At 35.5% G+C, this 288358-nt stretch overlaps 30 protein-coding genes and 5 long non-coding RNA genes across 41 annotated transcripts; 24 read left to right on the forward strand and 11 right to left on the reverse strand.

Annotated features, from left to right (window-relative positions):
• Window positions 1–8822: 8822 nt before the first annotated feature.
• LOC120336213 (uncharacterized) lies at window positions 8823–11811 on the forward strand. The gene is made up of 7 exons (XM_039403836.2): window positions 8823–9439; window positions 9514–9621; window positions 9950–10006; window positions 10433–10555; window positions 10794–10913; window positions 11039–11087; window positions 11363–11811. The coding sequence occupies exons 1-7, from the start codon at window positions 9371–9373 to the stop codon at window positions 11392–11394; spliced, it is 558 nt and encodes a 185-aa protein (XP_039259770.2). The 5' UTR covers window positions 8823–9370; the 3' UTR covers window positions 11395–11811.
• Window positions 11812–13934: 2123 nt separating this feature from the next.
• Window positions 13935–17990, forward strand: LOC120336907 (uncharacterized). The gene is made up of 6 exons (XM_039404689.2): window positions 13935–14140; window positions 14208–14324; window positions 14629–14685; window positions 15211–15318; window positions 15555–15677; window positions 15930–17990. Exons 1-6 carry the CDS (start codon window positions 14069–14071, stop codon window positions 16038–16040), a joined length of 588 nt encoding a protein of 195 aa, XP_039260623.2. The 5' UTR covers window positions 13935–14068; the 3' UTR covers window positions 16041–17990.
• A 124-nt stretch (window positions 17991–18114) lies between these two features.
• LOC120336906 (uncharacterized) lies at window positions 18115–21757 on the forward strand. Its single transcript, XM_039404688.2, has 8 exons — window positions 18115–18324; window positions 18548–18655; window positions 18866–18922; window positions 19662–19772; window positions 20086–20202; window positions 20437–20503; window positions 21146–21207; window positions 21541–21757. The coding sequence occupies exons 1-7, from the start codon at window positions 18235–18237 to the stop codon at window positions 21193–21195; spliced, it is 600 nt and encodes a 199-aa protein (XP_039260622.2). The 5' UTR covers window positions 18115–18234; the 3' UTR covers window positions 21196–21207; window positions 21541–21757.
• Window positions 21758–26565: 4808 nt separating this feature from the next.
• LOC120336271 (uncharacterized) lies at window positions 26566–31619 on the forward strand. The gene is made up of 9 exons (XM_039403917.2): window positions 26566–26694; window positions 28674–28861; window positions 29101–29208; window positions 29579–29635; window positions 30057–30173; window positions 30592–30711; window positions 30933–30984; window positions 31172–31225; window positions 31399–31619. The coding sequence occupies exons 2-8, from the start codon at window positions 28742–28744 to the stop codon at window positions 31219–31221; spliced, it is 624 nt and encodes a 207-aa protein (XP_039259851.2). The 5' UTR covers window positions 26566–26694; window positions 28674–28741; the 3' UTR covers window positions 31222–31225; window positions 31399–31619.
• A 4841-nt stretch (window positions 31620–36460) lies between these two features.
• LOC120336498 (uncharacterized) lies at window positions 36461–38784 on the forward strand. Its single transcript, XM_039404190.2, has 6 exons — window positions 36461–36561; window positions 36701–36805; window positions 37178–37234; window positions 37662–37769; window positions 38049–38171; window positions 38520–38784. The coding sequence occupies exons 1-6, from the start codon at window positions 36505–36507 to the stop codon at window positions 38625–38627; spliced, it is 558 nt and encodes a 185-aa protein (XP_039260124.2). The 5' UTR covers window positions 36461–36504; the 3' UTR covers window positions 38628–38784.
• A 4323-nt stretch (window positions 38785–43107) lies between these two features.
• LOC120336363 (uncharacterized) lies at window positions 43108–48634 on the forward strand. The gene is made up of 7 exons (XM_039404035.2): window positions 43108–43900; window positions 44229–44411; window positions 45393–45584; window positions 45764–45797; window positions 45889–45962; window positions 47059–47168; window positions 47340–48634. Exons 1-7 carry the CDS (start codon window positions 43544–43546, stop codon window positions 47644–47646), a joined length of 1257 nt encoding a protein of 418 aa, XP_039259969.2. The 5' UTR covers window positions 43108–43543; the 3' UTR covers window positions 47647–48634.
• A 200-nt stretch (window positions 48635–48834) lies between these two features.
• Window positions 48835–54343, reverse strand: LOC120336364 (uncharacterized). 2 transcript variants are annotated; one of them, XM_039404036.2, is made up of 10 exons: window positions 54161–54342; window positions 53848–53952; window positions 52457–52513; window positions 51808–51909; window positions 51187–51303; window positions 50451–50520; window positions 50285–50376; window positions 49946–49984; window positions 49219–49263; window positions 48845–49114 (listed from the first exon to the last, which is right to left on the reverse strand). In XM_039404036.2, the coding sequence occupies exons 1-10, from the start codon at window positions 54284–54286 to the stop codon at window positions 49100–49102; spliced, it is 768 nt and encodes a 255-aa protein (XP_039259970.2). In that variant the 5' UTR covers window positions 54287–54342; the 3' UTR covers window positions 48845–49099. The 2 variants fall into 2 exon arrangements, with proteins under 2 accessions (XP_039259971.2, XP_039259970.2); XM_039404037.2 differs by lacking the exon at window positions 49946–49984 and having other exon boundaries at window positions 48835–49114; window positions 54161–54343.
• Window positions 54344–58107: 3764 nt separating this feature from the next.
• LOC120336327 (uncharacterized) lies at window positions 58108–71604 on the forward strand. Of its 2 annotated transcripts, XM_039403989.2 has the most exons (6): window positions 58108–58290; window positions 66382–66495; window positions 66559–66615; window positions 66793–66918; window positions 70274–70363; window positions 70536–71604. In XM_039403989.2, the coding sequence occupies exons 1-6, from the start codon at window positions 58162–58164 to the stop codon at window positions 70638–70640; spliced, it is 621 nt and encodes a 206-aa protein (XP_039259923.1). In that variant the 5' UTR covers window positions 58108–58161; the 3' UTR covers window positions 70641–71604. The 2 variants fall into 2 exon arrangements, with proteins under 2 accessions (XP_039259923.1, XP_039259924.1); XM_039403990.2 differs by lacking the exon at window positions 66559–66615.
• LOC144419852 (uncharacterized) lies at window positions 58959–61298 on the forward strand. The gene is made up of 3 exons (XR_013474317.1): window positions 58959–59076; window positions 59256–59381; window positions 60604–61298. It is a non-coding gene; the product is annotated as an uncharacterized LOC144419852 (long non-coding RNA).
• Window positions 61085–62112, forward strand: LOC144419851 (uncharacterized). The gene is made up of 3 exons (XR_013474316.1): window positions 61085–61129; window positions 61441–61543; window positions 61961–62112. It is a non-coding gene; the product is annotated as an uncharacterized LOC144419851 (long non-coding RNA).
• A 1843-nt stretch (window positions 71605–73447) lies between the features above and the next one.
• LOC120336488 (uncharacterized) lies at window positions 73448–77653 on the forward strand. The gene is made up of 9 exons (XM_039404178.2): window positions 73448–74067; window positions 74531–74641; window positions 74913–74969; window positions 75174–75278; window positions 75368–75487; window positions 76505–76556; window positions 76650–76708; window positions 77302–77337; window positions 77437–77653. Exons 1-9 carry the CDS (start codon window positions 73846–73848, stop codon window positions 77452–77454), a joined length of 780 nt encoding a protein of 259 aa, XP_039260112.2. The 5' UTR covers window positions 73448–73845; the 3' UTR covers window positions 77455–77653.
• Window positions 77654–78111: 458 nt separating this feature from the next.
• LOC120336487 (uncharacterized) lies at window positions 78112–83384 on the reverse strand. The gene is made up of 9 exons (XM_078109939.1): window positions 83209–83384; window positions 82723–82808; window positions 82462–82533; window positions 82023–82233; window positions 81761–81908; window positions 81192–81618; window positions 80698–80849; window positions 80070–80198; window positions 78112–78720 (listed from the first exon to the last, which is right to left on the reverse strand). The coding sequence occupies exons 1-9, from the start codon at window positions 83319–83321 to the stop codon at window positions 78577–78579; spliced, it is 1482 nt and encodes a 493-aa protein (XP_077966065.1). The 5' UTR covers window positions 83322–83384; the 3' UTR covers window positions 78112–78576.
• A 15895-nt stretch (window positions 83385–99279) lies between these two features.
• LOC120335365 (G-patch domain and KOW motifs-containing protein-like) lies at window positions 99280–101864 on the forward strand. Its single transcript, XM_078120360.1, has one exon. It carries the CDS (start codon window positions 99825–99827, stop codon window positions 101313–101315), a length of 1491 nt encoding a protein of 496 aa, XP_077976486.1. The 5' UTR covers window positions 99280–99824; the 3' UTR covers window positions 101316–101864.
• Window positions 101865–101879: 15 nt separating this feature from the next.
• On the forward strand, window positions 101880–106422 carry LOC120335364 (uncharacterized). 2 transcript variants are annotated; one of them, XM_078120370.1, is made up of 5 exons: window positions 101880–102122; window positions 102196–102314; window positions 104185–104379; window positions 105341–105430; window positions 105569–106422. In XM_078120370.1, the coding sequence occupies exons 1-5, from the start codon at window positions 102047–102049 to the stop codon at window positions 105998–106000; spliced, it is 912 nt and encodes a 303-aa protein (XP_077976496.1). In that variant the 5' UTR covers window positions 101880–102046; the 3' UTR covers window positions 106001–106422. The 2 variants fall into 2 exon arrangements, with proteins under 2 accessions (XP_077976496.1, XP_077976499.1); XM_078120373.1 differs by lacking the exons at window positions 101880–102122; window positions 102196–102314 and adding an exon at window positions 103330–104025.
• A 406-nt stretch (window positions 106423–106828) lies between these two features.
• On the reverse strand, window positions 106829–224902 carry LOC120335366 (uncharacterized). The gene is made up of 5 exons (XM_039402862.2): window positions 224893–224902; window positions 110118–110276; window positions 109445–109720; window positions 108492–108677; window positions 106829–107065 (listed from the first exon to the last, which is right to left on the reverse strand). The coding sequence occupies exons 2-5, from the start codon at window positions 110185–110187 to the stop codon at window positions 106863–106865; spliced, it is 735 nt and encodes a 244-aa protein (XP_039258796.2). The 5' UTR covers window positions 110188–110276; window positions 224893–224902; the 3' UTR covers window positions 106829–106862.
• On the forward strand, window positions 111002–120804 carry LOC120336518 (phospholipase A-2-activating protein-like). The gene is made up of 14 exons (XM_039404210.2): window positions 111002–111459; window positions 111877–112070; window positions 112706–112807; window positions 113137–113280; window positions 113707–113874; window positions 114250–114365; window positions 114621–114813; window positions 115216–115350; window positions 117054–117290; window positions 117869–117934; window positions 118373–118532; window positions 118962–119104; window positions 119267–119407; window positions 119637–120804. Exons 1-14 carry the CDS (start codon window positions 111320–111322, stop codon window positions 120320–120322), a joined length of 2625 nt encoding a protein of 874 aa, XP_039260144.2. The 5' UTR covers window positions 111002–111319; the 3' UTR covers window positions 120323–120804.
• LOC120336517 (splicing factor 3B subunit 1-like) lies at window positions 121688–127062 on the reverse strand. Its single transcript, XM_039404209.2, has one exon. It carries the CDS (start codon window positions 126959–126961, stop codon window positions 122921–122923), a length of 4041 nt encoding a protein of 1346 aa, XP_039260143.2. The 5' UTR covers window positions 126962–127062; the 3' UTR covers window positions 121688–122920.
• Window positions 127076–129411, reverse strand: LOC120336519 (ERI1 exoribonuclease 3-like). The gene has a single exon (XM_039404211.2). It carries the CDS (start codon window positions 128404–128406, stop codon window positions 127669–127671), a length of 738 nt encoding a protein of 245 aa, XP_039260145.1. The 5' UTR covers window positions 128407–129411; the 3' UTR covers window positions 127076–127668.
• On the forward strand, window positions 135877–138137 carry LOC120336886 (beta-catenin-like protein 1). The gene has a single exon (XM_039404658.2). The coding sequence runs from the start codon at window positions 135946–135948 to the stop codon at window positions 137671–137673; it is 1728 nt and encodes a 575-aa protein (XP_039260592.2). The 5' UTR covers window positions 135877–135945; the 3' UTR covers window positions 137674–138137.
• LOC120336887 (protein virilizer homolog) lies at window positions 138641–144847 on the reverse strand. Its single transcript, XM_039404659.2, has one exon. It carries the CDS (start codon window positions 144790–144792, stop codon window positions 138817–138819), a length of 5976 nt encoding a protein of 1991 aa, XP_039260593.2. The 5' UTR covers window positions 144793–144847; the 3' UTR covers window positions 138641–138816.
• LOC120336125 (carbohydrate sulfotransferase 1-like) lies at window positions 149839–158401 on the forward strand. The gene is made up of 5 exons (XM_039403726.2): window positions 149839–150752; window positions 150991–151136; window positions 154075–154174; window positions 154453–154570; window positions 156075–158401. The coding sequence occupies exons 1-5, from the start codon at window positions 150028–150030 to the stop codon at window positions 156279–156281; spliced, it is 1296 nt and encodes a 431-aa protein (XP_039259660.2). The 5' UTR covers window positions 149839–150027; the 3' UTR covers window positions 156282–158401.
• On the reverse strand, window positions 159007–162920 carry LOC120336635 (cilia- and flagella-associated protein 251-like). The gene has a single exon (XM_039404354.2). It carries the CDS (start codon window positions 162825–162827, stop codon window positions 159339–159341), a length of 3489 nt encoding a protein of 1162 aa, XP_039260288.2. The 5' UTR covers window positions 162828–162920; the 3' UTR covers window positions 159007–159338.
• On the forward strand, window positions 168914–170114 carry LOC144419990 (uncharacterized). The gene is made up of 2 exons (XR_013474421.1): window positions 168914–169166; window positions 169885–170114. It is a non-coding gene; the product is annotated as an uncharacterized LOC144419990 (long non-coding RNA).
• LOC120336968 (uncharacterized) lies at window positions 182122–208259 on the forward strand. Of its 2 annotated transcripts, XM_039404782.2 has the most exons (12): window positions 182122–182344; window positions 183934–184014; window positions 184252–184404; window positions 190532–190623; window positions 192029–192063; window positions 193003–193068; window positions 198050–198181; window positions 199292–199408; window positions 202498–202615; window positions 203196–203440; window positions 203939–204144; window positions 204913–208259. In XM_039404782.2, the coding sequence occupies exons 1-12, from the start codon at window positions 182261–182263 to the stop codon at window positions 206854–206856; spliced, it is 3273 nt and encodes a 1090-aa protein (XP_039260716.2). In that variant the 5' UTR covers window positions 182122–182260; the 3' UTR covers window positions 206857–208259. The 2 variants fall into 2 exon arrangements, with proteins under 2 accessions (XP_039260716.2, XP_039260717.2); XM_039404783.2 differs by lacking the exon at window positions 193003–193068.
• LOC120336354 (uncharacterized) lies at window positions 210206–213773 on the forward strand. Its single transcript, XM_039404024.2, has one exon. It carries the CDS (start codon window positions 210870–210872, stop codon window positions 211983–211985), a length of 1116 nt encoding a protein of 371 aa, XP_039259958.2. The 5' UTR covers window positions 210206–210869; the 3' UTR covers window positions 211986–213773.
• LOC120336355 (profilin-4-like) lies at window positions 213777–217609 on the forward strand. The gene is made up of 4 exons (XM_039404025.2): window positions 213777–213918; window positions 215944–216072; window positions 216494–216628; window positions 217306–217609. The coding sequence occupies exons 1-4, from the start codon at window positions 213868–213870 to the stop codon at window positions 217438–217440; spliced, it is 450 nt and encodes a 149-aa protein (XP_039259959.2). The 5' UTR covers window positions 213777–213867; the 3' UTR covers window positions 217441–217609.
• LOC120336431 (small ribosomal subunit protein uS9m-like) lies at window positions 219143–231600 on the reverse strand. Its single transcript, XM_039404111.2, has 14 exons — window positions 231309–231600; window positions 230238–230356; window positions 229284–229374; window positions 228023–228082; window positions 226890–226920; window positions 224233–224315; window positions 223148–223197; window positions 222688–222730; window positions 222238–222281; window positions 221634–221715; window positions 221030–221155; window positions 219901–220052; window positions 219564–219787; window positions 219143–219374 (listed from the first exon to the last, which is right to left on the reverse strand). Exons 1-14 carry the CDS (start codon window positions 231366–231368, stop codon window positions 219283–219285), a joined length of 1257 nt encoding a protein of 418 aa, XP_039260045.2. The 5' UTR covers window positions 231369–231600; the 3' UTR covers window positions 219143–219282.
• A 3746-nt stretch (window positions 231601–235346) lies between these two features.
• LOC144431978 (uncharacterized) lies at window positions 235347–235673 on the forward strand. Its single transcript, XR_013480334.1, has 2 exons — window positions 235347–235443; window positions 235527–235673. It is a non-coding gene; the product is annotated as an uncharacterized LOC144431978 (long non-coding RNA).
• A 71-nt stretch (window positions 235674–235744) lies between these two features.
• LOC120342933 (uncharacterized) lies at window positions 235745–237459 on the forward strand. Its single transcript, XM_078119927.1, has 5 exons — window positions 235745–235935; window positions 236009–236256; window positions 236342–236889; window positions 236967–237146; window positions 237243–237459. The coding sequence occupies exons 2-5, from the start codon at window positions 236224–236226 to the stop codon at window positions 237457–237459; spliced, it is 978 nt and encodes a 325-aa protein (XP_077976053.1). The 5' UTR covers window positions 235745–235935; window positions 236009–236223.
• Window positions 237460–238544: 1085 nt separating this feature from the next.
• Window positions 238545–239744, forward strand: LOC144432379 (uncharacterized). Its single transcript, XR_013480566.1, has 2 exons — window positions 238545–239038; window positions 239324–239744. It is a non-coding gene; the product is annotated as an uncharacterized LOC144432379 (long non-coding RNA).
• A 3256-nt stretch (window positions 239745–243000) lies between these two features.
• On the forward strand, window positions 243001–251301 carry LOC120336889 (serine--tRNA ligase, cytoplasmic-like). Its single transcript, XM_039404662.2, has 10 exons — window positions 243001–243247; window positions 243540–243691; window positions 243976–244134; window positions 244293–244437; window positions 245889–246043; window positions 246602–246823; window positions 248278–248361; window positions 248434–248631; window positions 249046–249175; window positions 250599–251301. The coding sequence occupies exons 1-10, from the start codon at window positions 243112–243114 to the stop codon at window positions 250736–250738; spliced, it is 1521 nt and encodes a 506-aa protein (XP_039260596.1). The 5' UTR covers window positions 243001–243111; the 3' UTR covers window positions 250739–251301.
• A 1348-nt stretch (window positions 251302–252649) lies between these two features.
• On the forward strand, window positions 252650–262200 carry LOC120336888 (5-aminolevulinate synthase, non-specific, mitochondrial-like). 2 transcript variants are annotated; one of them, XM_039404660.2, is made up of 13 exons: window positions 252650–252807; window positions 253134–253319; window positions 253416–253474; window positions 253838–253929; window positions 254141–254240; window positions 254538–254740; window positions 254856–255022; window positions 256366–256550; window positions 260179–260358; window positions 260474–260638; window positions 261072–261340; window positions 261440–261591; window positions 261670–262200. In XM_039404660.2, the coding sequence occupies exons 2-13, from the start codon at window positions 253174–253176 to the stop codon at window positions 261884–261886; spliced, it is 1935 nt and encodes a 644-aa protein (XP_039260594.2). In that variant the 5' UTR covers window positions 252650–252807; window positions 253134–253173; the 3' UTR covers window positions 261887–262200. The 2 variants fall into 2 exon arrangements, with proteins under 2 accessions (XP_039260594.2, XP_039260595.2); XM_039404661.2 differs by having other exon boundaries at window positions 252672–252807; window positions 253127–253319.
• Window positions 262201–262335: 135 nt separating this feature from the next.
• LOC144411642 (bis(5'-adenosyl)-triphosphatase enpp4-like) lies at window positions 262336–266324 on the reverse strand. The gene is made up of 6 exons (XM_078120391.1): window positions 265671–266324; window positions 265404–265592; window positions 264465–264656; window positions 263776–263915; window positions 263107–263230; window positions 262336–262752 (listed from the first exon to the last, which is right to left on the reverse strand). Exons 1-6 carry the CDS (start codon window positions 266305–266307, stop codon window positions 262595–262597), a joined length of 1440 nt encoding a protein of 479 aa, XP_077976517.1. The 5' UTR covers window positions 266308–266324; the 3' UTR covers window positions 262336–262594.
• Window positions 266325–267402: 1078 nt separating this feature from the next.
• LOC120336890 (bis(5'-adenosyl)-triphosphatase enpp4-like) lies at window positions 267403–275198 on the reverse strand. 2 transcript variants are annotated; one of them, XM_039404663.2, is made up of 6 exons: window positions 274397–275198; window positions 274132–274320; window positions 270303–270485; window positions 269872–270011; window positions 269494–269617; window positions 267408–268763 (listed from the first exon to the last, which is right to left on the reverse strand). In XM_039404663.2, the coding sequence occupies exons 1-6, from the start codon at window positions 275067–275069 to the stop codon at window positions 268606–268608; spliced, it is 1467 nt and encodes a 488-aa protein (XP_039260597.2). In that variant the 5' UTR covers window positions 275070–275198; the 3' UTR covers window positions 267408–268605. The 2 variants fall into 2 exon arrangements, with proteins under 2 accessions (XP_039260600.2, XP_039260597.2); XM_039404666.2 differs by lacking the exon at window positions 274132–274320 and having other exon boundaries at window positions 267403–268763.
• A 5752-nt stretch (window positions 275199–280950) lies between these two features.
• LOC120336216 (ectonucleotide pyrophosphatase/phosphodiesterase family member 5-like) lies at window positions 280951–286611 on the reverse strand. The gene is made up of 6 exons (XM_078109737.1): window positions 285911–286611; window positions 285336–285527; window positions 284686–284868; window positions 284368–284507; window positions 283614–283734; window positions 280951–282991 (listed from the first exon to the last, which is right to left on the reverse strand). The coding sequence occupies exons 1-6, from the start codon at window positions 286572–286574 to the stop codon at window positions 282822–282824; spliced, it is 1470 nt and encodes a 489-aa protein (XP_077965863.1). The 5' UTR covers window positions 286575–286611; the 3' UTR covers window positions 280951–282821.
• Window positions 286612–288358: the final 1747 nt, after the last annotated feature.

Here is a 288358-nt window from a genome sequence, read left to right on the forward strand (position 1 = left end):
TTTTCGACTATGAAAACACAAAGTTCAGATAGTGTGGAATTAAAGAAAATCATCATGCATGAACCTAAAACATAGTTTTTTAGAGGGCCTTGAAATCCCAAAAACGTATAAATAAATCATAGGCAGCTGGTTAATCCAAGAAACCAGGCGATATTTCATAGGTTGGTCTTAAAAAAGCTGAAAATCACCTCCAAAATACACTGACTTTACTTATTCATAACCTACTTGTAGAGCGCGATAACGCGCAAAACGAGAACAGTCTTTGTGTGACGTAATATTTATCGTACAGAAGCCAGACACGTGACCAAACAGCTGTTCAGCCACATCCGTATGGTGCCAAGGGTAGAATACTATATCTTGGCCGCATTTGGGTAGGAAAGATAGGGTAGAGCAGTGGTTCCCAACCGCCGATCCGCGAAAAAAATTTCGTTATTTTGTTGTTTTTATGCCTTTGGTTTATTACGCAATTTCTCTTCCGCCGTCATATTGCGACGTCTCCCGCGACATCTTGGCGACGTCTTTCGCGACATCCTGACGCCGGGTAATCACACTTTTCGCTTTTTCGGCTCCGATTCATCGCGACTGCGCTCCATCAAATCTCGCAAGATTCTGAAACCTTAAAATCAGCACACGTGCTTGGTTCTGCGTGCTTTTCCTGATTAATATGACCATCAATATGAAACGTTATGCATATTTCTTTGTTTAAACCAGAAAACAGTCAAGAACAGTATAATTTTCCAGCAATATATGAACTTGTTGCGACCCTGCAGGTGGTCACGAGACGCGCAAAAATCCATGGGATGCAGAGATCTTTTCCAGTATTTTGAGCGGGCACAGTAGGATTTTGAGCATAGTGCCAAGTTACCGACGACTTTGTCCTTGTAATGTAAATTTATTTCGTTTGAGGTGTCGATCAACTGCAGAAGGATTAATATGATAAACCCGACGAAAAAGGAAAAGCTTAATTAAAATTGAGATTCTACTTTACAGTCCAGATTTAAAAAAGAATCACTGTCACAATTTTGTATATCTCTTGATAACGAATACCCATCGCTACGTAATCGAGCAATCAAACTGTTGTCCGTATTTTCAACCAGTACTCATGCGTTCTGCGAAAAAAAACATCCTCATCACTAGTTTAATTAAAACGATGCATTTCATTACGCAAATATATGGTATTATTTTATGTTTCACCCATTTCAATTTTTGGCAGGCACATTATTTGGTAGTTTTTCTTCGTGTGAAATGTTTTTAATAAGTGTGCCCTTTTTGTCTAGAAGCATATTGAGTGCCCAACATTGCATTATATAACGCAATTATATATTATTATCCGAGATATGATAAACGGACATGCAAAATCTGGAGCAGATTCAATCTCGTTTTCGTGAGATATCGCGTGCATCTAACAGACAGACAGACATACAGACAGACAGACAAATACCTATCAACCTACTTACCGATTAAAATCGATAAGTAATTATATCATACATATATTTTAAGTACTGACGGAACAGATTAACTTCTAATTTGATTTTGACGTGCAAAAACCACGTTTTCCAGAATCTGAAAATTGCACCTGTACTACACTAGCTTTATTTTTGTAATTTTCGTTCTACAGTCGCCATGAAACGTAATGCCAAAAATGATTTATATGCCACGCGTGTGGTAAAAATAGACTTATTCTCCATTTATGAATGGTATTGCAAATTGTATTTAAATCCGAAATTACTATCAAAAAATCCTTGAAGTTGACATGAACGAATGAATTATTTAATGCACAGCAACGTTCAGTCACGTTTACATATATTATAAAGTTTTCCATTTTTGATCACGTTCTTTTATTTTTCATTAACTTCGGACTGATATGTGGTAAAAACATTGAACTGAGGTTTATTTTTTCGTACCTTAGAACGATTTAGGCAAAACCGCCGGCCAGCACGAACAACTATGCAATCATAGAAAAGGTGGCAAGCATCTTCGGCATTAGATTTACAGAAATTACGTAACTTAGATAAAGCAAGTCTGTAGAAAAACAGTCTAATTTATTTTTAAAATCTAATTTAATAACATTTGCATTTCAGTTTTGCATATATATAACTGATTACATCGCGATAGCTGGTCGAACAGAGGATATTATAGCTTCAGAGCAACATTTAGAAACGAATAAGGTTACGCAATATTCTTCACTTGCAACTTATAAAAATTAAATGTCGCAAGCGGATGTGCTGTTAATTTTTTGCCTTTTAGAGAAACCACCCATTGTGAGAAACTATTTTCAATTGGCAACTTCATTTGCCTAGGGCAAAAATACTGATTTTGTCGTGCTTCTGCTGAAATATGCGGCGTTGCTTAACTCTTGTATTATTCGAATTTTGATAAGAAGTGTTTTTAATTGGGAACTACGTCGTGAGTTTTAGTTTGGCAAATTAGCAATATATATGTATTTTAGACTATGAATTACAGCATTCTCCCTAGCAAGGAAACAGTGCATTTAATACGATAATTGCAAATTGTATCACGTGTTTTCAATATGCAATTGAAAATCTATTTCGTTAATTTTAGAGATAAAATATCTTACATGGACTGAGAAACAAGAATACAGAGTTACCCTGGAAACGTAGGTAAATATAGATCCACATTGTTTCTAGTAGTCTAATCAATGCGTTGGTTGGTCTGATCTGTAGTCCGATGCAAACAAATATGTTATATATATATATACACACGAAATGTGTACGATAAATTCAATCATAATTTGTGTTCATTGAGTTACGTTTTATAGTTAAGTTACATGCTCATGTTTCGTCTCCATATAGATACGAAATCACCCTACTATCATTTTAATATATATCATATATATAGAATGTTTCTATTAGCCTTTAGGGATAAATTCCTTATTTCAGGTAAAATTTATAAAAAGACTAAAAATTGCTTATTTCGGGGTCACCAATTAATTTAGGATAAGTGTCCTAAATATAACTTGAGTCGGCGTACGAGATCTTCGGTATCTCTTTAGTCGGAGCATGGGCTCTTGTCTTCTAGACTTGTTCAAATTATTCTTCATCTCGTTGTTCGGTTATGTATGCGCTCGCCCCCAGCAGACAATAGATGATAGCAGACAAACGACAATTGCGACAATTCTTCTTCACTTTATTGTACAGTAAACACAACATCAAGGTTGTGCTACAAGACTGGTTACTACAAGACTACATCTTTCAAGACTGGATATTACTACAGCGATAGCGACCCTTATATACAGAAAACCAACAATAATCATGTCTCTCCCAGGATTTCAACCTAATCAGAATTGTAAAGAATAGTATAAGGATTTGATCTATAAATCTATATTCCGAGGATTAAAATGGTGCTATCGATCTCATTAGCCTTATTGATCGAAGTTTTGAATACTAATTACCAACTGGACGTTATTGATCCAGTTATTTTTCGTTGCCATATGTTGCCTAATTTAAAATGGGTTTTTTATCGATCTAATTTACGAATTCGGAGAATTTCGTCAATACTAATAATTAGCCTTTTTCTATGTATTTAAAAATGTTTGTCCAAATTACTAATCTTTCCCTATAAAATACTCCCTTCTTTGGGAATGGAATTCCGGGTTTTGAGACATGATTATGGTGCCTATACGTTCTAAGAAATTCACTATAAAACATTGAAAAAACGAAAAAAAAAACCAATTGAAAATATACACACTGAAATTCAAAAATATGGGACAAGAGGATTTAAGAATGAGAGGGAAGTATAGGATGAGAGTAAGAGTTAGAGATTAAAAAGAAAAGACGATTTATTGTTTTTTAAATTTGATTTCGACAGATAAAACTGGTCTTTCAATCCAATATACTTCGTCACACTGAATTACTGATAGCTCATGTTTTTGAAAAAATAGCGCTTTGTAAGTTAGCTTGTTGCGATTTGTTGATAATGCCAGCTTCGGGCTTTGAAAAAAAAAAATAAAAATAGCGCTTTTTTTGTTAAATTGTCATATACCTGAGCTCATTTATGCACCGTTCTTGTGAGGATGTTATAAACGCTTAAAAGAGTGAATCATCTTTTTTCAAAATAGTTCAGTGTTGATGAAATCTATCTAATCGAAATAGTTTGCATCCGTCAATGTTTAATTATTATAAATCGCAAGAATTCAACTCTGAATATTCACCTCTATTGCATAATCAATTGGCCATAAGATTAGTTGCAATTTGAGTAAACACCCAAAGTCTGTTTTCAAGCAATTCATAGAAATTGAGATACCTAAACAATATCGCCAAAGAAGTTAAAAAAGGACTATACATTGAGAAAGGAAGTAGTACGATAAATGTCCCAGTAAGAAAAAAATTGTATGTATATATAAGAAAGTAAAACAAATTGTTGAATAATATTTTCATTCTACTGTCTTGCTCGATCATTTTTGCTGTGATCTTTATGAATATATAAAAGCGTGCGCTTCTTTCGTACTTTTTTAAAAGTTATCGTTCGTTGTATTATACCATCAGTTTAATTTTGCCTGATACAATTTTTCACCTTGTATTTTTGAATTTCATTATGTATATTTTTCGATTGTGTTTTTTTGTCATTTTCAATGTGTTTTTGAAATTTAAGTATGTTAGGTGACAAATATGTCCAAAACCCCGATCTCCGATCTAAAGGGCGTAGATATATTTAGGGATAAATTCCTTATTTCAGGTAAAATTTATAAAAAGACTAAAAATTGCTTATTTCGAAATTCTCCAAATTCATGAATTGGATCGATATAGTTCCCGTTGAAATTAGACAAACAGATGACAACCAAAAATATAATTGGATCGATGAAATATGGTAATAAGTATTCCAAACCCGAATCGATAATCCTAATGGAATCGATATCACCATACGCACATACGTATATAAGGTTTCAATTGGATATTTGGAGAAAGGGGGGTATTGAAGAAGTGAGGTATTGAAGAAGTCATGTATTGAGAGGTCTTGTATTAGGAGTCGAATCGTCTTGATAAGTGTCGTCTCGTTTCTCGATGTCGTCATGTCTTAACAATCTTCTGTATTCTGTGTCTACAACATTAAACTACATCAACAACATGTTCCTATATGCTACATGTTCTTACTTGGCTAAAAGCCTACCCATAAATGACATAACATATTTAGGGGGCGTTTCCTGTGTCATTCAATAATGTATGTCACTCATCTGCCCTATAATACTGGTTATATAATATTTTCTTATCTTCAAGAAATGCTTTTCGTTTTTGCTCAATATTATTACGTAACGTACGTCCTAATAAAAGTAATCAACATTTGAATTTTACAAAAAAGCATACTTCTTTATTTCAGAAATCATATAAGCCATGGCCGACAACAGGAATTGGAGATACTTAATGACAAAAACAGGAGTCTACAAATTTGTTCAACTGATTATTTCCGCCGGTGCAATGATCATGACTTTCATAATGATGATAAAAATCCGAATCATTCTCAATAACAGTCCGGAATTTAAAGGAAAGACAATTAATTGGAAATCCATTGGTTTTATTATATTTGACGCTGTACTTTCAACCGGTACTTTAATTGCACATTTGGTATGCAACATGTGCCAGTGTTGTAGTTCGGAGTGCCCTGGCGATTTTTTAGACATTGTATATTTTATATTTTATGCCCTGCTTTACATCGCCTCAATGGGAATTTCGGCTTGGTTGGCAAATTTGTTTAAACCGGCTTGCTTTGTTTACAAGGAATGTGTGATATATTACATGGCCCTTGGCATAGTTGTAGCGAGTGGTGCCACTGCTTTATTTGCTATCATTTATTGTGTAGTTGTGTTTTGTAAAACAAAACGTCGAAGGTCACAAAATTCGGGTCTGGTTTCCAATGAACAGTTACCAGACGGTGCAAATGCCTAATAAATAAATTTTGTGAATACTTGCTTCCAAAAAGTAAGAATCACTATAGAATTGGGATAATTTGGTGCATACTATTCTGTGGTGGATACGAGATAATGTTTTGTTTCTACGTTTTTGAAATACATTATGACATCAGGCGATTGACTTAACTGCGTTGACTCTGTAGGTTCAAAAAAACCTTGCTCAATCTCCATGCATACCATCACCTAGACCAAGGGGCAAGGACCAGGGGCCAAAAATCTTGACCATTCAGACTGGAGGGTGACGTAAAAGGTTGCATTTTATAAAAAGGGTTACAAACGCGAAAGTGGAAACAATAGGCCTTGTGCCAAAATTAAATGTAATCGCAACAAATTCCTTGAGCTATTTATTATAGCTACAAAATCAAAATTTGGTTTTAGTTTGGTTGTGGCAATTGTCAAAACAGATTTGGGATTTCAATAACAAATACTATGTAGTACATGCAAAATTGGTTAAAGCATAAATTTATGACAGGATCCGGCGGGTCAGGTCACCCAACAGGCCAGATTGGTCCGCGGGCCGCCGTAGCTTGCCCATGTCAGACCTAGACCTAGGGCGTGTATAATTGACTAGGGAATGCGGAACCGGAAACAATAAATAGTAGTTCCTGTTATATTATATTAGTGACTGCTTTTATATAGCCTTGTTTGAATTGTGAAACGTCAAATAACGAAGGTTAATATGATACTTGAGGACAAAAAATAAACGGACATTTTGAAGTTTGAGTCGTCTGGTGAACTCGTAATTTAATAAACACCGATGAACTATATAAAATTCTGCTCTAAAATTTCTGTGGTGCCCCTCTTTGCTTGGTGCCCTAAGCACGTGCTTATATTGTTTAATGGCTAATCCGGCGCTGGTCCCATGTGACCATATTTAAAAGAACTATTCCTAATTAACCGCTAATTTGCACCTACTTTCTATAAAACTAAGGATATACATGGAAAAATTGGACCTCCTGAAGTATGCACACCAAGATGGCGCGCAACCTGAACTCTGGTTGTGTACCAGTCTAGGGTTCAGGTTGTGCGACATCTTGGCGCGCATGCTTCAGGAGTACCGAAAAATTATTAAAATTCACAATCGTGATCACTTCAGCATGAAAAAATAAATTGATATGTTTGACGTAATTTGATATTTGAAGGTATTTTATGGTAATCATAGCTGTTGACGTCCAGTTCGGGGTAAATGATGCAAATTTGTAATTCAATGCTATTTACTTTTCGAACTTGAAGCATTGTTCCTTTTCATTTTGTTACTAAACAGGAATCGCCTAAAGGAGTAGGCTACCATAGATTTTCTTAATGTGATTTAAGTTGCAATTCTCGAGTGAAGCCACTCGTGGAAGACAACTTTCTAAATTATGTGGTCTTCATCCAATCCAAACTAACACATTTTCCAAACAAACTTTATTGTTGTTTAATTTCTTAATTCTGAAATATGGTTGATGAATATCCCCAACGCATATCACATGAAATATTTAATTATCAACATCAGGGCATACATTTACACAGTTTCGTCTTCTGACCTAATTTTAGATGAGCGCATTATCTGATGCACAGCAACGTTTAGTCACGTGTACTTTTTAAAATAGTTATGCATTATCTCGTATAATAACCAATCACATTTCAAAAACTTTTTTATACTGCCGTTACATATTATTGCGTTTAGAACAAAATATATAGAATTTTTATAATGTTGAAATTAGTCTCAAACTCAATTATATAACATGAACATGATTCACAAATTTCTGTATGCCTTCAATATTAATAAATCATTAATCTTCTAGTTTTTCGTTTTACCTCCCTTTTTTGCTCATTTGCTTGAGTTCTTCCGGTTTTTCTGAATAGATAATGTCTATGCTTGATTTTCGTTTTCCAGTGACTTATATCATTTTTAATGAATGGAGTATCTATTTATTGATTGAAAGCCGAAAACCATGTTTCTCAATGTAATCATTTGTTCACGAATCAGGGGAAACACCTATGGCGAGAAATCGTTTTCGACAGCAACTGTGAAAACAAATAGCAATAAATCGTGCGTCGTTCTGTACACGTCTTCTGACAAACTACGTTGCTTTCTTTAATAAGTGTACATAGGCAAGTTGACCCTATGATAAAGCCATTTGAAAAACAGTAAATTTTCAATAAATGAAAATGTAAAACGTTATGGAATATAATCAGTACGTTTACTACGTTTATTTTCAAATACCTAATTACGTTTTTGCATCCAAGATAGTATCATCATCGTATTCTAAAAATTTCAAAATTTTATGGAAAGTTCCATAAGAAAACGTATAGATTTTGTAGCAATTTAAACAGGCGAAATATGAATCACCATGGCGTACATACTTGCTTACGGGCATTCAAAAAAAAAAACTAAAACCATACAAATGACAAATAAAATATACAAGGTTCTCAATTTAAATTTCTCTCGCCTTAAGGGTTTTGAGTAGAGTGTGCCATCTATAGATCTGTAATTAAAGATATCACGAGTTGCATTCATAAAATACATAGTTCAAGATATATTTACGAAATGTTTTGAAAGCAGAAAGAAATTTTTTATTATACAAAAATCTCAGCATGGACATAATTGTATTGTTCGATATTCTGTAATAAAAACAAAATAGCCGAATAAAGTCGAACGTTGTATAATTCAATTTATGAGCCCTTTCATTTGCACGGATGTACATGATAGAATTCCCCTTGTCTGAAAGTGTATCAATAAAATTTCGAAATTACTTAGGTCACGTGTAACGCTAATGCTTCATATTTCGGGTACAGGACGTCTGACGTCATCGATTCATTTAAAAATGTATATATAAAGGGCGTAAAGATTCGTTCATGAACATATTCCGTCAAGACAAAGAGCATGAAGGAATATACTACAATATTCTGTACTCTATTACGATATTTGAAAAAGATTGCTGCTTAAATTTGCAATAAATAGTGCGTAATAAGTACTAAATCATCTACTAGAAAAAAAGTTGGAAGTAGGTTTTTCGCCTTATAAAATTTTTAATGAGATAGTTGCTTTTTCGAAGTAAGTTAATAAGGGGATGGTTCTATTAAGCCACGAATACTCAATACAAATACTTACACCTTTTGTATTGTATTTACAACCCAGTATTCAATATTCGCTCAATCAATTTAGTCAATAAACAAGTGTGAATTTTACAAAACAAGTTGTGAGTAGTAACAGGCTAAGTACAACATATATCTAGAAAATTGACGAAATACTGGTTGACAGCGAGAACCAGCCCTGTGGTTGAATTCTTGTCGTATGTGTGTTACAAATAACATTCCTAACTTTTAATATTCAATATTCACTCTTATTAATAATGATTTTATCTTTTTTTTTACTTTACTCAGCCTTGAGCTTCTAATCCATAACTAGAATTAAAAATAAATATTCTACTCTGTAATCAATTAAACTTTAAATTCAAAAGAATGCCTACTGTTGTTGTGCATCCGCGTCACCCAGCTTCTAGATATAGATGCAGTTTCACGGTTGTAGGGGTAAGTGATGTGAATTCTGTTTCATAATGATGAGTTGAATATATAAACTTTCTCAACACGGATCTTTTTTACAGACTTTCCAAGTCCTCATAGGTTTGATTTGTGCAATTCTTGGAGTTGTTCTGATTATTCAATTTGGTACATCGCAAAATTCCAGCTCTGGTATTGGAACTGGTATTTTGGTAAGATAAATTTATTTATTCTAATAAATTAAACTGTACTACATAAAAAAACAATCACAACACAATATCAACTCGTCATAGTGAGAGGTTATAAATTGAACTGGTGTTTATTTTTCCAAATTGCTCCAATGTTTTCAAATATAATTCGGACGAATAATAATAATCGGTTTCAAGTTTATATAGCAGAAAGTGACATTGAAATCTATCTAATTAAACAAATAAAAGTTACTTGAAATGCAAATAACAATTGCTCAATTTTATTTAAACCAGTTTGCAGCCGATTTTCAAATCAAACAACTAGTTATAAATAAATTGTATTCACTTACAGTACACAATCACTGGAATACTGGCTCTATCTGCTGGGAATTCGCCTTCACAGTGTAATGTAAGTATAATAGGAATACATGATATTACACCATTCTAAACCTTGTGTTTTCTGACGATACTTGCCACAAAATATGACTCCCAGCATCAAATATTTTTTCGATATATAACTGCATATTAAAGAAAAATCTCCGTTAAAGATTAACTACATTTAACATTACTTCACACCAGTCAGTCATGAGACAATTAATGAGTTGACCCTGTACAGTAAAACAATTTTGGTTATCAAACTGAATACAATGGAACATTATATATATATATAGTCTGCTAAAAATTTTACACCCTGGTGTAGGTTTTGGGCAGGGGGTTGATCCTAAAATTGTTGGGTTTATTTAAAAAAAAAGGAAGTGGTTTGATTATTTTTGCCTCGAATGATTTTTAGATTTATGTTCATTCATTTGTCAAATAAAACTTAATTTGATTACAGGTAATCGCTGGAATGGTATTTGCAATTCTCTCCGCCATTTCAGCAGCAGCAAATATTGCGCTCGGAATTATGGCTTTAGAACTACTGGCGCATTACTCGCGTCAAAGCTCTCGATATCGAGTTGTGAGTATATATATATATATGAAATACAATTTTTGCTATACCTTTGACTCACAGTGAAATTTCAACTATCATAATAACGTGGAAAACTTTGAGATACAAAGAAGAATAGATAAATATTTATAAATTGGAAGTGATTAATTGGGAAAATTTATTTCATCTCATTTGCTTATCAAGTTTATCATATATGTCATTTCGTCTCATTGTGATAAGAAAAATATTTTTTTTTTATATAATTCAGAACGAGAGCGCGTACGCGATTATCATCACTGTGATCGTTGTATGCGTTTTTGAATTTATATTTTCAATCGCACACACAATTATAAGTTGCTGCGGAAGTTGCTGTGCGTCTGACCCTCAGGTATGTCTGTGTATCGATAGATTTGTATTTTTTATTTTTCAATGAATTTTAAATATCATATATCAATTATCATATTTGCATTTAGTATAAATTACACCATCTACAAATGCTTACCTGTATTTCAGACCACCCCGTCTACACACCCAGGCATGGTATCTGCTCCACCTGCTTATGGTTAGTATAATATGTTTGTAGTATATTAGGCTTTATCATTCAACTAAATACAGTATTTTTTATTTTGATATTCTAAATAATAATCTGTATTTGTATCAGTAGAGAATTAATGTATTCAAAAATATTGAATAATTTTATTCGATAAATCATAGGTAATTTCATGAGTTTATTATTAATTAAATGTTTGTTACTTATCCTAAATTTATGACGTATTTAAGGTTTCGCATTTGTTAAGCAATTGTGTTCCGTTTTTGAGAAGTATGTTTTAATTTCAGGCCAAACAAATATTTCAGAAGTACGAAAATGATAAGTTGCCAGAACGTGACATCAAAGGTCAAGGCGCTGGCAAAGTGTTACTTACAAAGACACAGGAAGTTGATCGAACTATCACATCTTTCAGAAAATATTCATCATTTGCCATTTGTTAATTTTTCATGTTGCATCAATGGAGACATTAGCTTTCCCTCTCTTTTTTGATTTCATAATTTAAATCCCCGAGTTTTAGAGAATGATGTCGATTTCTTTTAATGTCATTCCGAGTAAAAGCTTCAGGTTACGACCAAAGGTGGAATCCAATAAAGTAGTCATGTTTTAGACAATACATTTCGAATGTCGTAAAATGCTTTTTTTTTTCAGTTGTATCTTGTTTTATTGTTACGTAATTTCTCAAAATGTTTTTGTGTTGATATGTTTATATATGAAAATAAACAGTATATACCTTGAATTACTAATGTATTCACGACTATGCCCTTACTTTGGAACAACATCAAATCAGAGTTCCATACGTGTGATATATTTGGGAACGCAAGTCTTACGGCGAACCACATATAAATATAGAATCCGGTAGCAAAACCTTGGCTTTCGACTCTGTTTGGCCTTCTGGCCGGCCACAAGCGGAAATCCGGACGTTTGAACACTGAACAGTATTTGATATCGTTAAAATAAAAAAGCCCGATTTAGTGTTCACAATATTTTTAGTTTAGTTTCTGCAACGGGAAGGACTAGCCAATTGGACACGCAGAGATAATATACAGACATTACCGCAATGACTGCGGAAATAGTTTATTGCGAATTTCAGTTTTAAATACTGTATTTTGAAAAAATGAAAAATTAAAACGCCGTTATCGTCATCTATGAAGTTACGAAAACAGTTGGTTTTGAGCCCCCCAAGTTCAAAAATTTTCCGCCATTTCTGGCAAAGAAGGTTTTGCGTTTTCACATGTCTGTACGTTTGGCTAGCGTTTGAAGCTGAATCTGTTTTGTATAATTCATTGAACAGCAAAGATTTAATTGAACGTAATGTTCAATTTAGCTAGGACGCTTTCGATCACCGAATATCACGAGGTCGTGAATAAGGGCAATGAGGATAGAAAATGTTAACCACATTTATTGAACTAATTGATTTAAAGCTAAACAATGGTAACACAAAAAATTACGGCGCTCCCGTAGTATGTGAACCAAGATGGTGGACACCGGAAAATAATATATATGTGTACCAGGTTAGGGTTAGGCCATAAATTTTGTCCAATTTTCCTTATTTTAGTTCTATTACAAGTTCGGGAACTAGCCAAGTGTCTTCCGTAGTATTTGTATCTGTAATTATGGCCTAACCGTAACCTGGTACACATACTACGTTCCAATGTACTGCGGGAGTACCAACATGACTATGTTACGTGTATATTAAATTATTGACTTCTCCGCCTCAAAAAGCGAAAAAGAATTGTTTTATTATATTGAATTATTAATTTTCTTAAGTCACTGCATAATTAATTTGACGAAATCCACAAAAAGAATCACAAAGTTCAAAATGGCACGAATGAAGGGGGAGGGGGGGGGGGGGTTAAAAAGGGAACCCCGAACTTACAGACCTATATTGAGAAATATTTCAAAAAAATTCCCACTTACATAAAATACTATGTAAACGGGGGTTTCCTTCGCATCATCAGTATCAAAAACAACATCTTTAAAGTGTACGAATAAATATTAAAAATAAATAAAAATAAATATAATAACTTCCATCGCAAAGTATTTTGCAATAATGTCTTGAACTGGCGAAATAAAGGAGAAGTTGACAATATCTTGATGTCATACTAAAAACATGTAAAATGTATTTTCACGTGCCTAGGGCGTTTACGCAATACGTCTTACTGTATTATTGTACTGAAATGAATTAAAACGTGGAAATAACCGAAATATGTAATTGAATAGGTATTTCAGACATTTTCGAAGACGCAAAGAAATAATTTGTTTCAACAAATTATTTGTAACTTTCAACGCCTTCTCATGTTTCGGAAATTGGAAATCTCACATGAAAACAAAACAGTTCAAAAATGTTATTCGCTTCATTTGATATTTTTTAGATTTTCTTACTTGTAAATAATATAAAAGTTCAATATTTTAAAAATTTTGAACATTAGCAACTAGTCACGCTGGAGATGACGCAACTTTTCTTCGAGGAAGGAAACTGATTTAAAAGAATATCACGAACTAATAAATATTACTCATAAATTTATGTCAAGAATAAGAAAACATCTACTAAGTTTTATTAGTTAGAACGCCATGGTACTGCTAGCAAGAATAGCATCGTCAATTGGAGCGAAAATATTGTATAGCAACTTCCAGTTCTACTGATTAATAAGCAATTCATCAAAATTGCATGTTATATATCAGATATAATGAATTGTGGCCTAAATTAACGCAGTTTCATAGGGAATTATTTTGCTTCATCTATAGATATCACAGTGAGAGCTGAACATACTTCTTTTAAAAAATCTTGAAATAATATTTCACTTTATATTGTAATTTGGAGGAAACCCGAATTATCTTATATGGCTGCGATCTTAAGAAAGCAGGAATCATTTTTAAATGAATTCTATATCGTGATAAATTTACAACGTTTATTTAAAATTGAGATACAACATTTCAGAATAAACTATTTTTTTTGGCAATTATTGTGTGTCATTCATTCGGATTCACAAAAGATGTCTTTTGTTGCAACAAAGATTCCAAAGCATCCAGCTACTAATCACAAATGCAGCTTTATAATTATCGGGGTAAGTAAAATGCTGGGTATTTTTTTCTAAAGGTAAAATAATGAAAGATTAAAATTTTTTTTTACAGATTTTTGAAGTTTTGGCGGGTCTGATTTGTTCTATTGTCGGAATTTTATTAGTTGCTCAAATCGGTTCAAGCGGGACATCAACCAACGCCAAATCCGGGATAGGCACTGGTGTGCTGGTGAGATATACTGATGATGATTTGGGTTACATAAGGTCTTATGGAAAATTCAAACATTTTGTTTTTGACTTCAAAATAGTGTGAAAGTGTATATGTGTTGATTTCCTTGGCGATAGGTCAATATGGATTAGGTAGGCTACTAGAAACTATAAAAGATCAATACTTTTAGTATGTGTGTACCGGTTAGGATTCAGGTTGTACGACATTTTGGTGCGCATACTTCTGGAGCACCCATATTCTTTTACTCAAGCCATTCGTAATTTCGTAAACGAATTCAATTCTTGTAAAAATCCTTTTTTTACAGTACGTCATCTCTGGAATATTAGCTCTATCCGCTGGTCAGTCACCTACACAATGTAATGTAAGTAGAATATCAATGTTTTTGTAAGGTTGAAGGTCAGTTGCCCCAAGATATTTTATTAATACCGATGTAAACTAGTTCAGAAGATATATGTATATCATTGTTTTTCTTCAAGTCAACATACAAAACAATGTTTCACAAAAACCGTTTGTAAAAGATGCAACGCAATGCCATTTTTTTACAAAAACGTGTTATTCTATGTTTTCCTGGCCGTTTTTTTAAAGACATGTGATATAAAAAAAATATTAGTAAAATTCAAACAAATACACCAGTCAGCCACACCTATACACAAAAAAACATGCATCATCATTTCCTATATACAACCTATGCATTTATACTAATATCTAGAAATATTTTTCACGTTGGCTAATTGCTACACCACATCGCATTTTGCTTGCAATTATAATTGGTAATCTTTGGGTGTTGAAGTTTACGGGAGCGAAAAGAACTTTTGCTTATTGAAATATACAGAAACACACTTGTAGACTTTGCAAAGTGAAATCATAATAATTACTTTGTTTATAGATAATCGGAGGAATGATACTGGCATCTATATCTGCTTTCATATCGTCTGCAATAGTGGTTCTAGGAATATGGATTTTGCAAATATGGGGAACATACGAAAACCGTTTGGTAGGCATTAATATAACGTAGTTGGAAATCAACATATGCATCTTTTACCATAGATTTTTTTTTCTATTTTGCACGCACGAATGGGCTTGTAATAAGCTACATAGGCTTCTTTAGGCATCAATGTTTGGCCAAAATATCAGGGTAATGTAAATATAAAAACAGCAATTTAAGTTGTCCTTGAGAGTCTCTATAAGTTGTTCATAACCTCACTTAACAAATATATTTTTCTGCTGCAGGGAAGTCGGATACATGGAATTATGGCCACCATAATTGTTGCTTGTGCAATCGAGTTCGTGTTTGCTTTGGCACATTTAGTCTACTGCTGCCGCGCAAGATGCTGTACAAGATCAAGCAGTCAGGTATTTGTACTTTATAGTGATTTAGTTTTCTTCTTACAAATTTTGGTCTTTAAGATACGATGAACAAGTTGAAGCGTTTAGAATCAAACCTTCGACTGAGTTACAAAAGTTAATATTCTGAATGAGGTTTTTAATATTGGTTGGGAAATTTCCCGAAAAAGCATGATGACACATACCTTAAAAATGCCACACCGCCATAACTAATATTTACGAGGACGATTATGCAATAATATGATTCTCTACACATTAAAGGTCAGGCAAATATCACAGAAGAGATGCCATAGTCCTATATACGACGATCATTTGGACTGCAAGGTTCTATCTGAAAATTTAATGCAAGAAGCGCAGCTGAATTATAAATAATGCAGTCAGTGTTACCATATACAACTTTAACACAAAAGATCGAAGTATAATTGCGGACAAATGATTGTTTTTAGATTTTAGTTGTTGATTTCACGTATTTTTCAATTTTACATTTTTTTCCCCTAGATACCTTTGTCGATTTGCTCCATATTTTACACTTTTCTCATTATAATTTGTGATAAAATTTTGCATCCATGATCTGTATAAATTTAGTTAATAGTTAATAGTATACTAAAAATAAAGTTTTTCTCTTTAAAATATTTAAGGTAGGTCAATCAATGGGTCGTGTTTGACGGTCCCTATTGAATCGTTTTGTTGTTTTTATTGTTGGGGTATCAAAAAAGTTCTTAAAATAATGAGCCAAGTAATTTCCAGAAGCACATGCACAATTCTGGTAGAAATCTTAAACTAATCAATCGCAAGTCTCTATAAATTGGAAAACGAATTCGTTGTGATTTTTTGAATTTTAAAAAAGTAATATAACTGACATTTTTATTTAAAATCTGTCCCTCCAAGCCAAACTGGTGAGAATGTCTCATCCGGCCCTACGTAATTCACTCTAAAATATGAAAATGGAATTGGAGAAATCTGCTTATGTAATTGATTTATTTGTCTACAATGATTTTATCGGGCAAGCATTTTTTCGTGATATATGACACAGTAAACTGTTACGCCTTTGTTTCTCTATTCCCACTCACTGTCAGAAATTCCCTTATCGAAAGGGATGAATTTTTCAGCTGTTCCTTGCGGAAAATATACAATCTACGGCGGGGATTCAACCTCGAAAATGTTACAACAATTGCGTTCAACGTAAGCGCCTCACTATGTTTACTAATAACGCTATTATCCCGAAAAATACAATTTATTTAATGAGAATAGAAAATTGATTGAACACACATTATGTTTTATTTCATTACAATCAAAAATTAATTTGTGATAGTAATTTAAATGTGACTCATTGGAAACAAAACATCAAAAATAAAATGAGCATTCTTCTGAGGATACATTGGGAACAAATTCTCAAATTTCGGGAAAATTGATAAATATTTAGATAAGATATACAAAAACAAAGATGACAAGACCATAAATTATAACGCCCGGGGCGCTAGCAGATATCGCGAATTCTCTTTTTATTTTTCGTCATTTATTGACAACATCAGCTGACAATTGAGACAAGTCGTGATAGTCAGTTCTAATCAAATGTGCGATGACAATGAAGGTGTTTTGCTTTACTTAGTTTCTACTTCTACCTGTTTTGCTGGGACTCGGAGCTTTTAGCTTCAATTTTCTGAACAGATGAAAAGTTTCACTGAAATCAGAAATTAGTTTTCGGAATAACTTGACGGTTTTTTATATCCAGTCTACGTTTTAGCGTCTTTTTATAGTAAGATCTGTGCAGAGCAATTATGAAAATATATCGTTCATATATGTTCATATTATAATGCTGATATTATTATAATTCATATTAGGAGCCGTGATTTTTGAACGCAGTAATTGGATGCTATCGACGTAACTGATATAGGCCTATAGTCTATATCAGGGGTGTGCAACCTTTTATGCAGGCGGGCCAAACATTGATAACTGGGTATTTACAGGCACAAAATAGTGTCTTTTTGTTATTGACCTCATGGCATTATTGGGAGTCCTTGCATAAATGCTGAAATAAAACGCATAAATTTCTGAAAACTGGCATTCTAATTTATTTTCACACCGAATTTGAACGAATTCAGTGAGAAATTTGCTGCTGGATGTTTTTCCCGGCTACTTTCATTCAAATTTGCTTCAATGGAAGTGCTAACAATTCGATATCCATTTTCAAGTTCTTCGTCTTCCAGGCGGTTTTATGGCGCCCATTTTAGAAAAAAATATGTTGAGCCGAAAAGTGCCATATTCGAAGCCATGACTTTTTTCAAGTGTATAAATTATCTTGGTTGAGATGTTTTAACACTTCTCCGCGGGCCACACAATTCTCTCTTGCGGTCCGCATTTTGCCCGCGAGACGCACTTTGCACACCCCTGGTCCATATAATCGTTGAATTAGAAATATGTTTCAAGAACACATTTATTAAAACGATATTTTATGCCAATCTTTCATAGGTTTTTTTAAATACCATACAGTACACTATAACCATTTCTTAACTGTGACGAACGAACCCCTCTTTTTCTTACTTATAAACTCTCTTACATCGAAACCATGACAACTGAATTGCCAAATGCTTTGTTTCCTTCAACGTCTGATTATGCACAGAGAAAAAAAATTAATCGACAGTTTGTGACAGTCGGGGTAAGTGTTCTTATCAGTTTGTTTCAATGTTCAAATTTTTAATTTAAAAATCAACATTAATCCGTAGAGCTTTGTACTTAAGACTAACAAATGACAAACAAATGTTAATCAAACGTTTCGTGAGATTCCATGCTTTATTAAGTCGACAGTTAACAGTGGTGAATGCCCATCTATTATTTTAATGAAGTAGTAATCATAATTAGTTATTTTTTCCCTTCATTAGATGATGCAGTTCATCATAGGAATCGGATGTGTTGTGATTGGAGGAATCTTGACTGCTATCAGTTCAGCCTATCTCGTAACCTGTACCACAGTTGCCGGAGGACTAATTGTGAGATTTTTCTACTCGTCAAAAATTTGTATATAATTTTATTTTTATTAATACAATTCATAATAAAAAAACAAAAAAAAAACTTGCCTTTGATAATGTTTAATGTAGTCCTTGCTCGCTCAACATCACATACTGAACGATAGTGTTGTGTTATGTAGGCATTTGACATTTTCAGTCTTGTAACAATTTCTGACTCGTTTTTCATTTCAGTTCATCGTTGCTGGGTGTTTAGCATTTGCAACTGGATATCCGTTCAATAATGTCATAGTAAGTTTTTAACATTTATAGCCAGCTATATAAATCAAATTTATGACATATTAAATACTCAAAGTAGAATCTAGTATATGTGCATTTAGTACTTTGGGTTTTTGACATCTTTATGTCAATGTAGCTGAGTAATACGAGTACCATAATTTACGGACCATGATGCGCACTTTAAATCCTTTTTTCTCAGAAACATCGATCGTGCGGCTTATAAGCCAAATGAATGGATGTTTTACAAACAAACCGCATTCTCACGCAATAAATAATGTAAAAACAATTGTAATTGTAATAAGCATTGTAATAGCAACTACGACCAGGTGCACATCCAGAATTGAATTAACGGAGGAGGAGGCTTACTCTGGAATTTGTACTGTAAACCGATACTTCTTAAAAACCATTTCGTCTCATAGCCCGATGTGCCTTTTGTATGAAAAAAACAGCAATCTGAGCAATTTATTGACAGTGCGCCCTATGGTTCGTAAAATACGGTAATAGCATGTTTTGCACAAAAGCCGAAAAATGTACGGTTGGATATGTTTAAAATACCTTCTCAAAGTTTTGATACATACCGTTTATTGCGCAAGCCGAATACTTTTCAACCTTTAAATTTATGCCATTCAATGATATTTAACTTGATTGTTAAACTTTATATTATATATATGAATATGTTAATAAGAACCATAAACTCATAATCATAAAATATTTACCAATTTCACAAAGAAATTAATTCCTTGTTTTACAGATGATTTTTAGCATTGTGGTGACGTCTCTATCAGCAACGTTCTCAGCAATCTTAACAATTCTAGGAGGTTTGCGGTTGGCAAATACAATTGATTATGGATATTATGACCAGGTTTCTCTTTTTATATTACTGAAGGACACGACTATCAGAAAATATGGAGAATTCAAACCAAATATAGATTGATTTTGATTTAAGGCATCGTGTTTTAGCAGGAAAAAATTAACAGATCAAAGGTTTGGACATCCACTCGACAACTCTACTTCATCTACTCTCTCTTAACATTTGCCCAAAGTTTGATATCCATCTTAGCCAAAAACACACCAATGAATCATTTGTACATACGTACTGTACTTTTAATTTGGTATTTTATTTAATTACAACGCAAGATGGGTATTATGAATTGAATTTACTGATTTTTATTCAGGATGACTTCAACGTTTGGGCGTCGAGAATATTATGTGGGGTGAGCGGTATAGAGTTTATTACGTCGTTGGTTCATTTGGTTTTATGCTCTCAAGAGTTATGCTGTTCAACAAATCAGGTTTGTTTACAATGGCATATTTTTTTCAAATATATCATGTAACGTATATTTGGAAGTTTCGGAGGAAATTTACTGAATATATTGGGTATCTGTGACCCACATTCATTCTACTATGACAAGATAAAGTTTCCATTTATTAAAAAGGAAAAAATAGATCCATGTATATAAAAATAGACAATATAAAATATAATTAACTAACTGCCTGCTCAAGTATTTATATATTTTTACATATAGATTCCTCCTTCGGGACCAACGTTGATGGCATTACATGCGCCCATGGTTGCTGCACCACCTCCATACGGTAGGTATTGTGTTTATTGGTTATTCAAGATACACAATCTGGATTGCTATTTTTTCGTCAACTTTTCATCTTCATCTGAGTATATTTCTAAATGGTAATTCAGTTCATAAATTAGTTCAAGTTATAAAAGATGGGTACTTATTTGCATGTCCTACTCCAGTACTATTAGAACGTAATTAAGCGGAGCAAACTTCAACCGGACTACCTCAGAGCTCTAATAAAAATATAACAATTATGTTGCCAAATTCTCATATTTTGTAAAGATCTTAATAGAAGATAATGACACACACTTAAAACCTTAGAATAATTCTAAACCAAATTACGAACCACCAACAAAAAACAAAAAAAATCTCATTTTGTGAACACCGGAAAGACGTCACCAATCTTCTCTACACATTTCCTTGCATTCAAACATACCAATAACACAAAAGGGTTAAATATCATTAAAATCCATAGGAACCATTCTATATACTAGCAACACAATTTTCAAGAATTTGACTAGAGTTAAAATTGTTATTCAATAATTAATCACAAAAACCTTTACTTCACAATATCGAGGAATTGCCAAATTTCATACCTTACTATCATACAATTCTTATTCTAATTTTATTTTAATTTTTGATATTCAACTCATTTTTTCAGAACAATCATCGGTTCCATATAAACAGTTTACTGATGATCCTGTTGAGTAGAATAAAATCCAGGTAATACTTGGGTATTGATAAAAATCGCTATTATTACACTCTGAGTATATTTTCGAAACGAGTTTAAAGCACCCCTCCGTGACTTACTACATCATGCTTATATAAAGTAAAATTACTATATGAACGTTGTTTACCTTCATTTCACTTGATATTCGCAATTTTTAAAGCACTCACAATTATGATGATATGCTAATTTCACTAAAAGATAATATAATCGACAATAGAGTTTTATAAAATGGAATATATATATTTGCGATTAAATATTTGAATGACAGATATGCATGCCCGACTGTCGGTTACAATAGCTAATTCGCTTATGCTCTTTTTATTTAGATAACAAGATCATCAAGAAATTCGCAATTATACAAATATAGTCAAATATCAATAACTTCGTGAATTGAACATCAACGACGAATAAATGACTAAAAGGCCCTGATTGTTTTTCCACATTGTTTATGCATATATCATTTTTTTTATTGTTATGATACCTTTGTTTCGTATTGTGCTACTATTTCAAATTTATTGCTGAAATAAATCAAAACCAATTGTTGATGGGTTTATGTGTGAGTTATTTGGGGATAAATAAGATTGTCTACCAGGAGGTATATTGTGAGTCCATATCTCGTTTTCGTCTAATTCAACCATAGTTAGCGGCTAATCTTGACCATATGAGGATTTTCTGAAAAAATTTTAGGTTTTCCTGGATAATTCAAATTCCCAAATATTGACGCTTGATCACAACAGATTCACATGGATCTAGAAATCAAATAAACATCCACGAACGCTACCTCATGTCATATAGCCCATATAGTCAAAGCCACCATTCAATGACACTTGAACCTTTTTTTGTACAGGTGTAGAAATAATCACATATCTAAGACGCTGTTGTGTGATCTGTTTTAGATATATATTTATGTAACAATGACATGTTCAAAACGCTACCCATATCTGTGACATTGCCGGAAGAAAAATCTCATATCTGTGACATTGCCGGCCTAAAAACCACAAATCCATGAACCCTTCTATTTCTATAATAAATCATATACTCAGAAACAAAGCCACATTTGACATGTAAACCACTTTCATGTGTGACGTTATATATTGAACAACATGTAAAACATATTTTAATATTTTTCACCCAACATAATTGTGATTTTCAAACTGATTACGTTTCTTTCTGGGGACAATTTTCCCAATTTAAAAAATAAAACTCCGTCGAATGTTGGCATTTAATATTAAATGATCAACAACTTTAGAATGATGTTAAAAATGAGTATCTAATCAGTTATTGAGTGATAATGAATAAATATTTATATGATTGAAATTGGGGAAAACATTTTCCAGAACATGTCTATATTCTTTGAATTATTTAGATGAGTTTTGTGTCATATTTATAGTGTTAGTTGCAAAATAATAGTTCTTCTTCAATAACAATGATTTCTCGTCTATGGGGCTTTAAAATGAATCACCGAATACCAAAAGTGAATATACCAAAACCTAATTTTTACGCGAACCTGCCTGAAACAAAGCACTAACCGATTCAAGCAGAAAAGTCCGAAAAATTAATATTATTCGTGTATATACATATTTGGAATACTTTGTATATAAAACTCAACAAGTTAGCTAAAGCAAATTATTTTTGTTTATCATTGTAGGGTGTGGCGCTATTGCTTACTTCACATCTGCAGATGAAGTAGGTGTAAATTAAATTTCAAGAAATTTTGAAATTTCAGAACATATTCGATTGAATGTCGATACTAAAATCTCGCCCAACATGAGAAATGACTTTTTTCTATGATACAATTGTTTCACTTTGCTAATTCGCAATGTCAAATTAAATCGTTAGCCTCAGGATACATGACTACAAAAATATTCTATGTTTAAAAACATGCTGTCATTTATAATGTATGAGATAAATCTTGCGATTTTGGGACTTCTCATGCTTAATTGATCGTAAATGCTAATATTTTAGTTTCATTTTATAATACTCGTCAGATACCTAATGAAATACGTGTATTTTTCCACTTTACTTTATTTTTTTCATTGATGTAATACAGGTAAAAATTCCGTGAAAATATTATCATCCACTTTAGAATTACAATTACCAAAAATACTTATTTCTGTTATCCTGAAAAAAATAATTAGAACAATGTTCTAACATTTTTTTATATATGATATTCTTCTATTAACATTTTTAAAACAAAAGTCGTGAAGCGTTGGTTGGACTATAGATTTATTCTTTGAGCTAGCATCGGATTTACGAAAACATGGTTCGTGAAAATACAATATATCCAGATAAAAATGCCAGGAAAATGATGATAATCTAGTGATTTTTAAATATTCAACTATATATTGCAGTGCATTTTGCAAAAATCTGTTTAAAGGATATCAGAGTGTTGCTCGAATTTAATCCAACTGCGTTCGAGCAGTCTTTTTAAAGGCGCAAAGGTAATAAGTTTGTTAAGTTAATAATCATCTCGGCAATACTTTGTTCCTAGCTTATTGATTAATGTTTCCGATTCAGGGAATATTTTAAAATCTAATGTCATGCACTCCAGACTACTCGTCTGTCAAGTACATACGTGATATTATAGTTTCCGTTACGCGACTGGTAATGATGTTAAAGAATTATAGATAGATCCAATGACGTGAAAAATTTAAAAACGATATTATTCTCCATGTATCTTTAAAGTTAATTAAGCATGGATGAGCGGAAAATGACTCGAGTAAAAATGGTGCAGTGATTTCATTTGGATATTTAGGGGATCGATTTTGAAGAACGATATAAATTTTAATATAAAAATATTATGCTTTCGACGTTGTTACGCAATAGATTTCGCAAACTATTAGATTGAATGTAAATAAAATTATAATGTCAGTTTACACATCTATGGGTGGAAATTTGACATAGAATAAATAAGTTTATACGGCAATATTGAAGTAAAAATGCTTTAATATTTTAGTAAAAAGACAATTTTCACATGCAAAAAACTTCAATCACCGTAGAAAACTGATTGTATGTCAACATTACTTCATTTAATAAACCTATCAGTGCGAGCGCTTGGAGTCAATATTTCTAGTCAATAAACCAGTCAAACTAAGTAGAATACAAAATGGCGAATCCTGCATAATTCGGAACTGAACTGACCGTTAGTATCACAAAATGAAAGCTCACATATCACGCCTCGGGCTAATGAAAGACATGGAATCCCCCAAGTTTGAGAAAGTTTTCCGCGCTCGATTATGTCACCACGTCACGAAATCGTGATAAACTAATTTAAGAATAAATTTTGAGCTATTTTCCTATCAATTCTCCATCGACGTGAAGGCCATGTCTGACCAAGCTAGATCGTCGCAACCATCATGTACGAAAAAACGTGCTCCAAGTTTTAATCTAAATTCGGAGACCTTGAAAACGCAAAAAATAAGATATGACAACGGAAGTACTAGTTTCACTAGATGAAGTCATTTGAATGAATCAAAATATGTTCTAGAAAAAGGATATAATAGATTTATAAATTAGTAAGTTGCGTAAGTTGTGACAAGGCTAAATATAAGGTAGCAAACTACAATCTTAAAATACAAGCTTGACTTCGAATTTATTCAAACTGAAATTATGAAGTAGCTCCAGAAGTTTAAAAAAACAGTAAGTAGCGTTAGGTAGTTCTACGGAGCCTAATCCAAACTCCTCTCGGAAGGATCGGTAACCTCCAACATGTGTAGGAATAGTATCATTTTGATATTTTGAAGAAATGTTTATTGCATTGTAAAATTGCATGTAGGTAATATATTGTATGTGAAATTGTTCCGTATGTACTGAAGACAGGGAATCTTTCGACGTTGCGGTCTCGACGGTGTTCATTTCGGTTATATAAATTTTGAACAATCCCTTTGCCCTGGGAAAAATGGGTAAAGGTGTTGCCTGTCCAGTTTTGAATATTGCCATCAGTTTTACTATTATTTTATTTATTTATTTCCAAGTATATATTTCATATGATATGAGTTTTATTAGAATTTATAGTAAAAACCTATGAAAAATACAAAAGTTTCGATTTGTATAAATCTTTCGTGAATGAATCTTAAATAAAATCAAAGAGTGTAAAATCTGATCCATTTCCGAACCAAGAACCTCTTACAATTTCGGTGGCAATATTTGGGACAATTCATTGGAGTGGAAGGTATTTTATGTACGTAGACTACTAGTCGCATAATAAATAATAGTAATTCAAATCAGCCAAGGCATGACTAACCAGAGCAATCCTGTTTCTAAATAATCTCATCGTTTTAGAGCCAAATTTTTTTGAACATCAGTTTTACAGATGGTAGCCTCGAGGCGCCAATGAACATGAATATCATTAACAGAAATCTAAAAAGCCAATGTTTATCGAAAAATTAGACTAACGGGTAAAAACAGAAAAAATTGACAAATGGTGGGGGCTGGCGAAAGGGGCAGCGATTATAACAACATTAATAATATTTTTCTATAAATATAAATATATTTAATATATATAAATATATCTATTTTTATTTAGTGAAAATTCCTATTTTGTGAATGAAGCTGTCATGCCAAAAACATGTATATATTGAAAATGTGGAAATTCATTTTGGTGATTACAGGGCGGCTAAACAATTGGCAAAACTTAACCGAACTTGTTTTTGATTTCCCCAATAGTTACGTTTGAAATAGAAAACTAAATGTATGGAATCTGTTTTCAGACAAAGAAAGTATTCACGTTTAAAATAGGAATCTAAATTCTTGGAATCTGTCATCAACCAAAGAAAGAACATCTCTGTATTAAACAAAAAGATTTTTTCACCTCAGGCGTTCATATTTCAAAGACTGCAAAAACAAATATGTATTAGCTGTGCGTTGGCCACAAAATCGTCTTTAGAATTTAGTATATATCGTGACTTATTTCCAGCTTCAGGGCAAATGACGCTAAACATCACATATTTGATCAATAAATCGCGCATTTGAAGAAATTTATTATTGAAAAAAAAAACAGCGTATATTAGCAGTGGCAACATGCACATGTTATGGAATAATATTTAGTGCGTGTTTTAATAAATGTATCCAGATTAATTGAGGTTGCAATATGTTGAAAAAAGGATGGTTCAAAGGCCTATTAGTCTGTTTGTAGTATAGTAGATTACTTTTCGTTAGTTGACGCTATTGTTCAGTTCATCGAATGCTTACTATCGCGCCACAATCACCCTGTGGAATTGACGTCAATAGACCGCATGCTGAGAGGTTCTAGCTGGATGCTTCTGATCGATGGGCTGGTTTAGCATTTGACTGAGAATGTTATTCTTGATTTTATGGCTACTGTACTTATGTTGAACACTGTGTTATACCCAGCCTGTTTCCCAACATGACCAATGTAATATTTCTAGATACTGAAATAGTTTGGTAGTCAAGTTACGATAATCATCAGGATATTTGAAGTTCAAGTTACTGCTTGACGGCCCTCGAGGACACAACGTCAAGTAAGTATCATCTACAATTTCTTAATTATGCATCAGTCTGTATTTGTTTTCCTGTCAGGTGTTGGATTACTTGCACTGGTGATTCCTGTAGTTATTACTCATCGATCTTAAGATCGGTAAGTATATTGATAGGTATTTATCTGTATGTATGTGTGTATGTCTGTCTGTCTGTTAGATGCACGCGATATCTCACGAAGGCGTGGTTGAATCTGCTCCAAATTTTGCATGTGCATTCATCATATCTCGGACCAGAAGCCTATTGATTTTGGATGAATTATGTCGTATAATTAGCGAGTTATTAATTAATTAGTGATGAAGAGATCTGGATTTTCACAAATCGAGAGATTTACGAGACGCGCTGAATGTGTGTGTGCGTATCAGATGCGCAAGTTTTCACGCTAGTGAGTCAGAGCGAAGGATACACACCGCTAGATCGTATCTCGTGATTAATCTTTGAGCCTTGTCCATATCTCTTTTGTAACTTTGACGTCGTCGCGATGCGCAAGTTTCCTTCGAGAAATTTTCCACACTATTGAGTCAGAGCGAAGGATACACGCCGCGAGATCGTATCTCGTTACTTATAATTACTCCTTAAAGTTTAAGCAATGTCCATATCCCTAAATCAGGTTCGGGGTTGCAGAATTCCTCACCAAAATATCGCTAGGCTGTGTTTGAATAGCCGTCGCAACCTGGGTTAGCGCCGTTGTATTTAACACAAACTATAGGATTGGTAAATACAGAAATAGGCTATTGGCTGGAAACTAATCGAAACAATCCAGTTCGGATTTGCAGAATTCTTCATAAAAGTATTTCCTCGAGTAGTATTTCGACGACACTGGGAGTTGGCTATTGTTTCCTACATTTCTGATATTGGCTGAAAACTAATCAAAACAATCCAGTTCGGGTTTGCAGAATTTTTCGAATCGAAACCACAGTTTCTGTTTTGGGGGATCCCCTAACTTTCGATCGATAAGTCTTCGGTCTCTGACCGATATTCTCGTTTATTAGTTTTGTATGACGTAATAATGATATTGCTCCGAAATTGTTATATTTTGCGTATACTGTATATTTGCATTTACTTCTTTTTATGACAATTTCATAAAACTGCAATATCCCACGCACTGTACACAAATATTTCCACAACAAAATACTTCATTCGACAAAGAAATAAACATCTTGTGCGGGTAGTGCACGTCTTTTTAAGAGTACAAACTTGGTCGTCGGAAGAATCTGGTATTGACCTACCTGTATACCCTATGTGGGCAGAGTCGGCGCTCCACAATAAAATTTTATAAAGGCTCTACGCCTACAAGGCCAATTTCTAGTATTCCAGATTTAGGCCTATCATTTATTGTAATAACCATACTGTTTATTATGAGGAACTAAAAAAGGATAACATTTTTGAAAAAACCGTTTGATTTAAACTTGATTCCTTACCGTTTTTAACGTCATTTCCGGCACAAAAGTATTGTATATCAGTTAGGAACGTATTATTATCCAATTTCCTGGTACAACCGAGACTCACGCTTGACACATATTATGGTCTGTGAGCGCCCAGACCTATTGATCAGCCAAGAGCTTGTCGTCATTATTACACGAAAACGTCAGTCTCGTCTGCATACAAGGCTGTACTACATTTGTCAAGAAGAGGCCTCAATCTACTAGTTGAATTTGAAGTTGTTTTCAACCATCCAGTTTGACTTATCATGCAAGTTACTTTCTCTCATGGTCAGTGCTTAATTAGCAATTTATCTACGAGCAGTAGTAGCTTAAACATTTTTATACTAAGAAAGTTAGAATCACGCGGGTTGAATTCAACCGTAAATTTGAGCTATATCATATTTATTTAATTATATACAATTTAACGCAGATGTGCATTCATAACACATCAATGTTTCAGGACTCGAATATTAGAACTTTAGGACTAGAATTAGCGATGTGGGTGTCTTTGTTTATTCAACAATGAATTTTTTTTACAGGGAAATTATTAAATAATCTATAATTTTATTCTATTGGTCAAGTACTTTTTAATTATCTGAAGATAATAATGGCGTATTACCCAACATCACAAAATCTGGCAATCGTTCCCGAACCAGCTCAACATGTTGTGGTCGCATCACCTGTTCATCCGGCCGAAAAGAACAAGAATGCTTTCACCATTATTGGGGTATGTTGGTAAAGACCTTTAAGTAATTAAACTTCAAACTTGAAGTGATTTTTAGATAATAATTAATTACAGATATCTACCAAAATAATTTTATAATGAGATTAATGATTAAAGTCTATAACTATTCATTACGGGATTGGAAGAATATGATTCAAACAACCAAGCATGTTTTAATTTAAGTTTTATTTTTATTTATATCAAATGCATTTCAATGTCTAATTATATATATTAACTTTTAGATATGTCAATTGTTAATCGGTATCATCTGTGCGATCATTGGAGGTGTGTTGGCCTCACATACATCTCCTACTTCCACTTCCAATACTGGAATCGGAGCTGGAGTATTGGTGAGACCGTTATTTAATTTGCATTTCACTTTGATTTTAAGGCGAATTCGTGACCGAACTCGTATTGTTTCGTTGCTTCAAAACAAACGAGGACGACTTAACATCCAATAAAACACAAATTTCAAACCCACTTGCTCCTGAATCGCACATGCACTCTATGTTTTATAAACAGGTTTTAATGTAAGTGACCCGTTGTAAATCATTGTTTATAAAGATAACAAATAAACCATCTTTAGCAAAATTATAAATATAATCACTGAAATATTATTTAGTCTTTGATATAAATTTGGCAACATTTGTCGTGCAAAAAGTATGTCACCTCTCTTTATCTGTAACTCCCATATTCATATATCCTAATTTTGCATTTCAGTACGCCATTACAGGGGGGTTGGCTTTGGCAACTGGAGCTGGTCCCACAAGTTGTAACGTAAGTGTTCATTAGACTACTTTTCTAATATAACCTATATAGTTCCAGGTTGAAGCATAATTAAACTGATTGGAATTTTATTCAATTGAGGGTTTTACCTATTTATTTAATTGAATTGCATCTCATAACTTGTATAATAATAGCGTATCAAAGTTAACCAGCTATATCTAAAAATATAAATGTAATGCCGAATAGTATGAACTTGCAGATTCACCATACGACAATATAGCATTCAGAGTATAACCTCACCTTGAACAGTATTTTACGTTGATAAAACACTTTTTCCTGTTTAAGATTTGGAATTATCGGATATACATTTTGGCCAGTCTCTTATACAAGCTTAATCCGTCATTGTATTCGGCACCTTACTTCTATTTAACGATATACCAAATATATTCAATCTATTTTTTTTTGGTAATAGGTTGTTGGAGGAATGGTCATGGCTATTCTTTCGTCTCTTTCGGCAGGAATTACTGCAGCCTTCGCAGCATTTGCCTTAGCTGAACTGGACAGCTTAGAATATTCCTACTACACGGAAGTAAGATTAAAACAAATTATACTGTAATTGTTATTTTAAGAAACTTTTTGCATATTCTTAGTTTAGATCAAATGGGCCGTGGGTCATGTTTATACATTCCACATTTTAATGCATGTCACTTCAAAGTGATCTTTTTCTGCTTATGTGGATATTCAGATTGTTGTTGTTGTTACATTATAATGTTTGAGTTTGTTCAAAGAGAAGCTTCGTAACAATTATAGTGAATTTAATTCTTCAATTTAATGAAAATTCATTTTTGTTCGTACAATTATTAGAATATCTTCAAAACACTTTAATTAGAATTGAGAACATGCGCTAACGCTATTTAGCCTTTTATAAGTTGTAATTGGCAGAATAATTACATGATATTTCATTTGTAAAATAGTAGTTGTCAGACAAACCCGTTTGTATATTTTAGCCGAGCAGTGTCATTGCGATCATTGGAACAATATGCGGATTGTGTTTCCTCGAATTCTTCCTTGCAATTGTACATTCTGCGTACTGCTGTAGTGGAAGTTGCTGTGCCAGAACCAACCAAGTAAATATAAATATTCAGACATTTGAGAAAGATCTTTCATAGATCAAATTGATAGCCAATTAAAATTTAATTTATTATACACCGACTATTAAACTTTGGGAATCGTATCTTGCAAGCTACGCTTCTTTTACCAAAATGTATTATTTTTGTTATTATATTTTATTATTTTAACAAAACTATTTTAAATTTAAATATATTCATTATTGTGTTCTATCTTTCAGCCTGGAATGGTATTGCAAATACCACAACCTCATGCTGCACCTCCTGCGTATGGTAAGTCTACAGTCATTACTATTGATCATTCGAGTTTACAATGAATTAGGGCATCCTAGCATCATGAATATATATGAACATGTGCAACAGATAATTTTGTTAATTATTCAAAAAACATGAATTCAAATATACGTTAACAACACTAGATTGTGATTAATATATAACAAAATTGTTTTTGACTTAACAGGCCAAACAAAGAACCCCTACAAGCCTTTCACAAACGAACCAGAAGCATAAAATGGTAAGATCATGAATGTACATATTATACTTTTTTTTTCTAACTTCACCATTGTCTTCAAGACCTATCCCCTTCTAGTCATTTACGTGTCATCCTCGCATTTTTCATCCTATCATATTGTTTAAATTACGTGTTACTTATACATTGATGCTCACATATTTTTTTCAAATTTTCAGGTTATACCATCATAAGAGCGAGGTGAAGAAAAGCTGATTATTTTCCATGTACAATACGCTCGTAAATTAACAGCGGTGTAATTGTAAATTTGTGTATCTGCTGTAAAAAGTCTGCAAGTTGAAACAAATCACGAATATACTTTTACAGTTTAAAATAAAATTTCCATATTTTCATTTCGAAGATAAAATAGAATTCGTCAAATAAAGCAAATATGATTGCATTGCGCCTTTGTATCTTCTAAAGATCTCGAAAGTGGGTTACTGGGCGGACCATGTTCTATATTTGAAAAGCAAAACACCAACCATGATGCTGTGAGGTATAAATTTGTCGAAGAGATGTATATATTTGTCAAGTTTTCTGCAGAGCACATGAGTAAAATCTGGGAATTTTGCTTTTTTGAGTTTATTACAGACCCACAGTTGTCCATCCATGCTTGATTCTAGTCAAGCTATATGAGGTATTTACAATAAACATAGATTTCGCTGATGAACGTAACATCGAAGACTGCATCTTGACGATGAGAAACTTATCCCGGTCCCGAAGAAAAGTGAAATTGAAAAAATAAGTTCACCCGTATCATTATGAACACCTTATATCAGATAAAAAGACGGTTTATTTTGACAAAAAATCGTATTACATTAGGTATAGAGGATACCATTAACCACGGCCAGAGGATAACGTCCGAATGTAAATTGTAAACTAAAAAGCTCATGTCAAAATATGTAATATTCAAACTATTGGAACAAACTCAAATTATCTTTGCCTCAAAATATTTAATTTGTTTTATGAAACTAAAAATCAGTATCTAGGATAATAGGTATTTAATGGCGGCACAGTGACAATCGAAGTCATCGTTACACTGAAAGACTAACAAAGTATGTAAGATTCGCTCTTTTTGAAAGCAGCATAGGAACCACATCAATGTGGTATACTTGTTCAGTATAATCGGTGATACATAAATTTTCACCTCTTTGATGTCAATTCTAAATAAAATATTAAATAACATATACAGTATTAGCATATTTTTACTTTAGTTGGATATAATGTCAGTTTTGATGCAAATAATGTAGTTTTTATGGACGAACAACAAGCAGATTCTATATGTGCGGTGTATGTAGAATGATAAAACTGATTTGTAAAACTATTTCATATTTTGGATACGCTATGGATGTCCCCCGAGCATTGACTTGCTTGCGATCTCACGGTAACAATGACTAATTCGTAAGAATTAAATATTGATATAATAATGAGTAAAATTAGCAGCGCTCTGATATGTTTACATATGTTAACTCCTTTGGTTTGGTAGTTTTGAAGGTATTTGTTCATTTTTGGTTATGTTTCCAAACAATTAGTATCTACGAAATGATTCAGTCGTCATTTTGTTTTCGGAAATGTTCAAGTTTATTGGCATTGATGTAAAACTGCCAAAAGGGGCTATATAGGCTACCTGTCTGTAGTTTTTAATTGCTGCTTGAACATTTTTAAACAAAATGGCGATTTTAATGATAAAACAAGTTTGCACGGGTCAACTCGCGAAAATACTCTCAAAATAAATATATATCAAAAATCAAAAGTATAAAAAAAAATTTTTGAGGCCACGGCTCGATGAAACATTCATTGCCAATCCCTTATACATACGACAGAAAAGTTGAACAGTTCCTCTCCTAACTTACAAACAGTTAAATTCAATTACACTGAACCTTTATACTTTATTAAAATGTTGCATCGAATTGAAATCTAATGACAAATTTATTATCAAAAATAAACTATGATACGAAATGACTTTGATAAAATAACACACGTCGTTATGCACGGATGTCTGAAATAAACTCGACTATGCCTGTGGCAACCAATTAGCGGGAATTTCCCCTCTATGAGAAAGAATTCTTATACACGTGGCGTAAACATGTTCTTCTTTAAATGTGTCCGACGTGAATTCATTGATTTTATTGTAATTTTCAAACCAGTCTGAAATGGATGGCATTTCTTGTCATTTTAATTGAGTCACTACTCATCCATCTTGTCAAACCGTAGTAGTATATATTTACGGTCAAACGAATGAAAATTTTGATTCACAGCAATCGGTGATCAACCTAATGAGTAGTAACCTTTAAAGAAAAAGAAAATTTGCCCATTCAAGTTAATCAGATGCTTTTAAATTTTTCACAGAGATTTATTCACAACCTAGCAATACTATCACATGATAGCTTGTTTGTTACTGGATGAACACACAATATACGTCCTATTCTATTTGATATGTTATTAATAAAGGGAGCCCGAGGCAAAATGAAAAATAAAAAAAGAGATTTTCATCTCGAAAACGCCTTACGCAAAGCTTAGACTTGCAATGCTTGGAGGCGAGGCAGTAAACAAATGTTGGGAATATGCAAAGAGTTATGAAGAATATGTGTTTTTTTATTGGGAATGGATTTGTGAAGTTTGAAATACTTGTTTTGTTAATATTCAGTTCTCAGATTTGGTTTGATATATATTTTTTTTTGTATTAAGACAAGAACGAGAATGTTCAATATCGCGCTTCGGTGCCGGTATGACGAGGCTTCAGTCGTATAGCTGAGCGCCGACTTTGCTGGAAACATATGAAATATACGTTCCCATCGTACCCGTAAAAATGTATGTATTTAAAAGTCTTCTTGCGACTTGAATTATCTTTCATACTGAAAATTTGGAATATATTAGTTGCGGAGAAGAACGTTTTTTTCCAGGCAAGATTTAAAAAAACCACAACAACCACAAGGTTTCTAGCAAAACGATTCATTAGTCGACTCCGTGTCCAATAGTAGTGTTAATTTGAATCGTGAGTCTGAGAAATTAATTACATTTCTTCGTTTCTGCCAATTATTTCTATCTTGTTTCTAGAAATTGAGAGAGTATACTATTTTGCAAAATTGGGTTATTGATCTATTTGCAAATTTCGAAAATACAACTAAAGACTGACAAAAAGAAGCTAATGTTTACCACCATGTCTAAAAACCTGTAAAAAAAAAAATTATACCTCAATGGTTTAGCGAAAAAAGCATTACGATTATGAAATAAAAAAAGAACGATGCATTCGAAATCAAGAAGCAGCTGCAGTCCAAATTTAATACTCGAAAGGTCCGGTTTCGGACCGCGGTCCGCCAGTTTAGCCTTGCTCTATAGCAGTGATTTTCAACCTTTTTTGTACCGCGGAACACTTTTTATAGTCTAAAATTATGGCGGAACACCAAATGAGATTTTTGGTATTAAACTATATTATGCAATTAACTGACATCGATCATTTCGACATAAAAATAAAATAACGGAATTGATAATATAACTTGTCCTCATTTAGCTGGAAAAGACGTGACACGTTCCGATTCAGAGCTAAAGTATGGTACACATAAATGTTTTTGAGAGTTTGCTTATGCATACTATAATAAGCTAGAAACAGGAATGGTATTTTAAGTGATATTTGGGGCTGTTACGATGAGTTTCAAATATTTGATTCTGACTGGAATTGAAGTGACACAAACACGCAGCTTTTTTCAAACGTCTCTTTATTTCCCACGTTTTTCATCTTTCATAGTGGCCAATAGAGTGTTGGGTCCAATAACAATATTTTTACACACGACATGATTCCAGAACGTCGGAGGTCGGTTTGGAAATCAATAGAAAAATTGAAAATCGGCAACAAAGCGATTTTTACTGGTTAATTTTGTCATAATCGATCATTTCTTGTCCCCTGTACGTTCTTATATTTCCGCTTTTTGTTCCTGTGCGCAATTATTAATTCTTGTGGGTCGGCGGAGATCAAAGTTTCATATTATTGGTATAACTATGCTATCACATCGGCGACAGATGTTAATGAAATTAAGGAATGATTTCAAAGCCCAAATTAATTTTATTCAGATTTTTATCATTTGCATCGGCTTTAATCTAACTTATCGTCGTTTGCAAATTGAACGTCCCAGCAAATTAAACGTCCCAGACCCACAGTACAAAGCTGTGATTGCGTGAATCTTAAATGGTTATTTAAAATTTGGAATAAGGGCATTTCTAAGTGACCGTTAGGCAAGTTGACGATAAAGAGCACGCCTTGCAGGAAAACGTATTGAAAACGTCTTCGTAACTCTTAATTTCCGATAATGCTTTTTATATTCCGGTCATGCGTGGAATGATTAATAACACCTTAATTCTAAATATCTTTTTGAATTGACGTTTCTTCTACATTAACGAAATAAATCCAAGCGATTGCTTTACCGGCGCGCGAGTTTCGTGACAAGCAGAGCGGTACAGGTCGCGTGGTATCGGATATACGAATAGTTTCCATTCGCTATTCGAATATTGTGTCCAGCCCTAGGTCGATCATGTTCAAAAATCTCGTTTAGCAAGGATAGGTAGTGAAAAATAGAAGCAAGATTGAAAGCGCTTTCTAGCAAAAATTGGAAATTTCTTGGAGGCCCCAATCCAGAAAGTTTTTAGAAGTACATCAACCCGCAGCCTAGTGTAATTTGTATAAGTTCATCGGCTGGTTGAATTTCAGTTATGACGTAATATTCTTTCAAAAAAGCAATTTTTCGCGGAACACCTGAAGCTCTTTCGCGGAACACCGGTTGAAAATCACTGCTCTATAGTATACGCTATGACTATTATGTAATACGTTCCTTGTCTGCACGTCTGAAAAGCGAATGGACAGAACAATCTCATACCAACCAAATTCGTGTGATTCTGCTAGTTTAATTGTATTAATACTAAATACACTACTAGTTCAACTTCATATGTTGAAAGTTATTAGGAACACAATATCATAAAATATGAATAAAATTTTGTCCAAGTTCGATACTTTTCGCTGGATAAAGAATATCAATAAATCTACAATACTATGGATAATCCACTACTAACGTTGCGAGTTGTCGGGAGAAAAATTTCAAATTCTAGTTATCGCAATTGTTTTCATGCAGGTTTGCATTGCTACTGGAGGTATTTCAATATCAAAATATAGTTTGAAAACACTTTAATCAATAGCAATGTGTGTGAAGCTTCTAATAACTGTAAATTCAGTATTTTGCGATTGTTTTCAGTTTATTCTAACTTGTAACTGTAGCACATGCTGTAAATTGTCGAATATGGTCCGTCCACGTCATCCGGCCATAAAGTACAAGCCTGTCTTCCAGAAACTGGGGGTAAAAAAAATTTCATGTTAATACTTATAAAATATAAAAAGAAAATATTTGATATATATTCTTTTAGAATATGTAGTAAATGGAAAAAACAGCTTTTCCTTGCATGCGAAATAATTAAGAATTATACTCTCTGTTTCAGACTAGTCAGACGATTATTGGACTTATTCATATGATTTTGGCAGTTATCTCAACAATATTATCACCATCATTATCATCATATTGTGCAATAGCGATTGGAGTGCTGGTTCGTATTGCGGGACATTCACTTACTATATTGAACCTTTTTTAATATTAGCACAAACTAGCGTACACTCATGCTAAATATTTTTATTTTTCACGTTCTCGCTCGGAACATGACAATACTTCGACACAAATTTACATCAAATGATTCGAATTGGCATATCTACGATTTGTTCATCGTAAATAGGACTTACGTAAACTACTAACCATTAAACTTGGGTGCTGGCTCAGGATCAATGCTCTACTATAAGGCAATAGTCACACATACGTACTGTCTATCATGCCATTTCGCCTACAATTATACCCGATTGTTCTTTATTACGAAATATTCAATTCATCCTTTGCTTTTATCACATTTTCTTCATTCTTGTTCTAGTACCTAAGCACCGGACTTGTGGCTTCCTCGACTTCTAGAAGTCCCACCAACTGCAATGTAAGTTTCATTGTAGCAAAAATTTTCATATTTATATATAGCTTTCACTTACTTACCTAGATTAAAATAATATGCTATGCCGTTATTTGGCAAACTCAGTTCATTACTCGAATCGACCCAAACTAAAATTCGACTTTAGTTGAATATTATCTGGCGACTTGACCATGTGATTGAATGAAATTATTGCAGTTTACCCATCGGTCTTTTTTTTTTATCCCATTTTGATTTCCGTAACATTGCGTGGGGGTTATTTTTCAGCTGTATTAAGAAGATGTACTTTTTGTTCTGTAGATAAATTTATATATTTTTCTTATCACTTTCATTTTTTGAAAGCTACTTTACATTAGTGACTTTTCTGTCATCAATTCGTTGCTGTGGTGTAGATTGTCCCTATAAGTTATCCCAAACGCTGGTATTTGCATTTCAGGTGACTGGAGGAATGATCTTGGCTATTCTTTCTATTTTGGCATCAGGAGGAACAACGGCGCTTTACATTTGTATATTCATATTAATGGGAGAATCTCCGCGTGTTGCGGTAAGATGAATATGCATAACAACAGTCTAAGTTAATAAGATAAAGGTAGCACTTGAACTGTTCAAATATTTCTCCTTACGTAACCCTTTTTTAGATATAATCGTTGTTCCACGTCCTGACAAAGTAAAAAACGTTGATGAATGTTGTAACTAGGAAACCTATTTTGTAACGCCAGATAAGTGATATGGCTAGATTTGGTCCACCCTTTCCTCTCAAGTTCATTACATTGAAGAAACTCGTGATTTTTTGGCATTTTAAATTTAAAAATATTTTTACCAGAGCGCAACTGAGATTGGACTTCTTATCGGTGGATTTACCTTAAATGCTATTGAGCTTTTACTTGCTATCGTGCACTCAGTATATTGCTGTAAAGGTGGTTGCATCTGCTGCAGAAAACAACAGGTACGTCCGATTAGAATTGTAAATGGATTTTAGTGTTTATACGTTATGGGAACGTTGTTTCCAAGCCACAAATAGTATGCTGGTTGTTTCAAGTTATTTGGGTGTGGGTTTCCTCAATTTGCCCAAGTATATATTACTTCCTTAAAAACGATTAGAACCCACTAGCAGAGTTAGCGCCAGATGAAGCAAAACGGGTAGGGAAAATATCTAAACATTTTTTCTTCAAAATTGTTCTAAATTGCAATTAAGATTTTTCCGAATCCAATCAGAAGTTAATAGGGAATAGTCAAGAAATTTTTCTTCTACTCCGCAAAGAATGGGTTGTATTAATGCTAGATCCAATTTCAGCATTACAGGCCACAACCGACTACAAATGTTGCAGTGATAATCATACAACAATCAAGTGCGGAACTACACAAGATTGACAAGACGATGTTGTGGCATTGTCAACTATAAGAAATCATTAGCTTGCTACTAATTAAAAAATAATCAGTGTCAGCCTTTTTTTCTGTTTTCCACAGCTTGCATTTAATATGCATGGCGTTATTGATTGAAAATTTTACTGGATATGCCAAATGCTTCATTGAAATAAACATATGTATCAAATATGTCTACATAATCATCAGTCTCTATTTCTTGGACTATTTTATGGCAAGAATAAACGTATATACATATCCCGAGAGATTGAACTTGTGCAAATAAACATATCAATTAAATTCTAAAGTCGCTGTCAGAGGGAAAAGCTTCGAAGTATTTATTCATCATGTAAGATCCAAATAAAACCGACGAGAAATATATTTGTGAAACATTGAGAATATATTGAATTCACATTTTTTATTAAAAAAATTCTGTCCAACTGGTTTGATTTCGGGACTGGGAATCAATATTGAATAATTGAATTATATATGTTTTTTTCTATGATTTTATAAGTGACGATCCAACGAGAGATTACACGCTCCCACTGAGAGGTAAAAAAGACTGATGTTCAGCCCAGCGGTTTCCAAACTTTTTGTTCGTGCGGCGCCAAATAATCAGATAAAAAAACGCGGTGCACGTACACGAAAAAAATGCTGCTTTCAAATGGAACTCAAGTTTGTGATCGGTAATGTGTACTTCATGGCTTTTGGAGTTTGTAAACATGTAGGCCTAAAGAATAAAGGCAAAAGGTCAACTCCGCTTCCTCATCTGTGCCTGATTTACTTTGGAATGCTAGAATTATCACGCATGTTCGCTAAACTCGATTCAGCAGCTCAGCTCAGCAGCCGCAGCTCGCAAAATTGCAGCAGCAAGTAGTGTGTGTTTATCTCTATCGTTACGTAACAAGTAAGTAACAGAAAATAAACGACATAGAAAGATAAAACGAATATATTGCTTCATATACACATCTTTAAAACAAGAAACGATAATACATTTATAATAAATGCAATACGTGAAATATTCAATCATATTTTAGTTATGTAACACAATCCTGTTAATATTTGCGGCGCACTTAGCAACTCGCCGGGAACCGCTGCTCTAGACCAGTGGTTCCCAACCTTTCTACCCTGACGGACCGGTAAAATCAAATTAAATGTAACCGCGGACCGGCAAAAATTGAAATGACCGGAAAAAAAAAGAATAACATATATTTGCGTAATATAATGCAATGTCGGGCACTCAATATGCTTCTGAAAAAAGGCACACTTACAAACATTTCACATTGCGAAAAACTATCAAATAATGTGCCGGCCAAAAATTGGAATGGGCGAAACATAAAATAATACCATATATTTGCGTAATGAAATGCAGTGCTGGGCACCCATTATTCGTAAGAAAGGCATATAGAAAACATCTCACAAAAAAACATGTATAATACATGCCAAAACATGTACAGACACAATTAACTCTAGTGGGAATTTTGCTCCTGTTTCGTTTCCAATATAGGATTGCAAACGAGGCCTCAAAGGAGTTTCTGTAACACGTAGCTCTGCAGTGGCGCGCAGCCGATTCCTTTCTTTCGTTTTAATTGAATCTAGTGACGAAAATTTTATGAGTAACTGGTTAAAATACGCACAACAGTTTGATTGCTCGATTACTTAGCGATGGGTATTCTTATGAGAGATTTCCAAAATTGTGTTAGGTGATTCTTTTTTAAATCTGGACTGTAAAATCACAATTTTAATCAAGCTTTTTTTTTCATCGGGTCCATCATATTAATCCCTCTGCAGTTGATCGACGCCTCAAACGAAATGAATTTACGTTACAATGACAACGCCGTCGATAACTTGGCACCAGGCTCAAAATCCTAATGTGTCTGTTCAAAGTACTGGAAAACGTCTCTGCCGCCCATGCTTTTTTGCGCGTCTCGTGACCACCTGCAAGGTCGCAACAAGTTCATATCTTACTGGAATATTATACTGTTCTTGACTGTTTTCTGGTTTACAAAGAAATATGCTTAACGTTATATATGGATGATCATATTAATCAGGAAAAGCACGCAGAACAGAAAAAGACACGTGCCGATTTTTAGGATTCCAAATCTTTCGAGATTTCATGGAGCGCATTCGCGATGAATCGGAGCCGAAAAGCGTGATTGCTTGGCGCCAAGATGTCGCGAAAGACGACGCCAAAATGTCGCGAAATACGGCGCAATATGACGGCGGAAGAAAAATTGCGTAATAAACCAACGCAACTTCGTCTTCGGAAAAGCGATTGAGACAGCATCAAAATAAGGAAACTTTTCGCGGACCGGCATAAAAGCTTCGCGGACCGGCGGTTGGGAACCACTGCTCTAGACGATTGATCTACAGAAACCACTGCAGTGCCAATCTTAACTATATTTATCTGTGATATATATATTCGCCAGTAATTTGGTCTGCTGGTAAATCTGTATTTTCATTGTATTAAAAAGCTGAATAGAAAGATAAATAATGGATGTGAGGATTATCTAATAGATGTTTGTTGGACAAAAATCCAAAAATATCAGTCTATCCAATACTGAATCCGTAACCGATAAGATTAAACTTAAACCACTTTAAAAACCACTTGAAATGCTCCCAACAAATATATCGGAAAAGGGGAAATCAGCGTCATCTACTTAATTAAAAGTAAGGATACGACATGTACCACACGCATTTAGAAAGGAGGCAAAATGTCTCTGACCTCGAAAAAATTTACCATATTCATGGAATGACGTACTCAGCATCTCAAATTGTGTTGAGAGATTATTTAAAAGTAGGTAACAAATGGCAACCTCATAATTGAGTTTTAAAAATAGTAGGGAAAGCATGGTCAATTGAAGATATATATGGCCAACGCTATTCAACAAACAGAAAAACATGGCATGCCGTAAATACTGAAAGAAATTTTGGTCGCGTGAAATTGTCGCCTTGAGCACTCGCATAAGTCATGTTTTATTTAAGTTATTCCATTAATAATTAAGCTATAACATTTTACTTCCACGTAGTGTAATTTTTCCTTAATGCCCACAGATGTACAATAAGGAAAAAGAATAACGTCGTGTAAAACATGTTGTAGTATTAGGCCCTACTTGAGAATTCAAGATTCACAGGCTGGAATGCAGATGACTCGCGTTATTGAGTGATTTTAAATAACCAAAAACGATTAGTAATCAAGGGGCGCGATAGATCACATTTATACTCAGTTCTTAAAGTGAGATGTATGAACTACAAAATAAGGCCATAGGCCAAAAGGCCTCGCGTTTTTTGACCGCTAGTGCAATTTTAATATAAAAGTAAGCGCGAAAGCATTAGTTTGGGCTCAACAAGCATTTCATTAAATGCACGCATGTTTTCTTATTATAAAAAGGAAGTACAAAATCAAATTCAAGAACAGTCCCAACAAATTCACGTATACCGTTTATCTAGAAGTTCTCCTGGCAGTCATGCGTTCTATTCTTAGCATTCAAGGCTGAATATTGGTAAATTTGCTGTTCTCGCACGTTAGGCTTTAATTACTTCCTTTTTCATTGTCGATTCATTTATTTAATTTTATCGTGGTCGGTGTATTTCGTACATTCATTTTAGGATGAAGAACTTTCTTACTTGGCCAAGAATTGATCGATTGAATAGGAATCTTAGAGATTGTTATTATGGGTGGAATCGATTTTATCAAATTAGAATTGATGCCTTGCATGTAAACAGGTACTCAATAATCTTTGTAACGTCTAAAATGGTGTGGGATCACTTTCGGATAAAAGCTACCTAGCAATTTTACCGAATTCTAAATATTTATTCAATTTAGTCGCCAGCGTTCAGTATCTATCCCAACTTGGAATGGGGTCGCCTATTAAGATCCAGCATCTGTTTGACTAATGAAAAGCAAATACACCGTTTAGCCTCATATTATGCTTCAAATTGCGTAATAAATGTACTTTCTACGTCAGAATCATAATAGTTAGCATGTAAAATACCGATATGCCAAATGTGAGGAACAAAGTTTAACCGAAAATGCATTTAAGATGATTATTAGGCAAATTTTAAAGTTAAATCGATTAAACCACTCATTCATCAGTATTTTCGGGATGGTAATATAAAGCAATAATTTTTTGATGAAAAATATAATTTTGTCATCAGATTGTGTGAATAAATTCGGAAGGACATTCGTGCGGTGCATTTTAATTGTATAGTTTTTAAGCCTTTTTTAATCCAACTTGTAGCACAGATCAGTAACAACGAGTGTTAACATTTCGGATTAATCCCTTTGTAAATTATCAGTGATCACCCCTCGATATTGACGAAACGCTCTGGTCGAATTAGTTAACAGCAACGTCAATAAATCTATATATTTTTATTACTGGTGCGTGTAATTGGCAAACGAAACAGGCCGTGACTTTTGTCAGTGAGATAAAGAGACAACAGATTATTTTGCAAGCATTTGTAATCTTTTATCTGAACGTGAACAAAAGTTTTTATGTTCATATATTTTTTATTCCGTTATTTTAGGTTAATAGCTGAAGGCCTTGGGCGCAGAACCAGTGATTGGGGGAGGAGTATACTGCAATATGGGATAACAATGAAGAAATTTGTATTCATATCGTACCAGGTATCGAGCTGGCAAAAAGGCTGAAGGTTATAAAAATTTAGTACTGTAATAATGGTTTTAGGTTGGGAAACTGATCGGACGACTGAATTATATGAGAAACTGCGATCACTGGATCACCAGGTCGAGGAGAGACTTAAAACTGTTCAAAAAATAAAGTCGAGAAACGTAAAACACGTCGCCGCAGCGAGAAGCCCATCAATCTTGCTACAGATTATTATCCAAAAGTCACTAACAATTCGAATAACATTATGTGCGAAATAAACCTACACAATATCTAAATTGGAATATTAATTTTTAATTTTTGTATTGCAGAAATATATACAGTAATAATGTATCAAATGCGGCATTTTGGTAGATTTTCAGTAATTTTGATTATTTTTAATTTTACTCGAAATGTGTCATCAATTGCGACAAGACGACCCCAGAAAATGAATTGCCCCGTTGAATGCTTTTGTGGAGAAGCAGTTCAACTTCTTCGTCCCCCAAAATCTTTGAACACGACGGCAGAAAAAGGTAGATTTATTCAAGAAAATACGAACGAAGAAGAAAATATAAGCAGCATGATATTAGTTAATATTCTTCAAAGTATTGCTAATAAATATTACGTTTACTCGTCGGAATACGCGGTCATCTGTTTTGGACATAACGTTACTTCAATTCCACAAAGTGCGGGGAAACCAATTAAGGTGAGTTTGAAAAATTGTTCAGGATTTTCCGAACCACAAGGGCGACTTCTTCGGGCGTAGGTGTGAAAAATCTATTTTATTGATTATAAGGTTAGAATATATAGCATGTTAGAACTCTAAAGTTGATTCGTATCATACTTAATAATTTCTACTGTATTGCTTAAATAGTGAACCGGAGAAAACAGAATCTCGACTCATACTCTGACTTCCGACTCTAGGAAGTTTAATTACGACCGAGGCACTAAACTCCGACTCCACAGCTAATATAACAATAATACTAAATTGCGACACAAAGGTTTTAAAGTTAATGATTGCCTTTTTTGTTTAGGGTGTTTCAAATGATGGCAATTTTGTCATCCCAGCGCAATCGTCTATTCTTGTGTTACGGCACGGATCCATTTCAGCTATAAAATCCATTCAACTACAAAAATTTCTCCGTGTTCTGGATTTATCTTATAATCAAATACGATTCATTGCAAGTGACGCGATGCAAGGACTCAGACGATTGCAGGTATAACATATTATGCTGTTATATACATAATATTATACAAACTTCAATCATCAAACTATCATAAATACAATGGTGACAAAGAAACTTACTGAGTATAATGTGTAAATATGCCACATTCAAAACAGGCTTAGTTCTCCCCAAAATCAGTTCAATTAAGATATTCCTTCCACATATTTTGTCGGTGCCGTTTGCATTACCCAGTACCCAGCAAGTACCCAGAGAAAAGGTTTGTATTAAATAATGCACATTTTGTACTGTACCTTTGGAGTTATGCAAACGCAACAGCCTTTCATATGCAACAATCGGAATAAATATCAAAATAAGGTGAAATATTGTCGGTAAAATATAAAAAGTCAATTCATATCGTCACCAAACTGTTTTGTTGGGACGATTAAGTACAATCTATATTCTATACAATACAATATTGATCAGAGTAAAATGGATAAAATGTATTGACATTGAAAGTTTTCGGTTTTGTAAATTGAAAAATTATATCGAATTAAGTCGTAGTTTATATTGTTGGCATGATTCAAAACGGATGGTGGATACGGGAAATTCTTTCTACTTCTTTTCCGAAGAAATTCTGCTAAAAATTTGTATACAATATATAGGCTACAGGGAGGGTTCTCGCGCAAAAAAGGGCATAAATTAGAGTGAATCGTTACTAATGGGAAGGGAAACGCTGCAATAAACTTTAAATTTAACATAACCGAGCAGATATATTCAGCTTACAAATTTGATAGACGATATTACCGGTTTAACATTGAACTGTTGATGCAAAACAATCCCAGAACTCAAGATCAAATAACAAGCGCACAGACAGGCGAAAGCAAGGAAAAATTTAGATTAGTTTTAAAAAAATTATGACATCATAATTATAAATTCCGTCACTAAAAATTACCATCTATGGCGTAAATATACAGTACACAAATTTTTAGCTTTAGGTGGTAATACTTCAATCAAATATTCCCTCATTATCAGGTATTGAATCTCCAGCACAACCTTCTAACACAAGTTGAATTCCTCAACGAAATATTTCTTCACCCTATTGATGCTGTCAGACTGTCAACGATATTACTGGAAGGAAATCCAATTATATGTTCTTGTGATTTGGTTCGCATTGTATCTTGTACAGTACGCAGAGATGATGCTTCTTGTTTGCTCATGATTGAGGTAATTTAAAAACTATGAAATTTGTTTTATTAGATAACCTATATATAGGTTCGTCAATGAACTAAAAATATTAGTATTTGCTCAATTCCAAAACGCATACAATCTATGGGAAGTTTTGTTTTATATTTGCTAGTCTACTTGATTTTTATACGTTATTATAGTTATTATACATGTTACAGGAAGATACAAAGAATTCTGTTGACAATAGGAAAAGTGAGTACTCTATGTTTAAAATAACACGATCGAAATTTGGTATTTTTCAATGATTTTACTTTACTAATTTCTCAATTTTATCTAAATTCAGGTCAAACACTGATTCCATTGTCTTATCTCAGTTACATATCCGAAGAAATGATGGCTTATTGCGTAAATCCTCGGGTAAGTAATTTTTCCCGGTGTTTGTTTCCTGGTATTCACAACACCATGTATAATTAATGTTGGTGGCGACTCTTTAAAAAATTGTTTTCATTTTTCAAATATAAATACGATAAATAGTACTTCACTATTCCCTTGTAGACCACCGAAACCAGACATTTAAAAACACCAACTCTGGGTTTACCTTAAAACCCGAAGACTTTTTTTTATGTAAAGTCATCTATAAGTACATCTGTTCAATTCTTGAAATGACCTCAGCGTATACGTACAATTTTGGGTAGGGTACTCATGTAGTATGTGAACCAAGATGGCGTACACCGGAACATGTATGTGTACCAGATTAGAGTTGGGCCAAAATTCCAGATATAAATACTACGGGAGTCACTTGGCTAGTCCCCGAACTCGTAAGAAAACTAAAATAAGGAAAATTAGAATAAAATTATGTCCTAATCCTAACATGGATACACATACCACGTTCCGATGTCCGCCATCGTGGTGCACATACTACGGGAGCGCCCAATTTTGTCCTTGCGAATAAAAATAAATGCTATGTAACATAACGATATTTAAAACCAGAACCAGTTCTGCATCGGAGTGATGTAGTTCATTCCACTGTTTAAATTTACTTATCCTTCATTGTATATCGTTTGCAATGTAGCCCACGTACAAAAGCAACGTACTGCACTATCGAACGAATTTTACTGCATAAATGTTTTTATTAACATTAATACTTATTTTCATATTTAAGTAATATGATGCAAGGTATTTTTATGAAATTGTAACACGCTTTTTGTTGAATTGTATAACTTCGATTAATTTAATTACGTTGCTTTAACAACTATGCTCCAAATTTCGCTATTGTACTTAGGGTTTGGTACTCCAAATATATATAGTTGGCCCATGTACAGTTCGGCTTTCTAGATTACCGCATCCTAAATTTTCAATTTAAACAATATTCCTTCTCTCAATTTTGTACAGCAATCAGACGGTTGTTGCGAATTTATGGTTTTGCATTAAAACTGGTTATTTGGATTTCCTGACTTACCTAATGAGTAAATTTTACTCTTACTTTTTAAACACATTTTATTTATTTTTCCAGTACCCATTTTCTGAGTTTGTAAAAATTCAAGAAAATAATTTTAACAATCTGTTGTTGGATTATTCTGACTATGAAGAAAGATTATATCGACCACGTGACATAGGGAACAGGTTAGTTAGATGCAGGATAGGGCCTAAATATTTGCTCCAATGAAATATGAATGAATGTAACTAATCCTCTTTGTTTGCAGTATCACACATTTTATAATTTATTTGTTATGCAACCGTCATAAGTAACATGACAAAAATAAACGAAACATGTAACTAATGTTTTATTTTCAGCCAAACAAGAATAAAAAAGATTGATTTCCCTTTGCTTTTGACCATGCTGGGATGGTTCCTTATGGTCGTCATTGGATTATGTCGCTTTATCAAAAGTAATACGTACGAGTATGAAATGCACAAAGACTACCTCATGAAATTGGATGAACAACAAAATTCAGAATTACAGAACGTCACAAATGTTGAAGTTCAAAACAGAGCGAGTGTTCCTGTTTCTGTAATTCGGTGTCCTATAATTACAGTTGAAGATGATGATGAAATAACGAAAGCAGATTTCAACGACGGGAAAAATGAACGGGCGAAATGAACAACAAAGGAAATTACTACAGAAGTTTACTCAGTAATACAGGAAAATGGTGTAGCTGTGCCAATTGATGCGAACAAGGACGCCCTGGAAATGTACCTTTTACGTAAAAAGCAATCCCTGTCGGGCAAAAAATTAGTTCTGTAACATTTCAAATCACTATTTGCCTGAGTTCTTGTGATACTTTCAACATGCGGCATTCGTAACTTCAAGATTTAGTCACCACATACTTCTTCGCAAAATACAGGACGGTATAGGCAAACGCCTTCGAAATTTGATGAAATAATAAAGATCAAAACGAAATAGCATCAAATCTTTTACAGCAACGGTAGTCTGACCACCAAATCACTAAGATGCAATCACGGAACCACGGGTAGGTGCGCAATTTCTTTGATGACGTCTTCACATAAAATTTCAAGTGAAAAGCGAATCCCATAAAGCCCACAGAAATTGAAATAAATAAAAGTAAAAGCATTCTAGCAACAACAACAATATTTAACTGCTAAAATAAAAAAGCGATTTTTTTCTAAAAACTAACTAACTATTCTAACGACATAATAACAAAACGATCCATGGGGCTAAAAAAGAAAGTGATCGTTTTTCCAATAGTCATATAGATGAGGAAATCACTGGATGGTTGAGCTCTCTGTGTTTGATCAGATTTACCGTATACGAGTGTAATTCGATTTACGAAATCCGCTTCCAAGGTTTGCTTGTTTAACTAGTGTATAGGAATGTATAAGAAAACTTTCTAAGTTTTCATTTCCAACTTCATAATATGTATTTATTTTTTGACTATTATTTTGCTTGTTTCGAAATATCATTTTAGTAGGCATCACATTTCTGCGATACCGCGGTGAGAAATTCCTGCAGTATACGATGATAAAGCGAAAACGATTTTAATCAGGATAGCTTGAATGCCGTTAAAAGACTAAATGCAATCGATAGCACGTAATGAAATGAGCATAAAGAAAGAATAATATTATGAACACGGAAGTTATACGTAGGTCTTTGTAATTTTCCTAGTTCTCTTCAATCAGTTTTTACACTATGCCACGGAAGGTTTGTATCCGAGATTTTTAACCTGTGGCGTCATCACGGTTAGACACAGAGTTCTAATCACTGATTTGCAACACAAAAACTGTACTTGTATGCTTAATGTTTTTATTTTTAAAATGCAGCTCAAGCATATAGGAAACAAAATATATGGTATATTCCATAAAATATATATCGCGATAAAATACTGTAGCGGGTTGTCTAATTGCTTATTTACTACGATGCTCAAACTGGCAGTGTATTTCAAGTTTCAAAAATATCCTTAACATCTGCATGGGTCTGCTGAATTTCAATTTTATAACAAATTATATATTACAATTACATTGTATAGCAGAGCTATAATTGCTTTGCAGTTGTTAATGGTATTGGTAAATCTTCCCGATTAAAGACACCAGTATGTTCACAAAGGTTGTTTCTGAAACAAAACGTACAGAGAAACAATATGAGTGACTATATATCGTAGTATTATAACATTCAGTATTACACATTCACATGTATATTTAGCTATGAATAAATTACCTGATTTGGACTTCCTTGTGTATACGGCGGAGGAGCATATGACGACTGTAAAATAACAACATTAAAGATATTAATGATATCTAATGAAACATAGTAGTGAGGCGTCACACGCCATAAGATTCAGGCATTACCACCTAATAGAATCATAACATTCCAAGCAAAGTAAAATTAATTAACGTGAAAACGAGCAAGTAATTTACGCATGGGTAAATAATATAAATACTGACTGCACTGTTACGTCAGTAACGTGGAATTGAATGATTGTGATGTATGGAACTTAGTAAACGCTGTCAGATGATATCACTGTGTATACATAATAATTCTCGTAATACTATGTACGTGTATTGCACAATAATAGCAAAACCATTCAACCAGTTTTGATATTGTTTTATTCACACGGTCGTATATTTTTTAAACATCATCCTACTCGTCGCAATATTGGAAAAGTCTAACATAAAATCATAGAAGGCTTACGTATACACAATAGTGATTATTTTGCTATATATTCATGGAATATATCCCGTTATAGCCAGCCCAACAATTTATGATTAATAAAAAAACTGCAATACATTCTTCAACTATCAAACGTCTATCGTTAAGTGCTCGTTGAATCAATATTTTGCCCTTTCTTCCGGTCTTTTGCCAAACAGAGCAATTAAATTTATTTTTGGTTTATAAATGGGCCATATTATATGTCTCGATGTTATAATGAATATTATAATTTAACCTGAGCTTGTTGCTGCTGGCCTTGTTGGTATCCTGGAGACTGGATTATATATGAAAGAAAACAAAAAATTGAAACACCGCAGCGTAGCAGACGTTTTAACACAATAGAAACACGGGTAATATATTAGCTTTGTGTCATTGAGTAAATTCACCCTTCGCTGGATAGGAATTTGACAACGAATGAACGCTTTGTTATGATATTTCTACAAATAAAGAGACACGTCGACTGTAATGATTTGACACAAGCTTATATCCAAAAGTTAGAATGACTAAAACAACATTATTCATTTCAATATCGACAACATTATCTGAAGTCGATTGAAATAATTGTTCAACATACTTGTACTTGCGGGTAGTTTTGGGCTGCCTGAGATTGCACCATAGGTTGTTGCATCTGTGGATAATACTGCTGAGAGACTACAGTTGGTTGGCCTGAAATCAAGAATAAACATAGAAAAACCGGTTGACTCATTGGTTATTCGACCTATGATCATGTATATGCATACCGTAAGGTTGTGCCATGGGAACTTGAACGGTGGGTATGGTCATCACTGTAGTAGTTGCCATAACTCTTCCCTGTCAAACAAACGTTAACAAAGATACGTTATGTTGATAGAAATGCTGGATTACGTTCCGTTTTTGTTTTTCTGTTATGGCCATATTACAAAATGCTCTGCAATTTTTACACGAACGAGGGTCCAAAGCTAAACCATTTTACACGCATCGTATTCGAACTAAATTTTGTAGACTAGATAAAAATGCCATTTTTACTCTATCTTTTTTTTAAACAGGGTGTATATGGCAGTTGAATAGGATTTTGAAACGAAAACACTCGACTAAAACTCGGACTCGGATAACCGCTAATGAGTTTTGAGTTGGGACTCGAAGATAATTTTGAGCAATTCGTGGAAATAGAAAAAAAATGAAGAAAGTTAAAGATTTAACACGTAGATTAATGCTGTAATAAAAAAAGTCGACAAGTTAAGAATAGGAAATATATAGTTCGTATTGATGCCGATGTCCATGTTAGCAATACAAGTTTAATTATAAGTATTAACTATTCAAAGTTTGACTTTAAAACTTTACAATAAAGTTGGTTTACCGCAAAATTAAATCGAGGTGGCAATATGACTTACATGTCCCAACTATATAATGACCCTGGCTCGAATCGACTTGGGAAACATTAAAATTTGCTGAGACTTGACCGAAGAAATAAAAGTTACTTGCTTTCATACAACATACCTGGTAATTATTCTGCCCGCATGATCCGCAACAACAGAAGGAGGAATGAATAATAGCTAATATGCAGGCGATGAATGCTAGAGCTGCAATTGTAGCGTGGATTCCTTGAGAAGAGCTCTTAATAAAAAGAAAAGATAAAACATGTGTATAAGATTTCTATGAGAGGTTGATCCTAATATTTAAATGTGACGTAATATTACCAAACTAGAGATTTATATAAATTGTATAAGGTTCATGAGAGAAGAGATATGACGCGGTTATACCTTCTCTTTAAACGGGCTAAGGTTTCAAAAATAAAAATTCTTTTCTGGGTATCGGTCTTCAAATTTCACGCAAGACGGTATAGCTGCATGCTTTGCTATTTACGCCTAGCAATGTTGGATTCTATATTAGTCAAGTCAGGCTTTAAACTGTGTTCGAACTTTAAGTGTTAAGTAGCTCACAAAGATCGGGTATTACCCCTTATTGTGATGAAGACGGAGGACGCAGCCTTTGCTGCATTTTTATCAAAATTTGGGCTCAGCGTTATTGCTATCGCAATGGAAGACAATGTTGATATTGACGTAACACAGTATACGAACAATATATATATAATATATATATAAGAAACAAGCAGTATACCAAACACCCCCAACCGCAATATCCTGCCAACGCAGCTTCCGAAATTCCTACGCAGAACGACACGATTGCAGTTAATATTGAAACAACCATTCCAGCAATTACCTATAGAAATACAACAATAATAATAAAGGGCATACTGCTTCGCCGAACATCGAAATCTAACAAGACAGTCCTTACAAACAGAAAACAGTTAAAGACCGTTTCTACATTTGCGACGGTATGGGATGGGGTTACCATTGGAAAAAAAATTGGTTAACTCTATAGTAAGGATAATAGATAAAATAAAACAAGAGAGCAATGCTCAAATATACGGACAAAAACGACAAAACATAGTTGTATCAACAGTTTTACAGTCTTACGGACAGCAATTTAACAACAAGAAGAATAAATATACGAACAACAATTTAACAAAACGATCCGTAGGTCCACTCCTATAAACGAATTTCCGATAAATTGGATAAAGGGAATTCTCGCATATGAAAATACTCGTCGATCTTCTGATATTGTTCATGGAATTGAAAAGGGAATTCAGAAAGCAACCCGCAAATTGAGACCGATCGTCGTCGTAATGAGACAGCAATTTCTGTATGAGCCAGCGTTGATTGAGAATGAGCCAAAATTTATTTAGAATGAAAGAATAAATACTTACGTTGCAAGAGTGTGCTCCATAACCTGTGGATATTGCCAATGCTCCCGAAGCCACATACTGAGTAAAATTATACACAAGTTAAAGACACTGAATGATGGTAAAATATCACAGTCAAATCCTAAAACCACAACTGAGCTTTTGATTCGTTTTCTTGGATTTTATTTATCTTAGTTTAGGTCAAAACATGGGGCTATAACCCAACCTATACGTTAATCTATGTTGAAATAAATCAAACAAAACAGATCAAAAATTTGTAGTGAAGTAATAAAAAAATGGCTGTCACGCAATAGCATAATATTACCAGATTAAGCTTTCAACTGGTAATTGGATGAATTAAACGTGGATAAATTATGACAAAACAAGAGGAAATTATGAGTCAGTATCAGCCGTCACAACTCACAAGCGCTTCGAGGAAATGAATTAAAACAAAATAGCTGTCTATGGGACTATATTTTCCATTCTAATTTAGTGAAATCTCTGTATACCAAGTGCGTCAACATAGAATAAATGTACGGCAGTTTGTTGAAACATATTTCATAAATCATTTTAATTACTTCTCATTATCATATAGATCAGAGGTGGCCAACTTGCTCTCGACCGCGATCGCCTAAAATCTTTAAAATAGCTCACGATCGACTGATCGGTAATAAGGTCCTACACAAAAACGAATGTAGAATATGTAGATAACTGCACACACGCATATATATAAAAAAATTCAACCGCTGCCAATAAGAAGCCGTTGTGGGCGCATTCTTAATAAAATCGACATAAAATTTGTACTTTTCATGTTTCAATTAAGTTGTTGATATGGTTATTCAATTGAAACCGAAGAAAATGTTCCATCATTTATTTAAGATTTTTTTTCAAATTATACAATTCAGATATAAGGCGTGCCTAATTTTTAGTCGCAAGAGTTGAAAATTCTTCAAGAAACCTTACCAAGTATTCATGTATTATCTAAACAGCAAAAATAAATATTCTCAAATTATGAATGTTACATGACTGCTCAAACTTCAGTATCTAATTTACAATTTCCTCCAATTTCGATTCTTCGATCGCTTGGAAACAGAAAACATTGCGCATTTTGATGACACTGCTGCCCTAGCGACTAAAAATTGTCACACTACTTTTTAGACAATACCCTTCGCATACTGTGAAGTTGTTGTAGGATCGTTTGTCAGTCAAGACACGCGATATTCGGCCCTTCATTTTTAAACCTTGGTAGCGGCAAAACTTGCACTTTCCGGTCGATCACAATTGACGTCTTGGCCATACCCAGGATATAGATAACTACGGACGTGTTTGACTTGCGGGAACACACACTTATTTTACACTACTAAAAACTTCTAAATCGCTACATGGTAATCGCTACATTTCACAAAACATCTTACCCATCCTCCACACCAAATTCCGGATCCAACGTATCCATAGTATTGTGGACTCAGCGCAACACCTCCTAAAATTATACTCAATACCCCAACAGATAACAGTGCAATCTGGAATTAAATTTTACAACTAATCGAACGTTGACACTGCTATAGTTGAAGATTATAGAGTCGACATATGGATAATATACATACATACGCAGCAGGCCATTTGAATTGCGATGTGAGTCGGTAAGTTGATTCATGCGTTTGATTTCAAACCAACTATTTTTCAAATCTGAAATTGAATATAATTCTGTTGAACGACTACACAACTTACCCCGAGTCCAGTAAAAACTTTCGCGAATTTTTTAGCAGGGTGGTCGACTGGAGGAGGCACAACCGCTGGTACCTGAATCACTTGAGTGTTTGGTATTGCCTGAGTTGTTGTGATAGTTGTTGCCATTTTCCTCGTGCTATTGCTCTAGTCATTTAACTGTATCTTATAAAATAGTTTATATTTATATCGTAAAAAATGAGAAAATATTGATAACATCAGAAAATGATATATATGTATATATATACATAAGTCCACCAATTCAGTCGAGTAAATCATCATCGTTGTTCAAGAAGTTTATATGTAGCCTGATTAACTTTAGAATCACCATGATATAAATTAAAAGCTAAAGAGAAGCTAATCATTCAGCGTTCAATTGATCGTAAACCGAACTATTTTTTTTAGAAAAAGTAGAGGCAACGTAACCAACACTTTATTGTTAGGGATTTCATGTTATTGTCTCTTCCATGGATAGAAACCTTATTTTTAACATTATTGAAAGTAAAAATATAGCTCTCAGATGCATCTGTCGAAATAATAAATATGCCCGGGAATAAACTCCCTCTCCGACACTTCTATAATGATGTGACATCCGGCATTAACAAGAGCGAATGTTAACAATAAGTAAATCCAGCAATTCCTCAATTTACTATGATCGCTTACAGCCTTAAACCCATACTCGAAGTAGTCTTCACAAAAGGTTACAAAAACACAATGTGTATGAGGTAGGTTTATAAAGCTATTGAATACTTCGGCCCACTTTACTGTCAACATATGTACAATTTCATCACTTGCTCAAATAATTGAATCATCGATTTTATATCATGTACATCAATGTGGATTTTGATTTAATATATTCAGCATGATTGATAGTTCATAAGCAAAAATCAACATATCATTTTCGAAATTTTCAATCTTTTTTATTACCCTGCAAAAATATGGTTTCGGATAATCATTCTGCATATCTTCAAGGCGTCAAAATACATAATAATTTTCAGCCACTCCCTATCACCAGAGCTTACATACAATATATATTGTTACATTACATATGATTTTGTGCAGGCCCATACGAATCGCAACGTTTACCAACACAACTCTTTCAATACTTGCAGTGATATATGAAATCGACGAAGAAACGAAACTTGTTGAAATGAAAGTGGTTCCATATTTATAATTCCGACTAATTTAACAGGTATTTGCAAGTTAGTGAAAATTTCATCCCTAGCAGGCGGATGAAACAAATTTTACCAAGTAAATACCGACTGAGCTGATTACTCGACTGTTTATATTCGATTACTACATAAATACGTTTTACTATAATATTACTGATTGTGCCTACTTTTTTACCTACTAGCTTACTTTCAAATATCGTCCTGTGTATCCTACCTATCCTTCCCAATGAAACATAGTACAACAAGTCTGAAGTCATTAAAATCACAATGAGGTTTGCGCACACATTCATGCAAATCGCCAGACAAAGAGAGGTACGTCGCGGCACATACATCTGTGACATTTCCTTCAGGCTGTGCGTGAATTTAGCCCTGTTTTGCACCGGCCCCAATTTACAATCAGGAATACAATAAAATGTGTCTCGGTGAAAGCAAACAGCTGCGATGTTTTTTTCGGTGCCTAAAATCCCGATATATCCTCTGTTCAGAAAATAAGATATAAAAACTATGCGGATATAAAAACTATGATCATAAACCACCAATGCATTCAACGTTGTTTTTTTCAGCATATAACTTCTAAAGCACTACACTGTGTTGAACTGTTGAAAAAAAAATTTTCGTCTACTAAAATAATAGTCATCCATTCACCTTATCGGCGGACATTGTCGGATGACACAATTGTAGATTTTGTCGCCTTTCTCGACGTATCAATTGAATAGACCTCTGGTGAACGCGGGATACTGGTACTTGACAATAGAACGTCAATACGACGCTAATTGCGTTTATTACACACACATAACCTCGTGTGCGTTTTGTTGAATAATATTGAAAATCGCCCGATTTAAAAGTTAGAAAAGAGTATGTTTTTCCCATGCTTAAATGTCAGAAGAATAATAGGCACACAAAGTGCAAAGATTGGTGACCAAAAATGACCTAAAAAAACTAAATATCTCATTCAATCTCAAGGATTAAAAACGTCAGTAAAATTAATACACACAGGAACTAGTTGCATAACGAAGTCGACTGTGGCAATCTCCAAAAGCATTAATACTGTGCAAATAAACAAATATCATTATGTGGGCGATAGTTTAAAATGACACTTCCGAGTTTAATGAGCTTAGCCGTACTGCAGTTGAATTATTTTATTAAAGTTTTGAAATCAAACCAATGTTTGCCCAATTTGTATTGTCCCATTTTTTTGTTTCACATATATATAGTAAACATTCAGTTTAACGCAGACACCCCGCCCGGGAACCCGTTGCTATTCCTCTATTTCAGGGATTCTCGAACAGGCAGTCTATCTGTGGTCGGAGCATAGTAGTACATAATTGCGCAACAGAAGACGTTGCAATCACAACAACATTGTAATCTATTACGCGGTCAACAGCCACATTTTACCATTTGCTTAATTGAAACAAGTAGCTTATTTACTTGAGAACCACGAAGTAATAGCGCTATAGTCAAACGTTTGAATTTCTAGTATGAAATCTTAACTCTGGGGTGCTCTATTCAGTCTATTGTATCGCAGCTATGTCACACAAAAACAGTCACACAGATATTTTTTACGCATTGTACATATACACCAGTGAGTTAAAATAGAGAAACTTGACAACAAAAAATAAAAACGCCGGAAACAAAAGTCAAATGCAAAAAATGTTGTAGCAAATCATAACAGGAAAACGGAATAGTAACTTCTTAAAATGTCAAAGGTTTTCATGAAAACAAGAGAGCAATGATCAAATATATGGACACGAAAGCCCAAAAAAAAAAATTTCACTAACAATTCCCGAATGAAATACCAAATGATTCGGGTCACAACTATATTAGCAAATATCTTTCATTACCGATACCATAGTCTACCGTGCCCCAAAAAACCTCCGACTTCCGCTAAGCACGAGATCCGCTGACGTACGATTGCGAAACGGGCAAACGGCTATAATTATTTTTTATTACTTATCGATCTCAATCGGTAAGTATATTGATAAGTATTTTTCTGTCTGTTTGTCTGTTAGACACTCGCGATATCTCACGAAAGCGAGAGGTTGAATCTGCTTCAAGTTTTGCATGTGCATTTATCATATCTTAGAACAGAAGACTATTGATTTTGGATAAATTATGTCGTAGCATTAGCGAGTTATTAATTAATTAGTGATGGAGCACGCGGTGTCGCTATTGAGTCAGAGCGAAGGATACACGCCGCTAGATAGATAAGTCGGCGGCCTCCTACCGCTATTTCGGATTCAACTTTGTAAAAAAATGACAATACGATTCATAGCTCCCTTCCGTGTCCAAAAATAACGCTTCTACATAAGTCATTTTGAAAATTAACTACCGGACTAATTGCCAGTGGTTGACGATTGTATTATTCGATTGTTATTATTCGATTGTAAGATACGTATTCCGAATCTCGATTTTCGTTAAATATTCAGGTTACTTAATATTGCTGATACCAGCACGTTTCGCGACATTTCTGTGGTATATGTTTGATATTTCCTCTTATAAATATTCATGCTAAGCTAAGTGCAGTCCGATTTTCGTTGCCAGACGCTTGCATCGAATTGAATACCCAATACACTGCGATTGCAAGTTTCAGTACAAGAAACGACTACGCTACTTTAAGTGGAATATATATATGTTACATTTAGCACCTGTAGTTTTGTAATTGCACCGATACACATGACTATGTAGAAACAGGTACCTGTATAAATATGCTATTTGAAAAAAAAGAAATTACATTACTGACAGTATGCTATTTATCAACATTATAATTTTTAAAATCTAATAAATCAGTTGAGAACATTTGGAACGCAAAATATTTCGAATTCTGAAATTAAGATGAATTACATGGCTAGTACATTAGTAAACGTTGTGTCAACAGTCAACACGAGTACGTCAACAAGACGAAAGGAACTATCGATAATCCATCTTTCACAAAATTACCAAAAGTTATTCATTGGAGTAGGGGTGAGTACTTGTTAACAAAGCTAACAAATACAATCATTAAAGCTGCTTCATATTATTTCATCATCTCTAGCAATAATAGTAATCTCAATATCGACCAGTATATATATATGTATAAATTTGATACCTGACCTGGCAATAAATAAAATCACTGAGAACATGAAGTCATGAACATGTGTAAATAAAAATGTTACTTGTCTTGAGCCCAAATTGATGACCACTTGGTTTGGACTTCTCGCCGCCCTTCGTTCATGTAACCGCCGGTTGGTTAAATCCTCCACCATCAAGTGCATGTATCTGAAAACAAAATACCTGGCCGAGTAACCCCAAACCCGGGCGAGAGGCCGTGGTTCGCCATGTAAGGCGTCTTTTCGGCTTTCGTCTTCCCCTGAATAAATATTTAAATCATACCCATTTACATGCTATTGGAATACCATGGTTAAAAGTTATCATATTACTATGTATAAGCCATTTTCAAGCAAAGGTCTACGCCGTCTAATGAAGCTGAACAATTGCATGAGTGAAGCAGTAACGATCTGTATTTTATTACTAGTCTATCCAAATTGCTATCGGTGTTGCAACTACAATTTTCGAGGGAATAGATGAATCTAGATATATTAATGAAATCTACCCCTACTATCGTTCTGTCATATGGAGTGGAGGTTTGGTGAGTTACAATAAGATTCCAAACAGGCTCATTTGTGTTCCTAATATCTGTCGTGTTTTGTTCAGTACATCATCTCTGATATTCTCGGGATCGTTATTGCAATGAAACCTACAAAGCGAAAAGTGAGTATATCAATGTTTTCTGTCGCGGTTTAGGTACTCCGCTCATTGTCACGTTTTTACTCTTATCTCCCTCTCTCTCGCTATATCAATCTCCCTATCTTCCCTCGTTGTTCCTCTCTTACCTCGTTGTACATTCACTGGCTGGACTATGTTGATAATATCCCTTATCGTTTTTTCAGCTGAATACCGCTGTAGTGGTGTCATGTTTTACTTGTATTGGGTCGATTGCTGCTTTCGGAGTATCTGTGGGAAATCTCAAATGGTTTTCATGGGTCTGCCATCAACCAGTTCAACGATACTGTGTGGTAGTATTAATTATTTCATTGTAAAACAGTAGCCAATAATTCAGTGTTTACATGATTTTTAAATCTTATTCAAATATTTGATATCATATGAAATTAAGATATTTCTGGTGGTCGAGGTCGCCTTGTCAGGACGATGAAATTCATCTAAAAAGTCCCAAAGCTTAGTATCAGTTTTGTTCGTCCATTGCCCTAAAGTTCGAAGTTTAATCATACCTATATAAACATAAAGATATCAAGGTAAAGTTCAACATGCATTCAGGAACAAAATTGTAAACATATAGTTTTCAACAGCAGTTCTCAACCTTTTATGGCTCGTGCTTGGCCCATTTCCGGTGGCTTTTCGCACTCGTGGCCCCCCTGTTCATCATTTTAAAAAAACTAGACGCGTTGGATCGTATTATGTAGTTACGACCTTTTATGGAATGCAAAAGCAAACCACAGTCATGAAAGTCAAAGCTTTTTAGTAAACAATCAATGGGAATCTTGTGCTTGGGACTGTCTGACTAGGTTCCTTGTATTAGGCACCGTCTGTGATATAGCCAGACGAAAGTCACTGTCAACATCAAGACGGTTTCTAGATTTTCTTTTGATGGTAGCAAGATCAGTGCAAATAGGTAGTTTTTACATGCAATAGGGGTGCTTGGCATAGTCAATGTTGCTTCCTTGTCGAATCTAATTCACTTGGCAGCCAAGGCACCGATATCATTTTTATCAACGGCTTTTACCTTGGGATAATTTATGTCACGGTGGTTTTGGAGTTTAGATGGATGTAATGATTCATTGCTCATTACATACGAGAAATGCAGGCATTGCGCACATTCTCTGTCATTTACTTTGGTAAAGCCAAAGCCAACGTAACTGTCGTTCCATTTTCGTATTTTAAGCATTAGAAATATAGGATTCTGAGTCTATGAAAACCACTGGTTTATAACTTCTTAACTAATTTTGCAGATATTCGGAATATACTATGCTTAGCTCTGGCTTTCTTGTAGGGAATGTGCTCGGTTTGACACTCATACAATGCTGCGTCTACTACTCTGTGTTGGTTTTAATTCAATATTTTCGATTACTTTGACAATTTATATTTGTTATCGTTGTGAGGTCTAAGTATTTTCATACTCAAGTCCATAACGTTTTGCATCTCGTTGGCCCAAAATTGTTTAAATTACCTATCTTATTTATATGTAATGCATCACTAATTTTTATTTTTTTTTATTTTTAGCAGAATAAAAAACGGAACAGTACCAGCGGAACCGTTTCCTCTGCAATGACCTATGTAAATCAAAACACGATAATACCGCAACAGCCATCTGATAACTCCTATTTGTAATAATTATGGCTGGAAATTTCAGGGAAAACACTTTAACCGTTAACTGGATAAAATTGACCGGTTAACCGCAACGTGACGTTTGACGTAATAAGTTATGGTTCAATTAAGCAAGTTTGGTCCCATATCATTTATGTGACAGAACATTCAGTCTTTGATGTGCAACTTCTACTTTAAAGAAAAGAAAACAGTATCACCTCCGGTCAGGAGATACCAGCTCTCCGTGTTACGAGCTACTGAGACTACAAAGACTTATAGGGAAGAATTGCGCGTTTGTAATTGCCAATTTACGCGTCACTTTTAAAGCAGTTCTTGTCAAATACGACTAGAAAAAAATCTTCGAGATAGTGAATTCTATATAACTGAAGATGTTGGGAAACTTTGGACATAAAGTTTGTTTTGTATGGCTAATACATTGACGGTAAATAGAAACATTCAAACTTTCCACCATGTTTTTTTCAAAATGTTCTGATTTAATTTTATCGATATGCATCATGAAACACTGCTTTTGAAACTTCAAATTTGTAATGAAATTTTACTGTTACGAAATTCTTATTTTTTTTCTTATAAGAGTTATAATCATTATGCACATGGTACGTTTTCCTCCCAGATTCGATGTTATAATGCTCAAATGATGCTTATACCGAAACTCTTTCTCAACTTAGCTGACGTGAGTAAATTGCTGGAACAGCTATCTACTCCATCCCCTACCTTTTTCTTCCAACTTTTCAGATCGCTGAAGTAGCCATCGGAGCTCTGTGTGTGTGTCTTGGAATAGCAGTTTACATTGTCATACCTTTGCCGTTCAGCTACATTGGAGCAGGATTATGGGGAGGTATTCACAGCTCGATTTTCCTATGTTTGTATTTTAAAATAACTTTTTGCATAGTCATGGCCACGGGACAGCATTTTTGTAATAAATATTATACAATCGTATGATAATGAATTTTGTTAAACGTTAATATTTTTATTTTCAATACATTATATCGGACAGTCTTGGAATAGCTTCGGGTGTGAACCCAAACGATTGTAATGTATAAGTTAACTATAATATCTAATGCACGTTTACAATACACATTATAGTTGTAGTATCATCATTATCATTAAAAGTTTAAAGGACTTGATGCTCTTTACGAGTATTCACATATCGTTGATGTGGGTTATCTGCATTGTTTTTGTTTATCATGTTTCAATATTCATCATTTTACATATGGGTTGTAATAAATCAAGTGCTACATGTATTTTCTTACAGGTTGTGGCCGGGCTTGTTATTTCCATACTTGCTATAGCCTAGCGGCTTTCGGCGCAGCGATCGTGGATGCTTTGGCTGCGACATTCTGGGCAGCTCTTACAAATGGGGTGAGTAGCCGATATTTAACCTCCTTCTTCAACTATTTCTTTTGACGTTTACCTATCAAAGAATTGATATGTATGCTTTTTCTAGACTATAGTACATTGGTTGGAATCCACGGAGCTTTAGCATTTCTATCATTTGTCGAATTCATATTGGCTATTGTTCATTCCGTATATTGCTGCTCAGTTGGCTGTGGAAATCGTACACATCAGGTGAAATTATAACACTGGCAACAAATATCTCTATCTATTGGGGTTTTAATCGATATATGAATCTACAAGAAGAGGGACAAGAAAAGATAGAGTGTTAAAAGCAGTGGCGGGATTCAAAATTTTGAGAATGAGTTCTTTTTCATGTCGAACTCACTAACAACAGGTTGAAAAGTAGAATATTTACGCTATTGCTAATGGATGTAAATTATAACATTACCCCTTTTTCATGGAGTGCCAGACAAATATGTCACAGCCTATAGATGAAGTTTATTTTCCCTGTTATAGGTATACGGTGCATTTATGAAATACCTATCTGTCGATTTTAATATATATATAATGTTTCTATGACGCACCTTGCGCTTTCATTTCTGCAAACATAGTTTTAAATATTTTTTTTTTAATTTTTCAGGGCCACGTGGTAGCCTCAACTACAGTGATGACCGTTTCGGTGGGAAATCAAGGTAATACATTTTTCATCATCAAAAGCGCGTCGCACTTCCATTCTTTTCTTTTCAACAAATCCCACGTACTTCATTTCAATAAACCTAGGCTATCAATCTTACGCCAATTGGAATGCACAGTCTCAACAGGTAAAATATTGTTAGTTTGATGTATTTCCATTCTTATTCGAGACTCTATGCCTCATCAGGTCAAGTCTATTTTCAATAAATTCTGTGTATTGTTATTCCAATAATAAAACAGCTACTACGACTCGTTCTAATAATACTTCATTAGACCTCGAATATATTTTGTATATTTTCAATCAAAGATTGTTCACCACCATGCGCGCGACAAAATATAAATTTTTTTTGATATATACCAGAAAATGGGATGGCCCAAAATCTGAAACCGAGATCTGTGGTGAAACATACGCGGTTGCCAATTCGGACATTCGAGCGATATTTCGTATCTTGCACTCGTAGATTCAGCTGCTACACCCGAAATCACATCACTAAACACCATGTCCATACGGAATATCACATACGTGAAAATCCTTTCTCAGAAACGATAAAATTTCTTTGCAACACTGTCTATCGTACACTTGATGATATCAATAAACTTTGTTTCAGATGCAGCAGGCAGCTCCGGTTTATACACAACCTGATGTAAGAAACTTAAATAGAGCGGTTTAAATTATTAAATCTTTGTTCGTTTTAACTGCCGATGAATTTATAACCATCAAATCGTTTCTATTTCAGAAAATTGCAAACGCGTAACATGGTGTTACTCTGTGGTATACTCTACCGTCCAAGTCATACGTGAAGCGTCAATAACATATTTGGATGACAAAAATATATATCAAAGAAATGACATGATATTTGACAAGCTAGTAGTAGATGGTCTTGAGCTTGCTTATGTATACATTGGTTGCTGTTGCTTTACTTGATATATAAACGTAAAACACTGGATATCAAATAGACTCTCTCTCCCTATATATATATATATATATATATGTTGTTACGGTATTTCAACGAAATGTCAGTTGCTATCGATTCTTCTTTTACTGCTAGCTGACCACTGATGGACGATAGAAAGTTAGAATACGACAGGAGGGGGTAAAAACAGTCGAGGAAAGTCTTGAAATAGACTTTCGATATCAGTGATTCAATCCGTTATAAACGACCCTAATTAAATAAACCGCCATCCCGCACCATTGATTAGCGCTATCCCCGCAAAATGAGTCCGTTCAAATTCGCGCTTAACATTTGAACTTCTACAACCTGGAAACCGGGATCCCCCCACACACACATACAGTACTGGAATAGCATATGCAATTTGGAAATATTGAACCAAGCTAAAATAGTATTTTGAAAAAAATATACAGCTATCTGACAGTAGGGTTACTTTCCTCTGAGGTGAGTTTTCTTCGCTTCTGACTGAAAACATGTAACCTTGTTGAAATTTCAAAATAAAGAATAAATATAAATAACAGAATACAATTAATATGTATGATTGCCAAATTAGATTATATAGTATTTCTATAACTATTTGTTTTTATTAGGAACGATTTAGGGATAATTAATTTTTTATCTATTTTAATGGGGATAAAATAACATTGAGTAGAGAAATCCGTCTTCAATTCTATAACTGTTATATATATCGAAGCTTCGCGATTATTCCATACAATCGTCAGTGTCAGCTGCTGTAAGTTTAAAAACTAGATTATTCTCACAAATAAGCATTTCACTTATCTGATTATGTCAATAAAATAGTTTTGCATCACGTCGAGATATCAATTTTGGTAAAGGGGAATATCCATGTTTGAAAATGTCAAACTTTGATCATTGATCCTACTGACCTGAGAGATCAATAATTCATTTAAAAAGAACGTGCCTGCGGCTGTTATAGTATACGTGAGAAAATGCATATCTAGTTTGAAGTGTAAAAAACTAACAATTTATTGTACTGTACAAGTATATTTCTGCCATTACAGAAGCAAGCCACTATTCTGGAAATGTTACAGAATGTGTAGGTAATGATATGGTAAATTTAATCGTTATAGGAAAACTAAAATTATAACATAGCTGAACTTCAATTTAACCGAAGAATGAAGGGAAAGTGAGAGGATAACAATCCTAATTTAATTTCGTCGGACAGGTCGTAGCGACGAGCAATTTTCCTCAGATTTGTCGTCCAAGTTAAAAAGCATTTTGCAATTGTAAGATACGTATTCCGAATCTCGATTTCGTTACATATTCAGGTTACTTAATTTTTCATTGCTGATACCTGCAAGTTTTGTAATATTCCTGTGGTATACGTTTGATATTTCATCTTATAAATATTTATGCCAAGTGCAGTCCGATTTTCGTTGCTAGACGCTTGCATTGAATAGTTAATACACCAAGAAGGCGCACAACCTGAAACCCTAATCTGGTACACATATTGTGTTGTACGCCATCTTGGTGCACATACTTCGGGAGCACCGAAAAAGATACTTATAGGATGAGCAATTTGAAAAAATGCTTTACTGACAGTAATGCCTTTCATTAACATTATAATTACATGGCTAGTACATCACTAAACGTAGTGTCAACAGCCAACACGAGTACGTCAACAAGACGAAAGGAACTATCGATAATCCATCTTTCACAAAAATACCAAAAGTTATTCATTGGAGTAGGGGTGAGTACTTGTTAACAAATACAATCATTAAAGCTGCTTCGTATTATTTCATCATCTCTAGCAATATTTGTAATCTCAATATCGACCAGTATATATGTAAAAATTTGATACCTGATCGGGTAAGAAATAAAAACAACCGTTATTCAAATGCGAATTAACCGGTAGCCTATTTTTTCAAAACTCATCTAAAATTCCTGATGTTACCGATGGTGAAGCTTTATTTATGCATAAATGTTTTGCTAAATGATAATCACTGGTCAAATCTACAAATGTGTGGGGTCGTTAAAAATGAGAAATGTCTGCGGAAACAATATCGTAAAAATTTCGAATGCTATTGTTTGTTATCATTTTTTACTTGGTACACTTTGGACTCAAAATAGAAAGGAATGATCAAAGGGCAACCCTTTTTAGCTACAGGTACATTTTACGAAACGTGACACCTTATAAATAATTGAAATGGTGTAAACCAATGTAATACTTTTTCTAGGTTATTGTTCATATGAATTGTTACAAATAATATATCCAATTTGATTATTTAAATAGTGACCTTAATACTTGCATTCAAAATATTAACTAGAATTAAATGAGAATTATTATGGCGCATTGTTCACAAGTATTCACTTGACTTAGAAATCACGTGATGAATCTCTCGACGGAGAATTGACGCTCAGAACATGAAGTCATGAACATGTGCAATTCCGTCAATTCTGTGCATATGAAAACAAAATACCTGTCTAACTAATCCCATACCCGACATGGACCGGGCAAGAGGCCGTAGTTCGCCATTTGATTAAGCCGTCTTATCGGCTTTCGTCTACCTCTGAATAAATATTGAAATCCTATTCTATTTACATGCTATTGGAATGCAATGGTTAAAAGTTATTATAATACTCTGTATAAGCCATCTTCGAGCTAAGGTTGACGTCGTCTATATGGAGCTGAACAATTGAATGAGTGAAATAACGATTTGTATTTTATTAATAGTCCATCCAAATTGTTATCGGTGTTGCAACCACAATTCTTGGGGGAATAGATGAACTCAGATATATTAATGGAATCTATCCCTACTATCGTCCTGCCATATGGAGTGGAGGTTTGGTAAGTTACAATACGAATTCAAACATGGTCAAATGTTCCTAATATCTGTCGTGTTTTGTTCAGTACATCATCTCTGGTATTCTCGGGATTGTTATTACAATGAAACCTACAAGGCGAAAAGTGAGTATATCGATCTTTTTTGTCGCGGTTAAGGTCTTCTGCTCACTCTCCCGTTCTTACTCTTATCTATTTCTCTCTCTCGCTACCTATCTCTATCTTCTCTCCTGCCTTTGTTGATGCCTCGTTGTACATTCACTGGCTCGACTATGTTGATAATATCCCTTATTGTTTTTACAGCTGAATACCGCTGTTGTGGTGTCATGTTTTACTTGTATTGGGTCGATTGCTGCTTTCGGAGTATCTGTGGGACATCTCAAATGGTTTTTATGGGTCTGTCTTCAACCAGTTCAACGATACTGTGTGGTAATATTATTTATGTCATTGTAAAACAGTAGCCAATAATTCAATGTGTACATGATTTTTAAATCTTATTTAAATATTTCATATCCTATCAAGTTAAAGTATTTCTGGTGGTCGAGGTCGTCTTGTCAGGACGATGAAATTCATCTAAAAAGTCCCAAAGCTTAGTATCAGTTTTGTTCGTCCATTGCCCTAAAGTTCGAAGTTTAATCATACCTATACAGTGGCGGCGCGTCGATAGGGCCAACCGGGGCAATGCCCCGGTTGTTTTTTCGGTATAATAAAAAATATTCGAAAAATACCTCAATATCGGTTGCACAGAATGTCTACACTAGCCATATTCTCCCGACATGGTTCATTTTTCGCTCGCAGAGCCTTCGCCGAACGTCGACGGGGCGACGCCGATTTTGCCCCGGTTGCTCATTGTATATCGTATTCTCTCTTTTATCTTCCACTCGCCGCGTTTGTCTCGTTTGTTTTCTGTTTCTTTTACTAAATCATCGGGGCCGATCGGGGCTAGCCCCGAAATTATGACGACACAATGCCGACGTTTCTTACAACAACGTGTTGACAATGACATATCCTGCATTCCTTCTCGTTCGTTGGTTGCTTGAAGAGTTGATAGTTTCCTCGCCTTCGTTTTTGTCGCTTGTTTCGCTATTTGAATCAGTTAGAGACCTTTAGTCCATTTGCTTTCGATTTTCCACATTCCTTTTGAGCTCCTCACTTCTTTCCGGCTTCGCATTTCTTAGCCTTAGACCTCATAATGAATAAGGTTGATGCACTACTTCGCACTCAAGTTTTCGCAGCTGCCGCTGGAACAAAAATTAGAGGTACAACGTCTTGGGCCTTATCAACCAAAAATTGTTCACTGGAACAATCCCATGAAGGAGGAAAGCGTCGGCGTACATTCTGCGCAGAAACTTGGTATAAAAAACACGAATGGTTGTGTTACAGCGAGGACAAAAATGCACTTTTTTGTTTTTATTGCCTACTTTTTGCTACTGCCCGTGACTCACGTTGGTGTAAATTTGGGTTTAGAGATCTTAAACATCTTTCCGAGCGTGCTAGGGATCATCAATCTTCTATGGAGCATCTGGACAATGCAGTAAAATACCGAACATTCGGAAATGTTAATATTGCAGCACAGTTGGATGAAGGACGCGCGGTTTCTATTCGTCGGCACAACCAAAACGTCGAGAAAAACCGCCATGTTCTCGGTCGATTGATAGATGTTTTGAAGTTCATTGGTTGTCACGAGCTGTCCCTCCGTGGGCACGATGAACGGGCTGGCTCTTCTAATAGAGGGGTATTTTTGGATATGGTGGAATACACCGCATCCCTAGATACAGTATTGAGAGATCATCTTGATGCCGCAACTGTTTCGAAAGGGACATCTAAGGATATCCAAAATGATTTGCTCGACTCAATGTATAAAATTTATTTACAACATTTGGCTCTGGAAATTGAGAATTGCCAGTTCCTTTCGATTCAGTCTGACGAGACAACTGACATCACGTGCGTTTCCCAACTGGCTGTGATTTTTCGGTTTGTGAAAGATGGTAAACCTACCGAGAGATTTCACAGCTTTGTACCAATCATTGATCGCACGGCTTGCGGGATATCGGCTGTACTGAAAGAAGTGTTACAGCCTTACAACGCGAAGTCAAAATTGATAGCTCAAACTTATGACGGCGCGGCAGTCATGAGTGGGTCGAAACATGGTGTTCAAGTTTATATAAAAGAAGATTTTCCTCATGCGCATTTTTTACATTGTTATGCACACCAATTTAACCTCGTTATTAAAAATATGTGTCTTGATACCCCTCTCGTCCGTATTTTTTTGCAAATGTTTCGGGGTTTTCTTCATTTTTTTCCGTTTCGCCGAAGCGCTCTGACCTCCTTCGCCAGATATGTAGCCACCGTCTCCCAGCTTGTGCACCAACACGTTGGAACTTCCAATCACGCGTGGTGCAGGGCGTGTCCGAAATTAGGTCTGAGCTCATTGAGTGTTTCAATGGCATTCAGAGCTCTCCGGTTTGGGACGAACGCTCTGTGAGGGAGGCGGCAGGTCTAAAGCGTTTGCTAGAAGATGGTGAGTTTTCATTTTTTCTCCACAATATTCTATCACGTGGATGTATTATACGGCGCATTGCAGTCAAGGCTAATGGATGGAGCGTCTGTGCAGTCGTGTATTTCAGACTTCTGCGATGCTGTATCTCGTATCCGGGAAACAATAAAATACGACGACACATGGAGTGCTTCTTTACGCCGCGGGCAAACAACGCAGCGTTTGATTTTGTCTGCAAAGGAATGCTGTGACATTCTGGTGAATCAAATAGGCGATCGTCTGCGCACTGAACACCTTGCGGCGTTCTCTTTGATGAACCCCAAAAATTTTTCAAAATTTGCACGTCAATTTCCCATCCATTTGTTGGCTACTGTCTCCACATTTTACCCCATGATAAACGTGGGTAAATTGGAAAATGAATTGCGATGCATATACACCAATCAAACTTTTTTGAACATCACATCAACTTGCGCGCTCTATGGGTTCCTTATAGATAACACTCTAGTAACTACCTTTGCAGCGTCTGCAAAATTTCTGGACATCATTTTGACGACGCCTATTTCTTCCGCCGACGCAGAGCGAACATTCAGCACGCTGAAGCGTATTAAAACGTATCTCAGAAACACAATGAAGCAAGATAGATTAAATTTCTTGGCTGTTTCATCCATTCACAGAGACGTTATTTCTGGGATGCATGACTTTAATCAGCGCGTTATTGAGCATTTTGCTTCCAAGAAACCGCGGCGTGTTGCATATATGTTCAAGCAGTAGAAGTCTAGCAGCATATATATCTATGAGTGAGCGACGCATGTCCTTATCTTTGCATTACTTTCCTTTCTTCATAGTAACGTTTAAACCTTATTTTAGGTTTTGTCTGCTTTTCCGAAGTTTCTGTTAATATGTCATTGTATTTATCTGGGTAAATATTGCCTTTCCTTTTGAAAGAGGTTTCAAAATAAACTATGTCTATATTTATTAATCCCTTGACTTGGACCGGTTTTAAAGACACTTTCTTATCGTTAAAAATTGTCGCTTTTGCCGATTGGTTGTTACCGATGGAATGGTTTTTATACTCATAAAATGATGGGAGAACTTACAGCGCTCATCCTGTCCCCGTAGATGGGGGTGACTTGGTCCCGCAGTAGCTTGCCCCGGTTGTCAAAATGACCACGCGCCGCCACTGCCTATATATATAAACATAAAGATATAAAGGTAAAGTTCATGTATTTGGGAACACAATTGTAAACATAAAGTTTACATTTACAACTTCTCAAATAATTTTTGCAGATATTCGGAATATACTTAGCTCTGGCTTTCTTATCGGGGAATGTGCTCGGTTTGACACTGATACAATGCTGCGTCTACTACTCTGTGTTGGTAATAATTTAATATTTTCTATTACTTTGACAATTCATATTTGTTATCGGTGTGAGGTCTAAGTATTTTCCTACTCAACGTTTTGCATCTCGTTTGGCCCAAAATTGTTTAAATTACCTATCTTATTTATATGTAATGCATCACTAATTTTAATTTTTTTTATTTTTGGCAGAATAAAAAACGGAACAGTACCAGCGGAACCGTTTCCTCTGCAATGACCTATGTAAATCAAAACACGATAACACCGCAACAGCCATCTGATAACTCTTATTTGTAATAATTATGGCTGGAAATTTCAGGGAAAACACTTTAACCGTTAACCAGGTAAAATTGACCGGTTAACCGCAACGTAACGTTTGACGTAATAAGTTATGGTTTAAGCAAGTTTGGTCCCATATCATTTATGTGACAGAACATTCAGTGTTTGATGTGCAACTTCTACTTTGAAGAAAAAAAAACAGTATCACCTCCGGTCAGGAGATACCAGCTCTCCGTGTTACGAGCTACCGAGACTACAAAGACTTATAGGGAAGAATTCGACTTATAGGGAAGAAGTTTGTAAATGCCAAGTTACGCGTCACTTTTAAAGCAGTTCTTGTCAAATACGGCTAGAAAAAAATCTTCGAGATAGTGAATTCTATATAACTGAAGATGTTAGGAAACTTTGGACATAAAGTTAGTTTTGTATGGCTAATACATTGACGGTAAATAGAAACATTCAAACTTTCCACAATGTTTCAAAATGTTCCGATTTAATTTTATCGACATGCATCATGAAACACTGCTTTTGAAATTTTAAATTTGTAATGAAATTTTACTTTTACAAGAATTTTATTTCACAAAACATGAAACTATTCAACTAACTATCAATACAATTTTTCTTAACACCAGCAACGGGGCCCATACACAAAAATATGAAAAAATCGACCGTATTAACCTCCTAAGAAGGATCCGCCATCATTTTCGATGTATATTTAAAAGGGTTGGTTCAGTAGTTACAATGATATTTTTGTCCCAACAACAAGTCGTCAGGCTAATAATTGAATTGCGTAAGTCATTTTTGGCGGTTTTGAGTTTTATAAAATAGGTATTTATGTAATGCTGCGCACCTGTCTGTTAACTCAGATTTTGTTTTAGGAATTCCGAAACCCTTAAAAATTGAAATTTTGTATGACATGCACATTTGTGCAATTGTTTCGTCATAAAGAATTTTCGGTGTTACCGTAGGACTATTGTGACGTCACAAATTTGAATTTATACTACAGTATAGGAAGGCGTGCACTTGTGATATTTACTGTCTGAATTCAATTCACCTTGATTGGCTTTTATATAAGGGTACATTGCTGTTTTATTCTTTATATTTAATTTTAGTCTTATTTCGGTGGGTGTGCAGAGCGTGTTATATTGATGAAATACATATTTTTAAACATAAACAATAATGTAATTGAAACAGATTAGCTATTTTGGGGATTAGACATCGTAGATACTGAGAATAACATTCGTTATTGAATTGTTTGGTTTTCAGGACTGTTTGGTTTTCCCCAAGTCATAGACACAATTCTGCGTAAGTCGCAGTGCGCCATTATGACGACACATAACTGCGTCATACAAATTAACTTAAATCCGGCTACGATCTAAAAATTGAACCTTGGCAAAATATCGACTCTCAATGGCATAACAATATCATTAGGAAGTTTTTTACGTTTTTCTCAAAACTGCTAAAAATCACTTACGCAATTCGGTTATTAGTGTGACGAAGTACACCAACCGTAACGATTCAGCAAACCAATCCATCGTTTTACTTTGTATCCGACAATAGATACAGAATTTTAGACTTGGTGTTAATCGAAGCAGTTTTTGTGTTTTACCAGACCTGTTAATCGCACAAATCAAAGATTGTATGAATAATAGAGGAAATCATTTGCTACTGGTTACACGGTTTTTTTGTATGTTAGCTTGTCAATGAATCAATTTCAGAAGCTGACTGCCAGTTAGGTTATGGCAACAGATAGATGGGGTATTTCTGAGTCGAGATCGGTCGAAAATTCTTATACGCAGCCGTTTCTGTAGAAAGCGTATCTGATACTTTAATTTTATTTAAAAACCAAACTATTTCTGAAAAAACTTTTCCTCGAAATTATTTGCTATTATCGTCAAAAACGATTTCATTCAAAATAGTAGATTAGGTTGTGGTCTTTTTTTATTGCTGTCATTATTACAAAAAAAACATATTTAGATCACCAGAATCTTGGAACAGACGTGAAAATCTTGCCGCAGTCACCATATCACCTTCTAGAAATGAAACAACGCAACAAACGAGAATATCGGTCGGAGACCGAAGACTTATCGATTGAAAGTTAGGGGATCCCCAAAACAGAAACTGCGGTTTCGATTCATCCGCTCTTACTCCATAGTGACACCGTGTGTCCGATCACTAATTAATTAATAACTCGTTAATTATACGACATAATTCATCTCAAATCGATAAACTTCTGATCCGAGATATGATGAATGCACATGCAAAATTTGAAGCAGATTCAACCTCGCCTTCGTGAGATATCACGTGTATCTAACAGACAGACAAACAAACAAGCAAACAGACAAATACCTATCAACATACTTACCGATCTTAAGATCGATAAGTAATAAGATCGATAAGTAACGATCTTAAGATCGATAGGTAACAACACTAAAGATTTTTTACGTTGGGTATTTTTCGCTGATTTTGCTATTCAAGTTGAATAAATATACCGTTTATTTAATCGGACAAATTCTTTAGGAATTGTTGAGGAACAAACATATTATATTGTTCGTTGGCATCCTTTACAAAGTACAGACAATGGCGAATTCAACGTTTTTTGTGTTAAATAATCGCGGTAAATCAGCTTTGTTTGATCGGGCCCTCCAAGTGTTGTGTTTTTCTCGGAGTTTCCCTCTTTATACGGGGTAGTAGTTGTTATAACTACAAAGTACATTCGAATTAGCTTGGCGTATTAGAGAGTCTATTATGACTAAATTGCCATGGAAATGCCAACAATAATCCAGGCACGAGTGAGTTAATAAATTTTTTGCCAAATACTTTGGCGCCATTGAACTCAAAATTTCGCATAAAAGCTCACGTTGGATTTGTAGAAAAATCCGCTTGTATGTGTTACAGATAAATTAGCAGTAGCGGATTTGCTGAGTAAATGTGTTGTAATAGATAGCGTTGCCGATTAAAAATCGCCATAAAAAAAGGTGAGTTGAGTTAAGGAGAATTCTAGACTCTATGATAGACCAACCGTAGAGCAGCTCATTTTATATAAATGCTATCAGGTATTCCATTAGGGTGCAATGTCGAGTTTGGGCCGGGCTTGTGTTTTTGTTTGAAACATATCAACCATTTAAGACTTGATTTTGATGTTTTTGACCCTGGGCAATTCAACAACAAGCCTCTTGTTAGTTAACCGAAAAGAAATAGCGTAGAAGAAATATCAACTTTCATGATTGTAAATATTACCTACTGTCACGCGCCAGATTATTTTAGGAACTTGAGTTTTGTAGTTATATCCTATTGGACAAATTCAAAGCAGGAGGCAATGACAACCTACGCTACCACTCAACCGCTTCCAGCATCATACATAGTTCAGTCACCTGGTATTGTTACTGCAAATGAAGAGCCACATCGCGCAACAAAAAATAAAAGCACTTTTCTTGGAATTGGGGTTTGTTCTTATGCCATCAATAAATAATAGGTTCAAACTAGATTGATGTCACATTGGTCGTGGTATTAATACTTCTCATTGCCGTTTTGATAAAATTCACATCTAAATCATTTTTATTTCGCGGCATAATAACTCAATAATGTGAGCAAATTCATGGATTGCTTTATCAAAAACTACGAATGCTTTTGTGAGATTGTAATTTGTATTTCAACGTTAATTATGAAAACCTATGAAACGAGTATATAGGAGTTATAATAAACATGCATGAATAGGTTTTCCTCCCAAATTCGATGTTATAATGCCCAAATAATGCTTACATCTGACCTCTTTCTCACATTCTTGCACAAATACAGAACTTAACCAGCAATTCGAGTTTTTGCTGATGTCTTCACTTTCAATTTCTGAGTGATTTGCTAGAATAGCTATTTCCTCAACCTTCTACCTTTTTTTCCCAACTTTTCAGATCGCTGAAGTATCCATCGGAGCTCTGTGTGTGTGTCTTGGAATAGCAGTTTACATTGTCATACCTTTTCCGTTCAGCTATGTTGGAGCAGGATTATGGGGAGGTATCTGGGTAGGTATTCACCACTCGATTTTCTTAATTTTGTTTTTTAAAATAATTCTTGCATAATCATGGCCATGGGATATCCAGCACCGTTTTATAAAATGAGAGATCCTGTTGTTATCTTATTTAAGCCAATTTTTTATGGTCTCAAAAGTAAATTCGTTTTATTTTTGCTGGAGGGTAACCGCCTGCATGCTTTTTACAGTTTTTTTGCAATAAATATTATTCACTCGTATGATAATGAATTTTGTTTAATATTGATAAAATATTTCTGTTTCAGTACATTATATCGGGCAGCCTTGGAATAGCTTCGGGTGTGAACCCAAACGATTGTAACGTAAGTTAACTACAATAGCTAATGCACGTTCACAATACACATTATGATAGTATCATTATAAGTCTAAAGGACTTGATGCTTTTCACAGGTATTCACATACCGTTGCTGTGGTCTATCTGCATTGTTTTTGTTTATAATGTTTCAATATTCGTCATTTTACATATGGATTGTAATAAATCAAATGCTACATGTATTTTCTAACAGGTTGTGGCCGGGCTTGTAATTTCTATACTTGCTAGCCTAGCGGCTTTCGGCGCAGCGATCGCGGATGCTTTGGCTGCGACATTCTGGGCAGCTCTTACAAATGGGGTGAGTAGCCGATATTTAACCTCCCTCCTCTACTCTTTCCTTTGACGTTTGCCTATTAAAGAATTGATATGTATGTATGCTTTTTCTAGACTAGCACATTGGTTGGAATCCACGGAGCTTTGGCATTTCTATCATTTGTCGAATTCATATTGGCTATTGTTCATTCGGCATATTGCTGCTCAGCAGGCTGCGGAAACCGTACACACCAGGTTAGATTGTAGCACTGGTAACAAATATTTCTATTTATTGGGCTTTTAGTATATATATATATATATGTATATAACAAAAACGAAGTGCACGCACAACCATGGTGTAAAATTTTAGGAACGGGTTCTCATTGTTGTCGTCGAATTCCCTAACAACGGGTTTTCTCAATTCAGACGACCATGCTGAACTGAACCCCAGCTATTCCCATGGTTTCAAGCCAGCCAATCAAAACATTGAAAAGTAGAATACTCACGCTATAGCTAATGAATGTAAAAAAGGGTTTTTATATTACCCTTTTTCATGAAGTGGTTTGAACTTTTGTGCATAACGAGCTGTCACTGGTCAAGAAGTCAGTCATACGTAATGAGAATAATCTTTGCTACTTGTCATCCTAGAGCTGACATGGGCAAACTATGGCCCGCGGGCAAAATCTGGCCTATTTGGTGATTCAATCTGACCCGCCTGATGCTGCTATAAATTTACGCTTTTAATCAATTCGGCATGCACTACATAGTTGTTGTTATTGAAATCTGTATGGTGCAATAGGCTTGTGGATTATGATCGTAGTTTGTGTAAGTTATATTTTAGGTTGGCAATTTCCACAACCAAACTAAAACTAAATTTTGATGTTTTAGCTAATAAATAGCTCAAGGAATTTGTTGAGTTTGTGATTAAATTCAGTTTTGTTACGAGGCTTATTATTTTGCTCATGAAACACTGTAAATAAAATTCTGTTTATAAAATGTAACTTTTTACGTCACACTTACATCACCCGCCAGTCAAGATTTTTGCCCCTGGTCCAGAAACCTTGCCCACCCCTGTCCTGGAGTCTAGATCTAATCAAATACGTCACAACCTATGTGAAGTTTATTTTTACTGATATATATATAAATATAAGTACACGGTGCATTTATGAAATACCTATCTTTCAATTTAAATATAAATATATATGTTTCTATGACGCACCTTGTGCTCTCAATCCGGAAAATATAATTTTAAATAAATTTTCAAATGTTCAGGGTCGCGTGATAGCCTCAACTACAGTGATGACCGTTCCGGTAGGAAATGCAGGTAATGTATTTTGCATCATTGAGAGCGTTTCGCACTTTCCAACAAGACCCATGTACTTCATTTCAATTAATCTCGATACTTACATTTTAATAGGCTATCAACCTCAGCCACAAGTTCAAACTTACGCCAATTGGAATGCACAGCCTCAACAGGTGATATATATATATAATGTTTGTTTGATATGTATTTACGTTCTCATTCGAGACTGTATGCCTCATATTTCACTGTGTATTTTTATTCTAATAATTTAGGGGGGGGGGGGGGGGGGGCAGTTACTACAACAACTCGTTCCAATAATTCTTTACTAGACTCCGAATTATATTTTGTATATTTTCAATCAAAGATTGTTTACTACCAGACATGTGACAAAATATAAATTCTTTGATACGGTCACGTGAAAAAAACAGTTAAGTCACGTGAAAAAAACAGTTATATACTGCAACTCGTTCTAATAAGTTATACTTTACAAGACTCCGAATATATTTTGTATATTTTCAATCAAAGATTGTTTACTGCCAAGCATGCGACAAAATATGAATTCTTTATGATACGACCACTTGAAAATAGGATTTCCCAAAAACCCCTAACAGATTTGGACTTTCAAGTGATATATATTACCTTGCAAAGGTGAATTCAGCTTTTACAACCTAAATCATCTTGCTAATCACCATGTCCACATGGAAAAATACATGCCAATACAACGTGAAAAACCTTTCTCAGAAACGATAAAATTTCTTCGTTTCAGATGCAGCAGCCAGCTCCGGTTTATACACAACCTGATGTAAGAAACTTAAAACTTAAATATAGCGGTTTAAATTTTCAAATCTTTGTTCGTTTTTACGGTGACTCATTTATAACCACCAAATCGTTTCTATTTCAGAAATTTGCAAACGCGTAACAAGGTGTTGCTCCGTGTTATACTCTACCTTCCAAGCCATGTGAGAAACGATAACAACATATTTGGATGATAAAAATATATATCAAAGAAAAGACATGATAGTAGTAGTAGATCGCTTTGTGCCTATATATGTATATATTGGTTGCTGTTGTTTTGATATATAAGCTTAAAACACTGAACATAGAATAAACTTGATATATATGCTGTTACGTAATTTCAACGTAAGATGTCAGTTGCAACAGATTATAGTTTTTACTACTAGCTTACCACTGATGGGCGATAGAAAGTTGGAAAAGGAGCCACAGAAGATACAACGGGAGGGGGCAAAAACAGTCGGGGGGAACGACTGCCGATATCAGTAATTCAAGCTGTTATGAACGAGCCCAGATAAATAAACCGCTTCCCTACACTATTGATCAGTGTCATTCCCGCGAAACGAGTCCGCTTAAATTCGCGCTGAATATTTGGACTTACTTCAGCTTGAAATTCGGGATCTGACCCCCGATGACCTCAGCTCTTAGATACCTAGAAACGCCTTAAATCTCGTGATAAACACTGCAACCCAGGAACAATTTTCTTTCGAATCAGTAATTGCTGTCAACCAATATATTGCATCACTCCACATAAAAACGTAAGACTCGCGTCGAATGTAATAACTTTTACAAGAGAAAAAACGTTTTATTTACTTTAACTGGATTTAACATTCAACTATTTTTTTTAATGTGCAATAACATTTTTGCAATAATAACAGCCATACAACATAATGTACCAAAATGGCGAATATAAGTTAAAGATCCCGATAACATTGATAAACACTTTGTCAAGTATGAGTAACCTATAAATTCAGGCAAAATCTGATCTAATTAAGAGTAAGCCAATATGTACTAAATTGTATTGTGGGAATCAACAAGAGGTGGAAACGATTTCAAGAAAATGTTGCGTTCTGACATTGAAGCAAATAGTATATTTATACGAAGCATCGTTCAAAAATTAATGTACAACTGACAACATTATGCTGAGTAACAGCAACATCATCATAAATTGTCATGTGGTCGGTTGTACGTTCATATCACAAAAAGGGGCAATGAAAAATATGTATTCCAGTGAAAAGCATCAAATGTTTTAACGACATGCACACGAGTTTGCTTTGAGGTTTTTGAGAATCTTCTGGAAGAAATATTCTTCATCTGAATATCCGGTATAATATACATTTTTATACGTATGAGGAACGCAGCATACGGTCAAATCCGGATTAGTGCCTAAACTCTGCCAGAACAAAAATTTTATTATTTTTATTTCATTTATTAGTACTTCTCACCAGTGTTCCCTCTAGGAAAATGTTACACTGACCAAATGTTTGTTTATGTTTGTTTTAACGTGCATTAAGGCTGAGCAGAAACCTAAATGGTCCACAAATTATGTGAAATATTACAGTAATATGATATATTATAAAAATGCGCCAGACTTTGTGGGCTCGGCTAAAACTAGCCCGTTCCAAATGATTTCAGAGAATTCGAGGTACTTGGAGGTAACAGGCACGTATGTGACATCACAATGAACAGTGGCAAGCAAACTACATATCGTCACGCTAATAGCCGGATTGAGTAAGTCATATTTACCAGTTTTGAGAAAAACGTAAAAAACTTTTGAATGATATTGTTATGTCATTGAGAGTCGATCAATAATTTGCCATGGTTCAATTTTTTGATCGTAGCAGGATTTAAATTAATTTGTATGACGCAGTTAAGTGACGTTATAATGGCGCACTGTGACTTAGGCAGAAATGTGTCTATGACTTGGGGACATACGCAATTTTGCAACTTCACTATATGCGCCAGTCCTGAAAACTAAACATTCCAAAAACGAATGTAATTCTCAGTATCTACACAATGTCTAATCCCAGAATAACAGTTTCAATTACATTATTTTTTATGTTTAAAAATATATATTTTATCAATATAACACGTTCTGCACACCCACCGAAATAAGACCAAGATTAAATATAAAGAATAAAACAGCAATGCACCCAATATAAAAGCCAACCAAGGTGAATTGGACTCGGACAGTGAATATCACAAGTGCACGTCTTCTATACTGTAGTATAAATTCAAATTAATACGCGCTAAGCTAGAATCCGAGATGCAAAAACTCGAAAGTACTTCGCCGAGGTTATTTTGCCTTTGTGACGTCACAATAGTCCTGAGGTAACAATGATAATTCATTATGACGAAACAATTGCACAAATGTGCATTTCATACTAAATCTCTATTTTTATGGGTTTCGGAATTCTTAAAATAAAATCCGAGTTAACAGACAGGTGCGCAGCATTACATATAAATACTTATTTTATAAAAAACTCAAAATCGCCAAAAATGACAAAGCAATTCGGTTCTTAGCGTGACGATATGGAACGTAGAAGGGGCTTTCTAGCTAGGCGCTAGAAAATATGAGTAGGAGCCACGATTTGGAAGCGTAATGTTGCAAGTGCGCGAGAATGTAAATTTAACAAAGCAAATAGTCTGGTGGTACTGCGCATTGCGCAGTTGCGCACCTTAGAGGGAACCTTGCTACTCACCCGAGAACTGCAAAATCATTGAAGTGAAAGTTATACTTACCTCTGAAATAGCGACAGTATGATAAGTTACATTTAAATTTGCTGAAGCTAATGAGCGCGGACAATCTCCCATACATTCTCCGATATCAAACATTTCATCTTCGTACTCTGGATGACGAATTCTCAGTCTCTGTTCAAAACAAGTTCGACGTAGTTAAAACTACAAACAGATGCAGTAATTGCATTCCATTGAATTTAGGTTTAACCAAACCAAATTTTAATCATTAACGTTTTTAATTTAATTTGCTCCACTCCACATCCTATTTCAAATGAATCATCAATAAGAATTATTGGATTTGGATTGGCATTTAGAATTTGTATTGGTCACAAATGGTCGGGGTCACATGCAAAAAGGAGCAATGAAATGAGCGGCGATAATGAACATTGAAAGTGTTATTGATCTACCGTGAAAAAGATATATTTTGTCAAAATCCGAGTGATTTAAATGCATTTAAATCGCCACATTGAGTTTTCAATACGTAACACTAACAAATACCTATAAAATGAAATATTCGTAATGGATAGTTTATCAAAATATACGGCCAGTTATGACTCAATAAAGCATTACAATGTATTATGTGCTGCTTTAGAGTTTAGAGCACGTAGCGCAAAGTCACGTGATTACAAACCCTGTATGCGTTTGGGCTTAGTCGATGAGACATTCTTCTACATTTTCGTGGCGTTCTCGTTGCAGCTGTTGGTGGAGGTCTTGTGTTTGCCGGCACACGTCGTTGGCGACTGCGGTTGGACTTTTCGACGCTTCTTTTTGCTCTCGCCGAGACTGTATACAAACGTAATTAGGCTGTATGGGTAAACTCAATAGTATAACTGGCGCTTTAAAGCAAGCAAGAGTCGTCATAAAGCATCCAAATTTGAAAACACAGACAGTTAACGCATGACGCTGATTATTTGTCTACGATTTAATAATTGCGCAACGTTTTAGGAGCAAGATGGCATTTATGAAACGAGGTGTGTTTTTATCTTTGGAATATCCTTTGTCTGACTTGATGACGGTTGCTCATGGCAACAAAACGCCCCGCCATATTTCATTTTTCAATGTGTATGACGTCGCTTTGGGGAAACGACTGCTCTAGACGCATATGAAAATCTGAATTTAAATTACCTCGATTTACTGTACTCTTTTCATTCGATGACGTTCCAGTTCCTAGTAAAATCTTCATGATATCATCATTTCCGTCTTGCTTGATAGCATCTGCTTGCGCTTCATTATTCTCTATCGGAACAAGTTTAGGCAAGTCATTCTCTGACATTCCATCTGATCTGACCGAAGGTTTCACAAAAGCACGAGCCAAATGTGGCGAAATGTCTTCTTTTGGTTGAGTGAAGTGCAAAACAAGACCCACAACTTGTTCCACAACCGATATTCTGGTCTTAGTTGCTGTGTGCATACCGCCAGCAATATATTGCCGACGAGGCAGGACACGAATGTGAAGTTTCAACAATTGATCACCGGCGATTCTCCATTCCACCAAGTTTTGAAGGTCAAGGTCTAGCATCATTATATTTCCCTTAGTAGATGGACAGGCTGACTGAAAATGTGAAACATTTTAAAATATCATGATGTCATAGGATTGCCACCTCATAGGACGTCTATACTCTATATGACTTTAAAAAACGCGAAGATAGGCCTACTTCACAAGTAAAAAATTGTCAAGTTGATCACATTCGTACCTGAAAGTCGGCATGAATCCTAGATTTACTAACATTTCTCCAAGTAGAATAAACCGCAGTGCGATATCTTCCGAAGTTTTCTCCGATTTTGGAAGGGCTAACACGATGCAATATCAATTCTCCGGCTGTCAAATCCTGCATGTGCAACCTATGAACGCAAAAAAAACAATTTGAGTAATTGTTCACGTTACACATCACGCGTCTATCAAAGCTAAAAGTGAGGGTTATGAAAGACAAGAACTAAATTAAAACAGTTGCATACTTTTTTGAAATTGGAGCAAATGAAGCAATTCCTTCTTCTCCTGTCCATCTCTGATTCACGACTTTCAACATGGCAACTTCGTTGTCTTTTCTTTTTTCGAATAGCGACGTCCATTTTTCTTTAACAGATTCCGATCGCCTCCAACACGAACAAATCTCGTCCAATAATCCAGTTCCCAATTCCGTCAGACCATTCTTCCACATTCCAAGATCTAAAAATAATCACATTGTTATATCGCATATTCGTTAAATTCCTGGTGAAGGGGAGATTATGACATGATCATAGGATTGGGATCACAAACGGAGCACCGAGATGACGTGTTTGTTGATTAGGAAGGGCTTTGTTTGTGCGATTGAATTCCTAAAATATGTAAAGCTCGATCGAGAGACGAAAACATTTGATCTATAAGTTTAACCTCATATATAATCTATAAACTTACTCTTAAAATACTTGAATGCCATTTCTTCAGATGATTTTGTAGTGATGTGTTGATGTACATCTCGACCCGCATCTGTAAAAACAAAGCAACGTTAAGTCACAACAGCGTCATTTACAAGTTCGCGAAAAGCTAGATTAACATTTTAAACGTGAAAACATGAATACAAAATTCAAGGTGTACCATTCACTATGCACTGTCGTTAGGTGGTAACTTTGAAAATCCATGATTCAATCATGTGATCTTACTAACGTAGATACTCACCGTTTTCTTGAATTGTGTTTGGCGGTTGATTCTGTCGCGCTAATTTTCTACAGTGTGCAATTGCATCTTCAGACAATTGGCCGATTCTAAAAAAAGGCCAACAATTTGTTTTGAGCTTAAACGACAAACGCTGGACACAACTTTTCTGAATCTTTTTAGAAAATTAATAATAAAAAATACATTAACTTTTTAGTCGTAAAGATGGAAATGTTTTCTGGAAAAAATTATTTTATTTTCTCGTCAATTTATGCCATTAGTGCATACTATTATTCGTATTAATATCCAAACGTGTTTCACCTTTGTTTCGAACAGGTTTAAGATTCTACAACCATGTCAACCAATCAATTATTATTAGACCATTTTTCCCACGGAACCTAATCAGTTCAGCATGGCACTAACGATAACTACCAAACGTTTCCTTAATTATAGAAAAGTAAAAATTAGACTCCTATTTCAATCAGTAAATTAGGGAGAAATAAATAATACCTTTGCTTGCCTTTCATACAAGTTTTAAACGCTTGTCGCTGTTGAACTGTTGAAGTTGCTACACAAAAAGAAAACAATGACACAAATATAATGAAAGTTGAAAGAGTTGCCATTTTCACAATTAACAAGATGAGTTTGGGTTGAACTAAAATATATCTGAATATATGAACGTCAGTTAATGCAGTTGAAAAGATGTGCGTAAAAAAATCATGCAGCAACATTTTTCTGGGACAAGACACTTTTCAAATTACCGATGTTAATTAAATTACCGCACTTGTTATCTGTGTCGAATGAAGGCACATGGCCCTACTTCTAATAATACGCTAATTTCCTTCTAAAATGAGTTATACTTGGCTGACAACGGTCTAGGTTGGAATTGGCTTTCGATCAGCCATTTTGACATTCCATTCGCAGAATTAGGCTTTTTCCGATTGTCAGAACGGTAAAACCGTCTGCGGTACAGTAGTTTTCTTGTCATTTCTCTATAATCTTTTAGCCAGTTTCAAGCTGCGCTGTAAACTTGAAGTTCCAAGAAACGAAGAAGACGGCTTTTGTCACCATGACTATGAACTAAGAAATATCACAGCCTCATGATCTTGCATAACATCACACTTTTTTAATACTAAACTAGCATCGACTAAGAAAAACCACATCTTAGGGTTTCGGCAATAAGCTACAGACTGGCGCCATGTGAAGTTGGCCAACGCGACAACAAATTATCAGATCACCCTATTGCTCTACAATGAACCCAGAACTTACGATTGGCTCATGTCAATTATTCGTCGACTCAGAAATACGTTTCGTTTGTTTATAAACAAACAATTCAATCTGAAACAAAGAGTTCGGTAACACTGATATCTGCAATTTTATTAATTATCGCAAGGTGCTCAGAATGTATAGCCTATTCTACCGTCTAAAACAAACCTTATCATGAACCAATTTTCTGATGAAGAGGTTTAAAATTCTAAAAATGTAAATACAATATGTGTGTTTTCAAAAGGGAGTAGATAAACTATATGTAACAAGATTGCAGTGTAATTGCACAAATACTGACGAAAATTTCATTAAAGAGCGTGAATTTTTTGTAGTCACTGCACTACGATTGTTGCATCAGCTTCGATTACCCACAACCTGAGAAATGATATATACTCGTATATATATATATAAACTAACCCTGCTGTAACACTAAGGTTCTGTACAGCTGGGAGCCATTCGGATGAACTACAATCGTTTCGTAATCATATGCAGAGTTTGTACATTCAGAAGCCAAGAGCGAGTTTGTTTTTTTTATCAGTGGTCAACATAACTAGACGATGTATGTGTATGCATACTTTCTTTGTGTTAAGCTAATATTTGCAACGCCGCCTATCAACGGTATGAAGTTCAATGGGACTGTGCGGTGACCGTACATTTGAATCCACGTACATTCTGAACCCATGTGTATATCCGCAGGTTCAATCTATATGCGGGTGCCAAAACCCATGGGTTAGGGTTAGTATAGGTTCAAATATCCGTGAAACAAAAAAAATTTCCATAGGTGCAATAGCATGCAGGTGCAATTGTCATGGGTTCAAATGTACGTGGGTTCAAATGTAATAGAACCGGACTGTGCATATAATGAAATAAATAAAGAATTCTTTGAAGTTGACCTAGGAACTTTCGGTTACCTTTCATTCAGCTTTTAAGAAAAATTTGTTTTTTTGTTTGTTTTAAATAAAACAGACTTTTCATTATGTTTTTTATGTTATGATTGTAAAATTTACTTATTTGTAAAACACGTCTCAGTACTGTACCCCTTGAAAATAAAATGTCTCCCAAAACCATCCACGTTGTGTTATAGGATGATATGCCCTTTGAATCAACTAACTTTTGTTTGTGTGTCATCAATTCTGCCACCCTCCCAAATCTATAGAATGTCACTAAAATGCAGTTGAATCGTGAAAGAGAGCAAATTGTTGAGCAACTTTTTGATTGTAATTTTGATCTGTACTGTATTTTGTATTAGATATATTTTCTCTCTTGTTTTTTATTTCTCTCTCGATGATACCCGCAAGATGGAACAACTATGAATCTTCGTAAAATATATATACTTTAGCCGTATTTTTTTGAGTGAAAAAGTTTTTAATCGAGGCATTTTGGTAGTGGAATCTTGTTTGTTGAAATCTAAAAGTAATGCTTAAATACATATTCACTACAACAACAACAATAATTCAGCCAGACCAGTGATTCCCAAAGTGGGCGATATCGCCCCCCAGTGGGCGAAAACGATACAGAGGGGGGCGAAAAAGTCTAAGGGGGCGATAGGGGGGCGATTTCGCAAAACCTGTTTTATGTTCGGCGCACTTAATTCTGTACTCTGTGTGCATTGGCAGGCTTGAATCATGTGGGCGATATTCACACGCGAAAGAATTTCTGGTCTCGTCTTCGCAGTAAGGTGAGGTAGTTATCCCAGTGCGTATCCCAGTGGTCGGCAAAATACGGCCGGAGTAAAATAATCTGGCCCGGGACGATTCACTGAATGGACCTTTCCCCGACTTTTGACTGCGGTAAATTTTTCACCATTTTAAAATTTTCGGTGCTTATTTTAAGAGTGGTTTCGCGAGTTGTTGCCTGTAAAATGGGGTATTTGTTTCAAACTATCATTCTAATACACACCATTTAACAATCTGTTTTATTAAAAGTACCGATAAAGAGTTTTAGCCTAGTCTATCACAGCTATTTCTACACTCATTTTTGATTGCTGTATTTAAACTGAAACTCATAGAAAGACAAAGTAATCATTGACTTATTTGATTTATATTTGAATTTCCGAAAAACAACTGAAAACTAACGAATATAATTCAAAAACGCGAAAATGAGGTAGTGTTTACGACCACGCCTGAAAATCTGTCTGAGTGAGAGTGTCTGAGCGCCTGAGCGGATGCGAAAGGGGGCATTGTTACGTTTTTTGCATCTTGCTGATTGGCCAATGTCACGAAGTAAACAAGGAAGTCTATGCCCGGGGAAATATCCAAACGGCGGTTTTGACGGTGAATTTTTTTTATTTATAATCTACGCTCGAGGAGTATATTACATTTTTCTAAGTAACAGAATTTATCGTGAGACACGTTTAGACTAAATTATACTATATCCTAACAATTTAGTGAACAGCCACTCGTTTAACGAGCCTACAATTTAATTATAATTAAACAAATGAAAACACGCAGCAAAGTTGATGCTGAGTGCAGGGGTTCAATAGCGCAGTAAATATTCCAATATATTGCAAAGCAATAAGGAAATAAAATTCATAATCTATTCGAGAGATTCATCACTGCTTAATTTTTGTAAGAATGTATCTTCTTAGAAAGAAAATATTTATCAAAGTTTCACAAATCATGCAAAAATATTCACTTCGATGTTTGGAAGTACATATTTGTGCAAACCATTATTTTCGAAGATGAACATTACAAAGAACAAGCAAAGAAGTGGGTTTGGTGATGCCCATTTAGAATCTGTTTCAATCTTGGCATCGTAAAGCTATCCAGCGTGATGCAGCAACGTGACAGTGTCACATTAAATATCATTGTAATATATTTTTAATAAGACAAAGAACAAGCAAAGAAGTGGGTTTGGTGATGCCCATTTAGAAAATGTTTCAATCTTGGCGTCGTAAAGCTATCCAGCGTGATGCAGCAACGAGACAGTGTCACATTTAATATCATTGTAATATTTTTTTAATAAGATGACTGAGTTGAGTTCACGTATTGTCGCAGTTTTTGCGCGCTATTCCGTTTTCAACTTTCAAAAAATATATGCGACCCGCAAAAGACTAGCAACTCTGAATTTTGTCTTGCAAGCGACATAAAATTTGCCGACCCCTGGGCCGTAGCCGATAATCAGTCACGGCTTCTTCCACATCCGAGTCAATGAATCCAAAAACAAATGGCTGGTTAATTATGGACTGGTGATCGGACTGGAGGCCGTGATAGGATGAGGAATCGGGGATGAATTTTTCCGAAATATTTTGGTGCAGGTCATCAGGCTGTACGAATGAATGAGATCATTATTATAAGTTTGGGAAAATTGACTTTGTTTTTTTTATTTTAATGTGAAATGGGGTGAATTTAGGAAGTGAAATGCTATGAGGCAAGAGTACACGCCAGTTTTTGAGGAGGTAGAACCCTGGATTCTTTCCTTTCCGACCTATTATATGGTGAAAAAGGGGTTTTCAGCCGTGCTACTATTGCTATTAAAACAACGAAATCACCTTTTCATCAGTAAACGGGGTAATTTTAGATATAATAAAAAACTCGCTGAAGAACACCAAGCTCATCTATCTCATTAAAAAACACTATAAACTATGATTTGTCTTCTTATTTGGTCTGTACTATATTCGTTTCAGACTTTATATTTTTTGTAGTGCAGGGGGGCGATGAAATTGCATAAACTACTTTAGGGGGGCGATGGTCAAAAAAGTTTGGGAACCACTGAGCCAGACGATCAATATCTACGCTACCGTAGATCACACCATATGGGTAAAGCTGTAATCGTTGGTGTACAGTGTTCCCTCTAAGGTGTGCGCGCGCACACAGCTTTCAGAGGCTGCGCACACGCATAGATTTACTGCGCACAGACGTATTTCGATGTAATGTAACAATGTGCTCGGTTGGCAGGTTGAGAAAGTTTGTTGTTGGCCCACCCATTACCCGGTTAGAACGCCAAAATTTCTTCATTAGTTTTTGCACAAATATTAGTCATTTCCAAAAAAGTGCGCACACATACTACAAAAAATTAGAGGGAACATTGTAATGGTGTAGCGTATCGTTTATACAAAAATGATTTTTCTAAGTCCAAAATATCTTCTAATTATATAATCTGATGTCAATATTCCCTTCAATTCATGCTATTTTAATCTATTTATGAATTATCAGTCTTAATACAACCAAATAGAACAGAAAGGGTACAATGAATATAACAGTCATCACAATATAAGAAAACAATACATACAATTGAAACTGAAGACACACCCTGAAATCAAGAAAAACCCTAAAATCCGGTACACAACTGGTCATTTGCATGATACAGGCATTTTAAAAAACCATACACGATTATTTAGATTCTAGATTCTAGAATTAGATACAACGCAATCAAGGTTCCCTCTAAGCTGCGCAACCGCGCAATACCACCAGAACATTTGCGCAGTAAAATCTCATGCTCGCGCAGCAACATTTCGTTTTTAAATCGTGGCTCATATTTCATATGTCATTTATATTAACGCTCAACTAGAATGCTCGTTTTATGTTTCACGCGTATTCTGGTTAACACTAGTCATGGTGATGTCACACACGTGTCTGTCACGAATACCTTGATTTCTGTATGCCAGCGTGGGTCGGTTTTTAAAATTTTCATCGGCGCTCTGAACTTCGTGTTGTCGACCCGGCAAAATCTTGTTATTGTCCGTAGTGTAATCGAAGAGATGAAGATATGGGATGGTTTAGAATTTGAATAGGTATCAAATGTTGCAAAGCTGGAATTTGAAGAAGAGCTGAGTTTAAGCGAGTGCTAGCACTGTCGGCTCTTAAATCTCTAGATTGGTACACACGTGGCCATGAGCTTAAACTGAATGATACCCATGTTATATAGCAGGGATGGCGAACCACTGACCCGCGGGTCACAAAGTGACCCACCGCGTTTTATCCGTGACCCGCCAAGGCACGAATAAAATTTAAAAAATGCTAACATATCAGTGATAAAAATTTATAAAACCGGCCTTGAATTAATTTAACAATTAAAAACTATTATAATGTACCGTCAGTTGGGCAGTAGGGCTGCGATCGCTCATATTCAAATGTGGATTCAAATGGACGCATGTTTCAATGTCTGCACCGCTGTGTACCGTTATTCATTTATTGGCTCTGACATCGTTTATAAAATAACAATGCAATTAATCTGTTCATTTCTCGCAACGTCTTGTTTTTTTCGGAAGTGCATCTGTATACTGTTTTAGGGGTTATACGAGAACTAGATGCTACTTTGCATTTTATTAGTTTCTCGCCTACAATGCCATTGAGAAAACAAAATATTTCAAACTTGAAATAAAAACCTAGGAATCTGAAATAACAATTGGGCAGTGTAAAAGTGTCTTAATGTGGCTGAAAGCTGATCAAAAAATATAACACTATCAGAGTGGAATTCTCTCCAACTCTTTGAAATATTTTGCCACATAATCATAAACGTTTTTGGTAATTCATATGCGTTATTTCGTACTCCAATTTCATAAAATCGAGTGCCATATAAAGTCCCTGATAGAAGCGTTGCATAAGTAAAGCCCAAAACTACACCAACACCAACAGAAGCTTATAAGATTTGTTCCAGAAGTTTCATAATTATAGATACAAACATTGATTAAGTAACTGTGACCCACTCACTTCTGTTACGCGATAAAAACATAATTTTTGACCCATTCATTGCCATTCGCCATCCCTGTTATATAGCATTGTTGTAAGCATGTTTCACCAGAAATTACTAAAAAAAAAGTTTTAAGCGTTTTCATATTCAGCATATTAACCAAAACCAATAATATACTAGTTTTCTTTATCTGACGTGTAAGTGAAATGTCAATTCAAGGAAGTAAAGCTAAAAATAAAAAAATTAATTTTAAAGTGGAATGGCTAAATACAACAGTGAAGTGTTCGACACTAATTTGCAATCTTGATACCGGTATGCATAAGCTAAAACAACTGCTAAACTTTGCAAAATTTATTGCTTGTCAACGTACACTAAATTGCCACATTTATGGTGAAGCAAAAATTACGGCTTCGAATTTTTGATAAGCATAGACTTCGTCGCCAGGGAAGAAATCATGCGGAGCATAAGACAAGCAAAATTCATACTATGATTTTGATGAAAGCAATGATGTTTCAACAACAAAAATGTGGAGATTGTACATCAAGTATTGTACTTTGGATGATTGTCGATTGATTCAGCAATAAACACAACAAACATGGACAAAATGTATAAACCTTGGAGAGGCACGAAACCAAAGAGAAGCTATTCGAGTTAAACGTGTGCTTTGTTCGCATTCCGACAATACATAATAAGCTACTATTACTACATTTCACAAAGTTTGCAAATAATTTAGGATTCTGCTCAGCCTTAAAATATTCTTGCTCAGTAAAAACAATATTTGCGCAGTGTGAAATTTTCTTAGAGGGAACACTGACCGCAATTGAAAACCACTGTCAATTCTTGGTACGTGGTAGTGGTCTCAAGAAATCCATAGCGACCCGTTCCATAGGAGAGCCGCTCAGTAGTTGTCGTAGATCACATTGTTTACGGCCATGTGTCATCTTAGCCGCAGCACATGGTTTGCAAAATCGAATGAACATTCTTCTGAAAAATTAATTTTCCGCAGAATTTACTCAGATAACTAGGCTCGGCGGTATGGTCAGCATATTAAACAAAGAGATACACATTTTATTATGAAAGTTCTTGATGCAAGTATTGCTAATTGCACAGAACTTATTTTAACAAACTGACAGAACTACAATACAAATTACACTACAGAAACTTGCAACTATTTGTACATGATAAAATTTACAACACGGTGTACATCGCCAAAATATATTAGAAAAATATACTACATGCATGGAACGGAGGATAACGATATATATCAAGGTTACAACAAGAACATCTAATATTCTGGAGTGTATGAAATAATATATATTATATATCTATGTGACTTGAGCTCCTGCTGCAGTTTTATTAGCATACTGTTTTTCAATAATTTTATTTGCCACCTCTTTTGCGTGGATATTTAACCTTATATTAACAAAACGTTTCAAAATTTTAAAAGCGACATTGTGGCAAGATGGAAAATTATATTTCAAGCAGTCAACTTTAACTGTCACAAAAGTAACTTGGCAAACATATATTATGAAAGGCATTAATATTGGCGCTAAATATAGTTTCTACGTCGCCCAAAAATACGATTGCGTTTTTGGATGGGTGGCATAAATATTGGGTAAAACTATCAATTTTTATCATGCGTGTAAGACCGAAAATGAGTTAAGTAACGATTGATTAAACATGGATAATAATTCCTAAAAAATGCCAATATAAATACGTTTGGTATCTGATTATGGGACGTAAGTAAATGTCAAAACCAAAAAAATTGGAAGACCGCGTTTATAGGGTTCTGCCGGAAACATGAAGGCAAATTTTTCACTGTTGGATATCATTAAAATTACAATTAAGTTTTATCAACGGAAAGGTGGAAGACATGATGGCGTCGCTAGATCACCTAGTAAATATTTTACATTTTCCGACGCGAAAGGATCGTAATATCCTGACAATATGTTTATTGAATGCTGTAACACCAGTCGCGGCGACTGGTCTTCAAATTTTGTACGTTATAATGCGCAACTCGTACGCTTCAATGAAATTCATTATGCCGCGCAATGGGCTAGCCATGAGACCGTTTATATTCTATGAGTTTTGCAGCAACTGTTGCAACAGCTCGTTAAATCACGAAAAATTGTCCCGAGAAAATTTGGACATTTCATCAGCTTCTCGAATGATTAATGCAAAACGCAGGCTTTGTGTGAACAGGTATCACACTACCAGTTCAAATAATATCTGCTTTAAACGTATGTTTTGGATCAGGGGTCTCCAAGTCAAAATACGTCACGGGCCACTTTTTGATAATTTATCGATGACGCGGGCCACAAACCAACAAATTTGGTACAAAAATGATACACAAAAAAAAAAAATCTGAATATATTTGTTGAAATTATACTTGAATCTTACACAAAACGGGACATGAAACATATTCATTTACTTGTGCTGGATATTTGGCACCGTTTTGTAGCGATGAGAGACTCGATGTTTGGCCTTGTTTTGCGTTGGTTTGCTAGTCTTAAGACAGCATGCAAACGCTCGTCTGTTAGTCGTGAGCGAAAGGCTGATTTGTTAACTTTAATTGTTGAATCAAAAATAATGCTGCTATTACTTCACAGGCTTTCCTTCAGCGAAAAAACGCGACTATTTCGCAATCATCTCACTTATGGAAAAGCTTGCTTCCACTGAAGCTTCACAAGTTTTGTTTATGCCTGAAAAAAAAATTCCCTGTTCCATCAGTGAAAATTTTAATTGCGATGGCTTTTCGTGACGAATTGTTTCAGTATAGAGATGTTGTTTTCCCCCTATGTAATGAGCCGTAATGTCATCGAATGTTGTATTCCTTTCGAAAAGCAATAATTGCACAACATATGATCCACTGAACCTTGTTATTATGATTTAATACAAAAAACAGATCTGTGTTGTGCTGTGCTGTGTTGGAGATCCCTACTTTAGGTTAATGACGTTTCACGCTTGCGAGGGAAAGCGATATGTGTTTTTCATAAGGAAAGCAGAACTGTTACGTTGCAACGTAATTGCGAAACGTCGCTGCGTAACGAAGTGGTTAGGTTGTTTAACTCAAGTTCGCGCAGCGGACATGTGAAGAATTAGAGAACATTGAATAAAATAGCTTATACAATTTTACAAATAGGTTTTTCAAAAAAATTTTACGCTTTTCAATTTTGCCGATGTTTGTACGATAATCGCGACATTTTATCTCTATCTCATAATTAGTCTTCTAGATCATAGGTTCTCAAAGTGCTCCGTACGGAGCCCCAGGGCTCCGCGAGAGAAACCCAGGGGCTCCGCGAGCTATTCGATTACTCTTCGAAATACTGACTCAAAATTTTGTAACTGTTGAAAGAAGCAATAACAGCGTTGATAAAATCTGACAACAATACAGCCTCGAAATATGGTAAAGAGGCTGAATTAAAAATGACATTATTTATAAGCAGGAGCGCAGCCAGGATTCTTAAGAGGGAGGTGGTTCAAAATTGGAATCGGAAATTTCCGCGCAACATTCTTCGCCATTAAAAAAACGGATAACGAGATTTCTGTTGCGTAAAATATTCAATCCATGACCGATGCGAGCATTCAACGTGTCTCTTCGTTATAATGTAATTGTGATCATCGTTACTCAAGTTTGATTCGAGATTAGTATTAGTATTACTTAAATGAAAGAATACTATTCTAAAATAACATAAAATATGTAATAAACTGCCAACAATAAATAAAGTGGAGTCGTATTTTCGCGATCTTGGGATTCGTCAAACTTGATTTGTTCTTTCGCACCTGAGATTATTTTTAAGCAGGATATCGCCGTTTAAAAAATCACAATGTCTGGGCAAAATACGAACAATTAGAATTTATTTTATTGCATTCGGCTCCGTCGGTAGTTTCAGATTGAAAAAAGGTACATCGTGGATCGCGTGCACAATTGATTGCGTGCGGCTTCGTCGGTAGTTTCAGAATGGGAAAAAAAGGTACATCGCGCGCACAATTGACTGTGTTTCGATTTCGCAGTTACTACGACGAAAACCTAACATAACACCAAATTTTGTGATTTACAATGTCTATAAAAGCGTTTTCAATCTGAGGTGAGTCTGCTGAAGCCAAACGTGTGATCTTCCATTTTAAGTTTCAGTTTTAATATTTTAGAATGCCGTTTTTCAATCAAGAAATTTGAGTTGCGGATTTATCTCTTTATTAATTATAATTTTTAACATTTCGTCGCAGATGACTATTATATGGTAACATGTTTTTCACATTGAACTCATAATTTCCCACGAGAACAAAAAAGGAATTAACGTCGTCATTGTGTAACAATACATGTATATGCCGAGGGAAATTTTTGATTTAAGGAGAATAAACACCGGCGTAAAGATGTTCAAAACACGCCATGCTGACGAAAAAAATCGGCGATTGTAACAAAATAAAATCGCGCACGTTATTAGCGGCCTGTTAAGTCTTCCAAAAATGTCAAAAGAGAAAAGATTCGACCCCTAATTTATTAATATGTTCGTCAAGTGTCAAATTTACAGCTTTAGTATGAAATTCAGATTCATTTATGGCTTGTGTTAATCCTATTAAAAAAGGTTCAGCATTTTAAATAAGTAAAGTACTTTTAACTTGCCCAGGAATATTAATCTGAAAGTAACAATTTTAACATTTATTTTGGGGCTCCGCGAATAATATTCAACTTTTCAAGGGCTCCGCAACACCAAAAGTTTGAGAACCCCTGTTCTAGATTGTCTCTCAAACAATATAAAACTTGTCTAAATATAATATAAGGTTAGTGAGATATGAGGTTTCAAAGTTGCATAACTCACACGGGATAATAAGATAGAAAACTATCGCAACTTTCACGATACGCCGCGTTCCCGGACACATAATGGCGTCCGATTTGCATCATGGCACTCGGTGTCTCCACTTGGTTTATAGTCACTCTGGATAACGCTTAGTCTCTAGAAGTCTAGACTGCAGGGTGGTCCAAGGTTGTCGGCTTCGCGGCCCACACTAATATTTTATTTTTGTATTGTTCGCGGGCCGCAATAGTGCACAATAGGTAAACAGTGCAATACAAAACAACCACTCTAGAGTCCAACTCTAGATCTTCATGTATATAGTCCTGTGGCTGCGGTTTATGATCCGAACGGCGCTTCAGGCGACAACTGCAGATAGATGAGGGTTCTCTGCTTGGCAAGTTCTAATCATTTCCTCCGTGTATGTGTCCATCCAGTTACAGCCTTTTGTATCTCGGGAAAGTCAGAGTTGAAAAGAGGTGCTATTAGCAGACGACAACTGCAGATAGATGAGGGTTCTCTGCTTGGCAAGTTCTAATCATTTCCTCCGTGTATGTGTCCATCCAGTTACAGCCTTTTGTATTTCGGGAAAGTCAGAGTTGAAAAGAGGTGCTATTAGCCGGATATTGATAACAGGGTACAGTAAAGTAGACACACAGTCCGGGCGCTTACAGCGTTTGGTTTGACGAGGCAGTCCATCTGCATTACCATGTTTAGTCCCTGCTCGATGTTCAAACCTGAAGTTGTGTGAACAGTGTAGAAATCCAGCGAACCACCTTCCCTTCTGGTTCTCGGAAATTTAAAATCCACTTCAAGCCACAATGATCAGAGCGAATCAAAAAGTGTCTGCCCCACAGATAATGGCGAAAATGACGTACTGATTTAACCATCGCCAACAGCTCCCTCTCTGTTGTACAATACCGACGTTCCGTCTTAGATAGAGTCCTACTGAAATAAGCATGTCCCCCCCCCCTTGCAGTTGTGATAAAACAGCACCAGTAATACTCGCGTCGGTGTCCAAAATAAACTCCCCTTGAACCAAACGAAAAGCCAGAATATGAGCTGACACTCATAATTCACGTTTTTTTAATCCAACGAACCAGAGGAGATGCTAGGGTGGCATAACCAGATACAAAACGCCTATAATAGTCGGCAGTTTCCAAGAAACTTCTAAGATCTGATATTACTCGAGGCGTTTCCCATTCGACTATTGTTGCTACATTGGGAAGATCACAGCAAACTCCTTCGGAAGAAATTTTGTATCCAAGGTAGGTAACTGATTGCCAACACAACTGGCGTTTAGTCGGCTTATGTTTCAAACCAGCACCTCGAATGAAAATCTCCCTCAAACTGCTCAATGAGGCGTCAAAATCCCATTCGTGGGCTAAAACATCATCCAAATAATTTGAACAACATTTCCCGACTGAAAACGGTTTTCTTTTTGCCAGGCAGATCAACTTCTACCTGGCAGTATCCACTAGCTAAGTCAAGTGTTGAGAACCAGCTTGATCCGCTAAATGACCCCACGATGTCATCTATTCGAGTTAAAGGGGAACCATCTATGTAGGACCTGTAGGTAATTGAATTAGGTGCCTAAAATCAATACAAAAACGCGTACTACCATCTTTCTTAGGTATCAGAACAATTGGTAACGAGTGCGGGCTATCACTCAGCTCAATCACTTCTTGTTCAAGCATCTTGTCAACAGTGTCCTCCGCTATTTGTCTCCTTGCCCAGCCAAGACGCCGGGCAGAGGCGTAGCCAGAATATTTTGCTCCCGGGGCAAACTATAAAATTGGCGCTCCGACCTCCACGTTCAATCATATTTTCTATTACATTTAATTGTATATGAAAAAACAATTCAAATTTTAATGGAATATTTCATTTAAAGAAGAGGTAAAGCTGTACAAAATATAGCACATGTCTATTATGTCCCACTCAGTTACTGTCAAAGTTGATTTACATAGTCTACAATAAATTTATTTTTCTTGATTTCACTGTCGCAAACTGGTTAATCACGTCATCAAAATCTGTTTTTTCCAATGTTTCTTTCTCAACACTTAGAAGTGTTAGATCACTGAGACGATCATGTCCCATTGATGCACGCCAATACGACAAAATAAGTTTCAATTTGCTGAAAGACCGTTCACAGCATGCAATTGAAACTGGTATTGTTAACAAAATCTGTGGAGAAAATCGCAGATTCGGGAAAACGTCGTCACCAAAAGACACAATAAAGCCAAGAAAAGCCAAAGGAGTTTCTGGTTGACCTTCAGTTACTGAGCAGCATTCTGCAATCTCCAATTTCGGTGAAATTTTGGCGCTCCTGTACCTTGGCGCCAGGGGGCATATGTGTCCCTGTTGTCCACACCGAAAACTGGATTTGGAAAATCTCGTGCCCAATGACCCGTTTGCTTATAGTAGGGACATGGCCTAGAGCCGTAGACGGTGGTGTAAGAGTTGGTGGTCTGCGACAATCACTGATTCTATGTTCCACTTGACCGCATCTGAAACAAGGGATAATGGAACTTGGGGATACACGGGATCTCGTTGGTAATATCAGCCCCAAATATCTCATCGTTAGAAATTGCTACGGTTGCTACGGTAGCTTAAATTTGGTTCCCTCTTTTGTGGCTTGCCATGGCCTTTCATAACTTTAATATCTGGTAGCCAACGACATTACATCTTTCAACATGGCGGATTGCAAAGGCCAATGTGGAAATGAAACTTGTATAACCTTCACAAAAATTGCGATTTGGCCAAGTCATTCTTAATCCTTATCCTAAGGCTTCAATTATGGATAAGCTCGACTAGCTAGCTGTTTCAATGCACCGCCAAATTCATTATTGGTTTCTCTTGCCAGCTTCGCGGACTGACCGAAAACGGCTCGAAGCATTTCAATACCCCCTTCACTTCGAAATACTTTTTAAAATGGCGTACGATAGCCTCAAAGCATTCACGTTCGTTCACAATCAATTCAATGACTCAGAGCATTGCCTACCATGCAAATGCCTAATTCACTCCCCCATCGTGTCCACATATATCCCAACCATTAGACTCGGCTATAGCCTTAAAATGGTACAAAAATGAGCCCAAATGTTTCGATCAATCAAATTTATCCGGTTGTCGTTCCGGCCTGAACATAACCCCTCATCACATGTTCCAGTGGAACCCTTTGCTATACCGGTATCATCCTATTGACTAACATAACAATATCTAAGCCTATCCAGATTTAAACACATTAGGTCACCTATTTAAGAACTAGGGACAATTTTACAGACTTAAAAAGACCCAAGAACACTAAAAATCTAACTGAAACAACCGCAGCTACATTACTGCAATCCACAGCCTTCTCTAACAGGATAACAAAAGAAAGAGTGACAGTGCCGTAGCGTCTCGGTGTCTCCAAAGTTAAAACACAAAATATAGCAGTAATATCAAATAACAGCATTCAAAAGACAAAAAAAAGCATGTCACGCTTTAATCAACCAATGAGCATATATGCTCATTGATTCAACGAAATCGAGTAGGTTTATTTCATTTTTTGTCTAAATAAGCCAGGCTGATCGGCGCGGCCGATGGCGCATCGCATTCACTTGTCATAGTGTCACGGTAAAAAAAATGTTGCTTCTGTGGTTGTAGAATGTAGATGAATCAGAAGACTCAAGAATTCAGGATTGGTTGTTTATTGCACGGCAACTCCAATATCAAACTTAAAACAGCATAACAGATTACATCACTAAAGAACTAAAAAACACGACCGCCCGCCAGCGCAGCAGCCGCAGAAAAAAGGGGAAAAGACATAGGTAGTTTTTTTCTTACGTGTCAGTGGTCGGAGTCCAGATCCGACAAAACAGCATTAAACAAGGGTAAACATACTAGTCTATAAACATAAAAAAAATATATACACACAATGGACCTTTCCCCGAGCATCGACTTCCGTGTTTACTTCGTGACATTGGCCAATCAGCAAGATGCAAAAAGTGACGTAACAATGCCCCCTTTTCCCATCCGCTCAGACACTTTTCTCACTCAGACAGATTTTCAAGCGTGGTTGTAAACCTCGTTTTTGAACCCTATTCGTTTGTTTTCAGTTGTGTTTCGGAAACTTAAATAAAAATCAGATAATTCAATGACCACTCTGTCTTCCTAGAAGTTTTAATTTAATTGCAGTAATAAAAATTAGTGTAGAAATAGCTGTGATAGACTAGCCTGAAATTTTTTACCGGTACTTTTAAAAAACAGATTGTTGTGTGCGATGAAGCATAATGATGGTTTGAAACACATACCCCATTTTACAGGCGCTAACTCGCAAAAGCACTCCGAAAATAGCACTGAAAATTTTGCAATGGTAAAGTATAGGAAGAATTTTACGGGGGTCAAAGGGCGGGGAAAGGTCCATATAAACACGGACACTTTAGTGTTTAGTCCGTGACAATAGCACCTTTTGGGTAAGCGAACACGCACTACTTCTTGTATCAATACCTTCCCACCTAAAATCTGTACGCTTCAAACCTTACTTGAGGTTTGGTTTACTTTTCCAATTCTATAATCAGTTTTAATTATTTTGTTTTTATCAATTTTTTTATCGTCTGTTGCTGATTATGGAGTCGAAATAAACTTATCGTTATACCTCCGATTACCCTATGTGGGTTCGTAGAGGCTGCTTCATCACCCGTCGAGTCCATGCATCTGAAACAAATAACTGACTATCTAACCCCACACCCGACAAGAACTAGTGATCGGACGAGACGCTGTGGTACGCGATATTGTTAATCCGTCTCATCACTTGCACTAAATTGTTCTTTTCCGTTCTTACTCCTCAGTATCCTGTCACAACTGCTTTATTCTGTCGCGTGATGGCGCTATGGATCGAATTCATATTTAACATTATGTGTTAGTGAAGTCGACCGATGGAAGTTCTCAGAATATTCTAAGCCGATCTTTGAGCTTTCAGACCAAGCTCAAATCACGAGCAAATTACTGAACTACCGGTACCGTATCAGGTTGAGATAAAAATAGCTTTCATTGAATATGATGATTTTTAAAGGATAATGAAAGCCGCAGCGGGACAGCAGGAAGAGTATTTGAGAGCCGCATGCGGGGTTGCACATCACAGATCGAGATAGCCTAATCTATTTTGAACTCGTCGTACAAGTTATTGTCATTTTACACTCAGACATCTGAACATTACCTTGAAAAGCTATGGCTGTATGGTAACACATTTTGATATGTCAAAATCTACAGATCTAAGGAAATGACAGTTGAAGTTGAGACAATTGAAGTATAAATTGATTTTTGATTGCTTATTATTTCTTTAATCTGTTAATCAGTAAACTTTAAAATGAATGAAGTGAATACCAAACAGCAAAATTGAATTTTATATTTTCTTAGAAAATTAACCATTCTTATTGCTATATTTTAGAGTTTGTCATAATGTCAGTTTCCTTTGGATTCAAGAAGAAAATAGAATCCAAGGTTGTGAATGTTGAAAAGCCTAAAAATGAAGAGCCGGATTATCTTGAAACCGTAGAAGGAAAAGTAATAAAATCAACTAAACTTCAGAAAGAACCACCAAGGGATTTGGTTATACCCCTAATTAAACAAAATGTTTATAAAATACCAACATCTGTGAATAAACAAAAGACATCAGCAGAAAATGTTATCAGTAGTATTGATGCGGAAGCAGCTAAAGAAATTCTTGCAGAATCTAAAACATTTTTAGAAGATACTGATCAAAACGGAGAAGATTTTGAAAATCTTGCAGTGCCACTTCTTATGAAAAATAAGGTGCCCGAGGGATATGAAACTGATAATAAACTAGATGTATCATTGCGACCTGATGAAGCATCAGAGGCCCAATATGATCAAATCCCTGTGGCTGCATTTGGCATGGCAGTACTGCGTGGGATGGGTTGGAAACCTGAAGTGGGAATTGGCCGAACTTTCAAACAAAACACAGAAATGTTGCACCAGCAAGTTAGGCCTAAAGGTTTAGGTCTTGGTGCTGATGTGGCTACCCCAATAAAAGCTGATACAACTAAGACTACAAATCGAGATGAAACTCATATAGAGGAAAATCAATTAGCACTTGAAAAAGGTGCTAACGTATTCATTCACAGGGGCGCATTGAGAAACAAATATGGTGTCATTTTGGGCCTAGACATTGAGACTGCAAGATGTATTGTCAAAATGGCAATAGGGGGTAAATCTGAACAAATTGGACAACACTGTCTTAGAGTTGTTACAAAAAAGGAATATGATAAAAATGCGAAGGATTTAAGTAGACTTAGCAAAGCATATACTGGGGATAACATGCTTATAATAGGTAATGGAAAAAATACAGAGGAAAATGATAAAAGACGAGAATCACCAGGTTCTGACAGAGCTATGTCACACCAAAAAGATACAGATATGAAGCATAAAGAAAAAAGGAAAAGAAGACACAAAGAATATTCACCACCAAAACATAAAAAATCAAAGAAACATAAGTCAAATAGAGAGATTTCTCCAAAACAAGACTCAAATTCTACTCTCTCGCATTGGGTACAACCTCAAATGAGAGTCAGAATTGTTGATAAATCGTACAAAAAAGGCAGATACTATCTTGAAAAAGTAATTATTGAAGATGTTTTAGGTGGTGGACTTTGTTGCTGCAAAACGACAGATGGTAGATTGTTGGATGATATTGAAGAATCAATGTTAGAAACAGTTATTCCAAAATCAGCTTCCGATTCTTATATAATTATAGTGAAATCAAAATTCAAATCGAAACATTCAGGGAAACTTGCTAAAATTCTAGAAAAAGATAAAGCAAATTGTGAAGCTCTGGTTCAGTTAATTGAAGATAGAGATGTTGTGGTTCGGGTTGCTTTTGAAGAAATGTGCGAGTATACTGGCGATGTTGAAGCCAGTATGATGTTTTAATTTTGCCCAAAATAAAAAGCATTAATTATATTTTGCCGTTAGGTTGATGGTAAGATGTTACAGCGTTTTCAATATATTTTGGATGCCTTTATTGGAATTCGAAAACCTTATCATTTAGATATGTGTTTTATAAATTTAGATACGATTTGTAATTTTGTTCATTTTCTATAACCTGATGCCTTTGGATAAAAAACAATCTTATATCAACAAGTTTATCATAATATGATTTTGATATAAACTACTACTCTGCTAACTGATTTGATTTCTAAATTTATGCTTCGATAATTATCAATTAATCTCCTAAAACATGGTAAAATAAATTGACTAAATACTGTTCACACACAGAAATTTTATATCAGTCATCCAAGTATTGCCAATGTTGAACGAACGGTTTTCGATTCCTAATTTGACAAAAAATAGACAATACGAGTATTCTGCAAGTGATAATATCTCTTTATTGTTGCTTCTAACAATTGCAGATGATGAATTGTATTAAAATGGAATTTCTATCGCACTTTTATATTTATGTTTTGTAATGATGTCTTTTCAGTAATAGGGTAGTAATAATTTTTAGCTTTTATAAGCATTCCATCATTAAATTGATTGGATATACCTTCATCAATAACACAAATGATAGTGAAGTACTAACCAACCCTGCACTGCAGTGACTCAATATTTGCCTGAACCACACTGTGAATAGCTCAATATCTAGGTACAAACAGACGAAAAAAATGTCGTATCCACATCCGACTAATAATTACTACCCCCCTCCACCTCCAAACATATCAATGGATCCACTTCCTCCAGGTATGTCCTTAATTTTCTATTAATGTTGACCATAAATTTCCTGGTCCTGAGCTTTGATAATGTTTTGAATCAGGATGGGAAATGAGGATTGACGAGGCAACAGGATGGCCCTTTTTCATTGATCATAGAAACCAAACAACTACATGGCAGGATCCAAGGCCTCCAAAACACCAAAGCTCTTATCCGCATCAGGTGGGTATTTCATGTAATTAGATTGATCATAAAATTTTTCTTGATACTCAGTCTCAGTTTTGTTAAAATTAGAAAATTCAATGCTTTGATAAACATTCATTTTTTTAGAAATTGATATAGTTTATGTAAACTTTTTCACTTCCAGACTGGAAATTATTACTTGTGTCTTCCTTTATTAAATAAATTTTGGCTTCAGGGTTTCATTCTATGTCATATGCATACATTCAGTAATGATGTTTATTGAAAATAATTGCATGGCTGAATCTTGAAACCAAGTAGATATGAATAACACAATTAACAGAGCACTTTGAGCGAATGACCAGTTAATTTGGAGTCAATGTTAGTGTGGAATTGGAACATGACATATTCATACTCATTTTCAACTTGCATTCTCATTCTCTGTGTCAGAGTAAACCCTAGAGCCAGAAAATTAGATTGTAAATTTTCTCCGAGCTCGGCGGTGTGGCGCATCGAACTAAGCATTGGAAATACGCTCGTCACCGCATCTCTGATTATCCTGCACTCGTTTGAATTCGATGAGACACAATTATAAGCGAGAGACTCCTCGGTGCCATAGAATGGTTCACATAAGCGCTGGTCGGTAACGGCTTCCTCTACCATCAAGCCTTGCATCTGAAACAAATAACTGTCTAACTGATGCCATACGAAACATGGACTTGTAATTGACGGTTGGCCGTGGTTTTTTATATGATTAAATCGTCTTTTATTAAAGATTTTTTCCTCCCCAGGATAAATATGTAAGTCCTAACATAATAATCATAGTACTTTTATTAGAGTAGTTGATGGCAACTGATGTAAAATGTAACATAAGATTGTGAGGATAAAATTTCAGAGATGCATAATCTTTACAATCTAATCTTATTTCAATGACTAAGTCAATTAACACTATGATTTTTTACTATTGATATGTGTTAGTGTTATCTAAGCTTATAGTAATTGGCGTTATTGTTAGGGAGGAAAGAAACTTTTTCATTCAATAAACATATGAATATCTAATTCTATTTTCACTGATGTATAATATTAAGATAATTTGTATATTGGGAGCTTGCAAAAAATTCTTGCGTTGCGAGTGTGGTTACTGCAGCTGTCGCTTTACCTTCTAGAATAAGAGACGATGATAAGAATAAGCTCGAGTAATGAATTCCGATATTCCGCCGCACGGTATTTAATAGGTATGCATTTTATCATTCATTTTCTCGCTTAGTAACGGAGCTCCGTTTCTCTGGAAGGTACATCATTAAAAACAGTTGGCATGTGCGACTTCGTCACGCAATGATATCGTATTCCGAGTGAAAATAACGCTTGCGTTATAGTTTTGTTATTAACGTGTGAGCTCGATTAGTCCATGACTATATCCATCGTTGTCTCGTGTCGCGTTGCTTTCTAGAATTCTCTCGATTTATTTTCTCTCGTCTGATTTGCGAAACCTCTAGTACTGTCTCGAATTGACAGCGTCATAGACTCGATTGTTTGCGCGAAATTACAGGAGATTTCTGGAATAGCCCAAGCCTGGTTTATATCTCGTGGGAGATGACTGCCGACTATTTTATTATTTGAATCCTTCGCTAGCGTAGTTTAAATTTATTCGAGACAGATGCTCGCCTTTCCCAGATACTTTGACATGTTTGAAATGAAACGGCCTCAATTTATTAATCGCTATTTTGAAGACGAGGACGAAAGCCCTTTTACGGTAAATATACCTATTTATGTATATGAGTTTTTATTAACCTATTTCGTCTTTATCGGTATCGGCGAGGGTTAAAACAGTAGGTTCCATTTTCTAAGAATTTTTATTAAATTCCTTCTTAAGTGCAGTATTACAATTTAGAATTAATTTTATCGTTATCAGAACAATCAACTGCCTCAACAAAATAAGCAACCCAAACGCATACAAGTACCTGTTCAACATGAGCCAACTGCACAGCAATATCAGCGTCAGTTTCAGCAGATGCCTATACCACAACCGAGTGGTGTTTCTCATAGTCAACAACACAGAGATACAACAGCGCCTGTGAACAACGAAATGCACCGGTCTGCTGAAATGGTAAGAAATCTTACTGAAATTCCAGTTCGACATGTCCCTTTAAAGGAACACGGTGAATATGTTTCGCCACCTAGTTATTTGCAAAGTAATGTGGATATTGAGAAAATGCCAAAAGAAATGGCAGTATTAGATACTCCAATCGAAAATAAAGTGGCTGATGAGTGCAACTCAAAAACGGATGTCTTGGAATCACCACAGGAAACTGAATCACAGAATTTGGCAGAAACATCAAAGCGCCCAGTGGTTCGGAAACAAACATCTTTAATTGTGTCTGACGATCACACCACCCCAATACCGATGCCATATGATTCTCTTGATGACAGTATACCTGAGGAGATAGAAGATGCTAAGGATAAAAGTCCTCAACCTAAAATGAAGACCCCCACCATTCGAAAACAAACATCTCTCAGAGTATCGGATGATCACACAACACCAATCCCAATGTCGTATGTGCAACCATCATGCTTGGAATCACAGATTGAGGAGGAGCAGAATGAATGCGAAGGAAATCAAAAATTGGAAATGAAACAAGATTCGCCTTTGATTGATAAGTCTTCAAATTTGATGGAAGACACAGACCCGAATACATGTGAAAAGTCTGAGAAGGTTGTTATTAGCCGTTCAATGTCACATGATGAGGAAATGGCAAAGCACAAGGAAAGAGTTGCACCCGCACCACGAAGAGTAATACCAATAAAAGTTGCTAACACATCAACAGCTCAAGCGAGTAAAGTCCCCTTGTCATCAAATCAGGTACTGGAGGAGAGTGTGATGCATCTTGGTTTGAGCAAGCTGGCCAATCATCATTCTTCAGAGCAAGCTGGCAATCACGGCGCATTTTCATCACATGCAAATTTCATTAAATATCAAACAAATCCATTTGCCTTATACTGCTTTGATGTAGCTTCCATGCATGCAGAGTGCTTTTACTAAATATTAATCATCTCTATTTTTGTTTCAGGCAAGAGAAGTGCCTATAAATGTGCAACAGGGTACAGCCAGGCCAGTTCAGAGGCAACCAAGAATGCAAAATCATGTAACTCAACCACAGGTGAGTAATAATTTTAAAATTATTTACAATATTATTTTTGTATAGTTATCTAAAAAGTAAATATCTTTTGCTAAATTTGAATGCTCATGTAATCGAAAATAATTTATTTATAAAACAGCAATATATTTTTAATTTCAGCATCCCAGCCCAGAACCAACCATGTCGACTCCTGTTCAAGCTGGAATGCCAATGCCCCAACCACAACCTACAGCTCAAGCAGCACAGCCGAGCACTTCTTATACTGAGCAGGGTGACACATACACTCAACCTAAGCCACCTGCGCCAAAACCCAAAGAACAGTGGGTTGATCCGAGAATTACTGCTGCTCTGGAATCTATACAAAAAATAGCTGATGAAGCAAGGACTGTTGGTACACAAGTCGACGTAATTGAAGTGACATCGAAGGATAAGAAATATCTAACTTTAGAAGAGCAATTGACAAAACTTTTATTGAAGTTGGACTGTATTGAATCTTTTGGAGATGAAAATGTGCGGTCAAAGCGAAAAGCATGTATAAAACAAGTTCAACAAACGCTTGATGCTCTTGAACTTAAGTTAATTGCTAGCTGAAATTGATAGTACTTTATTGTGTCATATTTAAATTTGCATGTTCAGTAGCCTTCATGTGATCTCTGTTTTTCACATAGTTCATAATATTGAATGGGAAGGGTTAACCTAGTTTCAGGACTCTGACCTGAGGTACTATGTTACCAACCTTCTGTATCCGTCATACATCTTGCTCTGTCTGGGATCTAACTTCTTGATCTATTGTGTAACAGAACACCTTGAACTAGTGCTGGATTTCATGAATTTTTTCAGTTTCTTTATATATCTTATCTCGCTATCTGTATTTTCGCAATATTTTCACGAAGAACTTTCTCATACACCAAGAATAATAAATTTCATCATTCAAATTCATGCTTTTTGTTGCACTTTTTATGAAATTTTTCGTGTTATATTTGCTTGTTATAATAAACAAACACGTTTCAAGTGATCTCCATTTTGTCTTTATTGACATCTGAAAAGACTTGCGAGAACCATAATATGGCAGGGCTGCGCGTATTTTTCAGTTATAATAAATAAATAGGAATGAATCTACTATTTCGAATGGATTGTAAGCTGAAATAATTTATCATATTTACGGGTAGCTGAAATTTCAGGTTACACGGCACACACTGAGCGTGCGTGTTTCGGCTTTGTGGTGAACTGTTTCGCCTTATGACGATTTGCACTATTAAGTTTTTTCACCTTTTTTCAGAATTGAACTGGTCTTTCTATTAATAGTCTTTTATTTAAATGCAGAATTAAATGAAAATGATGAACAACATATCTATATTTTACATTTTAACATACTGACGACCGCGCGCCTGTACGCCAGCCGCGTACGTCCGCAAATCGGATGGATAAGTCGTTGTATTAAGTATATAAATATTTATTTTTCGAATAATCCCATCCGTGCGTTAAAGCTTGGTACTGATATTGGGGTTACCAAGTTCTGGTCATCTGCATCGTTCTTTAGCTTCCAAGCCTTTGATCGGAGTTTATTTCGAGATTTCTTCGATTTCGTGTCACATTTATCAGCGTCACTGTTTTCAGTTTTCGAATATTTGATTGCAATATCCAATTCCATCCGCGCTGGAAGTATGGATGTGACATTAATTTCATAACATACCGTTTTCACTGGCAGGCGCCAAGCGACTTTGTCGGATCACTACTAGTTTAAAAACATAGCATATAGATACTTTTCATTAAACCGTTTTGGTAGTTAGTCGAATTTCAGTTTTGTCTTGTTTCTTTTAGCAATATGAAAATAGGAACAGCTTTAATATATAAGTCTGTTAACTAGAGCCATGACGAGAAAAACTTCCACCAACCCGTATTATAACAGGTTACCATGCAAAGAAGGTTGCGCGTTTAAAAATTTATCGTCCGCCTTCCAGTGTAAGAAATTTAGGCTACGTTCCTGCTCTAGTAGGGCAAAGGCAACATATGGCGGGTGTGTGGGGAGTAGGAATTGTTGATACCATATATCAGGGGTGGCCAACCTGCCTTCGACCGCGATCGACTAAAATCTTTAAAATAGCTCGCGATCGACTGATCGGTAATAGGGTCCTGCACAAAGACGAATGGGTAATGAATACACAGATAACTGCACACAAGCATAAAAAATTCCACCACTGCCAATAAACAGGCTTTTTGGGCGGATTCTTGATAAAATCGACACAAATTTTTTATTTTTTTGTTCCATTTAAGTTGTTGATTTGATTATTTAATTGAACCCGGAGTAAATGTTTCATCATTTATTTAAGATTTTTTTAAATCATACAATTCAGATTTTTAGCCGTACGTGTTGAAAATTCTTTAAGAAACCTTGCCAAGTATTCATGTATAATCTAAACAGCAAAAAAATAAATATTCTCAAACCATGAATGTTACATGACTTCTCAGACAGTATCTAATTTACAATTACCAATTCTTCGCTCGCTTGGAACTAGAAAAAATTGCGCATTGTGATGCCCCTGCTACCATTGCGACTGAAATTGATCTCACTACTTTTGGAGGGAGACAATAACTTTCGCATACTGCAGTAATTATTGTAGGATCGTTTGTCAGTCAAGACACGCGATATTCGGCACTTCATTTTTAAACCTCGGCAGCGGCAAAACTTGCATTTGTTAGGACGTTAGGTAACAATATGCGCTATTGAGCTTGCCCAGAATCAAATACTACTGTATGTGTATATTGTATTTTTCGCATGTACAGTACTGTATTCTTCCTGTTTTAAAACACACAACTGGTTCAAGGCGATTTTTTTGGGGTCTTTCATTAATTCACTCAACATCAGTCGACCGGTCGATCGACGTGTTGGCCATGTTGGCCGACGTGTTGGCCATGTATGAATCACCATAAATATGTAAATCCTATCCTATGTCCCTTTTGATCGGGTTCAACCTTCTACAAAAGTTGTGAGACAATTAAGGACAGTTTTAATTTACCATTAGCTATAGATCATCATCTTTGTTTATAAAGTTTCTTAATATACGAGAATAGTAATCATTACCTCTTGCTAGATCTCCTTGCGCTTTATCGGGTTCTGAATTTTTTTCTATAATATTCGGTTTCTCCTGTCCCAATTGGTCATTACAAAGCTTCATATCACCGCCTACGTCGCTTTTCGAACCACGTATTTTAAATCCTCGCTTTTTCTTACTTTTATATCTGATGAAGGTATTCGAACTTGACGTCTCTGTTAATGAAATTTGACCTAATAAAATTTGAACAATACCAATCAATCCAAGTAAAATTAATAAATGAATAATTCAATCGAAATAAGGTGCTTGGAATTTCTCTTGATAAGTTTGATACCCGACATCGGGTTTTTGAAATTTTATTTCGAAAGTCCTATGCAATAGCCAAGTAACCAAAAGACATAATGAACTTAGGTCCTAGTGTTGTTACGTCATGCCTACTAGCACATAGGTTCTCAAAATGCTCCATACGGAGCCCCATAGCTCCGCAAGAAAAAACCAGGAGCTCCACGAGAGAAAACTAGGGGCTCCGCGAGCTATTCGTTTACTTATTGAAATATTGAATATTTTTAAATACAAGAGATCCGGGTCATTAAATAAAGTAATTTTAGTTTACTCAAGAACATTATTCGGTGAATAAACATTTTTTTGTTAGTTGTTTTTATAAATTTATTATGGAACTCCGTAAATAATAGTCAATCTCCTAACGGGCTCCACAACCCGAATAGTTTGAGGACCCCTGTACTAGCACACTCTTGGGGTTGGGAATGTGTCAATTCGAGTAATTTTCAAATATATTCGTTTATTACTACGATTTCGTGGATTTGAAACTCTCATTTATGACGGCATAATACTTTTTACGAATACACTATGGCGTCACAATGAATATTCATTTATAGTGTTTTAAATAAAAAAATCTGTTTTTTCCAATATTCACGCAATCAATTTCGTTTATATAAACATGTGAGCATGGAAAATCATAAACCTGTAGTTATTTCTTTTTTAATTGTAAGTTCGATTTCGCTCCTGTATCTTTCCACCTTTTCTCGCAAGCTATCCACCATTGCTTGTTGGTTAGCGCAAAATGCTTTGGCTCGGAATAGACCTGACGGGCATCTGTGCATTCGATTGCCACACATGGTATCGTGATCAGAGTCATCATAATTTGCCATTCCTGGCATTGGCTGCGTTTTCTTGGCAATTGCAACTGATATGCCAGGGGCTACTGGCGGGGCGTATGGGCAGATGGTGCTCCAATAATCTGAATATGAAACATAAATACAATTGCATAATGCATACGTGTTGATGTGTCAACTGCCTTTTATTCTTACTTGGTATGCTCGATCATACCAACAATAGGAATCCACAGAGAATCGATACGAAAGTAGTAAATGGGTTTAGGGATTGCTTTTGTGTAAGTGCAGTTTGAGAATAGTAGTAGTTTGCTACTACGACCTACGTAAATGCACATAACCTTTTCCTATTTAAATTGGTAAAACTAGACTCATTTTAAATATAATTAAAAGCATAGCTGAGCCGATATCACACCCCGTGTATAAAATTGAAGCCAACATGGTCAAATGGACATGGATATTAATTATTAAATATTATCTATCGTGTATTAAGATTCTATTGTGCAAATCATGAAATAAACTGACCTAACGGAGAATTCACATTCTTTGGGATGATGATACCATTGCTCAAGCATTTTTTACAACCTGAAGACATTATGAGATGTATGTATGAACATCTGTCGACGAAATTTTCGAGTCTTTACGGACTGAGGTTCATATACTATTAATATTACATTATTATGCTGTAATAGTAAGCATTTTTATGGACACAATCATTGAGTTTGCGAACAAGATGTTTCGTTATTGGGTATTTTCAGCATGTTGAAAAAAGAAACAAGCTAATACCGATTCTGCGATTGTCAGCGTTTCGCAGACTCTAACGTTGAGGATGTCCGGGAATAATAGGCTTTTACGGACTAAGCTCTCAAGTCGACATTTCCAGCTGGACCGTAATATAAACTACGGTAGTTAGAGTCTACTGCTACGGTTTCATCTTATACATGTGACTACAGACTGGTTTCTTAAAAGCACTTTCGGCGGTGTATTACTTCTTACGTACGTGCTATTTCCCATCTCTCAGTCAATATGTGGTTGACTGACACTCTATAAAGTAATCAATCGTGCACCTAATTTAGCTATTTAATTTGGGTCTTCCGTAGTTTCTTACCCGTCAATTTCCCATCGCTACTGTTGTCATGTTTTTTATTCTAAATCTAATTCTCAATCATATTTCGGGTTCTACTGCAAACACTTTCTAAAGCTACTGATTTGCTACTGATTCCCGTACATCTACTATAAAAATACAATTAAATAAACCTTCATAATACCACAGAATCATCACAGTCCAGGACCGCCTGCTGAAGATAGGCTCTCATTTACAAGGTGTCCCAGGATGATAAGATTTTTAATTGTTACGTCACCGACAACTTGTTATTTAGACTCCAACAAAAAAAGTAGTATTGGTTGATTCTCTTGAACTTTTTTTCTCGATGAGACATGTGCAGACAATTCACCGTCGGTATTCATTTATACTTTGCATGATCAACGCGATAAGCAAAGTGCCGATTCGCTTCGTTCGTTCTTTGTTGCGTGACGTGAATCAGCAAATGTATCTATGATGCGTCATTATAAGTTCAAAACACAAACGAGCAAGGATTGCTGAAGTATAAGTTGTGTTCTGCAGTTCTGGCGCTGATTAATCTTCCGTCTATCCGTCTATCGACACAAGACAAAGCATTAAAAACATAGTTTTAGGGCGTCATATATTCCTCAGTGGAGTAGACAATATGGCATCTATGTACAAATACTCCTGTTCGATATATGGCCATAATTCTGATGTTAGGGGGGTTCAGCCTTCCCCGTTTTCATCGTTGGGAATTTTATCAGGATCACGGGACTTCACCGCCAGGCTCTGGGAGCAAGACAGGTAAGTAACCTAGAAACCTGACTAGAATAAGATATCGTTCACATTTTTGGGGAGTAAACATAACCATTTTAAATGAAGTAACATAATGACAGCCCATTTTTTTAATTGTGTTTAGCACCGACAATTAACTTGAAACCAAATTCAGAAATTGAAGTGGATAGCAGAAAACTGCCCTTAACTAATCTAATGATTATCTTGTTTAAGTCATGAAACTTGAACTGTTTTGATATTGAATAGTGAGGTATATTGCTCCATTGAGAATTTAAAACATTTAATGTTTGACAGTTGTCGAGTTTAAAATGAATGTAAAATATATATATATATTGATTCATTAAACAAGGTTTTTCAAATTGTATTTGGATGATAAAATCTTTTATTTATTGTACCTTCTCTGATCGCAAATAACTTTTTTCAAAGCGATGGAAAAGGATATCATCAAGCTCAAGCATTCGAAGATCACACAAATTTTGTATCATGCATTGCTGCTGTAGCACCATCGGAAGATCATCTTGAAGGACTTATATTCACAGGATCAAGTGATAAGATTATCAGGGCCTTTCGTCCATCATCAACTAAGGCAGTATTTGAGATGAAGGGCCACACAGATAATGGTACAATTTCCTATTATTGAACTCTGAAATAATTATTTTTTTCAATTCTTTTCTTTACTGACTCTTTAGAAGTTCTAGGCAACCAGCACTGGGATATGGATATACTATTTCGGATGCGTTCTCGAATATAGGATATTGATAGGTTCCAAATTTTGTCATGTTCAACTAAGAATGCATAGAATGGTTTTATTTACAATGAGTTAGTTTTGCAGGAAAGTTTCAAATAAACAGTGGCTTTATTTGTCATACTTTGAGACTATTTCCAAGAGGAGTATTCAGAATTATTTCTTTACGAAAACAAGAATTTAAAATATTGAATATAATTTATTTTGAATGAATTCAAATATTTTATTTGTTTTACACATCCCTGGCTTTGTTTAATATAACTTGATCTAATATATGCAACCATAGGCAAATTGCGACTGATCTGAAATGGTCTCAGAATTTTATTCAGTTATAGGCCCAAATAGATTGTGAAGATGTTTCAAAATGATCTAGATATATCACCCCAAAATTGTTTACCTAGTGTATGGTGGCATTCAATGTCCTAAATTGTCTTTCATCTGTGGCATTGTTTTATCTCTGTTCATCATTATAACATCTGCAACCTCTCATGTTTTTTATCTTCTTCATAGTGTGCACACTCTCTGTTGGTAAATTCCACATGCTCATCAGTGGATCTTGGGATAAGACAGCTCGTGTTTGGGTTTATAAAAAAGATGAAAGTGGGAATATTGGTGAGTAACTCAAATTTTTCTTTTGCAAAAGATAATGTAGAAGGAATATATCAATTAGTATGAAAATAGTAAAATTTTGGTGAATTCAATAATTATAGAATTTTTTTCTTCAACATGCAAGTTTAAGTTAGCAAGCCAAATTTAGAAGTTCTTGCTCATTTCATCTTATTGAATTGATGATGCATGTACACAGTGTTGTGTACTCAAATGTGCTGTATGTTTTAAGGTTTGATCCAAGCTTATATTTCTATGACTGTTTTTGAAGGTAATCTGACATATTTGTCTGACATATCTTGGTATTTATGTGTGATGTATGGTAATTTTTGCAGATGGAAACAATGTATTAACATTGCAAGGTCACACTGCATCAGTTTGGGCTGCTCTCTTATTGCAGCAAGGTGTTATGGTTACAGGCTCAGCCGACAAAACTATTAAATTGTGGAAAGCAGGAAAATGTGTTCATACATTTACAGGTAGGCAGGTCGTGGGACACTAGTGGTATAAAGATGCAAGTTTACTACAGTAATCAGTAATTCATGACCACATTATCATCCAGGTCTTTTTCATATACAAAACTTGATATTTATGTAACCTAAGTGTTGAAGTTTTGTGTGTCTGTGTGGATCAATTTGGAATAAATTGTATTCAGAATTTTCAATTTTAGATTCCTGGTATGATGCAGAATAGTTTGAAAATTGATCATTTTGAAAAATTGAAGTCTCACTGTGAAACCACAAAGGCCTGACATTTCATTTCTGAAAACTATTCTGCAAAATGGAAAACCAATCCAATTACTGTTTATCATAAATTTTCTCCATTTCCAAATCTACTTCTAGATCTTTTTTGTTGAATGTGACCCAGTTTAATTAAAATATATTTTATTTTTTGTATAAATATAGGCCATGAGGACTGCGTTCGAGGACTGGCAATGGTATCAGCTTGCCAGTTTTTATCCTGTGCAAATGATGCCACGGTGAGAAGATGGACAACTACAGGAGAGTGTTTACAAGTGTACTATGGTCATACAAGCTTCATTTACTCAATTGCTATGTTGCCTGGAGGGAATGGTTCGTTATTTCTATATTTCAATAACCTCACAGTGAGGGCGTGGCAGTGTGGTTCATTGTGCTAAGCGTTTTGAATACGCTTGCCACCGCACCTCTGATTACTCTGCGTGGGTTCGCAGGTTTGAATCCCATGCAGCCTGCAGGGATGGTGCGAGAGGATTGCTGGACTCCACTATCAAGTCCATGCTCTCGAAAAACAAATAACTATCTAGTTCCATACCTGACTTGAAATGGTAATAGGACAAGAGGCCGTGGTTCACCATATAGTTAAGCCGTTACGCTTATCGGCATTCCTCACCACGGGATAAATATGTAAATCCTATTCCTGACTTGTATTCTTAACATAGTACTCTTACTATTTATATTGTTTTTCAGAATTTGTCACTGGTGGGGAAGATCGTTCTGTAAGAGTGTGGAATTTAGAGAAAAAAGACGCAATCCAAAGTATACCATTACCTGCACAGAGTGCTTGGGATATCACTGTACTTGGGGTTAGCAGTATTAAATTTTTGAGTGTATATATACTATTTATATACTATATACTCAATGTACTGTATAGATATGTTGAAAGTATTTCCAAAAATGTCCAAATATTTTCTTGAAATTATTGATTCAATTTCTATGTTACCATTACATTGATTTATCTTTTCCAGCAATACATTTTTATTTAGTGTTTCGTACTATGTTCCCTTTAGCATTACTTTTACGCTAAGACTTATTTCTATTCCTTTTTGTTTTTCTTATAGAATGAGGATCTTGTGATAGCTCTAAGTGATAGTACCATGAGAGTATTTAGCAGAATTGAATCTCGAATCGCATCTGAAGCAAATACTGCTGCTTATGAAATTGAACTGTCTGAAAGCTTGAAAAAATCTGATGACGGAATCAGTGATATTGACGAGAAAAATATTAAAGATATATCAGCTCTTCAAATCCCAGGTATTAGATTTTGCTGTCTACCTTTTAAAACTTGGATCCTCATTCTGCATGCATCTTATTCTATGGAAATGTCACATATATTTGGCCATAAAGTCAATTTAGGAGTGATAATCAAATTAAACTACCGGTACATTGTTAACAAATTTGATTTTACTAAATAGGTGGAAAGATAGGTTTGAAAGAACCAGAATCTTTCTGTTCTGCATAGCCTACCCAATTTTGGTACATCATGGTTGAGGTGGAGCGCATGGGGTCCGAACATTGAACCAAAGATCTTTCACAAGCAACGCCAACATAATTGGTTCCAATGCTCTAACAACTACGCACATGTTGATAATATATACTGGTATTATTCAATCCTGGTATGTGGTTTCATAACCCCTTCAATTTTTTGTATCAAAGGTACTAAAGATGGTCAAGTTATCATGGTTAGAAATAATGACAAAGTGGAAGCTCATCAATGGAATCAATCTTCCGCTCAGTGGACAAAAGTTGGAGATGTTGTCAGTGCAAAGAACACTAAGAAAGCATATAATGGTTAGATATTGATGTTTTCATGGTTTGAACCTTTTTTGAACAAAAGAAAGGATTACATTATTGCTGGTCTGTTACAGCTTCCTTTGTCCAAATAGTATATGGTTTTGGAAGTATATGGTAAATGGTTATTTGTTTTCATACTAAAGCAGGACTGGCAACTGGTCAAGAAGTCAGTCATTCACCATATAACTTAACCACCTTTTGGCTTCCCTCTCTATGGAGAAATATATGTGAAGAATCCTATGTAATCCTTATATGACATATACATACTATATCAGGGGTACTTAAACTGGGGTGCGCGAGATGCTCACAGGGGGGGGGGGGGGGGGGCGCGAGAAGTCACAAGATGGAATCGGAAATTGAAATGTATTGGCTCCTGAAACGGTCTCCGCGTTCATTAAAAATACCAGCTTTTTTGTGTTGTAATAAATTTTTCTGTCTCGTAATAACTACAATAATTTAAAATGTCTCTCTATTTTGATTTATTTCTGTCCAAGGTAACTCGCGGTTGCGGCAACTCACAACAAAATAAACCTATTAGCTATCTAAAAGTATTCTATAATGTCACATTTACAATAAAGAAATTTTTAGTTACGGTCTTACGGATTCACTTCTTTATTCTATTTTTAGCATCTCGTCGCTGATGATTATAATAAAAACTGACTCTTTTTCCTCAGAGGTGTCATGGTTCCATTCGAGAACAAAAAAAGTAATCATAATCGTCTTCGCTGCTCAAGAATATGTCAAGGGAAATTTCGGATTTAAGAAGAATAAACACCGAAATCAAGATTTTTAGGGCTTGAATAACACGCGATGACGCTGACGTAAACAATGGAGATTTAAACAAAATGCAATCGCCAACGCCTTAGGGACAACAATTGATTGAAATTTTACGTGTCTTATGTAAACGTTTAAGCAGAAAATACATTAAAGCATAGGTTTATTGCTTGTTTAGTTTTACTTAATAATTAGTTTGACTTTGCCAAGTATTGCAAACTGGGCGGGAAAACGAGAATGTATGATGACCAACCACTATTTGGGCTTTATACATACGACAGTGAATGGCGAAGTTGTACTCCGAAGCGTTTCATGCCTAAACAATCTGAGCATTGACGCTATGAGACCAACACTCAGTAATAGCGCCATCTTAATATATAACAACTTGTCTATCACAAAAGCATTTTTTTAAAGCAAAACGAGGGGGGCGCGGAGTTTGTAAAATTTTTCAAAGGGGGGCGCGGATCAAAAAGTTTAAGAACCACTGTACTATACTGTAAGTTCACATATGTTGTGAGTGTGACTGTGTTAGGTGTTGATAATATTGGACTATCAATGAGTTGTGTTGCTGCAAGATTGGTCATTGCGTTCCCATTATTAATTTTTTTTTTTTATCCATACTTTGCAACCACTCATTTTGGATTTTGGCAGTGTTTGGGAGACTCAGAGTCATTGACTCTACTCAAGTCAGTTTTTTCAAAGACGTCATGTGACTTGAGTCATCTCAGTGAAAAAGCAAATTATTGCGTAATCACCTGAGGATTCAGGACTCTGACGTGACTCTGGGGTTTCAGAATTTGTACTCTGTGTTGCTATTTGGAAATAGAAATTTTTTAATAGTAACAGGCAGACCTTTGGGGTTTTTATTTCAATGAAATAAATATTTCATAACAAAAAAGTTATTTTCAGTTTCTTTACATTTTCAGGCAGAGAATATGATTTTGTGTTCGACGTTGATATACAGGAAGGTGCTCCTACTCTAAAACTACCTTACAATCTTGATGAAGATCCATGGATGGCTGCTCAACAATTCATAGATGATAATGAACTGAGTCAAGATTTTCTTGATCAAGTTTGCACCTTTATTATGGATAATACGAAGGAGGCAAGGAGTAAAAGTGGAAAAGAACCAAGAGCACCTGCAGCCTATGATCCGTTCACAGGTATAATTTTTCATTGTGGTTCTTTATGGAGTCAAAAGCACAAAGTGATATGCAAAATAATGTATTCTCTATTCCATTTTTCCAGAATTAGGATAACATTGCACTTTATATTTAGAGTAGGTATATTTATTTAATTTATAATTAGAGATGATCGATCTTCGATGGACTAGTGGTTTCCAATTCTTAAATATTTCTAAAAACTTGCATACACTGCAGCAAAAAAGTAGTCTGAGCATAATTCTGTGCAATCTCATTTTGAATGTATGAGTTTAATAATTCGTGATAGAAAAAGTATCCATAACCAGTTTATTTGTTAACTACGACAGACACCTACGTCTTGAAGTCTTGTGCTGATATTGAACAGTTTTATCAAATTTTTATACATGATATTCTTGCTGTTATTAATTTTATTTGCTTACAAAAACACCAACAACCTCTATTTTGAAGTTTTTAACATATCGTGGCATTTTTTGAAAATTGATAGAGATATGTATGAATTTACCTGGCTCATTTCAAACACAAGACATGGCGTTATATTGCATCCAACCTTCTAAATATTTCACCATTCCTGTTATCAGGTGGTACAAGATATGTGCCTGGTGATACAGAGTCTAATGTAGTTGGAGGACAGGATCCATATACTGGTTCGTGATTTGCTTTTCTATACTTTCTATCTTTTTTCACTCAAATAATTTCCATGAGTTGAATGTTATGCAGCATGATATAACCACTTTTCCTCTGTATATACAAGTCATATGCCACACTAAAAGTCTATTGTCACTAATTATGCACACAGAAACTTATTTAATAGATTTCATTTTATTGATTTCTAAAAGTAATCTGTAATCTGCTCGTTCTCTAAAGGCATGGAATCTTGTGTATAAAAATTCAGGGGACTATATTTTAAAAACATGATTATCTCCATCGGATGTGTTTAGTTTTTTTTTCTTTTAATCGAGAGCACAAATGAGGAAATAAAGCGATCAGTGTTCTTAAAATCAACTTCGTTTTGATGGTGTTATGTAAGTAGTGTTTCTTTCCACTGAGTTGCCACATTGTAAAAAAATGATTTTTATATACAGGCAGTGGTCGTTATGTTGCAGAAAATTCAAATTCCCCTGCAATGAATGGCACTGGTGAAGACCCATTTACAGGAGGTGGTAGATATGTACCGGAAAGTGGAGAAAGTGATGTGAAATTAGGGGGTGGTGCAGCAGCAGACCCTATGATCAATCCTAACAGGTCAGATTCTCACTTCAAAGTTAAAATGGAAGAATTGCATAACAAATGTAAAACTGTAAATGACTTGAACTGACTTGAATAATTTTTCAAAAATTGATTTCAATTTTGATTTTAAATTGATTTTTCAAAATTGATGATAGAAAGCTTTACGATTAACTTTTACTGATACATTGTATACATTTTTGGTCATTGATATCTTTTTATTACTTGATATTTGTGATGCTGGTTGCAAAATACTACAAAACGTACTATTTATTCTTTCGTTAGAGTATTAGACAACTCTAGCTATTGCCACTAAACTTAAATTCGTGCCAATACTGTCAGTAAATCACCTAGTAATTAGACAATGCACAAGATATTGATAATATAGATATATTCCTTATAGATATGCGGACAAGCTATTTGATCTGTTAATATTAACAATTTCAGGTATATACCGGGAGATGAAGAAATGGATACTTCAGATAATGTTGTGGTTAATTTCAAACCTCGACAAATTGAAACAGTGAAGGAATATTTTCCAAAGGAAGGATTCATTACTTTTGACAATGCAAATATAGATGCAATATTAGGTAAGATCAGCCCAACGTTTTTACGTCTCATTTTGAGATAGATATGGAATCATTCAAGGCATTTTTCTTGGTAAAATTGCCAAATTGGCTTTTCAATCGTATATATATATTCAAGGTTGACTATATTCCATAACATAATGAAAAAATTTCCTACTTTTCCAGGGAAACTGAAATCATTTTCTGAAAAATGTGGAGAATTGTTAGAAGCTGATCTGGAATGTTTGAAATCGCTCACTTTGCCTGATTATAAATTGAAACCATCAAATTTAGATGTGCTTTGGAAAGTATTGAGCTGGCCCGCAGGCAAGTTGAAACATACAATATTTTCTAAATAAGTTTTATGTGGATGAGTATTTTGTAAATAATTTCAGGAAAAGAAGAGAGCCATTGTGGTTAACGTGGCTGGCCACATTACCAGCCCAATCCATTATGGGAATAAATAACAACTTATTGTTTTCAAGCAAAAGCAGACGTCAATATGCACAAAAATTTAAACTTAGGTTTAATTCGTATTTAAATATACTTCTTTCAGAAAATATGTTTCCCGCGTTGGATATTTTACGCTTGACATGTTTGCGACAAGAGGAGTCTTGTCGGATATTGTGCACTGGAGCAAATGATGAAGACGTCCGACCTCAGAAACTTTTGGAAATGTTGTGCCTTCTCATCTCAGCCACTGGAAATGAAAAACACGTCAATGCAAACAGGCTTCTAAGTCTTCGAACATTATGCAATTTATTTGAATCACCTGATGGTTCAGCATTCCTAACAGCTGGTTATAAAGACATTTTCCAAGCTCTGTCTGCAGGATTTACTAGCGGCCTTGATGAAAATAAGGCACCTTTCTATGGGAATAAAAATGTCCAAATTGCTGCTGCTACATTACTTCTAAATTTCGCCGTGTTGGTGTCAAATAGTTCAACAAAAAATAAAAAACTTTCACCGATTGTGGAGAAATTGTGCGATGCAGTACGATCATCGTGTGTCGAGATTGCTATTGTTCATCTGGTTGCTGGGGAACATACTTCGGATCCTGAAGCTATTTTCAGATATTTAGTTTGCTTGGGAACCCTACTAACTGGAGATGATAGATTTATAAAAGACGCTAATGATCTCGGTGCAGAAAAAGTTGTTGAAACTACTGGGGCATTGTATTCATCGGTTCCAAAGATTTATGAATGTACAAAATCACTATCAGTGTTGCTATTCGTGGATTAACAAATTAATTAGAAGGTTCATGCATTTGTAAAAGAGTGAATCAGTGTGAGAACTGGTCGAGAAGATTTTCCCCAAACTGCAAACAATTCTTTGAGCCAGAAATAAAGTGTGTCATGCATGACTCAAAAAGTTGAAACAGAAAAATATTCATTTTTTATAGATATAAAGTGAGGATATATTAGATTGATTTGCAATTGAAAATCTCTTGTAGCGTTCTAGGGAATTATATTTTCAAATTGAGGTATTCTAACATTTTTGTTTTTTCGAATATCAAAACCGGTTATTTCTTACATTAAATATTCTGCAGTTATTAAATTTTGATTGTAACTGAATATTTGTTACGTTTAGACACACCTTTTGTTGATACTAATTTTACAAAATCAGTATAAAATTTAGCAAATGTTTTAATTGTACCAATTCTATTTGGTGGCACATTTGCATGTTCCATGATTTAGTTCAAATAAATATTTTTGTTCACTGTTTCACTTGTTTATTATTGACCAAATGCAGGTAGATTGGAATTTGAGGGATATGTATTTAAGTGTTTGTTAGGCAAAATACCACTTGAACTTCCATGTTGAATCGGTGTTACAAATCGTGACAGGCAATCAAATTAAGTGTGATTCGTGTCAAAATGGTGGTTCTTGGTCTGGTTAGATATTTGCTGTTGCTATAAATTCCACACCTAACTGGTGTATGATACATTCCCTTAGGTCATGTTGATCGATTTCTAAAATATGAAGTATCAAGTGGGGTTAGATCAGTGGTTCTTAAAATTTCATTCATGATCCGTGTTCCCCTTCAAAGACTCTTAGAACACTTCTATCCTGGTCTTCTAAGAGAAAACATCCTTTTAGCCGACAAAGCAAATTAATTAATGGTAATTTACTCAGTAGTAGTCATGGTGAATGGGACTAGAGAAAGTCTTTGCTCATGGTACCTATGATTATCAAATTTTAATCAGTAACACTCTTTCCCAAATTTGGCTTTGACATTTGGCACGCAATCTGCATAATCCACTTGTGTAAAAGTAAGCGTTGTTAAAAGGCCTGTCCACGAAGTCCTGGCACTGTAGCTCAGTAGTTAATTTCATTAATCTAACCAGTGTTGCATGATTGATGTACTCTTAATTACCTAATTCCAAGGCCTGTTTTGAGTAATGCATTATGAAAAGCAGAGCATAAGATGTGAATACACAGCCCGGTTGAAGAATGTGTGCCTAAGGCTCCAGTTCCTCAGCTCATTTTTTTACGTTTCATCAACCTTAACCAGTATCACATTGACTGATGTAGCCTAGCCTACTTTTAATCTCTTTTCCTAGCACCAAATCTTTCTTCTTTTCCATCAATAAATAACAATACAAAGTTCCAACTGTACATTTTATTATTTATCTTCCAGAGGGACTATTAAGCAGACAACGAGATGCGACTAAAGTCGCATTGATTGGGATTGAAATCTAATTCGGCAGTAGAACTGTCCATTAATATTGTTTGGTCGAAGATACGTATTGGGTCGCCATATAATTCATCAAACCAGTCACTGCAGAGCAGTCATAAACCAAAGATTAATTTAGCAAACCTATTATGATGAAAAAAATGAGTGAAATCACCAAATATAAAGCCATTATTATGCCCTAAATATAATTTAGCTTAATTCACTGTGATGTAGTTCAAAAATGATTGAAATTCTAATACAATACCAATACAAAAAAATTTAAGTCTTCTTTTCTGGAGACTTATGACAGTTCTCAAAAACACTCCCACAAACTGTAAACCTATCAAAGCGAATTTGTTTGGTAAGAGACATTCACCAACGCCAAAAATATTTGTAAAAATCATTTTCAGTTCCATACATAAAAAAAATCCAGTAAATATGTAAACCAAGAATCTGAAAATTATTTTTGTCAGTTATCACTACTCCAGAAATATTTGGTACTCAACAAAACAAAGATTAAAAAATATGTACATGTAAAAATCTAAAAGCTCGACATCATTCCTGAACCCACTTATGATAGATAATCACCACATTCTTAAATTAAGAAATGCTCAAATAATTTACCAAGGAAAATACACTAATTGTTTGATGATTTGAATAAATAACATCAAATTTTTTTTTTTAAAGAACTTTGTACAGTGAATTGTGGTTAGCTTTGAAAGAAATATCTGTGATATGACACAATTCTCCAGATGATGGCGCAACTTGAAAATAGGGTATGTATTGTTAAACTCTGAATGTTACATGATCGAAAACTTGCTAGGAACATTTATCAGAGAGGCTAAAGTTTAGTTATGCCTGAAATAATTATCAAACTGAATTAATGTTTTTAAAGTTCAGGAAAAATTGCCTATTTTTGGGGAAGTTTTTTTGCATTGAAAATATTCACATCATATCAGTTAGGATTCAATGAGACAGAAAATTCATACATTTTTAGTATGCCACTGACTTCCAACTTTTGCCTTCAAAGTATTTAACGACCATGCAACAGTTTATGACCTGTTTATGACCTGTTTATGACCATGACCTTTAAGGTTGTACAAAAATTCAACCAATATTGTGAATCTGTTTGTTTTTCAGTTCTACATTGTATGTATAGAGTCACTACAAAACATAGTCAAGTTCATAACGAAGATACTGATTTTTCTCGTCATTATAAAAACGAGGATATGACGGCACCAAACTGTCCTGTGCTCCGATGTATATGCTGTTGTATACTTTCCAATACACATCACGAACTTTCCTAGCGGGATGGAATAGTCCTTGCAGACAGTACTGCAACAACCTTGCTGGTCCAAGAGCAATCCTCATTCCATCTATAGCAGACATGACAGCCTGGATAACGTGAGGTGATGTTTCAAAAATATTCGGCCATACATAGTTGAGAAGATGATTAAGTGCGTCCTCGCAACCAAAACCATACACACCAAGTGACATATGTCCTATTGCTGCTGACGCTATCTGTCGGTGAACTAGATCACGTTCCATTAGAGCATCTTCCAGAAGTGTAGACACTGCGTAGATATAATCTTTTCCCATTTCTCCAATATATTCAAAAAGGAATGACAATGCTTTGAGAACGCCATTTTGTACGTTCAGTTCCGGTACACGATACTCATTCATCAGGGCAGGCAAAACAGTGAACGGAGAGCAGGTTTCGGCAACAATAGCGATAGCCACTGTGGTACAAACACGATTCTGTCTTTCTTGAACTTTAAGATTATTTAAAAGTGTTGCAAGAACATCGTGTGGACCAATGGCTTTTGCAATGTAACCAAAAGTGTTGACAGTTGCACGACGAATTGATTTCTTATGTGCTTTCAACAATTCCAATAGTTCAAAACAAATTCTCATCCACTCTCGAGCACTTACATATTCAGCGCCTCTGTCAGCAATACGGCCCACCAAATCTATACAATTTTCCTGTACTTTTTCATGACGATTTTTCAAAATCGGTGTGAGACGTGGTAGAAGATCTTTAATCGGTGGAGTCATTTTATGCATACCAATCACATTAACAATAGACTTCAAAGCTCCGAGGATTGAACCCAACACTTCTGGATATTCTTCACCAAGGTACTCATAAAGCACAACTCCAAGATGGCCCATTAATTTTTCTTCTTGACATGTCCGCATCACTATAGAAATACGAGAAATTAAATCTGCTGCCTGTTGTCGAACTTTCGCTGATTTGTTATTGAGTCGCCACAAAACAGTACCACAAATCTGTGGAAGGTACGGTTTTACTCTTTTACCCAGGGTGTTGACCACAGTACCAAAACCATTCAACATCACAATGTCTTCTGTTGTCTGTTCCTGGAATGCATACAGTATACCATCAATCAATTGCTCCTCAAGTCTGTGATCAATATCTGCTGAACCGAGATTCACCAAAATTTTGTCTATTGTTTCCATAACCATCTTTCTGTATTGTTCATTTTCATCTTTAAGATCATCCACAATCCGTTGCACCATTTCAGCTGAACCGACTTTGTTTGCAATTTCAACTGTTGTGTCAACTAATTGTCTGTAATTACGTCGATCGAGAGCCATTCTCTGGTTCCAAAAATGCTTGAAAAAGGGAGGCAGAATTTCATTTTTAATGTACTGGGGTTCAACACCATCCGTTCCACAACATTGCTTCACCACTTTAAGTACAATTTTCTTCATTTCTTCATCAGGTGACTGAAACTCTCGAATCAGGATCAACATTACTTCACGAGTGTAGTAATTTGCATACTCGGCATCCATAAGTGGAATGAGGTACCCAATAGCCTTTAAAAAAGCTGCCAAACCTTTTCCTCTATGAGTTCTGATACCTTTCCAGAGAGGTTTCAGCACACTGTCAAAGGATTCGATACCATAAGGTGTTGCAGCTTCAGCTAACGCAGCCAAAGCAAGGGCAGTGATGGTTCTTACTTTCTGTTGTTCATCTTCCAAACCATGCTCGATAATTTCAACTAAGTTTCTCAAATGTGGGAGAATGGCACAACCCATCAAAATAGCAATCTGTTGTGTAATCTTGATTCCAGTGTGACGTGCCTGCCAGGATTTTTTACTCCTGCAAACGGCTTTCAGAAAGGGAAGCAGGGAGGGAATTCCAAGGGCAGATGCGACAACAGCAAAGGCTCTTGCAGTCGTATTACGCACATATTCATCCATGTTGTCAATATCAGGTCTCATTACGGAAATCATAGTAGCAAGTCCAGCTGCTTTTGCCAAATTTGAAATAATCTCACGTCCCTCCACTCTGGCATAATAGTCTTCATCAATCAGAAGTGGTTCAATGACGACAAGAATTTTATGTACATATGGCCGAACCATATCGTCCAACTTGTAAAGAATCCTGTCGATGACTTTAACGAGAAGATGACGCTCTTGATCTTCAAGAGTGGGTGACATGAGCAATGGCAAAATTTGATTGAACAAAGGTCCTGCACCAAATTCCCGAGACTTGTCTGTTATCTGACGCAGTGCACTTTTTCTCATTGGCGGCGTGCCATTTTTGATTTTGAGTAGAAGTTTCATTATTTTTCTTTCTTTTTGTTCCTCTAAACTCAATGTTGATTCATCTACTTCAACAAGTAGTTTGTCAAAATACTGAATATCATCAGGTTTCAAGAATGGCAGATTCCCAGTCGGCTGATCAGTAATTCCTTTCATCGACTTGTCTTCAACCTGGATATGAAACCCAGTGGATCCTCCCATTGGGGTTGGAGTTGCAGTAATTTTTCTTGCAGGTGTACGAATAGGAACATAACCAGCTGGTGGTTGCAAAACTTTGTAACCTTCAGGGAACATTCCGTCAAGCTCTTCATCAGATAGTGGGCGATTTCTTTCATCAATTTCCCGTTCCCACCTCCATGCTTGAAGTTGCTCAGGTGTCATGGACATCAAATGACCAGGAGTTGGAGTAGCCATAGCCATTGCTTTTGTACCCATGGGTGTGACACCTGAAGGGGTAAAGAGTGAGGGTGTTCCTAAAGAGCCTGGTGTTCCCATTCCTGATTTTGGGGTGAATGCGCTTGGAGTTCCACCAGGGGTAAAAACTGGAGTAGCAGACCCCGGTGTTTGACTTCCCGGTGTGGCAGCAGCTGGTGTCAAATCCCATCTTGATTTTCTCTTGCTGGTACCACCAGGAATTCTCTCAGATTCGTCTCCATGATCAGCTCTTGGTGTTTCAGCCCATCCAATATTTCTGCCAGGGGTTTCTCTTTCCGTTTTGGGAGTTTCATCCCATCTGTTTTTCCTTACACTTGCACTCGGTGTACCACCGATGCCTGGGGTTGCATGTCCAGGAGTTGTAGCACCTGGAGTAGCATGACCAGGTGTGGCATCCCACATTCTGGTACTTTGTCCTGGTGTTACCATTGCTCCAGGTGTTTCGCCACCTTTTGGTCTGCCAGGTGTTTCATCCCATCGCAATGGTGTTGGTGCATGTCCAGGAGTGGAAGCATCAGCCTGGTCCCATGTCATTCGTTTTTTTGGTGCATCAGGGGTTGGAGTTGCATCCCATCGCCTCTTTCTTTCTCTTTGAGCAGGTGCAGCGTTAGGTTGAACAGCTTTAGCATTTCCATTTACATGGACATCACCAGACTTCAGCTTTTCACTAATTTTCGATCTAATTTCCCGTTCTTCTTTAGTAAGAGCTTGGTGTGTCATAACATCTTTGTACTGCGCCAATTGAGGATCAGGTGTTTTACCACCATCAGCAAAAGGATCATGACGTGCAGGAGATATAGCTCTTTGTAACCTTTGTCTTCTATATTGGTCTTCCCTGTTTAGAATAGGTTGTGCTCTAGTTTCTGCAAAAGGGTCATAAGATTCATCACTCTGTGGGATATCGTTAAGAACAGCTGCAGGAGCAGTGTATGTCTGTCGTTTTCCCAGTAAAGCGGCATTCACATCTTCAACTTCATCATCATCCTCTTGTTCATTTGGAGCGATGGATGTTACATATCCTGCAAATTTACTATTCGAACCGCCATAGATCTCCTGATCATAATGACCTTCTTGACCGAGTCCAACTCGAGCTTCACCATCTGTTGGTTGTTCAGGGGAACCCTCATCTTCATTCTTGCTCAATGCAACTTTCCTTTTTTGGATCGCCTCAATCTCAGACACATAATCATCCTTTGTTGCCATTTCGAGGCAACGTGTATTTGAATACCTTTAATACTATATTTTTTAGTGTTTTATATTATTCTAAAAGATAAAAAGCAATAAGTTATTAGCACTTTATTAGTTTTCGATAAGCTGTGCCTGTAGGCAGTATAACTCACTGCAAACAATTATAAATACTTACAGTTACAAGCGCCAATGCAATAACATTCAACAAGACTGGAGTTCATGATACACCAGTAGTTACCAAGATGGCTTTTAACACATGTCCTACTTGGCCAAAACAAACAATATTCAGCCTGATATGGAGAACAATGGATGACTTAGGAGCACTAGAAATTTTGAACATAAAGCTCATCTGGAACTCATACATTTGGATCCTTTCAAATTAATTATTTCAGCGCAAGTATCAAAAAATTATAGAATAAGCTTGTTAAAAATTGCTTGTTGGATTTCAATAAGCTATTACAAAAGAATTAGGTACCTACATATTCACTATATCTCAAATTTCCCAAAAACATTCATGAAATATTACAAACCGAATTACCAAATCAGTTTTTAATAGTAGATCAAAAAACAGTTAAGACCAGATGTGGCTTATTAACTGTAGTGTTGTAGTATCCCATTTAGCTACACACATCAACTTGGCCCCAAAAACCGCACTCCACATGGGCCACTACACCCTCAACAATTACAATTTTTGAGAAATATTCATCAATTTCACTTCAGTCCTATGAAGTTGATGTTGGCTTAAAAATATGACCTTTTTTAGACAGTACTTCCATAATACGAATCATGTTTTCGCAATCACTCGTACCTTGGTGAAGTTCACCAAAAACTTCCAAGTCTAACAATCGCAGCATAGCATGGAGTCGACCTTTGCCAAGTCTAGGCCATTTTCCCATCGTTAATGCATACGACTTGTTTATATTTACATAAGGATAAAAATATTTAGGTAAAGTCAAATTTTTCATCTTACATTCACTGGGTAACATTTTCATCAAGTCCCAATCACCAGATGTACAAAAAATAAAGTTCTTATTATCACTAAGGACATGTTTTTCCATCCAAATGTCAAACAATTGCATAACTTCTTTTAAAGTAGGCTTATCATCTACTTGGAATTGAGTAATTCCAGTTAACTGCATACAAAATTCTGATAATATTGGTTGTATAGTTGGTCGGACGAAGGAATGAAAACATTCTTCGATTTGATATGTTGATGAATTAACTTTAAATGCTGGAAATTCTATAATCTCTTGATCATAGGTTAGTTTTGATCTCTCACAAGTTGCTTCAAAATCAAGAACAATGAAATAGTCATATATCTGATGCCTTCTCAAGTCTTCCGGCTTCTTCTGCACAAGATCAGTGAGTAACACTTGTTTTTTCCTTGATATATTACGGCAGCTCAGTACGAGTGGGAAGAAACTTTGAGCTCTATTGTATTTTTTCAACAGAAGCATCATATAACTTAATTTGATCAATAGAAAAAAAAATATTCAAATAAAGTACTTATAATGGATGAAAATTTGGGGACCGGGTCCACTCATTTGATTAAGACGATGATCGCGTAATAACAGTTGCGTTTTTCTGAACTAATTTATAGTTTTGTGAGCAAAATAAAAATAACTACCCGTGGTAGTACAGCACCCAATACCTGTGCATACCTGAGATAATTGTGGTGGAATTTAGCTTAACAATGTCGATGGACCAAATCAGTGGTTGCCAACCTTTCTACCATGGTGGAAAAATTAAATAAAGTGTACTCGCAGACCGGCAAAAATTGAAATGAGTGGAACAGAACATATATTTGCACAATGTCGGACAATCAGTATATACTCTTCAAAAAAAAAGGGTACACTTAAAAACATTTCACATGAGGAAAAACTATCAAATAATGTGCAGAACAGAAAGAGCGCGCATGCTCATTTTCAGATTTTGGAAACTTGCGAGATTAGACGGAGCGATTCGCGATGAATCGGAACCGAAAAAGCGAAAAGTGTGATTACTCGGCGCCAAACGTCACCGGGCCATACCACACCTATCAAACAGCAATATGACGGCGGAAGAGAAATTGCGTAATAAACCAACGTAACTACCTCTTTTCGGCTTCAGTAAAGCGATTGGGGCGGTAGAAAAACACATTAAAATTTTCGCGGACCGGCGGTTGGGAAACACTCGACTAAATGACACTTACACTGACGATAAACAGTCAGGATTTATAACAAAAAATTAGCGGTGTTAAAAAGTGTGTGTGTTGTTAATGAGGACTTCTGGACTTCGATTTTACTGCATAATTTAAAACATTTCACTGGACGCCTAGCTGCTCTGTCTCTGTGCTTTCCAGTTTACCACAATTCATAGATAGGCCTATATGAATTGTAATGTTCATATCGGTACAGTAATACCGGTACAGGTTTCTTTTCCTAGAAGCAAGAAAATCACTAATTTCAATCATATCTGACTTACCATTTGTCTGTTTGTACTTATGACTGTTTTACAATGATACATTCATAAAGCTGTAAAGCCTAATTCCTATGTACTTGGATTTTAGAAAACTGAATAATATTTATGTCGGTACCTGTACCGGTACCTATGAAGCTATGTCTGTATGTGGGGGATTTTAGAATGTATTCGGAATTCCAGATTTGAAAATATTTTTTAGAATGTACGGGTATTCGAAATACTGAAGTATTAGATGATGGCCATCACTGTTAACTTTTCAAGCTCTACGTCTGTACATCCTTATATCGATACACATGTCTGCATGTAAACACCTGCAGACCTGTCTGTCTGACATTCTGACATTACATCATTATGTTTTCTGCCAAAAAGGTAAAAAATCTTGAGCCACAGCTCTAGTAGTGTAGTAGCAACTTTACCACATCATTTTTTGTATGTATAATGTACCGCACTTATTCCTCCTCCTAATCCACTTCTTCCAATGAATAATAGAATTTGGGGCCAAACAAATAGTGGCCAGCCCGTAACTTCCATCGACCAACGCTACATGGCAAAACGTTTTTCATGCGTTTCAGTATAGAATAGAAAGTATGTTGCCACATCTACACTTGTATAAAAAAAAACGAATTTCAAATATTTGTACCTTTACGCATTAAAAGTATTTAAAATTAAAAACTTACTAAAATAATAAGTTTAATACACATAAATTAAAAGTATATCAATAACATTTGAAAGTTTGTATGCGTGTATTGGCTGTAGTTTATAATTTAACATGGGTTGTTCTCCATTCTATTTTTCAATTATTCCCCGAAATTAAGTTCCATTAGTATTCCAATATTAGCCCTATAAGACTCATTTTATTTCTGACTTTTAATGCCTTCATGTACAATATTTTACTTGATAGGTACTCTCAAAGCGGGAACACTCAATTTACCTTTAGGCACCTCCTCTCAAGTATTTGTACACCTATCTCATTCCAGCGAATCGATGGAGTAGGCTATATTAGCAACATCTATGGGTGTTCATATTCACTGGAATCATACTATTAAATTTACAGTACGCGTCATTCAACAATATAAAACCCACAAAAAGCATATACTGTATTATTTTGCATATTCCAGCTTAAGCTCAATTTTGAGATCTTGCAATTTTTATTGTTTTTTTGTACCTTATAAACTGTCGTTTTAATTTATTTTGTTACTTTGTAATGATTTTGTTTAATGATTTATATATATGCTGCGCAATTTTTTCACTATTTACACAAAATGTTATTGTGTGTTCTTCAATCCGAAATACCCGATTCCACACAATTTATGCTCCATTTACTCAAAAATACTTATTCATGTCAAATTTGATCAATACCACACTTGATCAAGTGTGTAACATTTCCGAAATTTTATTTAGCGTTAAACGCCTATATGTTATTGCCTATTGTGTATTTCCTTTCCATGGAAACTTAATGTTGTTTTTAGACACACCTGAAATACGTTAAAACATATCTGAACCATTTTTTATTCATGTTTATTGATATTACTATCGGGTGGTAACTGACCCGATGACCGCATGGTCGTATCGTTGCCACCCAGTCAATACCGAAAACTGTTTTGCTTTTTGATAATTATGTTTTTTTGTTGTGTAAATTTTTTTCTGGTGAACAAAACAAATAAACTCTCACTCTCTGTATTGTCTTTCGTGGCCGGAAAGCAGAATGAGTATGATTGACTTGAATGAAAAAACACTTGTTTGTTGCTTTAAAAAATATATACGAAAATCAAGCAACAAAAAATTCTACATATACAAACATATTGGGAATGTAACAAAGTAAAAAAATCTTCAAATGCAAAAAGAGACCTATAATTAGTGGTTCAAATGCGTACTGATATCAATCCACATTATAGGTGAAATCAAATGTCACCGACATTTGTCACCGGTGGACATGATAATTTGTAAATCAACAGGCGAATGTCCATTCATCAACATAGCTCACATTTGACTTGGAAACCAGTGAAAAACACCTCCACAACTACAGGCATTATTGTGACGTAACAATGTAAAACCAAACACAAGTGACGTAACAACTAGCTTGACGTGAATCTTGCTGGATACGTTCTTCATCCTCATTCTCTATCAGAGATGTACTGGTACTACTTTTGCTGCCGATACTGACAAGATACCAACAAAACAAAAAACGCTGATACCGATATGCCGATATCATCGGATACCGATATTCCGGTACTATGTAATTATTAGCTCACGTGTGCAGGGCAGACGGTCTGTGAGCGTTGTTTGTATGTAGTAGTAGTAGTAGTAGTAGTATTTTATTTCGTCAACAATGTCAAAATCAAAATACAACATACAACATTTCAAAATTAATTTCCAAGGCATTGTGACGAGGCTGTGACGAAGCGACCGTTAGGTCATCGAGTCAGTCACAGCCTTTAAAAAAATATAAAATTACCATTTTTTAAACGAAATGAGCTGAAGTAGCATACACCGAAAATAAATTAACAAAACTAACAGAGAGGAAAACAAAAACAAAAGAAAAAACAAAACTCAATTGAATATGTTTAAACCATACTATGGGGGATGGCATGTACACAGTATAATTCAAGCCTAACCAACTGGAATAATGGTCTTTTACAGTTAATGTTCTATAGTAGAGTCGTATGTTTCACGAAAAAGGGACTCTAGCTTCGCTTTAAATACTAGTTCGATACATTGAGTGGCATGTAAAATCGTTAGAGTGACTCAGACAGGAAATAAATTACAATAAACTGTGCAGTAATAATTAGAGGTATGACATCATCAAAATTGTCAATTGAAGCCTTGAATTTGAAAATTCTGTAAATACAATCGTGAATTTTAGAGTATCCATTCTTGCTATAATAGTGGTTTTGGTGTTGTTCTGTTGGAAAATAACACAAGAAAACGTTGAAATAAAAATTAATTAACCTCTACTAGACACAAAATCTCGCAAGTTCAAGGTTGTTCAATAGAAATTTTGTCGCATAAAAAAATATTATTTTAGGAGTGTGTTTTAAACATACCGGTATATAACTGAATAGAACTCTATTAAAAACACGCTATGAAAAAGTCATTTAGGGCTTAATGGTTGACAATTAAAATAACCCATGTAGAATGGCCACAGAGCGACTGGCGGAGTAGGGTTAAAACACAGTAATTTCTTGTCCTCCTACCAACAGCGACCGATGGTGTGAGTATGTCACTTGTAGCTATCGATATATTTTTTAAAAAGTTTGCGGGCGAAGCATGCATAGCTGCAGTCTTTTATTTCCTGACTAGCCTATGTATGTATGTTTATTTGCATCAAAAATGTAACAGTATCTGCATAATAGTTAAACGGTATAACAGAGACGGGGTGCATGTTACTGGCCTAAGAAACAGATGTGCGACATGCACCCCAACAAGTATAACTGCAGTTTAGGACTGCTGCGTTATAGTAGGACAACAGACAAATATACAAATAAAACTCTTGTACAATACACAGGACAAAGAGGTACGGAACCATGACGATATTCGTAGTGCACATTATTTCAGCTTGAAAAAGAGATATTCCAGAACAGGCCTGTACAACTCAAAATACCAAGAGGGCCGCACGCATAACTCTGAAGGTCCGACGGGCCGCAAACTTTTTTTTTGATCTTAGTTACCCAGGGTAGGAAATAGCACGACACTTCCTAGCCATCGGAAATAGCGCTTAACACGACTCCAGCTGAAATCTACTCTGGAGTCGGTGCCTTCCTCGGAGAGTAAATTTTTTGTTTCTTGTAATTCCTTCAGACAAAGTGCCAGTGCCTGGAATCGAACCCGAATCTCAACGGTGACAATCGTTACCACTAGACCCCACAACTCGGCCGAAAACTTTGCCAGATACAGATTTCACAAGTATTTCGGAATGAAGAATCTTCATTAAACTTTCTTTATTTTCTTCTCATTTTTATCAAATTTGGCGAAATTTTTGTAATTCATTTTAAAGTGTTGTCTTTAATACCCCCCCAAATATTGGTATGTCAATTTATTGGATATTTCCATTGTAGGATAGACAAATAATCTATTTAGTAGCAGTATATCTTCATCAGTTGTACTTTTTTTTATTGACACACCATGCATTAATGAAGGAATTGTTTTTGTTTTAAATTTGAATAAACTAAAAATTATAGAAAGCCTAATGAAAATAATAGGTTATAAATTGATTACTAATATACACTTATGGGGGGTGTGATTGTATACCGACATTTTTTTAGGCGCGATTCTGTCTGAATCATGAGGTTTTTTAAATCTAGGGCTGGGAATTTTAGGGAAAACACTTTGATCGTTACCCGGGTAAAATGAAGCGGTTAATCGCCACGTGACGTTTGACGTAATAATTATAATTTCAGCTTGTTACGTCATAATGGTTATAAAGCAATTTCGCGTGTTCTTATCCCGGTATCGCTCAAAATTATTCACGAATCGAGATAGTTTCATGATTCCTCTGCTGCAAAAGATAGGCAGCGTGGTTCGGGCATGTGGAAATATTTTAGAAGACCCGATTCCGTTGTTAAACGTCATTTATGTGACAAATTTTGAGTGTTCTATGTACAAATTCCACTTCGAGATATATATCATAAAGAAAAACGGCATCAACTGCACACTTGTTGTATGAAATTGAATATCCGAGTTTGCAATGAAATCGTGAACAATGTATTTCGAAATCGACCGAAAACTGATTCTGAATTCATCATTGTAAATTTTCATCATCAGCAACCTTGGTGCTTCCATTATTTTTCACATTTATTGATTCCTTACCCACACAGTTAGTAATATTTTTTTGAATTAAATGCCGCAAAAGATAAATTTGCGATAACGTAATCATATTTGACGAAATTGTACGGTATAAAGATGATTTGTACCTGAGATGTCAGTTAACGGTTAAAATAAATCATAACCGTTAACCATATGAAATCGGTTAACCATTCTCAGCCCTATCTAAATCACCCGCGGGCCGCACAGAAATATCTAACAGGCGGCCCGTAGGCCGTATGTTGTGCAGGCCTGTTCCAGAACATAAGAAATTGATGATCGCACCCGCGATCGGAAACGCGGTGTTCAATTAAACTCGGTTGGCTTACTATGAAAGGTAAAATAAATGAATGTTTGCTTATCCTATCAAACTGACTGATACATTGACTTGCGTGCGCGGGATTTTGTGCCAATATAACGTCGTGTATTGTCTTACACATTGAAAAATCCACTAATATTCGATTGGTATATTTCTACATACCGTAATTACCATGTCATATTGAAAATGTCAATGTAAAAATTTGGCAGCAAAAATAGCCAAATTAGTTGAGTTAGTTTGGCTGATAGATAGCTTTAAACACGTCAGAATCCTGTTCCGTTTCCACTCGTTGGGGTGGGGACGAGCATGGCTCAGAGGTAATGAGGCAAATATTGCGAACATGATCCCCTTAATTCCAGGGCTACAATTTATGATTGGTGACTGTGAAAAGGGTGATGTGTGATAAGATTATTACTTGTTACGAATAGAAAAACATGGCGGCCGCAACTATAAGTAGGCTATACTTACAATTTGTAAGCGATCTTGTTTTTCAAAATATAGCTATGACAAAGTGTTTTTAAAGTACAACAGCTCTAAAGTTCAATACATTCGCGTATTTTTGTTTGTTTATTCATAATGGCTCTGGTTTATTTATGACCCATGCCCGGTTTTTGTAATTTTTTATGTGTGTGCGATGATGAGCTGCTCCTAATGCAGTAATGCGCTGCCCTCAGCGAAATTTTTAGGCTACCACCACTAATGACTGTCAGGGAGACTTGGCTTGGGACAGCCACCTTTCCATCTCCCATTACAAGAAGAGCCTCCGCACAGTTGCAGGCTAACCCGTTAACCGCCGTCGCATGGCGAGTTAGCCTCCACCCGTAAATAGGACATAGCCTACTTGCATGAACCGTGATAAACGGTGCGCGACACTACAGGTACCGGTACCTATTGTGATATATAAACGCCTACCGTATGTCTGTATACTGTATGTCGTTTTATGTGACTAATGCTGTAATGTCTGAATGTAACTTAGACTATATACAGATATATCGATGATAAGATCAACTCAAAATATGCCTGGTTCAGAGGTTGTTTATCATTTCCGAGATAGCTAAACAATCGAAAAGTAATGTGACCCTCCACATGTGGTGTTGATATCATGTCACCTGTTTTGTGCTCTTCTAGTACGGTACCAAGTGCCGCTGGAATGGCAATCCTGCAACATATGCAAGAAAAGAGATTTAATCAGTCAGTAGGCTAGTTTATACTTGAAATACACTGTACACACACAATGTCGAAATGAATAAAAATGGGATTACAGGGTGAAGGGTGATACAAACACCACTTCCATCTGATTACACTTCTGTGCATTCACAGGAATTATATCTGTAAATATGTCTGAATTCAACTTTTGTATACATTTACAGGATATTAGACATAGTATATTTCTGAAGTCTGGAAGTCCAATGAGAGCATAATGAATATTGGTGAGCTGCTCGATTATAAGCCGAACTTGGGTAAAAGAGATATTGATGGCAATGATAACCCTTCAGAAAAGCCAAAGAAAAAGGCTGCTAGACTTCAGCTGGGTAATGATATGTCTGTCACATCAGGTATAAAAAGAGGTTTCAATACAGTCCAGACAACACAATCTATATCAAATATTGAAGAAGAAGAACGACAGATGAAACTTTTGGAAATGGTGGAAGGTCAAATTCAAATTTCTGCAGATGCGATAGAAACTTTGGATGATCAGAGTATCAAAAAGATGATTCTTTCATTCGAAAAACGTGTTCTAAAAAACCAAGAAATGCGAATTAAATTTTCCGATAATCCCGAAAAATTCATGGAATCGGAACTGGACTTGAACGATATAGTTTCTGAAATGAAAGTACTTGCTACGATGCCTGAACATTATCATTACTTAGTAGAATTACGTGCTGTTAACTCATTTCTTGCTCTGGTAAATCATGCGAATGCAGACATTTCGATTGCAGTCATTGATTTATTACAAGAACTAACAGATATTGATACATTAACTGAAAATGAAGAAGGTGCAGAGGTCCTAATTGATGCTCTGATGGATGGGCAAGTATCATCTCTTCTTGTACAAAATATGGATAGATTAGATGAAACAGTAAAGGAAGAAGCTGAAGCTGTTCACCACACCTTGGGAGTAATTGAAAATATGATCGAACTAAAGCCAGAATTATGTCCAGTTCTTGCACAGCAAGATTTGTTACAATGGCTCCTCAAAAGGTTAAAATTGAAAAAGGAATTTGATGCCAATAAACTATATTGTGCTGAAATCTTGTCAATATTACTTCAAAGACATGATGAGACAAGGAAACTACTTGGAGAACATGATGGTATTGACATTTTATTACAACTTCTAGCTGTTTATAAACGAAATGATCCAATATCATCAGAAGAAACTGAACTCATGGAGAACCTTTTTAACTGCCTTTGCTCTTCATTATTGTATGAAGGAAATCGATCACTATTCTTGAAAGGTGAGGGACTACAACTCATGAATTTAATGTTAAGGGAGAAAAAGATGTCAAGAAACAGTGCGTTGAAAGTTCTTGATCATGCTATGACTGGATATCATGGTGCAGACAACTGTGCCAAATTTGTTGAAATTCTCGGTTTACGAACTCTTTTCCCACTGTTTATGAGGCCTCCGAAAAAGCAGAAGAAAGGCGGAGTCAGAGTAAAAGTACACGAAGAACATGTTGTATCTATAATTTCCTCCATGTTACGAAATTTACAAGGACCACAACGGCAGAGATTGATTAGTAAATTCACTGAATCGGATTTAGCAAAAGTGGATCGTTTAATGGAGATACACTTCAAGTACTATTCCCGTGTACAAGCTGCAGAAAACAAGTTGGAAAAGGAGAAAGCAATGTTACAAGCAGAGGGAAAAGATTGGGACGAGGAAATGGAAGATGAACATTATATGAGTAGATTAGATGCCGGGCTTTTCATTTTACAACAAGTAGATTATATTATTGTTGAAGTGGCATCTTCTGGTCTGTCAGCAATTAAACAACGCATTCAGCAGATATTAAATCTACGTGGCGGCTCTGTTAAAAGCATCAGAACAATCTTGCGAGAATATGCAGGAAGTATAGGGGAGGGAGAAGATGAATCTGCGAAAACAGAACAGCAGAGAATTATGGGTCTTGCTGACAAGTTCTGATGAATTCTAGAAATTTGCTCTGAAAGTTTTTAACAAAGAATAGCTCTCAAAACTAGAAAAAATGCTCATTGTCAACATTTTACTGGATGGCAGAAGGGAACAAGGCGAGGAAGGTGTGTGAATCTTCACAAAATTGTCAAAATGTTGGCAATACCTACCAAGAATAAAATTAATTCCATGCGCTGAGTAGTACTTTGCCAAGTGCCGTCTATGGATAGCAAAATATGTTGTACGTGATTTATTCAAATGGTCTTTGAGTAATCGTTTATTTTTTATTATACAATGAATTCTCATTTCTGATTAGTTCCAAGTATGACTGGGGAATTCGCAGCTTAACGTTTTGTAAATTATAGTAGAATAATCCTCTTGTTATTCTGGACTACAACGTTTTTGCAATGTAACGCATATAAATTCTCATTGCCAAAGCTATGGTTGTAAACACGATAGCAAACCATCCACCTTAATTTTATTCTGTCTGAAGGGGGATTTGGTTAGCGACAGGCTCAGTGGCGTATCTAGGGTGTGGCAGCCATGGGCGCAAAAACGTCGAAAAGTATTAATAATAAAACGTTTCAATGAAATAATTTCAAATTAGGAATAACTGAAACTTGTATTTTTACTCAAATATTAACGTAGAAGTATCCTAATCCATTAATAATCATTACAAATTGTCATACAACTATCAAGGGGGCGCAATTTTAGACTTTGCCATGGGCGCCATTTTAAGTAGATACGCCACTGGACAGACTACATGTGAACTCACTTGCTGGGATATATTTTATCGCACATCTTGAAATGTACATATGCTTAAATTAAAACAGTGAGTGGATTACGATTACAGTCACAAAATATCATGCGTCCACTTTACAACCTGTATGACAAAAAGAGAACAAGCGCTAACTAATTGTTATTTTACCAGAATCATTAGACTGACAGATTTTAAACCGACAACCAACAAAACACTAGAGACAGTTTATACATTTTAATTAAAAAAAAGTTACCAAACAAATTTTTTCTTAGATGAAACAACACAAAACATACCATCATGATTGAGCAAATTGCATGAAAACTCAGAAATCATAATTATAGAAAGGGAGTGGGTATATATTGCCAAGTTATCATATTTCGCCCATCTGTTTAATTTTAACGTGTAAATGACCTCAAATGCTTGCCTCTTGGTTTACCATAACCCCTTCCTCGTCTTGGAGGCATCCCACCCCATTTGTTAAAATTGAATGGCGGGGGCCCAAGAAGGGGTCGTCCAATCTTCATAAGGGCTTTGGCTCGGCCACCCCGGAAACCACCTGGCGATGAAAAGTTTCCACCAAAGTTCCTACCATTAGGAAATGACCAAGACTGTTGTGGCTTCACTTTAAAGTTGTCTCTGGGCGAAAATGAGCGTGTGGGGTCCCGCCCACGACCCCTGCCTCTTGGAAATCTGTCTGGCATTCTGCTTGTAAGGCTTCTGTTCCTAAACTTGTCGTTGGTGTTGGACAGAGGCTCAATATTCGTACCTGAGCCGAAATGATGTTGAAAATTGCCTCTGCCAAATCCTCTCATAGATCCACGACCTCTTCCGCGAGGTACATAATCTCTTTTGAATGGACGTGCAGTTCTTCTTGATGTTATGAATGTTGGTGGAGGTGGTGAGGGAGGGGGCAATTCAGTTTCTGTACCACCACCCTCTTCGTCTGCAGCTACAAAATCATCCACATGCATGGATGGTGGACGACTGGTATTTTGTTTTCTCTGTCTGAATAAGTCGTAATTTCTCCCCGAGGACATACCACCTCGTCCACGCCCTCTACCCCTGGGAGGGGGGCCAGCAAGTCCGTGTGAGCGTTTGATGTATGTCATTGTTTTTCCGTGTCGTGTTGAAAACGTTTCCATTTTCTTCAACCTCTTTGCTTTCGCTTCCATTCGAATCTTATCAATATCTGTTGTTTTGGCAGACTCTGTAAGTTCTTTTAAACTTTTTTCTAAACTGTATCCTGTGCAGAACTTCTCAGCCATATCAACAAGATCTGCCGAAATACTGCTTTTCGACTTGATAATTTTTGATATAAATGATTGTTCTGTGTTTCCCTGAAGAACGGACAATCTGGCAGCAAATATATCATCATCCCCGCCATATGCAAAAATCATTCTCATCTCAAACTGCTCCTGCAATGATAAAGGCTTGATGGCTTTGTCCTTCACATTCTTTTTCTCTTGAACTTTATGTTTCAGAACGTGTGATGTTCTCAATGTTTGACATAAAACTGTCACCTCATCCAGAGCACAGTTTACGAATTCATCATCAGACTCGTCCGCTTCAAGTTTTGTCTTCAATGAAATTAACGGGTGTGTCCCGGTAGCAAATTCTTTGTTCCATCTCAAGATCGAACGTATTTCAGCTTTCGTAAGATAACTGTGCCTACACTTTTCTGGTCTGCACAGAAGTCTCACAAAAATGCAGAAGTCCAATAGTGTGGCAACTGATTGCATATACTCTCTGGTCCATCTTCTCAAGATTGTTTCTAGAACATTATTCAGGGTGGAATGGTGTTTTATTAGAAGAGATCTAATCTCTTTGTACCATTCTTCAGTGGATACCAGTGATTTCAGAGAATGAAGAGCACAATGGATAGTTTGCAATGATGCTGAATTTAAACAGTCTACAGACAAACTCACAATGTCCTGTAAGTGAGATTGAGGAATCAAACTTGGTTGTGTCAATTTTGTAGGAACCAGTGTTATGTTTGGGTCAAGTAGAACCCTTGCAAGTCCCATAGTAGCTTCATTGAGACGTGACGACCTGTCATTTATTTGTTGTTTTGCAGTTTTCCACAATGAATTCAAAGAATCTCTCTTATTTTCCTGAATAATACTCAAAATAGTTGCTTTCGATGAACCTTTCATTGCAATTTCTGACAATATGGATATTTGGTGTGAGTTATAAATGTACTCCTCTTCTTGGACAGGTTTGTCTTCAGCATTTTCTGTCTCTACCACTGGCTTGGAAGCATGAACGCAAGTATCAAGAACTACATTAATAACCGCTTGTGATAAAGTCGGAGAAAGATCTGAAATTTGTTGAATTAGCGGTATGAGAATTTCAAGCCATGGCAGACATGTTGAGTGGCATGCTACAGAAACTACATTAGATAGCTCATCCATCACTGATTGAAGGGATTCATCCCATGCAACTCTACATTTTTTTACCGACTTGATAGCTTCTCCATCCAGCTCATTGGAAATAACAATTGGTAATGGCAGTGGAAGCAGATGTGAAAGTAGAATCATTCCAGGCACCATAGACTGACAATGTTCCTGCATGCTGGAAATGATTTCAGTCAAAATCTTACTTTTCTGGTTCCCATCATCTGAAGTGTTGTTATCAGATGTTTTCAAGAGCAGGGTAAGTATGGATACAATTAATTCTGTTATAATGTCCAATTTTTCGATACATGACTGGCGTAATACAGTGTACATACCAGCATAGTGGTGAACTAGTAATTTTGTCAAACGATCTGGTTTGAATTTACCTTCAGGTGTACTGAGCAGCACTTTGAGCAAATGATTGACAAGTAGCAACAAGTTTTCTGATAATACAGTAACCAAATTATGGAAACTAGATGATAAGATTGTAGTTAGTGAATGCTGGCTATAACAAGGATAGGTGAAACATTTGTTAAGTTTTTCTATCCCATCTACCAATACTGAAAGACCTCCTCCAGAAAATATTTGAATGGAGGTGCGGTACATTGACATTGGTATTTTTTCATCCATGGAAGACATCCTGAAAGCAAGGGGATGTTTCACATCACTGGTATTACATAATATTCGCAGTGCTGTGCATAATCCAGGACCAGACGTCATTAATGTATTCCACTCCAATTTTTCGAAAGTAGTTTTTAAAAATTCCATGCATCCCGCAATAGCATTTTGTGGGCTTTTCAATGTATTAAGAGGGCGTAACCACTCTTGTACCTCTTCTAGAGAATGACTCAATGTTGCAGCCTTAATAGTGCTCAAAATGACTTCATGATGTAATAAAAGATGGGACACATTCTGTGACATTTTCAAAGTTATAAGCAAAATGTTCATTGCGTATCCATTTGCTGCCATTTTCCGCTGAGGCTTTTTCCTTGGTTTTTCGAGATTCTCTTCTCTTTTTTTGTCTTCTCCCACATCCTTAGAATCCTCCTCATCTTTGGCAGGTGTTTCTTCTTTGTTGACTTTTTGTATACATGCTAATAATGTAAGTATATGATCATCCATACTTAAGATTTTTGCCACCCAATATTTTCCAAAAGTCTCGTAAGTTAGTGAATAAAGCATTTTTAGAATTTCAGCAGCTTCCTCTGCTATTGTTTCATCAAATTCTATTTCAGGAAATGTCCCAAGTTGATCCACACATTGTATACACTGAAGATGAATTGCTAATTTTGCACCAAGATGAGATGCAGTGCCCACAGATTCTATCTCAGTAGTGGACAAGTTTGGTGTAGAACATAATAAATGTCTAGCAATGCAATAAACACAATTAAAATTTGATGCCAAAAAAAGCAATCCATCCTGTCGCATCATTAAAATATCCAGAAACGTATAAGTCGCTTCGTAAACATCTTGTATGCTTGAAATTACAGGAGTACAAAGCAAAGCCTGGACAGCAGGGAGAATCTGGTAATATTCCATCATGCGAAACATACTGTTCAATGCAGGACCATCTGCAATTTCCTCTAAATTTGATTCTGTAGGAAAAACCCGTTTTGGAAGTTGAGCAATAGTTGATTTGATGTTCTGTATAGTGTGAGTTATCAGTCTCAATGATTCCAATATGTTTTCAACATCGTTCACTTTTATGTTAGCTTCATCAGTACAAATGGCAGCTTCTAGAGGAACAGTTGTATCTTCTGGAGGGGTGTGTGGTACATGTATTTGCTGAGCATCACCATCAGAAAGTTTTTCAGTAAACTCTTGGTTTTCATAATTACGAAGATTTTTGTTCGTACTTTTTTCTTTATTAATTAGTCGAAAGTGATCAGTATCATCTTCTTCATCATTTGAAGTAGATGACATAACAACCATTTCTTCCTCCTCCATGACAACCTCCTCAACAACATCGCTTTCCATATCCTCAGTCATGTACTCATCTTCGAAAAAATATTCATCTTCAGCATTAGGTATTTTTTCGGTTATCAGATCATGTACAACCGTTTTAAGTCGCCACATAGAATGAAACAATGTTATTTTGTTTATAAGTCTAGATAATGCTTCAGCTACTCTCGCAGCCTGTGGCATTAGCATGACCTCAACAAGTGCTGAGTATTGTTCAGAAGAAACTATTCCTTCTTCATTAATGTATGCACCAATTGATAATGGCCATGACAAATAAGCATCTAAAGCATGGACAATCATTATTTTTAAAGAAGACGCCATATATTTCATACAAAGCAAAGATATGAGCTTTGAATCCAGTTTTGATGATGTAAAATATGATACAATGTCTTGTGTAGTAGAACAGAGTTTGTGAGCTAAATTGATCCCACATTTCAGCATCCTAAGGTTAGTTCCGATAGATTGTGTAGACGCTGCAGCACTATCTAATCCAGTGAGTACCCACATAACAAGCAACGATATATATTGGTCATACTTCTCCCGATGGTTAACTCCGATCAATGGAAGAGCTGTCGAGATAAGAGGAATGAATTCCTCTATTACTGCAACCCATTCCTTCCCTTGTTCTGCATTTAATATCAGAACTGGCAAACCAGAGTCCGTAGTTTGTATTTTACCAATTTTTCTCGCTTTAGTGAATAGAGATTCAAATCTAGCAACATCAGCTTCATCCCCATTTTGGTGAGGCTGTTCCTGCTCCTGCTGTAAAAGCAGATTGTTGCATTCAATCTCAAATTCGCTCATTTCTGGGTGATTAAAATGCATCAGCTGAACGGGTTCCATCATAAAAGGATTAAAAGCCATTGTACTGGTGGAACTGAGAACTTCAACATCTATTAAATCCTCCATATCTTGTAAAGCCGCAGCACGTTCCTCTTCAATCTCTTCTTCACTGATTTCTTCATATTCTCCACCCATCCACTGGCTACGTTCTTTTGCATGGTCTTCCCCTTTACTATCGACACCATGTCCTATATCTTTAGTCTCACTGTTATCTTCAGACAGGCGTTGCTCTCTTTTGTTTTCACCGTGATCAGTTTGTAAATTCCGTTCATTTCCACTTCTTTGCTTATGAATACCTACATCGATGTTGTCAACTATTTCATGTCGCATGTGCTGTCTCTGATGGAATGCTTTATTTTTATCTTTATACGAAAAATGATCACCATCATTTCTAAATGAGTTATCCTGCTCCGTGCCTGAAAGCAATGTTTTTCGACCCCCCATTACCCTGTTATAATCCATTCTCTCACCCATATAGTTTTTGTGGCCGAACCCCTTATTCCGCTGTTGACGTCTATCATAGTATGGCGGAGGAATAGCATCTAGGTCCATGTCATCCTCCTGGAATCCGAAATCATCTAAAACTCCCCTAGGATTGTCGTCAATTCCTCGTCGCATAAACTCTGCTTCTCCTGTTGCAGGAAAAGATGCCATAAGCGGTTCTGGTTTGTCTAGTTCTTTTGGCAATTGTGGTACATCTTGCACACCTCGAATATACACTGACCTTCCTTCAGGTTTCTCATGAATAATAAGTGAAGGAGTTTTCATATTTAAATCTAGAAGAGGTGGAGTGGTGCCAACATCACTAAGAATTCCTCCGTATACAGCAATTGTGATTTGACTGAACCAACCATTTAAAAGAAGTTTTTCACTGTACAATGCAGATGGGGGGTGAAATCTGTTAGGAGAACCCTCAGCATATTCCATGGAACCTACATGTTCATAAGTGGTCATGGAAGCGCTGCGATCATCCGAAAAAAATTCAATACGAAATTTACTTGGTGAAGTTTTCCCTGTAAACTGATCTTCATGAAGTTGACTGTGGGTTTTTACACCAGGTGGAACAATTCTAATTTCATCTACAGCAACCATGCAAGGAAATTTGATGACAGCCCAATTTCCATTCGCCCCTTGAGAGTCAAAATTGTAGGTATTGCAGAAAATAAGCTGCATTTCGAACTAGCTAACTTTAGTTTACATAGCAAAAACTATTATTAATAGAAAAACATTTATTGTCAAGGAGCAAGAGTACCCAGAGATATGAATAAATTGATCATACACAATGCTGCAATGAGAAAGCCTATTAAAATGACTGAGACAATAAATATACAAATTTTCATGGAATGCTGAGCATGCTTTATGTCACATACGAAATAAAATAAAATGAATTTTGTGAAATCTTGCAGGAATAAGATCAAATACTAAATGGCAGGTACCATAGTGCTTCTATGGTCACAAAATTATTTCACTAATATAGGGATGGGCAATATAAAATACCGAAAATATTACATATTTTTCGGTCGGTTTCTATCGTTCAAGATAGATGCACGTTTGATCGAGTGTCTGTAGTATTTTAGTCGCAAATAAATTTTGAAAAAAGTTGCCACATCTGGCGAAGATAGTGAATTTGAGTAGGGCTAAGTCTGGGTAGATAATGATTAATGATAACATTTCTATCGTTCAAGATAGACGCATGTTTGATCGAGTGTCTGTAGTATTTTATTCGCCGATGAATTTAAAAAAAAGTTGCCTCATCTGGCGAAGATAGTGACGTATTGAATTTCAGTAGGGCCAAGTCTGGATAGATATTGATATGTAACGATAATCATAGAAAATGAATTCTTCTTTAGATGTTATTACCTAATAACTAAGTACGAAATCGCGTTTACGGGAACTTGGTTTTACGTGTCTTGCTCGCACAGAATAAAAAGTTGATTTTAATTGATAGTGGTTAAATTTAATATTTTACAACGGCGCATAGGTTGCAGCGGCCACACGCTGATTCTGCATCTAATTAATTCATCCCGTATGTTTTAGTACACTCGACAGACTTACATTAATAATGATTTAATGCCGTTTCATGTCTATTTTTGTATTCACCCGCTTACTATTAAAGCGTGTCTTAATTTAACATATCAGTATTTATTAGTATTTAGGGATTACATACATTTGGAACAATTGAAGGCAAAAAATATTGTGATATTCCTAAATTTTATTGTCCTGGGAACTGCCTGTTTAGTATCAAATGAAATCCAATGTTCAGGACATTTCCAAATAAATAATACATTTATAGTAAGTAATACATTTGCAATTTTTTAACATCTAAATCCAGCAATGTGGAAATTCCCACTATTTGAATAAGTATGAAAATAGAATAGGATTCGGTATTCTGGAATCGATTTAACTATTCTAGAATTGTAAATTATTTTACATTGCCCATCCCTACACTAATACAAAACAACCATATTTACATAAAAAAAATGTTGACCAAAATTCACCTTAAAATTTCACTACATAATAGGAAAGCAGAGCCAACATCAGTGAGATAAAATTGTGGCGTGGGGTAGCTTTACTGATTCATGGGCTATAGCCTATAGCCGCTTGCACAAGTTTAAATTTTTTAAATATTAAATATTTTCTTATAAACATTTGAACATAGCTACAATTGCCAGATACAGCAAATTGCATTGTTATTTGCACAGCATTATTAATGATAGATTAAATAACTAATTGTAATGTCAAAACGAAAAATAGATGCTGACAAGTTTACACACCGTGATACTGCCAAGTGCCCACATATACAATTATTATTAAACAGTTCATACTGAATACAAAACTAACGACAAAATTTGCAAGAAAATGAAATCAATAACTTGTATATTTTTTTTTAAAAACAAGTGATCCAACTTTGCAAGTGCAGTTTTAAGTATTTTGTGGCGTCTGCAGCTGCCGCAAAACCATGGCGGTATTTCCATACCATGGCCGCTACGGCCAAACCTATGGCAACTGACTTTTTAGCTGCCACAAACCAATGACAAGCTGCCGTTACCGCGGCAGAAAATTGAAAATCAATGGCAGGTAAAATTTGGCTGCCGTAACCACGGCAGGTGGGCCGTAGTGACAGGCCTGTCCCTTATGGTGACAAATGTTGAGTAAATTGGAACGTTTTTCTTGTGAATACAGTTTTGATGGAGTTAGGGTTAGGGTTTAAGTAGATATAATTTCGGTTCCATTACATTTGAATCCACGTACATTTGAACTCATGACAATTGCACCTGCATACTATTGCACCTATGGAATATTTTTTTGTTTTACGGATATTTGAACCCATACTAACCCCAACCCATGGGTTTTAGCACCCGCATATAGATTGAACCCGCGGATATACACATGGGTTCAAATGTACGGTCACCATAATTCCGCATGATCAATTAAAATCTGGTACATTAATTTGTGAATATACCGTCAATACTTATTACAGAATACTAAAAAGCTCTATAAAACCATGGCAAGAGCTGCCGCGGTTTGTTCGTGGCAGGAGCTGCCATGAAGTGGTATGAACTGAGCCTCCAACTTTGAGTCACGACCCATTACAGCATTATCACAAATAGGGATCTCATATATGGGGTTTTAAATATTTTGGAATAATTATTGAATTAATTTGATTACAATAACTGAATAAAGGAACAATTAGATACAGGTATCTAAAAACATGTTCTATACTACAGTACTAGACAAGTCCAAAATGAACATGGTATCATATCAAACCGTGATCAAACAAAGAAGCTCAGTACAGGCAGGCAAGCAGCACTGCAGACCGGTCTGCCGGTAGCAGTACCGGTGCAGGGTTGTTCAAACGGGAAACTTCTGAACTGAACAACGCGAGTTATGGAATAATCACCTGTCAGGTTTCAGCCTTTGCAGCTTTACTCAAAACATAACTGAATAGCATAACAGGAGTGAGAAATTGAGTGAAAAACGCAAGTATTTTACAGTTTCTGATGCTATTATTCGGGATCGTGTAGTCCCGGTCTTGCCTATGTCATTCCTAACCTCCATCTAACTACAGAACTACTGGACTGCGTACGTCATCCAAAAATTATGTCACTACTACGACACAGTGACTTAATGAGGTCCGCCTGGATATCATATAAGGATGGTCATCCAAAATGCCCAGGCGATCACCTCAAATCGTGAAATGATTCACTTAACGAGGAAAACAGAGAGTACGGTACGACCTTGTACGCCCTGTACATGATGTAGCTTGTTTAATTTCAGGTGATCGTCTGTACCGCTAAACATGGCAAGTGCAGTTTTAAGTATTCTGTGGCATCTGCAGCTGCCGCAAAACCATGGCGGTATTTCCATACCATGGCCGCTACGGCCAAACTCATGGCAACTGACTTTTTAGCTGCCACAAATCAATGTCGAGCTGCCGTTACCGCGGCAGCAAATTGAAAACCAATGGCAGGTAAAATTTTGCTGCCGTAACCGCGGCAGGTGGGCCGTAAAGACAGGGCTGTCTATTATGGTGACAAACATTGGGTAAGTTGGAACGTTTTTCTTATGGATACAGTTTTAATTGATTTGGGGTTAGGGTTAGGGTTTAAGTAGATATAATTCCACATGATCAATTAAAATCTGGTACATTAATTTGTGAATATACCGTTAATACTGAATACTGAATAGCGCTATAAAACCATGGCAAGAGCTGCCGCGGTTCGTTCGTGGCAGGAGCTGCCATGAAGTGGTAGGAACTGCGCCTCAAACATGGTTGCCACTTTTGTCTGAATAAAACATCTAGATGAGGGGTCGGCAACCCTTGGCATTTCTCATTAGGCCGCGAGCCGAGGCCCTGAAAAACGCCTAGAAAGTTAGTTTCGTAGCGCACATCAGGTAACTACCTGAAAATGATTTAAATAGGTTAAATGATTTTAAATGAAAATGATTACAAAATGTTAAAAATTTAGAAACAAATATTGCCTTGTTCCCACTTCCAAAAGTTGCACGTTTTACGGAAAAGACGCTTTTACTACAAGAAATATGTGCTACGATCTGTCCTATATTCTCTACATTTTCGGCAAGGAACAATGACTTCTGTATGACGTAACAATTGAATCGAATCAGCTGTTAGCGAACGGATGAATATTAGTTATTACTGCTCGACCTTGCGTTGAGTTGGGCAGCCTTTCCATAGTCCTGTTTAGTTATTATTAGTTAAGTTATGCTAAGACGTTGTTGAAAAATGTTTAAGTAAGTTATTAAACACTTGTAGATACTTACCGCGGATATGGGCCGTGAGACGAAGCCTTGAAAACGCCCAGAAAATGAGTTTCGTAGCGCACATCTGGTAACTAAATAAATTCTTCAGTTTTGTGTGAAAATGAACATACTGAACGCATTACAGCTTGTTCCACAATCCTGATGCGAAATTGAATATAAGAGGTTCCCGGAAATTCAATAACCATAATAATACAAAATATCGATCAAATTTGAAAGACTCGGAACCAGTACTGAGACCTACCGAAATTTTGTAGTGAAGCCATTTTTTTGCAATGACATATTCCCTTCCTAGTCAGTTATTGATAAAATAAGTACTTATTGTGTGCAAACTGTCTGAGTGATGAATTCCGTGTTTTCAGTAATTCATGCTTCTGGAGGACCTTTCACAATAAAAAAAATCATATATAATTGAATATATTTTTTGTAGGCTATTCCCTTTCTAGTCAGTTATTGATGAAATAAGTTCTAATTGTCTGCGAACTGTCTGAGTGATGAATTCCGTGTTTTCAGTAATTCACGCGTCTGGAGGACATTTCACAATAAAAAAATCAATAAACAATTGTATATATTTTGAGTAGGCTATTCGAGATTCAATTCAAAAATGATATTTGATTCGATTCCTAAATCTTTAGGTATTCGAAAATGCCTAGGTATGGTAATTATTTAGCTACTACATTTGTAAGATGTAAACATATACGGTTTTTGGACTTTTTATGTCATCGAAGCAATAACATTGCCACACGTTCAATGGATGTAAAAACAGAACGCAAAACGGTATTAGTCATCACTGTTTCCATTTGATGTCACTGCATTCTATGCCAATAACGCGGCTAGTTACCCTGACATGCAACGATTGATTTTTTTCGAGAACCGGTGCCGATACTCGGTAACTGACTTTTCGTTCGCGCATTTCAATTCGATCCCTCGGGCATAATATTGCTTGTTGTACTAGATAAGAAAGTTTGATTAGGCACAAATTAATATTAGTACCGTATATGTATTTCGAGGCTGTGCAGACGTACTATCGTGGCATCTACAATTTTCAGTCCAGAAACCGTTTTTAACATCGTACATGAGACTGGAATATTATTCTGTATAGTCTTCAGAATCTGCTTTGTTGGTGCTATGAATATAAGAAGTGTATTCTACAAACTTGAGCATGTAAAATTACGTACTGTATTTTTCGTATTTGTTGCTTCGTTCACCGGACTTATTATTTCTTGGACGACTTTTGTGACTAACAATTATCACGATAGTCACGACTTCTTAGCGTTAACTCGCTTACGTCGATTATTGAGTGGGCCTTCTCCCAGAAATGTTGTCATTATCGTTTCAAATCGCCGTTCGGGAACAACGTTTTTAGGGAAAATATTTAGTCAAAAACAGGAAAGTTTTTATTTGTTCGAACCGCTTCTTCCCTATACAACGGAATGTAATACGCTGAAAGATGAACGAGTTACCACACTGACAAAATTCCTGGACTGCAATTTTTCATCTGTCTATGAAGATTATGAAAAAGCTTTAAAAATAACTGGATATTCAGACAAATATTCAAAATGTATGCAACATACTACTTGCTTTGCGGATAAAAATGGGGCATTGCTAGATGACTATTCTCAACTCTGTGGCAATAAACAAAATACATTGGGTGATGAATATTTTGACCCGGAGTCCGAAGAATGCGGTTATCCACTTAAACCACATCTCCTTTCTGAATTGTGCAATTCAGCGAGTATTGTAGCTTACAAAATTGTTCGTGTATGCTCGTTAGAAATGCTGGAGCCGTTATACAGACATCTCACTATGAGAGGACACCGAGTATTTGTTATTCATCTTCTTCGAGACCCGAGGTATAATAGTAGAATGAGCTATAGAAGTATAATATTAGAAACAACTGTATCACAATAGTTTTCAGTCCTTCAACTATGTAGGTAGAAATAAAGATTTTTGTTCAAAATATCGGCCTTTTTTTAAAAAAAGATATCGTTCTACTAAACAAACCCTATTCAATTAGCCAACTTGATGCACTGAACTATATAATTTGGAACAACGGTCTCCACTCACCATATCCTCAATTATGTATTTCAGGGCCGTTTTGGCGTCCAGATTACAACTCGGATTAGATGGATTAAATAAGACCACGTTCCTAAAAGAAACTAGATCTTTATGTGAAAGATACAGAACAAATATTAATTATGCAAATCGAATGAATATTTCTGAAAAAAAAGAAATAGGTAGGTCTTATTTCAATTAATAACAAATTTAGGTAGCACTGCATTGAATTCCATAATTGTTCATTATGTCTTCTATTCATAGCATGACGACGCCTTGGCACTCGCGAATTTTAGCGCCCTCATACGGATTGCACCCGCGGACATCTGCACCAGCGTACAACGTTTGCACCCAAAAATTGTAATATAACATTGGTTACTGTCTCCAAGTTTTTACAGTCCTATTTAAGGTAATAATCCGACCCCGTATCGACCTTTGTTACGGTCACTTCCTTACAACGGAATAACGCGAACGTACTGCAATCCTGTCATGAATCGTACACCCCCTTGACCTACTCCCTCTATCGCGCTGTTTGATTAGTTCACGCAGGCAATTACACCGTATGAAAACTGGCTACAAGCTAAGTAACTGCACTGGTGAAACGTGCGCCGACAAGGAATAGTAATAAAGTTAATAAGAAAAAGGGGGAGAACGGGAAACTCGGAGAAGCAAGATGTATAATTCAGGCCTGCCCAACCTTTTTCGTCTCGCGGGCCACTTTCACGTGGCGAAATCGGTCGCGGGCCGCAAACGCTTGTACCAAACATTAATACCAGATGAGTCCTGATTTTGGTGTAGGTAATAACATAATACATAAAAGGCGGGTTTATTAACACGAAATCAATCAAATGAATATTTGCTTTCTGGTTACTGGGTAGGGCTGCCAAATTATTCGAATATTAGAATAGCGGTTTACTATTAAAATATCTGGTAAACGGGGCGTGGACATAACACAATCGGGCGACCGAATCAAAGAATCAATCATTACACAACACACTTGCGGTTTTTTGGCGACCACGCAAGAAACACACACATCACGTCAAAGTTGAGTGTTATATTTGCGTTATAGTGTTTTTATTCATTTATTTTCAGTAGCTACGATACTGCTTTAATGTTTAAATGAGCATAATGTGCGTCAATGTCGTGGCAATATCAAGTTTTAGTGGGCCGTATCGTAAAATTTGAAACACCAATACAAGTATTTAATTAATGAAGTAACATAACGAAGATTTCTGAACGAATAGTCGATAAATACTGATTTGTGACTAATTAGTAGCATTGCCATTACGTCAATTTCATCAGAATTATCGACATTCCAAAATCTTATTTAACGCGAACATAACATGAATAAAAGTACAAACATAAAAAGACAACGAGTCCGGGGACCAGTACCCAAGATATTGTTGACTTTTTATTTCACGTTGGCGATAAAAACGATCAGAGCCGACACGAAAGAAAGCAATCAGAATGAAATTAAATTGCAAACTTAGGCTCCAAGTTCATTCCTATATTTGCGCTCAGCGTTTGTCCCCAATTATCGCACAATATCTTTACAGTTCGTCGAACAGAGTGCACAGTTTTGCGATAAATAAAAAAAATGACCTTTATGTCCATCAGGGTGCAAGACTTGACACATACGTAAAAAGAAAAAAAAAACATTTGAACGTAGATAGATGGCAGGAATAATTACACCAAAATCACGAAAGATACTATTGTATAGGAAAATGTATGTAAAAATTTAAAAAGTCTGCTCACAAACTTTATAGGGCGGGCCGCGAAAAACACTCCGGGCAGCCCTTGACAGCCTTGATGTATATCAACCAAGTATTTTACGACACGGGGGCTTAGTTTGTATTGTTGCGTCATAATGGGATCCACTGCTATTATATATGTTTTTAACGTTTCCAGTTATTTCTTTAAATAACATTTTTGCTATGAAAACTCGCTATTTTGACTTGCTTGTTGAGGACACGCCGAAATCTTTCGTGTTTATCAAGTTGATAATTGATACAAATACTCAAGGTGAGCACAGGTACAAATATCTGTGTGTGCAAATGTCCATGGGTGCAAAAGTCCGTGGGGGCAAATGTCCGTTGGTGCCGAATGCAATTCAAGGACGGACTTAGCAATAATATATTTTATCTCTAATTACTTTTCAAATTTTAAAAATTAGGGTTCGAAAATTTTGAATTTTGTTATATTTTTAATCAGGTTCAAAAGCCTACATGTTTGAAAGCTGAAAAATTCAAATCGGTCAAATATATGAATTTGGCTAAATTTGAAAAACTACTATTTTAATTTATTTCAAAAATATTAAAATAGCCTTCAAATTAATTAAACTCTTTTTACCCTCGGAATGCATTTATTTTTTGAAAAATATAAGAAATAACAACAACTGTATTAATTTATCTACGCAGCAATGAAACTGAAAGCAGCAAGCTGCAAACTGCAGCAATGAAATTTTTAAATTTTTTGATATCCAGGGATCTTTTTTATCGTGATGAGATGATGATTATATTTATCAGTAATGTTTTTTGTTTGTCAGTTTTAACCCTCCCTCTCAGGACTAGAAAAGGGTGATATGATACCAACGCACATATATAAAACTTCGTATTCCTATCAAGTATTTCGAAAATTCTGTTATGGTAACATAATAAATTCTCATAAAAGGTTGTATGATGTCACTGTGGGAAGGGAGCCTGACAACCGAAATAGCCGAGTGCCTTCTGTCGTCTAAATCTACCCCTGGTGCAAATGCGTGGGTGCAAAGATAATCGAACCATGAATCCGGTAGTGGGAAAATCCGGGAATTTAGTCGTTATACAGTTCGGATTCAAAAACATCCTTTCAAACTTGCTGCAGTCGATATTGCATAATTTCAACTCGAGATTGAATAACTTACTCAGTACAAGCAAAGTCTATACAGTTAAATTTTTGTTGTCCAGACTCAGGCTATACAATATTTGGACCTCCTGAAGTATGCGCACCAAGATGGCGCACAACCTGAACACAGGTTGTGTACCAGGTTAGGGTTCAGATTATGCGACATCTTGGTGCGCATAGTTCCAGAGTACCCAATATTTTATATCCAGAGCCATTGTAAACAGAAATATTTTCCAGGTTCATACGAGGAGAACGTTGTCACTGACGGCCGTTATATGAGAATAAGATATGAAGATTTTGTGTCGGACGCGGTTGGAGTTGCTTACAAAATATATGAGTATGTTCTTTCTAATATTTGTCGGTTTGTTCGTGTTTGTAGGCGCGTAATTATACCGAAGTCATACCTCAAGAATTGCCCGATATTTAAAAGCATTGTGAATGCATCTTGGATTGCTACAAAACATTGTCATGACGCCAGTCCAGATAAACCCGCATTTTGATTCGAATCTTACGCTGAAACTCACATTTGTTGACCCAGACTATTTTCGTGCATGTCCCACACTTGATTACTACGCAGTTTTAATAGCATTGCTCTGTTTTTTCTTTGCATTTCAGTTTTATGGACAGTGATCTTCCACCAGAGGTTGAATCATGGATTCGTAGTTCTCAAGTGCACTCTGGCACTCTGATACAGCAAGCCGCGCAGAGAAAAGACAAGTCACTAAGAGAAAAGGTCCCCTCTAATATAAATAGCTATACTATGATTATTGGACACGTTAGTGAACCTATGGATCGTTTCAATATTATGTTGTTGTTCTTTGACACTTTTTGGACACCTAGTGGAAAATCTAAAAAGTCGCTTTTCTCTTTGATTACTGGACTAATTGCTTTGAAATTTTTAGTGCTTAAAGATGAAATTTTTATCCAGAAGGCTATTACCTTTATTGGACACGTAGTGAACAAAACGATCGTTTTGTTGTTATGTTGTTCTTGTTGTTCTTTGACACGTTTTGAGGGGAACCGCTTTTTTTTTGATTACTGGACCAATTGCTTTGAAATTTTCAGTGAGTAAAGATTGATGTTTTTGCCAGAAGGGTATTACTTTTATTTATTTCTAAATTTCGCATGAAAGCTGATATTTCGTTCAAAATTGCGCTGTATTATTTTATCCATGGGAACACTGGCTGTCCGGTTTGATTCTGTAAATTAATTCTACGCGAAGCTCGGATTTTTTTGTGGGTACCGGTAGCGTCAAAGGTAAGTACTGCTTCGCTCTGGTTAACGTGTCCATATATTTGAGCATAGCTTTCTTGTTTATTTCAAATATTTCTGTTGGCTCTGTGCTGGCACTCCTCTTCATGTCTTTTGATCACGTGCCATTGAACGTCGTTGGTTCATAATGGAATCCTTGCTTTGCTAAGATTTGAGGAATGGTGAATGGCGAATAATGCCGTACTTGGTGTTATATTTAGGCTTACTATACGTCCCGCTTTAGGCGAGACAGTCCCCCCTTTCAGCGTTTTGTCCCGCCGTCTAAACTAATTCATAGCCGTCTGGTAAAAGGGGGGCTTGTTTTTTTTTATTTTGTTCCAATAATGGAAAAGGGAATGAAACGGATTACTTAGTATATCAATTCATGTTGGAATTGAATAGAGAAGAGTAGATCATTGTCACGGGACATGTGAAATGTAATACGGTAGATATTTGACTCATATCAAAAGATATTTCAATTGATGTTTCAATATAATCAAGAATATTGGATCATTGTCACAGGACCTAAAATATCTATGACAGTCCCTGTACCGTCACAGTACCCCGATACATGTACTGGTAAGTTACCGCATATGATTTTTGGGGAATTATTCTGCGTGTCCATATATTTGAGCATTGCTCTCCTGTATTATTGACAATTATGATCAACATTGCCCCACCCCAAAGGTCCATATTTCTAGGATTTTATGAAACTTGTTTCACTGGAGCTCCTGTGCTTTCATGGGTCAATGTGTGATGCTTGTTAATAATATTAAAACATATAGGCAAATGAAATATGTCAGAAAAAAGTAAGATATAACTAGGGAGCCCAGTGGCACTTTTAAATGCGATAACGGGTGGAATATTTATTGATATATTTATCTGAATCCCGTGCCGAATCGCACATGTTTGCGCATCAAGGAAAATATTCTCTCAAAGTTTGTTTTTCACTGTAGCCGTAACGATGCTATCATCTTTGTTAAAAGGCTACACAACGTCTGGGAGAATTAGTCCACCCGTTTGGCACAACAAGAGATCCCAACAAAGTTTTACGGAAATGGAGATGGTTTTTCACATTTCAGTACATTGAAATCGTGCAGCAAGAATGTCGAGACGTAATGAAGGAGCTCAATTATGATCAATTTCACTCGTATAAAGATTTATTGAATTTTTCAATGCCATCTTACCATTGAGATATTTTATTTATCCTCACACATTTATTGAATATCAAGATGTGCAGCACACGATTGACATTGCCTAACAAACTCTTTATTCAACAATAACATTTTTACTGCTTAATATGCTAAATTAATAAAATACTCGACAACAACGGCCTTTAGCATCAGTTATAACTGAGATTCATTCGTTCAAATCTTGCTTTACCGTAGACCAGCGTTTCCCAACCTCTTTTTGTCGCGGTCTATTTTCTCAACGGCGGAAACCTCTGCGGACTCAAGGTGCGTTTATTCCAACCGTACTCTGTGTGAAGAAGTAATATAACCAAACATAACAGAATTTTAACAAATTTCAAGATTGGAAATTCGTCGTTAGAAAAATTCTACTATTTGCGATAAATTTTCAGAAAGTAGAACTTGATTTAGTACTTATTAAAATTATTAGTAAATCAAAAATACATATATATTCACCGCCTTGCTTTATTATTAATTTAATCATGATTATTTTAATCTGCGGTTGTGTTGACGAAATAAAAGCAATACTACTCAGAAAATATCATGACAATCCGAGGACACAAAAATGCGTGGTAAAGTGCCCAATTATGTTTTGTCTGATTCGCATTTTTGTGAATTCGACAAATCTTAGCTGTTCGTACAACACTTACGGCGCTCCAGTACTGTACATACCAATGTGGGGACAGTAAAGCAAAAAATTCTAAGGAAAAAGGCATTAGTACGTATACTGCGGTAGAACCCGAAATTTTGCGATTTGCAATGTCCAAAAAGCGTTTTTGATCGGTGGTGGACCATTATAAAACGTATGGTGTTTTCCGTTTTATTTTTAGTATTTTGAATTATTGCTTTTCAATTTAGAAAATTTGGATTGCCACCATTGACAGCTATCAGAATAAAATTTATTCCTCGTAGTTCGAACTCGCGAGAAACACCACTTAGATATCAATCGACGCGTGTGCCGACTCATGTTTTCGTCGGAAATCCGCAAGTGAGTTGTGAAATCCAACTGATTGAAGGGACGCGCAAGTGACCTGCCGCTTCACCTGTTACAAAATTTTTGAATAGTAAATTGCTTTTCTAACAGTTGAATATTCGAATATATGCTCAGTAACCAGTAATTATTGACTCGAATAATGGTATGTGAATAAACTTGCTTTTTATTCAAACACTCCGCGGACTCATTTGAGACCGCGGACTCGGGTTGGGAAATACTGCCGTAGACTGTAGGGGGACCAACGGGGCAGTGTGCATCGCATCTGTCGGCTTGTGAAATATTTAAAAGTTATGTATCAGATTCATGTAACACCAGCAGTGTTAATGTTGCTAGTGACATACATTGATAAATATGACGTTTGAATTGTACTTATCATGTAATCTTTGTTTTACTGTTGTACTTTATTGCTATAACTTAACATGGTTTTCTGAAATGGGGGCACCTGTTACTAATGATTTCAAAACAAAACCCTTCTCTAAAATTTTGAATCTCTTCACTGGATAGCAGTATTCAAACACTTACTCCGACACGGTAGATTTTCATCGTTGCTCTACTTGGACTGGGGCGTTCCTCACGGTGGCTTTGTAGGTCAGAGAGACAGAGACTTATAACCAACACTTCGAAGAGGGTATAAGGTTTTGTATGCTACACCGTGAAGGTAACAACAAATTTACTAGCTTTCACAATATGTTTATTAAGGTAGGCATCGCCGAAACAAGAATATACTTCCAGGCAACACGTATAGTATTGGTTTTGAGATAGCAGTTACAAAATAGCAAATAAACATAAATTGGAGAGTTTTGGGAAATAGTGTGCTTTGAAAATCCCGACTAAACGTTATTCTCAGATACATTGTCACGGGGTATCTCAGGTTTTATATGAAATATGTTGGTCATAAGTAAAGTTTTTTGTATCCTTATAGAATATAGAGCGATATCAAATTATGTAGACACCGGTTTAAATGAACGCATTCGGATACCTACAGTTGGTATTCAAATAATTTCGTCCGGTTACCAGACTATGTCGAGTATGGAGATAGTTAACTATAGTCATTCTTTAAACATCCATGCACTTCTTGGCGGCAAAGCCAACTTATGACGGAGAAGAAAAAAGGGAGTTTTCACGCGCAGAATTGGGATTTGAATCTGCCCATAATAATAATAGAGGAAAGCCGATAAAGCGGCTTAACCATATGGCTAACCAGGCCGCACCAAGTTCGCGATAAATCCATATTTGGGCATTATATGCTGTCAAACTGACAGTGAATTTTACTTACGTAAGCATTTTTAATAATTTCCCATTCCTAACATGCAGCGGCCTTTAGACAAAAGTTGACCATTCGAATCAGGCTGTTTAAACTTGTTATCATGGTAAAGCGTCCTACGATCTTTTTTTTTTAAACGCCTAAAATGAAAAAAATTTATAATATCCCATTGCCGTTCGTTTCTGTATCTCAATTTCATATCATGAAATAGTACATTTTCTTACAATACACAGAGCTTGATGATGTTTGAGAATAATAGGGAAAATGATTTCGAACAATTAGGTCAGAATGGCATTAAGTTTTAAAGGTCTAATGACACGCGATTGAAAAATAATATTGAAGCGATTTATGGATTTAATGAAGATGTTGCCGCCTTCTGTCGTCTGTCGATTTCGTTTAAATGCCACACAAAACAAAAGAGTGAAACTCAGTCAAAAATAAATTCTAAATCAATAAATTTAGGTAATGAATAATTCAAAAATAATATATTTATTCAAAATGATAACTTTTATACAAAAAAATATAGAAATACATGTATATTTTTGTCAATAACGAAATGAAGAAGATGGATTATATAAACATGGAACACCTAAAATATCAAATTTTATTACGAACTATTTGTTTGAACGTTCAATTTGGCTTGTCAGGCCAACATGGGATTGGTGTATAGTAAAAAAATGGAAAACGGTTCTTAAAAAAATGTTGTATTTAAGAATCGCGCATAATAACAGTCATTGAAACAACTCAAATCTATAGTTTTCCATTTAAATAGTGATAAAAATAAATGATAAATACATCTATGTCACTGTTGAGCGTCATAAACAGGTAAGCCCAAAATTTCCTCAGAGAACATGGACGCTGTAATTTGCCCAGGAAGAATACTATCGAGAAAGTCACTTGTTGTTTCATCATCATAAGTTTGGGTAAAATCTGTGCTTCCACCTTCAGCATTTATGCCAAGAAGGGTGGCCAGATGATCAGAAAGTTCTTGTTCTGTCATATGTTCTCCTTTCCGCTGCAGGATATTGTACAAATCTAGTTTTGCGATATTTGATTCTCCTGGCACCGAAACTATGCCCAAAGTATTGAATGCTTTCTGTATTTCATCTGGTGAAAGACCGAATGCAGGTCTGTGGTTGACGTATAATTTAATAAAATCACCAAGATTGATCACTGAGACGTACTGCCCGGTTTCAACATATTCAGAAAATTTAACCTCATTGAGCATGTCTTCTATCTCCTGTTCAGAAGGATAAAATCCTAGGGCACGCATGACAAATGGGATTTGATCCAGTGGTATAACCGTTGACACCTCTCTTGATTCAGTAGTGTCGATGCTTTGGCTACGTAACTGAGCAAAGTAAAAATAATTTTCCAATTCTGCAAAAAGTTCTCCATCTACCCCGCCTTCCAAAAGTCCATAAAATGGTACAAGACCATCACCGCCTAATGCTGCAGCGGCCTCCAGAGCCTTGACTGAAGCAGACCACATATGAACACAAGAGTCTTTCCCTCCTGCTGTGAACAGATATCGACCATCATGAGAGCAAGCTAAGTGAGAAATTCCATTTGGATGTCCGACCAGTGCAACAGACTTATGTGGATTGCCATCAAGAGGCAAAATTTGTAACCCAACCTTATATTTGCTGATATAAGCAAGAAGTCTTGTTTTATTGTTTGGCTCCCGTTTGTCAACAGGAAGCGGAAGTATCTTGCGTATTGATGATCCATATGTTGGAGCAAGTAGAGTTTTTCTACACATTTTTGTTGTTGTGTTGTATAATTTGAATTTGTATTGATCATTTGCTGTAACTAGAAAACTTTCTTTTGTGACATCAGGATACCATGCCAAACAACTGGGAACAGCACTTTGTTCTATACGATCCACTGACAATAACCGTAGATCATCTTTAGAACTATTCGGCAGATCATATTCCACTAATGTTCTATCCTCTCCCAATGTCAGCAATCGGGGTGAGTTGGAATCCAATGCTACTCCGAATGAAAGATCCTGGATGGGCTTGTAATGAGCTCGATATCGTCCTAAATACTTCCACCCATAGTCTGTTTCATATTCAAATACAGTGGTTGCTAAATCTGCATCTGCCGTGGCGAGATACTTAGAATCGTGTGAGAAAGCAATATGAGTGACAGCATCTCTGGCATACCGGAATGGCTTGCCCACAACGTTTGTCAAACTGATAGTGTCAAGAATATGAACTGTACCATTAGTCATTCCAACAGCAACTTGCAAACCTAACATATCAAAAGCAAGGCATTGTATGTTGTTACCTTTTTCAAACACTCTTGACACCATGCACTGTTTTGTATCATAATTCCAAATTTTTAATAATCCTGCGTAACTACCAATACAAATCCATGGTTTGGTAGAAGATGTTGCAATTGCATGGACAGCTGCATCATGTTCACGCAATATATGATGGAATTCACTTCCTTCAGTATTGACAATAAATATTTCAGCATGCTTCGTAGATACAGTGAAATCCCTGACAATAAATGGATTAGCGGGGATGGTGGCATCTTCAGGAAATGTCTTGGTTTCTGCTAGAATTTCAACATTAAATTCTGGATTGTATTTAAATGATATAGATGTTACAGGACCAATTTGCATTCCTTTGTTGTACCAATTGATCAAGTTCAATGTTGAATCATAAAACTTGATAGCACCAGTAACGTCACCAGTGACAATGTATCCATTTGTTTGTGTCACAGTTGTTATTGCTCGGTCTTGCAATCTTACCAATTTCAAAGCGCGTTTGTGTATTGGTGAAATTTTATCCTGGCCATATTTCACATTTGGTCGCTCAGGATCCCACACCACTATATTTCCTTGTGAAGTTCCAGTCAATGCTTGCCTTGAATCAACTTGATATATGGTTTGACTATACAACCCAACTGCACGATTGAAAACATCATCTGACAGATAGGGCGCATGGTATTCAAGTTTTCCAGATGCCCAAGAAAAGAATACAACTTGGCTATCACTATTTGTCACAAATTGCTCATTGTCATCTGCACAAAATTGTACGCGAGATTGAACACCAAAAGCACTTTGCAGTTTCACGGAACAAATCGGCTCATTTGAAACAGATGTCCAATCCCAAACACTGACTGTTTGAATTTTTTCAGCACTGACTGTTATAATGTATTTTGCATCGGATGACATTGCAACTGCAACAGTTCCTTGATCTCCAAGAACAGTGAAAATTGATTGAACAGGTATTCCTGTGTATGAGTCCCAGACAATAACAGAGCTATTCTCACCCTTATCTGCAGTGACAAGCCAACGTTTATCGCTACTACAATCAAAACAAGTGATAGCATTCGCATGACCAAGTAAAAGCTTCTGGACATGGTTTTCAAAATCAAGAAGAACAGCCACATGAGATGATGCATACATCACAAGGTTTCTAGATGTATCAGATAAATTAAGACATCCAATATGACGATTAAAACCAAAAGTCCAATTAAGGCTTAATGGTTGAGTTTGCTCTGCTTCCCTGTATGTAACCAAAATATCTTTCGCACTTGCAGTTTCGACAGCAGATTTTACTATCGGCGGAGGGGGAGGAGGTGCAGTTGGTTGTTCTTCCAATTTACTGGGTGATTCCTCTGTTGGTGGTCCGGCCGAAGGTTCCAATAAACCTTCACTTTTAGTGATGGGTTGTTCAGCGGCCTCAATTGTTTCCTTACTTTCAACAGGTTCATTATCCCCACCTTCATCCATTTGAGGGCTCCTATTTACTTCCTCTTCTTGAGAAGGTATGTTTTCCTCCTTTTCTTCTGCTTGTTTTTCTTCCTGTTGCTCAGAGACTTGCACCTCATCGCCATCTGTATCATTTTTATCCTGTGAATCTTCTTTTTTTATGATATCTTGCCCTGGCAGTTCTTGTATTTCTGAAACTTCTTCTGCAGGTTTTTCTTCATCCTTCGTTTCTTCGGTTATCTTCTCTACATCCCTGTCTTCAGTTTTATCCTCTTCTATTTTATCTGTTACCTCCTTATCAACTGCTACTTCCTCCTTTTTGGTTTCAACTTCTTCTGGTTTATTAATTTCCTCTGCTGGATTATCCCTGTCCTCTGGTGCCACAGTTTCATTTTCACTGGAGTCTTTGGGCCCTGTTTCGGCCTCTACCACACCTTCTTGAGGAGGTTGATTTGTTGAAGGGTTTTCCTCTGTTTCAGGATTATCTTCTTTTTGTCCAGAGTCAGACAGGTGAAGAGCATTTTCCTCTGTCTGAGGATTCTCTATCTTTTCTGCGTCCGACATGTGAGAATTTAGAATTATTCAAAATTCTGTGAAATCTTAGAAATTGTACTAGGTTATTACAATTGGGTATATGGATATATTATATATTAGCAAAAAGAATCGGTCGATCAGGGGATAAAAATAACTCATGCAAACAGAGCAGAGTTGAAGAAGAAGAGTTGACCTTTTGCCTTCATTCTCCATGCCTACGTGTTCACAAACTTTGAAAGGCATAATTTACATATTGACGATCACAAAATTGAGTTTTATTTGAAGGCAGCAATTTTTTTTCGTGTAAGTGCGCTGTGAGTTTTTTCCCAGATAATTTGTTGCCACAAGAACAAAAAGCTCAGAAACCACTGCTCTAGGTATTGGTTGGGTACAAGCAGTGGTGAGATTCAGCCGGTTTGCACCGGTTCTATAGAACGGTCTCACAGAATTTTATGAGATCAGCAAACCAGTTAGCTTTACTGGTTACTCTCAATGTTCTGTTTGTAACAGAACCGACTGAAAAATATGACTTTTGTAATGGAACCGGCTGACAAAAAATTTGAATCCCACCACTGAGTACAAGTCCCTAAATCCTAGGTATTGGGTCAAGTCAGAGTCCCAGGTATTTTTCAAAGTTTGGGTCAGAAGTCAGGCCATTGCTGTTTCGAGTTCCCATCAAAGTACATAAATGAATAAATATGATTCAAATTAATACGGGAGCTCGAGCAACTTCAAAAAGATGATTTGAGTGAATGACTCAAGTCTTCCCAACACTGCTTCATAGAACATTTCCCTTCTGTTCTTAGGATAAAAAACAACAACAAAAAGATATAATATCAAAGCGGACAAAACCCAATTAATTGTTTCAAGAGTCATTTTACATGAATGTTAAAGCTTGTGCACAATTGCAAATGTAGTAAGTTGATAAATAAATCTATTTTTATGTTTTTTTTGTCTGGTTAAAGCTAGACTAGGTTAACATGGAGACATGCCTTTTAAGTAAAATTGTGGAGGTCATGAACCGTTATTATCTAACTTTTGGACGGAATTTTACACTTCTCCTGATTAGCAGATACTAGAATAAGATAACCTCAACAAGTTCACTTGAATATAAATAATACATTCCACAAAGAATCGCTGGAATCAGTGAGCTTTGCTATAACATTAAGCTAACAGACTCTCAACTGGACGGACCTGTTACTGCCACGGGGTAACCATGGTGATATTAGTCCGTTCTTTAGTGACACCGTGTGATCAAATGCACGACCGATTTCTAGTCATTTGTAAAAAATCCACACCCCGTGACATCCATCATACCATGGGACATCTCTTTTTGCTCTAATTATTGCTTTTATTTGCATCTTACAGATTTAATAATTCTATGTACATGCATATTAAAAAGCTATTGGTATACAATTATCAGATGTACTGTTGCGTCGGGTTGTGGGGTCGGAAACTCCTAAAAAATAACCAACGAAAGCAACGAAAAAACGCGGCGATCCGTAACATTTTACCAGTTTTCTTATATTATTTCGCCATTTTCTAGTTAACTAGAATGAACCCTCTTCCTAAAAAGTTTTCTTCAAATAAACAATAAAATTCGAATAAACATAGTGTTACGGTATTCTTCAAAAGAAAACAAATCTAAATATGTCTAAATTTCGGGGAAACACGGTAACAAGTGCTGTACAGTGTACACAAAACTGCCATGCGTAAAAAAGCCACAAGAAAAAAAGATCCTAAAATAGAAACTTTCACAGATTACAATTTAAATTCAATTTTTTTTTAAGGTTCACGTATTCGAGTCGCCACCGATCAGTATAATTAATCAAAGCTTCTTAAATCTTTTCACGACCCACTAAGATTCCTTTTGCGACCCACCAGTGGGTCGCGACCACAGAGATATAGTTTGGGCATAGTTTGGGCAGAGCCATTATATAACTAGTCTGGAAGCTCTCGCTTTTTTGCAGGACACCCAGTTGTTGACAGCGACATCTGGTGTTGGCGTGGGTTTTACACCCCTGTCGTCTGCTGGACAGCCGAATCAGGCAGTTTGATGCTGTAATGTGTGATTGTTTTCAGGCCATGTCTACACATTTCAAGATGCCGAAGTTGGCAAGATATAGAAAACTGAAATAAAAAGGCAAACTATTATTATTAAACTTAAATATAGACTGTATATGCAGAAAAGGTAGTTTAGAATCCTATCCTAAGCTACTAGTAACTCCGGTGCTGGTACCGTAACATTTGTTTTTTAGTTACCGGTACAGAGTTAATAATGGTTCCAAGCAAGCATCGTGTCCCGGATGGTATGAAAAGCAAATTTGGAATGCCTTCAAAAGAATGGACACAAAAGTTTCATCACGTTTTTTTGGTATCCGCAATTTTACCGTATTTTATTTTGGCTATCCAAAGCAAGGGCAAAGTTTATTCTTCCATTTCAGAAATATGGTGTAGGCTAGGCTACTGCTGTATGTGATGTCATGAGTTTTCACTGTTTATTTTGTGCCTTATTGTATTCTAGTGTTAGCCATTTATTAACTCACTCATGACTTTGACATATTAATTGCTAAGTAATTTTCTATTGCATCCAGATTGTGTTTAAATATCGCTACTCTCCTAACTTTAAAAGCAAAGTTGAGGATGGAAAAGCTAGAATTTGTGCTGATAATCTCAAGGATGAAGATATTCAAAGGGCCAATAAAAAAAGTTGGATTAAGTTTGTGGCATCACCCACAACATACTATTCTTATCACAGTTTACATGCGATACCGGAAATAAGCCTTCTAATTTGCCAATTTGACCAAAAACAATTTTCCTTTTCTTGCGCTTTCGCTGGAGTTTATTCTTTCACATTATTTTTTTTTCAATCCTACTCAAAAACTTGGTTGATCTCACCCTGTGTTTGGGATATGATATTGTTTCCACGAATAGTTCATGGATTCCCAGAAGTGTTCAAGAAATAGAAGATGATGGCAGAATTTTCTTGAAATTAAGGTAAGATATATTTGCATTTAGTCAGATATACTTCTATTTAGTTGTATTTTTGTTGAATTTAATTTTGGTATTGTATCAATACAGATATCTCAACTTTCAATGTGAAATAGCATATTCTTATGCTGGTACAGGACCCAACATCTGCTACACTTGTATGCGTCTTGCATGATCAAGACAGTGACAAGAGAAAATTCAGCCTTTTTACAACATCTATGATAAAAGATGAGAATGGCTTGAGAAAGGTTTTCTAAAATACCTGGATATTGGGAAGAAAAGGCATACAGTCGGCCATTAGTGGGAGAAGTTAATCGCCAGAAAATGCTGCTCAGTGATGCCACAAAAAATGGCTTGAGAATGGCATCTATTTCTATGGCTGCGATTATTTGTATTGTTTTGGACAGTGGTGCGAGCTATGTTTTACCATGGTGAATAAACCAAGACCCTTTAGAGCAGGGGTCCGCAACTACTTTTCTGCGCGATCCAAAAATTCTTCTAATTTTTTGCAACCCAAGCATTTGGAAAGCATAAAATTAGTTATCAATTTTAAGACTATTATTGACCCTATCAATTTTCTTGCATAAAATAAATGGAACTTAGCCATTAAAATGAATAATAGCGTTTATTATGACTAATGCGAATTATAAGCTTTGTGCTTCGAGCACAACATGTCAATTTAATTTGGGAGAAGGTAACTCGAAGATCTTCTAGCCTTGTTCTGTATTTGTTCTCTATGTATGAAAACGTCCTTTCACATAAAAAGGTAGTTCCGAATGGCAACAGAACATTCATTGCATCAGTTAATAACTCCGGATATTCCTTTGCAACTGAAATCCAAAATTCAACCACGACAGACTGTCTGATTGGCAAAAGTATCGGAGCGCTTCTAAAATGTTTATTATTACGTCAAAATTTGCACTTATACTGATTGGCCAATGTCACCGCAGTAAATAAGGAAGTGTATACTTGGGGAAACATCCATAATTATAATCGGAGATTTATATAGTTGTTATACCTAAATACGCTACACAGACGCGATGCTCATAATTATGGCATAATTGAAATTGTTTTGCGACTCAGAGCGGAGTGCTTCGCAACCCAAATTTGGGTCGCGACCCCGTAGTTGCAGACCCCTGTCTCGTTTGCTGTAAGATTCAAGTGTAATTTCAACACAATACATTCAGATACTCATTTTTGTACCTAATTTCTTGGTTTACGGCCCACGTGGCCAATAAATTTCAAAAAGTGTCGCACGACATGTTTTGAGTTCGAGACCCCTGCTCTAGAGGCATATTCTGGTCACCAACGCGAGCGAGGTTTCCGTACTGGAAACCCCACCTTTGGTTTATTCACATCAAACTCCAGATGAATAGATGTTGTAAAATCGAGTAGTATTGTTTTTCGTTCTAATGTTGCGATTGAAAATGATTGATAAATTTCTAGAAGCTGACTTCTTTCTGCTTAAATACATGCATACGGATTTATATACAAGTACTAGTCAATTTTCTCAAATTTGTTTCTAATTTTAGTGGCTGGCTAGTCTCTGCTTTAAATAATAGTTACCATAATGTATCCAAAATTAAATTTCATATGAATATTAATCGATGGTTTATTTGTCAAAATGCCTCCTATCAAATTGAAAAGTTTCCCCTATCTCTCGTATAATTTTATTCAAATTTGTGGAACCACATCTATGTTTTAAAATTAGCTATCAATTATTGGTCTTTGCATTTGTCATTTTTCCTCTACCAAGTCTGTGTGATTCTTCATATCTAAGTCAAAATTCCTGTTCAGTTTTTTTGTTGTTGTATTTCTTATGCTAAAAATACAAAGTAGAAATTGTTTTGTTGGCTAATTTTTATTATAGTGTAATAATGAGATTATTTGGAAAAACAATTTTTCAAACCATCGCGAAGTCCATATGATTTGGGTCCATATTTTCTTTTCGAAACTTTGTTCTACAGTTCAGTCTTGCAATGGATATGGGTCCTTGTTTGAATAAATCTTCTCACAAGAATGGTCAGAATACTGGATTCACTGGGGCTGAAAGGGTCCATGTCAATATTTCCGATAATACGCCGTTTATCTATTACCCTTTTGCATAGGCCTACTTGAGACAGGAATTTGCTTTCCACAGAGATTAGGAAGAGAACAAATGTTTCGGATGCTGATATGATACCGCCTCTATTGCGCTCTTCAGAGCAATTGGGAAGATCGAGTCTCGAAGCTTGGTTTTGGCACCAGAAAGCACCTTCTCCACCTAGACGCTTCATTCCCCATTTTAGCAATCCCCCAGCTAGGTACTCAATCACCTTTTTGTCGCCTTTGGTTATTGACGTTTGCATGAATGGCTCAGTTACTTGAAACGCTTTTTTTATAATTTTCGGTGCTGCAGTTTTGATTATGCGTTTTAGGTCCAAATGAGAGATTTCAGAATTGTTTGAATATGGGCTATGGCTTTTGCAATTTTTCAATGTATTTAGCTGTCATTTTACTTCTGGATTCTTCTCTAGAAATTTCCATCATATCCGCTCTAACAACTGCCCATAGTGATGATTCCTGATTTAATGTGATGTTCAAATCATTCAATGCAGTCTGCAGTGTCTTCTTGCAATTAACACTTCCGTAGTCGATTTCTACTACAGATAGCCTATGCCCCATTTTCCTTCTATCTCGTCATCAAGCTGTGAAATATATAAAATCGGGTCTAAAACAGTGCCTAAGTGCCTGAATATAGCAAAACAAATGTGATGTAAAAATACTGACCAAATTTTTAGCAAACCAAAAACGGTCTCTACTTTCACATATTAAACTATGGTAGTCTACTATAAACTCTTACTATTCATTCTTTCAGGATCAAAACCTATTTTAATAAGCAATCAGTACTATATAACTCATGTCATCAAAAAATTCAAGCATTTCTTCCTCAGATAAATCCATTTTCATTCGAACTTTGAATACGTTTAACAGCGAGCAGCCTAAAATATACAGCAGACGACGCCGTGGTTATGAATTACCCACGCCAACACTAGATGACGCTGTGAACAACAAGTCAGTATAGAGGACTTGCACGGGTCACGTGACCTTGTTACTGGACGGCAATAAAACAAAAACGTCCATTTGGCTCCAGTCAGTTGCAAGTCGGATTATACGTTTCCGTTTTGTTTGGCTGTTGAAAATGGTTATTTCGTATTGTTCCGCTGGCTGTACGTATAGTATAGACAACGAAATGGAACTTCAGCTATATTCCACTGTTTTCAAAAGATCCGGAACGTCGCGCAATGTGGATATCATCTATTGGCAGGACTGCTTGGTGTCAAGTCCAGAAGCCATCTTACTCGTGTTTCACTGTTTGCGGACAGCACTTCGTTGATGGTGAGTCATGATGTGCCGTTATCAATTTTTTTAAATATTCATAAGCTCCCTCATTTCAATGGAAAGCAGATGACAAACTACTGTTATTGGTAGGCTTAGGCCTACTTGCAGACTTGACTCGTGTAAGGTATTAATCAATAATTGCCATAAGGTATTGTTTCCCTAGTTAGCAGGTAATCTATTAGTAATTGTGAAAATTTGAATAGATAACTAAAGTTTAATGCCAGTGCTAATGCAAAAAATAACCAGAATTTAATTGAATTCTCTATCTGAGAATACGCTCGCCACCGCATCTCTGATCCCCATGGGCAGATGGGAGTTTCACAGGTTCCAATCCCATGCGGGGATAGTTATGTGCGAGGGGACGAGGAGATTGCAGCTCCTCCCACTGAGGGTGGTTCACACGACCGCTGGGCGATTACGACATACCCCACCATCAGGTCCATGCTTCTAAAACAAATAACTGGCTAACTAATCCCGACATAGAATGGTAATTGTACGATGTTGCACCTTGCAATCTGTCCCCAACCACAGATAAATTCTATCCTAAAAACTACCCACATTGGTAGGCATAGTTGCGTTTTAAATTGAAAGAAATCTTCATTAATGGTCAGAAGGTGTTGTCTGATTATTTTGGTAGTTAGCAGGTAATTTATTACTGATCTGATACACAAACTTGGCACTGTCAAATGATGATTAGTGTTTAATTTATTTTCAGGAAAAAGGAAAGATAACCCATTATCAGCTGCTTACATGTCCCATCGATATTTGAATTTTCGCCATCCCCAGAGAAGAAGAGAATAGTTCGAAAAAGGAGGATTTTGAAGAAAGGAAAAAGGCAGGACCATTTCAACAAATTCTGTTAACTTGTATGCGTTGCAATATTAATTCGCAGTTGTTAGCATAAACATTTAATGTGTCTTTCGACTAGACCTACCTCACTTAAAAAAAAACGCCCACACCTCTTTTCACTAGAACCATAATACTGTAAAATATTTGATAGAAATTACCCCCGAGGCATCATATCTTTCATTTGAAAGGGCTGTGGAGGCAGATACATTTTTTACTCTAAATTATGGAATGTTACTTCCAGGTTATCTTATCCTTGCTTATAGATATCTTGAGGTTAGTGACTCCAACTGACCCATGCATGCCACGCTGAAAATTCTCTTGTGTACCCATAAAATAAGGCTGTTGGAGCCTTCAGACCTTGAAAACAGTCGAATCTGAGCACGATGGATTCATGTGAAACACATAATATGCATTTAGAGGCAAAAATATTCCATCCTGAGCAGCACCGATCCACAACATCCTGCCTATGGAATCAAAACATTAGACAAATTGGTGTACTGTGCGCATTCACAAATTTTTGCGAATCAAGTGTGCCTTTTGACTAAAGAAATTGTTTTTTGAAAATACATTTTTGATGTGCTTTATTTTTCAAATATAATTTATAATTACTGTAAAGTGTGTGATACATTTGGTACCATGAATACTATTTGCAAATTAGCTTGGGTTACACCCCTCTCAAATAAAAGTTTAGACTCTTAAGTCGTATCTCATAATATTCTTTAAACAAAAGGTTGCGGCTAGCTGGCTACCCATCAGAATTTCTTTTCAGATCACAAAGTCGCAATATTACGCCTCGCTTAAGTTTCATTGGCAACTGTATCTGGTTGTAGTATCGGTGTCCATCGTTAGACTGAAACCTTCACGACCAGACCCACCGAAACATTTTTTTTTTCTTGATAGGGTCGTCTTGAAGTTGATTTCGTTAAAGCACAATGGACACTTTATCTCCACCAATCCACAGTAATGACAAGTTACTTTGTCATTACGATAAGCATCAATAAATGGATACTGAGGATGTATTATCAAGTCACGCAAGCTGAGGTCTTGTGCCACTGTGGTCTTGTTGCAACTTATACTTTGCCATCCATCTATTCCATGGTCGCACCCATATCTGTAAGATAATGGATACAGATAAGAGTTTTCATAAAATCTAACGATCAAGGAGTGTGAAATTTAGGGCTGGGCATTTCGATTTCAGAATCGAATCGAATAATTTTTTCGAATCGAATCTCGAATACTTGGAAATATAAAATTGTAAGCGACTTTATCATAGTAATTGGTCCTCTCAAAAAATGAATTACTGAAGACATAGAATAAATCACTCAGATAGATTACTGAGCGTTCACACAGAATAACAAACACGTTTTATCAATAACTCACTACAGAAAATAGTCATATGTTAGAATTTCGTTGAAAAAATATGACTTCAATGAAAAAAAAATTGGGGAATTCACCTCGACCATTAGCGGAAAGATAACAACAAGATGGCGGCGATTCGAAATTCCAGTCTGAACCGATTCGAATAATTTACTATTCGATTCGAATGGAAATGCCCAGCCCGGGTAAAATTTATGTCCATATCCCACCACAGCCACTAGTCGTAAATGAATTTGATTCCGGGTAGCATATCTTTTTTACCAATGACAATAAAAAGACATTTTGAATCAGTTGTACAAGCACCATTAGGATAGGATTTATCTGGGGGGGGGGGGGGGGGGCAGTTATTTGTTTTCAGAAGCATGGACTTGGATGGTGGGGAATGGTCGTAACCGATCAGCGGCCATGTGAACCACCCTCGGTGGGAGTGGAGCTGCAATCCTCTAGCACATAACTATCCCCGCATGGGATTGGAACCTGTGAAACTACCAGGGTGATCAGAGATGCGGTGGCGAGCGTATTCCTAGATGGCGAATTAAATTGAATTCTGGTTATTTTTTGCATGACCAGTGGTGTTAAACTTTAGTTATCTATTCAACCTTTCACACCTAGTAATAGATTACCTGCTAATCAGGAAACAATACCTTCTGTCAGACCTTACAGCAGTACAGCAATTGATTATTAATTCCTTACTGTCTTACACAAGTCAAGTCTGCAACTGCAAGTAGGCCCACGCCTAGGCCTACTGATAACAGTAGTTTGTCATCTGCTTTCCATTGAAATGAGGGAGCTTGTTGTTGTATATTATATGATGTGATACCGCTAGGTGACGCTATTGACCCAGACTGATTTGACCTTGTTCTATCTGTGCACGTGTTAAGTGCTGACTTGCTGTTAGTCTGTTACTGCTATGGTGTCTTAATGTTGAAGTGCTTGACTCTTATAATAAAGTAGTGTTGTAATGGAAACTTGGTGCTTGTTTATAAAGATCTAAAGGCAGAATACACTACAAATTGGCGACGAGGATGGGATTAGTCTGCTGCCATATAACGTTAGCTGTGTCAATGGGATCGGTCTGCTGCATGCCGGTGTCACAGTAAGTGTTTCAAATCAACGTTATTACAAGTACCTGAAAAGAAGAGTCTGAAATATAAGCAGCTGAAATTGTTCTTATAGACTGAAATTTATGAGCCTGAAATTCCATAGCTGAAAAATTACTATACCTGAAATGACTACTTTTGGAAAAATAGAAGAGTATAGTAATGGCCAAGATTGGTCTGAATATGTTGAACGCCTAGGACATTATTTTGAAGCAAACGAGATTGAAAGTGCTGATAAAAAGAAAGCCATATTATTAAGCGTTTGCGGGGCTCAAACATACAGTTTGATCAGAAACTTATGTGCTCCTGAAAAGCCTGGTGAAAAAACTTATGTCCAGCTGAAAGAACTTGTGAACAAGCATCTCAACCCCAAACCATTGGTGATAGCAGAAAGAGTCAAATTTCATGAAAGAATCCAACATGATGGAGAAAATGTGAATGAGTTCCTGGCACAGCTCAGGAAGCTATCTGAACATTGTCAATTCGGTGAGTTCTTAAATGATTCACTAAGAGATAGATTTGTGAGTGGACTAATATCAACTCGAATGAAACGTAAATTATTAACTGAAGTTGACCTAACTCTGCAGAATGCTGTGAAAATTGCTACTGGTATGGAATTGGCAGAAAAACAAGCCAATGAATTAAGTTGCAAATTTGAAAAATTGCCAGTAGATGAAAATAAACCAAAAGTTCATAAAGTTCAAAATAATCAAAGATTTGCAACGCGTTCTGAAATTCGAAAATTCAAAGAATGTTTTCGATGTGGGAAAAGTAATCATCCTGCTGAAAGCTGTTTCTACAGAAATGCAAAGTGCCATAAATGTAAACGAATTGGGCATATAAGTCGAAAATGCTCAATGCAACGTAACTTCTATCGTGGTTCCAATCCTCTGAAAAGTAAAAAGTCTTCGAATTGTGACTACATGCAACCTACGAATGATGATAACCTGTCTTCGGACTGTTCTCAAAATGAAATGTGTCCTGTATTTACTACTAAGTCTAGTTCTTATGGTCCAATAGTAGTTCCACTGAGAATCGAAAATTGTGATTGTAAATTTGAATTAGATACTGGTAGTGGGGTGTCACTCATTTCTGAAAGCATGTATGAAAAGAATTTTAAACATTTGCCTTTGCTGAAATCTAATGTTGTATTGACAACTTATACTGGTGAAAATATTACTGTCTTAGGTAAAGTGAATGTTACTGTTGAATATGAGTCACAGTGTGTAAATTTACCTTTGCAAATTGTTCGTGGCAATGGTCCATTACTATTGGGTAGAAATTGGTTATCCCAATTGCAATTGAATTGGCATCGTATTTGTCATATTGGTTCCAAGCTCACGCTTGAGAATATTTTGAAAAAGTACTCTGTTTTTGATAATTCCCTTGGTACTATAAAAGGTATAACTGCTAAACTAAAGGTGAAAGAGAGTGCCATTCCGAAATTCTACAAGCCACGTCCTGTTCCTTTTGCTCTTCGTGATAAAATTTCGGATGAGCTGAAAAGACTAGTAAATATGGGGGTCCTGAAAAAAGTTGAAAGTTCTGATTGGGCTTCAACCATTGTTCCAGTATTGAAAGCTGATGGTTCAGTAAGAATTTGTGGGGATTTTAAAGTAACTATAAACCCTGAATTAGATGTCCCTGAATATCCCTTGCCTAGACCTGAGGACCTATTTAGTAAATTGAATGGGGGGCAGAAATTTTCAAAGCTTGATTTATCAGAAGCTTATCAACAAGTCTTACTTGATGACGAATCTCAAAAATATGTCACTATTAATACTCATATGGGGTTATTTAGATATTTAAGGTTACCATATGGGGCAGCTTCTAGTACTAGTATTTTCCAAGAAACTATGGAGAAAATTCTCCAGGGATTGCCAAATGTGGGTTGTATTTTGGATGATTTGATTGTCACTGAAAAAGATGATGATAGTCATTTGCAATTTCTTGATAAACTTCTATATAGATTGAATTCATTTGGTGTAAAATTGAAACGTTCTAAATGTTGTTTTGTGCAACCATCTGTTGAGTATTTTGCTTTTATTGTTAATGCAGAAGGTATTCACCCTTCTCCGAAAAAGATTAAAGCAATAATGGAAATCCCTAGCCCTGAAAATGTAAAAGAATTACAATCTTTTCTTGGTATTGTAAATTATTATCGTAAATTTATTCCTGCAATGTCTACCCTTGTTGATCCTTTTAATAAGTTACTGAAAAAGGGTATGAAATGGAATTGGAATAGTGACTGTAAAAAAGCTTTTGTGAAACTGAAAGATATATTGGTGTCATCTGAAGTGCTAGTACACTATGACCCTGAAAAACCATTAGTACTTGCCACTGATGCTTCATCTGTAGGTATTGGTGCTGTAATTTCTCATATACTGCCAAATGGTGCTGAAAAACCTATTGCATATGCTTCTCGTACTTTAACAAGTGCTGAAAAAAATTATTCCCAAATCGAGAAGGAGGCACTAGCAATTGTATATGGTGTAAGAAAATTTCATGTGTATTTATATGGTCGAAATTTTAAATTGTTGACTGATCACCAACCTTTAACTATGCTATTGAGTCCAAAACGTGGTATACCTGTTTTAACTGCAACCAGATTGCAAAGGTGGGCTATAAAACTGTCTGCATATAAATATGAAATATGTTATCGAAACACGAAAAATAATGGGAATGCAGATGCATTATCCCGATTGCCCATGAAAACAGATCAGTCTGAAATACGTGATTGTTGGGAAGAAGAGGCAACGATTATGAACATAAACCAAGTTCATACGCTTCCCATAACTCCTGCAAAGCTCCGCCATGCAACTGAAAATGATCCAAAGCTCTCACGAGTGTTGCTGTATACTATAAATGGTTGGCCTGCAAAGGAGGAAATTACAAATGAATTGTTGCCATTCCACAGGAGGAAAGATGAAATTACTGTGGAAGAAAGAATATTGCTGTGGGGAATAAGAGTTATTATTCCTGAAAAGTATATTGCAGAAGTACTAGATGAACTGCATGAAAATCATCCTGGTATGGTTCGGATGAAATCATTAGCCAGATTGCATGTTTGGTTTCCGAATATTGATGAAAGAATTGAACAGAAAGTCAGAGATTGTTCAAATTGTCAGGAAGTAAGAAGTCCTGCGAATAAAACGCCTGGAAATCCATGGATATGGCCTACGAAGCCATGGCAAAGAATTCATATTGACTATGCTGGTCCAATAATGAATGAAAACTTTCTGGTGGTGGTCGATGCTCATTCTAAATGGCCTGAAGTGTTGAGAATGCCTTCAACTACTTCTGAAAAGACTGTTGATGCATTGAGATATTTATTTTCGAAATATGGACTACCCGAAATATTGGTAAGTGATAATGCTCCTAACCTGTCATCGAAAGAGTTCAGAGATTTTATGATACGAAATGGAATTAAGCAAATCTTCTCAAGTCCGTATCATCCGTCCTCTAATGGTGAGGCTGAAAGAATGTGCGTACCTTCAAAACTGCACTGAAAACTTTAAGGAAATTACCTGGAACACTGAATCAGAAGTTGGCATCGTTCTTGTTAACTTATCGAACAACGCCACATTCTACAACGAAATGTACTCCAGCTGAATTATTCATGAAAAGAAGACTGAGAACAAGATTAGATTTAATGAAACCTAATTTGAGTAATTCGATGCAGAAAAGAACAACTCCAGCGCAAAAGCCTATTAGAAATCTGGAAGTTGGAAATCGTGTTCAAGTTCGTGATTATAGAGATCCAAACCGAAAATGGATTCATGGAATAATCTTAAAGAAGTTGAGTCCTGTAACCTATCGTGTAAAAGTTGGTTCAATGATCTGGAAAAGACATATTGATCAAATATTGGACATGTCTAAAGTGAAATTAGAGAAATCATATGATAGTAGTTTGGATGATGACGTTTCATTGCCTTCTGTGTTTCCAAATACTGATGTAATTGATCCTAATGTTGATATCCCTAGTACTAATGAAAATTTACCGGTTAATCCTAATGTTAGTACTGAAAGTGAAACCCAGTGCCCTGATGAAACATCTGTTGAAATTTCACGTTATCCAAAACGTCTTAAGGTTAAGCCTGAGCGGTTGATTGAAACAATGTAAATGAAATGTAATGACATTCTCATTTTTTTGAAGGGGGGAAAAAGTGTTGTATATTATATGATGTGATACCGCTAGGTGACGCTATTGACCCAGACTGATTTGACCTTGTTCTATCTGTGCACGTGTTAAGTGCTGACTTGCTGTTAGTCTGTTACTGCTATGATGTCTTAATGTTGAAGTGCTTGACTCTTATAATAAAGTAGTGTTGTAATGGAAACTTGGTGCTTGTTTATAAAGATCTAAAGGCAGAATACACTACACTTGTGAATATTTAAAGAAATTGATAACGGCACACTATCACCACATTATCACTCACCATCAACGAAGTGCTGTCCGCAAACAGTGAAACACAAGTAAGATGGCTTCTGGACTTGACACCAAGCAGTTCTGCCAATAGGCAATAGATGATATCCACATTGCGCGACGTTCAGGATCTTTTGAAATCAGTGGAATATTACTGAAGATCCATTTCGTCCATGTCTATACTATACGTACAGCCAACAGAACAACGAAATAACCATTTTCAACAACCAAACAAAACGCAAACGTATAATCCGACTTGCAACTGACAGGAGCCAAATGGACGTTTTTGTTTTATTGCCGTCCAGTAACAATGTCACGTGACCCGTGCAAGTCCTCTATACCAGGGGTTCTCAAACTTTTGGTGTTGCGGAGCCCTTGAAAAGGTTAACTATTATTCACGGAGCCCCAAAATAAATGTTAAAATTGTTACTTTCGGATTAATATTCCTGAGCAAGTTAAAAGTACTTTACTCAATTTAAATGCTGAACCTTTTTTGAAAGGGTTAATACAAGTCATAAAAAAATCTAAATTTCAAACATAAATTATATATACTAAAGCTGTAAATTTGACACTTGACAAACATGGTCGAATCTTTTCCCTTTTGACATGTTTGGAAGACTTAAAAGGCCGCTAATAATGTGCGCGATTGCATTTTGTTACAATCGCCGATTTTTCCTCAGCATGGCGTGTTTTTGAACCTTTAAACATCTTCACGCCGGTGTTTATTCTCCCTGATTCAAATTTCCCTCTGCATATACATGTATTGTTACACAATGACGACGTTAATGGCTTTTGTGTTCTCGTGGGGAATTATGAGTTCAATGTGAAAAACATGTTACCATATTATAGTCATCGGCGACGAAATGCTAAAAATAATAATTAATAAAGAGATAAATCTGCAACTCAAATTTTTTGATTAAAAAGCGGCATTCTGAAATATTAAAACTAAAACTTGAAATGGAAGATCACACGTTTGGTTTCAGCAGACTTACCTAGGATTGAAAACGCTTTTATAGACATTGCAAATCACAGAATTTGGTGTTATGTTAGGTTTTCATTGTAGTAACTGCGAAATCGAAACACAAGTCAATTGTGCGCGCGATGTAGGCTTACCTTTTTTTCCCATTTTGAAACTACCGACGGAGCCGCACGCAATCAATTGTGCGCGCGATCCGCAATGTACCTTTTTTCATTCTGAAACTACCGACGGAGCCGAATGCAATAAAATAAATTTCAATTGTTCGTATTTTGCCCAGACATTGTGTTTTTTTAAAGGGCGATATCTTGCTTAAAAATAATCTCAAGTGCGAAAGAACAAATCAAGTTTGACAAATCCCAATATCGCAAATATACGACTCCAATTTATTGATAGTTGGCAGTTTATCACATATTTTATGTTATTTCAGAATAATATTCTTCCATTTTGGTAATCCTAATAGTAATCGCGAATCAAACGTGAGTAACGATGAGCACAATTACATTATAACGACGAGACACGTTAAATGCTCGCATTGGTCATGGATTGAATATTTCACACAACAGAAATCTCGTTATACGTTTTTTTTAATCGCGAAGAATGTTGCGCGGTAATTTCCGATTCCAATTTTGAACCACCTCCCTCTTAAGAATCCTGGCTGCGCTCCTGCTTATAAATAATGTCATTTTTTAATTCAGCCTCTTTGCCATATTTCGAGGCCATATTGTTGTCAGATTTTATCAAAGCTGTTAATGCTTCTTTAAACAGTTACAAAATTAGTCAGTATTTTGAAAAGTAATCGAATAGCTCGCGGAGCCCCTGGGTTCCTCTCGCGGAGCCCTGGGGCTCCGTACGGAGCACTTTGAGAACCTATGCTCTATACGGCCTTCCAGACTAGTTATATAATGGCTCTGGTTTGGGAACCGCTGCAATAGACGGTTGGTCAATATTCAGGCGTCTAACTTCATAATCAAATTATGTTCAATTATTTACAAACAAAATAGTGAACTGCGTAGCGGGTGTGTGTGCGATGTTTGAGACGGTATGTAAACAAACAAATGAACAAATTGTTTCTAGATGAAACCTATGCTGGCATTTCGTGCTTAAAAATATAAAAAAACAAGCTATCGAGTGATCGCCATAAAATCGACATCAATTGTCAGTTTTAAAAGGTTTACAGAAATGAACTATTCAGATTATACAAAAAACGCGAACTCAATAGTCGTATAATCTAGAGTAGACGCCTCTATAGCAACTTCATGGTGCAAAATAATTTTTTTTAAAAAGTAAATATTTACTCTGTTGAATTCATATTTCTCATAATCCAATGATTTGTTGAAGGTATTCTTGTCTTACTGGAAGAAAAAAATTATTAGAAACCCCCCCGTTCGCCATTCCAAAAAAATTACGTGTTGATTCGTGTTACGTTTTTACTTTTTTTAAAGAATGCAAAAGCAAACCAATCCTTCCTTTATGCATTTGACTTCTCCTGAATATCCCAGTCGCAACCATGAGTTCGAAATGGACACTGATACAATTTGATACAAGTCATAAAGGGCTGGAAGATACTGCAACAACTACGCTTGCCTGCTCCACATGTTGATTTCATAGCCAAATTTATCGTGCATTCATCAAAAATGTAACAAAACAGCAAAAGATTAGCATACCGGAGCCATGTCGCTAAGTACAATCTTCAGTTTCTGGATGTATGTAGGGCCTACCGGTACCATTCCAGATTAGTTGGCACGTCCTTCACGCAATGCGTCAGACTATAAATATGAATGAATACCAGTTCGAAATTGAATGTTGAGATCCCTTGATTTCAGCCTACCTTGGCTAAGGACGAAAACGGCCCTAAGTGTAATCAATTTGGTGTACAACGCCGAAGCTTTCAAACCAGAGAGATAATACAAATATAACGGGGGAAATGGTTCATTTGACTTTTTTTCAATTTTATTGAATTTCAGTCTTGCGTTTTTGTGTTGTGTATTGTGATATTTTTCTGTACATGACAGTCCAAAATAAATTATATTGTTCCACTGAAGAGGTGCTGTGCGAGGATGCGTAAAAATGAAGGAATTCGAAGTGGCAGCCGATTTAATTTGATCCAAAAAACTACCTAAGGAGAAGCGCACTTTTACACAATTTTAGTGACGTGCGAAGTACGCAAATCGCGCAGTCGGTTTCTGCAAGACAACCATCCGGTGGCGCGGCAAAAGCTTGAATGTATATAAACGTATGTAAATCTGTCCATGGCCAGACTGCTGTTTGTTAGAATGCAAGGCCTTACGGTACTCTGGGGAAGGTTTGTGTTAGATACAGTAGGTTGACTACCCGTAAGTTCACGAGTTAGATTTGTAAACCGTTCGAGAACCCCTGATCTAAAGATGTCAGGCTGTAAAGAGTGTTCATGGGTACCGGTACCTACTGGTAGTTCAATATTAAAATTAGTTTTGTTCTCTTCCCGGGGATTATTGGGAAATTGGTATTTCAAGACACTCTTTCATCAATACGGTAATTCCGCTATTACAATGCTGCAATGGGAGCTAAGGTTTTATTGGTCTGGTATAGGCTAGTTTCAGAGTTTAGTAGGCCTACCACATGCACTTCTAGTTGGCCTGGCTTAAAAATTTTGCAGTATGTTATTTCTAACCCCCACCTGACTACGTCACCGAAAAATTATGTCATTGCGAGTTGCGACGTAACAATGGCGCAATAAGACCCACCAAAGTATGCGGATGGTCGTCCAAAATGCGCAGACGATCACCCGAAATGAAGCAAGCTATTTCTCTTGTTTTCTTGTCGCAACGATCACAATATGAGAGAGATAGCCGGCGTGATGGTGACGTAATTTTCGGATGGCATAGTCAGGTGGGGGTTAGGAATAACATATGCAAAATTCGTTATGCTATGCCCGCTGGAACTACTTGTGGTACTAAACTATACTAGACCCGGCTTCTTGATAACCGATATCATCATTCACAGTCATCTGGCTGTCTGGTCATGTTGATGGTCTAATTTAGGGTGGTCCAAACCCAGGCCCGCGGGTAGGGGTGGGCAAAATCGAATATTTTTTTCGAATCGAATAGTTCGAATATTTTTTACGAATGCGGAATAGTCGAATAACGAATATTTCTTTAAAATACAACGGGGGTCCGTCGGAGACTGATACTCCCTTCGAAAATTAGGAGAAACTTTGAAAAGTCAGCAACAAAGCGTTTTTTATTTACTGGTTTAATTCATTAAAATCGCTAATTGTTTTTGTCGCCGCGATCCTAAAGTTCGTAATCTGTATTCACGCCCGATTCATTTTTTGAAAGTATTAATTCTTGCGGGTCGGCGGACATCGAAGTTTTATTAGGTATACCCGTGCGTTGCCGTTGGAAATTTTTTAAAACTGTAAAAGTCACCAATAACGCGTGCGATAGCATTTTGCTATAATCGCCGATTGTTATTATCAGTGTGACGTGGTATTTAGGCCGTAAAAAACTTTATGTTGGTTTTATTCTCTCCAAATCAAAAATTTTCCACAACGTTGTGCGACGTTAACGATGATAATTATTTTATTTTTGTACACACACGGAATTGCGAATCCGGCGATAGTTTAATTAATATACGTTCATCGGCGGCGAGTTTCTGAGGACAACGCAAATTTTCTTGATTGAAAAGCGGCAATATAATATACTGAAAATAAAACTTTAAACAATATGAGTTTTATTGAGGCCTGCGACTGTTTAAAAACGCCTTTTTGGACATTGAAAATCGCAAAATTTCGTGTGCCTCTCGCACACATTATGTTTGGTCGGCGTTTAGAAAACATATCGTCACTAAAATCAAAGCACTGTTAATTGTGGGGATTGGCCTTATTATCCATTACCCAAAACGCGCGGGAGATCATCCGAAATCCAGCAAGCTATTTTTCTTGTTTTCTCACCGTTACGATACTGATGAGAGAGAGATCGCTGGCGTTAGTGACATTATACAGTTTAATTTTCAGTTCAACTTGGAGTTGTTTAAAAATAATTCAACTAAATTGTTGTAATTAGAAAAGTTCAGCTGTGTACTATTTATATTGTTTGGAAAATACATTTAGTAATGGTATAATTCCAATTTTGTTCAAAATTCTATTTACATTTGCCAATGAATGCAAGTCGTTACTATGGTACCATGACAGTATAATGCTACATATGAAACATTCAAAATATGCTTTGCATTTACAGAATTAATAATTGTGGTTTGCGTTTGTTATTTATATCATTAAGGGTATGCCTTATTTTTAGAAAGTTTGTACAGTGTTGATTGCTTTTTTATATTTGGAATAAAAGTATTTGTCTTGTGGGATTTATAAAAAATATAAGACAATATGCCAGGTACTGTTGGCAGAAGAACATTGGTTAAAGTTGAAGTTGGTGATGCAGAAAAAAGAAGAATTCCATCAAAGCATTATGTGAGTATTAGATATCTCTGTCTTGTACAACGAAAAAAATAAGTGTGAGTGAGTGAGTAATGGTTAAGTAGGGCCATATTGAGTGAGTAATGGTAATTTTTTTACAGAAAAACCCTTTTTTAATTACCGGTAATTCCTAACTATGAAGCCTAAAAATCTATTCCACGAAAGTTTATATTTATTTCATTTCTGCATCTTTATAATAACCACATAAAATGAAATCATTGAATTGGTGATTCTTCATTTCAAAATGTTCTGAGCAAAGTCATCTGCACTCACATAGAATTAGGGTTTGTGTTCAAATTTCATTTGTTACAAGCGAGAAAGTAAGAGGAGTAAGAGCTTATATATACAGCACATTTTTTCATGGCTCTTAGCATTTTATGATACATCATGCAACACATGCTTATTTTTGATGTGAGAATTTAGAAGTGTTTTTTTGAGACATAATGTGGTTGTTCTACACATATTGAGATTGAGAATATATTCCTACCATACAATTTTCTTGCTGGATTTATCATTTAATTGATTTTTGATGGTGGTTTTTTGACATTGAATTTCCTTATAGCCTACATATTGGATATGAAAGGTGCTAAAGTTTATTTGCATTTGGTGCCAGATTTTCAAATCGTTCTAACATATGGCTATCTTCTCAACATCATTTAGAATTCGTATCTATGAGAAATTGTTTGTATAAATTTAGAATTCCCACTCCATATGGTAGCATTTACGATTAAAACATGTTCCTATATACTAGAAGTCTGGTTCAAAATCAAATTTGAATAATCTAAATACCGTAGATCTTAATTTGGTAAATTTTTCTGTACTAGTCATATCATGACAAATGCCAAATTTAAACTGCAAATATGAGGAATTTACAGAAAAAATATTTTAGTTTATTTGAACTATTGAAATACTCAATTTTCAATTAGATTCCAATTTTGCTTGAAGCATATGCTTAGAACGTTCACAGTTATCAACTAGTATTTTATTTGTTGATAAGTTGGATATAATTCTGTTGACTTCAACAACAATAAGTATTTAAACCACTGTATTTTTTTTGTGGTTGTCCTATGATTTCCCTGTCAAAAAATATTTCATATCCCTGTAAATTCATGGACTGTCAATTGAGCATACTTGCTGTGTTTGGACCAACTATGAGTCATACTTTAATACAAATTGAATTTGTCAATAACCTTGAAGTTACAAAAAGACCAAGGCTGGTATTCTTGTATTGAACAGGATTATTGCACCATGCTTATCTATTATTCATAACAATATTTGCATAATAAACTTGGACATAGTTTGCAGTGTTCGAAGCTAACCAATATGTGAAAAAAGTCTAAAGCTTGATGCAAATTAGTCTTACTGAACTAAGATATTTTTTATAGTTTTCATGTACATATACTTCATCAAATTTAGCTTCAAGTGAGATATGTTTCAGCTGTGGCAAACCTAACAAATTGCAATTGAGATAAATTCAATTTTAATGTGGATTGTAACATATGGTGAATATGACTCAATTCTTAACTCAATTTTGTGTTGTCATTGAACTTTCTTTTAAGCTTATTCTATGAATTTTTTTTCAGTCATATGTCATCAAAGTATGGTGGGATGATGATAGTGAAACTGTCGTTTACAGGCGATATAGCAAGTTTTTTGAATTCCAGGTTAGATTGAATATTTGATCATAGAACAGTATGAATTTTATTTTTAAATGAAAGTATGGGAGAATGTACTATAGTACTTTTTTAAAATGATATTAATGTATTTTAGTGACTGATATTAGTTGAAAAGTTAGCGCAACCTAAACAATGACTGTTATTTTCTGTAACACCATGTATTCTAAATTTATGAATTTGTGAGTTATTTGTCTAATTTAAATATTCATCTTTTCCATTTAACAGATTATACTTTTGGAAACTTTTCCATATGAAGGAGGATTAAAAGAACCATCAGCAAGAATAATTCCATTCCTACCTGGAAAAATATTATTCAGAAGAAGCCACGTTCGTGATGTTGCAATGAAAAGATTAAAACCAATTGATGAATACTGCAAGGTGAATTATGTTTGAATTATATAGTATAATAAGCGGTAAAGCGCGCATCTCCCTCTGTTGTTGTATGATTTTGCTTGTTGGAGTATTGCAATATTGTGTTTTGTACTGTTTTTTTTTTAATATTTTTTTTTATGTTTTTCTAGCAATTTGCTATATTTAGAGGCACTTGCTTGTTGCACTTCTAGCACCATTGATGCAAAACTGCCATGGGATTTAAAAAATCTTAATTAAATTTCACAGTTGGTATAATCTCTCGGGTATGCACTTACATACCATAATATTAATTAGTTACAGCATAAAAGTTGATAACAGGTGTTGCAATTCTTGTCATCCTTTTTGTTTATCCTTGTCTACTTCATTTTTTGCTTTGAAAAATAGTAAGAGGTATGCTCTCAACAATTTTGATTTTTATTATATTATATTGACTTGACGAAAAATTATGATGCCAATTGCCATACTATGAAAAATAATTTTTCTACCTAAATTTCCATGTCATTTCGTTCATTTGTATGTATCAGCTCGTATCATCGTGTTTTTAATATTTAATCTTGCATTTCTTATAACTTAGGTCATTAAACAACTTGGATATCCGATATGACATAAGATGGCAAACATCCTCATACCGGTTTTTCAACATAACTAAATAAACAAAATATTATTTTACAAGATTGTATGACTCATAACCGGCTCCTTTAACTAGGCCTATGAATTATCATAGCACAACATTGTTTATATATGGGGGTGTGTGGCAGTGCCACATTTGGAGCGTAATCTCTCTGATTTCTGTGTTTTCTGAGTGATTTATTACTGCTATTTCCACCATTAGTTTACTGTTGACGTCTATTTTTATAATAATTATTGAGTTGGATGACATATTCAAAATTTTTACCAAAAATACACAGTATTATTAAAATATTTAAGTTTGGTCAATTTCGGGACATTCAAGGTATTTTATAAAAGGGTGTCATCATATTTGATAAAATTTATGTTAGCACAGATATCATATTTATGAATGTATAATGATAATTCGACAAAAGGCCTTCCGGAAGGCCTTTTGGCCTTCCGGAAGGCCCTTTTGACCAAGTGGTTTTGTAACATCATGTCATGTAGTTTCATTTTAAATTTTCATTAGCTCATGGTATTAAGTAATTGCCTGCTACTTCATAAATTAAATCATGGCTTAGAAATTCTTTAAAACATTATAGTTTTTTATCAATGACTTATTTAATTTTTAAAAAAATTCAATTTTTTAAAAAATTCGATAAATTCTCTACTTTTTAAAACCATTATTTCTCAGATGAATAAACCTTTGTGTTTTAATTTTTTCATGGTTATGATTTTGTTATATTATGTTGATACACCAAATAACTAAATATGCTAACAGAAGAAATCTCAAATACAAATTTTTTTGAAAAACACAAATTTTTCACTGAAAATTCCAAAATAGAAGTTTTATAAATGTGATTCCCGTTTGCCTATATTAATTTAGGTACATTTTTTTGTGTGAAAACTCACTATACAAATCACTAATGCTAAAAAAAACTATGGAAAATAAATCTAACTCCAAAAACATGATTGGTGAGACTCTTTTAAACTTTTCCTAAAAGGGCCTTCCGGAAGGCCCTGGCATTTTGTAACTTGAAAACAGATATTCTTACCGATTAGAGAATATTTGACTATCAAATCAGTACTGGTAATATTATTTTGAGTTCAGTTATATGAAGAGAAGTCAGCTTTAACCAACAGTTATTCTCATATAAGCCTCACTGAAGATTTTATAATAAAACAGGTTAAGATTCATTTTTACTATGTTTATTATAGAATAGAACGCAATAAAAACGAATTTTAGCTGAAACTGGAAAAACAAAAACATGGACAAAGAAACAGGGCATGCAGCATATGCCACACTACAAATTTGTCTCTAAATTGTTCAATTTGAGTTGCTTCTTTTTGCTGGTAAGCCATGAATTATATGTGCAATGAGACAATCTCTCCCAGTTGAGGGACTGCAAATCGGCTTGTCACATTCCTCGCATTTGTAGGATGTCTTTATGATTCTAGCAGCACCTCTATCATGTCTGCAAAAGTAGCATTTTTTCTGTTTTCTCTGGAAATCACATATTTTCACCAACTTATGAGCAGACGGAAGGTGTTCTCCAAAACAAGAGCTGGTCAGGGATTTCCGGCGAATGAGATTCAATCTCTCATTGAAAGTCAGCATCTGATTGCATAAGGATAATTTGAATTTGGAATGTTCTCCTGTCATGTAGGAAGTGTCACGCAAGATTTGATTGTTATCTTTATTAACAAAATATGACATCGCGAGATAAGCATTTGTGAGTAGAAATCCCAATATTGCTCCAAATTGACGGTGGACATAAGAGTGCGTTAACCATACATCTTCTAAACCAAAAGAACCAGTTCTCACATGATTATGGATGTCGATACCAGCAGCAAATTTTAAATAAGTTTCAGCCACTTGAGGTCTAGGGATATTGCCAGAGTGCTTGGTCTTTCTTGGTTGGCCAGTCAGTGTAGTAGAGCAAGTGGAAATGAAGTCTTTTTGCTTCAAGTCTTTGTATCTTGTAGCCATCATATTCACTGAATCTACAGATCCTTGGACAGATACCCACTGTCCTCTCTGTAAGTCATGCCCGATTTCGGATAGAAGTTGCCTGGGGTATCCTTTATGTGCAGTTTTCACCAACATGATCGCATACAAGCCCCTTTCTCTCATTAGTGCTCCAGCACACTTAACTGAACCAAACCAGGAGTCTCCGACAATGAGCCGGCCTGAACCTGCCCAATGCTCGGTCAAACGTAAGGTACAAGCTGTTGTTGCACCATACTGTGCGACAAACAACTTTTCTCTCATTATTTCCTTGCCTTCATGCAACTCCATATGGAGGACAATCTTAGATCTCCCATCACACAAAGTTTTCATCTCATTACCAATTGGCCTTGGTTTTCTCATTATTTTTATTTTACCCTTCAAATTTTTATGAAAGGATTTTATCATACTTTCATCGGCACAAAGAACATCTCCAGCAGTTACAGCTTGTTTCAAGCGATTATTAGTAGCATCCAGAAAGTCAACTATTTGTTGATCTTTGTTCGGACTAAGAGAGAAATTGATTTTACGGAGGATGGCCTCGAATCTGGGCAGGGGTAAATACTTCCCATAATCCGGCCCAGGCAAAAATCCAGATGTATCTTTTCTCCAATACATCCGACGCTCAGGTAATTTTAGAATTTCCATTGAATAAAGTATGCCAATGGTTACTACCAATTCCTGAAATGTGAGATCGAAACCGTCCTTATTTGTTGCTGGCAAAAGCTGTTCTTTAATAAAATTAATTGGCAAAAAATTCAGAAGTACATCTAGCTCAGATGGGCCACTTGCTACATCATTAATAAAATTCAACCTTGGTCCATAAGCTCTGTCTCCACTTTGCCTGGGATCGATTCTCCAGCCACTGTGTGGCCAGATCATCCTTTGCTGGGATATTGCACTTGACTCTGGCTCTGATTCTCTATCACTTTCCTCATCTGACGACGAAGAAACGTCCATCTCAGTGAGCTCACCGTCACTGTCTGAGCCACGTTCTAAGCTAGTGCTTGGCACATTCACTGACTTTCTTTTCTTTCTTGCATTCTGAATCCTTACTTTTAGTCTTTTTTGGGTGCTGCTTGAACTGCTGCCTGGTTCTTCTTCATGCAAATCAAAGTTTCTCTCTGTGTTGTGCTCAAGCTCAGCTGCATCGCTATGGTCAAACGCATTTTCTGATTCAATCTCATCTAAAATTTCAGGTCTTAAATCTTTATAGTCAATATCACACACAGTGTCATCATATTGAAATTTCACTCTAGCTTTTTTTGAAAACTTGAAAGTAAGTATGCCATAAAGACGTGTGATATTCTCAGGCAGAAAGCTTGAATATCGTTCTTGCGGTAGAGATTTTTCATCATCAAAATAGTACTTATCAACGGATACATGACTTCCAACCACAAATTCTGATGATACTGTATTTAGCAGTGTCCGAACTTTTGCAGTATTTGCCATGATAATATCCTTCTGTCTAGCTTATTAAATTTGACTTAAATAATATTATTTTATGAATCTGCAATAAAATATGTAATAGGGAAAGGTGGAGAGGTATGGGCCACTAAACTTTAGTAAGCCATACTGTTTTGGTCCTTTGCACTAAATAATCATTCTTTCACCGACTGAATGTTCAAGAAAACAGCTAACCATTCCAAGCAATACCCTCTTTAGCAGGACCAAGGAATAGATAGGTTCCTAGCACTTTGACAGATTTATAAAAGAACCACAACTGGTTGCGCTATACCAATTATTCATTTTTTTTCAAAAAGCTTTCACTACAGGAAATCACTAAGAACCCCATAGCTGAGGCACCTTCTAAGCTGCTGACCTGCAAGTAACATGTGCAGCTTATAGGGAATTGCGCAACAATCACACCAAGTTACAAGTGATGGTGACATCATGAAGCTATTGAACTGGCAATGGCCTAAATCTCAAGATGGCCCATACCTCTCCACTTTCCCATATGACTTTAATTATAGATTCCTCAAAACAGACTGGTTATTATCTATTATAAAGATTCTATATCAATGCTTATTACTGTCTATTTTGAACATTAGTAGTAAAAATTATAGGGCCTTCCGGAAGGCCCTAAAATTTTTACTACTAATGTTCAAGATTTCTATATGATTAAACATTCTGTACTACATTTTGTTTCTCATTAAATCAAGCAACCGACTTGAAATCATGGATTGTTAAAAAAAAAGTGCCTGCAATTACAAAGAATACATTTTTTGAGACTGGGACAACAAAAATCTGTCACATATTCTGAGCAATAAGCTGGGTGACTTTTTAATTATTAGAGTTATGAGGATAAGATAAGAACCAATTTGTCTGTTTATACACTGACATGCAACAATAACTTCTGTCGCTTCCATCTAGCATTCTGTATTCTTCGATTTGGCTAATATAGTTAAATAGTTTAAAAAAAACATAGGGCCTTCCGGAAGGCCCTTTTCTCCTCATGTTCACGAAAAAATTACAACATTATCAAGTGCTAGCAGTCCATTCCCACCACATTCCAATCTTTGTATATCTATAAAATATCACAAAACAGTAAAAAAAAGTGCCTCGATTAATGTCTGAGTTGTCCATACTTGTAATTTTTGAAAAATACATGAAAAATTTCATAGCCGACAAAAAGTCCCTTTTTTCAATATTTGAGCAGACTACAAAAAATTTATCTGAGGGTTACAATTACTAAGTGTCTGTAAATAACAAATAATGAACTATTCAAAGCAAAAAAGTTGAAAAAGTTTTTCTGGTATAGATGCGGTGAAAAATTACTGCAAAAATGACCAAAAAAAGGGCCTTCCGGAAGGCCCTTTTTTAGTCGAATTATCAATAATATATTAGGCTGAATTATTTAGGCTTGAGACTTTCTATTAATTTGCCTGATATATTAATCACTATTTAGTGATTAACATAGCTTTTCAATCCAACTGTTTATAATATAGTTTCAAAGCATCAGTTAAATTCAGAGTGTTAATCAAAAACATTCCTATTTGGTAGCAGCGATGTTCATCTTCATTATAATAATAAAAGTTGCCCTGGGGGGTCCTCTGAATGTCCAGTGTTCAATTTATTGCTACCAGGAAGTTGACATTCTTCATACAAAAAAACACTGCACCTTTATTGCTGAGAATTTTTGTTTCAAAATGATGATTATCGGTTTACGCTTTAATGATGGTTCATTGCTTTGTGTTACATTAACCAGTTCATTTGGCAAAAATGCATTTCAATGCCATGTGGAAAATTTTGTCTAGACATAAGAGTTTGCTAATTACGACAATGGCTTTTGGTCAAGAGATTTTAATGCAAATCATACTTCATTTTTGTGAACTTAACACGTTAGATTTTGATGTCTTTAAACTCTGATATCCTCAATAATTTTACTCTTGAACATTTTCATTCATGGTGGCGCATGGTGCCAGTATATGAAACAAAAGGCTCATTTATCTAACATTTATGGTATATATCTTAGTATAATTATTAAGAATTTTGATTTATTTATACTCTTACCAGGCTTTGATCAAACTTCCATCTCATATTTCAAAATGTAACCATGTGCTTGACTTCTTTGAAACTAGACAAGAAGATTTGAACCCAAGCAGAGAGTAAGTATCAATAACATCTTTTTTTAATAAAAATATATGCACAATCACTCTTTTATATTTGATGTAAACCGCTCACAGGAATACTTAACATTGTTTATGTATAAAACAATAATAATTTCAGATTCTGAAATTTTAATTCACAATTTTGAAAATGAACTTTTTTTGCAACAAAATAGTGACCATTTCCAAACAATACGCCAACGAATGGAGATTAATTTCTAAGCCAGTGATTGCAATTTCCACTTGTATTCTAAATCACACATTTTTAGTATCCTTGTTGGATTCTATTTCACCCCTAAGTGATATACAAACTTGGAATTTGCCCTGCTTTTTAGGCTGTAAGCTTTATGGCAACATAAACTAGACTTTTCCTTTAAAATATTTGAGCACTGAATAGTGAAGGCAATTCAAATGGACAATTATTCATTTTCGGATCATTTTTGTAGTATTGATACAGTAATTTTTTAAAACTAAAGGATGGATAATTTTTACAATGTTTATCACAAATCTTTGTGCAATTGCTCAACAGTTGTTGCTGTCTATATTGGTGAAGTCATATTATAGAGGGTAATGAGCCACATAACTTCTCTGCATGTAGAATTGCTATATTCCCATGAGAAAATGCCTGTTTGATGTTGTCACTTAGTGTTGACACTTTGGCGGTGACTCGACCGAAGGGAAGGAAATAGTACTCCTTTTATGTTCTAATTATGATCACATTTGACTTTGAATTAATGTGCAAATATGATTAGTTTGATGTATATTTATATTGCTTATTCACCATTTAATTTTTTCTTACCATCAATCTTTTTTCCCTTTTTTATTACTTGGGAAATCAAGATATATATAGCAAAATCAAATTTATTACATCTAAAATTGGATGTAATTCAAATTTTCGTTCTCCATTATTATTTATTTAACTGGCACAGTAAAAGTATAGGATTTTAAGTATGCCTGCTATCTTGTTATGGCACCTCCACTCATTTTCTGATTTTTTTTAAATCTGTTTATCTTAATTTAGGTTATTCCTCCATTTTCTAACATATCCCAAACGTACATAAGGTGGACAGGATATGTTTCTTTGACGAATAAAAAACGTTATTTACTTTAAAAAAATTACAAATGGTTACTCTATAATGCCCACCATATCCGAATCATTTATATATTTTACATACCGGTACCTAATATTAAATACGGATACGCTATTTCAAGTTTTCATTGGGAACCAAAATTGTTCTTTTTTCTGATTATATCTGATCATGTATTTATCATAATCGTTGTTTATTTTATAATTATAGTTGAACAGTGTTAAGTGTCATTTTGATTGTTTGGATATTAAAATTATTTGCCAGATATACAATATTTGAATTGAATAATTTGTAAATCAATGTTTTTAACTTTTCAGAGAGGGTTCAAGAAGACGAAAAAGGGATGACCAAGGTACGTTATTTGATTTTTTAGCTTTTGATTGAATTTGTCATTCTGACATAAATATGATAAAATAAAAAAATTGTTGGTAGAGACCTTATGAATTTATTTTTCTATGAAAAAACAATTGCTTCTGACTTATATTATTTTCACTAGCATGCTAACAAAGGTAACAGGACAATAAAATTCAAAATAACTTTTTATTTACCTTTAGTTTTCATTATTTAATTTAAAATCTGTTATTAACATATTACCTACTAACTTTACATTTATCTAACATGATCTCTGTGTAGTTTCATTCTGAGACTTTTATATAGCTAATACTTGTCTTGCAATTCAGTAATTTTTGCTTAGTTGCACAATTAATACCTTCAAATAAAATAAAAGTGTATTTCCCTGGCTGTACTTACTTCAAATATTTAACATTCTAAAATTCTTATTGCTTTCTTCCAACTAGGGGTGTGTGAAATTGAAATTTTTGATTTTATTAATCATTGTTATAATGTAAAAATGAAGTAAATCGGGTTCCCTCTTTGTTTATGACAAATTTTCACTTTGAATTGTGTCTAATTAATGACAAAGAAAATAACATTCTTGCAAGGGATCTTTCATTCTTCGCATTTTGCTAAAATTGATTCAATTTGATGGATCGTGTTGAGGTTTGATGTAATATGGTGGGTATTTGGGCCTTTCTCTATACTAAATACTTAATTTTTTTTATTTTCAAATGCCTATCCTAAATATTACTGATCTTTGACCATTGACCAGTAACACCTGATTCATACGTTTAATGGTGACAATGAATGAATGTGACGAAATACAATGCCACAGACTAATCGTCACACAAATTTTCATTCGGCCACGGCACGAGTCATTCGTGTCTGGTTTGAATAATTTAATCTCAGTTTTAATCTACAATCTCCTTTTCTCTCTCCTATTAATCCTAAAAAGGGAATCGTTCACTTTCTCTCTCACGATCGTTACGAGGCATACGGAGAAGCCAGTCGCTTAATAAGGGTGAGTCACAGAAAAGCACCTTGCCTATGATGTCATTGCCCTTGCTGTTGTGGGATTTCATGTTGCACTCTTTTCTTGTTGTGATTAATCCTTCACTACTTTATCCACAAGTTGTTCTTTATCATCAAACATTTAATGCTAAATTATCTTCATATATGAGAATGTGGGAAATGTCACTTTGAATGTGAAACTTAATTGTGTGTCCAAAATATTATTGTCTTGCAAGTGAAAATTGGATAACATTTTGCTTGGACTGACCAAAGCTGACCTTTATTAGAAAATGTAAACACATGGTACATTATAAGTAATATAAATACTCTTTTACTACTACCATTAGACTTTTATTTTCTTTCTCAAATAAATAAAACACTTTTTCACAATCTGCATTCTTGTTTTCATCTTAATTGCCCTGTTGCAAAGAGACTGTCAGCATGAGTCACGCTTTACAGTTGCTATTGTGGTCACATTTTTGTGGGCTCTTTTTTGCTTTATACCAACTTGTGTCTGAGGAATTCTGTCAAAACCATATCTAAACATGCCATTGTTCATTCATGCTTGTTAAAACTCTTATTCCGACTATAGTAAACAAACCATTTATCTTCTAACTTCCTAATAACATTTTGTTATGAGTGTTAAATCTATATTGCACCTGTCGGAAGAATGATATATATTTGAGTAGCATATTTGAATAGTTTGGGATCCTGTTTAGAATTGTCATTGCAATTGATTTTGATTTTAATTAATCTAAATCATTTATTTCAGCAAAATAGTGTTATAATATAATTTATGTATATATTATATACAAAAAATTTTGTTTATAAAAAAATTATGTATATTTTATAAAAATACAAAATTTTTTGCTCAGTAGAATAAATTTTAGAACAATGCCTTAGTATTAATTATTTGTATATCCACTCTGATCTATATCTGATAATGGTGGATGTGGCAACTTCAGTGAAGAATTCATCAATTCCATGAATCACAAATTCTTGCATCAAATAGATATTTGGTATATTGTTCACGCCACATTGCTGTACGAATATCTTAAGAGTTACGCATCAGAGCAATTTGCATGGTTCTGTGCACATAACCTTGTGTTGGAATGAGAACATACCTAACAATATCACAGCAATTGAGTTGTCTTCTTAAATTACTAACATCGCTGTTGTACCATTGCAATATTTTACGACCCATACATGCCAGTCAATATGAAAAATGGATAAATATCAAAATTAAGATGGGTTGATTCAAACTTGAAATTTTGTAATTAATATATTGTATAGGCCCATTCAATTAGTTTGAATTTGGCAATGCAGGGAAGTTAAAATAGAGTGCTTTGATTTGTTTTCTATTTTTAGATCTTTTATACAGGGTGTCCAAAAAGTTTCGCCCGATTCCATAGCATTACCAATCGCAAATTTGAATAAATTTGGTTGTATGATAAATGGGGACTACAACATTCAACATCTATAACATCCAATTAGAAACAGGTTGACTATAAATCTTTTTTCAAATTAAAAATAATAAAAAAATTGATTATAAAGACTTTATAATCGGGCGAAACTTTTTGGACACCCTGTATAATAAAATGATGTTGCTCTAGCTTATGCTGCTAGATTTCAATTCTAGAAATTGATGCTTTTTCCATTTAACTATTCTAAATTATTCCGAAAATCAGAAATTCAAAAGTATTGAATGTTTTCAAATATTTCATATCTTTTCGACATCCCTGTATATACAATATCAATTTGGTTATTGGCAAACTCAAGACACAGAGTCTGCCAACATAATATATTCGTGTTTGTTATTTGATTGCAAGTTCTTTATAATTTCTTGATTTCACCGACAACTAGCATTTAGTTAATCACTGTACAATCTACTTATTTTAGTTTATCTTATCTGGTGGTGAAATGTGTATATTTTGATTTGCAATTAACTGCGTCCCTGAGGATCATTTACTACTTTCTGTGCAGACTGATCTTTCAATGTCTCACAATATTTAACTTTGACGTCATTACAACAGTTCAACATTGATTAGTCTGGTTCTAGTTCCTATTTTTATTCAGACAAAAGATTTTCTAATTAATCAAGATTTTTTTTTCACAGAAGATTTTTATCCAATAATGCTGATGAGAATATTTATATATTTGCAATCACAACCTGTACCTAGTGCTGGTAGTCTTGTTCATATTTAACAGTTTTGGTCTCTAGTATTCATCACTCTAATTTATTTCATCGAATTTTTACAAAGAGTTAGCATTCTGTAAAATTTGTCTCTGAATATTGTTTACCATATTGCCAATGCTTATTAAGTAAAAAAATGAACATTTTTTTTATCACAATCAAAAATCTTTTATATTCCTAATAAAGCCAATTTCAACATCCATGGTACCCCTTTAATAATGCAATGTTTTACATTTCTTGGAAGTTCCTTTATCTTTAGATCAGGTTACTTAATCAATTGTTCATCAATAGACTAGGATAGCCTTGCGGATTGAGATTAAATTGCCATTTTTTATAATGGTACTTTCGCAATCACAATCCATCTTTGTAATGCATTCTGGTGACCATTCAACACGATCAATGCGGCAATGCAGGCAGACAAAAAACAACCCAACTCATTCAATTTTAATGATCGTCTGGGAAGTGGTGACGTTTGCATATACAAACTTTGTCTTGACTTGAGGCAATGCGAATAATAGTTTAAGAGTTATTCAGGGCTAATCACATTTCTGCTATGTTAAATAGGCATTGTAACATTAGATCATCAGAGGTAAAAAATTAAATGACCTGCATTTCCAGCAAGTTTGTAATTAATATGGACTGCTGTGTCAAATGATAATAAATAGCTGTAACCATCTTTATTAGTAACATTCAGCATACTTTATATTAATAATTATTGATATTTGGTAAAATCAGGAAGCTATAGTCTTGTTTATTTATTGTATTATGTTAAATTGTAAAATCAAAAAACTTGCGTAAATACACTCAATAGAAACATAAACACAGATCTGACGTTTCTCTGCTTACTAATCATACCAAAATTGCATTATTTTAGCTCATTATTATTGCTGACTGCACTTATTTTATAATATTTTACGACTATTTACACCAATTATCCAATATACTACTGGCTTAAATCTTTTAAAATAGAAACTAGGTATAATGATCAAAAGATATAATTAAAGTTTCAAAGTGTTTAAATTGATCTGAAGCATTTTTTTAAACTCATGTTCGGAGTCAACAGTAGCTTCGGTATAAGTTCATGGCTCTGTCTATAAGCATAGTCATATACAATAATAAACATAACACACGAACTAGGAAAACAGTATTGAAAGTCAAATTGCATGCTGTGAATAATCACATCACATGCTAATAACGCAGGTCAACAAGTTCATAACGTTGAAGGAAAATGAGCTTCAAATAGATAGAAATAAGAATGATGTATTTGGGTGCTCCCGAAGTATGCGAACCAAGATGGCGGACATCGGAACATAACATGGGTAACAGGTTAGGGTTAGGCGATAATTTTTTTCCAATTTTCCTTATTTTAGTCCTATTATCAGTTCGAAGACTAGCCAAGAGCCTCCCGTAGTATTTACACCTAAAATTATGGCCTAACCCTAACCTAGTACACATATTACATTCCGATGTCCGCCATCTTGGTTCGCATACTTCGGGAGCCCCTGTATTTGAATACCATATTGTGTAATTTTATTGAAAATAGCGCTGTGACGTTATTTTGAACAGACTGCCGGTTTTCATCTATTTATTCCTATTATATTTTCTACAGTAGGCCTACTTCATAATGCAAAACCTATATCATTCTTAATTTTTTAATCGATCTAATCTAATAATAAATTGTGATGTATTTGTATGATGCATGGCAAGTTATGTCATATGTCTATAACATGTGTTTGTCTGTCCATGTCTGATACCTACAAATATCACTGAGATGTTTGTTAAATTTAGCTAATTTTATGCCATATCAAATGTCAGTTCAAAAAATATAATGTCAGAATGTAATTTATATATTTTGTTCGTCAAATTTTGAGCTCACTCCATAATGACTAAATATTCAAAATTCGGTAAGTAATGGAGACATATTTTGAACTAAATAAAATTACTTAGTTCTGATTTTATGGGCGTAGAATGGACACCAAATATTCTTTCAAATAACAACATTAGAATTACCACGTCTATTCATCTGGGAAAGTTTAATTGTTCAGCTTTTCCCAAACTCAACCGAGACATGGAATAAATTGAAAAGCATGGTTTTTTATATTATTAATGATAAGCCATTTTTCAACATTTTTGGCGATAATATTAAATACAAAAATCCCGAACTCTATTTCATACTGCACTATGTAGAAATGAGTCACTTTAACTCTCTGAGCATCTTTTTAAACAAGTGATTGTAATATCGTCAGCAATTTTCAACTTCATTGTTTGTAGAACACTCACATTGCTGTTCATATTATATATTTACACTATGTTTTTTTTTCATTTTGTTGTAATCATTTGCATGAAGAAAAGTTTTAAACTCACACATTAATTTTTGATATGTCGTGTTTGATATTTACTCAATTAATTGTGAAATAACAGGGTTGTGGTTTTATTACTAAGTTTGATAGGCTATAGTCACAGATTCAGTCCTTGGTCAGACTCTCTTTGGTGAATCAGATCCAGCTCAAGTTGTATTTGTTCTTTTTCTAAGTCCAATATAGCATTTGAATAGGTATGGTGTTATATTGATATCAGTTGCTATGCTTACATTGTAGGCACAGTCCCACTGTTCACCAACTATATAATCCTATGTAACTTAGCCTATGTGTAAGAAATTGTATAACCCATGATAAACTAAGAGGGTTCTGGTGCTACACAACTTATGAATTCCTTCTATGTTTATGGGGATGAGTGAAAACCCTATTAAAAAGGTCTGAAAGATTTTGTTCATGCCTGATGATATTTTGTTGAACAGAAATTGGTGAAATTTCGGGACCATTACTCTTGGAACAATATGTAGCGATTGCAGATTACAACAGCACTCAACAAAAAGAATTGACGATGACAATTGGCCAGAAAGTGGAAGTAATAGAGAAGAATGAAAATGGTGGGTTGTATTATTTTTATGTATTCTACTAGCTGTTCATTCATATACAATACTGAGGGTGTTTGATCAGCATTCTTGATGCCACTGCTAAATATTTTGTATATGTCTGCCGTGACTGGAAAAATTTAAAAAAACCTTACTGCAAATAAAACTTCAGACAACTAAGAAAGTTGTTCATATATGAATAATTTGACATTCGTGAACGGTATCCCATAATTAATTTCAGTTTTGAATGTTCTAAATAGATTTATTTTTGCCATCAGTCATGATATGTGAAGAAATTTAAAATATGTGTAAATCATATTTTATCATAATTAATTTCCTTTTCAAAATGACAGGTTTTACAGAAAGAAAATCAATAATGATGGTTTTTTGAATTATATAAAAGCACACAGATAACAGTCTTGAATTTTGTTAGTTTTTTTGTGTGTCTAAATTCACTCGATGGCCTAGCAGTGAAAGCATTGGACTATGCTGGATGCTAACTATCACAGATTCCACATCTCCGGTTCAACTCCCATTCCCCTCCCCACCCGGGGTGTATTAAATTATTGGAACTGCCCGAACTGGAAAAATTCCGATCTTTCAAATACAATTAATAGTAGCTCCTTACATGTCGTTAGATATTAGGGGAAGCGAAAGAGGCTGTCCAGAGCGAATAAGTGCCATATAAGATTGGGCATTCCACTTTAATGCATGTTTTAGACTTTATATACCAGTACATGATTGATTACATTGAATTACCTGAACCCTAGGAAACTACTTAGACTTAAAAAAGAATGTTATGCTTATTAATTAACTTACTGATTTTTTCAATTTGTCTTCGAAGTGTTTGTCTACATTTGTGAATTTTTGCAATTGTATACTATTTAGTTGCTCTGAAACCAATTATTTTTCAAATTGTATTTATACAACACTCATTTCACACCTTTGAAGGACTGGAATTTTTCCTTTTCGGTATTACCTATCCAATTTATCACACCCTATGTAAGGTGGTGTAAATGGGATTCAAGTCTGAGATTTGTCGCCTGTGATGCAAATACAGATAACGTTTAGGCCGTTTAGGCCATCACACCCATGAATACTGAAATAATATTTTTCCCTCTTCAGGTTGGTGGTTTGTGAGTAATGATGAAGGAGAGCGAGGATGGGTTCCTGGGGTTTATCTTGAGAAACCAGATGGAACAGTGGAAGATCTTGTAACAAATCGAGCTGAACCTGGTCAAGGTAGATAAATTATCTTTCAGCATGCTGTTTGAAACATATTTTGATTTGCTATAATGTAACAAAACCATCAGATTTTATTTTACACAATGAGTGGTAGAAGGAATGTTACTAAATATGAAGCAATGCTATCTTATATTTGAAAAAAAACTACAGTTTTCACACATTCCTGAATTTTAACAAAATAATCAATTGCTATTACTCAAATAATCATAAAATATATCAGTCTTCTGATGTATTAATTACTAAACCATAAATATTTTATGTATTCTGTGGGCCCAGTAGGTAAAGCGACTTAGTAGCGCTGGCATCTTGGGTTCAAGCCCACGCCCTCAAGCTCACTCATAGTGTAATAAGTTGGATAGGCAATGCTGAACCAGAAAGATAATTATTCTCCTAAAATCTTTTTAAAATATATATGTATATTAACAAATTAGTGATAATTTTGTAATTCCCGATCAAATATTTGTTAAAGTAGTCTATATAAAATCAATTATAAGTATTGGTTTAACTTTATAAATTTGTGATCACAGTATATTGATCTTATCATTGAGATAATGAAGAAATATTTCTTCAAATGTGGATTAATTACTTTATTATTGATAGGGATTTTTTGTCAATTCAGTTTTATCGAATGTCGAATTGTTCAAAGCAAAATTTTACTTGATTGCAGAAGCACACAACTGAGGACCCTTTAATGTTTCTTCCATCACGTCATAGTGAAACTATATGCACTGATTGTAATGCATTATAGCAAAAATTAAACAACTAATTTTATTATGATTATGATTTGAAACCTGGTTTACATTTTAATGTACTAAAGTTGTTTTTTGTTTATTGATTCAATAATAGCATTACTTGCATTTGAATGCATTGTCATACCACCTAAACATTGATTAAATTTATTTATTTTTTGAAAAAAGTGCAGCTTGACCTGCGGTACTGGGCAGTATCAATTCTTATAAGAGATTACAGATTTAATATTTTTCTGCCAATTTTAGGATTCTAATCAACAGCCTTGAGATTTGTTCGAATCCCGCTTTGTGCCGGTAACTTTTCAATGACTTCCTTGATTATCACAATCACCGGTAACTCGTGTGACTAGGTTACGTAATGGTATTGTGATATATGCTTGTATGTAATTTTTCAATACATAACTCTACATCACTAAAAGTACCAACTCTCAAAATGACTGGAAGTGCTTTCTTTTTAATAGAAAACAGTGTGTGTTTTCTTGATCTTTATTATAAAATTGAATATAAGTTTGTTGGTCACCACCCCAGTTTATTCTCTATGAGACCAACATTATTTAAGACTCAATAATCCATTTTTAGGTATTTCGCTTACAGTTTAATGTTTGGTTTTGGAATTTACAATGGTGTGCAGCCAAACTTTCAATTTTGAGAAGGATATTGAAAAACCATACATTTAAGGACTTCGCATTTGCAATAAATGATTTGCGTCGATATCACGCCTAGAAATAAACATTATTTGAAAGTTTACATCCACACCTCATGGTATTTCCTATTGTCCGTGACCTACTTGACCTGATGATAGACTCCTTTTTCCAAAATAATAACTCAAAGCAATCAATCTGTGGTGTCATTAGGTTGTTGGCACAGTCTATGATGTCATAGTAATGGCACGAGAGGAAGAAAAAGCAATAATATGATGAATAGACAAATCAATGACCTCATCTGATCATGTAACACTTCCGAGATTTCACATAATGATATGTAAAATTACGTCATCTCTCTATCCTCATTCAAAAATCATTAAATATCCAGGCAAAGAACTTCATTTGACTGTCCAGGTTTCCGGAATTTTTCACAAACAATTGTTGTTAGGGTTTTGCGTCATTATGACTGTTTCCATACTCCATTGTTTGATCATAAATGACTGGGCAGGCTTATGTTCATACCAATTGAGGTATGCCTTGTCAGAATCCGACTATTTAAAATTTTAGTAGCTACCTAGTCTTGTACCTGCTTAGACATCAATGGTATGAAAATACTACGTGAAAACTAATGTAATTTAATCATTTTCTTACACATTTTAATTTGAAGATTCACAGCTGATACTACTTTTAAAAAGGACCGGAAATTTTCTGGTGGGGCATTGGCATAGTTGAATCCGACACCCTAACCATTAACCACTAGACCAGTGGTTCTCAACCGGGGGCCACGAAGCAGTTCCAGGGGGGCCGTGACACAAGGCTAATAATTGATCATAAGGCGACTCGTTTGCAGAATTTCCTTCTAAAATCAAATTCCCTGTTTTGGCGTTCACTGCATTTTATTTCCTAACTAGGTTATTTGCGATCACTGGGTGTATTCACTTTCTTTGTGCGTGAATTGTTTGATCATAATGGAATTTGGAATCTACCAATCAAAATAGTTCGCTGGTAGGCCGTCTCACCTGCAGACGGGCGGTTTCACTAGACTGCGAGATAACTTTCGCTATCGAATTATAGACGCAATATCCCATATGTAAATCCATAATGCCTAAGATACGTAAATGGAACGACAATTAGATTGGCTTTACAAAAGTAACTCGTGATGACAGAGAATGTGTTCAATGCCTGCATTACTCGTATGTAATGAGCAGTGAATCATTATGTCCACATAAACTCCAAAAGTGAAGTGACAAAAATCATACGCAGGTGAAAGACTTTGTCACAACCTATTTGTGCGAATCTGGTTTTTCTGATCTTGTTAGCATCAAAACTGTCTCAATTTTGACAGTGACATTCGCCTGGCTATATCAATGACGGTCCCTAGAATTAGGAACCTCGTCAGACAATCCAAAGCGCAAGATACCCATTAGTTGTATACTAGAAAGCTTGGTCTTTTCTGTCTGTGGTTTGTTTTTGCATTCCATGAAAGGTCGTAAAAACATACAATCCAACATGTTTAGTTTTTGGAATGACGTACAGGGGGGCCAAAGGGGCAAAAAGGCGCCGGAAGGGGGCCACGAACCATAAAAGGTTGGGAACCACTGCACTAGACATTTGCGTCGACACTCAGTAGATACATTTCTTTCCGCTCGACCTTTTGTGCTTTTTAAGATATTCAACCATTTTTGTTTTTAAGGTGAACATTATGTGACGACAAATGCTTATGTTGCGGAAAATTCTGATGATATAAGCTTTGGTGCCGGCGTCATCGTTGAAGTTTTACAGAAGAATTTAGAAGGCTGGTGGCTAGTCAGGTATTAACCGTATTATTATGTATTTTTTTATTCTTAAATTAATTGGATATCTCGAATTAACTTCGGATAATGATCACATTTTTGAAGCATTTAAATATATCAGAAGTTTTCAAAAGTTTGCATGTTTCGTTATAGCCAGAGCCGGGGTCCAAATATCAAGCTCCCTTGAGTTGGTAGTTCGGATTTTCAGACTTTTGATAATGGTGATAATCAAAGCCAAAATTTATTACAGAAACTGAAAAAAATTGAATTTACCAAGCATCCTAACTGTCTATTAATTCAAGAAGGCTTTCGCGAGCCAAAGTTTTTACTTATTATCGAACTCTGATTTTCTTGGGAGTTCGAAGCTGTAGTTGGAGTCCAAATTCCCATCGACATAAGTCAAGAATAGAAATTTTCATCAACCTATAGTCAGAATTTGGTTGTAAATTTCCCGACTTCACTAGCCCTGAGGGATTTGCAACATTTAAGCTTGATAAATTAAACTAGTAAAACTAATCATGTTCTCACTGTAGTCATCAATGTGACATTGAATTTATTAAAAAAATAAAGATAGTAATGAAAAATAATTTTATTCCAGTTACAATGGAAGACAAGGCAATGCTCCAGCGTCTTATCTTGAGAAATCACACAACTGGGTTCCAGAAAATAATAAAGTTGAAATAATTTCTTCTATTCATGACTTGAAACATCGGCACAGTCTGCCAGCAAATAGTTTATCCTCAATTGCATTTCCATCTCAACGTATCGTGAATTTTTCTTCATCAAATTCCAAACCAATTCCAGCGGAAGTTCACTCTATTCCTGAAGAACCAAAATCTCCAGGTAGGGAAGAACATTCTCACGTTTTCTTCCCAACTAAAAATAAATGCCTATTTTTTGAATATGCCCGTTCAGTCTCTGCACAAGACTGTTTCGCAGCGCCCTCAAATAAAGCTTATTATAAGGAGCCACTGTTATAGGAGGAGATACTATTTTTACTGGATCTTGCAAGTTTGGCCAATATGATTATGTCAACTCTCTAACTACAACTATTAGATGAATTTGATGTTGCACATTGTTACTATACATGTGAAATCTAGATACTGTGGTAATTCAAAATTTGTTTAGATTTTATATAATTTAAACTGATCTAGTATTTCCATATTTGCTTATTGCAACATTTCGAGAAATAACATGATCACCATTGTTCAAGACTCCCTTACAATTAGTTAATTACTCCAGACCTTAATTATAGTCCACATGAAAACACAATAATTTTTCAAATGTGACATGACAAACCGATATCAATACAGATATTACTAATTTGTTTATTTATTTTAGTTTCACCATCCTACTTCAAAGAAAAAACAGTTCAACCTCCTCCCAAAAGATCATCCGTGAAACGAACGAACAAAAGACGCCCAATGGCTCCTCCTCCATTACCACCAAGTGCTGCTGCAGAGCCGACGTATGAATACACAACAGTTGCTTCATTTGACTCAAATATTCCTGATGGTATTAGCTTCAAAGATGATAAAAAAGTTGAAGTAAGTTGTTAGACATTTTGCTTTGCTGATGATAACCATTAAAACAGTGAATACTTGCATTTTTATGCTGAATGCAGGGATGGCTGAAACCAAATAATCTACTGTTCCGAATAATGTTAAAATGATATTTCCAAATATGGAATTTTGACTATATTCTGAATTTAAAATATTGGATAGTTGTGCTAATGATTTGGTTTCTGTGAGACTAACTACTTGTCCTTCTTCTATGCTTTTGTGCCAGCGGATCCGTATGCATATAATGCAAGGATGCCGATTCAATAGTCTTGCTGCACACTAACACAAATATATTTCTGTAACGAAATATATTTCTGCCAAACGAAATTGTGGTCAAACGAAACGTTACAGAAATATATTTGTGTTAGTGTGCAGAAGTGTCTGACCTTGGTCAGACGAAACGTTACAGAAATATATTTGTGTTAGTGTGCAGCAGGACTCTTGAATCACATTGGATAGTTGGTTTTGAATTAATTCGAATACTTCAATTTTAACATCCTCGGCCCAGCGTTACTGAATTGTTGTGCCATATAATGTTTGTAATATTTTTATACTTTTGCTCCGATCGAATCTAACCTGCTCCAACTTTATTTTAGTGAAATTCTGGGTTTTGACAAAACTTATCGATTTGTATATTCACCCTGTTTCATGTGCGTGTAATATGATTATCTCAAGTTTGACGCTGAGCCTGTTTGAATCATGAAAAGTTAATTCAATTTAATTGCTCTTATATTTTATTAATTTTTTTTACAGGTTTTAGAGAAATCACCCGGTGGATGGTGGTATGTCAACATAGACGGTAGTGAAGGATGGGCTCCTGCTTCTTACATTGAGAAAAAAGAGACAAAGCCGAAAACGATCGTTCCTCCATCACGACCTGGCCCTCCCAAGTTACTCAAAAACAATTCCACAAACAGTTTTAGTATCACTGCTGCTGGGAGATCTTCCCCTGTCCATAAAGTTCAATCATCAGACACTGTAAATCATCCAGTTTTAGGAAAAGTCGCTTCAATTCCAATATTACGAAATCAGTCATCTATGTCGCCAGCGAAACGTCCTTTACCACCTTTACCCACATCGGTGAGCTCTTCAAATGTTCAAGATTGTTCAGATACTTATGAAGAAGTTGCAACTCGACCACTCAGTGAAAATATAAAATTTGGTGCGTCCAAATCAATTCCTCCCGCTGTTCCCAAAAGTACCGCAAAACCCAATTTGAATAAAACTGCAATAGAATCACAGAAAGTGGAGACAACCCCAGTTGATTTCAGAAGCGTATTGAAATCGAGCCTTGCCAAGAAGAATGAAATAAAAACAAGATCCGCTCAGTCACCACCTCGTCCCTCTACAAATCCTTCGCCATTATCTAATGTTATGAAACCAAAAATCCAACCAAATAACATAAACCTTCGTCCAAAAACGACAACTTCTACTCAAAAGCCTTCAAATGTTAGAAATTCTGTCACAAGGATGAACTCAAATGAAACATCTTCGGCTGTCAATAACCTAAAACCTGTTTTTGGAGGCAAAACAGCAGAAGGACCTCCTAGGTTGCCCCCAAAACCAAAACCTGGCCTTAATTTTGTAAAAGCTAAACCAGTGCAGGGAAATGTGCCAACTGACGATGACGCCATAACCGATTTTCGAAGTGTTTTGCGTTCGACACAAAGAAAACAGTCTGCAAGCACAAATGGTGTTGGCAGGTCGAAATCTTTTACCTCTGACAAAGTAATTGGCATGAAAAAGGTAGAACAGGGAAACAAACCCCCTTTTGTTCCTAAAAAGCCAGCAAATATGCCCCTGAAACCTCCTGTACCGACTAAAATGAAGGAATTGGACGAATTTTCAGGCGGAGAGGAGAATAACCCGAAAGCCCCAGGAAAAAGAAATACCAAAACCACAAGACCACCATGGAATTCTGGTCCAGGAACAAAGCCGGTTCTTCGTAGATTTCAAACTAACAATAATTCTAATGTAGATGAGGTCCAAAAGAAACCTGTATTCACAGTGGGTCATCTTAAAATCGAACTCAAAAATCCGCCTGATTTAACTAAATCTCTACCAAAGCGTGGATCACCTGATGGACAAGTAGACTGTAAGTTTGAAGATACCTCTAAAAGTAACACAATTACTCCTCCAACACGGACTAAAAAAATTTTAAAATCTAAACATAATCCTAAAAATTCTAAATCCGTATCCAAAACAAATTTACAGAAAACAGAATCGAATGATTCATCATCAAATTTCTGTATTGCAATGTCTGATTACACGGGAATTGAGGAATGCGAAATTTCTTTCCAATCTGGAGACAGAGCTGAACTCCTTGAAAAGGGTGATAATGACTGGTGGTATATCAAAATAGGAGAAAATGTGGGATGGGCACCATCTACCTATTTCAAACTGCCATGCGAAGAAGAGTCATCAGAGAAAGACTATGTCGCTGTCGATGGCTCTTCTAATGCCAAGAGCGACCAAGAATCATTTTACAACAAAATCGAACCAGAAAGACCCAGTTTTCCTTCTAAGTTTGTCGCTGTAGCTGATTTTGAAGCAGATAATCATTCCATGGTAAGCCTCCACGCTGGAGATGAAGTTACAATTACCCAAGAAGCTTCTGGTGGATGGTGGTATGCTATATTAAGTAATGGAAATGGAGAAGGTTGGGTTCCATCTAGTTATTTAGATCCTGTGGAATAGAGGATAGCGCTTATGTCTAATGATTTTTTTCTGTTCTCGTGTTTATGCAATGTATTGCACAGTGCCATACTATGTTATTTTTCATCATAAGTTTCCCAAATGTATTTTCTGAAATTTTTGAATTCAGGAGGGTTTATTCAGATTTATTTTCTGTTTCACTCTCTGTAAGTGTTAGATTACTCCACATGTCATTCTTCCCGAATATTAACATTTTATAGACGAAAATCCAGCGTTATATTTTCAGCATTACTAAATTGTATTTTCAACATAAGGGTTATTTATTTTCGTTATTTTTTCAGTATTATTTTTCTTATTTCTGTTACTACCATTTACCTACACACAATTTTTCTTCATGTAAGATTCAACATCTTCTATTAATCAGGGGATGTTCAGTCGAAAAAAAAACTTTACTTGGTGCATTCTTCTTTGTGTTATTGTATTTAAGACCATCTCTCAAGTGTTGTATTTCTTGAGAAACATTTATGCTTGGTTGCTGGATTGAATGGATCTTAATACCTGTTGTTGGTATTTTTCTTGCTCACCCGATGTACTATACTCTGACCATTAACCAGTGTAATCTAGTGTGAAATGTCTTGTTACATAACAATAGTTTATTCCACATCATGCTATGGTATATTGATGTTAGCCCTGTACTTGTTGTCTCGTATTTTTTTGATTTCAGTTGTTGACAATCAATGATTTAGATGTTGTGAATTTCTCACAACGAAAGATACCAGAACATAGAACTATTATGTGTATTTGACTGTTTGTGTCATATTTTATGTTTATTTTTTAACATTATATTCATACTTTGGTCATTTATTATAGAAGGAACTTAGTCGCCATTATACTGCAATAATTTAATTTCTCCATCATGCTTTTTCTCTATACCATATTACAGCACCACTAGAACAAGTCTCGTTAGCAAGATTTAGAAGCGTTTTATGTAGGTTTATTAGTTTTATTAACTTTCGGCTGAATGTACAAAATAATCTCATGGTTTGTCATATGCCTCGCATATCACTTGCTCACACATAAGAGTATTTTGTCATGCCATGGTTTTGTTCAATTGTTGGACATATAATACCGTTCAACTGAAAACACAGATCTCATTTACTGCTGCTTTGTTTAAGTAAAGTATTCATAATAATTTTATATTGTCGTTTGCTAATTGTTTCTTCAATCATTTTGCCATTGTTGCAATATTTCAGTGGTATTTTTATGTTTAGTATATTATGTTTTTGTTCTCAGCGTGCTAACACTTGCTAATACTTCATCTGAACTAGGTCATTAAATGAACTGTCATTTTTTAATAAAATTGTTTATTTGGTTGGAATATCTCATGCTTATTATTTTTCCTTGATCCCAGAATCGAACAATATTAATAAATCACTAATTATCTTCTCAAAGTCTCAATCTTTTTCAAAGTTTGTTGGGTTTTACCTTGTTTACTTAAATTTTAGCGAAATTATGTGGATAATAATATTCTAGGGTTTGAATGATGAAGTAAAAGGAGGATTATTGGTTGCTGTTAACAACCTACTTTGATTAGATGGGTTGCTTTGACCTGTTTTTCAGGGCTGATTGACCTGATCCAAACAGTTATAAAGTATGCAGTACTTTATTATAAAGGAAATCAAGGAATGTCAAAACTTGAGTATGTCATTGACTGATTGAGAAAGTTTATTCATATCGCTTTTTTAAGTTATCATGGGAAGTTGTTTGTAGGAAAGATGATAAAAAAGACAACTCAAACAGCATGTAAAATCTTATAAATTTTTGAATTTCAGTCCTCTAAGAGTCTGAGCATTGTAATTAACTTGGCGTTCACCTTGTGCGAGGCCCTCCTCTGTTTCTTGCGGTTTTGCCAGGTGAGACCGTATGTGTGTAATAAAAGGGTGCAGTGGTGACAGTAAAGATTTATGCTATAGGACATAGGTGTTCAACTTTCTATTTGGTTGCGTGGCAACAGTGAGACATTGATATTGAGATCAGGACCATTGGTGCTAAAACTTCATAAAGTGTCATCGCGAATCAAGGACGACAATGAGCGAATAAAAACATTATATTTACGACGTGTGCGAGACTGCGAGGTCCTGAATTATATTTTCAATTGTATTATCATTGAAATGAAATATTGCGCTCGATATTGAATTAATTTCGTTTGTCGATATCAATTTTTATGTAACGGACACGGCGATGTGGCGCATCGTGCTAAGCGTTTATTATATTGGATAAATTTGGGATAAAAATGAATCTTCAATGTGGAACGTATTTTGTTTATCTTTAGCCGTATTTCAATAATTCGATGACAATGCGCTATTTGAACCATATCTTCGTAATTCTCATTCCCTATTTACTCCAGGATGGCACAGAGAGCTAAGCGCTGGGAATACGCTTGCCATATTCTGTTAACCCTGTGGGGGTTCGCAGGTTCGAATCCCGTAGCGTGATGGATAAATATGGACAAAGAATTGCTGAACTCCTCTTCACCGAAGGGTGGTTCCCTTAACCGCTGTTGGACCAGAGCCGTTATATAGTGGATCTGGTTGGACTAACGCTTCCTCTACCATTGAGTCCATGCATCTGAAACAAATAACTTGCTATGGACTGGTAACTGGACGAGATGCCATATGCCGTATAAGCAAGCCATCTTATCAGTTTTCATATTCCTCGAGATAAAAATGATGTCTTATTCTTACATTTCAATTCGGCCCTTGCTCATTTGGAAACCTTTTTTTTTTGTCGTTATGGACTGGGTTTAGTACGTAAATGCTTGACTTCGCCATGGTTTCTTCGCTAGAGCGACATATTTTTCGAGATCAAAACAAGGTTGACTGGTACATTTGTTGTTGTTTTTTAGGTAGTACCGGTATGTTTTGCTTAGCGTGTGTAAGTTCACTTCAGTGTGCGTATCCATACTGATATTAATGTACCATCAGACCATGAAACAGTAAGAGCAATAGGCGATATTCATGACCGTCATACATAACCTTACCGGTACATAATTATTAGTGATGGTAAATGTTGCATGACATGATGATGTAGCCTACCTGCATGCACGGTTTTTCCGTGTTTTACTGCACCCTATTTCACAGTTCATCTACGATCTACTTGCTAGCATGCTACGCCTTATATGCAAACCTTTTATAAATTGTTAAATCTCTATAAGATTTCTTAAACATTGTAGCTACTATTTTACACTTTCCCAAGTGTGTAGTCAAATACCGGTACAGTAACATTGAATTTTTGAAAATTTTTGTCTCTTCATGAGATTTTATATAAATTTTATGTACTATTTTGAACTCATTCAAATGTTATATCATAACAACAGTTATATTGAATATAAGTACATTTTGATTACTTTGTCTTCACATATGAACATACAAAATAGATTGTGACATACACTCTCAAAAAACATCTATGTAATGAATAATAAATAAACAAATCGAAATAGAACACTATAAGAATATCAGGTGTCTCTTCCTAGTTCATGCGATGTTCTAAATGACAAAACATGTTTAGCTTATCGAAAATTTTGTTAATTTCGATTCACATAGGCCACCTGCACAGGGTTTGCATGACTGATAAGTTTTGAAACAAATAAATGATAAACTATCAATTAAAATACATCTTTAATAATGAGGATATCAGCCCTCTATGCACAAAAGTACTTTTTCTCAATAAAATGGCAGGCAGTCTATATCATTGGGGAATTGATTTATCTGAAACAAGGCTTAGCATATAATTTGCAAATAATGTCAAAGAAGTTTCCCAGTTTTCTCATTATCTGAAACAGTTTTACCATTGAAATGAAGCACAGTGTAGAAAACTAGTCCATTTGTAACACATGTTTTTTCTCATTTTCTCGTTCATAGTCATTGAGATTTTATAATCTTCTCGTTTCTGCTATTTTCATCTATTGAATCTAAAATTTTTAATATAAACATATTTTAGGACTTTTTGGATATAATTTATTGCAGTGAGTGCATTTATTGAGTGCAGAGTACAACATGTCAGTCAAAGACTCTCCTTCACCTAGTGGTGCTTATCAGCAATCTCCAACCCCTCAACGTAAGTCGAGTATATTTGAGACAGATGAAGAGAAGCCTGTATTATCTGTAGAAGGGGAAGCAAAAATCACAAAAACTGTTGATTTAAATAGTGATGGACTATGTACTAAATTTTCAACTGACAGTTCTAAAATTGCTGTTGGACTTTCTAATGGAGCAACCAAAATATATAAATCTGACGGAATGTCATGTATTTATCAATTGAATGATGAGGAAACGGTGTCAGCTCGCTTGCCAGTTACATCTTTAAGTTTTGTACCGACAGGCAAAGCAAGGAGAGGGGAATTACTGTTAGCCACATATGCGAGTGGTCTTGTCAAGTTCTGGCATGTCTCATCGAACAAAGCTCTGCATACGATCCATGAGCCAAGCCAGGTTTTATCTAGTTCACTTTCACCTGGAGGTGATCAGTTCATCACCGCTGGCAGTACAGAGCAAGTTAGAATTTATGATGTTGCGACTGCAAAACAAATTCATGTTTGCGAACCAAGTCCAAACGTATTAGTCATGGATGGTCATAGATGCCATATATTTGCTGTTAAACACCATCCAACAATGAAACATATTTTTGTCACTGGTGGTTGGGATGATACAATACAATTCTGGGATGACAGACAAGAAAGATCGATTCGTCATATCTCTGGACCTCATATTTGTGGTGAAGCAGTTGATATTGATCCAAAATTTAATCACATTCTCACAGCATCCTGGCGAAAACATGACTCACTTCAAGTTTGGGATTTTGGAACCGGAAGATTGATCAAGACCATTCCTGCTGACTACGGCAATGAATCTTTACTTTATACATGTCAGTGGATGGGAAAAAACCATATAGTTTGTGGTGGAAGTGACGCAAATATGCTCCGGATTATTGACAAAACAACTCTCGCGACATCTGGGCAAGTACTTGGTTTACCACGTGGTGTTTATAGCCTGGACTTTGATCACAACACAAAAAGTTTGTCTCAGCATGGTCATTATTCACCTGATGTTACAACAGTTGCTGCTGTTGTTGGAAAGAGTTTACTCATTGTAACAAATAATCTGAAACCATAGATAAGTGTCAGGTTAATGCTTAATGATCGAGGTTCCATATATTTTATAATAGAGGTGTTTGCCCTTTTTATACTTTCGACATGTCAAATTTTATTCCATGTTCAAAATATCTAACATACATCATACCAGATACTGCAAAATATGTCCTATTTCTATAAATTATATTTGGCAGATTATAGTGATATTGGTAATTATTTATTTCAAAATATAGGTTTTTAAAGCGGAATCAAGTCCATACATCTGAATCAAATAACTGGCTATTCTCATACCTGGTTATGATTCGCCATATAATTAAGCCATCTCATCAACTTTCTTTTCCTTATGGATAAATATGAAAATCCTACCTACTATTTCTTTGAAAACTACACTTGGTTGTCTGAATTAGTCATTTCTAGTATTTTGGTTTCCTATAAAACTATTTGTTGGTCAAAGTTAATGACATTAATAATTTTACACTGTGAATATATTGAAAATGATCTCGGGATGTTGAAAATAGTCAAATCTGAGATTTCCTTTGTGGCAGAAACATCATGGAGTGGATTTTTCATTTCATCATTTGGCTTTTCAACCTCTAATCAATAATATTGTTATTTTTGAACTATCATATCCCATTAGCAAAATGTTGGTAATGTGTAATTTTTTGAGTAACACTGCTTTATAAATGTGACTCCTGAAGTACTTTAATTTGACTCCACTTGAGTCATAAATTGAAAGTTACTTGAATTAATTCTACCCTGTTGAATTAAAATGTCCTGTACATTAATTTTTGATCAACTCACTTTTATTTTATTGTTTCATTTATTGTAATTTTACCTATAATTTACTTAGAAACATTTTTACATTACGAGTGACCCGTCCATTTTAAATATTAATCTAACATTCTATATATACTGAATATATTTGTTCGTATTATTAGTGGCATAATTTTTGGAATAGTAAATTGTATAAAATTATTCATCCTATTTTGGAGAATATTATGACATACCGTAATTGTTAAATTCCAACTTAATCTTATTACCATTATGCTAGTGTCAAGACCTTTTCTTCTCCTGGATTTGCAGCTTTGATATTTGATTCCATTCTTCTTTTGTTTTGCTATCACATCATCACAATAATTGTTTTAACAATGTGAACGGTGGACACTATTTCTCTCACTTCATTGGGCATGTATGATTTATTATGTACTTTATAAAAAGATACAATAGGCTTGAAAAGTTGGAAAACTCACTGACTGATTAAAAAGTGCTTACGGTAATTAAATTCATTTTTGTAACTTACTCACAGAAACAATTATGTGAGATTTTTTGGATGCTAGTGCCTTGTGGTAGAACAGTGTATATTGCAATCACATGACAACATTTTATTGAGAGCAATCCTATGCATTTAACTATTTTTTGTATCACAAATTCACGTTGGTATCATTTTTCGAATGGAATGAGCTACAAATTGTGGGAAATATATATACCAGTGGCATGCATTTTGTATATCTTATCATAAAGACAAATTGTATACAAATGCTATACTTTGGTATGTGATCTCAATGATTTTAGTCTGGAGTTAGGAACTGAATTCTGGGAGAAGGTCTTCATGCGATCAACATGCCACTTTGGTATGCAATTGAGATCACGTGAAGCAAGTGAGATGGCATACCAAAGTGGCATCTACAAATGTATATATTTGTAAGAAGACTATTTAATATTCCATACCTTCCATTTGAAGTTTTAAATCGTTTGCTTTTCATTTAGTTTTAACTGATTTTTCATTTGTAGTACATATTGCTTTTGTAGACTAATATAAACACTCTAATCACTGTAAATAAGATGTTGTTTGTGGTATAAACACAAAGCATTGTTTGAGAAATTAACTGCCACTACAAATTACAATGGCTGAACTATGGATGGAGGGAGACAGATACCAAATAAAAGGTGTACCGGTGAGTGTTTATGTTTTGGTATTAATCAATGAATTAACTGTTTTCTGAGTTTTTTTATCAGTTTGAAAATTCTGTCAGAAGGAATGGATGCCTATTTTAAGGAACAGGAATATTGGAGGGTTCGTGTTTTAAGTGCAGTTTAGATGCATCGTGATTTTAGGTTCAATTTTAATTTATAATATAAAGCAAAGTAGCACCTATGTTGTTAATCGTCTTTCTCAATATCTGCTGGACCAACTACGTAGTTTGAAATTTTCAGTGGTTAAAGATTGTATTTTTCACTAAAAGGCAATTTATTTTTGTGGGTTTTATGGGATTCGTTTTCTTGTGTGCAATGACATATGCAAGCCTCCTTTAATTGAATGCCAAGAATTCTTTCTGAGTTTCTGTCCAACATCTTGACTTCTATTATCACCGTTGAATGTATATTAAAATTCCGAGTTTAGGCTCTTTAAAAATAGGTCTTTGTCTCCAGGAAAAATATTTCAAACTCCCACTCTACAGCACTGTTAATATCAGTACTGATAATCAGATGTATTTGTGAAAAAGTAAATACCTGTGTATATTATATAAATAAATATATGATCAAAAAGTGTGTGTACCAATATGGAAGTAATTAATTTTGTTTGCCTACTTTACATCAAGTTGGGGAAAGGTACGGAAACCTATGGGCAGTGGGTATCAGTGTTAACTCTAAGCAAATTATGAGTGCGAAAGTGCTTCGCAGTCGAAAAAAAAAGTGCGAAAGTGCTTTTGCCGATTTTCACAAGTTATGTGCCCTAGCCTTTCATATAACCCATTTAAAACGGCATAGATACTCGAAAAAGCGCTCCTCCGGTTAATATTATGAATTAAAGAGAAGCCTTTTCGTTAACCGAGTTCCCTTTAAGCGAATTCATGTTTAATTAAAACAAGCGAATTCATCGGCAACGAAATAACATCTGCTAACACTTGCCGCGGACAAAACTTTCATGCAATGTATCACGGTGTCAGTTGCTTACTCGCCTAAACAGCAAAGACTTTCACATTTGTTACTCCTTCCATCTAACAGACACGAGACAGGCTGGAAACCATATTAGTTACAGGGTGGATCGTTTGTACAAATCCCGTGCAAAATAATCCCCCAAATATAAATAGCCTAATTAGGGTTAGGTGCGCTGGAAATTCAACTTTTCGATTTATCCCTAAACCTTATCTGATAATTAATAATTTTTGATTTTGAACCACTTTGAAAGTCGCCACCCGCTGTTTTAAAAGATAGGTTAACCTACGTTCCCTCCGAAATATTATGCAGGATACTCCCCTGTTTTAGGAGATAGGTTGACCTACTTTCCTTTCAAACTTTTTTCTCCGAAATATTACACAAGATCACTTTGAAAATCCTCCCGTTTCGTGAGCTAGCGTGACCTAATTCCTCATTTACATTTATATTATACTATTTCAGAGCTTACCCAAAGACAAGTAATTTTTAAATGTCGACATGCCTTGGTTTGCGTGCGAGTTAGTTTAAATCGGGCAAAAAACATCATATATTGGCAAAATGTTCAGTAATGTCATGTACTTTCAACATTCATAAATAGCACTCTTTGTAACGCTGCTGACCTAGTATCAAATATTCGCATCACAACGCCACTTGCGAGGTTTCCATATATTTCAATTACACTAATAGGAACGATGACACCAAAGAGTTTTCTTTTGCGAAGGTACACTAAATATAAGGAGGGTGATTCTTGAGAAAAACATGAATAAAAAAAATAAACGAATGATATGATAGTGGATCCCAAATAATTTTGACAGTGTCTCGAAATACCAATCCATTTGATAAATAATTTTTATTCGACCACATGAACGCTGATATTCTGAAAATTAATGTTGAAACTGGGTATATTCACTTGGCTAACATAGACAGTCCCCGAACTCGTAATAGAACTGAAATGAGGAAAATCGGAATAAAATTAAAGCCTAACCCTAACCTGGTACACACACTATGGGAGTACCATTAAATATATGCTATATAAATTCCAGGATCGAGTGAAGTTGAATCAACTGAACAATTTGCTCCATGATGCATTGATATCCACAGAACATGTTGAAAAATGTGCAATTGTTGATCGCAGAGAGGCAGAACAGAAAGCGGCTTCTGTTGGATTTATGGTGAGAAACAATCGAGGGATGATCAAAATTGAATTTTACCATTCTGAAATGATATTTCTGAATGTGGAATATCGCCTACATTCTAAATTAAGTCATATTCAACAGAGAACATGTAAAAATTAATGGATATTCAATGAGTTCAAATTTGGAAATGCAGGAGGGTTACAATAGGAATGATTTGATTGTTTTTTTTAAATGAAATTTCTCTAAATCAATCTCAATCTCCTGGTAAATTCCTAAGTTGCATATACCTTATACTGTAATTAATTCCAAAAGCTAAGTAGATATGAAATGAGTTGAAGGTAGCAAAAATTCAGCAAATACTGTAAAGGTTTAATAAGCCTAATACTGTATTTCAACTTGTTAGGAAATCTCTGGCTGGTATATCAAGATAAAATTGACATTTTTTCAATTTTTTCAGATTAATAAAAGTGATATACAGAGCATTCAAGAAGCATTTAAGAATACTTCCATATCTAGGAAGGAAGGAATAGTTTTTGAAGGAAAAAATTACAAATGTATAAGAGCGGACAAAAATTCGATTTATGCAAAATCGGTAAGAGTTGTTTGAAGAGTGTTTATATAAAAAAGATCTATTAATTTATCACTTAAAATTTTGTAACAGTAACTTGATGTTAAGATCTGTTTGAGAAATACAGGGCATCACAAAAAACATAACCCAGGTCATTTGGAACATATTCTAAAATGCACATAACTTTTTAATCAAAGATTACTGAAATTATTGAGTTTAATCCATCACAAGCAGAAGTTCAAGGGCTTAATAAATTTCCCTCTGTGGGTTCTGCTATTTTAAATTGACTTTATATTTTAGAGTTTGTAAATTGTAAAATGAGTTTTTTATGGACTGCAAATATGTATTAAATCAATCCTATGAGGGAAAATATAACAAGAGCAGTATTCAAATACATGGACACAAAGGGTCATATAAGGTGTTTCCATATATCATATAGAAGTGTTCCCATGTATTGAAATAAATCAGCAACAATATGGGTGAAATATAAGAACAATTTAGGACTTCCACCTTCAAGTACTAAAATTTTAATTTATTTGGTCCAAGAGGAAGTGATTTTTTACACAACCCCAATAACAATTTAGTAAAACCTCACATAGGTCCATTTCGAGTCCAATAACAAATATCAAGAATTTTTTCATCAGCTCACGCCATACCCCTTTGGTGAATGAATGGCTTTATTAAAACTGATTCTTCCACAGGGTCATCGTGGACTTGTTGTAGCACGAAACAATACTATTTTAATTGTGGCAACCTACAACAAACAAATGTATCCATCAGTTTGTGTTGAAGCAGTGGAAAAACTTGCAGATTATTTCAGAGAAAAAGGAAGATAGAAGTTCCATCTTCGCGGTCTTCACAGACTTGAATCTAGCAAGCGTGTACGTCTTAAAGTGATGGAAATTGGCTAAACCTAAGTCTTAATGCTACTACTACTTGCATATTGTAATGTTTTTAAAATTTTCTATTGGAATGCATTTAATAAATTTGTATGTTATTACTAAACCTATTTGAGTAATATATTTTCTGCCAACTTTTCATGTCTTGGAGTTTCAAAGCATTAAAATTTTTGGCCTTCCAGAAGTATGTGTATCAATATTGAGGCAACAATTTTGTTCGCCCAATTCACATCAAGTTGTGTAAAAGGAGTGAAAGCTATGGACAGCAGGGTATTCACTCGGCTAACACAGCCAGTCCCCGAACTCGTATTAAAACTAAAATAAGGAAAATCGGAATGAAGGTACACATACTTCGGGAGTACCAAATTTTCACAAGATCTTCAGTCATTCTCGGATTATCCAGCTTTTCAAAAGTTTTAAAGTAGATAAATATTCAAACATATTACACTATATCATATACTTCGATAAATTTGGCTCCACGTCATACTCAACTAAGCATTGGGACACTATTACATCAGGCCGTTATATTGAAGTTTTTGGCTATGTCCTGGTAGGGTTCATACTATAGCCACGCATAAATTTGTTTCAACATTTCGAGTCGCCCCTAGTAGTTTTTATGTTGTTCAGGTTGTAGCTCGCTTCAAGGGCTATGGAGTCAAATTTTATTTGAACCTTTGCTGTAAAAAAACTCAACTACCAGTAAACTTTGGTGTATTCTTTTTCAGACTGTATAGAACTCTAGTAAAATTCATGCTTTTTAAGTTTCAGTGGGACGTTTTGACTTATTTTATCACCATTGACAGTCTGCAACTTAGACTCCAGATTTGAATATATGACTCCAGTAAACCATGCTGAACGCCCCTGCCAACTTTCCCCCCTCTGCCTGACAAGGAATATATGTATACAGGAGCTCATTCCTTACTGAAACCGGCAGCAGTAATTGAAACCCAGGAATGAAAAAAATATTTACAGGTTTTAGCTTAAGGAGGTGACATTTACCAAATAATATGAATTTCTTTTATTTCAATATTATGATAATTCAGTAGTATGACCAGTTTTATTGCATGGGATAGTTAACTTTGATGTGGTCGAAGCAATTAGCTTTTAAATTTGAAATGTGCGGCAAAGAAAATGACAAGGACCATAATAAATTAGACAATATTTCTAACCTGACACTGAAGAACTCACAATATGGTCTTATCTAAACACATTAACTTATATTTTAGCCTACAGCTATGGGACACATGGGTAACACTATTACTTTTTGTACACATTTTGTTGCTCCCCCTAGTTTAATATGACTAATTTGGTTTATAGTGAAACATTATATTTGCGAAGCATCCACACCTAATAAATTTGATCACAAAAAGTTGGCTTGTGATGAGTACTCGTTCTGATTGATATATGCTATTAATCACAACGGAAAATACGGGATTCTATCTTGTTTGCACAACCTGCATCGGTAGCCATTATTACAGCAATATGTAAAAATTCAACCAAAAATATATTTCATTGCAGAAAATTGCGTAGAAAGCGTAGAACAGGTAGGCTCGGTAACTTACTGTATCATAAAATATACAAGGTTTTGCAGGACTTCCATCAACTACCTATATAAACACTTGAATAAAACATTCACAGAGACATTCAGATTTTCTTTTTATTATTTTTCAAAATTGTCAGAATTTAAAAATGTCTCTGTAATTGTATACTGTCTATAATGAAGCAGCTGCATGGATAAAATGATTGAGCAATAATTTTGCTGCCAGTATTAGCCACCAATCATCTCCTTTTCCATGTATGCTTCTTCCTAGCTTTGTGTTGACCAAAAACCTTTCGTTCTTTCCATCTTTTATCTTGTGTTAACAAACCAGCTAAAATTAACAAACGAAGAGGTTAAAACTCAACTTATTTTGAACAGTGTGTGAGCATTAGAAAGAATTAGACCCAACTATAATGGCATCTTAGGTTAAAATTCCACGCCCCTTATCTGGCAGTGACTTACTTATTAGGAGCGAAAGGTGGGTAGACGAGTCGTAGAAAACCAAATGTAGCAAACCTACCCCTTCTCAGCATTTCGACTTCAACGGGAGTCAAAAAAGATCCCAAACTTTTTGCGATTGCAAGTCGTATTGCAGCTGCCTGTGATGCTGATGGAAATGGTGATCTTCGTTCGCCACGTGAAGATCCAAATGATGCTGGCTGGTTTAAGCCACCTCTAATTGTGGCATGAACATCATATTTCTCCAACAGTCCAAGAAAGCAAAAAGGTGACAAGACAGTTTGTCTAAAATGAAATCAATAAAACAGAGCTATTTTACATTAAATTTATCAGAGTGGGCTTACAAGGCATAGCTTGTTACACCGTGTCAGTTTCACTTTCAATTGGATATTTCTTACCTATCAGAAATAAAAGTGAAGTAATTGAGAAATGGTTGTTCATTGATGGTGATTTTTCCAGTTCCAGGTGACAGTAGTTTAACTTTGGCAACAGCACTTTTTTTAATTCCTCCAGCTTCTGCACATTTTGTACCATCATCTAGGACTTCATACTGAAATTAACAAGCAATAGACGCTACTTAATAGGCGGTATGTTACTATAAGCTGTAATTTTAAAGTCTGCATCATAATCCTTGGCAATAGGCTTCCATTGAATATCTTCCTTAGAATGGGATAAATTGTGATATCATGAAATGAACACAGATGAAAGAATAGCAGTGACTGACTAATAGGGTATCAGATTCTGCAGAGATTGAAAATCAAGGATTATTGTAAACTGTTTGTCTGAGGAAGTCTGATTTTGGTCATACGAAACGTTACAGAAATACATTTGTGTTAGTATGCAGCAGGGCGCTTGAATTGCATAATATTAGTACAGTTGTAGGTATATATCACCGACATAACATTGACAAAATAAAATTAGCATCACAAATCTGTGATATCAGTTAAACTCCTGAGTTGAACAAAATTATAGCAGAAAGGGTAGGATACAGGGCTGTGGCGAGTTTGACATGTCTTCACCAGAGTCTAAGTAGGAGTCCAAATTCTTTGGGTTTTCGACTTTTGATGGTGATAAAAGAAGTCAGAATCTTTCAGAAAAACTTAAAAAGCATCAAGTTTACTGAGAATTATTAACAGTCTATTAAAGAGCCTCGCATGTGCAAAATCTTTCGTCCTCAAAATTATATTTTTGAGTTCGTAGCTAGAGTATGAATATTAATTTTTATCTAATAAAAATTTTTCCCAAACCCTAAGTTGAAATTAGTGGTAAATCCTCCCCAACTCCTGGGCCTTGGTAGGATTCATTCAACTTGTTACCTATGTGCAACTGTTACTCAGAGAAAGACAGCTAAGTCTTCTACACTCTTTGTGATTTAAATGTTGTGATGGCAAAAACTAGTATATCAACTTAACATTGAACAGATAATATATTAAGACATTTGTTCTTATAGCAGTAAACCAAAAATTTGACATGATCAAATATGCTACTGAAACAATTGGTGGTTCATAGGAAGCCAACAACACTTACTTCTTTAACATCACCAAGCATTGACACGATTGGCACAGTCTTTCTCAATTTCATGATTAAATCTTTAGCAATGAAAGCATTTTCCTCTTCGAGCAGTCGTCCAAGCTGAGCAATCAATTGTCTGTACTGGAATATATTATTGAAAAACCGTGGTTAGATAAAGAACTGAACACAGAGTTTGCAATAATAAATTATGGTAATTGGAAAGGCGATTTCTGTAACATGTACATTTAAATATATTAGGATGTTTGAAAGAGCATCACTCTATATTAATGTAATCAGTGACAGGATGTGTATCGAACAGGTTTCAACAACTTAATTTTTGAAAATAATGCAGATTTTATAGCTCTGAAAACAATATCAGGTGCACTAGTTATCACGACATTCTGTGAGCAAAACAGAGAACTCATTCCATGGATGTAACTGTGTACATGTTTTTAGAGTTAAATTAAAATCATTCCACTTGGAAGTTAGTAGCAGCCACAAAATTGACTGGGACTCCTTGACATGCTACACAATCATGGCTTTATTTGCGCAATCATATGCCACACAAAATTAAAATAACGGCAATATTAGAATACCATTGATATAACGCAATTCTTACGCCCATAGGAGTGACAGCCTCTCCATCAAGTATTTCTCTGGAAATTTCTACATCCGTCATCCATCTTGTTCCGTCCAAATTCCTAAAATATTAATAATAAGCGACTGATCACAATAAACTAGGCGCTCCAGGTACCAATATGGAGGTAACTAATTCTGTTTGCCTATATTACATCACGTTGTGTGAAGTGACTGAAACCAATGGGCAGGGGTATGTTCACTTGGCTAACACAGACAGTCCCCTAACTCGTAATAGAACTGAAAATCGAATAAAATTATGACCTAACCCTAACCTGGTACAGATGATACGGGAATACCCATTTTTTAACATCAAAAAGCACAAAATACAGTTCAATACAGTGGTTAGAGTGTCCGACTGAAATAGCAATGCCTATTTGGAGAGTCTATCCCAGTCTTTCAAAAAAGTGATATACTATGCTGCTTGTTCAAAGCCTTGCTCGATGTACGAATGAATCATAAAAACAGGTAAAATATCTGAGTAGTTTGAATTTGGCACTGTCAAACAGACTGGAAAAAATATCAGATTTTGGCATTCAAACATATTGTAACGAAATGAAAGTAATTTCATAATATTAAGTACTCACAATTTCTTAGAATCTTCTTTAGACATGTCGACCTCAATGCAGTCCTGAAATCAATAAAGGTAAAAAATATTTTCCGAAATGATAAATTGTTGTTTTAAAACTTGAAAATATACTGATAGGAATACCGTCATGATTACCTAATTGTATTACCTGAAGAAAATATATATAGAACTCCAAACTACCTCCTCTTGGTTGAACTGTGAACACACAGTCCTGTTGCATTTTCAATTTTTTATGGAGTCAGTTATCAATATATCTTTTTATTCAAGTAAGTTTTAGGAAAAATGTACAACATTTTGAAAATTTTCAAATGTTTTGTAGTGTAGTTCTAATCAAAAAAGGTCAGATGTACAATATTAATTCAATTTTAAAAGTAAACCAATACTATGGTACTCGCAGATGTATAATAATAATAATTGAATTTCATAAAGTAAAATGCTACACTATTACCTCCATTTGATTTTCACTCATTTGTGTTTTCAATGATGAAGATCTGAATAAAATAATATATATTGTATGGGATGCATACAAAACATGTTGAGTTTGGATAAGATAATTTTTCTATGTCAAGCATATTGTCATGTAGTAGATTTCACTGGGCATAGTTTTAAAGGACAGGGAAAAGATTGAAAACTGCATAGTGATATTGTTTTTTGTGATTTTTTTTCTTCAGTTTTTCCACTTTTTTCAAATATAATAAATCTTCATTTTAACAAGCCAGCAACAAAAAGTGTTTCCTAGCATGGCGAGCAATATTCTTTTTTGATCAAAAGATTCTTTTTGATTTTAGCCTCATATTTGAAATAAATTTCCTTCCAATCATCACTCTGATAAATATAGTGCCTTAATAAATCTGTAATAAAATGCTGATTGGTGCCAGACTCTCATAACTACATGTGATCGCAATTACCTTTTTCTCGTATTTCCCATTTTTCTAGCATCAATAATGTACTGATATATCTTGAAAATAAAACAAATTATATTAGTAGCATAGCAACATCAATATTTAGCAATGTCATATTGCATGAAGATTCAATCTTCCCTAATTTCCGATTGCAAACAGACAAGCTATTTACAAATCTCTTTGTATATACAAACCCAACAAGAAAAGTGTATAAAAATATTGTTGCTAACAGTTGGGCTAAAGTACGTGAAACTAACTACATTTCCTTGCTCTATATGTCTTTACGCTGTTGGATCTGTATGCGTATAATGCAAGGATGCTGTAGCAAGAGTGAAAATGACTATTCTATTCAATTCAAAAGTCTTGCTGCACACTTACACAAATGTATTTATGTAACGTTTCGTTTCAGACAAGCATTTTACAACTGTGGCAAGAAACGTAATGGCACTCTGAAAGAAACCAGACTACAACACCACGAGCTGAGCCTAGAACACTTCGTAGCAAAAAGCATGTCCCCGAAAGGTCTCTAATTCACCCCTATCTAATATTGTAAACTTGACCCTTACATGAACTTAGGCAACGCCGCAGTCGAAGTTACGGAAAAACAGCATGAAATTGTTTAAGTTTATAATTATCACATATACACTGTTGGATATTTATTGATTGTGATTCGAATTTAGCTCCCCTATTGTTCTGGCACTCTCCCAATCTTATTTATTTCTCTCTATCGTAAACAAACCCAACATTTGATAACATTATTTATATGCATGCCATTGCGTTTCTTGCCACAGTAGTAAAATGCTTGTCTGAAGAAGTCAGACCTCGGTCAGACGAAATGTTATAGAAATACATTTGTGTTAGTGTGCAGCAAGACTTTTGAATTGAATAAAATATTGTTGGACTAGAAATTTTCCAGGACAGCACTGTCAGCCTTATATATTACACTCTCGGCGAGTATGATGGGCATTGAACACTATATTTTTAATCTGTGATGCCAATACAATTAAGTTTAACCCTCCTACCACGACGCTTTCGTGCTTACATACATTTGGCAAGTTTACAATTTCCACCCAACGATTGAACAATCTTACCTCGTGTAAAAGATGATTTAGATTTTGTTTCTTTGAGTAATATAGATAATGAAGTGGTCTTCCATTCTCATCCCAATGGATGCCTACAAATAAAAAATATATATAATGATTTTAGTAAGCATGAACATGCTTAATCCATATTTATATAGAATACGACACTATATTATATATACTGGCTCGGTGGTGTGGCGCATCATGCTAAGCGTTAGTTATGTGCGAGCGGATTGCTGAACTCATCGCCGCCGTAGAGTGGTTCACGTAACCACTGGCCGGTCACGGCTTTCTCCACCATCAAGTCCATGCATCTGAAAACAGATAACTGGCTAACTAACTAGTCCCATACCCGACATGGACTGGAGGCCATGGTTCGCCATATTATTCAGCCGTCTCATGCCCCTTTCCTCTACCCCGGGATAAATAGCGGTAGGCAAATTCTATCCTATCCTATTATAAATTTTGAAAAATACATCTGTATTTGCTTGTCCATTGAGAGATTACAACTAGTTGGTAGATAGACCAAAACATATTGATACAAGGTATTGTTTAGTATAAACTGTAAAGTAATCACAGTAGGGGTGGGCAACATCGAATCTTTTTTTCGAATCGAATAGTTCGAATATTTTTTACGAATACCGAATAGTCGAATAACGAATATATTTTTTAATACAACGGGGGCCGTCGGAGGTCGATACTCCCTTCGAAAATTAGAAGAAACTTTGAAAAGTCGGCAACAAAGCGTTTTTTATTTACTGGTTAAATTCATCAAAATCGCTAATTGTTTTTATCGCCGCGATCCTTCATATATTAGGTATACCCGTGCGTTGCCGTTGAAAATTTTTTAAAACTGTAAAAGTCGACAACAACGCGTGCAATAGCATTTTGCTATAATCGCCGATTGTTATTATCAGCGTGACATAACGCGTGCAATAGCATTTTGCTATAATCGCCGATTGTTATTATCAGCGTGACGTGGTATTTAGGCCGTAAACAACTTTATGTTGGTTTTATTTTCTCTAAATCAAAAATTTTCCACAACGTTGTGCGACGTTAAGGATGAAATTTATTTTATTTTTGTACACAAACGGAATTGCGAATCCGGCGATAGTTTAATTAATATACGTTCATCGGCGGCGAGTTTCTGAGGACAACGCAAATTTTTTGATTGAAAAGCGACAATATAAAATACTGAAAATAAAACTTTAAACAATATGAGTTTTATTGAGGCCTGCGACAGTTTAAAAACGCCTTTTTATACATTGAAAATCGCAAAATTTCGTGTGCCTCTCGCACACATTATGTTTGGTCGGCGTTTAGAAAACATATCGTCACTAAAATCGAAGCACTGGTAATTGTGGGCGGGATTGGCCATATTATCCATTACTTTAAATTGCCGTCGAAAATTTTCTTTTCAACATTATACAAGGTTTGAAACGGGACAATTTCCCCCGGGTTGTGATGATATATATAACTATAAGATAATCAGTCTAATGTATATTCAATCAATTTTTATTGTGCCAAACTAAATTTTACCCTGAGATATTACAGCAGATTTATGGATTATTTGATGTTACAAGTCCTGAAAATAAGGAAATCAAAGCTTTATATATTCGAGCGGTTTACCACACTTTATGTCCGCAGATTGCCGTGATATTTCAAAATTGTGAAAATTTTATTTTGTCGACTCAACCGCTGGTTAAATTGAAGACAATAATAAAGCAAGACATTTTAAATATGCCCTTATCGGTCACAAATTGATTACTTTGCACAACAGAAAACTCATTATTCATTGTAAAAGTCGGCTCTTTTAACAAGTGGCCTAATCGCGGCGATGAATATGTATTTTTGATTAAACGATATACTTTATATGTATTTTCATTGTACGAAATGAAATTGTACTCTACGGGATTTTATATCAGTTATTGAGATTTTTCTAACGGCGATAACGAGTTCGCAAGATTCCAAAAATACCTATTAAAATTAAATACACCCGGCAGTTTATCTCATACTTTTATGTCCACAGATCGCCGTGGCATTTCAGAGAAGTAATGTTTTAATTTTGACTTAAGAAGAAGCAACCGCGAGTTACGTTTGACATATTTAAATTAATATATAAAGACATTTTGGAATCCCGTAGTTGTCATGGATTGATCATTTTACGCAACAGAAAAATCATATACGCTGAAAAAACGTCTCTTTAACGAGCGCGTAATCGGGGTGACTGTTACAGACGGCAATGAGAATTTCCGATTTTTCAAATACATCGTCATACGTTTTTAATTTACAGAACGTTCATAAATTAAAGCAACGGTGGGGACCTATTTTGCAAAATAAGGAAATGAAACGATACGTTAGTCGTGAAAAGAAAACAAATAACATCATAACGCAAAAAAATTTGTCGCTTTTGTATGTTAGCGAGAGCCGTTTGTGAATTCTCGCGCAATTCACGATTGATTTGGCGACGCGCGAATCCCGTGTTGAAGCAAAGCGGCGCAGGTCACGTGGTACGGGTATTCGAATAGTAAAATGCCATTCGAATATTTTGATATTCGATTCGACATTCGTTATTCGAATATTTTGCCCAGCCCTAATCAAGAGTCATGACTGAGAACAAGACAAATCATTTTTACAAACACAAAGTTATGGAAATATATACTCACGTAGTTGTGAGGTGTAAAGCTTCGATGGATGCTGTAAAAGTAACAAATTTATTAATATGTGAATTATCATGCTTTCAATTCATACATTTTCTTTTTTTTAATTATATATAGCAATTAGGACGTATTTATTAGTCAACGGAAATTTTATATAAAATGGATCAGTGTGTGAGTCCAGTTCCTGAAATCATTTGAAAAAAATTCGAGCCTGAATACGCTCTCAACGCAGAGATAATGTATGTGCCTTTCTGTAGGGAAGTACAAGTTGACTTTATGTATTTTTATAAATTTAGACCCCAGGAATTTTTCAAAATTTAACACCAACTCAAAGACTTCACAGCACTTGATTCCCTCCCAATCATCCATATGGAGTATAACAAGTTAGATATGCTATGACAAATTCAAAAAAAAAATCCTTCATTTCAATTAGTAACTGTAACTGCCAGCGTTCAGGTAGCTATTTGTCTGAAGACTATGTAGAAACCATATTTGGAACAAGTGATGATAATAACTCAATGTAAAATTCTGGTTTCAGTAAGGACTAAAATTGTCGAATTATATTCAGAAATAGATTAGGTTGGCAATTCATTGCCTATACAATTTTAGTATTTGTCAGGACATTGGTATCTCTAAATATTATTGAATTATTACTTATCGATTTTAATCGGTAAGTATGTTGATAGGTATTTGACTGTCTGTATGTCTGCTAGATGCACGCGATATCTCACGAAAGCGAGATTGAATCTGCTCCAGATTTTGCATGTGCATTCATCTTATCTCGGACCAGAAGCCTATTGATTTTGGGCGAATTATGTCGTATAATTAGCGAGTTATCAATCAATTATTGATGAAGTGATCTAGATTTTTGTAAAGCGAGAGAATTTTGAGACCCGCCGAGTGTGTGTGTGCGCGATGCGCAGTGCGCAAGTTACAAGAGCGGATGAATCGAAACTGCAGTTTCTGTTTTGGGGATCCCCTAACTATCGATCGATAATTCTTCGGTTTCCAACCGATATTCTCGTTTTTCTGTTGATTTAAATGTATCATAGTGTTGTCTTTGTTTGAGATAACAAGTCTCTCTCTCTCTCATAAACATCAATACTACCGGTATATCAAAACTATGTAAGAATACTAACCTCCATACTTGGTAAAACTTCCTCATCCAGATCTGATGGAAATAGGTATCTAATTGAACGCTGTAATACAAATGATGCATAATCATACACAACATATAAAATTAATATAACGTATTTGCTCGTTTTGTAGCCCGGGCCCATATTTTTTTCAACCAACTCACTAACCGGGCACTTATTCAAGCACGGGCGCTTGTTATTCTCGATCGTTACAATAATTAATATAATGTTATTTCCAGTTCTCAAGTATGATTTAAACAAGATTAACGAAAAATTTTGACTTTTTCCACGCAGCGCAGGTACAAATCCACAAAAGAAGAAAAGTTTTGCGAAGCCCTATCAATATTGAAACGACGTACTTGGGCGTCGCGACGCCCAGTTTGAGAACCATAGTGTTACGTAATCAATGATATCTGTTACGTACTTTGACGCCTAAGGCGTGAGGGTTATCTACCGGCGCTTAAAATTCAACAGCGTTGTGACAAAAGCGCTTCCTATTTCTTATTGTTCTCTACCACTGAAAAATCAGCTTTTACATCGGGCGGGTATTCAAGCACCGGCCCTTATTTATTTATGTTCTGTTCACACGGGCGGTTATTCAAACGGGCCCTTAATCAAGATCGGGCGGTAAAACGAGCATATACGGTAGTTGAATTCCAGTAAAACTTAAAAAAAACTTATTTGTTATAATATGTATTTGAAATAGATTTTGATGATTTCAAAAGAATCTTACGAAATGATTTTGTATTTTTATATGCCGGATTTATATACATTTTGTCCTGAACCAGGCTCTGCATAAGCAGCTAAAGCGCTACTATAATTTGGAGAACTGTAGTCGAATTGGGGTGATATGGTATTGGTGGGTATGGGACTTGAACAAAAGATTTTAAGCTGATGCCATAACAGTCGAGTCTTAACGTTTTAACCCCTAGAGTTAGACAGATCACCATGTCCAGGAAAATCGCAATCTTTATAGTATATTTTAACAATAATTTGAAAGTAATAACTTGTTGTAATGAAGTGATTTGACAAGAAGTAATATGAAACATTGAAATGCTTGATCACTGTGGCCTAAGCATTGAGAAACTTTGAAGTACAGTAAGTCAATATAATACAAACTATCCCATTTGCAGTTAGAGAAAATATCATGTTTTTGCTGCATAATAAAATATTAGATTACCTAAAAATTAAATTTTCTGCAATGCAGAATTCTATGTTACCAAACTGTTTGAGTTTGAATGCAATATCCATTCATAAAAAGTACCTTCATATCTTCATCATTATATGTATCAGGATCTTCACCCATCATATTTGCTAATCTTCTCTTATTCAACTTATATTTTTCTGCTTGTTTTCTTGATAAATGGATAAATAAGCTTATATCAAGCCATTAATTAGGTTTAGGGGAAAATAATGATTACTGTTATCGGAATGATTACCAGTTAACACAAGCTTTTTATCGTCTTACTGGCAGTCAATTTAGTACGAGTCATTTCATTGAGATGACTAGAGTCACTTTGAGTATTTAATAAATGGTGCAAGTTAATAGACTCGAGCTTTCCAAGCCATGTTAGGAGTAATAACATCTCCAATTCTCTAGTGACTTAAAAATATGTGCATTCCACATGAGAAACTGGATTTAAATATAATAGTGATCCACTAATAAATGTAAAGAACATCATTTAGTTAAGAAAACCAATGGGGTTTAGTGTAGTTTAGTACCCAAGATACTTGAGTACTATACTAGTGGGCTTTGCATAACGATCTTTGCATATGTTATTCCTGTTCCCCACCTGACTATGCCATTCAAAAATTACATCACAACTCACAATCATGTCATAGAGCTTGCCAAAGTGTAGCTACGATCGCCCAAAATAGCATATGGGCCGACGATTACAAACTTACTAACGCCAGCGATTTCTCTCATACTGGGATCGCTTCGACGAGAAAACAAGAAAAAATAGATTGCTGAATTTCAGGTGATTGTCTGCGCATTTTGGACGACCATCTGTATACTTTGGAGGGACTTAACATGTCACTGTGACGTGGGGTCAGGTTGGGGTTAGGAATGACATATGCAAAAACTGCTGTGCCAGTCCAACTAGAAGTACCTACACGCTGTACTAAACTACACCAGACCCAGCTAATGTAGTTTCACACTGAAGATATTTGAATAGCATATATGCAAAATACACTCAAAAATCTTTTTATCACTTACATAAGAAACTCATCTGAATATTTAATATGTTTGGTCTTCTGGAGATTTGTTTCTTGTGTCCGTAATTGCACATTACCCAGATTTCGTAAACATTTCGCTGATGTTGATAACGCCCTTTTCTGCAAAAAGTGCTGTGAGTTATATCTTACAACAAGCATTTCTAGCAAAGACAGATTAGAATTATTCTCTGCATTGTATCTAATTTATATCGAAGCAGTCCCATTAATCTGCCAATGGAATGGCTGAATAAAAAAACAGTTGAATATTGTTGATAACAGATGGACAGGTGAATATTACATAATTTTATTGAGAATCCAAGTGATTCCCCATATAACACAAGGTTCCAAACGCAAATGATCAATTTCTGTAATTTCGGACATACTGAGCATAGCAACTCCTTTGAAGCAGTCTGTTTAACAATGGATGGATTACAGTTCTAGGCTTGACTAGCCTCAATCAATCAATCATTTATTTCGGTATTCTGACATAGAAACAAAACAGCACAAAAAGTAGTAACACAAACAACCGGTACCTGGAAAGTGAGCATAACTTAAAATAAAGTTAAAAAACGTAAATGTATGCGCCGCCCACCAAAAAAATGATAATAATACAAGCATACAAAAAACACGATTCAGAATCGGGCAACGCTTCAAGAAAACACATAATTGCTGAAGAGATCTGTGGACAACTTGGACAAAATAATAACAAAATTTGAGTAGATAAATCAATCAATCAATTTTCAATCAATTTTATTTCGGTCGCTCTGGTATTAAACAAAAAAACAACATTTGTTTTAGCGTCATACCGTAGCGAAATTAAATGTAATACTGTAATAGTGAAAATAATTAAATGTAGACTTCTAACAACTTCTTCCGTCTAAATATGGTAATTGAGAGATCCCCAGAATTTACCCCACATACCGGTGACATTTATATAAATAACGCTGATTTTTAATATTTGAATTGCAGCAAATTCCCGAATTCTGGGTCTGGGATTCTAAGTTGTGTATATCCAATATCTAAATAGATGTAGGAAACAACTTGCTTTCAAAGACATAAAAAAGTCACCAACCTGGGTTAACATAGCTGCTGAAATTAATATTTTGCAAGTTGATCCCGATACCCACATCATCAGATTGTTCCTTGAGTTCAACTTACTGCTGTACTGACTTAAGGTTTCAACCTGCAAACTGCCAAATCGGGGAATGCCTCGCGCTAACCTTGAGCATTCACAATATTATAGTATCGCCAATCGTCATTTTTAGCTCATTTGTCAAAACAGCCAAATACCAAAACACAGAGGAATCGCGCGCATGGATTGATTATATAGACTATAGAGTATAGACCAGGGGTCACCAAACTTTTTTGACCGCGGGCCGGGTATGACTCAAATTGTGTTGAAACGGGCCGGATCAATATTTTTGTCAATGCAATACAATAAATTCACAAATGTTGGGAATATCGCAGAATATAGAACGAGAACATCCTAGGAAAAAAAATTAACAAGATTTCTATATCTAGACAATTATCCTGAGTTTAGCTGTTATCAAAACGTTGCTGTCATGAATTAGAAATGTTACAAAATCCTCGGCAAAAAATGTACGCATCACGTCTGCTCGTAAATATATACTACTACGGTCTGCTAAGTACCGTTACGCCGAGTTGAAATACCTCTCATAAAAACGACTATCTGCTGTAGCTTGGAATACTATAAAATTTTGACATAATTTAGATAAAATAAACAACTATTATCTGGTATTTGATTTTTTTCATTAGCGCATAAATTTCCCAACATTCGACGCTTTTAAAAATTACGCTCCAGTTATACGTAGTGCAAATTAATGATATTGTCTATGGACACCAATAAAATGTATGTGGACGTGTGTATTTCTTTCCTAACTTGATACAATTTTTATGAAGTTCATACAATCAGCACATCGTTAATTATTACCCACAATGAACCACTGTCAAACTATCATGCACAACTCCAGCGTTTATTTGCGACGATCTTTCGGCGGTGTCAATGACCGTTGCCAGAATAAAAGTCTGAAATAGTCTCAATATACCATAGATGTGACGCACATCGAAAGATTAGTGATTGATATGTGTTATTTTTCCATATTTAGTTCAGTTCTTATCAAAAAAGTAATACAATCATTATGGAAAAAATTGGCCTGTCGGGCGGTACTAAAATTCCGATATCTCCGTTATTTCTTGACCGTTTATTATAAACTTGGTATTGTTTTCTATTTTTACTCAGATCTTTCCACTGGAGCAGTTTTTATTTAAATCGGATGGACTTCAATTTTTTTGTAATATACCTACATGAATATCCCCATTAAAGCAGTACAAAAGTTAGTGTGGCTTTTGAAATTGGAGCAGTACGCGAGGGATTACAGTACTGCACAAAATGCACATTCGACGTTTATTTTAGCACAAAAAACAAACAGTTTCGTCGAAAGCACGCGCCACGAGTGTACAAGTGTTTCGCAGAAAACGTTACGTACTGGTAGCATTCAAAGTCGCAAAAACGAAGTTTTGTTTACAACCACGACTGAAAATCTGTCAGGGTGACAAAAGTGTCTGAGCGGACGCGGAAAGGCCTATTATTACGTCACTTTTTTGCATCTTGCCGATTGGCCAATGTTACGAAATAAACAAAGACGACGATGCTCGTGAAAATCTCCCTTGGAAAAAAATTTAGCCATTTTTGTGTGTTATTGCGGACCGGATAAAATAACGCCGCGGGCCGGATAAAATGACGTCGCGGGCCGGATCCGGCCATACATGGATGTATGAACAGGACATTTAGCTTTTTAGGATACGGTCAGTTCATCGTTTTTTCGTCAGAAACACTCTTTTCATCGCACCACTGATTACCCCGCGAGGGTTAGCCTGTTTGAATACCACGGGGAATAAGCGTGCAAGAGAGAATTACAGGACCTCTTGCGTCAGTCTTAATCAACGACTAACATACCGGTCTCAATATAATCTCTGCTTAGAATCAGCACATGGATATTTTGTATCAAGCCCACGATAACGCTCAAAATAGGAAGATTTCTAACAAGAGAGCTATGCTCAAATATATGGACATGGAGCACCACATAATTTTGATGACGTCATAGCAAAAAATAAAAGTGATAGCAATCTAGCAAAAAATATAATCTTTACTCACTGGAACTTTCAAAGTAATTGGTCCAGTAATCAAAGAGAAAAGCGATTTCTTCAAAATGTGTCAAAAAACAACAAGAGCAAGAACAACATAACAACAAAACGATTGTATGTCCACTACGTGTCCAATAATCCAGTTAGGGTTAGGAATGTAAAATGCGATGAAAATTCAAGCCATTTCTGATCCCAACTAGATAATTACTAATTTGCGATTTTGAAACGTCGCGCGGTATTTTTCTCAAATCTCACATTTTTGCATTTGTGGCAGCGGCTTTGAAACTTTTTTGGTCAGTCAGGGCATAGTCGTTATCTAGCGTGACCAGGGCCCGACACTTGACACTTTCAACGGCAGCCTAAAATATTGACTGATTTCTCATGACCCCAAGCGTGCTAGCTCACAATGGGTGGAGGCTAACTCGCCATGAGGGCTAACTCGCCATGGACCACTCGCCATGCGACGGCGGTTAACGGGTTAGCCTGCAACTGTGTGGAGGCTCTTCTTGTAATGGGAGATGGAAAGGCTCTTCTTGTAATGGGAGATGGAAAGGTGGCTGTTTATACTAACAACTTCAATAGTAAGGATAAATATATTAAATTAAATGTGTTTGGTTACAATACCTACTGTGCAAATGGTAACAAAGTGACAAGAAAACGTGCTTATATGTCGGAGGGCATACCGGTACCGTACGGTACTCGACGCGCAAAGGATGTCTCAACTTATTAATTGATTGTATGAGCTCTGGATCAACAACAACGCTAAATATATCAAAAGTTCTATTTTGCTACCGGCAGTCTCATTTTATTCTAACAGCCGTTGATTGCGAGCAGAGAGGGAGAGAGAGAGCTAACTCGCCATGTCTATTTTCTTTATAATTGACGATCGACATCGCGAGTTCGAGAGAGAGAGAGAGGGCTAACTCGCCATGTCTTTATTCTTTATAATTGACGATCGACATCGCGAGTTCGAGAGAGAGAGAGGGCTAACTCGCCATGTCTTTATTCTTTATAATTGACGATCGACATCGCCATTTCGAGAGAGAGAGAGAGGGCTAACTCGCCATGTCTTTATTCTTTATAATTGACGATCGACATCGCGAGTTCGAGAGAGAGAGAGGGCTAACTCGCCATGTCTTTATTCTTTATAATTGACCATCGACATCGCGAGTTCGAGAGAGAGAGAGGGCTAACTCGCCATGTCTTTATTCTTTATAATTGACGATCGACATCGCGAGTTCGAGAGAGAGAGAGGGCTAACTCGCCATGTCTTTATTCTTTATAATTGACGATCGACATCGCGAGTTCGAGAGAGAGAGAGGGCTAACTCGCCATGTCTTTATTCTTTATAATTGACCATCGACATCGCGAGTTCGAGAGAGAGAGAGAGGGCTAACTCGCCATGTCTTTATTCTTTATAATTGACGATCGATATCGCCATTTCGAGAGAGAGAGAGAGGGCTAACTCGCCATGTCTTTATTCTTTATAATTATTCTTTATATTCTCGCTTTTCTCTTCGAATATTGGACCAATTGCTTTGACATTTTCAGTGGAAGATAGAATTTTTCTTTAAAAGGCTTTTTTTTCGCTATGACGTCATCAAAATTAAGTGACTCTACGTGTCCATATAGCTCTCTTGTTTTTCAATCGTAGTACAAATCTTTTTCTAATATCCCTTATCTTACGTTCGTATCAATGAGATAAAACGCAGATAATATAGGTGTGAGTTCGGAGATAAAGGGTAAAAGATAACAGCGACCCTGTTTCATCTACTTATCTACGAACTAGTTATCTTCGACATATCTACGATTTTACGCCAGCCCAGATAGTATTATCACTGAGCGTAAGCGTAATTTATCTCCGGTCTTACGCCTTACCATAGCCAAGCACTATAAATGTGGCAATATCAACGGATACAATACCACAGTTCTTGAACTGATGTTTCAATGGAACTACAGTAGGAATGTCCAGGCCGCAATACAGATTACTGAAAAGTCGAGACGTCACTTTTGACTGGAAATGCCTAGACTGCTACACAAAGGTAAGTATAGAATATATAGTATATATCTATTTTCTATATAAGTATAAAAGTCAAAAAGTTATAATGATCTTGTTTCTTTGCAGGCCGAAGATCATCAACAACAACAGCGGAATGATTCCACGATACATCTGGCCCCGCCGACGAACATTCCACGACTCGTTGATTACTCCGACTCTGAATGCTCTGAGATTAGCCCAATACCTATGGTAAATATCCTCTCTCATTACTAATTTAGATCCCTAGTGTTTCGCACCTAGCCTATATGTCTAACTTGTTGCTCTTTTTTACAGACAGAAATTTTTACATTTCCCGTCGGATGTTCAGGAGTGGTGGAGTCATCCATAGAGGCTTCTGTTCCCAGGGACATATCCAGCGAAAATGCCGAGACGACCTTCGTAGTGGAAGGGGACCTGAGTCAAAGAAAACACCCCAAGCTGTATGAGAGGCACGGTTACTCCTATACGGTTCTTCGCACTAATATCAATGGAAGTGGTGAGTTATAGTGAAACTCATATTACTACAACAAACAATTGCAATGTTTCTAATTAATCTTTTCTATCTACAGTTACCTGGCGGTGTTCGGTGCGGAGGAAAGGAAATATATGCCCGGCCAAGGTATACCAAACAGAGGATGATTTTAGTAGAAATGGTTTGGATCATACCTACGAACCCAGACCAAACGAACGGCCCCGCGTCCTTCTCAACAGGGCAGTTTTGAAGCGCGGGTTGGAAAATCCGTACACGGCATGTGGAATCATTACGAAAGCGGCAAGGAGAGACATGACCAACCCGCCTTCTATAAGATTCACTAATGTAAGTATCGTTGTAATTAGTTGTCCAATTTTAGTAGTGATTTTCAGGGTACTTAATTTTCATTTTTTCTACCTTTCCCTTTCAGGAAGGAACATTGAAGAGGTTCTGCAATAAGAAAAGACAGGGAAACAGACCCACAGATCCATCAGATATTAACGATGAGTTGAAAATAGATTATTTACCTACTGATTTCTTATTAAAAGATATCAGAATAGAGGGAGCGCGTCACCTTTTGTTCGCAACCCAAAAGCAATTGAAAATTTTGGCCAATTCAAAAGTTTGGTACATGGACGGTACTTTTGATGTTGTTAGGGACCCGTATTATCAACTCTTTTCAATTCACGCATTCGTTCGAAGTGGTGAATGTACCAAACAACTGCCCCTCGTTTTTGTTTTAATGTCAAGGCGACGTAAGTGTGATTATGAAAATGTTTTCAAGGCTATCAAAACTATACTGCATTTAAATTTTTCAGGTACTCGTGTGAAGAAATTTGTCATGGACTTTGAAGCAGCAACATGGCAAGCACTGTCTCTGGTATGGTCGGATGTGAGAAGACAGGGATGTGCAATCCATTTCACTCAGGCCATCATGAAGAACATGCGACAGAACAAATTAGCAAGTTTGTATAACAAGTGAGTAATTTAGTGCTCATATGCATTTATGTGTTTATATCATTAACGTTGTTGAATATGTAATTTCCATTTTGCAGGGACATCGGGACGAGAGATTTAATGAAGCAAGTCATGGCCCTGTGTGATTTTCCAGATATGTTCATCCCGTCGCTGTTCCTATCTCTGCGAGGCAAAATGACCACCGACGGGTTGAATAGATTTGCCGAATATTTCGACAGGACATGGCTGAAGAACTCAGTTTGGAAACCAAAAGTCTGGTCAGTATTCGACGTCGACGTTAGGACTAACAACCATTTGGAAGGGTGGCATCGGTACTTCAATAGCATAGCACGGACAAATATGCCTTTTTATAGCCTTATATCCAAGATTCACGAGGTCAGCATTGCGGTGGAGTCAGATGTAGCAGAAGTAATGGAGGAAAATATACCAAGAAGGGCTGACGCAAAATACAGCGAGGCAAATGACAAGCTGAAGGAAGTTTGGAGTGTTTTCAAGGACGGAGGATTATCTGCGGAGGCTCTCCTTCGAAGATGTTCAAAAATCTACGGCCCGGCCTTTTGTAAAGAGTAAGTAACCTAGTGTAAGTATTTTTCCCCTTCCTCAGTTTCTTTTCCATGTACAGCTATGATGCCTATCTGTGCTTGGGTTTCTTCTGGTAAAAAGAAATTCTGACTCGAAGGCTGAAACCTTGTCGTGGTGAGTTGGCTTAACACTAATATCAGCCGGCATCAGGGCAATCGACAATTATATAGAAAATAGACATGGCGAGTTAGCCCTCTCTCTCTCTCTCGAACTCGCGATGTCGATGGTCAATTATAAAGAATAAAGACATGGCGAGTTAGCCCTCTCTCTCTCTTGAACTCGCGATGTCGATCGTCAATTATAAAGAATAAAGACATGGCGAGTTAGCCCTCTCTCTCTCTCGAACTCGCGATGTCGATCGTCAATTATAAAGAATAAAGACATGGCGAGTTAGCCCTCTCTCTCTCTCGAACTCGCGATGTCGATGGTCAATTATAAAGAATAAAGACATGGCGAGTTAGCCCTCTCTCTCTCTCGAACTCGCGATGTCGATCGTCAATTATAAAGAATAAAGACATGGCGAGTTAGCCCTCTCTCTCTCTCGAACTCGCGATGTCGATCGTCAATTATAAAGAATAAAGACATGGCGAGTTAGCCCTCTCTCTCTCTCGAACTCGCGATGTCGATCGTCAATTATAAAGAATAAAGACATGGCGAGTTAGCCCTCTCTCTCTCTCGAACTCGCGATGTCGATCGTCAATTATAAAGACATGGCGAGTTAGCCCTCTCTCTCTCTCGAACTCGCGATTAGGCCGCGAGCCGAGGCCATTTATCTTTCAGTTTCGTAGCGCACATCAGGTAACTACCTGAAAATGATTTTAAAATGTTCCTTAGAAATTTAGTAACAAATATTGCCTTGTTCCCACTTCCAAAAGTTGCACGTTTTACAGAAAAGACGCTTTTACTACAATAAATATGTGTTACCATTTGTCCTATTTTCTCTGCTTTTCCGGTATCATGGGCCAATGAACGCAGACTTCTGCACGACGTAACAGTCAAGTTAGTCAGCTGTAGGTGGATCCCCAGTGGTCGGATGAATATCAGATGTACTACAATTGCTCGCTTTTGCGTTGAGTAGCCTTTCCATAGTTTTTTTCAGTTACCGGTAATATTAGTTCAGTTATTCTAAGGAGGTGTTGAAAAGTATAGGTAAGATATTAAACACTTGTATATCCTTACCATAAATAGCAATTTTAGTTGAGTACTAGCTCATAAGACGTTGTTAAATAGGTACGGTGCGGTAACTCCAAGGAAGGCTAGACCTAGAATAATATGTCACAAACAACGATATTTTCTGGCTTGCATGAAATGTTTATGATTAATTTAATGACTCTTCTTGACTATTCAGCAGACTTATACTACTATATAGGCCACAGCATATTTGGAAATAGAAATGAATGGCTGTTTCTGTAATGCACGGTTGTGTGAAAGAGAAGAAATTAATCAATTTTACTAATGCAAATGTCGGTTGGTCTAAATCTAAATTCATAGAGTCGACAAGAACCTGGGAAGCAATGATAAGTTATGCCGGAGTGGAAAGAAAGGTAGCATTGGAAACGATTGAGAGGTGAGAAATGAAGTGGTAGACAAACAGTTGATGTTTCAAAATATAGTCTATAGTCCATACTCATACTGTCATAGGACATTTCAGACTGTGATATATCAAAATTTAGTGTAGATATAGTCTAGTAATGGTATGCAAACACTGCTGGACTGTAGAACATGCAATGAGCATATATACGCTCATTTAGTACATCAGATAAAATGCATTATGTATTCAAGGTATTAGTTAGTATTTAGGGGTATTTTTAAAATCATGCTGCTCCAAATATTATTTTCTTCCTTATTTTAGATACTGTACTACAAAAGAAAACGGCAATGTTCCACCAATCCGACCTAACGCAGGCTCTGATCCCTGCTGCTATCAGTGCTATAAAATGGATTAAACAAGAAGTCTTGAAGCTTAAAGGTATATGAGAATCATAATAGTTGCAAACAGCTTAGATGGGCTATTCATATTGAAATACTTTAGCACTTTTCTGCAATTGGAACTGCCCATCAAATTCATGTTGGAGACTTCATTGAGATTTTCAATTCATTTTTTTCCCTCGACTATGAAGATCTTTTGAGGTTAACGAGGTATTAATAAATAAAGCTGAGGAATTTGAAGAGGATATGAAGAATGTAAATGATACCAGGGCACGTCTATTTAACACTGTCAAACATAAGGATTATACTCTCCACCCAACAATGATTCACTGAAGAAGCATGTGGCCCTCAAATCAGTTCTTGAGTTGGCAAACTGCAAAGAAAAATAGTCAAAAATAATTTATGAAAGTGTGCCAAAATCAACTTAAATTGCACAGATTTTTGTTTTTGTATTGACTGCAGAAATCACAGTACACCTATAGAGGAAAAGTCGATTTTTGAGATAGTGGATTTCGAAAACAATTCAGAAGAAAGTGAATTAGATATTACAGTTGATTTAATAAGTATCATACAATTTTTTTTTTTTTCGGACATTTGTTAGTGTCGTAGTCCTGTTTCTAGAAATATTATTGCCTTTGTTCAAATACATAACCACATAAACTAAAAAAAGATTAATTGTAAATTGTAATATTTCTGTTCACTATGTTATGTACATATTGTACATTCATTTAATTTTCTTGACTTTTGCGGTAAATTTCTAAGTGAGAAATAACTGATTTATTTGTGTTTTCGTGCTCACGATGTTAATTTGTGACTTCATTGCTTAAAAATAAATACGTTTGATAGCTTCTATAAAATGGATGTAGCTTTTTATGCTGTTCTTGTTGTAAACTGCTTGTGGTTATTACATAAAATTTATTCTCAAATGTGAATCAGCGTTGTTGGTGTCGCTGCTTTTGAGGTCACTCCCGACTCCTGTCACACAATTAAAGTATTTTTTGTTGTTGGTTACATGTATGCCATATTTTTCGTAATCTACCTAATAAATTATGATTGACTGAGGAAGTCCGATTTTGGTCAGGCAAAACATTACAGGAATACATTTGTGTTAGTGTGCTGTAGGGCTCTCGAATTGTATAGTTCTTATGTATGTGTTGTAAACTTATGGTTATTGAATTTCCGGGAAACTCTTATATTCAATTTCGCACCAGGATTGTGGAACAAGTTGTAATGCGTTCATTATGTTCGTTTTCACACAAAACTGAAGAATTTATTTAGTTACCAGATGTGCGCTACGAAACTCATTTTCTGGGCGTTTTCATGGTTTCGTCTCACGGCCCATATCCGTGGTAAGGATCTACAAGTGTTTAATAATTTACTTATACATTTTTCAACAACGTCTTAGCATAACTTAACTAATAATAACTAAACAGGGCTATGGAAAGCCTGCCCAACTCAGCGCAAGGTCGAGCAGTAATAACTAATATTCATCCGCTCGCTAACAGCTGGTTTAATTCAATTGTTACGTCATGCAGAAGTCATTGTTCCTTGCCGAAAATGTAGAGAATATAGGACAGATCGTAGCACATATTTCTTGTAGTAAAAGCGTCTTTTCCGTAAAACGTGCAACTTTTGGAAGTGGGAACAAGGCAATATTTGTTACTAAATTTTTAAGGAACATTTTAAAATCATTTTCAGGTAGTTACCTGATGTGCGCTACGAAACTCACTTTCTAGGCGTTTTTCAGGGCCTCGGCTCGCGGCCTAGATGTCGATCGTCAATTATAAAGAATAAAGACATGGCGAGTTAGCCCTCTCTCTCGAACTCGCGATGTCGATCGTCAATTATAAAGAATAAAGACATGGCGAGTTAGCTCTCTCTCTCCCTCTCTGCTTGCAATCAACGGCTGTTAGAATAAAATGAGACTGCCGGTAGCAAAATAGAACTTTTGATATATTTAGCGTTGTTGTTGATTCAGAGCTCATACAATCAATTAATATGATGATATATTTAGCATGCTTAGATGAAAATGATAAGTTGAGACATCTTTTGCGCGTCGAGTACCGTACGGTACCGGTATGCCTTCCGACATATAAGCCCGTTTTCTTGTCACTTTGTTACCATTTGCACAGTAGGTATTGTAACCAAACACATTTAATTTAATATATTTATCCTTACTATTGAAGTTGTTAGTATAAACAGCCACCTTTCCATCTCCCATTACAAGAAGAGCCTCCGCACAGTTGCAGGCTAACCCGTTAACCGCCGTCGCATGGCGAGTGGTCCATGGCGAGTTAGCCCTCATGGCGAGTTAGCCGTCAGCCCTCACAATCAGGCCGTTCCCACGATTGATTTCGTGTAAAAGTCGCAGCACAGACAATAATAATAACCCTTTATCGCTGCAGATCTGCATACACTAGAGCACCTTAGTGAAGTTAGTGAAGACCAACGACTAACATACCGGTGAAGACAGCATCGAGGTGCGAGCGAAAAATTAAATATATTTTGCGCGATTTCCCAGATTTGTGTACTGCTCATACACGTAGTTACTAAAAGAGGCTTTTTGTACGTTAGGGTCGCTTGAGATCAATGTTGGCCATAGATTTTATTCTACTACGATAATTTTCGGAAAGATTGTCTGTTCGGCCTTCCCTTCACCTCGTAAATGACACGCAGTACTATCGTACGGGATATTTATAGTAGTCTACTCTTATGTTAGAGCAGTATAACCTTGAAGAATGTTTTGTTTTCATTCACAAATTTTGACCACATGGGCATGGCGACTGGCGAGATATTTAATTATTTCGCACTCGCTCGCGGAAGATTTTATTGGTTTGTATGAAAGTGGGTGGTTATGCTTCCGTACGCTTGATTGTCATGGTTAACTGGCTATGACACGTTATTTCATAAGCAAAAATTGTTCAGTAGTTAGCGTACCGGTACCAGTAATTGTGCGAGGAGGTTCTGCGTTTTCGTGTGTACTGCGGTCATCGAAACTACTGTTTTTATATTATATCTGCGTTGTCAGATTGTGTCTTTTGCTGTCATAGTCTTGTTTAACAAAGATTTTGCTTGCTCTCCAGAATTCTCCATTTTTTATTTGTTTGCATTGTCAGATTGTGGAGTTTTCGAAGTAAACTACTGTATCTATCTATAGTACCGTAGCCTACTGAAGTGATTGTGTTTCATTTTATTGTCCTTACTACGCCACCCACACAAAGGAAAATAATTTCAAAATTTTGTGTTTGTGCAGTTTAGTTCTATAATTAGCCAAGCTATGAAATTAAGGTTTTAAACATCATCATTTTTTTGTGAATGCATGTTGGTGAGCAGGCACATGATACTCATCTTGTTTTAAACTTTTTTAAAGGTTTTGCTCGCTCTCCAGGATTCTCCATTTTTTATTTGTTTGTATTGTCAGATTGTGGAGTTTTTGAAATAAACTATCTATCTATAGTACTGTCAGACTGTAGTGATTGTGTTTCATTTTCTTGTCCTTATGCTACCCACACAAAATAAAATAATTTTGTGATTCGTGCAGTATAGTTCTTTAATTAGCCAAGCTATGAAATCAAGGTTTTAAACATCATTCAAGGACTGATTATGACTTATTTTGCAGCTTTGCTATTGTCGAATTGATTGATTGTTGTAAATGCAATTATAATCTAACTTTACACACAGACAAACATACTTTGTCCTGATCTGATAAAAATGGTACTGGACTTGGACTTATTTCGTAAAGACAAAGGAGGAGATCCTGATAAAATTCGTGAAAACCAAGCGAAGAGATATAATGATGTTACATTGGTGGATAATGTTGTTGCAGCTGATGAAGACTGGAGAAAATGTGAGACCAAAATTTTCTTAAAATTCAATTCTTAAAATGTAACCTTTTCTGGTAAATTGAATTGACACGGATTTCGAAATTACAACTTACTTGTAATATTCTTAGCAACAGTAAAATGAGAAGTTTTTTGTTATAGACAAATTCATGATTGACTGGAATATTATGCCCAAAGCAATCATATCCTTAAAGCCCAAATCAGAAAATGCTGGATTTGCAACTATGACTCCTCACAGATCAGAAAGCGCTGGTTGCATATATTTCAAGATTTCCTATGCACATGTTTTTGCTTCAGGTCGATACGAACTGGACAATTTGAACAAAATGAAAAATGTTTGCAGTAAAGCAATTGGAGAAAAAATGAAACGTAAAGAACCAGTTGGAGATTGTGATGGTTTGCCATCTGATATGCCTGCATTGACTGACATGTCTCAGGAATTTTTGAGTGTGCGTCTCTGTGATTGTGTGTAAAGTTTAGATGAATTGCTGGCCATATAAAGAGTAAATTCACGATTTCAGAATACTTATAAGTTATAAAGACATCTTGAAGCATCCTCTCCTTTGCACATGATTTTATCTTACTGGATGGAATTAAAATTAAGCAGATCAATTGCAAAAGTTAATTCATGTTTTGCGATACTAAATAAATTCAAGACAAATGACTTATACAATATGATACGGTATATTTAATCAATTATTTTTTTATCAATTTTTTGCTTTTGTATTGACAGAAATTGACAGTTGTGCAAATCAAAAAAATCCGTCAGCTCGTAGACGAACGAATTGAAAAATGTAACGTACAAAGAGTACATTTAGAAGAGGTTCGACTTGCTAACTTGAGGGAAATTGCAAACCTGACACATGAGTCTGTTCCAATAAGCAATGATGAGGTGAATTCATGTTAATTTTTTATATTACTTTGAAGAATCTTCTCAAGTTGTTATTTACGATTGTGCTAATTTGGAAATTAACTGGTTACCTAAATGTATTTTGAAAAGTAATATTTACTGAAATAATTTACCCATTGCATGGTATTCTATTATTCCAGGATGCAGACAATGCTGTCGAAAGAACGTTTGGTGATTGTGGAACAAGAAAAAAGTACTCTCATGTTGATCTTGTAGTTATGGTCGATGGATATGAAGGGGAGAGAGGGGCAGTTGTTGCAGGAAGTCGTGGATATTTTCTGAAAGGTCAATATTTATAATATTTAATGCCAGGGGTCACCAACCTTTTCGAAGCCAAGTGCTATCATCTGGGTACCGATTAAGCAGAGGGCTACCAGTTCAATGAACATTTTTAAAAAAGTCAATTTGCTCGATTAACCTTCAATTATTGATAAATGATAATTACCGTACTGGTATTTAGTCAAGTAAAAACACTGATAACTTTAGGATTCTTCAGGAAATCAAACAATTATCACAACGGAGCAAATAAATTACTAGCAATGGCACTTCCATTTTCAAATTGATTTTAAAGTGATCACTAAAATAATATCCCCGGAAACCACAGGTCCACAATGTACCTACTTTTCTACAAACACCTTGCATAACCCTAAGATGAAATGAACTTGCCGAATGTTACATTTACAAACACATTTAACATATTATGAATATCTTGTTTTCAACAAGGAGAAAACCAAAATCGAGAAATCTGGTCTAATGCTCTCCACCAGTGTGTTGTACTTTGGCGTGCAATTTGGCACTGTAACTCGGGTCTTGCAGATTTTCATCAGTAAGGCATATTCCGTGCTTAGTTCCTTGTGAAGTTCATGTCAAAAAATGTTAATTCACAAAGATGACTTGATCCAAACACTGATTTCGTAACATAGGATTGCTGTTTGATTTCAAAGGCAAGCTTTTTCTGCCTGTATTGCGCTGACCAATGAATAGTGACAAGATGTAAAATGTCTCTTCGCTTTGTCGTCGCTATAATCGCCCTGCAATTGAGACATACGCAAGTTGTTTTTACGATGGTAAAAGGGAATCCACCTCCAATTCATCGTGAAAATGGTAGGTTTTTTTTCGTTTTTCTGTCATTTTTCTTTGAAATCAATAATTGTATTATTGACATTGCCCCACAAATCAACGGACACGAAAAAACGCGGGTTCGTGTAAAGTGATATCTGTGTGATGTCATATTTGGGAGAGTATTAACGTAAATGACCTGTCACATTACTGATGTCAAATAAAAGTTAGGATGATCGTTACCAAATAATAATTAGCGTAGTGTTATTCCCAGTTCCCAAATAAGACATAAGTGTGATTTTATACAAGAATAATATGACGAAAATTATTTGATGTAGCTTACTTTTCAGCGACGTTATTAGGCTCATTTTAGAACAGACATGCGGGCGACTCATGTGGTCTTCGCGGGCGACTTGGTGCCCGCGGGCATCGGGTTGTTGACCCCTGCTTTACGCTATGTTGAAATTCAGTACTACCAGTATAATGTAACTATTTTCATTTTTTAAGTTTTAATCATGTGAAAACATACATACTTAAGATACTTTCTACATTTGCTAAATTGCAGGGCAAAGCCAAGTTGAAAAATAAGTCTAATTTGCTTGTTTCAATTACTGTGAAATGATTGTTTTTGTAAATACATCAATGAATACTTATTGTTTTTAAATTTGTTTGTACAGGTCCACTCGTTTTCCTCGAACAAGCTCTCATAAATCTAGCACTGAGAACATTGTCAGATAAAGGTTATACTCCTTTGTATACACCGTTTTTTATGAGAAAAGAAATGATGCAAGAAGTTGCACAACTCAGTCAATTTGATGAAGAGTTATACAAGGTATAAGCTTTTGTTGCCAAAGACTGCAAGTTTTAAATCTTCCATGTAATAAAATGAGGCATACATTGATCTCTACTTAAAAATAGCTGATAAACTGCCTAATGAAATTGCGAACTGCAGATCCAATCTAGTTATAGATATAGCTAACAAGTTCATCCTTTCTTATGCTTAGAAATGGTGGAATGGTGAAAGCTATTGCTATAAGGTTGGAAATAAGTGTGACCAATTATTAAAAGAATTCCCTTACTTCTGACTCATACTTGACCACTATTTGCCTTTATTTCTTCTGACTCTCGAGTACAGGTAAAAAAAGGTTAATTTCCATTGTACAGCCCTGCAGGAAGTTGTAAGTGACCAGCAGGTATATGAACCGTACTCTGAGTCTGAGATAAGGTCCAAATATGTACATAATCATCACTTCCCATAAATTCAAAATTAATGCCAGATAATAAGCGTTGAAATGAACGTTTTTATCCCTAATACCCAACAGATTATCAGAATTTTAAAATATAATTGATTGAATCCATATATATATATATATATAAAATCTTTTAACAGGTTGTTGGAAAATCCAGTGATAAGTCAGATGAAGGTGGTGTGGATGAAAAATATTTGATTGCAACAAGTGAACAACCTATTGCGGCATTCCATAGAGATGAATGGTTGAAACGTGAAGACTTGCCCATTAAATATGCTGGATATTCAACATGTTTTAGACAGGAAGCAGGATCACATGGCCGTGATACGAGAGGAATCTTTCGTGTTCACCAGTTTGAGAAGGTACTTTTGTGTATTGTATTTGTATACCATAGGTCAGGGCTAATCAACTATTTTTATCGAAGGTCCGCAAACAAAACTTCAAAATTATTTGGGTCCGGTCTCTCCAGAAATGATATTTCGCCATCCTTAAACAAGCAATTCCTCGACCGACTAATGATTTATTGGACTCGTGGGGTGGCAGGGTAAAAATGTTTGGGCCATTCTTCATACATTTTCAAACAACGATTTTTACATCTTCAATTTCAAACATTGACCTGCACAAGCATCTCCTGCTATTTAAGGGGCTACTATTTCTGAAGTCCTAAAATCTTTCTAATTTGGCATTGCCATTCCTATTTATTACACCGTGAGTGAGGTGAGGGGATAGGTTTAAAACTTAGGATCTGTAACCTGCGATGCCAACGGTGGGCAAACCATGGCTCATGGGCTGCATGCGGCTCACGAGAGATTTATTTCGGCTTTTCTCACTAGCATTAATTATTTTCCAAATTCAACTAAGAGAAACTGTATCAATTTTATTTTTTGATTTATAAAGCGGTAGAAGAAGTTTTCATCAACGATTAGGACAAATTATGATATGTTTTATTATGAAAATCGTTGTGGCATGGAAATTTAAATCAGTCAAGTGACAAATCTTACGTCACAATGGTCAAATGTTTGTTGCTGGCGATATGCTGTTGGGAGTCACATATTTATCTCGGGGGTGAGGACAGTCGATATGACGGCGTAATCATATGGCGAACCAGTCAATGTCGGATATGGGATTAGTTAGCCAGTTATTTGTTTTCAGATGCATGGACTTGATGTTTGTGGAAGCCGTAACCGACCAGCGGTTACGTGAACCACCCTACAGCGACGAGGACTCCAGCGATCCTCTCGCACATAATCAACTGCATGGCAGAAATTTATGATATCATTTGCTAAGTAATCTGATGCAACAACTGAAGCTAGTTTTGTTATATCATGGAATATTTCTCGTGCTAAGCCCATACTCTGACTGTGATTTTGGGAAAAAAATATTGCTGATGTTGTCGCAGTCCCAACAACACGAATCGAGTAATAGCCTAAACGCCGGTTCCGCAATGCAGTACACAAAGGCGCATCTCCCAAATTAGTACTAATGTAACAGTTACAATGCAAAATGATTGAATGAGCTCTAATATTGATATTATCTAATATTATGCGGCTCTCCGATATTTCTGACTGACTGACTGCTTGCTGCTGCTCTTATACAAAAAAAATTTTGCCCACCCTGCCATGGGTCATCTCACCAACAAATATGTATGCATACATAAAACCTGTAAGGATCTGAAACTTCTTTTAGAACAAAATGTTTTCTTTGCAGTGAATGGTTTTGTTATCAAGTGTATCTGTTTTACAGTTTATGTAATATTTTAAAATATATGCCGTCGATTAAATTTATATTGGGATTACTGTTAAATTGATATTTTCAGATCGAACAATTTGTTTTTTCTGCTCCTGATGCATCCTGGGAAGCATTCGATGAGATGATCGGTACTGCAGAAGAATTTTATAAGGTAATCTCATTCCAAGTTATCTGGGTATATTGTCTGCAAACACAACTTAATTTACCAACAAAATTTTTCTAGAAATTGAACATCCCATACCGAATTATAAATATTGTCTCCGGGGCACTGAACAATGCAGCAGCAAAAAAGTTTGACTTAGAAGCCTGGTTTCCCGCATCTGGGGCATTCAGAGAACTTGTCTCATGTTCAAACTGCCTTGATTATCAGGCAAGAAGATTGAGAATAAGATTCGGACAGACTAAAAAGATGATGGAAAAGGTAATTTTTTATTTTCATATTAAGCTTAATAGCAGTAAGTAATTTACTCTGTGTAGTAAAATTGTTTGGAACATCTAGCCAGCCCACTTGAAACAACTTCTTGGAAGAACATGTTTAATAATTGAACAGAAGGTGGAAATAGCTTTTGGTGTTTATTGGCTTCGTGTTCCTTGTGTTTTTTGAATAGGTAGTGACACTATCTATATATGACACTACACTATCATAGTGTGGATATTAAATGATTTCAAAAACTAAATCATTTTCTGTTCTTATTCAACTATTGATAAAGATTTCGATAGAATACATGAATATTTACATGAAGAATATTGGTCTAGTAAAAAGTCAAATCAAATATCTACTATTTTTTTTATCATACAAGTGCCTTTCAGCAGGGTTATTAATTATTTTTTCCAGACTGAATTTGTTCACATGTTGAATGCAACGATGTGCGCAACTACTCGTGTTATATGCGCTATTTTGGAGAATTTTCAAACAGATGAAGGGGTTGTGATTCCTGAAGCTTTGCGTCCTTTCATGCCTGATCGTGAGTACAGACAGTGATTATATTTTTGTCAGGATCTCCTCGTTAGCCATGGCATTGCAAGTTAGATTTGGAATCTTGATTTGTATAACTTTCATCCCAACCCCACCATCTTACTAATGAAATTGGTTAGGCAAACGAGAATGAGTTCTTTCCACAGACTTGTTAGGTTTTACTTGAAACTGGCTCATTGCTGCTAAGAGTCTAGAATAGGGGTCGGCAACCTACGGCCCGCGGAGCAATTTAATCCGGCCTGCGACTCTTCACTGAATTATAGTAACAAATTATAGCTGTTTTGTCCATTATATTCTTTACGCAAAAGAATTTACGTGTAGACTAAATTATTTTATAATGTAACAAGTATATAATTCACAATTACTCGTTTAACCCTTTCCGTGCGGTGGGCACGTATACGTACCCACGACAAAACTCGCTAGATTGTGGCGGGTACATTGATGTACTCCACTGTTTTATTTAGCAATCGGTCGCAAACTATTGGTCTAGTTTTTCCGGGTTTTAGTTTATTGATAAGAAGTCTTCTTCGAGATTAACATAAGCGACGGTAAATCTCGTTTTTGTTTACCATGGGAATTTTATTTGCGGCGGAACGAGGGAGTGTTTTTAAAATTTATGCAAATTTCGGTGTTTTTTGGGTGGTAATAGAAGACATATTATCCCTTCCATACACCAAAGTATTTTGAGTTAGATAACGAAATTGCTACAGCAATATTATGCTATTGTTTGCCAACCAAGAAGCGGTAACAGTAAAGGATTTAGCGAATATTTCTATTTTTTATCACGGTTTGAAGTTTCAACACCCAAGAAAAAAAAAATGCCTTTTTTCTATCCGGTTTGTGACTCAGACCACCCCTTTTTTTTTTAATCGCTAATTGCAAGCTCTTTAAATAAGCTTTCCAACGAGCCGTCAGTGGGCAGCAGAGGATCATTACTTTTTCGTTAGTCGATCGATTAGTTGTGGGGGTACAAATGCATAAAGTCGGCGTAGCAAATACGATTATTTAATAAAAAATAAAAGTCGCATGAAAAGGGTTAATGAGCCTATAATTTAATTATAATTTAGACAAATGGCAACAAAATGCAGAATAGTTGATGCTAAGTGCAAATGATTTAATGGCGCAAAAAATATTCAAATGGTCATTCTTCGCGCGCTGCTTGAAATTTAACTTCTGATCTGTGTGATAAAATGCGATTCATCGGTCATCTGTTCGATTTTTAATTTTCGAAAAAATATGTGCAGCCCGCCATTGACTTGCAACCTTTAATTTTGGCCCGCGAGCGACAACAGGTTGCTGACCTCTGGTCTAGAATAACTATGGACTTGAGGGTCATTAAACACCAAGCAAAAATATACATCTCATGCAAAAAATAATATTTCCGTCAAACTCCCATGTTTTTTTTTCGTTAGGCTACAAAGAAATAATCAAGTTCACAAAACCAGCGCCAATTGATGAAGAAGAAGCGAAAAAACAAAAAAAGAAAGCTAAAAAGGAAAATAAGGCCAAAGGAGATGTTGCTGATGAAGTTAAAAACCTCAGTGTGAAATAGAATTATGCCTCAATGAATCAGCAACATATTCCTCACTGGTGGAGTTATCCTGTTCAAGTTCCAACTTGTCATTCCTATTATCAGATCATTTATGAGGGTGTTATTTAGTATGAAATTTATTTGCACTATGAAAAGATGTTTTGCCCTCTGGTTTATCAGGAATGTGGAAATTGTTATGATGTAACTGCCGTATCCTACTGTTCTACTGAATCTTTTTGTTTTGCCATATTTTTCAAACTAGCTCTATTTAAATTACCAGTCATTGCTGTACGAGTAGTAGTCAAAAGTTGTAACTTGTAGGTATGTGGATTAATGATGATAGTTCAAAATATAAAACTGTTCAGTCTTCTGCACTCTCGTTTCAATTGACAAACATGTTTCAGAAGGTAGCAGGGTTTCATTGTTAAACAAACTGATCATGACGTCTTCAACAGGTTTGCCAACCAGTATTTTCTGAGTTTGGGTTGATATTCATTTTTTCATTTTACCTTTCGGAAATATGTTCACATGCACGCAGGTAGACTGTCTGATATGTAATAAAAAAAAATTGGCACCGGGTGAAATTTTTGTAATCTTTTGGGCAGCTTATTGTTTTGAGGTTCAATTTCTTTAGTACCCGATGGACTTTTATTCAATCACACCAATATTTATCACCATCACCTATTTATCAGTAACTGTGATATTATCCTGCAGTTCTTCTGTTGCTAGCAACTACTGTACAGCTTATCATCTGCTTCCGTCACCCAACTTCGCCTTAATTTAATTGTGGATTGATATATTGTCTTTTAGTTCATTCCTCACACTTGCTTCTCTTTAAGATATCAAGTCAGTTTAAGTTTGAGAAGTGCATGAGAGAGGGGAGATATTTATCATTTTATCCACCAAAAAATAGTCATTTAACAGAAATAGAATAGTTATGGTAAGGACAAAGCGGTATGTTAGTCGTTGGGACAGAGGGAGCGTTGTGGTCCTCGACTTCAACACCCACCATAATTGTGTGGCGTGATTAGGATTCACATTAGAGATGACTAAGTTCTGGGAAATGTTAATCAAGTAATATTTTTTAAACAACAAAATATGTATTCTCAGATAACTTCATATTGGGGGATTACACAATTAATTTCTATCGACTTTAGACAATGGTAAATAATGATATAAAACACATTTAATATATGCAAAAATTACGCCGGTCCTAAAACAAATTGCAATGTGCAAGTCGAAGAAACTGTATGACATGGGCTGGCGATAATTGTTAATATACAGTGTGTGATGATGGGAAACTGAAGTTAGCAGAAGTTGTTGGGAAAACCATCATTATCGAATGCCCGTTACCCCGAGTGGGAGAATTGACGTTGCGTCTTACAAATATTCGCTACAACTTCCATTTTTGCTGATAAATAATGCTGTTGGATTCTGAGTGCAGCCAGACGAACTGCCATTGCTCGTCATAATGTTGGTATAAAGGAAAAGATTAAATTTAAAACCTTCACTGTGTCGTTGATCGTGAAGCATTGAAATCGTATTGAGCATTTAGTTTTTGTCCACTGAATACCAGAGGAAGCCAATGGTTCTCAAACTTTTCCCAAAGGCGCGTTGGAAAGAAAAGTAAACTTTATCAAAATTACTACAACAATAGAGAAGATATTCATCATTGCGGTACAAGAGCTTATTTGATCATTTTATGTCATGTTTTCAATTATGTACGTTTTAAAAACCTTACCGACGGTTTTGATTTCTCTCCTGATTCTGTCTGCAGTTGAATTAACCTTGTACTAGTATTTTTTTCAAGAAAAAAAGTTAATTCTTATCGACGAATATAGTTTGGAAACCACTGCCTTGAGGCTTTAAAAGGGCTCGTCGGTGTTCTTCTTCGATTCTGGTAATGCTGTTCGCTCAAAAATCATCGGAGCATAGCGTACGATTTCGCCTTCCGTATATAAGCTGATCATGATTCGCCCTGAAGGTTAGTTCGCTCTCAGTGTAGGGCAGCCTTGAATGTGTCACAGAATCGCAAGCTCGTTTGATTTTTGAAGTTGACCTTTTCCATCATCCGCTTCCTACTATCTGAGGTAAGGGTAAATTTATGTTCTGTTCATTTAATAGTTGAGTTATGTTATGAAACAACTTATCTTTTTTGCAGCCAATGTTAACTGTTAAACAGTTAGCCTAAGTTATAGTTATGTTTTGTACATTTCTTTTTTTCAGAATGCCGAAATTGGATTGATAACCTGAGTGGAAGACATGTTTTAGATATTATTTTATAAAGTTCTTATATATTCATCATGGTCTCAATACGTTTCCCATCAAATATTCCCTGATAAATATGAAAATCCTGTCTGCTCCAAACATAGTCTACAAAGACCAGGAGACCTAATTTTCAATTTATTTTTCTCAGATTTAACTGTAAAGGTATAACAGCAAAACAAGTCATAAACATGGAGACTTTAGTGAAATGTCCATTTCTGAAAAAAGTACCAACCACCTTTCTACAACGTGCTGGGAACTCTCTAGCCATTTATGCGGATAAATGTCCAGTCATGACTGAGTATATGGCTCGTTACTCTTCAGTGATGAGTGCAAGGTAAAGTCTGAGAGTTGAATTTGTATGCAGATACTCAGTATTTTCATGGTGTGGTAATATGTTTATATACTGATATATGCTTATTTTTTTTTTCAGAATGCATTCTACCTCATCAAATGATGGAAAAGATGCTGGAAAGCCCTACCTTGTCGAAGGTATATTTTTTCATATTACTATTATAATAATAAATTAGATACATAGACCTATTTAATCTGAATACTAATTGAGCTTTAGAGCGTTTATTGAGACTTGAAACTTGTATAAAATAAATAAAGTTCTTCACTGATTACATTTTTTTCTGGATGACACATGAAATTTAGGTGTAGTAGGTATTGAGCTACATTGTATGAATCAAATCAAAAGCTGTCATCCAGTATATCTACTGTCTCAATTTCTAAAATACCATTTTTTAACATTGGCGACTTTAAATTTTGTTTAAATTCATTTTGAGCAATTTCACCCTCAAAAGAGGTGTTTTATTTGATCATATGTATTGATTTATTGTGTTATTATTGAAGCTCATGGCAGTGAGAAATTGGTAACTCAATGCCCATTTTTGGGATCAACTGGAAATCAAGGATTGGCAAAACAAGCAAGTGTACGAATGCAGGTATGTTAAAGTATTATAATAGCACAATTTGTTTTGTGAAATTAAATATTGGATGCTTGATGTACAGCATCTGTAACGATTTTTTAGACTTCTGGTCTGGTGTGATTTGTTTATAACGAATATTAAGACTATTGTTACTTTTGTACTTGGAATAATAGTCAGTAGTGGGAAGGCAGCATTCATCTCGACTTATATTGTCTTTTGTCTGTAGGAAGATATTCCTGCTTCGTCTGTTTGTCGTGGACAACTGAAGGTTGATCTATTGGATGCAGTTGAAAAAGAGAAGATAGAGTATAATGATGTAATGGAAGGTGGGTGTCAGATTTATTGGAAAATAGATTGGGTATCATATTGATATAATTTTTTATAAAATAAGGCTTCAAAATTTTATACTCTTATAATACAAAATGTTTCTTGATCTATGCTTTCACTGATTTTTAAATATTTTTATTGTTCGCATGATTTTCTGTGCTGTATTTGAACTAATTTCTACCTTGTCTTAAATTTAAGTTTCATTTTTCTTAAGTTCAAATTTTTTTCCATTTTTGTTATTGATATAATGAGGATTACTTGTTTGGATTTTGTAATAATATTTGTTTTTGTTTCAGTAAGAGAGGATGGGCCTCAGGATCTGCCCAATCAAGTTCTTGGTGCCATCCAAGATGCTGCTGTTGCTGTGCCACCAGCTGATGCCATGCCACGGGAAACTGTCAATCCTGTGTCCGATGGCCCGAGTTTCAATTATGATCTGTTTATGGAGAAAAAAATTCAAGAGAAAAAGGAGGATCATTCATACCGGGTGTTTAAAAAGGTATTATTTTCCCGATTATAATTCCTATTTTTGCTTCCCAAACAAGTACCAAAAAATCCGAATTTAATTTACATAAAATACAGAATTCTGCAATCTAATTTTTTCAATTTTACAGGTGAACAGGCGTGCTGATACATTTCCGTATGCTGAGGATTATAGCGGTAGTTCACAGGCAATGTTCGGTGAAACTGGTGATGGAGAAGAACCTCGGCGCATCTCTGTTTGGTGTAGCAATGACTACTTGGGAATGAGTCGTCATCCTCAGGTTAAAGCAGCTATTGGGTAAGCAGTATTAACTGGATTTCCAGTAACATTTTTGTGCAATTATTTATAAATGGAAATTTTTCATGATAAAATAATGATTTCCATGTATATCTGACTGTGTGTAAATATACCTGTTATGATATCGGATTTTGATTGCTACTTGTGAAATTCTCTGGGATGGCACAAATATGCTGCTGAAATATTTACCGTAACTCGTTTTTGGATTGGAGTGGTTCTGGTCAATTGAACATTAAATTCACACATTAATAGTTTTGTGCGAGTTGTAAATTCCTAAACTGAACATAGGATTTAAATATAATTAACCTCTGTTGATCAGGAATTATATTTCACTTCCACTTCCGCACAAACAGCAAATCTAGTGAGTAATCAATTCATCAGTAGTTCTGATAACAAGCACTTTTGTTACTATTTACTTTAACTTAGTGTTACCAGATTTAATTTGGTAATACAGTTTCTGATTCCTAAATAAAAGTTAATTCTGAACATATTGCTCTTGTTCATTTGTATAAAATTATTAACAGTTCAGGTATTGAGAAACCTTATAATTTATTGATTTTCTTACTTGCTACCAAGATTACATTCTTAGTTTGCCATAATCCTTTTGATAATTTAGTTTTACGTATCAGTATGACCTGGCTTTATTGTGGTAGTACGCCCGCCGGCTATTTTTATCAAACAATCACATAGCTTTTGGTTTATATCTCCACAATATGCGGCATTACTTTCCGACATTCCAAACTTGCAATTCCTGTCGTGAGAAAGTAATCGATAATTTTACAAATCATCTCGGCAATTTTTCCATTCAAACAATAATGTAAAATGACGTAGATGCGTTAATATAATTTCGTTAATTTGCTAAAGGAGTGAGACTAGCTTCTTGTTAATATAATTGTTTTTATCAGTAAGTGTTTCCTAACTTGACTTTAAGAGTCTATATAGCGATAAAGAAAACATCTTTTACTTTTGTTTATGCGGTTCCGCGCACACCGATTGAGTTTAGAATCGTTTTGCTTATTTATGTTGTGTGATTCTTATTTTGAGTGAATTTTTATAAAAGTCTATTCCGACACACTGAATTGTACTCCGTGAACAACAATGGCGTTTGCTAATTGCATGCATCACGTCAGGAAGATCAATAGATTTTGACGTTGTGTTCCACTGTGTTATCGCCTTAAGAAAAGACAACTCCTCAACAATTTAACAAGTTTATTTTTAAATATTATTGTTGTTGTTATTGTTACACTTATAATATAGATATTGCGAAGTTGTGATCCGTTGACTGCCAACGATTTATTCACTGTTATTTGTCTTTTGGTATAACCCAATTCGTTTATTTTCAGAGAAACGCTTCGCAAGTATGGTGCAGGAGCAGGTGGAACCCGCAACATTGCTGGTACTTCATCTCTGCACGGAACGTTGGAACGAGAGCTAGCGGATTTACACAACAAACAATCCGCACTCTTATTTTCGTCATGCTTTGTCGCAAATGATTCGACTCTTTTCACCTTGGCCAAAATGATACCTGGTAAGTGCGAGTTCACATATTGGTAAATTCGTATCATGGGCTTGGCGTATGAAATTTTAACGTTCTTCAATTATCGGCTATATTTTGAAAATTGTTTTTACTCGGATGTTGTTTTACTCGGATGTGAACTGTTCGGCCTCGATTCTCGACGGATTGAATTGATCGATCATCGTTCATCGAGCGTCATTTTCAATATGACGGCCATTTATTATCGAACAACATTCAGTGTTTAAATATACGTCCACTGTATAAAAACTCGACATTTTTTACATGCTAGCTTTAAACCAGTTTTTATTCGCTGAAAGTTGAGGTTTTTTGACGCGACTGAATGAGCCACCCATATATATGTCAACTACCAATTCTGATGCCTGAATTCGCGTGAGAAGCTTCGGAATGCATGTCGGCATCAAGTTGCATTATTGTTGTCACGCTCGTACGATTATTTAGGTTTGGAAAATTACCTATTTTAAAATTCGATCTAGGGTAAAGGTAAGGTCATTTATAGCAGTATCTGAAAGAATGATATTGATTTGCTTATATAAGCGACTGCCCACCGCTTAGATCTTGCGAAGATATTTAGAAAATTTATTGATTTACTTATGCTTTGTATGTAAACCGCATCCAAAATAGCTTCATAAATATCGTCCATTACTAATATAATCACTGATAGGTGATAAATTATACGATAATTGTTGGTTACTGTCAGATAGTACCTAATTGTTAGTTTTTGCCTGGGGCATGTCCAAATCCGAAAATATTATTTTCTAGAATTGTGCTTCGTCATTGATTATGGTTTCAAATAACGGGGCTTGTTTTACAACGAAATCATATTACACGTCGAAATTTGCATAGAAAAATATATTTTTGAATTATATGAACTTTTAACACGTTCATTAATAGCATTTGTTTAGAGTTTCGTCGTAACTTGATCATACTTTGATCATCATTTGATCATACTTACCGGTACCCACATTTTGCTATTTTATATCGCGTGTTGTTCCACATATCACCTTTCTGCTAATCTATTCATATATTTGATAATCATAATGTGCATTCTACAGGATTAGATTAGTAATACCAACGGTGACGCAAACGTTTTAGATAATAGTTTATATCAAACTGTATTTCTGATAACTGCATTCGTCATGCTATCGTGCAAATCTCGTCATGCTTATTTGAAATGTGTATCATCGCGTGGATGTTAAGTTGAGTATGAATATTGTTCATACACGCCTCATATTACTTAACAGTCCGTTCATTTATCATAACGCACTAAACAACTGAGTAGTATGCTTTGTTAATTTATGGACCTTTTGTACCTCCTCAGTCGATCTTAGTGTGTTACTAAATGTAGATTCTCACCTTTGTTCTCAAAATATTCGACTTTTACACGTTAAATTATGACCTCAGTGCTTATTATATTATCACGAGGCTGTATGTTTATTGAGACAAGTGGTTTATTATTCTATTTCCGTATTATTACCGCTTTATTTAAAAAAATTCCACGTAAGTCACTTATGACCGTGTTTTAGTACGTTATGCTCCATTAAATACCAAAAGATTTGAAATATTTGCCAAAACTACCCTTTTAAATTCAGAGTAAATCTTACTTTATCCGTAAGCCAACGTAAATATGCACCGTCACGCTGATATTTCTCGTAATGCAAACATGAACACGCTCTGCAGATTTTGAATAGACTGCAGTTGCGTTTTCCTAAGACCGAACTTTTGGCATAGGCAATGATTTTTAGAGTGCCTAGTTGTATGCGACCAGTCGCCGGCCGTAGATAAGATTGCACTGTTGTATGTTCTACCGACGTTCCACAGGGTCTTTATCATAAATTTAAAATATTCACTGGTTCTTATTAAATCATTTTAGTGAAGTTCTGATTTTGGAACTACTTAACATTCCGTGAAGTAGAATTAAAATCATAAGCTCGGTTTCGAGATCGAATGTCTTAAAGGGTGATATTTTTACTCCGCTACGTTTTGCGAGCAACTTTTCGCACCCTTTCCAAGTAGTAATGATTTCCCCGATTAACAAGCCCGATATTTGACACCTGATGCGATGAGAATTATATTGACATCACCACCTGGCGCCTGTTTGCTTATTTATATTTTACGCAGAGATGATTTTGCCGATACAAATAACAAATAAATGGCATTTTGGGTAACCGAAAGAAGTACACAATTATGTTTACTGGTAACAGGACCCTTTCAATACCCACGTGTTTTTGTAAATTGTTTGAAAATGACAGCTGTGTTCTTAAGTAAGCGATCGTCCGGATAAATTCTTGTCATCTTTTGTCTAAATTTAAGAAAATCAGCAACCTCGTTAAAATGCTCAATACGTTTGGAATACCCCCACTTTAATGTAATAGTTTTCTATACTATAGGCATCTATTGTTGACAATAATAATATATGGTATTTTTATTTTTTGCAATGTGTAGTCAAATTTTTTTTTTGCGTTATTTGCAAGTTTTAGAAGTCCAACGAATTTCGTTAATTCGGTTACTTGCGACTCAAATGACAAATAAACTGGGTAAATACGACATAATGGGTGGTGTTTACCTGGTACTACGTTGTTGATTCGTCGCGAGGACAAAGCCTGAAGATACGGTTTCATGACTTGCAGAAAGATTTGAAGTGTTTACCATTTGATCGATCATTTTTGTCATTCATTTTATACTAACGTGTCGATTGATTACGTCATCCCTGGTGGCATCCTTTCCTCTCACATGGTATCTGTCGGTTTTGTCTGATTCTCTGCCTTTTTCAACAAATCTTTTTAGAATTTTCGCTCGGGTTTTTTATCTTTTGTTCACTTGTACGGAACCTCGTGATAGTTGTAAAAGCCGTTTTTTTCGATTGCGCTACGGTTTCGTATAATGACAGCTTTCAACGTAACGTCGTTTAATTTCACATGACGAACAATATTCAATATACCTGGTTTTGTTAAGCGCTTACATAAATTACAACGCAATATTGAACATGAATCACAATTTACGTTCGTTTATTTTGCCTCGGGCCTTGTTTTTATAAAAGTTATGCAATCTGAAAAAATGTAAACTTGCTCTGCGAGTTAAATTACTGTAAGTACCGATAGATATATAAAACAGAGCCGAAGCGGAGGGTTTTTTAAAAAAAAAGTAGTTATTTAGGATGAAAATGCGTTGTTAATTGCATTTAATTTGTTTCTATAACAAGTTATATGTCGAAAATTTTTGCTCAATTTTAAATCAAATGTTTTATATAGTTTGTTTTGCGTTCGTGCATCCTAACCGCAAATAAGGAATCCTTCCTGTGTACAATGATCGGCACTGTTTATTGTGAACTTTCGCAATGCGAGTACATAGTCATTGGGGTCAAATAAAATATTGTATTTTGAACGACTCTTTCTCTATACGCAGAGAACATACAACTTATTTGTTAACATATGAATCAGGGTCATGGTCCGATTCGCCGGAACCAGTCGCGTAACAAGTGTTTATACTGCTTACGATTAGTCTTCTGATTTTGGTTAACTTTACTGGACGACAGTGTACACAGCACATAATAGCGGTATTTATCCAGTTCTGAAATTATAGAAATAATTTTTTTTCAAGCTTATTATTTTTTTATCAAAAGGTTGCGAGTTTTATTCTGACGCTGGAAACCATGCATCGATGATTCAAGGGATACGTAACAGTGGAGCACCGAAATACATATTTAGGCATAATGATCCTGAACACTTGGAGGAGCTATTGAGCAAGGCGGATCCGGCCACACCAAAAATTGTTGCTTTTGAAACCGTACATTCCATGGATGGTAAGTTTTATCATATATTAGGTAAATGACATTTCGTTGTTGGAATTGGGATAATCGTAGGGACAACCAGTCAGCTTTTTCAATTAAACTAATGAAATTGTCCCTTGTCTTTCAGGCGCTGTCTGTCCATTGAAGGAATTGTGCGACGTGGCGCATAAGTATGGGGCTATTACTTTTGTGGATGAAGTTCATGCAGTAGGATTGTACGGAGAGAGAGGTGGTGGCATCGGCGATCGAGACGGTCTCATGGATCAGATTGACATTGTTACGGGAACACTTGGTAAGTTAGGTCCATCTATGTTTTGTGGTCATGAATCCGTTCAGGGTTATTGATAATGTGCATTTAGGAATATTTTGATGTATTTTCTCTGCAGTTGAGCTTTCGTATTGTATACCTTGATATGATACTATGTGACTCGTATCCTTTTGCAAAGTGTCCTAGATTTCTGAAACTTTTGAGTACAATCATGCACAAGCAGAAATTAGAGTTGAATAAATTTTCTTCATTTTCGTTGGAGTAATTGAGAATTGTATGGGAAGGTTGTCCGCGCAGAGTGACTTCACGCCTCCGTCTTTCTGGTAGTACAAACGCTTCTCCGTCTGGTGGGAATGTGCAGCCTGCAGAGCAATTGCACGCCTCTGTTTCTATCCCACGAGGCAGCTCAAAGGTATTCTATTCTCAGTAATATTTTATTGTGTTATTTTTTTTTCAGGGAAGGCTTTTGGAAATGTTGGCGGTTATATTGCCAGCACAAGTGCTCTGGTTGATATGGTACGAAGTTATGCTGCTGGGTTCATCTTCACTACTGCCCTACCTCCTATGAATCTTGCCGGTGCAATCACCGCTGTGAGATTACTAAAATCTGATGTTGGCGTTCGTCTACGCTCAAGGCACCAACGAAATGTCGCTCTCATGCGTAGGATGCTGATTGCTGAGGGACTACCGATTGTTCATTGCCCGTCCCATATCATTCCTGTCAGAGTAAGTTAACTTAACTTATAATAGTAAATGAATAAACAATACTAGACTATATTAGCTGTAAATACAGTACATTGTAACATTATTTCCATCATTTTTAAGGTTAGTGATCCCGAGAAGAACACTCAACTGTGTGACATCTTGTTACAAAAGTATGGCATCTACGTCCAAGCCATCAATTATCCGACGGTGCCACGCGGAGAAGAGATGTTGAGAGTTGCGGCTACCCCTGGTCACACGGTTTCTTTGATGCAGTGAGTAAAAACTCTGGTATTCCTCGTAGTATATCTTGAATACTTCCTAAATGCTAACTAACTGTGTCTCTGTTGTAGGTATTTCGTGTCCAGTCTGGCCAAAGCTTGGCGTGAGGTCGGTCTGGGGGATCAACCAGCCCACCAGACGGAGACGTGTTTGTACTGCCAGAAGCCTGTCCAATTCGAGCTGCTTTCAGCGCGCACTCGCCCAAAGTTGATCACCGTACCACACGGATGTGGAACCCCCGTTCCCTCAATGGGACCCACCAAAGAGCCGCCAACTATTACGGCATGAGATTTCTGTTGGTGATTTCAGCTTTTTTTTCTAATTACTCGATCATTCTGATTATTTACTAATATAATGAAATAACAATATTACTTATAGCCATCGTAAAAACTTCGAAATCACACTCGCTTTTACTTAATGCATTCGCCTGGATCATTCTTCTCATACAGTATTGTAATGCCAGTTCGTTTTAAATCTCTATAAAAGTTTTAAGTCTGTTCTCGCTGAGAGTGTCGTTACTGCTACAAAATATTCAATGTTTGGATGTTGATATTATAATGTTATATTGATGGTACAAATGCAATAAAATGAACATTTGCTGATGTATTGTTGTGATAACAAGGACAACGGGAAAATAGCAATTACAGATGAGATTTGACTCTATTGAATGCAGGTCTGTAAATTCTGGAAACATTTACAATCGACTCCCGACTGCGTATTGAAAAACGACCAGTGATTGAATATGTGTAGATTTGCATGAACGATATTTTCAAATTTTCACTGGGGATTGCCTTTGCAGTGCGGATAGTGCCGGTCGGGAGTACCTGCTTGCGTTTATGGTAATCAGTTCAGTTATTTGGATTACGACATGGCAATTTACTTTGTTGTTATCGGATTGTATTGATCACTCTTCTCATCAGCTTCACAGTATTTGAGGTGATTATGAAAAACGTGGGAAGTATGGGCAGTGACGCAACCTTCTACGTTGTGTAAAGATTATACGCGGTTGGTCAGTAATGTTCTCTCCGTAATCTTCTTATCGTCATGGCTCCGAGTGGAATTCGGCATTGCAGGAAGCTTCAAATATCCTTTCTTCATGCGTTTCAAGAGATGAATTAACATTATTGCGTTGCAGATGACTCCAATACATATTCCTTAAATTAAAAGTAAATATCGATAATAATTCTTACTTCCTTCAATTGCTTCAAGACAAATTCAAAATTTGGTATTTAGAGATATATCGCGTAGTTACAAGGCTAATACTTTTATACTATTTTCATCTTTTTTTTTTCTGATACCAATGTGGTCCGATATTTCACCCTAAATTTGATTTTGCAACCACTACCCAACTGACGTCTTAACCGCCGATTATTTCGGCAAACTCGGTGACCGCTGCCCAGCTGAGATACAATTGATACCGCGATCTTCGTGTCTATATATTTTGGCATCGGCTCTTCTTATGTCCTGAACTAAATTTTACTTTCGGATTCAGAATTTTTAATTCATACCTTCCCATATAGAAATATTCACTAGGAACATTTTGCTGTTATAATCTTCACAATTCATTGGACGTTCTTCTCTCAGTAGCTGTCTAACTGCATCAAATGATCCATTATTGGGTGCTGGTATAATCTGGTAATAAACGTATGCACAGTTATCACGTCTTCTAAACAGCTATTAAATGGAAATGTTGGCTTTACAATTTATTTATACAATGAAATGGTTGAATCCATTTTAAATAGATGATGTTTGTGACAGTAATATTTGGGTTTAGATTATTTAAATGTTTTAGAGGGACAGACGGATGACTGATCAAACAGCAGTGTGTGACCTAAATCAGTATTTGCTCGGAGTTTAACGAATTAATACAAGAAACGAGAATATCGGTCAGGACGGATGACTTATCATCGAAAGTTAGGGGATCCCCCAAAACAGCGCTCTTACTCCATAGTGACACCTTGTGTCCCATCACTAATTAATTAATAACTCGATAATTATACGAAATAATTCATCCAAAATCAATAGACTTCTGGTCCGACATATGAAGAATGTACATGCGAAATCTGGAGCAGATTCAATCTCGCTTTCGTGAGATATCGCGTTCATCTAACAGACAGACAGACAGACAAATACCTATCAACATACTTACCGAATAAAATCGATAAGTAATAACTCACTTCCAAAATGTAACACATTAAGGGATATATATCGATGAGTTGAAAAGGTTCAGACAAAAATCCCCTTTTAAAGGACGGGCCCGTCGCAAGGAAGAAAGCATGCATATTCATCAACGAATTATTGTATCCATGTACTCCCACTGCCAATAAAACATTTTGGTAATTGCAAATTAGATAAAAAATATATATATTCATATTCATAAATTTCAAATGGGATTATTGATTATCCTACGAAATAGAGAAATGAAAACATAATAGTGTCGACCATGCATGTCACCTAGGCCTACAAAGTAACTGATGGTGAAGGCCACGTCGAACATTAAACTACCGCACTTTCAAAAAACTAAACGAGAATATCGGTCGGAGGCCGAAGACTTATCGATCGAAACTGCGGTTTCGATTCATGACTCTATAGTGACACCGCGTGTCCCATCACAATTAATTAATGACTTGCTAATTATACGACATAATTCATCCAAAATCAATAGGCTTCTGGTCCGAGATATGATGAATGCACATGCAACATTTGGAGCAGGTTCAACCTCGCTTTCGTGAGATATCGCGTGCATCTAACAGACAGACAGACAAATACCTCTCAACATACTTACCGATCAAGATCGATAAGTAATAATCCAACCCTAAGATAAGTTCTCACAACAAAATGATATCGTATTCTTCCTATTACTTACCTCGATTACGTTCGTATCGCGGATCATTCCAGTTCTCTCTGATTCCCCAGCCTTCATTGGCTTGCATGAAAATTGGAGAAATCCGTCTGTTATTAGAATAATGATACTCGGGTGGGATGTCCTTTTTGAGCCATACTTTATAATGAACTGGATCGATAGTTGAAAGATTCTTGAACACTTCTTCAGTAATATCTAAAGTAATAATTTTTAAGTACAACCAGGGTTGCAACGAGGAAATAAACGTTCTAGTCCAGTCGGTGTTTAATCTCTCTTGAAACTAATCTACTTAGCTCAAACCAATCTAAATTTGGGGATCTGTTTCAGAATAGTTTGATATTTGCGAATTATGAGATTGAGTTGGACGGTTCTCAAGTCGTCGGATATTGATCAAGCGAATGTTGTAAAACTATTAGTCATCGACTCATCGTTGTTTTCTTTGAGCATAACGTGCTTTGTGCAAAGCGTGCTTTTTTATGTTCTTGTGATGTCGTACTGCTTTGGATTCGACTGTATAACTGTAATAAAAGATTAAAGATATATCTGTATTTGGATTCAATTCGATTATGCAACTTTACAATATATATACGAAAATTTGGCATTACAATACATTGTGTGCTTATTGACTTCTGACTAGTTCAGAGTGCTGTTACACTCTATTAAACGTGTGTCAACCTAATAACACGTGAATGCAAACGTTCCGATAGGGCTTTAGATCCCCTATATATACTAGTGTAATTTTTCGAAAGAAAATTGAAATAAGACACTGTCTTCTTTTCGGGGAAACACGGTACTGACTTTCCTAAAGGTAAATCAATGTGAAGTCACGAGGACAACGCAAGCATGAGCGGGTGGACAGTTGGAACAGAGCCGGTACAAAATTGGTATATATAAGAATATATATATAAGAAGAATGGCATACCCTACCGTTATAGTACTAACTTTTTTCAGAATTAGGCCATATACTCGCCGATGCAATGTTGTTCATTATGTGCTTTATTTGCCCCATATCAACATGATCATCTAATGTTATAAATTTTTTTGTATTCATCTCAGACATCCCATGATCACTTGTTATGATGATATTGATTCCGTCAATGCCATATTTACCAAGCTGGCCTAGAATATAACCTAGAAAACATAAGACAATCTTATTATCATTTTATATCAAGGCAGCTTAATTAATCAGTAATATATTACTCGACTTACCTGTTATCGCATCACATAGCTGTACTTTCTGAGCAATTTCAGGCGCGTTAGGCCCATAATGATGCCCACTTACATCAGGCTCCGCAAAGTATAACATTGCTAGATTTACATCATTCTCCAGATCAGATAACCACTCAATAACGGTATCAGTTCTATGTTTCCACACATCCATTGAAGTGTTCGTAGTATCGACAAAATTTACGCAATGTGTAGGTTTTATCCCTGTGATATTAGCGCCACAACCTGGCCAGTAGTACACTCCAGAGTTACCTCCTTGTATTTCGTTCGTGACCCAAACTGGTTCGCCTCCCCAAAATCTGGAATCGTTCAAAGATCTTGGTGAAGACATGTTGAAGATTTCGTCAAACACAGGGTCATAAAACACGTTACCGACAATACCATGACTTTCAACGTGTAGTCCTGTTGCAATTGTGTAATGATTCGGAAAAGTTACAGTGAGAAAAGAGTCTTTCACCCACTTTGCTCGTACACCATTGTTTGCTATCCAATCGAAATTTGAAGTGTCGGTTTTATCAAGATAGTCCCAACGAAAGCCATCAAAAGAGATTACAAGGAGTTTCGGCGTAGACTTAGCTTGCGACCGACGCAATGTCATTGAAATCAAAATTGCAACCATAACCTTGCACTTCTCCATGGTATTTATTACGAATTCTGCAAGAACGTAAACCATAAAAATATTACACTGCTTATGACTGATAAGTCACGCGTCGGTTTATACCGTTCGGCACTGTCACGCAATCAACTGTTATATATTCGTACCGTGGAGTGAATGAAATAAATTATCCATAAGTTCGACGCAGTACCGTCTCATGTATTGCACTAAGTTTCGTCTCTCACAAACACTACCACCACAAAATTAAGCTTAATAAACTTGACTGATCGAAAAAAAATTATTGATTAGATTGTCGAATGATCAGCCTCTCGAGTTGCAAATTTAGCGTTACATACAGATTAATTGAAAAAGCGACAGACAGTCTACCTGCTGCAGTATATATGTTATACAAAGCTGAAATCACAAACATCTAATGCTGTATAGAAGAGTGTACTGTAGACTCTTACCATATTTAATTTATGTTTTCTAAATTGGATTCATTTATTAGCTAGTCATGATGATATATTCTAATTATAATTTTTTTTTTATGTTTGTTACTTATCGATTTTAATTGGTAAGTATGTTGATAGGTATTTGTCTGTCTGTCTGTTAGTTAGATGCACGCGATATCTCACGAAAGCAAGATTGAATCTGCTCCAGATTTTGCATGTGCATTCATCATATGTCGTACCAGAAGCCAATTGATTTTGGATGAATTATGTCGTATAATTAGCGAGTTATTAATTAATTAGTGATGGGACACAAGTTGTCACTATGGAGTAAGAGCGCTGTTTTGGGGGATCCCCTAACTTTCGATCGATAAGTCTCCGGTCTCTGACCGATATTCTCGTTTTTATATTTATTTAATTGCGTCGTTACAATATTTCATGCACGACGAAATAAATATTTGAATCTGAATGAAACAGGAGATAATGCTCCAATCGTGGAGATACAAAGGGTAACCTATGGTCGCGAAATTTCAGCCAAAAGAATTGTATCCTACCTGATGTTACGTGAAATTGTGTACCAGATGTCCTATAAAAAGCGTGCCGTGATACAAAAATAAATTTGAAATTTCTAGTACAATGAAAACTTTAATTCAAAAATTCCAAATCACACAATATAGGAACTATAAGCACAAACAACGCACAAAATGGAGCCTTCTGGAATAGGGCAAAAACCTCGACTGAGGTTGGGCAGGAAAAATTTAAGCCGTGCACCAATAGCAAAGAAAAAAAGTATATAAAAGACAATTTTTATTCAAAAGTGGGGATACATAAATAAACTATTCTTTTCGTATTAGGGCCTGGGATTGCAGCAAACGCTATATTGCGATGATGGATTAAACAAATAGCGTCTTGATTTGGAAGCGCAGTCTGTCACACCCTCCAACACATTAGTGTGCAACCAAAAACAAACAATGCGAAAAATATTGGCGAGTGGTCCGGTATTTTTTCTTCAAAAAGAAGTCCATGTGTTTGTGTAAAAAATTTATTAATATACTTATATAATAATTGTTATACATGCACAACGCCTTGATAAAATAATGTTAAACAAGGTTTTTGTAATTTCTTCACCATCAAACATAATTTCGTCAAGTTTCTCATTCAAAAAAATGATGAAATATCGTCACAAACTTAACCCAGCCTTTATAAATTAACTCTTATTCTGCCCAATGTGCAGCTTTACTATCGACTTTGTTCCATGAGAGCTCTGTTGGATAAATTCACTCGCCGAGATTGACATCTTGCAGCATAGAAGTAGAAAGAAATACAATTCCTATTTTTAGTACATGAAATTTGAAATCGATCAGTCGGAGTAAAGCGATTTTCACAACAATAACAATAATTTAGTAAAATGATTTATATGTACACTTGGTGCAGATTCTGTTGATTGTAGAACAAAGGTGTTGTAAGACTAAGGAAGTGACGGCCGGACCATCGAGCTTGTAGGCTTTGATCGATGTGGATTAGGATTTATTATGTTGTGGTAATATTTCGTTTGCTCTGTTTATACATGAGCTAAAATATCTGTCGGTTCGAGCCGGATCTAGACGGCTCTTTATTTCGCCCACTTGTTCTCTATTTGAGAAAGTTATCAGCTAATAGAAATTTTCCACCATTGAATGATGCTGAAAAGTTGACCACCTTCAATGTAATGGTAGCAGAATTGAGGTTTTCTGTCTGTTTTTCACAAGTGGCCTTTTAGTTTTTTGTCGCTTCCCTATCAGATATTCTTTTGTGAACAGAGTTCAAGAACGAAGCAAGCATCCGTCAACGACGATTGTTATTAATCTCGCAACCTTCCACGTTGTGTAATAGATTATATGCGGTTGTCCCATAATGTTCTCTCCGTAATTTTCTTATCGACATGGATACGATTGGAATTCGGCATTACAGGAAGCTTTAAATACCCTTTCTTCATGCGTTTCAAAAGATAAATTAACATTGTTGCGTTGCAGATGACTCCAATACATATTCCTTAAATTAAAAGTAAACATTGATAATATTTTTTACCTCCTTCAATTGCTTCAACAAACAAGACAAACCCATCGCGTCGTCATAATTCAGGGGTCACCAAACTTTTTTCACCGTGGGCCAGGTATGACTCAAACTGTGTTGAAACGGGCCGGACAAATATTTTTGTCAATGCAATTGAATAAATTCACGATTCACATAAATAGGGAATTCCATTCAATTTTTTTCAGAAATATAGCGTAAATTCTACATTTCTAAAGACTTGAATATTGAACTCTATCTATATCGCAGAATATAGATCGAGAACATCATAGCAAAACAAATATACAAGATTTCTAGATCTATACAACGATCCTGAGTAAAACATTGCTGTCAAGAATATCCGCATTTAGCATCACAAAACTTGTGAAATTGGAGCAGTACGCGAGGGATTACAGTACTTTTAGCGCAAAATGCACGTGTACGCAAAACATGCGTAGTTTGATGAACCCTGTCATAATTCATTTTTTTTTGTGATCTGTGTGGTCCAATATCTCACTCTAAATTTAATCGCGCAACCACTACCTGTCGGAGGGCTTGTCCGCTGATTCTTTCGGCAAACCTGGTGGCCGCTGCCCAGCAAAGGTACAATTTATACTTCGATCTTTGTGTCTATATATTTTGGCATATTTGACTAAAATTCTTATATCCTGATTCAAATTTTACTTTCGGATTCAGAATTTTTAATCCATACCTTCCCATATAGAAATATTCACTCGGAACATCTTGCTGTTATAATCTTCATAATTCATTGGACGTTCATCTCTCAGTAGTTGTCTAACTGCATCAAATGATCCATTATTGGGTGCTGGTTTAATCTGGTAATAAACGTATACACAATTATCACGTCTTCTAAATAGCTATCAACTGAAAATGTTGGCTTGGCAATTTATTTATCCAATGAAATACTTGAATACAATCCATTTTAAATAGACGATGTTTGTGACAGTAGTATTCGAGTTTACAATATTTAAATGTCTGCGAGGACAGACGGATGACCGATCAAACATCTGTGTATGACTGAAATCAGTTATTGTTGAGAGTTAACGAATTAATACAAGAAATAACCCACTTCTAAAATGTAACACATCAAAGAATATATATCGATGAGTTCAAAAGGTTCAGACAAAAATCCCTCTTTGAAGGACGGACCCGTCGCAAGGAAGAAAACATGCATATTCATCAACGAATTATTGTATCCATGTCGTCCCACTGTCAATAAAACATTTTGATAATTTCGAATTATATAAAAAAAATTATAGATATAGCCTCATAGGCCTATTCAAATTTTAAAATTGCCAATAGGATATTGTTAATTATCTCACGAAATTGAGAAATAAACACATAATAGTGTCGACCATGCTCGTCACTTGGGCTCAGGGTGTAATTGATTGGAAAGGCCACATCGAGCCGTAAACAAATGTACTTTTAAAAAACTAAAATAATTAAACCCTAAGATGAGTTCTCACATCCTAAGACTATCGCAATTCTCCTATTACCTACTTTTGTATCGTGGATCATTCCAGTTTTCTCTGATACCCCAACCTTCATTGGCTTGCATGAAAATTGAAGAAATCCGTCTGTTATTTGAATAATGATACTCGGGTGGAATGTCCTTTTTTAGCCATACTTTATAATGGACTGGATCGATAGCTGAAAGATTCTTGAACAATTCTTCAGTGATATCTAAAAATGTTTTAAATACAATCGGGGTTGCAACAGAGAAATGAACTTTCCACTCCAGCCGATGTATAATCTCGCTTGAAAATAATCTACTTGGTCCAAACCTACCAAACTTTGGGGATATCTGTTTCGAAAGAGTCATTTGATATTTGCGAATTGAAAGATCGAGTTAAACGGTTTTCGAGTCATCGGGTCTGAAATCACATTAATCGACCAAGCGACTGTAGCAAAACCATCAGCCATCACCTATTACAAGGCTGCCCAACCCCCGGCCCGCCGAACGTTTTTTTTGCGGCCCGCCCTATAAAGTTTGTAAGCGAACGTTTTAAAATTTTTACTATGTATTTTTACATACATTTTACTATACATTGGTATCTTTCGTGATTTTCGTGTAATTATTCCTGCCATCTATCTACGTTCAAATGCCGGTTCTTATTATTACGTATGTGTCAAGTCTTGCACCCTGGTGGATATCAAGTCAGCTTTTTTTTATTTCTCACAAAACTGTGCGTTCTGTTCGATGAACTCGAAAGATATTGTGCGATCATTGGGGACGAACGCTGAGCGCAATTATAGGAATGAACTTGGAGCCTAAGTTAGCAAATTAATTTCCTTCTGATTGCTTTCTCTCGTGTCGGCTTTGATTGTCTTTATCGCCAACCGAAAATAAAAAGTCAACAATATCTTGGGTACTGGTCCCCGGACTCTTGGGTTCGCGTTGAATGAGATTTTGGAAATTTCGTCACTACGTCACTACAGTATCGATAATTCTGATGAAATTGACGTAATGGCATTGCTACTTATTAGTCACAAATCAGTATATATCGGACTATTCATTCAGAAATATTCGTTATGTTACTTCATTAAATACTTGTATTGATGTTTCAAATTTTACGAAACGGCCCACTAAAACTTGATATTGCTGCAACATTGGCGCACATTATGCTCATTGAAACATTAAAGCAGTATCGTGGCTACTGAAAATGAATAAATAAAAACACTTTAACGCGAATATATCACTCAATTTTGACGTGATTTGTGTGTTTTTTGCGTGGTCGTCAAAAAACCGCAAGTATGTTGTGTAATGATTGATTCTTTGATTCAGTCGCCATCGAGTGTTATGTCCACGACCCGTTTACCAGATATTCGAATAGTAAACTGCTATTCTAATATTCGACTTGATATTCGAATAATTTGCCAGCTCTACCCAGTAACTACAAAGCAATTTTATTAATTTGATTGATTTTATTTTAATAAACTCGCCTTTTATGTATTATATAATTACCTACACCGAAATCAGAACTTATCTGGTATTAATGTTTAGTACAAACGTTTGCGGCCCGTGACCGATTTCGTGACGTGAAAGTGGCCCGCGAGACGAAAAAGGTTGGGCAGGCCTGACCTATTACTTGAGTCGAGTTGTTTCAAACAACCCATTCAAACAACCTGGCGTGTATTAATAATATATTATCTATTGAGCTCTTGCTGCAGTTTTACTAGCATACTGTTTTTTAATAATTTTATTTTTCTCCTCTTTTGCGTGAATATTTAACCTTTTATTGAGAAAACGTTTCAAGATTTTAAAAGCGACATTGCGGCAAGATGGGAAATCATATTTCAAGCAGTCCACTTCATCTGTCAGAAAAGTAACTAGTATTATTATTGGCGCGAAATATAGTTTCTACTTCGCACAAAAACACGATTGCTTTTTTGGTTGGTTGGCATAAATATTGGGTAAAACTATCAATTTTCAAATTTTTATCATGTGTGTAAGACCGAAAAAGAGTTAGTAACGATTGTGGGCATTCAGTGGGATTGACACTTTCCATAGAAACAAACCATCAATTTAAACCTCGTGTCTTTATAGGATTCCGTCGGAAACATCAAGGCTAATTTTTCACTGTTGGATATCATTAAAATCACAATTTTATAACGATGACGTGGAAGACATGATGGGGTCGCTTGATCACCTTGTAAATATTTTACATTTTCCTACGCAAAAGAATCAAAATATCCTGCCAAAATAAGAGCTGTAACACCAGTCGGTTTTTAAATCTGGTCTGGTATTTAAATTTTGTACGTTATAATGTACAAACTGTACGCTTCGATGAAATTGATTAGGCCGCACAATGCGCTAGCCATGAGATCGTTTACATTCTACAATTTTTAAAACAACTGTTGCAACAGCTCGTTAAATCAAGAAAAATTTTCCCGAGAAAATTCGGGCGTTTCATCAGCTTCTGAAATGATTAATGTAAAACGCAGGCTTTAAACGTTCGGCATGGTGTGAACAGGTAGCACAATACCAGTTCAAATAATACCTGCTTCAATGAGGTTAATGACGTTTCACAATAAAACAGCTTATACAATTTTATGGGTGCACGATTAATTCAATCTAATGGTACCATTCGAAAGCTAGTTTTAACCTCTGCAAATTTGTCGATATCATATTCGGTTAAAACAAGAACAAATCGAAGTTTTTTTTATTTAATTCAAAAGCTTTTCGATAAAATATCACGCTTTTTGTACGATAGTCGCGACATTTTATCTACACCTCATAATTTCAATTAGTCTCCTAGCTAGATTGTCTCTCAAACAATATAAAACTTGTCTGAATATAATATAAGGTTCGTGAGATATGAGTTTTGCATAACTCACACGAGATAATAAAATAACTATCGAAACCGCACGATACCGGCGTCCGATATGCATCATTGCACTCTTTGTCTCCACTTGGGTTATAGTCACTTTGGTTTGAATAGAGTCGGTATAAAATTGGTAAATTTATAAGAAGAATGGCATATACCAGGGATGGGCAATTTTTTTAGTATAAGAGCCGCATTAGGCAAGTCGGAAATATGTGACAGCCGCACAATTAGCTCATTAAATCATTTTGCATTGTAACTGTTACATTGATAATAATTTGGGCAACGCGAAACCGGCGCTTGGGCTATTGACTGCGACGACATCCGCGATAATTTTTTTTCATAAAATACAGTCAGAGTATTGCCTGGTGTTTGCAACGATCAATATTCCATAATATAATAAAACTAGCTTCAGTTGATGCACCGGATTTCTTGCCAAATGATAGCACAAATTTCTGCTGTCTTTTTCACACAGCTGATTTACGAGGGTAGTCTCGTACGAGTTTTTGTGATTCGTTTCATGATGCCATTCAACATTGCCGGCTCTATTTTGAGCAGCTTATGAAAGATTAGGCAAAGGGTTTATTTTCTTGACTAGTGAATGTGTATTCTTCTTCCCATTCTGACTTAACAACTCTGTTTTCATAGACGTGTTTGCTTCTTACTTGACATATCGCGAGTGAGACTGAGACTAACCGCAATAAATTTGTAATGCCGCCAACACAGCAGCATACATTTGACCATTGTGACGTAAGATTTGTCGCTTGACTGATTTAAAATTCCACGCCACAGCGATTTTCATACTAAAACATAATTCGTGTTAATCATTGATGGAAACTTTTTCCACCGCTGAATCAATTCAAAAACGTACTGTTACACTACAGTTTCTCTAATTTCAATTCGGATAATATTAATGCTAGAGAGCTCCGAGAAGAGCCGCATAAAAACGCCAGCGAGTCGCGGTTTGCCACCGTTGGCATATACCCTACAATTATATTACTAACTTTTTTTAGAATCAGGCCATATACTCGCCGATGCAATGTCGTTCATTATGTGCTTTATTTTCTTCATATCAACATGATCATCTAATGTTATAAATTTTTTCCTATTCATCTCAGACATTCCATGATCACTTGTTATGATGATATTGATTTCATCAATGCCATACTTATCAAGCTGGCTTAGAATATAACCTAGAAAACGTATAAAGCAAGCTTATTATCAATTTATATTAAGACAGCTTATTTAGTAATATATTACTCGAGTTACCTGTTATCGCATCACATAGCTGTATTTTCTGAACAATTTCAGGCGCGTTAGGTCCATAACGATGCCCGCTTACATCAGGCTCCCCAAAATATAACATTGCTAGATTTACATCATTCTCCAGATCAGATAACCACCCAATAACAGTATCAGTTCTATGTTTCCACATATTCAATGAACTGTTTGTAATATCTACAATATTTACGCAATGTGTAGGTCTTATCCCTTTGATATTAGCGCCACAACCTGGCCAGTAGTACACTCCAGAGGTACCTCCTTGTAATTCGTTCGTGATCCAAACTGGTTCGCCTCCCCAAAATCTTGAATCGTTTAAAGATCTTGGTGAAGACATGTTGAAGATTTCATCAAATACAGGGTCATAGAACACGTTACCGACAATACCGTGACTTTCCACGTGTAGTCCTGTTGCAATTGTGTAATGGTTCGGAAAAGTAACAGTGAGAAAAGAGTCTTTCACCCACTTTGCTCGTACACCATTGTTTGCTATTCGATCAAAATTTGGAGTGTCGGTTTTATCAAGATAGTCCCAACGAAAGCCGTCAAAAGAGATTACAAGAAGTTTTGGCGCAGACTTAGCATGCGACCAACACAATATCATTGAATGACTATAAATCAAAACTGCAACCATAACCTTGCATTTCTCCATGGTATTCATTACGAATTCTGTAAAAACGTATACCAACTATAAAAAGATCACATTGTATATAACTGATACGTCACTCGTCGGTTTATACCGTTCGGTACTGTCACGCAATCAACTGTTATATATTCGTTCCGTGGAGTAAATGAAATAAATTATCCATAAGTTCGATAAGTCTCATGTATCGCGCTAAGATTCATCTCACACAAACACTATCGCCACGAAATTTGGTTTAATAAACGTGAGCGATCGAAAATGATTATTCATCAGATTGCCGAATGATCAGCTCCTCGTGTTGCAAATTTAGCGATACATACAGATCAATTTAATTAAAAAGCGACAAGCCGTCTACCTGCTACACATTTTATAGTACTGTCACGCAATCAACTGTTATATATTCGTTCCGTGGAGTAAATGAAATAAATTATCCATAAGTTCGATAAGTCTCATGTATCGCGCTAAGATTCATCTCACACAAACACTATCGCCACGAAATTTGGTTTAATAAACGTGAGCGATCGAAAATGATTATTCATCAGATTGCCGAATGATCAGCTCCTCGTGTTGCAAATTTAGCGATACATACAGATCAATTTAATTAAAAAGCGACAAGCCGTCTACCTGCTACACATTTTATAGTACTGTCACGCAATCAACTGTTATATATTCGTTCCGTGGAGTAAATGAAATAAATTATCCATAAGTTCGATAAGTCTCATGTATCGCGCTAAGATTCATCTCACACAAACACTATCGCCACGAAATTTGGTTTAATAAACGTGAGCGATCGAAAATGATTATTCATCAGATTGCCGAATGATCAGCTCCTCGTGTTGCAAATTTAGCGATACATACAGATCAATTTAATTAAAAAGCGACAAGCCGTCTACCTGCTACACATTTTATAGTATCATGTTATGCAATGCAATGCAATATTCGTTCCGTGGAGTAAATGAAATAAATTATCCATAAGTTCGATAAGTCTCATGTATCGCGCTAAGATTCATCTCACACAAACACTATCGCCACGAAATTTGGTTTAATAAACGTGAGCGATCGAAAATGATTATTCATCAGATTGCCGAATGATCAGCTCCTCGTGTTGCAAATTTAGCGATACATACAGATCAATTTAATTAAAAAGCGACAAGCCGTCTACCTGCTACACATTTTATAGTACTGTCACGCAATCAACTGTTATATATTCGTTCCGTGGAGTAAATGAAATAAATTATCCATAAGTTCGATAAGTCTCATGTATCGCGCTAAGATTCATCTCACACAAACACTATCGCCACGAAATTTGGTTTAATAAACGTGAGCGATCGAAAATGATTATTCATCAGATTGCCGAATGATCAGCTCCTCGTGTTGCAAATTTAGCGATACATACAGATCAATTTAATTAAAAAGCGACAAGCCGTCTACCTGCTACACATTTTATAGTATCATGTTATGCAACGCTGAAATCCCAAACGTATGCAAAAGCGCGTCTACTGCTGTAGAATAAAACAGGAGGTAATGCCCTAATTGGCAGCAGAAATTCAGCCAAAATAACTGTATCCTACCAGATGTTACGTAAAATTGTGTACTAGATGTCTTATAAAAAGCGTGCCTGTCATACAAAAATGAATTTGAAATTTCTTGTATAATGAAAAATTTTATTTCAAAAATTCCAAATCACACAATACATGAGCTACAACTATGAGCACAAACCACACAAAAAGAAGCTTTCTGGGGTAGGGCAAAAACCTCAACTGAGGTCGGACACGAAAAATTTCAGCCAGCCAAGTATAGAAATTTTTTTTTTTCATTCAAAAGTGGGGAGTGGATACATAAAGTATTTTTCGTATTTGAGCCTTGGATTGCAACAAACGCTATATTGCGATGGTGGATTTATCACATGCCGCATTGACTTGGAAGCACAGTGTGTCAAACCCCCTAACAGAGTAGTGTACAGCCAAAACAAGCAATGTGAACAATATTGGCTGGTGATGCTGTGTTTTTTCCGTCGAATAACACTGGCCAACACTATTTTGGTGTCAACGGTTTCTAAGCTGATATACCGTAGGTTAATTTAGGGGTGCTGAGTACGAAAACATACTAGTTTTTTCTCACCAGGTCAAATTGTTGAAATATTTGCTATTTCATACCTTTTTTGTTGCTTGGGGGAGTGTGTGCGCCAAGATGGCGCACAACCTGATAACCCTAACCTGGTACACATACAGCTTTCAGGTTGTGCGCCATCTTGGGGCACATTCTACCTAAGCGCCCCTTTTCTACCTTAAAATTAGGGATGCCTTTTAGCGTTATAATTGCAAATATAGGTTTTTATTGTGATGTATGCCAAACGATTATGACATTACACACCTTAAAAGTAAAATTTAAATTTTCTATATAACTAAAGAAGTATGTAGTTGATAAAAAGTGGACACTGTGTAGCAAATAAGCCTGCCCATTGTTGCATATTTTGTTAAGTCAGACATGAAATAAACAAGATGCATTATTTAGCTTCAGTTGCAGATTTTTGGAACAAAAATTAAGGCGACATTGTTTAAAACAATTTAAATTTATTTTGCTATATTTGCGGAGAATATACAATTGCAATCCAACATAAAAGGGATCAGTAAATTTGTGAAGTTTGCTTATCTTGCCTACTTCAATTTAATGCTGGGTGATCAAGATGAGGTATGGGCACCCCATATTGAATGCAAGCAATGTGTTGAGCATCTTCCACAGTGGACAAAAAAGGATAGAAAGTCACTCCGCTTTGGTATTCCAATGGCCTCAAAAAATTATTTTGATGACTGCTACTTCTGTACAGTGAACACGAAAGGGATCAATAGGAAGAACGGGTGATCGTTAGTTTATCCAAACCTCGAGTTTGCAATTAGGCCAATTCCACAATGCAATGAAATTTTTTTTCCAGTGTTTGAAGGTAGGGTTTTGTTTTTTATCAATTCTAAAAAAACATCGTGTTTTAAAACAAGAGTTTGTTTTAAATCAAACTTTTTCTGTATTTTTTTATTGAAATACCCCTTGCATCGCCGCGAAACTACGCCGAAACGTCGCATTCTGGCAGCTGCACACGCAGCCGGAATTATAATTTCAAACATGTAAGTAAAATTTTTTAATTTGACTTTTACTTCTATTGCGTACATTTATCGCCACGTTTGTATCTCCACCAAAGTCATAAGATTATACCCGGAATGTTTAGCCGAGATGTCTGAGAGACGTTTTGAGTAAGAAAAATCATGAAAATTAGATCACGAGCCCACTACAGAAGCAATTAGATCAAGTGCAGCCCTTTGGCAAAACGAGTGGATTGCGATGACGAAGAATATGCTTATATCGGCGTTAATCTACTAATATAAACGACGAGACACCCTAGCCTAGCTTATGCTAATTGTAAGAGTCCTCTGATGCAAAGAAGCCACAACTAATCTGTTATGACGCCATAATATGAATTTCGAGTTCATGTATCGACATTTTCCTCATAAAATGAAGGCATTATTACGGTTAATACTGTTCGGTTAATTTATGCTTAGCATGTTTTGCTTGTAGGGTTGAAGTGATAGAGTTTATCAAGGTTATACAAACTCATTTATTCGATTGCATTTCAATTTTCGCAAGGTGGTTCATCGCAGCAGGGTCGTTCACTTAATGGCTTATCGGTTGCGTCTCACTGCGCCAACCACTGAACTACAGCTTGAGAAGGTGTACATGAGCCTTTATCGATATTTGTGGCGTTTTGAAAGATTTATTGCAAATAAGAAGCGCAATTAAAACAATTTTTTTAAAACAATTCATTTTGAACAAATCCCTATTTGAAGGCTTGTCCAAATTGGTATTGCCTGGTTCTGAAAAAGACCAAACCTCCGTTTTGTCTACTGATAGTAGTAAATGCGCTATTTCAGATGTCGGTTTTTCTTTTTCTTCACTGCCATAGCCTTTTTCTCGTGGATAACTTATTGATCTGACTAGAGATTTCAACTTTTCCAAAGAATCTCCTGAATTTCTAGCTCCAATACTTTCATAACCTTCTATAGAAAACGCCTTATTGAATTCTTGTCATATTTCACTCAGGAAAAAGACATTGTATATTGCAACGACGTTGCCGGCTTGCTGCGGCAACTTGGTGTCCAACATTGAAGCCTTTTTATACACAGTTCCAAAAAAAGTTTAAAATGTGTTCTTCTTCACAATTCTGGCTTGGTCTTGGGTTGAGCGTTCCAAAATTGTGTTTCCTCCTCTTCACATAAAGCTTGGCAGTTTTTGGATGCTCTTGAGAGAGATGGCGACTGTTTCAAATATATTTTTAGGAAATTTCCAGGTCTAACCGCAGAAGAATTAAAAGCTGGAATTTTTGGTGGACCCAGATTCGAAAGTTAATGAATGATACAACTTTCTGTAATTTTATGAATCCATGGACGGCGTTTACAAATGTAGTGAATTTTTTGGGAAAATCAGAGGCGCACAACTACAATGAGCTTGTTGAAAAACTACTCACAAGTCTCTGTCAACTTGTTGCAAATAAAAAGATCATGTTACATATTTTGACAGCCATCTTGCCCGTTTTCCATAAAATCTGGGTGATGCGAATGATAGGGCAAGGGGAGCCCTTCCATCAAGATATAAGCGGCTCGGAAGTTCGCTATCAAGGTCGTTGTGATGCCACCATGCCTGCAGACAATTGTTGGTCTATCAAGCGCGATGATGCCGAGGTCTCCCATTCTAGAAAATCAGTAAGCGTCAGTTTATAGCTGATGACATCTATTAGTTAGCATTCATTACAACTTCCAGTTTTAATTGTGATTTTTTGGTGAGATTCCATGAATATGTTCAATAAAATTACAGAAAATTGTTGTTTCTTCAATTTGCCTATCTTTATTGTAGTTATCGGTATCCTGCAGAGAGGGATATACCATAGAAGAAAAAATAGACCCGATAGAGAAAAAGTAACAGCATTTCTGGAAGTGATGAGCTGTAGCCGGAACGCATCGGAACGGCGTTCCGGTTGTTGGACATTTTATTTTATTTGCGTTCCTGTTGTTGAAATAAAATTAGGTCATGGAAAGTTTAGTTTGTCCGGTAAACTCAGTTATTTACTTGAAAATTTGTCCTGTTACATTCTGATAATAACATTTGTATTGAATTGGTAAGAATATTCTTGTAATTATAAACAGACATATTTTAGGTAATGAATTCATATTTCATTGTAGTTCTTCTATCCTCTATCTTGGGACAGACAAAAATTTCTGGCTGCGTCCGCGTCGTGTTGTAAATATATATTGCATACACGAATTAGGTACGTTCCGGTTGTTACGATTTTTCCAGCTCATCACTGATTTCTGGAATCAGCGCCCTCAAATTTGCTAAAAACGGTTAAAACATCTTAAGCACCATGAAAATTTTATGTCGGCCAGTGTACGTACGATACCTATATACATTTATTATTCATGTACAGTAAAATAATGTTAAACAGGGTTTTTCTAATTTTTTCGCCGTTAGGCATGATATTGTCAAGCTCCACATTCAAAAATAATGAAATTATTGTTCTACCCAGTGTGCAGCTTTGTTTTCCGAGAGCTTAGTCAGATAAATTCATTCGCCTCCCAACGAGATTGACATAGAAGTCGAAAGACATTGGGAAAAAATAGAAGAAGTTCATAACCTTTCAGCGACTTTTTCCTATTTTTAGTACAGAAAATCTGAAATCTATCGATTACGGAGTAAAGCGATTTTGCACAACAGTAACTTAGCAAAATGATTAATGTGTACACTTGGTGCAGATTCTGTAGAACAACTACGGACTAAGGAAGTGGAGGTCGGACTGTGCTAACAAACATTGTACTCAATCTAACCTTTACTAACGTAGACAGTCAACCACCAAGCATTGAAACGAATATATTTTATTGGCCAGTGTGCACAATATTATTGGTTTCAGATGATTTGACACATTAAATAAATAATGAAAAGAATAATTTCTGCATTCAGTGACCAGCGAGTTTCATTTTGAACCAACAGAATCAGGCTTATGTTACGATATTCAGTTAGGAGTTTCGCTTATCCTTCATTTTATTTGCTGGCGAGTTTACTAGTAATTTTTTATTTCAATTTTCAAAATAATACAGATAACAATCATTCAGCAGACCTTTAATATCTTAGGTCTAGGACGGTGGTTTTCGACCAGGGTTCTCCCAGCACAGTCCATGGGTTCCGAAAGTTTACATTCAAATCCGAGAGTCTATATTATAATATTGAATATGTATATTCAATATTGAATGCACCCGGCTATTATTCGTAATCATAACATCAGTTTTTTTCACAAATTTTACATGACATATTCCATGATAACAAATGTAATTAAATATACATATAATCAATTTCACTAGAGTATCCAGAAGTGAATTGGGGGGGTTTTGAAATTAATATGAAGAATTTGAGCATACAATCATCTACTGAGGATAAAAACCTTAAGCAACTATGAACTTTATCTGTTTTTTATTTTTAAATTGGTCAGGAAGTGACTCACAATTTCAACAACTAACAAAGGATGACTAACAAGTGCACAATAATTTCCGAATATTTTATATCTGCTGCCCTCATTGCGCATAATAAAAGTAAAATTAGCACATAATAAATTTTTATAAAGAGAATATCTACAAAGTATACAAGATAATGATTCCTGAAAGTAAAGCAACATTAAGCTTGTGGGGCAAGAATATCCAACCACCATTCAAACAGACACTACATCACAGGCTGAGATTTGAGAAGATAAAAATGTCACTCCACCTCATAATAATTAAAACAGTGAAAAGAACTGTCAGGGAAAAATAATAAATTTGGATAAGAAAGACAATTATAATCTATAAGGGCGTAGTAAAGCAATTTTCGAAGAGCAATTTATCAGTCAGATTTATTTCATAACAAACCAATACTGCCATCGGGATCAATGTCGCTTTGCAACATCAATATGATTAATCATTGTTTGTTTTTATATTGAAAATAATCCCCAATATAGAACATAGCACGAAACACAGACTACAAACAACATGAAACACCCCTAAAATACTCGCTCATAAACCATGTTTCAAATGTCACATATATAGATGCAACTGCAAAGTTTAAAATGAAACATTGTGTGGAAAAATTCATTGATTCTCTGTCAGTTCCCACATACAATACAAAAGCCAGTATCCCATGTGAAAATGTTTTCTAGTTGGCCCAACTTAAAATTGAATATATTTTTAATTACTGCCGTCTTCACGAAAGCATTAACCATATACATTCTTTTCAACCGTTGAAATGATGCATTGCAATCATATTCAGATATTATACATTTTTCATTTTGATACATGGAAGAAAAATGTGGTGACAGAAAATAGTTTGTTATTCGGGTGTAATAGGTGCAAGTAATTAGAGGAGTGCTCATCAATGATTTTGAAGTTGAAAAAAATTGCTATCAGCTGATTAGGTATTTCTGTAAATTGAAAATCAAAAGTACAGGTGAAGATAAATTGAATAAACAATTACCATAACTCATAAACTAATGTTACAGTGTATCTGATCATGATACATTGGAACCTATAAAGACCAGAAGATTCCTATACTAGGACTGTGCAAAAATTTAAAAATATAACTAACACATCCTTTATCATTACTGACATTTGAAACATAAATGCATCCACAATACTTTACATGATAAAAAAACAAAGAAACTTATACTTTTAATTGCATCATGCCATTAGAGTAGAGAATTCAGAATCAAGGAAAATCAGTGCTGAGTAACGGCTCACGATTTTCATCTCGTTCACTATATGTCAAATTAGAATTGGAAAATCCTGAAACCTCTTTTCTCATTTGTGAATTCATCTTGAGTTCTTTGATCACATAAATCAGCAATACGATAACAATAATAGCTCCAAAACATATACCTATAAAAATTTATAAAGTTACCATGGTTTTAAGTATAATTCTGGGAATATTTATTGAAAATAAACTTGAAGAAGATTTGTAAATGATCGAAATCTTCCTGGTTTGGCAGAACCTACCCAATTAATTCAGTGCACCCCCTGGGTAAGAAGAGGGTCATGGGATTTGAACCAGAGATGTGTAATCCGAGATGCCAACACAGTTATTAAGTATAACACATTAACCACTAGACCCTCCTCCCAATTTTTTTTATAAAGCTTATTCATATTGTTTTTATATTGAGTATGAGTAATGCAGCTGTTCTTATCCAACACAACTAAAATAATACAAACAAGAACTATTCATTCACCTACTTATAAAGCTGGTGCCGAAATGACTTCCTAAATAGCCAACTATGATATAAAAGATAATCAGACATGTTGATGCAAAAAATCAAATTGGTATATAAGAATAGAGATATCCTCCGAAGTTTATAAAATGTAACACATATTTTTATCATTTCATATATCTTGAAGTATTTACATAAGTTTGAGTTATAGCAAAAAGAGTATGTATGAAGTATAAAAATATATCATTCCGATAATTGAAATTTAACCTAACAAACATTTATTATCTGTTACTTGCCTGCCCATTTCGCGATAGTGAATTGTAGTTGTGTATATTTGTATTCCTCATCTGGGATATATTCATCAGCAAGTAGTTGTTTCACAGCATCTAATGAACCATTGTTTGGTGCAGGATTTATCTAAATATCAATCCATTGTATCACACATTAGGAATTGAGACACCAAGTCTAGAAAATAGACTTGCTGATACTTGTAAAAATAATTTGATAGAGGCATAAAATATGGTTGGCAGTTGGCACTTTGTAATGATGCATCCATCCATATTCACACCCTACAAAGGATATTTGACAGGAATAGAAATGGAAAGAATGTCCATCGATAACTTATTTATCATGAATAATATCAAAATTACAGGAGAACTGTTAATGTAGTCGCATCATAGCATATTAATGCATTGCTGCACAATGATTACTTTATAATATAGAAAATTGGAATTAAACTCAAAGTATAGTTTTAAACTATCAGTCCATACATGTGGTAGACTATTTTACTGTGGTTGGCGAGTGACAACATTGACTCTGTATAGCATTTTTTATTTAAATGATTATATGAATATTTCTCATGAACTTGTTTAATAATACATATTGATTCAACTGAAGTCACATACACATTTAAAAACAACTTAATGCTCATAACTTCTGAAAAAGCAAGAGCCCTGAACTAAAAATGATGAGAAATTCACAACTAGAACTGATGAGCACAGAGATATATATAAGTACCTTAGCCAGTGATATTGATTATTTATAACTTACCCCTAATATATGACACATCAATGAATATATATTAACATTTTCAAATGGTTCAGAAATGAATCCTTTCTTAAACACTGGACCAGTTGCAACAAAGAATGGATGCATGTCCATTTTTGAATTGTTAAACCCATGTCTTCCTACTGTAATATTAATAATAGTAGAATTTAACATACAAAGACAATAAATTGGGCAATAAATAAATGCCAAGAATCACAATGTAACATGAGTACAGTAGGCTACTCCATATATTACTTAAATTTAGACAAACACATATTAACTACCAATAGGATGCAATGAAACAATAAAAACTCAAATTACATAGATAATGGGTGTCGTTCCAATTTTCTTTAATACCCCATCCTTCATTAGCCGACATCAAAATAGGTGCAATACGACGATTGTTTGCATAATGATATTCTGGTGGGATATCTTTTTTCATCCATACTTGAACATGTTCTGGATCAATGGATGAAAGATTTTTGTAAAGTTCTTCTGTTATATCTGTGAAATAAATTTTGTTTTTTAGGAGAATGAAATAGCTCTTCATTAGCGCAGTTTTAGAAAAATTATACAGGATGATAAAGACGAAATTTCGAGGAGATATTGAAATTTTGGAAACCGGTGAAAGCAATGAGCTTCTCATATTTACATATTTCAGTACATTGGCATAAAAAAAAATCCCATCTCGCTGTTTACCACGGGAAAGTAAGTATAACGTTAATATACCATCCAAACTGAACTGCCACATATTCGATAACGATAATAGACCATTCATATAATACATGAAATATTCTGTTTTCCAACAAAGTGAGGACCAAAACTTGCATGCTCATAGATTAGTAGCAGTATGGTACTTGAAGTTCAGGCTTACCAAAGATGTGTAAAATTGCACTTCCTTGATCAAACATGGTCTTATTTAGTATATATTCAAAATACGTATTAGTTAATTTGTTCGAAATTAAGCATACTTTCTCCACTTTTAGGCCACACACTTGTCCCAACAATGTAATTTATAAGATGCTTCGTTTGATGAGTGTCAATGTGATCATCCAATGTTATAAATCTACTTCTGTTCATCCCAGTCATCCCATGATCACTTGTTATGATAATGTTTAACAGGTTGCTGAGACCATGCTCTTCAATTTGATCCAGGATATAACCTTTAATATATATTTCACCTTGAAATCTACCAATTTGGACAATAGTGTAAGCAAAATATTTGATTTATATTTAGGACAAAGATAAAGAGATTTAGTTTAGTTTGCTATGGGTGGCTAAATAGTACTGAAATTGAAATATACTCAATCTAAGTGCAAAATATGTATTGCCTTTATACATGAAATAGACAAAGCGATGAACAAATATACATATGATATTAAAAGTTGAAAGGAGATTATTTTTCTTCAGGGCAAACAGATAAACTGGATTCAAATTTCTTTCGATTATTAAAGGACACATGAAATATAAAAACATAAATCTGTAATGGCAAAATTATACAAAGTGCAACCTCAGATTGTGAAGCTCATAAATTAATTTTAATAACCTGTAATATTGTCACATTGTTGAATCATTTGAACAACCTCGGGCGATTCAGGTCCATAAATATGCCCAGTATGATCTGGTTCTTTGAAATATAACAGAGCTAAATCAACAACATTTTCAGGATCTGTTAACCATTCAATGACTGTATCAGTCCGATTTCTCCAAAGAGCCATAGAAACCTCTTGTTTAATATATTTCTCATATATGTTAGGTCTTACACCTTTAATCTCTGCCTCACTACCTGGCCAATAATACACCCCAGTCCGGCCACCCTGGAGTTGGTTTGTCACCCAAATGGGTTCACCACCCCAAAATTTCCCATCAAGCACGGTTGTCTCGTTTCCAATTTGAAAAGTTTCATTAAATACTGGATCATAAAATATATTGGCAACTATGCCATGACTTTCTTCATAAAGTCCAGTAGCAATTGTATAGTGATTAGGAAAAGTGAGTGATGTGAATGAGTCTTTTATCCATTTTGCCCTCACTCCATTGTTTGTAATTCTATCAAAATTTGGCGTGTCAGTTTTTGAAAGATAATCCCAACGGAAGCCATCGAAAGAAATAAGCAAAAGTTTGGGAGTATGTTCACATACTGCTAATTGGAATATGATCAATATTGCATAGAGAAAAGTTTTTACAAAAATTTGAGGATTCCTCCCCATTATAACAACATAAGTGCCTGTAAAATACAAATAAGAATTTAGTATATATAACACTTAAAGAATAATGATGAAGCCCGATAACCAGATAAGCTACGATAACCAGATAAGCTACGTACTTAACTGACGCAAAATACAATTTCCCTGTAAAGTCTAACTATTTCACTCAACAATGCAGCAATATGTGACGATTCCATTACTGATAATATTTTCAGATGTAAATTATAAAGTTCAACTGATGATTCTAATTTCATTTTCCAATAATTAATTGTTTATCATATAGGACAAAAATAATAACATGTAGATATACATAAAAATTTCATTTTAAATTTCTGATTCTACAATAATTTCATCTAACATTTCTAATAAAATCTGCCTTTATCTATTCAATATATTATTATTTCTCCCTCGCTATAAATAAAAACTCCTTCTCGTCTTGTGTCCTGGCTTTTAACGATGTGTTCATATAGCAGTAGAGTGCATGACACTAAATACCTAAACAAAATATGCAAACAAAATAACTCATCCGAATACCATATGGAGTAATATTTCCTTTCCCCCAAAACAACAAAATTCTGTTGTGGAATGTTGCTTTAAACATTATTACAATATTTTACAAGTTCCAAAGTTCGGAAGCTATAGAGCTCTTTTCAAAATAAAATTGCCAGAATAAATAGTACCGTACCTCAGGGGTCCGCAACTATTTTTTGGCACGCCCCCCAAAAAAATTTCAAATTTACCTAGTAAGCATGTAAGGTTATTATTGTAAGGTTTTAAGAATATTATTGACTGACACCAACAATTTTCTTGCACAATATTATATTAAACTTAGCCCATCGCAAATAATAGCATTTATTCTGCCTACTCATGCAGTAATGGGAATTATAGGCTTTGTGTTTAGAAAACAGCATATCAATTCGCGGTTTAATTTGAGAGCGGCAACTCGAAGATCTTCTCCTACTTCTAGCCTTGTCCTCTATAATTTTTTTTATGTATGGAAACGCAGAAAACGTCCTTTACACAAGTAGGTAGTTCCGAATGGTATCAGAACATTCATTGCAGCAACTCAACTACCGGTAGCGGTGCCTTTCATTTAACCAAAGTTACTCTAGCAGATATCTCTCTCATTTTCGGAACGGTAAAATAGCGTTGCCAGAAAACGATTTAACGTGGCACTTAAATGCTGCGACGGAAAAAAGGAAAGCTAGTCGCAAAGTACTTGCCAGATTTACCGCAAAATTTTGCTACACTCGGAATTACACAAAACTTATCTGTAATTTTCGAAGGCAGGGCAAATTTTTGAAGTTGATATAAAAAAAGAACTTATATTTAAGTCATCCTAATTCAAGTTTTATGAAATTTATATGTTGGGAACATATATTATTACATTGTCAAACATGGCCAAAAAGAAATTTCACATTAAAATTAATAAATGTCGGCTTAACCCCAAATTATGTACTTTTCGATTAGGTGCCCCACTGTTAGATAAGACATCTCAAAAAAACATATTGTGAAGTCATTCGGAACCAAGTTTCAGAAAAATTGTATGTCGGGAACATACAATAATATCTTGTTAAAAAACATGGCCCAAACAGGAATTTTACATCAAAATTAGTAAATATCGGCATTTTAACCAAAAATTCTGTACTATTTGATTACGTGCCCCACTTTCAGATAAGATATTTCAAAAAATCATACTGTGAAGTCATCTCGAAGAAAGTTCCAGAAAAATTGTAAGTCGGGAACATGTATTATTATCTTGTCAAACATGGCCCAAGCAGGAATTT

This window comes from Styela clava, chromosome 2, assembly GCF_964204865.1.
Source record: "Styela clava chromosome 2, kaStyClav1.hap1.2, whole genome shotgun sequence".
NCBI lineage: Eukaryota > Metazoa > Chordata > Ascidiacea > Stolidobranchia > Styelidae > Styela > Styela clava.

Bases quoted from the DNA above. Each gene is read 5' to 3' on its own strand.
- LOC120336517 (XM_039404209.2), bottom strand. From the start codon at position 126,961: ATGGCAACAAAGGATGATTATGTGTCTGAGATTGAGGCGATCCAAAAA.
- LOC120336888 (XM_039404660.2), top strand. From the start codon at position 253,174: ATGGAGACTTTAGTGAAATGTCCATTTCTGAAAAAAGTACCAACCACC. The intron at 256,551-260,178 runs GTAAGTGCGAGT...TTTTATCAAAAG, and splicing joins CTTGGCCAAAATGATACCTG to GTTGCGAGTTTTATTCTGAC. The intron at 261,592-261,669 runs GTGAGTAAAAAC...TCTCTGTTGTAG, and splicing joins CACACGGTTTCTTTGATGCA to GTATTTCGTGTCCAGTCTGG.
- LOC120336887 (XM_039404659.2), bottom strand. From the start codon at position 144,792: ATGCAGCTTATTTTCTGCAATACCTACAATTTTGACTCTCAAGGGGCG.
- LOC120336488 (XM_039404178.2), top strand. From the start codon at position 73,846: ATGATTGTAAATATTACCTACTGTCACGCGCCAGATTATTTTAGGAAC. The intron at 74,068-74,530 runs GTTTGTTCTTAT...CCAACTTTTCAG, and splicing joins GCACTTTTCTTGGAATTGGG to ATCGCTGAAGTATCCATCGG. The intron at 74,642-74,912 runs GTAGGTATTCAC...TTTCTGTTTCAG, and splicing joins GATTATGGGGAGGTATCTGG to TACATTATATCGGGCAGCCT.
- LOC120336355 (XM_039404025.2), top strand. From the start codon at position 213,868: ATGGCTGAACTATGGATGGAGGGAGACAGATACCAAATAAAAGGTGTA. The intron at 213,919-215,943 runs GTGAGTGTTTAT...TATAAATTCCAG, and splicing joins ACCAAATAAAAGGTGTACCG to GATCGAGTGAAGTTGAATCA. The intron at 216,073-216,493 runs GTGAGAAACAAT...CAATTTTTTCAG, and splicing joins CGGCTTCTGTTGGATTTATG to ATTAATAAAAGTGATATACA.
- LOC120336271 (XM_039403917.2), top strand. From the start codon at position 28,742: ATGGCGTATTACCCAACATCACAAAATCTGGCAATCGTTCCCGAACCA. The intron at 29,636-30,056 runs GTAAGTGTTCAT...TTTTGGTAATAG, and splicing joins CTGGTCCCACAAGTTGTAAC to GTTGTTGGAGGAATGGTCAT. The intron at 30,174-30,591 runs GTAAGATTAAAA...TGTATATTTTAG, and splicing joins AATATTCCTACTACACGGAA to CCGAGCAGTGTCATTGCGAT.
- LOC120336498 (XM_039404190.2), top strand. From the start codon at position 36,505: ATGGTCCGTCCACGTCATCCGGCCATAAAGTACAAGCCTGTCTTCCAG. The intron at 37,770-38,048 runs GTAAGATGAATA...TATTTTTACCAG, and splicing joins GAGAATCTCCGCGTGTTGCG to AGCGCAACTGAGATTGGACT. The intron at 38,172-38,519 runs GTACGTCCGATT...ATCCAATTTCAG, and splicing joins TCTGCTGCAGAAAACAACAG to CATTACAGGCCACAACCGAC.
- LOC120336519 (XM_039404211.2), bottom strand. From the start codon at position 128,406: ATGATGCTTCTGTTGAAAAAATACAATAGAGCTCAAAGTTTCTTCCCA.
- LOC120336968 (XM_039404782.2), top strand. From the start codon at position 182,261: ATGCCAGGTACTGTTGGCAGAAGAACATTGGTTAAAGTTGAAGTTGGT. The intron at 184,405-190,531 runs GTGAATTATGTT...TACTCTTACCAG, and splicing joins CAATTGATGAATACTGCAAG to GCTTTGATCAAACTTCCATC. The intron at 204,145-204,912 runs GTAAGTTGTTAG...TTTTTTTTACAG, and splicing joins AAGATGATAAAAAAGTTGAA to GTTTTAGAGAAATCACCCGG.
- LOC120336364 (XM_039404036.2), bottom strand. From the start codon at position 54,286: ATGGCAACAACTATCACAACAACTCAGGCAATACCAAACACTCAAGTG. The intron at 52,514-53,847 runs GTAAGATGTTTT...AATTTTACTCAG, and splicing joins GAATTTGGTGTGGAGGATGG to TATGTGGCTTCGGGAGCATT. The intron at 51,910-52,456 runs GTAAGTATTTAT...GTATTTCTATAG, and splicing joins ATGGAGCACACTCTTGCAAC to GTAATTGCTGGAATGGTTGT.
- LOC144411642 (XM_078120391.1), bottom strand. From the start codon at position 266,307: ATGGTTGCAATTTTGATTTCAATGACATTGCGTCGGTCGCAAGCTAAG. The intron at 264,657-265,403 runs GTTAGTACTATA...TTATTACTTTAG, and splicing joins ATGGCCTAATTCTGAAAAAA to ATATTACTGAAGAAGTGTTC. The intron at 263,916-264,464 runs GTAAGTAATAGG...TTTTATTGGCAG, and splicing joins GCGATACGAACGTAATCGAG to TGGGAGTACATGGATACAAT.
- LOC120342933 (XM_078119927.1), top strand. From the start codon at position 236,224: ATGACCAACCCGCCTTCTATAAGATTCACTAAT. The intron at 236,890-236,966 runs GTGAGTAATTTA...TCCATTTTGCAG, and splicing joins TTAGCAAGTTTGTATAACAA to GGACATCGGGACGAGAGATT. The intron at 237,147-237,242 runs GTCAGTATTCGA...GCCTTTTTATAG, and splicing joins GTTTGGAAACCAAAAGTCTG to CCTTATATCCAAGATTCACG.
- LOC120336431 (XM_039404111.2), bottom strand. From the start codon at position 231,368: ATGATGTGGGTATCGGGATCAACTTGCAAAATATTAATTTCAGCAGCT. The intron at 226,921-228,022 runs GTTAGTATTCTT...TTACTTTTACAG, and splicing joins AAGTTTTACCAAGTATGGAG to CATCCATCGAAGCTTTACAC. The intron at 222,282-222,687 runs GTAATAGTGTAG...TATTGATTTCAG, and splicing joins TGAGTGAAAATCAAATGGAG to GACTGCATTGAGGTCGACAT.
- LOC120336906 (XM_039404688.2), top strand. From the start codon at position 18,235: ATGACAACTGAATTGCCAAATGCTTTGTTTCCTTCAACGTCTGATTAT. The intron at 18,656-18,865 runs GTGAGATTTTTC...TTTTCATTTCAG, and splicing joins CAGTTGCCGGAGGACTAATT to TTCATCGTTGCTGGGTGTTT. The intron at 18,923-19,661 runs GTAAGTTTTTAA...CTTGTTTTACAG, and splicing joins ATCCGTTCAATAATGTCATA to ATGATTTTTAGCATTGTGGT.
- LOC120336216 (XM_078109737.1), bottom strand. From the start codon at position 286,574: ATGGGGAGGAATCCTCAAATTTTTGTAAAAACTTTTCTCTATGCAATA. The intron at 285,528-285,910 runs GTTATTAAAATT...TATATATTAAAG, and splicing joins ACAATGTGACAATATTACAG to GTTATATCCTGGATCAAATT. The intron at 283,735-284,367 runs GTAAGTTATAAA...ATTGATATTTAG, and splicing joins TGATGTGTCATATATTAGGG to ATAAATCCTGCACCAAACAA.
- LOC120335364 (XM_078120370.1), top strand. From the start codon at position 102,047: ATGTCGTATCCACATCCGACTAATAATTACTACCCCCCTCCACCTCCA. The intron at 102,123-102,195 runs GTATGTCCTTAA...GTTTTGAATCAG, and splicing joins AATGGATCCACTTCCTCCAG to GATGGGAAATGAGGATTGAC. The intron at 102,315-104,184 runs GTGGGTATTTCA...TATCGTTATCAG, and splicing joins AAAGCTCTTATCCGCATCAG to AACAATCAACTGCCTCAACA.
- LOC120336635 (XM_039404354.2), bottom strand. From the start codon at position 162,827: ATGTCGGACGCAGAAAAGATAGAGAATCCTCAGACAGAGGAAAATGCT.
- LOC120336890 (XM_039404663.2), bottom strand. From the start codon at position 275,069: ATGAATACCATGGAGAAATGCAAGGTTATGGTTGCAGTTTTGATTTAT. The intron at 270,486-274,131 runs GTTAGTAATATA...AAACATTTTTAG, and splicing joins ATGGCCTGATTCTAAAAAAA to ATATCACTGAAGAATTGTTC. The intron at 270,012-270,302 runs GTAGGTAATAGG...TTTTATTGACAG, and splicing joins GAATGATCCACGATACAAAA to TGGGACGACATGGATACAAT.
- LOC120336125 (XM_039403726.2), top strand. From the start codon at position 150,028: ATGAATATAAGAAGTGTATTCTACAAACTTGAGCATGTAAAATTACGT. The intron at 150,753-150,990 runs GTATAATAGTAG...TATGTATTTCAG, and splicing joins CATCTTCTTCGAGACCCGAG to GGCCGTTTTGGCGTCCAGAT. The intron at 154,175-154,452 runs GTATGTTCTTTC...TTTGCATTTCAG, and splicing joins GTTGCTTACAAAATATATGA to TTTTATGGACAGTGATCTTC.
- LOC120336518 (XM_039404210.2), top strand. From the start codon at position 111,320: ATGGCATCTATGTACAAATACTCCTGTTCGATATATGGCCATAATTCT. The intron at 112,808-113,136 runs GTGAGTAACTCA...TAATTTTTGCAG, and splicing joins AGATGAAAGTGGGAATATTG to ATGGAAACAATGTATTAACA. The intron at 113,875-114,249 runs GTTCGTTATTTC...ATTGTTTTTCAG, and splicing joins TATGTTGCCTGGAGGGAATG to AATTTGTCACTGGTGGGGAA.
- LOC120336213 (XM_039403836.2), top strand. From the start codon at position 9,371: ATGCCTACTGTTGTTGTGCATCCGCGTCACCCAGCTTCTAGATATAGA. The intron at 10,007-10,432 runs GTAAGTATAATA...ATTTGATTACAG, and splicing joins ATTCGCCTTCACAGTGTAAT to GTAATCGCTGGAATGGTATT. The intron at 11,088-11,362 runs GTTAGTATAATA...TTTTAATTTCAG, and splicing joins ATCTGCTCCACCTGCTTATG to GCCAAACAAATATTTCAGAA.
- LOC120336886 (XM_039404658.2), top strand. From the start codon at position 135,946: ATGAATATTGGTGAGCTGCTCGATTATAAGCCGAACTTGGGTAAAAGA.
- LOC120336889 (XM_039404662.2), top strand. From the start codon at position 243,112: ATGGTACTGGACTTGGACTTATTTCGTAAAGACAAAGGAGGAGATCCT. The intron at 246,824-248,277 runs GTACTTTTGTGT...TGATATTTTCAG, and splicing joins GTGTTCACCAGTTTGAGAAG to ATCGAACAATTTGTTTTTTC. The intron at 249,176-250,598 runs GTGAGTACAGAC...TTTTTTCGTTAG, and splicing joins GCGTCCTTTCATGCCTGATC to GCTACAAAGAAATAATCAAG.
- LOC120335365 (XM_078120360.1), top strand. From the start codon at position 99,825: ATGTCAGTTTCCTTTGGATTCAAGAAGAAAATAGAATCCAAGGTTGTG.
- LOC120336907 (XM_039404689.2), top strand. From the start codon at position 14,069: ATGTCTTTTGTTGCAACAAAGATTCCAAAGCATCCAGCTACTAATCAC. The intron at 14,141-14,207 runs GTAAGTAAAATG...TTTTTTTTACAG, and splicing joins GCAGCTTTATAATTATCGGG to ATTTTTGAAGTTTTGGCGGG. The intron at 14,325-14,628 runs GTGAGATATACT...CTTTTTTTACAG, and splicing joins GGATAGGCACTGGTGTGCTG to TACGTCATCTCTGGAATATT.
- LOC120336487 (XM_078109939.1), bottom strand. From the start codon at position 83,321: ATGGCAACTCTTTCAACTTTCATTATATTTGTGTCATTGTTTTCTTTT. The intron at 81,909-82,022 runs GTATGCAACTGT...TTGCGTTCATAG, and splicing joins TTTGCTCCAATTTCAAAAAA to GTTGCACATGCAGGATTTGA. The intron at 80,850-81,191 runs GTAATTTAAATT...GTTTGTATACAG, and splicing joins AAAGAGTACAGTAAATCGAG to TCTCGGCGAGAGCAAAAAGA.
- LOC120336363 (XM_039404035.2), top strand. From the start codon at position 43,544: ATGTATCAAATGCGGCATTTTGGTAGATTTTCAGTAATTTTGATTATT. The intron at 44,412-45,392 runs GTATAACATATT...CCTCATTATCAG, and splicing joins AAGGACTCAGACGATTGCAG to GTATTGAATCTCCAGCACAA. The intron at 47,169-47,339 runs GTTAGTTAGATG...TTTTATTTTCAG, and splicing joins CCACGTGACATAGGGAACAG to CCAAACAAGAATAAAAAAGA.
- LOC120336354 (XM_039404024.2), top strand. From the start codon at position 210,870: ATGTCAGTCAAAGACTCTCCTTCACCTAGTGGTGCTTATCAGCAATCT.
- LOC120335366 (XM_039402862.2), bottom strand. From the start codon at position 110,187: ATGTCTTCAGGTTGTAAAAAATGCTTGAGCAATGGTATCATCATCCCA. The intron at 108,678-109,444 runs GTTTATGATTTT...TTTCATTAACAG, and splicing joins TAAAAAAGAAATAACTACAG to AGACGTCAAGTTCGAATACC. The intron at 107,066-108,491 runs GTAATGATTACT...CCATACTTCCAG, and splicing joins GCAAGGAGATCTAGCAAGAG to CGCGGATGGAATTGGATATT.
- LOC120336327 (XM_039403989.2), top strand. From the start codon at position 58,162: ATGAATTACATGGCTAGTACATTAGTAAACGTTGTGTCAACAGTCAAC. The intron at 58,291-66,381 runs GTGAGTACTTGT...TTTTATTAATAG, and splicing joins AGTTATTCATTGGAGTAGGG to TCCATCCAAATTGTTATCGG. The intron at 70,364-70,535 runs GTAATAATTTAA...TATTTTTGGCAG, and splicing joins GCGTCTACTACTCTGTGTTG to AATAAAAAACGGAACAGTAC.